A 257,375-nucleotide genomic window follows, 5' to 3' on the forward strand; every position below is an offset into this window, starting at 1 on the left:
TAATCACAACATGAGGAAAAAAGAGCTGGTGGGGGGGAAAATACACCAAATTACATATTTATCATATGACTCCGAATTTGTGTTTTCAACACTTGTGCAAGGAGTTTATCTCATCCTGCCTCGTGTTGCCATTAACTGGTTGTCTATCTGCCCACCCCCCTCCCCAACCGTAAGCTCCTGGAGAATCACAAGAGTTAACTTGTCAGTGGATTGGAAGAAACAACAGATGGGTGCATGGACGACTGGAAAATCTGAGTGGTTCATTTAAAAATAACAGTTAATAGCTTACATTTATTGTGTACTTGCTATATGTCAAATCCTGCACAGAGCTCTTCACACATTTCTCAATTATTCCTTACAGCTATACACGGTGAAGATGATGTGGGTTAGTTAGGTCGGTGTTCCCAAATTGTGCTCCCTTGGAATCCACAGCATCAGCATCACCTAGGAATTTGCTAGAAATCCAACCTCTAGGGTTCCTACCCTGACCTCCTGATGCAGAAACTCTGGGAGGTGGGGGCCACCAATGTGTGCTCTACCGAGTGCAGTGGGTGATTTGGAAGCATGCTCAAGTTTGAGAAGGCTTGGTCCAGGGGTGACGTCCTGCCTGTGTTTCTCGAGGACAGCCTTGGAGTTGAAGCTTAAAAATTGCATCCCACGGGGCGCCTGGGTGGCACAGCGGTTAAGAGTCTGCCTTCGGCTCAGGGCGTGATCCCGGCGTTCTGGGATCGAGCCCCACGTCAGGCTCCTCCACTATGAGCCTGCTTCTTCCTCTCCCACTCCCCCTGCTTGTGTTCCCTCTCTCGCTGGCTGTCTCTATCTCTGTCGAATAAATAAATAAATAAAAATCTTAAAAAAAAATTGCATCCCAGCCCAATCAAGCTAAGACCAAAAACAAGCCTTGGTCTGGCAAAGTCAGATTTATCAATCCATTGCAATGAGGGAGAACAGACACTGAAAGAACCGAACAAAAGAAAAGACAGAGTTACCATAGAACGTTGGAGAAGGGTGGAATTTAAATGAAGCGGTGTTTTTGCCTCAAAGCAAAGCAGGACTGTGTTGAAAGAGATTGACATCAAGTCTGGACTGCACGTAGACCCAGAATCCCGTCTCCTTGGAAACGACAAGTTTAAGACAGATGTGGGGTGGTGTGTTCAGAAACCCCTTATCTGAAGCCCTATGCTTGGGTTGGAAATGAAGCTGCTCTTCTGTATCCAAGTGACTTAGATCTTCAGGGCAAAGGTGGGGCGTTTTATTCTTACCTTCCATTCTCCCCCCCCAAATTCCTGCTGATAAAATTTCAAGCAGCAAAGTTCCAGGGAGTCTGTGATCTTAAAGAGCAGTTTCTCAGCGAGTCACGGAAAGACGTGAGTTGTCACGACATTTTACAGCTGCAGAACGTCCTACCGCAGGAGAACATCCTGTCCTGGTTCCTGGCAGCTGGCCTTCTCCCTGTCTGCCATTTCAGACGGACAAATGGCCGCAGATCTGTACTTTCTCGGTCCCAGCTAATTTCACTTTCTCAGCTACAAGGTGTTACATGAATTAACACTCTTAAAGAGCTTGAACAGTGCCTGGCAGATAATTAATATAAACTATCATTTTACATCACATAGAATAGAAGCTAATACAAATAAAATAGAATATATAAAATATGGTATGTAATCAATATAAATAGTAATTACCTAATTAAAGTAGTCAGGGTTTGGGCTAGATAGAAAAAGGAGAAAGGGTTTTTCCCTTTCCTTCAAGTGAGACTATGGAACCAGAAAGCATCTCAGGCCTCTGATTGCAGAAATAAGAAGACTAGGTTCACAAAGACCCTGGGTTCTAGTTCCCTGCATGCCAAGGAGAGGGAGAAGTATTTACAGAATGTCTGTTTTGTGCTGGGTTCATTGCTGCCCCCTCTGCCCTACAGACTGGATTCTGTTACGGCCATTTTCCCCGTGAAGGGAGGTTAAGGTAGTTGTGTAAATGCATCTGGCTGGTCAGTGTTGGAGCTAGCATTCAAACCCAGCCTTAGCTAGTGCATGACCATTCACAAATCACTTGCACTGTGGGACCTTTCGGTTTTCCATTTGTAAAATGGAGGAGATACATCAAAACAGTTTTCAAAGCTCCTTCTCATGCCAGCGTTCTCTCTATAATTAAAACGCAGCTCCTGGGTGGCTCAGTCGGTCAAGCGTCTGCTTTCAGCTCAGGTCATGATCTCAGGGTCCTACGATCGAGCCCTGCTTCGGGATCTCTGCTCAGCGAGGAGTCTGCTTTTCCCTCTCCCTCTGTGCTCTCTCTCTCTCTCAAATAAATAAATAAAATCTTCAAAAAATTTTCAAAAAAATAAAACTCAGTGATAACTCCCCACCCCCAGAAAAAGGCCATATGTGAACAGAGAGTGGTACAAGGATAATCATTATGCATTCTCTATAATATCAACAATGGGAAATAACCAAAATGCTGAACAATAGGGTATGATTAAATAAATTATAATATATCCACACAGTGAAGTACTATGCAGCCAGTACAAATGAAATCACTGAAGTATATTATGAGCAAAAAAGATTTCATGATATACTGTTCATATATTCATAATATTTTGGGGAAAAAAGATAGTTTAAAAGCAGTGTATATCATCTAAGGTTCAATGGAATCCTTATCAAAATCCCAGTAACATTTTTGCAGAACTAGAAAAATACATCCTATATATTGCATATTTGAAAGTAGCTAAGAAAAATCTAAAAAAAAAAAAACTAAAAAAAACTCACTAAAACAAAAGTCACGTGGTTGGCTCAGTTGGTTAAGCGTCTCACAGTTTGGGTCATGGTCTTGGGGTCCTGGGACTGAGTCCCAAGTTCGGCTCTCTACTCAGCATTGAAAGTTGCTAAGAAAGTAGATCTTAAAAGTCCTCATCACAAGAAAAAAAAGTTTATGTATGGTGACAGATGTTAATTAGACTTACTGTGGTGATCATTTTGCAATATGTACAAACATGGGGTCATGTTGCATGCCTAAAACTAATACAATGTTTTATGTCATTTATACCTTAATTTTAAAAAAAGAAAAAGAAAAATCCATGTATGCAAAATTTTAAGGGACCTGAATAGCTAAACAATCTTGAAAAAAGAAGTGCAAAGCGGGAATTCTCACATTTCCTGATTTTAAAATGTACTGCAAAGCAATGGTAACCAAAATAGTACGATACTGGCATAAAGACTGACATATAGACCAAGGGAACAGAAAGGAGAGCCCAGAAATAAACCCTCACTTATACAGTCAAATAATTTTCAACAAAAGACCGTTCAATAGGGAAAGCACAGGCTCTTCAGCAAATGGTTTTGGGAAGTACGAACCCATACTTAATACCATATACAAAAATTAACTGAAAAATGGATCAAAGACCTAAATGGAAGAACCAAAATAATAAGACCATTAGAAGAAAAGATAGGGGAAAATTTTCATGACACTGAATTTGGGAATGAGTTCTTGGATGTGACACCAAACGTACAAAGCGACAAAATAAAGAATAGATTATTTGCACTTTAGCAAAATTAAAAACTTTACGCATCAAAAGACACCATCAGCAGAATGAAAAGACAATACACACAGTGGGAGAAAATACATGAAAGTTATATATTTGGTAAGGCATTAATATCCAGAATATATAAAGAACTCCTATAACTCGACAACACAAAAACAAAACACCCGATTTAAAAATGGTCAAAATGAGCAGACATTTCTCCAAGGAAAATATTACACATGGCTAACAAGCACATGAAGAGATATTCAACAACGCTAATCATTAGGGAAATGCAATTAAAACCATATTAGATAGAGCTACATACCTATTAGGATTGCTATTATCAAAACCCAAAACATAACAAGTGTTGGTGACGGTCGGTAAAATCGGAACCCTTGTGCATTGCTGGTGCAGCTGCTGTGGAAAATAGTGCAGTGATTCCTAAAAAAAATTACACTGAATTACCCTCGGATCCAGAAATTCTATTCTGGGGTATACCCCCAAAAGAATTGAAACAGATATATGTAGGCCTGTGTTCATAGCAGCATTGTTCCCAATAGTGAAAAGGTGGGAATAACCTCAGTGAGAAATGACCCAAGGTGAATATGCAAAATGTGGGTTATACATGCAATGGAATATTATTCAGACCTAATTGTGAAGTTCCACCGCATGCTACAATACGATGAAACTTGAGGACATTGTGCTCAGTGAAATATGCCAGTCACAAAAAAACAAATAATTGTATAATTCCACTTACATGAGGTACCTAGAGTAGTAAAATTCACAGAGTCAGAAAGTAGGTTGGGGTTGCCAGAGGCTGGGAGAGAGGAAAATGTTTAATGGGTACACAGGTTCATTTGGGGAAGATGGAAAAGTTCTGGAAATGGACAATGGTGATGATTGCACAGCGATGTGAATGTACTTAATGCCACAGAGCTGTATACTTAAAATGGTTAAAATGGTGAATTTTATGCCATGTGTATTTTACCATAGTAATAAAGTATACATCAACTTATCCCATTTTTTATTTTTAATGTATATGCTTAAATATATACAAAAGGATATATCTACAATGTTAACAACAATTATCTCCTGTTAGATTATGCGTGATTTGAGGTATTATCTAATTTTCTAAATATTATTTATGATGAACTTGGTTCAATTGTATAATAAAATAGAATCCTGAAAAAATGTGATGAGCAAGATTTCTAGTAATAGCAGCGTAAGGTCTTAGCAATTCTCCTCCATAGAAAACAAGTATAAAACTGGACAAAATTATTTTGCTAACAAAGAACTGGAAATGACCCAAGGCAGGTAACAACTTGACTAGTCTTTACTCAGGAAAAACTGCTACTGAGGATAGGAGCAGTGAATCTGTGACCTCTATGCCGGGGGGTGTTCAGGCTTCTCTCATCAAGGACAGCAACAACCCACAGCTTCACTGGCCAAAGGTGGACATGGTTGAAGGGTTGCCTATTGCACAGGGAGATTTTGAAAGTGAAAGAGCCATATGTGATGGCTAATTTCTGTGTCAACTTGACTGGGCTAAGGGATGTCCAGATAACTAGTAAAACATTATTTCCAGGTGTGTCTGTGAGGGTGTTTCCGGAAGAGATTAGCATTTGAATAGGTGGACTGAGTAAAGAAGATTGTTTTCCATCACCCAATCCACTGAGAGCTTGAATAGAACGAAAAGGCAGAGGAAGGATGAATTTGCTCTTTTTGCCTGAATGGGGCATCCGTCTTCTCCTGCCCTCAGACTTCAGCACTCCTGATTCTTGAGCCTTCAGACTCAGATCAGAACTTACACCATCAGCCCCCTGATTCTGAGGCCTTTGGACTTAGATTTATACCATCAGCTCCCCTGGTTTTCAGGACTTCCGATTTGGACTGAATTGCATCACTGGCTTTCCTTGCTCTCCAACTTGCAGATGGCAGACTGTGGGACTTCTCAGCCTCCATAATTTGTTAAGCCAATTCCCATAATAAATCTTCTCTTATTTATCTATATCTTTATATCCTATGTTCTATTTCTCTGGAGAACCCTGACTAATACACCATAGACAGGCAAAGACAGCAAATTCCTCATACATCTTAGGCTGAATGCTAAGCTAAGCATAAATGTGGAGAGCCCAAAGAACTCAGAGGAAATTGAAAACCTGGGGACACTTGAACACTTTCTCCTCCTTCTTCTTAGCTTACCTGAAACTAGAACCTTTGAATGAGCTCCTCAACACACCCAGAGCTCAGATAGCCAGGGTTTAAAAGCTCATTAGCTTTTGGGCTGCCTGGGTGGCTCAGTCATTAAGCATCTGCCTTTGGCTCAGGGCATGATCCCAGAGTCCTGGGATCAAGCCCCACATCAGGCTCCCTACGCCACTGGGAGCCTGCTTCTTCCTCTCCCACTCCCCCTGTTCCCTCTCGCTGGCTGTCTCTCTCTCCATCAAATAAATAAATAAAATCTTTAAAAAATAAAATTAAATACAATTAAAATAAATCCTCATTAGCTTGAGATGGCTGAGCATAACCTTTGCCCAATCATTGGTTGACCTTAAACTATTCAGACGCAGGAGGGAACCAACTGAAAATAGAAAAAATAAAAATGTTTTATTTTACCAGAAGCATTAACAGCTTCACACTGCGGGAGACACAGTTTGCAGTTTGAGTCCAAGTAAGATTTTTTTTCTTTAAGATTTTATTTATTTATTTGACACAGAGAGACACAGCCAGAGAGAGAGGGAACACAAGCAGGGGGAGTGGGAGAGGAAGAAGCGGGCTCCAGTGGAGCAAGGAGCCTGATGCGGGGCTCCATCCCAGGACTCCAAGATCACGCCCTGAGCTGAAGGCAGACTCTTAATGACTGAGCCACCCAGGTGCCCCTGAGTCCAGGTAAGTTTTTGCTTTTGTTTTTAAAGATTTTATTTTTAAGTCATCTCTACACCCAATGTGGGGCTGAAACCTACAACCCCAAGATCAAGAGTCTTACACTCTGTGGACCAAGCCAGCCAGAGTCCAGGTAAGCTAATTGCCTAATGAAAACAAAAAATTAACAACTTCAGGAAAGCCAAATAATCTAGAGTTGCACAGTGTATTATCCATAGTGTCCAGTTTTCAACCAAAATTACTGTACACACAAAGAAGCAGGAAAGTGTGACCCATATCAGGGCAAAAATAAATAAATGAGTAAAAAAGTAGGGGGGGGGGGAGTAGAAACTGACTCTAAGTCCAAGTGTTAAATATAGATGAAAAAACTCCAAAAAAGCTATTATAAATATGTTCAAAGAATTAAAAGAATATATATTCAAAAAATTAAGGGAAAATATACTAGGAAGGAAGTGAACAATGAGGGACTCTCAACAGAGAAATTAAAACTTAAAAAAATCAGATAGAAATTCTAGAGCTAAAAAGTACAGTATCTGAAAAAGAATGTAAATCCACAAGATGAGCTCAACAGTATATATGAGATAATAGAAGAAAGAAACAATGAACTTGAAGATAAATCAGTAGAAATTCTCCAGATCGAAAACCACAAAGATTGAGGAAAAAAATCAACAGAATCTCAGAAATCTGCAAGATAGTATCAAGCATTCCAACATATGTTTAATAGTAGCCCAAGAAAGAAAGAGAAGAAAGAAGTGGGCAAGAAATATTTGATATATAATGGCCAAAATCGTCCCAAATTTGGTGAAAAGCATTGACTCACAGATCCTTGAAACTCAACAAGAAAGCTAAACACAAAGAGAGTCAAACCCAGATGTATCACAGTCAAACTGCTGAAAGACAAAGACAAAATCTTGAAAGCAGCAAGACAAAAATGATGCATCACGTATAGAGGACTAATAATTTAAGTAGCTGGGTTCTCATCAGAAATAATGGAGACTAGAAGACATTGTAATGGCATATCCAAAGTGATGAAAGAAAAAAAACTTGTTGACAAAGAATTCTCTATACGATAAAATTTCCTTCAAAATAAGGGTGAAATGAATTCAGTTGCAGATAAATAAAAACTGAGCAAATGTGTTGTTGTCAGATCTGCATTACAATAAAATATAAAGGAAAAACCGAGTAAAAACTTTAAACAAAAGGCTCTAACCAGAGCCACAGGTTAGAATGAAGAGCACTGAAACTGGTGATTATGTGGCATATTTTTTCTTTTGTTTTCTTAATTTCATTAAAAGATATATGACTGTTGAAAGCAAAAATTATCATACTGTGTTTATAACGGACATAGATGTAATATATGACAACAATAGCTCAAAGGAAAGTGGGTACAACTATGCTAGTGCAAAGTTGGTGGAAGTTAGTTATTATTAACTTGAATTAGATTGCAATAAGGTCAGGATGCATATAGGGCAGTGCCTACAACAATCACCAAAAACCCACAAAAATATTGAAAAGAGAACTAAAATCATACGTTAGAAGAATTATTTAACACAAAAGTAGGAAGTACAGAAGAAACAGAGAAGCAACTAAGAGAGAGACAAGTAGAAAACGAACAGCAAAACTGCACACCAACTCTAGCCAGGTCAGTAATACAATAACTATAAATGGGTTAAACCTGACAGCAAAAGGCAGAGATGCTCTAGATTGGATTGAAAAGCAAGATTCAACTCTATGCTTTACACAAGAAAGTATGATGATGGGAAAGGATGTCCCATGCACACGGAAGCATGAGAGGACTGGACTGACCATATCAATAACCAACAGAAAAGGCCTTAAGACAAGGAGTACAAGATAGGAGATAACAAAGAGATGAGCAGAAATTAATACAATAGAAAACATGAGAAAATCAATGAAATTAAAAGTTCCTTCTTAGGAAAAATCAATGAAATTGATAAACCTTCAGCTAGACTCATCAATACAAAAGAGAAAGCAGTCACAAATTACCAATGTTAATACCAACTAACGAAATTGATTTGGTAATTTAAAGTCTTCCCCCAAAGGAGAGACCAGGTCCAGATGACTTCACTAGTGAATCCTATCAAATATTTAAGGAAGAAGTACTACCAATTCTCCATAAACAGGAAATACAGGAGGAAGAAACATTTTCCAATTCATTAATGAGGCTACTATTATCCTGATAGCAAAGCCAGTCAAGGAAGTTGCGAGAAGAAAAAACCATACGTCAATATCCCCCATGAATACAGATACAAAAACCTTTAACAACTATCAACAAATCAAATGCAGCAATGTCTACAAAGGATAACACACCATGCCCAAGTGAAGTTCATCCCATCAGTGCAAGGTTGGCCTAATATCCTGAAATCAATTCATATATTACAGCATATTACACGATAAAGGAGAAAAATCATACAATCATCTCAATAGATGCAGGAAAAGCATTTGACCAAACGTGACATTTACTCTCAATAAAAACCCCTCAGCCAACTCGGAACAGAAGGGGGCTTCCTCAACCTGACAGAGCATCTGGCAAAACCCCACAGCTCGCAGCAGATTCAGTGGCGAGAGACTGAAGCTTGCTACCTAAAATCAGGAGCAGGGCAGGGATGTCTGGTGAAGCATTTGACATCGTACTATTGCACACCCACCAGAATGGCTAAGATTGAAAACCAAACCCTACACCTGACCATACCAAGTGTGGGTGAGGATGTAAAGAAAATGGTATCCCGCGCACTGCTGGCGAGAATGCCAAATGGTATAGCCGCTTTGAAAAACAGCCTGACGGGTTTCTTTTTTTATATATACATATTTTCTTTATTTTTTTAAGTTTTATTTATTTAAGTCATCTCTACACCTAACGTGGGTTTGAACTCACAACTCTGAGATCAAGAGTTGCACGCCCCTTCCAATTCAGCCAGCCGGGTGCCCCTTGTCGGGTTTCTTAAAAAAAAAAAAAACACTTTATCTCATGATCTAGTAATTCTAGTCCAAGTCTCTACCTCAGCAAATTGAAAACATCTATGTCCACACGGAGATTTGTATGCCAATGAGCATGGCCACGTTATTCATAATTCAAAAAAAGCTGATCCACCCCAAATGTCCTTCAACAGGTGAACACTGAACAAAACGGGATCGATCTAGCCATCCGATTGGAATACTCTTTCGCAATGAAAGGGAACAGTCTAGGGATACAAGCTCCAAAACATTATACTAAACAAAGAAACCAGACACCAGGGATCACATACTGTCTGATGTCACTTATATGAAATTCTAGGAAAAGGGAATCAACAGTGACAGGAATTACATCAGCATTGATCAGTATTTGCGGTGTTTATCTGCAAAGGGGTACGAGGGAAACTGGGGTGCTGGAAGCGTTCCAAACCTTGACTATGGACGTGGATGCACGACTGTGCATATTTACCGAAATTCACTGAACCGAAATTCACACATTTTAAACAAGTGAAGTTTATGGAGTGTAAATCATAGCTCGGGAAGGCTGTCAAAGACATGGGACAAGGAGCAGCGCTCCGACCCATTCCCACGTCTGGCTGGACACGGTGCACCACACGCGGCCAACCTCCTGGGCAGGGTGGCTGGGAAGGTGAGGGCCACGAAGACAGTGGCCAGGCCAGCGGCGCAGAAAGGCACGTGACCCAGTCACTGCGAAGCAATGCAATGAGGCTTCACTGGAGTCCCCAGTGCTGTGGGCGTGCCAGGGAGGGAGCTGTCAACCACTTCCGGGCGGGGATAGGCCTCCTTGGAGCCCAGACGGTGGGGAGAGTGGGAACAGTGGGGACATAGGCCTGTTGGCTCCTCTTCCCAGCACCGTGTCCCTCCTCTGCCCACCCACCAAAGCACCAGCGTGCTGTCGTTTCTCTTTTAATTAAAGTGAATTAAAATTAATCTTGCCCGAAGAGTTTCTTGATACCTCTTGGAATAATTAGGGTCTCCCCCAGGGCATCGCAAAGACTGGATTGGGCCCCTCCATCTACTCCCTAAGGACAGCTTTGGAGATGTCTCCTGGATACTGATTTGATCCCAGTGGAGGGAGGGGAGGTAGCAAGAAGGACAGTGTTGCGGGCAGAGAGAACCACCTGTCCAAGGGCCCCGCAGGGGGACTTGGCGTGTTCGAGCAGCTGTCCCCAAGTCCGGTGCGGCCAGAGCAGAGTTAGCAACGACCTAAAGGAACCACCAAGGTCTAGGATGTAAACTGCCAGGGGCATGGGACGTTTCCAGGGGCAGAGCCGAGTCTTGTGATGTTATTCAGCTCCATTAGCATACTTAATGGTCCCGAGGGCGTTGCTCTGTCCTGTGCCACGGGCAACCCCTTGAGGGCAGAGCCTGTGCCTCACATGATTTCCTTATATGTCTGCAAAGGATGGAAGGAATGTTTATTGCAAGCCTACCTCGTACTCTATGGGCATGATAGCAGGGAGTCCTTATATGGTGAGTTATTTCATTATCCCTGCTTTAGAATAAGGAAGTTGAGGTCCAGAGAGGTGAAGTGACTTGCTCAAAGTCACACAGACTTCAGGCAGAGCTGGGATTCAAACCACGGTCTGCCTTCTCCAAGCCCCAGCACCACTTCTAGTCCTACACCGAGAGCTAAGAGCTGTTCAGAAAGCTTGGTGGCCCAAGAGCCTGGCTGGGCCTGGCCTAGGTTCTGGGCTCATTCCCTGAATCCCAGCACCCAGGAGAGGAGGCAGGTCAGCAGCCTGAGGTCAGAACCTCCCTGTCCACATGGCTCCGTGCCTCAGTTCTCCTGGGTACTAAGGAACGGCATGATCATTTCAGGCGTGACTAAGGCTTGGAAGATGTACTGAAAGTAAGATCCAGTGACTAAGAGGAAGGAAGGGGTGTCCTCGGCACCCACCCTTGCGCCACACAGCCGTTTCCCAATTCCCTCTACTGGTTTGACCGAGTTGATGGGAGAGAGGCCGGGAGGGAGGAGTGGGCCTGTAGGAGCCAGCTGCAGGAAGCTGGCTGGGCAGGAGGGGGGCAGGGTAGCTACAGCCTCCCAGCCTCCCTGCCTCCTGCCCTGCCTCGTACCCCTCAGCCCCCCATGAGGCTGCCCCTTGGGGCTCCCCTTCACGCCGGGACGAAGCCCAGCTCCTCAGCCCGGCTTCTGCTGCCCTGCTTTTCAGTTTCAGCTCCCACAGATCCCCACCTCGCAAGTTTCTGCCCTCCCAAAATACATTTCCGAGCCCCATTTCATGGGATCTGAGCTGGGCCACATCTGCTCTTGTTTCCCAGGAGTCCTTGTTCAACTCTTAAAATCCTCAAACAAGCCCCTTTGGTCACCGGACTGATCCGGGGCGCTCTGGGCCAGGCAGCTAGGGAATCACCTTGCAAAGGGCCCGTCCCGGCTCCTGGGTGCCCGTGGCAAACCGCCAGCCAAGTCCTCCTTGGAACACCCTTCGCCATCCCAGGCAAAGCCCACCCTCCCAGCCCATGACCTCCGCCAGGAAGGACCCACAGACGCACTGTGGCACTCAGGCCCAGGATTCACGGTGGCTTGTCCCTGGGACTGTCTTCCTATCAGACGGTGAGCCGCTGGTGTGTGGAAGGTGCTGGGGGTCCGTCTGGACATGGAAGGGGGGCGGGGAGAGCAGGGGGAGGGATGAGTCCAGCACAGTGCCCAACCCACACGTGTGTTAGTGAAAAGAAACGGATTCTGGATGCCTCTGTTCGCTAAGGGGGAATTCGGCATTTTACTACATTTTATGAAATTTCAGGAAGGAAACACATGGCGGTTTTTTACAGCCATGAGACATGCTCATGTGTTTTTTGGGTTTTTTTTTCTAGACCCTTCCTCTGAAAAGGGCCTAAATAATTTAGGTTTCGGGGAATCACATATGTTCTCTCTCCTATAACTCTTCTGGGTTTTGTTTGTTTTTTCAACGCCTTCAAGATGGAAAAGCCACTCTTAGCTCATGGGCTGTACGCAAACAGGCCACAGACAGCCCGTGGCCTGCAAGCCACGGTTTGCCAAACCCCGTCTACATAGCCGTGCAAGATACAGCCTGTAACCCTTCCTCCAGAAATCACAGCTCCCCGCGGTTTTCATCTGCTTCTCTCTGGACTCTTTCTGGCCATGCCTAGTCTATATATTTGGCAAAATAGGATTCGAGTCTACACCCCATGCAGTACCTGGATCTTTCCTTTTAACAAAATAACGTGGACGTGGCTCCACGCCACCGATGAGGGATCAAGGACACTGTTCTCACGGCCGTGTGGGTCGGCGGCATCTGAGCCCGGCCGTGGCTTTGGTGTATTTACTGAGGGCAGACGAGTTACTGCCTCTGAGTCCTCACTCACCCTATTAAGAACCAGAAAAAGACAAGTCAAGGAATGGATCTTAGTGCCCTGCGTCCGAGGCTCCCCTCCCACGGCAGACGCGAAGATACGCTTCTGGCAGGTGGTTTTATCGCGTATTTGTTTTCACCCACTTCTTTCCGCCGGCGGCTGGGAGCAGCGGGCGGTGCTGACGAACAGAAGCAGCACAGACGGGCACCGGCTTTGATCCCAAGGCCCGGCCCCGGGAGCAGACGCGGTCAGATGGGAGCCTGGGGCCCGCGACACAGTGGCCCTCGGGCACAAGGCAGTGCAACGGTCTTTTGGGCGAGACAGCACTGGCATTTCTCCTGCACTGGGGTGGCCTCTATTTAGAAGCTCCTGGAGGGGCACCTGGGTGGCTCAGTAGGTTAAGCATCTGCCTTTGGCTAGGGTCATGATCTCAGGGTCTTGGGATCGAGTCCTGCATCAGGCGCCCTGCTCAATGGGGAGTCTGCTTCTCCCTCTCCCTCTCTCTCGGTTTCTCTCAAATAAATAAATACAATTTTTTTAAAAAATAGAAGCTTCTGGAGACGCAGGTCCTCGCTTTCTAGGTGGGCGTTAGGTGCCCTGGCAGACGTGGCCTTGGAGGTCAGGAGACGAGAGTCTTCCATATGTCCTAAAGTACTCTGGTATTTGGAGGTGGGCAAGGGGAGACAGGGGCCTTTGCTCAAGATTATAATGCACAGTCACATGTATCAACCATATCCGGGCTTCGTGCCACCTCCACGGACAAGTCTCACACCAGCCCAGGGATCAGCCCACTTTGCAGGTGAGAGACCTTAAAGCACAGAGCAGTCAAGTTATTTGCCCAACATCACACAGTCGGGGACTGGGAGAGCTGGGCCCCGAACCTGGGTCTGACTCGGAAGCTGCTGCTCTCCCGCAGTGCATGAGGCCGGTATCCCATGGTGCAGATGGAAGGCAGCCGTGGAAGGGGTGCTGCAGTGAAGTGGGAGGACCCCGGGTTGGGGTGTGGGGACTGGGTCTAGAGCCCACCCACCCCTGAGAAGCAGGAGAACTTAGGACGCTTCTCACCCTCAGTTGGTCTGAACCCTCATCTGTCCAGTGGGTGCCTCCCACTCCCCTCCATCCTCAGGGCGACAGGGGGGAGACACAGACCAGAGGGTGGGCCTGAACGCATTGGGTCACGTGGCCTGAGCCAACTTATGCGGAACATCGTGGACAGGTGGCACAGAGGCCAGAAACAATGGAAGGGTGGTGGCCACTAGGAAAAGCACCTGCTGCTTCCAGGGACCAGGTGCCCTGAGCTCGCCAAGCCCATCCCCTCCTTCTGCCCCCTGCACTGCCTGCTCCAGAACCTCTCTCTGCCTCCCCGATGACCATGACCTCGTCTGGTGGCCAGGGTTCCCGCCACCTGTCTCCACCCACCGTCCAACTTCCCCACCCTGCCACCAGCATCGCTGCCCTAAAATCTGAACTGGGCCATGTCTCTCCCCCTCTTCGACTCCCTTTGCTGTCCCCACTGTCCCAACCTGAGCTCCTTGGTGGGACAGAGAGCCGTCCACTGTCCAGGCCCTGCCAGCTCTGGGCTCACCCTGAAAACCGCTCATGCTCCCCTAAACCTGTCTCTCGGCCTTTGTATGCCTTCCCTCTGATTGATGCTGTTCCCTCTGGTTAATATGCTCCCTCCCCTTTTCTGGAAGCCTCTGGTCCATCCTTCAAGACTCATGTCCAGCATCACCTTCCCTGACCTCCGGGCAGTCAGGTGCTGCTCCCCTCCTTCCCCAACGCGGCCAAGCGCAAATGGTCCAGTGCATGGAAATCTCTGTGCGCCCACGTCCCCTGGCCCTGCAGGCAAGGGACCTTCCTCATCCTCACACCCCGGTGCCCACATCGGAGCCCAGCTCAGAGTCCACATCAGCCAGCTGACCACCTGCCCAGGGTCCAGGCCCACGCGACAGCTGGGGTGGAGCCTCCGTGCCAGTGGGAACCAGGCAGACCAGGCAAGAAGGTGCTTGTCTGAGCACCAAGCCAAGGGCTGACCTCACTGCTGACTCGGCCTCGCAAACACGAAGGTGGGGGCCGCCCTCCTAGGGAGGGGCGGCGCCCGGGACAGCTTTAACAGGCAAGGTGCATGCTTGGGGGCCAGAAAGCAAGGTGATGAGTCAGGGAAGGGGAGACGCCTTGCCCTAAAAAGGGAGCAGCTTCCCTCCCACAAGTCCCTACTGAGTATATTACACTCATTAAAAGAAAAAGAAAAGAAATAGGAGGGAAAAGGCTCAAGTCCCATAGCTGGCGCTTTTTCTCGGAGGTAATTAATGATCACTCGTAAAGAATGGATGACACCATCCCCGTTTTGAGCCAAAAAACAAGAGCCCCAGGTGTGTGCCAGGTGGCGGGCCCTGAACCCAGCCCAGGCCTCCCGTGCCAAGGACACCACCCCACCCTCTGGACTCATCCCTCGCCCCCCATCCTGTCATTCCCCAAACATCTGCCTCCCGCCCAGCTCCCGGCGGGGAGGGGGGGGTTGGGAGGTCTCTATACCTCTGAGGCAGACCGTGGCTTTCCTACCAAGATACCTGAAAACGGCGTTCACATTGCTGCCTCTCACTGAGCCCCCGCAGGGTCACAGGTGCCGTTGGCTGTCTCTGAAACCGCAGGACCACGTGGCGGGCCCTGGTGACCTCATTTTGCAGGTGGAGAAACAGAGACTGGGATCGAGGGAGGGGACTCAAGGTTAGCGGCTGGTCAGTGGCCTCGCAGGAGACAAAGGTCCTCTCTTTCAGCGGCACGACACAGGCCCCATGGCAGCAGCCTTTTGGAAAAAGGGACAGCGTCACTTGCCTTTCCCAGGCAAGGGCTATTTCTGAGAGCCCCTTACAGGACCCGCCGCGAGGAGATGGAGCTGGGTGGGTGAGGGTGGGGGCGTCTAGACCCCGGGTGACAGCAGGTTATGACAGAGCCGGAGGAGGTCAGGCTCTGCATCTCCAACGAAGTCACACCGGGAGCTCTAGCCCTCTAGAGGTCTGCAGGCCACCACATCCAGAGAACCACCCTGCCTCCTTCTGAAGGTTCCAGGGGGACAGGAAATCCCTCCAAGGCAGCTTCACCTGCCCCTGGAGGGAGCTGGACACAGACAAGCGTCTCTTCATGTCCCGCAGCCGAACCAGACCAGAGGGAACCTTCCAGTAGGGCCCATGTTATGGGTTGAACTATGTCCCTCAGAAAGATTTGCTGAAGTCCTAACCCCTAGTCTCTCAGAATATGGTCTTCTCTGGAAATAGGGTCTTTATGGAGGTAATCGAGTAAAATGGGGTTGTTAGGACGGGCCCTAACCCAACATGACTGACGGCCTCCTAGAAAGAGGAAATTTGGACACAGAGGCAGACATGCTCTGAAGAAAGATGATGTGAGGGCCTTAGGGAGGAGACGGCCGGGTGCAGGCAGAGCCAGGGGGGCGGGTGGGGGGGGAGGCTTCTACAGGCCAAGGACGCCCAAGGCTATCGGCCACCACCAGCAGCTGGGAGAGAGCTCTGGAGCAGAGTGTCCCTCGGAGGGCTCGGAAGCAGCCCAACCTGCCGACACTTCTAGCCTCCAAAACTGTGGACATGTGTTCCTGTCATTTCAAGCCCCCTGGTTTCTGAGAGCAGCCCCAGGGATGGGCGCGCGGGCCCCACGAGTCAGGGGGAGGACCCTGCACAGGGCCTGTGCTCCAAAGGCCCCTGTTTGATATAGCGTTCTATGTCCTCCACCCTAAATTCTTAATAACGTCTGAACAAGGGGCCCACATTTTCATTTTGCGCTGGGCTCCCGGTAATTGGGCAGCCGGTCATATTTTCAGATCTCCCTGGCAGGACCCCACCCGGCACAGATATCCACCCCCCACCCCCTCCAGTCAGGGCCCAGCTCGGCGCTGGGCTGTGAACTTGATGGGACCCAGCCAGACATGGTGGGGAGCCTGGGGGTAGGGGCCTCCTGACATCTCGTTTCCCCAAGGACCGCTTCAGGATAAGACACCTCTCTCTGGCCCTTAAATCAGGACTCCTGGGTTCTCTTGCCAAATCATCCCGGTGGGGAGCCCAAAGCAAGCCAAACGTTAGCTTTTGCAGAGCAGGTGGTCACCGGGAGCCAGGCTTGGCCACGCATCACAGCCCCCTTCCTACAGCACTGCGACCTCTTCCTGCTTTGCACTAACTGGGTCCCATCAGCTGGTCATTTCTGGACCCCTCCCCGGAGTTCAGCACAGAAGACTCGATACCTTCTGGGAGCTCGCCATCCGGTGTAAGAGTCAGTTTCTGTTTATTTCTTGTTTTAAAAGCAAACAAACCCTCCTGGGAGGCAAGTCGCCTCATGATGGAGGAGTTTTTATCAGCCACCCCTGCGGAAAGCTGAGGGCTTTGTCCCTCACACCCAGTTGAGCTGGATCCGCCCCTTTGACCGGGTGACCCCAGGGATGCCCCGGGCAGGGAGGAGGGGGGGATCCAGAAGGGAAAAGGGGACTGATTTCTCCGGGATGCCTGGGTCCCGCCTAAAGCAATATCATAGATAATCACATTAACTCCCTGCAATAAAGCCAGGAAGAGATAGACAGATAAACTAAAGCCGGCATAATTGAGGCTCCCAGATAATCCCCATAGCTGACTAGCTCTGAATTTCACCGCATGGCAGCCTCCCACCGAGCGGCTGGTGAGAATTCCTTTTCTCACCTTGCCCCCACCTGGTGACCTCGTACAGTGGTTCTGGGAGGAGGTGAGGGGCACGGTGGAGAGGAGGGGAGAGGGTGACCCCAGTGGTGCTGGCAGCCCTGCCATTCCCTGGCCCAGACTGTCTTTCTCCCCTCCCTCCCCAGGTGACTCCTTTGCTGCAAGCATTGCCTCCTCCAGGCAGCCTGCCCTGATAGGGCCATCGCCCACCCCACCCTGTCTGCTTCCTTGCCTCACTCCTTCACGGAACACATTTCACCTGGATTATTCATTTACCTGTCTTTCTTCCTGATTAGATGATGCATTCTTTGAAGCCAGGGTCTTGTGGATTTAATGTTTGGCCTCCGTGCTTTGTGTGGGGCCTGGCGCAGAGGAGAAGGCATGCACTGAAGCTTCCTGGGGGAGAAGAGTCAAAGAGGACAGTAGGGGGAACGGGAAAAGCGGTGAGGAAGGCCAGGCAGGAGAGTGCAGCCAGGCGCTGACTACATGGATGAAGAAAGGAACGAATGGGTTGGTGAAGTAGAGAAAGACCTCGGGGCCCAGTGACAACAACAGGAAGAGATCCCCACAACCACCACCACCGCCACTGCCACTGGAACAGCTCAGACCAACCAGGGCAGCTGGCAGGCAGTGCCTGGAGAACGTTCCAGTGCATCTCGAGAAATTAACCCGAGGGGACAGGCAGGGCCATGGTGGGGGCCCACCAGGGCAGGTTTTGCACAGGAACGTGGACTGATGCAAGCTGGCTTCGTCATCAAGACCATGCTGGGAATTTGGGAAATGACAGAGAAGAGGTCGTGGGTCCCCTACTCCCACCAAGACAATTGCCGTTCTATTGGGGTGCGTTTCCTTCCCGCTCCTTCTACGTGTGGTTTTCCGCACAAGAGAGAGCGTAGGCAAGGGATTTCCCCCCAAAGCTAGGAAGGAGGAAGCTGTCCCACCTCCCCCACCCCCACCGTTGGGCCCCACAGGATTCGTGCTGGAAAGTGCTCAGTGTCCCTGTCTGCAGATTCGTGACCCTTCCCCTGTGTGGCCTCGGGGCTCCACCTGGCCTGCCGCACGTTTTTACAAGGCCAGTGAAAGAGTCTACACCTGCACAGACCCTCTTCGGGAACTCAAGGACTCCGAGGAGAGAAGCAGGAGCGTTTCGAGGCCGTCCGGGGCAAAAAAAAAAAAAAAAAAAGCAGGGAGCAGTGCCTCTCTGAGGGTCTGCCTGCAACCCCCCACCTTGCCACTCGTTCATTCACTACGTTGGTCCATCAGTCAGTCAGCAAACCTGGGGATCCAGAGAAAACTAATAGGGTCCCAGCCCATTAGGAAGTCTTGTTTGAGGGAGGGGACAAGCAACCAAAGAGACAATTACAACTGGGCGAGCTGAAGGCGCCATGGAGCGGCCAACCCCCGTGGCCAGGAGGTTCCCAGGGAACAGGGACTCTGCTTCTGTCCCCTGTCCAGACACCAGAGGGCGGGGACCCGAGAAGGCCTCAGACCAAGGACTCCCTAAGGATGTTGGTCACTGGGTCTCTCCCATCTGCCCAAGGATACCAGGGAGAGGAATTCTACAGAAAGTTCCCCACTGGTGGAAGGACGACCTACTCCAGCTAGTTCCCTGGCAGCTGGGACCACGCGTCCCCCTCACTAGAACCTTCCCTTCATGAGGCTGGTGGATAGAACACAGGATGAAGCTGGGAGCCGAGACGGGCATCCCTTGGCTGAGCAGCCTCCTGAGGGCAGCAGCTGTGCCTCCCCCATCAGACCGGGAACCCCTGAGTCAGGGGCCAGGTCTCTCCCATCAGACTGGAGACTCCTGTTTCAGTTCAGTGGTCCCTGAGGGTTCTGCATCCAGGGTGTGCTTCGTGGACCCCCTCGAACCAGTTACATGGATGCCGATGGACCCCTCACCTTCAGCATTAAGGCTGAGCTGACTCAGCTGAGCACTTGCTGCTCCTTAGAAACAAAACCCAGCTGGCCTCCGCCATCGGAGAGCATTCCGTGAGCCGTGGATCAAACCGCGCTCTCCATACCCCAGGAGAAATAACTTTCACTGAAACTTACTCAAAGTGTCAGTGACGCCGTAATAGGGACTCACCGTCTTGGGGTTAGAAGGAAACGGGGTGTTCTGTCCTCAAACGTGGGATCACCCGGAGAGCTGTTGCAAATACGCCTGCTCAGGCGGCCCCGCAAACCAATGAAGGATCCACGGGGGTGAGATCCAAGCATCCAGCCTTTATAAGCTCCCGGGGGATTGCGCTATGGAACCCAGCTGTAGCGGGGTTCCTTCCCAGTACGGGAATCCCGGTTGTTTATTTAGTCCACAGACGGGTACAAAGCACCTACTCTGTGCAGGAAACCAGGGTTATCCTAACCTCTTCTAGAACAACTCTGTTGGTTCTCTGGCTTTTTGGGGGGGTTATTTCCAGTAACGGGGAGCTCACTGCCTCACGTGGCACATCTTTTCCCAAGAGCTGGTTTTTAGGGAGTATGGCGGGAAGGGAGATGTGTTGGGAAGGGACGACGAAGATGCCTTGGGTCCCACTATGTGCCAGCACTGGTGTGGGATGCTTCGCAAGCACCCTGTCTTTGAAGCTGGACACCCCTACCCAGTGAGGAGAGGAGTACAAGCCCGGTATCACAGAGGGGGAGCTGGAGCTCAGAGGAACCAGGGACCAATCCAAGAGCACTCAGCTGGTGTGCGGTGAGGCCACACCCACACCCCCAAGGGTCACTTCGGTGGGAGGTCGGGGCTGGCTGGCCCGGCAGTGTGGGGGCCAGGAGGGGAGGCCAGGCATTATGTCTGGGTGTCCAGGAAGAACCTTCCAGGTCTCTCACCCCCACATTCCAGGCACATTCGTGCCCCCAGTTTTCCTTCCCTCTGTCCCTCAGGGCTCGAAGAGTCTGTGCAAAGTCATGGGGACCCGAGAGCTGCTGCTCCCCGACAAGGTCTACCCACACACATAGGACTCAAGCTGGGCAGGGCAATGTTCAAGCCAAAGGAATGACTATCTCATGGTAATACTTGACCACCTCCATCCTAGACATCCAGCTTGGGCTTCCCAAATCATAGCCCGGAGGTGCTGTCCCACCCTGCCCACCCTCCCGAGCGGGCACATCTGCGCAGCAGCAGCTTCTGTCACCTGCCCCTTGGGCTCCTACTGTATGCCAGGCGCACCCCCTGCTTTCTGCCCGGTCCTTCCAAGAGCCCCAAAGGCAGGATGAGCGCGTTCGCTTTACAGACAGAAACCAGGCACAGCCAACTCGGAGTTCTTGCCCACGTAGGCCAGCGTTTTTCAATCTGCAGGTTGTTACCCATTAGCGGGCTGTGAAATCGACGGGGCAGATTACGAGCAACATTTAAACAATAGAAGCAGGTAGAAAAGAGTAAAAAAAAAATAGTGCACATAGTAAGGGAAGGCTTGCTTCATAAACAAGGAGTGTGTGTGTTGTATGCAAGATCGTGATGAAAAATGTATTTTTTACTGTGAGTTGTGATCCAATAGAAAGCCAATACCCTACACTGTCGTCCACATGACGTTACTATAAAGTGGCTTCCGGGGATGGGGTGACAATGTGCCCTGGGCACCCAGAGGTGAGGGCTCAGGAGGCCACAGCGAGAGATGGCCCCTGTTTCGGACTTAGGGAGAGAGGGGGATCCAGTGGCCACCTTCCGGGACATGAGCAACGGCTCCCTCTGCTAGGAGCTCCCCCGTGCAGATGTTCCATGCTGTTCTTTCGTAACCCCACCCAACCCGTTCTTGAGAAAGCCCTCAGGAGCCAGCCTCAGGCGAAGAGTCCCGCGGCAGCATGAGGGGTGTGGGTTAGACACCGGGAAGCCTTTGATGAGACAGGGCTGGAGTCCGGAATGAGCAAAGTCAGAAGGGTGATAGAGCTTCCATCCGGGGACGTCTCTGGAAGCAGAGATGGGTTTTCTGTCCAGAACAGCACGGCCAGTGTTTCCCTCCAGCAGACGGGGTTGGTCGCAGGCCCTCTCAGAAATTACCGGGGCGGATGATTCTCTGACATGCTGGTCTAGGCCGTGAGCGTGGAAGTGGTACGGGCGGGGAAGGGGCAGCTGGCGAGGGGCAGACAGAGCCCCGGTGGCGTGGAGAAGACAGCTCTGTGGCCAGTCTCCTTATCACGTGGGGCAGCCCCCTCCCACCTCCCGAAGCAGCCCAGGGGCCGGACTCAGAGGGCCAGCCCCACCGAGGGAAGCCCCCAAGTTGAGCAAAGCACACCTCTGAGCGCCCCTTGCCTCATCTGTAAAATGGGATAATGGCCTAGAGGGGCACCGTCCGACGGAAATGTAACGTGAGTCATAGATGTCCTAGTGGCCATATAAAGACGTAAAAACCAACAGGTGGAATTTATTCTGACAATATGTGTCATTTAACCCACTGTATTCAAAATATGATCAGCCCAACACATAGTCGGTATCAAAAAGCAGTAAGGAGAGTTTCCATTCTTTGTTTGTACCACAACTTCCAAATCCAGTATGCATTTCGGACTTCGGGCCCAGCTCCAGGCAGACAAGCCACGTGGCGAGTGGCCACCGTACGGGACAGCGCCGATCTGGAAAACCTCTAGGGCCTCCCCTAAAGTTATATGACGGGATTTGGGGCGCCTGAGTGGCTCAGTCGTTAAGCGTCTGCCTTCGGCTCGGGGCGTGATCCCGGCGTTCTGGGATCGAGCCCCACATCAGGCTCCTCCGCCGGGAGCCTGCATCTTCCTCTCCCACTCCCCCTGCTTGTGTTCCCTCTCTCGCTGGCTGTCTCTCTCTCTGTCAAATAAATAAATAAAATCTTCTTAATAAGTAAATTAAGTAAGTTATGGGACGGGATTCAAGGCCAGGCTAGAGTCCCTAGACATTTGCCTCAGGTGGAACCCAGGGCCGTGGCCGGTCCCAGCTGCAGAAAACCATTCAGGTGATGTGCTGAGGTGGCAATAAACACTCACTCATGTGGCAATAAAATGGGTCATTAATTCTGGAATGACACAGACCTGGCTTGCTCAGCGGTGTGCTCTGGGCAAGGAGGTCATCATCTCTGAGCCTCGCTTTTGCCATCTGTGAAACAGGGATCCTAAGCATCGGGAACGTTGTAGAGCACGAACCCCGGGCGGCACTGCTGCTCTGAGCCCCTGGTGTATGTCCGCCCCTCCCTCATCCGCGAGCCTGTCATTGCAGCATCCCAGGGCTGCAGGAGCGCTGAGGCACAGAGAGGTGAGAGAACTTGCCCAAGGCCACACAGCTAGCATGTGGCATTGCTAGGATTCGCGCCGGGGCAGCCTGGCTCAGAGACCCTGTGCTGAACCCCAGGACGCACTGCCGCCCCCCACCCCCCACCCAGGAGATAGTGTACATTAAACCAAGGACCGCCTTGAAAGTCCCTGGCGAGGTGCCTGGCGCCCCATGGGCTGGTTATAAATTGCTGCTGTTACCCTCGATGGGGGCAGAGAGGTTTCGTGGGAAGAGCCCCTGGGGGACCTCCAGGCACCTGCGGCTCGGATGGGTCATGACCCGCTGGGAGGCAGCCCCTTCTGAGCTTTCCTGGTGCCGCCTCCAGCCAGGGGCAGAGCGGGGAATTCGGCTGAGAAGGCGTCTTCCTCATAGTTCAGGAGCACAGCCTATGCGGGTGGATGATTCAGGGTCTGCAGTGCCCGGGGTTGTGGCTCTGGGGGTGGTGGGTGGGCTGAAGGGGGTGGCCTCAGTGAGAAAGGCGGCCCCACCGGTTCCAAGGGCTGGGCCAGAAGCCCCGTGTGGGTGCCTGCCCGGGTCCCACGGCATCTTCGGAGGGTGGGGGCTGAAAGCAACCGCAGGAGGCGCTCAGAGGTCAAAGGGCCAAGAGCCTGGAAGCGCCCGTTGGTCTTGGCAACATCCCAGGCCTGGGCAGGAACACGCATCCGCAGGAAGATGCTGTCACTTGAGGCCAAAAGTCTGGCAGCAGGTGAGGCTGGATACAGCTGCTCTAAGGATCACCAAGGGCCCACCTGTTCCCCGTGTTTCCGCTCCGCCCCCCCCCCCCAGAGCCAGCCCCACTCCTGGGGGGCTCCATCCTGCCCCCGGGGCTCCTCCCCATCACCCCAGCTCAAGTCCTGAGGTTCACTCTGATTGGTCCTGCTTTGGTCACGTGTCCACCCTTGAGCCAACCCCTGTGGCAGGGGAAATGGAGCCCACGGATTGGCTAGTTTGGATGACGCGCTCCAGCCCTGGTGCCCCACCTGTAACGCGGAGCTGGGGAGAGCCGTGCTGGTGGGAGTTTTGAGCTGTTCTCTACTCCGTCCGGCTCTGGTTGCATTTCTGCCACTGCTTGGCTGGTGACGTGGGCAATCCGTTCCCCACTCTAGGCTCAGTGGACTGGAGCAAATCTTTTAAAACCTTGTTTTAGTTTAAAGAAAAAAAAATTTTTTTTTCAAAGTCTTATGTCAATCAGATCCAAGTGGAGATGCTGGGGTTGAAGCCAGGGACCCTCACCCTCCAGTCCCTTCCCCTCCCCACAAGGGCCCCAGGAGCCCCTACTGTTCCCTCCATCTCTGGAAGCCCAATCCACCTGAGTCAACACAGCACGGCACACGGTCCGGGTCAGTGGACCTGCCCAGGGAAGGTCCAGGGAAGGTGAAGTGGCGGTGCGGGGTCTTGGGGTACAAAGGAGAGATGGGGGATCTGTGCACCCCACTCACAGCATCACCCCCCGCCCCCCTGCACCCTCAGCACCCTTGGTCCTTCAGAAAGCCCCTGCCACCAACCATGACCTCACACTGAGGGGGAAGTGGTGAGCCTGGCAAAGCATAGTCAGAGCCTCTATGCAGTGTGGGACCAGCTTTGTCCTCCCAGTGTCCCCTGAAGGATGGCCCTCGCCCTCTTGGCCACTACTTGTTCCCCAAGAGCAGGTGAGGCCAAAGCTGAGTTGCTTCAGAGTGATCATAGAAGAGCGACAGTGTTGCCCACTGCGGTAATTCAGTTTGTAAAGCATTTCCCTGCCCTTGGTCTCATCGGATTTTCTTCACAGCTGAGAGGCGGCCAGACCCAGGCTCAGCCCTACTGTCCGAGTCAACGTCGAGTCCTTGGCCCGAGCCAGATGCTTCCCCAACACACTCACCCAGGTCACCCTCATGTAATGAGAGGAGGCAGGCACTCCTGTTATCCCTGTTCTCTAGAAGTGGCAGAGCCCGAACCTGAACCCGGGTCTGCAGCCCAACGCCATGCGAGGAGCCTCCACAGGTGCTCATCTTCCAGAAGAGTCGGCCGTGGGGCTCCCGTCGTCACATCCTTGAAGAACAGAATGGGAGACAGGGGTTGCATGGGAATCCTGAGGACAGAACAACGTCTGTCTGACACAGGGACGCTTCAGGGAAGCCGATCTCGATTGGACCCGAGACAGAACACTGTGACGCTCAGGGGGACAGAGGAAAGGGCAGCCTGGGGACGTAGGAGCATCAGGCGTGTACAGGCAGAGGCTGACCGGTCACTGGGCACAGGGTGACGGGCATTCTCGCACTGCTGGGGGTTGGACAAACGTGGCCTTGGTGCTGACGCTTTGAGGTTCCTCACCTGTCCCCCCCACCCCTGCCCTCTCCAGTCTCAGCCCTGCCAACCCACTCCCCACACCGCAGATCGGGTGAACTTTCCAAAGCATCCCTCCGACCCTGTTGGCTCCCTGCGTGAGTCCTGTGGCATTTTGCCATCTGTGCGGGTTACTAGAGCTGAGCAACAAAGGACCCACAACTTAGTGCCCTAAAACAACCACATGACTACGCTCAGCGTCTGTGGGTCAAGTGCCGACGGGGCACTTGGGGAATGGCTTAATTCTGCTCGGTGATGTTTGGGGCCTCGGCTGGGAAAGCTGGAAGGCTGGGGTGACTCGAGGGATGGGCCTGGGAGGCATCTGGAGGAGGCTTTGCTCACATGTCTGGCTGTTGGTTCGTGCTGGTTGCCAGCGGGACCTCCGCGGTGCTGTGGGCTGGACACCTACACATGGTCTTTCCCAAGGGGACTCGTTTGGGCTTCCTCACAGCGTGACGGCCAGGTTCAAAGGATGAGTGTCCCAAGAGAGCGAGATGGAAAGGCGTTTTTATGACCTCACCTCGGAGATCACAGAGTGCCAGACACAAACCTCCACATATACAAAGCTCCACCCAGGTTCAAGGGAAGGGGACAGAGACCCAGCACTGGATGGGAGGAATGTCAAGGTCATGTGGAAAGACGAGCAAGAGAGATGGGAAGTAGTGTTACAAGTCACCTCTGAAAAACCAGAATCCACCTACGTCACTCTTCAGTTGGGGTCCAACCCCTCAGCATGGCCAATGAGGCCAGTTTGCATCACCAGCCTCATTGGTCTTTGCACCTGCCATTCCTTCTGACCAGAAAACCCATCTGCCCAGCCTGCTCCCATCCCCTGCACCTGGCCCACCACCTTCACTCACCCTTCAGGGCTCAATGGAGACATCATCTCCTCCCAGGAAGCCTGCTCTGATCCCAGCCCCACCCCAGCTGCGTTGGGGCCCCTCTTGACGGCTATCTCATTTGCCCCTCTGAGTGCACTGGCTTCTCTGCTTGTCAGCCCCCAACAGACTGAGCCTCAACAAGGGCATGGATGCCGCCCCCGTCTATCTACCATTATATCCCCAGCGTGGGGCCACATTCCAGCTGCTTTCCAGATCCTGCCAGTGGACAGCCAGCAGCCACCTCCCCCAGGAAGACACCCCAGATTGTCCTAGCCAGTGCTGGGCATCTCCCACAGCCCCCTGAGCAGGTGTTTGGGAATGCCGGGATGAAAGGAGACAGCTCCGCCCCTGTTCCCAAGCACGAGCTTGTTATTGCGGAAAAGCAGCAAATTACCCGGGGCTCAGAGCTGTAATGATTAAAACAGGGGCATTGTTCTCCGGAGGCTAATTGCATACCTGAGCAGCCCACGGCTGTTAACCCGGACCTCAGCCACAGCGCCAGACCCAGCCTGGCAGGGAGCCAAACACAGAGGTGACAGGGGCGGGGGGGGGGGGGGTCTGGGAGCCAGGTGTCCCCACAGGGGTGACCGCATCCGCCTCACCTGGGGAACCTGTTGAAAATACAGATTCCCAGGCCCCACCTACAAAAATCTGTGTCTGGGGGTCCCAGGGCCCAAGAACTTGCATTCTTGGTAAGATCCAACCGTGGGGTTTCTAACTTGCCCCACCCCAAAGCCAGACAGAGCCCCACCCTCACCTGGCCCAGCTCACTCTGAGAATGTGGCAAGATCCAGAAAGTGACCCGGGGAGAGGGCAGGAGAGGGAAGGTTCCCAGGAATGTGGGTCGAATCTTCCTCGTGAGCTGAGAGACCCAGGCAAGTCCCTGCACCTCTCCGAGCGCGGCGAGACTCACCTGGGGGCCAAGGGGCGCGTGAGCTCCCAGAGCCCCCAAGGCCGGGGGGGAGCCCCCCATAATGGGCTCACCCACTTGTGTGTTTGTATAATTTGCAAAAGCAAAATATTTTTGTATTCTTTACCTAAGCATCCCCCTCAAGTTGTGGAAGCTTTGGGGGCCCCTAAAAAATGAAGAAAGTAACTTGGGCCTCTCCAGGGTCCTGCCGTGGACCATCCCGTGGGGACGAAGCAAGCACCCGTGTGCAAAGCTGCTGGCCTGGTGCCTGACGAGGCCCCTGGGATAAAGCACAGCCTCCAGGAGCCTCCCTCCCCTCATCTGTCGAGGGGGTGTGTAACCGCAGCGGCCTCATCCCACGCGAGCGTTAAACGAGCTAATGCGGGTAAAGCGCCCGGCTCAGTGCCGGGCACGGAGCAAGGCTTCTGTCAGTGGCGGCCGGTCAGTGGCAGCTCCGTGAAGCGGTGGGTGGGGAACCGGGGGGCCAGGGAATGTGAATTCTGCACTTCCGCGGGGCGGCGAGCCTGCAGGATCACGTGCGTATGTGTGCTTTTGGAAACCCTATTTCCTGGAAATGCAGGAAAAAAAGATAAGGCCCCCTTTTGCCAAACCAATTTAAGAACGCCAGGTACACTGGGACAGGAGTGAAGGGAAGGGCCTTGACCTTGACTCGGTCTGGGAAGACATCTGCTCTGAGGAAAGGGGCAGACACCCAGTTAGAAGATGCTGGAAATTCGGTACAGGAGGAGAGCTTGGGGATGGGGGGTTCATCCAGTCCAACCCCCTCCTGCACTTCCTGTGCCTTCAGCGATCGTGAATTAAAGCAGGAGGCAGGGCCCACGAGGGGCCAGATGACCACAGTCACTGATACACATGACATTTTCTTAAAGGACTTCCTGGAGGAGGTGACTTTTGAGCAGGGGGGGAAGGGACAGGGATGGGCAGAAAGAGACGATAAGGCCAGGAGATGCAGGAAGCTCAGCAGGCCTCAGCATAACTATGGACATGAGGCGAGCACGTACCACGTCAGGAATGGCCAGAGTGCCGCACTCAGCCCACCTCCGTTTTGGAATTCTTTTGTCGTTTATATATTTGCTTTTATACTAAGCTTCGAAAGCTTTGAAGTGCTTGCAAACCTGTAGAAAATTGGCATGTGTCATAAGAAGAAGATTTTTCTAGAACCACTGGAGAGGAAGTCCCTGAGTAAGAGGGTAAGTTGTTCCTGAGGCCCCATCATCCGAAAGTCTTTAGCGTTTACTTTCTACAAACAAGGACATTTCCCTACACGACCACAGTAAAACCCTCAAACAGGAAGTTGGCATTGACACCTTAACTACCTTCTGCTCCACGGCCTCTTGCAAGTTCTGCCAACCATCCCAGCAGCACCCTTTTTTTTTTTTAAGATTTTATTTATTTATTTGACAGAGAGAGAGAAAGCACAAGTAGGGGGAGCAGCAGAAAGAGAGGAAGAAGAAGGCTCCCCGCTGAGCAGGGAGCCCAATGCCAGGCTCGACCCCAGGACCCTGGGATTGTGACCTGAGTCGAAGGTAGACGCTCAACCGACTGAGCCACCCAGGCGTCCCCTCAGCAACACCCTTCACAGCAAGAGCACCGAGTGCGGAATCCAGACTCATCAGGGCCTCTCGGTCCGAACTACATACTTGCACCTCCTTTTGGAGACATTCAGGTCCCTTCTTTTGTAGAATGTGGGTTCAGCTGGTGTTTCTTCATGGCTACATTATTTTGTGGTGGGACCATCCCAGGGGCCACCCACGTGGCTTTGAATTTGCTCTGTGACTGTGATGTCACGTTGGGTGGCTTGATTAAGGTGGTATCTGCCAGATTTCCTTGTTGTCAAGTTACTCTTTCTTTCCTTGGAATTCGTAAGTATTTTGTGACGACATACTCTGAAACTATGTGAAGATGCCTTTCTGCATCTGACTTTCAGCTGATTCTCTGATTGAGTTACAGCTGTATGGACTCATGGCTTCGTACTGTATTCGGCAGCTTATAATCCATTATTACCATTGTTTGTGATAATAAACATAACCAGGGCCTGGGGTTGCCCCTTCAGGTGGTTCCTGCGGCATTAGGGCATGTCTCCATCATTCTCTGAGCATCTCCTTGCTTTCTGCCACAAGATACCCCAGCTGCACCCTGCACTTCCCCTTACAACCAGCCGTGTCTCCAAGGAACCCTGGTTCCTGTAGCGGCGAATGGTACATAGAAGCCAACGTCCGGGTGCTGGATGTGCTCACTGCAAGTGGGAAGTTGCTACTCCCGGGCGCTCTCAGCAGCCAGAGCAGGGGGCGGGGCAGGAAATCCATCTGTACAGCAGACACACGGGTGTGCGTGTGCATGTGTACACACATGTGTCTGCATGATGTCTACCTAATGCTCACATGTCCATCTGTATTTATCTCTCTCTCTCATACTGAAAACCGCGCATACACACAGACACCTCAAATTCCAGCTGGACAGCACAGGACTCATTTCCCTTCTCTGATGTGAAAGTCTGGCTTCCTTCATCCTTAGTGTATTTACCAATTCGGTTGATCCCCTTATATGTAACCAGTTTCCCCACCTCACTGCCCCCCCCTGGCCCCCCACACACATATGGGATGCCCTCCTTACCCTTCTCGTGCTCTGGCTTCCCCTGGGGGTCACTCCCCCATGTGGACAGCCTTTTACCCTTGGGGCTCTGGTACCCCCACCAGGCCAACCCTCCATGGGGTGGCCTTCTGCCCTTGCTGGGGCTCTGACGGTCCTCTGGGCCACTGTCACCCCCGTGGACACTCTCCTTAGCAGAGCCAGCGGATAGCAAAGCACAGATTCAAAAGCGGGTCTCTCGGCTGCAAACCCGAGAGCGCTTGACTGCTGTGTTCCCCTCCAAGTCCTAAGGAGGAGCGCGCTTCGTCTCCAAGTGCAGTCCCCCAGCTGGAAATTGGAATTGGAATTGAGGACGTGCTCAGCCTCAGCCAGGACAGGTTCTCCTGGGGAGGGAGGCCGGGCACCCCCACCTCTAGCCGGGGAGGAACTCGGCAGTTGCGAGTCATCTGCCTGCCCATGGCAGGTCGTAAAAACAGCTCACCATATTTTCTGTGCTTCACCGCTTACAAAGTCCTCCGTGAACTTGCTGAGTCTTCACACCGGCTCTAGGAGGGCAGGCTCAGCAAACCCATTGTGTGGTCAGTGAAACCAAGGCTCAGACTGGGAGAGAAATCTGACAGCTAGTGGGTGTGAGCCCGGGAGTCCAGCCGGCCCGACCCTTTGCTCCTCTTCTCCCCCCAGCACTCCACCTTTCCACGTCCCTCTCCGGGGCGGGGGATGGCTTGCCTCAGCCCTGAGCCCCTCCCGAGGACCCCCCAAGTGTGTGGTTCTAGTCCCAGCTGGCGGGGCTGGGCGGCTCTGTCCCTGCCCTTCAGAGCTCACCATCTGGGGCAGGCGTCACCCCATGCCTGTCCTTCCTAGAAGCCCAGCTGCCGAGTTTCTTTAACCAAACCAGCAAACTAAGGGGCGATCCGTGTGTTGTGTGGGGTTAACCCTCGCTTGGCCCATTCTCCTCCGTGAACACCCAGGACAGACATCCTCCTCAAAGAGCGGGCCCAGCCCCAACGCAGGACAAAACCTCCAAGTCAGCAGACCTGGGGCCACGGCCTGTCTGTGAGTGAGGGCAGCACCCCAGCCCAGCACCTGTGACTCTGCTCAGGCCTCGTCACAGGCAGGGGAGCCAGCAGGCGTGTGGCACACTCCAGCCCGCACGTGTCCGGGGCCCCTCGTCCCCAGGCTGCCTCGTGGGAGCCCCGGGGAGGCCACGCTCCAGCAGCCGGGGCGACTCCACGGGGGGCCTGGGAGAGGCACCTGCATGAGTCAGCCCCACGCTGAGCTCAGCACAGAGCCTCTCACCTGGCCTGCCAGGGACACCACTCCCCATGGTGGGAACAGCCTTTGTCCCCCAGATTCCACAGAAGGGGCCCTGAGTCTTGGCACGGCCCCGACTCTGTGATACTGCTAAGCAAGCCATTGAAAGCCACCCCCCACACAATCCTCCAGAAAACTGACCCCCTCCCCTCCCCAGTGCATCTAGGGGGGCCCACCCCTCCCCCCAGGGTGGAGGAGAAGGCTGTAGCCCGCCCCGGGGCCATCGGAGGCAGACTTCGGCCCTGAGGGTCCCCCTGGGGTCCCGGGCAAGGGCAGGCCACACACAAGTGCCCTCCACTGGCGGGCAGGGGGTGCGTGGTCAGCGGGGCACGGCAAGGCCAGGGGGAAGAGGCCTGTGCAGAGGTCCTTGGTGGTGCTGCCAGGGCCCATCACTCCCGCCAGGCCTCAGCTTCCCCATCTGTAAAACAGGACTGTTATTTCTGACCAGGGCTTAGTATTCTGTTCTGCATGCAGCCGTGCCCCCTTGTTGGGGGGGATGGGCATGCCAGGCAGGAAGGACCCCAGCTCCCACTGGGACAGTGTCCCCAGAGCTAGACCTCGGGCTTCTCTTCAGATACGGAGTGAGGGTGAGCTCGGGGAGGGGGGAATGGCTGTATTTAGAGTTTGGCTGGAAAAGAATAAGGGATAAAAACCCCTGACCCGGGGGAAACTCCCACAGGCCACTTCTGGCTTCCTTCCCTCCTCCTTCCTACAGTTCCAGAAGATGGGGGCTGGGGACAGAAATGAGTTGAGAGCTGCCTCAGTTTCCCTGAGGTGTTCATCCTTGAAAGGCCGAACTAACCATGAGGCTGCTGATAGAAATATCCCCAGGTGTCCCCAATTCAAGGCCAAGAGTACAGAGACAACAGGCTTGCATTCCTGCCTTGGGGTCTCGGGTACCAGGGAGCTACAGTGACACCCAAGCCAGAGGGAGCTGGGACCAAGAGACAGCCAGACAGGGGCCCGCTGTTAACACACAGCCAAGCGGATCCACCCGGCAACTTCAGAATGGGACAGGTGCCACAAAGACAGTAAAGCAGGGCGTAGAGAGGATGGGGGGGCAGCCCTGGACAAGTGCCTGGGAAAGGCCCCTTTGAGGAGACGCCACGTGAACAAGCCTCGAAGGCCATGAAGGAGCCTATGAGACTCAGGAAGGAGTGTTCATCACAAGCAAAGGCCCTGGGGTTGGAAAGGGTTTGGCTTGTTGGAGGAACAGAAGGTCAGTGTGCATATAGCTGTCTCCTCACAGGCCACTGTCTTCGGGGGGCACCTGCCTGACCCCCCCGAACCCCACCTGGCACTGAGGAACACGCACCCAGTGAATTCTTGGCTTCCTCCATCTCCCGACACTCAGCGGCCCTAACTCTAACCTTTGGATGCAGAGTCATAGACAAGAATTCCTGCATGGTGAAGACCAGGGTCCAGGCCATCGGGAGAGGACCATGGCCCGCACTCCCGAGACTCAAGAGACAGGGACCTCAGGATCCCGGCTGCGTGGCTGCCTCCCCGTCCCCCCGGCCTGCCTGGCTCAGGTGCCCAGACACGTGCCAGCCTCTGCCTGGTGGGGACCCCGCCCTGGCAGACGAAGCTTGCCCAAGAGGAGGCCATGTCACTGCCTTCGGGCCGGGGACCTGCTCCATTGGGGGGGCCGGGCGGCCTGTCCTGGCAGTGGGGCAGGAAGAACAGGTTGCCCCCGACTCTGGAGGAAGGCAGGCTGAGGTGCGTCAGAGGCTTCTGTCACAGCTCCCAGACCTCCCACCCTTCCCAGGCCCGTCCGCAGACCGAGGGGCCGTTTCGGCGTCCACGGCCGTGTCTGCTAGGAGGCCAGCAGCCAGGAAACCCTCGGGTTTTGCCAGCGCGGCTTTCTGGAGGACGATGTGGAGAGAGGGCTGAGCTGGGGCGGAGGCAGGAGGAGCCCCTCTCTGAGCGGGTCGTTCCATGTATGGGCTGGGAGGTGCTCTAGATAGAGACGTCACCGTGGAGACGGGGCGGAGGATTGTAGGAGGCAGCCCGTGGTTCCCACCCCGGCAGGTGGCTCCTCCGACAGCCTCTGCCTCGGGACAGGGCGGCCGGGTGTGGTGAGCAGGCACTGAGGTCTTGGGGTGCCCGGCCAGGTGCCTGCAATCCGCCCCCATAACCCCATGCTGCTTCTGACCCTCCCACCTTTGCCTCTGCCGTCGGGCCCAAACTGCCCTTCCCCTATTGCCCCTGCTGCCCGCCCACCTTGGCCTTAGTCCTACTGTTGCTGAAGACTCAGCCCAGGTGTCCCCCCCCCCCCGCCCCGCGTTCATCGCCCCTTCCCACCCCTCATGTCCCCTCCATCCTGGCCTCCATCCTCCACCACAAACCCTAGACCCCTGTCCACTCCTCGGCTCAGCGGACACGAAGAAGAACGTGCCTGCCTCCCGCCCACGCCCTCCGCTCCCGGCACAGAGGAAGCGCTGAGGACAGCGGGCAGTTGAGGGAGCGCAGCCCTCCAGGACCGTCGGTCAGCTGGGTCGTCCCCCCCTTGCCCGAGTGATCAACGGCATCCCTAGTGGCCGGGTCCTCGGATGTGAGGGGCTGGCAAACACAGTCCCCAGCCTCACGGGGACTTGCCGGGACGTTGAGACAAGACCCCGATGCAGCCGTTAGACCTGCCCTCCCATTTGCAGGGCGTAGCGCGGTTAGAAGAACCAGCTAAATGACATTTCACGGATGCGACCAGACAAACCCAGACTGGAACGTCCTCCAAGACCACTGACTGAAAAGCCATTGCTGGAGGGGAAAGCTGCTGGGGTGGAGATCTTCTAGAATAAGTGAATAAAAAAAACAACTGAAGGCTACGTGTGAAGAAAAGAAAAAGGCCCCAGTCTCGGGAAAGCACTCGCTGAGCCCTGACCTAAAGGTCCCTCCATCACCCCAAACTGGGGCCTCAGTTTGCCTGTCTATAAAATGGGAGAATAAGGCTGCACGAGGCCATGGGAGAGCAGGCGGAGTAGCGAGAGTTGGAGGGTTCCCGAAGCAGAGGGCTGGGGCGGGAAGACCCTGGTGGCTGCCCAGGAAGGACTGGGGCATGCAGTAGAGTCGCGCAGCAGCCCCCCCAAGCTCACTCGGGTGCTGGGGACTGGGGGCCACGCCCAGCCTCCCCACAGAACCACGGGAGCCAGGACTCCACCCAAAGCTGTGTCTGCACCTCGCATCTCGTGGCAGCCAGCAGCTCCCAGGGAGGGTTCCTGTCTGAGCTGCGGGCGGGTGGCCCTGTCCCAGCTCACGAGGTGAGGGATCACTACGGTTTGGGGTTCAGAGGATTTTAATAGGAGGGTCCATCTCCCCCATCACACCTGATACAGTCAGGGGCAGCCTTGTCCACTTCTGAACCCCAGGATCCGGCACCAGACAAACATTTACAGAAGAAGGGGTTGTCTGATCACTAGTGTGGTGGGACAGTCCCCACACCCGGCCCGGCCCATGACGGGGACAGGGCTGGGGGTGCCCAGGAACCTGCATTTTTTTTAAATGATTTTTTATTATATTATGTTAGTCACCATACAGTACATCCCCGGTTTCCGATGTAAAGTTCGATTATTCATTAGTTGTGTATAACACCCAGTGCACCATGCAATACGTGCCCTCCTCACTACCCATCACCAGCCTATCCCATTCCCCCACCCCTCCCCTCTGAGGCCCTCGGTTTGTTTCCCAGAGTCCATAGTCTCTCATGCTTCATTCCCCCTTCTGATTACCCTCCCTTTCTTTATCCCTTTCTTCCCCTACCGATCATCCTAGTTCTTATGTTCCATAGATGAGAGAAATCATATGATAATTGTCTTTCTCTGCTTGACTTATTTCACTTATTTCTCCTCCAGTGCCGTCCATGTTGCAGCAAATGTTGAGAATTCAGGAACCCGCATCATTGTCCAGCTCCCGTGACAGTCCTTAGGGAAGGAGGCGGAAGCCTCTGGGGGCTCCCAGGAGCAGCCGGAGGAAGGGCTGGGCTCATCCAATCCCCTTGTGCTGGAGACGGACCAGCAGGGTCCAGAGAGGGCCAGGCCCTCGCCTTCCCAGCCTCCCTCAGCCACACAGATGCCCCTGCCCGGACTCAAGCCAGAAGGTGAGGAGAAACAGGACCCTCGGGGGATCAAGTCGGGGGCCGGCGGGGATGGCCGTGGGGCACAGGCACATCCAGTGTGGACTATGGTGGCCCACATGACCGGTTCCGTTAGCAGGCGCGCAGGAGTGAGGCGCGCCGGGAGCCCCAGGACGGACTGGGGCAGGGACGGTCACTGCCCACCCGACAGCATCCTGCCCTCCCCTCGCCCAGGTTCATCTGAGCCAAGTTCCTGACCCCTGAGACCTGAGGGGAAGCCTCTGGAGGCTTCCAGCAGAGGTTTCCTGAGAAGAGGACGCAGGAATCACCACGGGCTGGTGTGATGCCTGGACCCCGCGGGCAGCCAGCCTGGGGGCAGAGCCGACAGACAAGGCCAGCAGTCTACCACCCCCAGCCTCCCGCTCTGGACGTGCTGGTGGGTGAGACAGCGGGTTCCCCCAACTGCTCGGGCCCCCTGGCACTCACGGCTGGAGACCCTCGGCCGCTCCAACTCCCACAGCAACACCAACACCCCCTTCCCTGGTCACAGGCTGTGTCCCGTAGCCCCGGGCCAGAACCCGGACACCGTCTCAACGGCGGACCCACGGACAGACTGCGGAGCCAGCCCGCCGGTGTTTCTCAGCAAAACAACGCTCAGCGGTGTGACCTCGGGCACAGGGCAGCTTAGGGCGTTAGGGGCTTCGGATGTGGGGGTCAGTCCCCAGGCCGCCTCACTTCTGTGAGCCACCAGATCCCCCATCCAAACCAGGGCTCGGCCACCACGTTCTGCCAAGGGCAGTATCTGGGGCTCTGCCGGCCACGTTCGCTCTGTTACTTACTCTTGTATTTCTGCCAACCTTGTAAAAATGTGCGAACTCTTCCTACTCCCAGGCCGTACAAACGCAAGCCCGATGTGCCTCGCCCCCCGAAAACCCTTCTTGAACTGATTTGCCACGTTCGGCCTCTGGGACAGTAAGAAGTTCTTCACCACTGCCCCCCACTGTCCCGGCCCCTGGAGTCCAGACGTTTCCAAGACCGAGTCCGGTTGGGACCAGGACGGAGGTGAGGTGGCAAAGGGGGAACTGACTATGGATCGAGGCCTCAGGTGGACTTGGACTCCGATCTCTGCTCTGCCGCTTCTGATCTGATGGGGCGGCCTCAGTCTCCTTACCTGTGGAATGGGGATGACAAGAGTGCCAGCTCACGGGGTGACTGTGGGGACAAAACACCCCGTGAGCACTTCCTCCGGAACGAGGCACACGCTGGCTGGCTGTGTGAGGTGGGGAGGCGTCCCCTGGCCCCGTCCTGGTCTGGGGCCTCCTTGGAGCGGAGCCTCTGCCAGCTTTTTTTTTTTTTAAGACTTTATTTATTTATTTGACAGAGAGAGACAGCCAGCGAGAGAGGGAACACAAGCAGGGGGAGTGGGAGAGGAAGAAGCAGGCTCACAGCAGAGGGGCTGATGTGGGGCTCGATCCCAGAACGCCGGGATCACGCCCTGAGCTGAAGGCAGACGCTTAACGACTGAGCCACCCAGGCTCCCCCTCTGCCAGCTTCTTGGTGAAGTCCATGCCCCATGGTGCCGGATACCCGTGAGCCTGTGCCAGTGCCACCCCTCTTGGGCCTTAGTTTCCCCAAAAGTTGCTAATCGGACAGATCTCGGTGCACCCTCCACCCTCCAGGAGTTAATAAAACAAAAGCATCCGTGCACGTGTGTGCGTCCCGCGCCAGCAGCTCCCCCGAGGCTGGAGCGACCCGGGGCAGCACAATGCAGCATTGAGGGTGGCCTGGCCCGGCGCCCAACCTGCCAGTCGGGTTCTCGGCTGCCTCAAACCACAGAGCCCAGACTCGGGCCTTCCAAGCCTCCCGAGGGTGCTGAGGAGACCCTGGGGGTGGGCGGGCTCCCTCCTCCGAACTGCTGCCTCCCCCAGGTCCGCTTTGGACTCTGAGAACACCGTGGGCCACCGTCACCGCAGCCTCGCCCCACCCGCTGGGGGACAGCCAGAGTAACCGGGGAGGGGATGGGTGGCTCCCGGCAGGGCCCATGAAAGGCTCCTCCGAAGCCTCCGTTCCCACATCAGGGAGACGCTTCCTACAACCCACGACTCGCTGGCACCTGCTCTGCGCTGGGCCCTTGGCAAACGTGGTTGCCTTTGTCCTGGGAGGCGGCACTGCCGGCTGCCTTCACAGGGGCCGGAACTTGCCGGCTGCAGGGCGAGGCCAGCGGTTAGCCAAGGTCCCAGCGTAGAGGAGGCGGAATTAGAACCCAGCACTGACTCCAAGGCCCCTGAACTCCTCACCAGCTGCCCAGCCCTTAGAGCTGGAAATGACCTTCGACATCATCATGCCCCACGTGGCGTCTGATGCATGGCAGCTGGGGGATGCCCCCGAGGACAGGAGACTCACTCCCTCCAAACTGCTCTCGGCACTGCAGGAGCCCTGCCGGTGGCTGCGTGTCCCTCCGATGGAACCCAAACCATATATGTGAAAGCCCCTCCCGGGCCTGAGTCATTCACGACCCCAACAAGTCACGTTTGCAGAGCCTCCCCTCTGCCAGGTACCACGCAAGCACCTTCTTGGTTCACCCGATGAGGTATGTTCATCTTATCCAGGAAGAAACTGAGGCCCAGAGAGGAGAAGGGCTTGGCTGAAGGCTGCACAGCCAGCTGAACTCAAATAAGACCCCAGAGCCAAGCAGCTTCAGGGGCCGGGGAGGGACCCGGGGCCAGCCCGTGGGGTCTCCGCAGAGTCCAGTGAAGAAAGGCCAGAGCTGAGGCTTCTCATCCCTGCCTGCCCCGCTCGCCACACTTCAGGCCCCTCTCAGGAGGAACCTCCTCACCAGCCCCTGTGCCCCCTCCCCTCCCCTCCAGGTGACCCAGGAGCTCCCCAGACACACCAGGCTCTCTCCAGCTTCCAGGCTGGGGCATCTGCCGCGCCCTCAACCCCACAGTGGGGATTTGCACCTGGGACTTGTCTCTTCCACCGAAGTGGACGGGGCTCCCCCAAAACAGAGCCTGGGTTTGCTTCAATTTGTGTATTCAACAACCACTTGAGTTGCCAGGCTTAGCAAATAAAAATGCAGGCCGTGCAGTTAAATGTGAATTGCAGAGAAATAAGGACTAATTATTTTAGTGTATGTCCCAACTGTTGCATGGGATATACTTGTATTTTTTTAAAAAATGGTCCTGTGCAGTAGTTAGGAGATATTTATACTCAAAATTTTTCGTCATTGATTGGACATTCACATTTGGCTTGGCACCCTGCATTTCCTCCGGCAATCCTTATCAGAGTGCCTATTCTGGGTGAGGCACCCCCGCCCCCAGCCTCTATTCCCTCAATTTAACAGAGCTGATACTGCCCACCTCCGTGAGTGTGCTCGTACTAGACGTGAGTGTGGGGTGCTGAGCACAGCCCCGCCCACAGCAGGCAGGAACGCAGAGAAAGGGAAAGGGAAGCCTAGTGGGCCCGGTACCTGCAGCCTGGGACCCCCGCCCGTGAGTTCACTCTTGAGGAAGCCGGAGCCCCTCTGGCTACCCGGAGCAGGGAGGGAGCGAAGGACTGGCGAAGGACTGGCGTCCTGTGCCGTGAAAACAATCAGCCCACCGGCCACCACTTCCGGAGCCAGGAGGGGAAACAAAGTGTCATTGTCCTGCTGCGTGCAGTCACGTTCCACAGGGCTGTGACCTCGTCCCCAAGAACGAGCAGATTCCTGCCCCACGAAGAGGCCGGGGCTGAGGGCAGCCATGTGACTGGGGACCGGGCCGCGAGGCCGCTCACAGCTCCCAAGCCCGGCACTCAGGCCCCACCAAACAAAAGCTACCTCTAATTGCCCTGTTTGCCCTGGCGTTGGGGCCAATGGGGCCCATGGATCCGCCCTATCATCCCAGCCAGGAGCTCATTCCCAGGGCCTGGCATCCCGTCTGTCCCGCCCTCTGCATGGTTCCCAGCGCATGGCCGCCCTATCAGCCTGTGGGCACTTGGCTGGGCCCCGGCTCCCGGACCTGTGCCTTGTGTGGGGAGCCAGGCGGACCTGACCAAATCCATGCCCAGACCAGACGGGGAGCAGCACCAGGTGAATGAACAGGGCTCTGGCTGGCTGGACGGCGGCAGCATCCCCCTTATGGGCTGTGCAGCCTTGGGCAAGTGAATTCACCCCTCTGAGAGAAACAGGAAGAATAGTAACCGAGGACGAGATCACGCCTGACACAGTGGTTGGCCCGGAGCAGGTGCCCAGTGAATATGAGTATGGTGGGCTCCCCAAATATCCAAATTTGTGAACAGCCTGATAGAGGAGTCCAGCAGGAGCCCCCCTTTGGAGACTGAGAAGGCTGGGGGACAGTTGAGGCAGATGGGGTGACAAAGACATCAGGCAAAGGTGGCAGAGGGACCTGTAAAAGTCCGAAGAGCAACCAGTGAGACCCTCGAGTCCCATCTCCTCCAGTCCTGCCCACACCCAGAGTGCCGGGCCCTGGGGTGGGAGTTCTGGGCCCGCTGGCTGAATGCCCTGTGAGCTGGTCACCCTAGGCTAACTTTGGTCCTGCCCCAGCCCCTGGCCTCGCCCAGCTGTTTTCTTGCTTGGGATGTCCCAGGCACTCATCTCTCCTGCTCCTGAGGGGCCAGGCCAAGCCCCCCACCCCACCTCAGGCGGAAGCACGGGACCTGTTTCAGATGCTGAAGTTCATGGGCTCTGTACCCCACTGACCATTTTCTCTTCCCAAAGAGAACGCCCCTTCCTCCGAGCCCATCACCGGTCCCTCTTTCTTCTTGTCAGCCAGTATGTGGAAATCATTCTTCAGGCACTCAGGGTAGTCCCTGAGCCCGAAAGCCCCAGACCCTGTTGGCCTGGGATGTGGGCCTCAGGCAAGCCCCTCTTCCTCTCTGTGCCCCACTGTCACAGCCTAGAGTGAAGGGCTCAGGGTGTGCCCCCGAAGCCAGCAAAGGGGCACAGGTGAGAGGTCGGAGGATGCCAGCCATGTCCGATGGTGGCCGGGCACAGTCCAGGGTCCTCGGGTGTCACTGCAGGGGCAGGTGCCTCCCCTCACTGGCTGGGCCCCCTTGCTCTGCACCTGGCCAGGCCTTGCCCAGCCGCTCCAGGCTTCAGGGAGGCCACAGTGGGCGAGCTGGCAGCCCGTGACGCTCCAAGACCAGGCAACAGACAAGGACGGGCAAGAAAGGGAGCGGCGCCCGGGGCAGGGACTGCAGAGCAGAAGACGCAGAAATAACTCGGGCAGCAAACAGAGGAGTCACCCAAGCAACGGGCCCCGGTGCCGCAGGGGGACTTGTGGGCACGTGCCCACGTGTGTCTGCGTGTCCGGGCTGAACACCTGCCCTGACAGCCCCCACATGAGGCAGGCAGACTCCCCAGGGCTCCTGACCTCGGATGGTCTGCAATCCCCTATGTGAGAACACGCTAATACTGACAGTCAGCTAAGGGGACCGGTGCCTGGGCCATGCTCAGTTCCAGGACCTTCCAAGGCATCACTTCACTTCCCGCTCACTCTGAGAGGACACCACTAAGCGCGCAGCAGAGCTGGGCCCTCTCTGAGCCCCGGCGCTTCCCCGTGACACCACATGGCCCACAGCACAACGATCTCCAAGCTCACACGACAGACTGGTTCGGTGTTGGGAAAGGCTCTCTTTCTAGCTGCCTGTGCCAGCAAAGACCCCTGAGGGTGTCCCCTGGCCTCGGGGACAGGAGGGAGCAAGCCAGGTCCTGCCCCCTGAGCCCCCCTCTACCCCTCATCCTCCTCGGAGCCTCCCCCCAGCATTAGCGCCAGCAGCTCTCTCCAGGCCAGCAACACTCTTTGACGAGGGATTGACCAAGGCACAGCAGGCGAAGGGCCCGGTTCTCATGGGCACTTGGGAAAGACTGGTCTTCAGACTCTTTCTTGTTCAGAGACTGCCCTGCTCCCTCCGCTGCATCTGAACCTCGATAACCAGGCTTGAGGCAGAAAGAGGGTCGAGGCGGCCTAGAGAAGCTGGAGGAGTCGGTCCTGGCCTCGTCCATCTGCCATCCCCTCGGCACTACTGGGACGGTGAAGGACACCAAGTGCACAGCGGGGGCCAGGGTGTGCAAGGATGGGATGGGAGGCGGTGAGATAGGAGAGGCGACCACCAGCTGGGGGAGGGAGCCGAGGCTCCCCCCCAGGGGTGAACATGTGAACGGGGAGACTGAGCAAGGCAGCATCAGCCTGAACTTGCAGACTGCATGGGGTGGAAGGGGGTGACAGGGGACAGTCTGTACTTTGAAGCCAGAAAGCAGAGTGAATCTCATCTTCCTATCTGGCTGGTCCCCGGTCCCCGAAAGGGCTTGCCTGGCCAAAGCAGCAGGGACTGCCGGGAGCCAAACACAGACCCAGTGCCCCACTGGGGTCAGCCCGTTACAAGCCGGTGTGAGGATGCAGCATGGGTGGGCTAGACGGGGAAGCATGCTGATCCGATCGCCCCACGAGGGGAATGCAGGGTGGCCGCAGCCCCCACGCCCCGTGCTGCCACCTGCCCGCTCACCTTCACCCGTTCCTACCCAGCACCCCTCACGGGAACCTGGGCTCTACGAAGGACAGACATGACACACCGTCACTCGCCCCAGAAGCAAGGAGCCCAGACGACGGCTCGGGGCGAGAAGGGACGAAATGGCTTTCTGCCTGGGATCCCTCGACGCTGAGGTCAGGAGACAAGGGCTCGGGAGGCAGAATGCTCTCCCTGGACCCATTTCCGCTCCTGCGCAAGCTCTGCCTAAGGCGCCACCCTGGGACCGTCACAGGCCACTGCGGCCACCACCCCAGCAGTCCGTCTGGGACTGCGGCAATCACCGGGAAGTGGCCCGCGTAGACACCGGGAGAGCTGTGACCCTGAAAGCAAGAGGCTGAGGCGTTTGGGCTGGAGCCAAAATTCCCCAAGGCCTCTGTAAGAAATGCAAAAATGAAGGGCAGAGAAAAATAAACCAACACCTTGCACTGAGCTTTGGTGACTCCGACTCTGCAGGCCAAAGAAACCAGACTGTGGAGAAGCTTCTGCAGGTGCCCTGTCAACACTCCCCATGCCCCGAGGGGTCACTGTGAAGGTGGCTCAGCCTCCAATGGTACCAGAACAGCAGGTCTGACATCTGGTAAGCAGGGGTCATCCCGACCGTCTGCATGGGCCCCTTCCTCCACTCTCCCTTCTGGCTTTGCGGACCCGGACGAAGCCGTTCCAATCTCTCCCCTGCTGGGATGTTACAGAATAGCAAGCCCGCACACGAGCGTGTACCTGAACGGGCCCTCAGGAGACCACCGGCCAGTGGGACACGAGGGGCGAGAGCGGGCGTGAGCTGCTGCGGTCAGGGTGAGAAGCCCATGTCCTTAAGACCAAGGTCCTTCATCCTCCTTCACTAGACACACTTGGACCTCAGCTGAGACATGGAGCTTTGCTAAAGAAAAAGGCAAAATCATGTAGACTGAAAATGAATTCATTAATAAGAGCAGCCATTTCCTTACTACACGGCAAACAGACAAGCCCACGAACACCAGCACGGCCCTCCCCCGCAGTGGCCGACGGTCCCATTTTACAGGTGAGGCTGTGGAGACACGTGAGGCTGTCGAGCTGGCATCTGAGCAGAGGAGGAGGGAGAGCCCTCCCCCCTGGAGCCCATCAGTGCCCCCGAAAGCCCCTCGGCCGGCACCAACACCGACGTGCACTTGTGCACGTGGGCACACACGCTCTCGCCTGCCGGGCCACCAGCTGGGCTCTTGCCACCCATCGCCTTTGTCTCTCTGGCGAAGCCCCAAGCAGGACACTCCCGCCTGCTTGTGGCCGTCCGCTCAGGGGCTCTGAGGGAGGGACACTGAGTGCTCCTGGACGTGCAAGTCTTCTACAGGGGCCCAGAGTGACCTCCTGTCCTGAAAGGTCCGGCCTGAGGAACGAGCCATGTACGTGGGGCATCGGGAGCAAGGCAGCGGTCGTCAGAGAAGCAACTGGCAGAGCGGCTCGCAGGGAACCAAAGACGGCTGTGAGCCAGCTCTTCCTCCCCGTGAGGCCACGTCTGGCACAGCCTCGCCCTAGAATCTGGGGAGAGGCCCTTGCGGGTCTTGCTGCCTCGCTAGCCACAGGGCCGCTGCCCATGAACACGGGAAAGCGGCTGTCAAGGCCCCCAGAGGCAGCTACCCCCGTGGTACAGGACACAGCCTCAGGGCCACAGACCTGCCCGTGATGCCCGTTCCCAGGCCCTTTCCTGCAGGGCCACTGGGAAGACTGGAAGCGCACACGCACGCTCACGCACACGCACGAGCCCGGCAGAGAGCAGCTCAGGAGAGGGCGGCTACTCGCCGTTCCAGGGCTGACTGCCCCGGGCCGTCTCCTCACCCGGCAAGCCCAAAGCCCAGTCGCCCCCGGGCGAGGACTGCGCTCCTCGGCTCCACGAGTCTTTGGGTTCCAGCTCTTAAGGCCGAAACACTAAGAGGCCGAGGGCTCTGTTTTAGGAAAGCTTGGGCTCCCAGCTTGCCAGCCGAGAGCAGACAGGCTCCATCGGGTACCGATAAGAACGGCGACCCGGATACGTCAGTCTTCCCGCGCTCGCGCCAGAAAGGGCCGCATGGCCAAGGACGGCCAAGGACAGCATCTGGCCAGGGGCCCTGAGGGTGGGTTTAAGCAGCAGGCAACACCTTCTCTTTCAATATGTACTCAGTCATTCGTTTATTTCTCAAGATGCGCACACTCAAGGTCAAGGTGACCGGGACAGCTCGTGGCTCCTACATACGTACAGGTCCTTCCGTGGCTTGGGTCACGGACCACTTCACAGCTAGCGCACCACACACAAGATAGAACAGGAAGCCTAAAACCCCAAGCCACTCCAAGAAGACACGAGGGGGGGAGTGATGCCGCAGCGCCCCGTTGGGGGGGAGTCAATGCGCAGGAGGGAAGAACACAGAAGATGGAAGGCAAGCCAGCGTCAGTCTCTGCCAGCGCAGCGTCGCGTGATGTTCAGGGGATTGAGTTCAACAGGTCCTTCAGGAAGCTCTCGGGATCGGTGACTTCTGACAACAGGCCTGGAAAACAGGGGCGGACAGAGGTCGTTAGGAACAGGCACGCACGGCCCCCGGCCCCACTGAGTCACAGCTGCCGCATCCGCGCAGAGCACGCGGTGTGCCCCGACAAGCTCCGACACGGCCGCTCCCTGGGGAGACAGTCACCAAGCAAGCACTCTCGTTCTGTCAGAGGAGTTAGCTGTGTTCCAGAACTGGGCGCCACTGTGTGTTTAAAGGCGTTAACACGGCCGAGGCCGACCCTATGGCCGCCCGGGGCAGAGGTTCCAAGCCGGGTCCGTGGACCACCGCAGGGGGGCCCCCAGCACGCTGACACGAAGTGCGAAGCGGAGGGGTCTTCTGAGGGGAGAGTCCACAGCATTCAGCCTATTCTCGGGGGGGCCAGGGCCAAGGAAAAGTTAATACCCGTGCCCCCAAGGGCTGGGAGGACGAGAGTAGGGTAGTGGGCCCCTGGGCTCAGCTGGGCTTCGTTCCAACCACTAGTCCCAGAGCCCCGAGTGAGCTGCCAACGCTCAGGAGCTCCGTTTCCACAACCATCCAATGGGGACAGTAACAAGTCCTGGTTCGGTCACTGTGAGGATTAAATGAGGCCACATATGTGAACGTGCCAGCGCACAGAAGCATAGAAGGTGCTCAGTGGCCCCTGTGGCCCCCCCCACCCCTCCCTCACCAAGCAGGGAGCTCCCATTTCACAGCCGTGAGTGGTTAAGCCCGAGGCCTGGTGCCATGTGCACTGAACTCCTCTCCCCAGCATTGGAACTAGCGGAGGGAAGGCTAGCACCCATAATTCCTTGTTGGCTTCTGGAAGGTGTTTTTGCCCTTGCATTTGAGTAGGGTGTGTCTGATGTTCTGAAATTAGTCATAAAATCATGTCATAAAATCATGCTGTAAAAACCGGACCCCAGAAGTCATAAAATCATGCTGTAAAAACCAGACCCCAGAAGTGAAGCCACGGAGGCTCCCCGCCCGTCGGGCTCCCACTCTCTTCGGCTTCAGGCCAGGGGCGCTGCCACCAGCTGCAGGGTGGCTAGAAAGCCCCGAACTGACATGAACACCTTCCTCCCCCCCTGCCACCTCATCTTTCTTCCTCCGTCTCTTCTGTTCCCACTCGCAGCCTGGGTTCAGACACCCCCAGAGCCCTGGTGACTGGCAGAGCACGGCACTGAGGACACAGTACATGGGCCACCTGCTCTTAGGCAGTGACCACTCCTGGGGAGAAGTGTCGAGGCTCACAGTTAAGACACGGAGCTGAGCAGTGCCAACGCGTGACCACCAGATCACAGGGGCAGCACCAGGCCAACAAAGGCCCATGACCGTGCTAAGCTTCCACAGAGGCCACCTCAAAGCACGGCCAACCTGGAAGCCCTAGCACACGTGGGGAACTCCGTCAGGTGGTGCAGAGCTGGGAGGAAAGTGGAATTCCCAATAGGCATCACTCCGGGCCTCTGAGGGTGCAGTTCCTAGCTGACAACGACAGGGAAAATGCTAGTGGAGGCTTTCTCTTGATAGCAGGATCTAAGGAGAATTTTTTTTCTGGTTTCTTAACACTTCACAAAATTTCCACAATGAACATGAGGGAAAAGCACAACAAGCTGACACAGGAGCAAGGAAGGTCCCGTCCCCTCGGCCTTGGCTCTGGCAGCCATCTCCCAGCAGGGCCAGCGGCCACAGGGCTCTGATGCACTGGCGCCCACAGCCCGACAGGGCCCTAACATTTGCATCCTGCATGCGATTTCCAACCACCTCCCCAGGCGCCAGCGGGGCCTGCTGATGAGATGCGAGCAAACTTGAACATGTTTGCGAGAAGGATGACAAGTCTGTTGTACACAGCATCTGTGGCCAAGAGAGACCCAGGAACTTCCTTCTCACCAGCTACGGGATGAGGGACTGTCTAAGGGTGTCTCATAGGACAACAGTTCAAAGCGCTGCCCTGTTCTTCCAAGCAAGATGCTCTTTGCTCTGTTTTGGTATTTACCACTCATTTTTAGAATCAGAGTGGAACTCCTCCCCATCTCCCCAGGGTAGCTGTGACATAAGAAGTCTCAGTCCCCAAGAGGCAGGAAAAAGGCAGGTCAGCTCCATGTGAATTCTCTGAACAGTCATAAAAAGCCAGGAATTTCAAAAAGGCTCTACCCGTTTTTCAGGTATGTCCCACAGGAAACATCTAATCTCCACAGCCTTAGTTACCCCATCTGTGAAGTGGGGGTAACCGTAGTATCCGCCTCAAACACGTGAGCAGCACAGGGCCTGGGATGCAGGAAGTCCCCCCATGTCCCAGCTGCTGCTCTTAACGACCAGGGGCCTGCTGTTTACATCTCTCTCCCAGACTCTGCTCGCGTGCCTGCTGCTGTGAAGATGAAAGCTAAGACCGGCCCCACTGAGATACACGTGGTGCTGCTGGAGAAGATCTTTGAAAGATAAAACCTTGACACTGACCAGCCGCATCGAGGAACTCCGAGAAGGTTTCCACTGGCATGAACTCCTCCTGGAAGGTCTTCAGGGCTTTGTCAGCAGCTTCGTAGATGGGCATGTCATTGTGGCGGATGTATTCCGCTAGAGAGCAGGACCAGCCTCCCTCCGTGTTACTGGTAGGCACCTTCTACAAGAAGCAACAGGAGCCAGGCCCGGGGCTGGATTACTTAATGCCTCATGTCAGCCGGGCTTTCTCAATGCCAAAAAAGCAGCCCTCCTCCATCCCCCCACATCAAACCTTCCCTGGAGGACACATTTTGCTTTTAGGAACAACAAAGTCTCATGTCATTCCTCTTGCAGCCCCCTTCTGACGCACTGTGTCATGTGACCTCCAAGCTCCAAGTGACCACTCTTCCTTCCCGCACAGGTCACATCTGCATTTTCCCAGGAAAGAGCCACTCTCACCATGCTTCAACTAAGCGGTCCCATACAGACCGTAAAGGAACCACCGCCCACACCCTCGGTTTCTCTCAAGGCAGAGGGCAGTGTCCCTCCTATGAGCTAAGCTGGCGTGAGTCACACTCACACAAGGCAATGCAGGTTACCCAGACAGAGGGGATAAGAGCAAACAAGGGGTGACTTGGAGGGAAGTGGGTTTCCAGGGGGCCTGAGACCGGGTGATGGAGCGGCCCTGGACAGACGTGCATCACACACGGAAGGCTCCGAGCTGGAGTGCAGATCCCTTCCACGGGAGGCGTCTGGTTCTGGAGAGTGGCCCGTGGAAGAGCCACCAGGTCGCGGAGCAGCTCAGCGCCAGCGGCACACAACTTCACACCCTCGCAGAAACCAGGCAAGCTTCCGAGGGCTTCCCTACCTTAAACATGTTGTAAATGAGATCGACGAGGGCCCAGAAGAGAAGGGAAGAGCGGTAGGCAGAGTAGTCCTTCACTGCCTTGTCTGTGAGCCTGGAAGAGAAAATCCCATTACATGCCCATGAAGACCCTGGACCAATGTACACGAGGACAGAGCAGAGCATGACGGGAGCAAGGCCAGTCACATTATTCTGTGCGCCACTCCATTCCTGCCACCTGCCTATCTTATCAGAAAAAAGCAGCTGTGGGCAAGAACCTCTGAAGCCTGGACAGTGATCCGTGAAATACTCATCCTTCGTATGGACTCTCTTCCAAATCAGGGCGAATCAGAATCGGGGGGACATAGGTGCAAAGAGCAACCCAAGACCGCTGCCTTGAAGACGTGCCATGGAGTCCTACGCATTCCTGTGTTCAACCCCCACACAAGCCCTTGGACTTGGTGGGACATCCTAAATGAAGTGGGAAACAGGGTTCTCCCTCAGTCCCGACATTCTCCCTGGAAGAACTTTCACAAGTAGTCAGCAGACCCAAGCCAGCCAAACACAAGGATTTGGCAACCACGGTCAGACAGCGAGCTGGGGGGGGGGGGGGGTACTGGTGTTGAGCAAGAGTAATATCTAGGACGGAGGGTGCAACCGACACCTCCTAAACCCTGGGTAATCCCAGAGCTGCCACCACACCCCTCTGCCTCTGCCCAGGACCATCTCCGCTTAACCCGGTGATTCAATACAGGATGAAGGGCCAGCAGGCCCTCGGAACGCCAGGGGCGGCCTGTTGACACCGTCCCCTGCCCTCTCGGCACACACTGCTGGCGTGAGGAGCAATGACACTAATTCACGGTGGTAAAGACACTGAAATACAGAGAGCCCAGATCCCCCTCCACACAAGCAGCGGAAGATCGGTGCTAGGATTCAGTTTCTACCACCCAAGATCTACAAGAGGTTTTGTTTGCAAACTGCCTTCACATCTGTAGTAAGTACCAGATAAACCCTTGTCTCAGAAATCCTGTATCTTACAACACACTGGAACAAAGCCTGTAACTAAAGGGCCTAAAATTTAGCGTTCAAGTGTGCATATGTATGTAAGAATCAGCAAAGTGAGACAGGCAGAGAGCTTATTTATCACAGAAGCCAAGACTATCCCGTATGGGCCTCAAGCGAAGGGACTGCTGAGCAGGGGATGGGCCATCCATGCGTACATCCCCTAAATATAAATTCGTTAACAAAAGTAAAGTTAAACAACAGAGCGAGACAGTTAGGTTTGCTACAATATTCTTCCTGTTCCCTTCCTGCACCCCAATATCCTCCAAAGCACCCACTCTCTCCCTGGCCCTGAATGGGGACTTCGCAGCCCAGAGTGAAGTCTGCTACAAGGCAGGCCTGGGGTGAGGGGGACACCCACTCCTCTGTGTCTCTGCGCACAAGATACCAGATAAGGATCTGATGGATCCTAAGAAAGTCCCAGACCTGACTACTGGCAAGTTCCTGCCAGAGGAACCCTTCTTCAGTGTAAGACACGCAGAAGAGGTCAGCTTCTCTTGTGCAAATTCCTAGACTTTTGTATCGGCTACTGCCTCCCACTCCATCATGGACTTAGGACAAAGCCTCCTGCCAGGGACACCGCCCAACCGCCAGGATGACGCCCTCTGATTGTCCCTCCAGCACAGTCTCTCCTCGGAGGGTGTCCCAATACGGGGCTCACGCCCAGCACCTCCCCCGCTCGGTCTCAGGGGCGCCCGCTCGGGCCTCCACCCCACGCCAGGTTTGGTGGCTGCTGTGCTGTGGTAAGCAGGAATCGTGAGTGACCTGCCCAACTTAATTATTTCAGGCTAATTAGCAAAGGTGACTAAACCGCCACAGAGAAAACGGCAGCTTGGGAGCAAAGCCCACACCAGCGTTCCTGCGTAAGCTGTGGCCACAGGGGCTTCTCCTGAACTGCCTGGGGCGGTAACAAATTCTGGTGTCCTCGCTGAAAGCAGAAGAGCTCCCATGGGTTCTGATTTCACACCTGCCACTGAGAGCCAGTGTCCCGCAAACAGCCACTTTCCGTGCCATGGAGACGGGCTGAGCCTGGCTTATCAATAAACTGGTATCTCCCAGATCAAACTTTTGATTTCTAGAAGCTAGTTCAGCATGAATGCTCTGGACTCTGGGAAACACTGGAAGGTGATATGTCTGGAATGCGGGCAGGGGTGAGGTAGGAAGCTGAGAGAACTCGCCCCCTCCTCCTCTACACAAAGCAGCTGGTACTGGCCAGACTCAACAGCTGAGCCCTGACCTGGTCTTTCTGCAGGGGGAGGTGCCTGGGACTAGCAAGGCGGGCTGAATCAGAGCTGGTAGAGGTGAAAATGCCAGGTGTGCCAATCCAGGCACACGGCTGTTCCCCCTTGCTCTGTGCCCCCTTGGTCTGTCATTGTTGGGGCCTGGAAAGCTCTTCCTCTGCTCCCTTGATGGCCTGCAAATGTGGAAAAGTTCCCTCAGATCCTAGCAAAAGCAGACCGACAAAGACAGATCTTCCACTCCAGGGAAGCGGCAGAAGCAAGCTGACAAACCCACAGCCCACTCTGGAACGCAGGGCAGGCAGACACTGCGCAGGGCCACCACGAGCCTAGAGTGCCCGTGGAGTCCACGCAACGTGTGGAAATCCACGGTCCTCTCAAAGGGCTTCTTGTTGTTTATAGCTGTTTCTCTCAAGATGCCGCCCATCTGACCCAAATCACACCACAAGGTCATGAAAACAAAAGCACTTCCTTCCTGAAATGTCTTTCCTTCTTTGAGACATGTCCACATGAACAGAAGAACAAAGGCTCGTGGAACATGGGGCACACAGGATAGGAATGTGACCAAAGAGAGATAATGAGCTTTTCGTGAGCAGAAGAGAAAATCCCCAGTGCAGCCATGCGGAAGCCTTCCCAGTTAATGGCCAGCCCAGCAGGACTGGGAAAACCCAGTTACCTGCCCTAGCTCCCTGCTGGCCCCAATTTCCTCATCAGTAGCCTCACCCTGTTCCTGGCTCCACCGCTCTACTGGCTGAATGCGAGACCCAGAGGTGGCCAGGCACCTGCCAGCCGTGGGGCCTAGCCTCTCGGCATGACAGACTGAGACTGAGAAGGGAGAGAAGGGGCTGAGTCGAGTGAGCAAGCCCTCACTTAGCACACATGCGGAATACACAAATCAGACACCAGGCAGCCCGGAAGACAGTACCTCCTGAGGCAGAGACTGACCTGGTAGCTCCCCCTGGAGCCACTGCCCGGGCCTGAGAGGTCACCAGCAGCCTCCGCAGGATTTCCACACGTGTGGCTCTCCACTTCTCGGGGGGCAGGATGTGAAGGGCCAGGACTGTGAAATAATGGGGCCCGTCCACTTCAAAGGCACTCTCCACCCACTTTTCCTTGGGCTGCTCCAGAAAGCCCTGGAGGTTTTTCTCTTCTCGGGAAGTCGCTCGGGTTCTGGAACAAAAGGGACACGATAAAACCAGGGTAGAAGCAAGCCACCAGCAGCAAGAGGGAAAGAGATTTGGTCAATTTCTCGTCTACTTTTAAGCTTCTGGAATACTTGGATCATGGAACACGGCCACCCACTCTTGACTACCCCTCCCACCCCCTCTCCAAGGGCTGCTGTTTCCCGTTCAAGCCCTTCTTGGTGTCATTTTCCTTGCCCCCCCAACCGCCCCCCCCCAATTTAGCTCTGAAACAATTCCAAACAACTTACTGACTCTTGTGCCCCCTGCATATGGCGGGCACATTCACAAACTCTCCACCATCAAAGTGTCCTAACAACTCTGCAAGGTGACAGATGGCACCTTTTTACCACGGTACCTGAAGCCCAGAGAAGTAAACTGACATTCCCAAAGCCAGCAGGTACGTTTGCTGAGGGAGCCAATGTAAGCCCAGATTCTGACTCTGCGAGCCAGCCCGTGTTCTCACTTGGCCCACGCAGTCCTCACAGCTAGAATGTCTGCACTACGTTTGCACCGGTCCCCACTCCGGGCGCTCCATTTCCGTGTTTTCTTATGTGTCTGCATCCCCTCCTCCATCACAACAGCTACTTCCGGGCAAGCACTGCTCCCTATTCTCCCTCTTGCCTGAAGCGTGAGGATGGCATCACGAGCCTCACCACCGCGCACCACCATGGATCAGCTCATCTCACCCTGACGGTGGCCCTAGGACAGAGGTACTACACAATTCCACAGAAGGGGAAACAAGAAACAAGAGGAATTATAGAGAAGGTAGCTATTTTGCCCCAAGTCACACACTGGGGAGTGGGAGAACTGGGCTTCCAACCACAGCAGTCTGGATGCCGAGCCGAGCCTCTGCGTTCTCAATCCCTGTGTACGCCCCTTCCCCACTGCTGCCACCAGCTTCAGCGAGCGGCCACTGCAACAGCACGGGGTCACCACTGAAGACTTCCTGATCACATACTCCTGACCCTATAACCTGGATGGTGCTCTCACAATAAGGGCACTTGATGCCCTATCCTCATCCTGTGGGAGGAGAAGAATGAAAACACGACCCCAGTAGCCATGGGATGGAAGTCACCAGGCCTGCAGACAGCACTGGCAGACACCAGAGCGTGGGAACGCAGGAGGGGATGGTGTAAGGACGCCCTGCCTCCTTCTGCTCCTGAAGAACGGACATGAATGGCACAGATGGACATTCCCAACTTGACCTTCCAGAACTGGGAGTCGGAAGTTCTCTGTCACTGTCGTACCTGCCCAACTCCGCTCCGGCTCACAGTGTAACCTACCTGCCTGTGGACACAAACGTGGCACCCAGGCCCTGCTATGACCTAGCTCACACCACAGTGAAGCGACCAGCTAGGGGAGCGGCTGGTGGCTGGGCAACAGAGCCTCTCTGGGAAGCTTCCAGCACAGCTTCTAACTGACCGAGACATCCACGACACAGCTGACTCCCTCCCTGACCAAGGGACTCGAGCACAAGTGACTAGGATCTGGCACCTGAAAAACCCTGTGTCGCTGCAGTCCCTGGCTCTCTTCTGCCGGGCAAATCGCGCCGCCTCCGTGGGGCAGTGCTTCCCCCTGGAGAGAAGCAGGCCGCTCTACCTCACAGCTGCCAGGAGACAGGTCTCCACAAAGCCAAGGGCTCTGTCAAAGGCCCCACAAACACCGGTAATTAGCACTGCTCAGGCCTGCAGTGGTCTGGAGAGTGGGAACATCTGTGCTGTCAGTGATGTGGGTGTTGCTTCTGACAGTCCCAACAGCTTCGCGGATGATGTCACGCGCCGACAGAGACCTGCCCGTGCATCTCTTTAACAATGAGGGCTGCGGTCTGGAGGTCAGCCTTCTATCTCACCAGGAAATGGGAGGGAAGGGGAAAACAACATTGTTGAAGACAGACGACCAGAAAGGACAAGAGATGGATTGTCCTGCTGCCTCGCCCGGCCTGCAGCTGCCTCGGGCGGACTGCACATGGCCTTTCCACAGCCCAACGCAGGTGTCAGACTCTTGTGGGAACAAGGCCTAAAGCACGAAACTGTTCAAACTAAGAACTCACATATATTATCTCCTCATTCATTTTTAAAATCTGGGCTGAAGTGAATACTGTTCTCTAGCCTAAGTTCTTCTTTACAATTACATTTAACGTCACCAGCCTAACTGCTCCATGCGGGACAGTTAAAACAGATAAAAATACAAGCCCTCTCTCCTCCTGGCTATCAGCGGACTTTCTCACATAACTGTCAACACTCCCTGCTCCTCAACTTGCCAGAAGCACTGTTCACTGGAGAGGAAACAGGGATGGCAAGCCCAGTCTTCCATTTACGAGAAGGGTTCCTGGTTCTGCCGCAGCCCCTAGTTGTGAAACTTTCTCCTGTTACACCTTATGTGCCCTTTGACAGTGACTGTGTGCGGCTCTGACCCACGACCTCTCCCATCCAAGAGCACTGAGTCCCACGAGGAGTGGCAGCTCCATGGCAGTGGAAGCTAAGGAGGGCTTTTGGTGGTCTGGCCTCAACCAGCTCCTGCTCCGCTCTGGGCTAAGATTCGGTCGAAGGACACAGCCCTCGGCTGCCCACGGGGGGAGATGGAACTGTTCTGGAAAGGAAGTCACCTTTAGCACCTTATTCTGCGTGACTCCAAAAAGTCGCAGATGAACATGCGTGCTTCAGCAAAGGCTACCTTAGGTCAGCCGTCTGTTCTGGAACTACCTCAGGCAGACAGGAGAAAGCGGAGCCCTGGTCGGGCAGAGGGGCACGGGGCGGGGGGGCTGCCCGCCGGGCCGAGATACTGACGTGTTCAGGACGTAAAGCACAGTGTGAATGATGTACGGGATCAGGTGGATGTTGCTCTCCCGGCCGCCCCCGCCGGTGTCGGCGCTGAACGACTGCTCCATGGCGAAGCGCAGGAAGAGCAGCTTCATGTCGTGGATGTTGAGCTGGTACGTGGGCTCCCGCTGGCCCGTGCATTCCTGGAGGTAAGTGTTGTGCCTGCGGAGCAGCAGAGCAGATGCCGTGAGCGAAAGCAAGGTCCCCGGGGACAGCCTGGCTTGGAAGGCGGAGCCCCCCGGGCACGGCAACAAGCAGGCACAGGAGTCGAGGGCAGAGGCAAGGGCGTGAACGGGCGCCCGCAGGCAGAGGGGAGCAGAGGACATTTCCATCTCTGCTGGGGTGGAAGGGCATGCTCTCCAAGCTCTGAGGAGAACTCGCCAATTTCGGGGGGCCCACTTTCTGATGGACAAATGTCACAGAACGTATCATGGCCAAATCTGGAAGTATATTTTGGAAGAAGAAATGTGGAAGGTATTCATTCTGACAAGGCGATCTATCCACAAGAATCTTTTCTTCAACCTCCAAATGAAAGGTATTTTCTACATCAATATATGCCACCATCAGCCTGGGCTCCGCCTAACTGTGTGACCTCAGGTGATTCACTCGACCTCTCTGTGCCTCAACTTCTTCACCCGGAGAATGTGTGTAGTAACAGCACATGACAAGCATTTCAATACATTGCCCGTCATTATTTCTCCAGGTTACTTCCTACCCCTCAGCCTTCTAATAGGACTTGGGGGTGGGGGGCTCCACTCCCCAAAGCACCGGCAACAGCAGGCACCTCACCAAAGCCTTAGCAACTCTACTCTGGGCCTGGGGACAAGGGAGGCTTGAAAGGGGCCTCATCTTCCCCATGCTACTGAGCTATCTGCATTATTTAAACCTCAAAGGCACACACTGCAGAAGAGAAATCTGGGAAATGGTGGCTTTGAGGACAAAGTCAGGGTCCCGTGTCTTATGTCTCGAGACCAACAAGGGAGAAGAGGGAGCGGGTAACCAGAAGTTCCACGTGGTGAACCAGACACTGAGGGTGCTGGTTTCTCACAGCTGAGTTCTTCCCTCTTCCAGACGCGGCTTCCCTACCAGCACGCAGAGACCAGGGGTCCCAAGGACAGTGACAGGCCTTCCGTACCGAGCTGATCACTAATCTCCCCCCTTCCCCTGGCAACCCCCTCTTTTCTGCCACGCACACCGCTCAACACTCACCTTGCCAAGCAGGTGGCAAAAGCTGATTCAGGGACGTGGGGCCCCCAGACCGGAAGGAGCCCATTGCACTTAGTGTTGGCGTTCTGAAGGGCAGCACTTTCCCACTCTTCCCGGCCACGAGCCAGCCTGGATTGGGATGAGAGCAGGGACAAGTGACCGCTGGAACTGACTTGGCAACGGGCACCTGGGCGAGTGGGGATGGAGAAGGGTCTGCTAACACTAAGGAAAGAAGTTAGCCCGTGCACCTGACTCCAGAGAGCATCAGCCCTCTGTACCACGATATAGTAAATGCCAGTTTCACTGCATCAGAGAAGTAAGGTTGCTTTCTCCGGCCTTAGGCCAAAAGCCAATGGCTTCTCCTAGTCATGTGGCATTCAGTGGCTCTTGGGCCTGTGTGGTTTAAGGCACGACACCCTACTCCTGAGACAAAACCTCACGGTCAGCACCCGACCCCCTCCTAGTACAGGGCCCTGAGCCAGCTGCCCCCCTGCCACTGAAGCACCACAGGCATGGACGGAAGCACCCGAGGAAGTGGCCTGCTGAGGAGCCCGCGCCCGGGAGACAGGCCTACCTGACGGCAGCCAGGTGGCAATCGTAGTGCACAATGTTGAAGTGGGACACGGTGCTGTAGCCCTGCTGCTTCCGGGCCTTGTTCTCCATCTCTTCCAAGGCTACCCGCTTGGTGAAGGTATAAATGCCCAGGACTTTTGTGGGCTGCAAAGACACCAGGAAAAGGAGAAGTGAGGCGAACCCCAAGGCAGGCTTTGGGAGGAGGCGAAGCAGAGGACAGGGGACCCGAGGGCCTCCCCGCCTGGGAAGGAAAGCACCCAGAGAGGGGGTGGTGGGACAGCACCTCAGTCTCTCGGTTAAGAACTTGGCTGGGCACAGCCCCAGAGAGCTGAGGAACGTGGGGAGCAACCCAAATAAAGCAGATGCTGTGCAGATGGGAAGGCAGACACGGAAGCCTACACTGTCACTCTTTTTGATGCTTTATTTATCTGAAAAGGAAGAATAAAGTGCCTTCCAGGTAAGTCATTTGCTTTACAAAACTTCCAGGCAGCTCCCAGGAGCCTGTGCCAGAGAACTTACGAGGCTTGCAGTCCTTCAGGGGAACAAATGGGTCATTTGCTGCTCTGCTCCCTTCAGTCATAAATCTAGTTTGGTAGAGATCCTGATCTGGTTAGAAGCAGCATGGTGTATTTTTTCTAAAGCCCCAGGTCTGGAGTCAGAGAAGCGTGGGCTAGAATCTGGCTGTACCACTGACCCCTATGTTCCCATCCATAATGTGGGGTTTCGTAGTTTTAAAGACAAAATTATCCAGAAAGCTCTGGGTACCGGGACTAGCATAGAGAGGGAATCCAGTGAGTGGTGATGTCAAGAATGGTGCTGGTGGTGGGGGTGGCAGTGGTGGTTCTGGGGGTGGTGATGATGGCGATGATGATGGTGGTGCTGGTGGTGGGTGATGGTGGTGAAGACTAATGTTCAGAGCAGTCTGCCTTCCTCCCTTTAGACAGGACAGCTGGCCCTGAGACACACCTCGACACAGGCCCGCGTAAGAATGAGAAAGCCCGCAGGAGAAGGATGCCACCGGAGCAAGCGGCCAGGCTGCGTGTTGGGCCGAGGCCAAGCACTCTACCTGGAACTTGTACCCTTCCCTGCAGATGCAGCACGTGAGGCCTGGCTCCTCAATCAGCTCCTCCATCTGCTTCAGGAGTGCCGTCTTGGTCACGACCTGGCCCTTCTCGTTTGTCTGCAGGGGAAACCCAAGTGGCATGGCAGAAGGGGATTTCCACCCACCCCGGAACCTAGCCTGGGGATGCTCGGGAACAGGGCTGCCCTTCCACAGACACTAGAGTGAGGATGCATGGAAAGGAAACCTCTTTAGGTGGCTTCCAATGAGGGTCAAGACCCAGATTCTCCTGCTACTCTCTTACCACAGGCTGCCACGCACCACCAGAAGAGTCCCCTTTCTTTGTGCCAGCACACCCAGTCTCAGCTGCCAAGGGCTCTTGCATTAGGATTCACTTTACGGTTCCCGTGGAGTTCTAAAGCCACTGACACCAAGCCTACTGCTCTGGAGAAGGCACTCATAAGACTACCGCTTCTTCCAATGTGGGGCAACAAGAGCAGACCATCACGTCCACCAGACGCGGGTTCAAACTCTTGTCCAGCCCTGGTTAATCATGCACCTTGGCCTATTTCCCCTGCTTCTCAGCCTCTACTACTTCAACCAGAAAATGAGCATAGTACTATCACCTGCACAGAATCACCTGAGGGCTTAAATAAAATCCTACAAAGTGCCCAAGCATAGCGCTCACAAGTGGTAAATCCTCCGGGTGGCAAGGATTATCATCCCCATTTTTACTGTTTCCATGAACCTGTTAAGTCATTTAGCCTCGGAGTCCCATCTGTGCGGTGGGACCACAGTCACACCTATGAGGGTTGTCGGGAAGGTCACAGAAGGTAAGGCACCTGGCACACCTAGTTCCCTCCTTCTACTCACCAGCCTTCACCTCCACCATCCCCAACCCAGCTCTGTCCCGAAGCCCAGCTATCTCCTCCTCAACAGCGTAGACAAGAGAGTGGGGACTCCCGGAGAGTGGCTTTACCGTCATGCCCAGGGTGCCCAGAGCCTTCTGCCTCATTGCCATGGCCATGCGCTTCTTTTCAGCACGGGTCTCCCTGCGGGCGGCATCGATCTTCTTGTTTACATCAGGGTGCTCCCTCAGTGCCTCCAGCAGGTTCTCTGCCAGGGTCCCAATGCCCTCATCGCTGGACACCTGCTCCAGTTTATGTAGGTTTGTGATGGAGTCTGTTCCGATCAGAACCTACCAAATAGAGACCAGAGAGATACATGCTTCAGGTCAGGTGAACAAGCATTCTATCCAGGACCTTGTAGGTTTAGAAAACTCAAAAGACTGTCCTCAATCTCATGTCATCTGTTCAGTTTCAATCAGATCCTCTGAATGTGTGCTTCAAAAGTTTCAACAAATGGAGGGTTTGGCTCTGCCACTGACCTTTGACCAGTCACTCTGCTCTTTGGCTCCAGTGCCCCATCTATAAAATGGGGATAATGTCAGGGTTGTGGTGAGGATTAAAAATTAGCCACAAATAATTAGATGTAAAACACCCAGCACAGTGAAAGAGAAAGGGGCTCGGGTAAGATTCCCTAGAGCAGCCGTACCCGATGAGGCCTAAGTGGTGGGCTCAGTGACCACACAGAGCAGCACAGACCCTGACATTCATAGGGACTATGCTAAGTTCTTCCTCCAGGAGCCCTGTCTCCACCAAACCCAGGAACACAGGATTTTCTCAACCTAGGGATATTAGAGATACGACAACAAGTGGGAGTGGGAATCAAAAAGACACTTCTTAAAATACAGATATCACCCGGGACACCTGGGTAGCTCAACTGGTTAAGTGTTGGCCTTCGGCTCAGGTCATGATCCCAGGGTCCTGGGATCGAGTCCCGCATTGGGCTCCTTGCTCAGCAGGGAGTCTGCTTCTCCCTCTCCCTGGGCCGCTCCCCCTGCTTGTGCTCTCTCTGACAAAATAAATAAAATCTTAAAAAAAAAAAAAAAACAGATATCACCCAGAAACCCCTGTGCTTGAGAAGGCTGGTAGTCACTGCATGACAGCGCCACATGGGTGGGAGAACAGAACACAGAAGGCAGGGCAGGTCCGACCAAGCTCTCCAGGTGAGTGGAGAAGGAGCGCAGTACCACCAAAATCCCCCCGCCCCAAGCACAAGTTTATTAAAGCTGATTACTACGGTACGGATTTGACAATAAATGGCAAACAAGAGAACCAACTTGCAATGTGAAAGCTCAGCACTCAACTAAGATCACTCACTGGCTCATAAACCTGCCCTCATAGCAGGTACGCTTCCAACCTGCACCTCAGCAAAACCACAGGTCATCTCCCGTATCCTGCTCCTAAATGCCGAGCCCCCGGTGCAACTGTCCACGGAACTACTGCACAGGTACCCCGACCTCCACACGCTGGGCGGTAGCTGCATGCGTGTGCATGCACACATCGGCAGGAGCTGTGCTTTGGGTGCCAGGGGGACAAAGACCCGCCCTCCTGAAGCTTGCACTCTCACTGGGTGAGCAGATGCGTGTCCGCAGTCTCCTGACTTGCTTCAAACTTCGTAGGTTCTCAAGGGCACCACCACTCCCCGGTCACCCACCCCAGAACTCAGCAGAGTTCTTGACTCTTCCAGCTTCTTTAACCCCCCTCCGTGCCACCAATCTCTAAATGCCATTCATTCTGCCTCCCAGACTGCTGCTGAACCCACCCACTGTCCACCTCACACGCTAGCTCAGCTGCCTTCACCTCTTACCTAGGTTATGATAAAAGGCAACCAACCGTCTCTCCTATCTGTCATCTCCCCTCCTTCTAGTTCATGGCCCAGGTCACAGCCCTCGGGAGAAAATGCATACTCCTCTCCTTGGAGAATGTGCCCTGGACCCATGCTGCATCGGGGTCAGCTCTCGCCACACCTCCCCCACCCCCCTGCCAACCCCCAAGTGCTTCCAACACCTTTGGCTCCTGAGCCTTAGCAGGTGCCATACTTTCTTCTAAAGTATCCTCCTTCCTTTGTCCCCTTTCACACTGCACTTATCACCGGGTACATGGCGTTATCTTCTGCCAGTGAGCTCCCACAGGAGGCACAGGCTGTGACCACCTTGGTTGCCAATGTTGCCTCAGCCTAGCACAGCACAGGTCCACAACAAGCACTAAACAAAAATGTGTTGCTAGGAAGTGAATGGTCACAAGTGTGAATGCCGAGTTCCTCACTAAATGAAGCCTTAGTCTCAAGAAAGTAATTTGACCCAGTAACTACAAAGAAGCCTGGGAATCAGCTGACCCGAGCTCGGTCACATCACAGCCCCACTCCTGGATTCACCCGCATGTAAAACAGGTGTTACAAGAACACAGAAACTAATATATGTGAAGACTCCCATGTAAGAAAAATTATCTCCACAGAGGTGTGCTAATTATGACTATCCCCACTGAACTGAACAAAAGTGTAAAACAACAGAGACTGGGTGAGACACAAGAATCCTACAGCCAAGCTACCCTACCCTACTTTTGGAATGAGCTACCAGAACCGATCACCAAATGAGAACGTGGGATTACATTCAATGCAGAACACCACAGGCAGAAAAAAACCAGCCCCGAGGACTCTCAAAACTCAACATTAAAAAAAATCCAATTAGAAAACTGGCAAAAGATATGCATAGGCAGGTCACTGAAGAAGACACGCAGAACAAGCACACGGAAAGATGTACAGCACCATTAGGGAAATACAAATTAAAATTACACTGAGACACCACCATTCACCTATCGTGGCTAGGTGCCACCAGAAGCCGGTGAGGATGTAGGGGCAGCAGCTCACTCACGCACTGGCAGCGACTCACTCTAGAAACCAGCTTGGCAGTTTCTAATAAAACTAAACCCGCCACTACTGTACAACCCAGCAACTCCATGCCTGGGCATTTATCCCGGAGAAGTGAAGATTTCTGCACGTACACAAAACAACGGCATATGAATGTTTATGGCAGTTTCATTTGTAATATCCAAAAACTGGAAACAATCTAGGTGTTCCTTAACGGGTGAAAGCCGAGGCAGCCTGTGGAACCCACACCACGGAACACTACTGAGCAATAAAAAGGAAAATACTATCGATACGCATCACCGGGATGAATCCAGAGAAAACGATGCTGAGGGAAAAAAGCCAACCCCAAAAGGCTACGAGCTGTCTGGTGCCATACAGACCATTTCTGAAGTGACAAGATTATAGCCACGGAGAGCAGACCGGGAGTTGCCAGGAGTTCACGGCAGGGTGGATGAGGGTATAAAAGGGAACAAGGGGGATCTCTGTGACGACAAACTCGTGAGTCCGGACTACATCAGGGTCAATATCCCGACTATATACTGGATATGGTTTTGTACTATGTTACCATCGAGAAATGGGTACATGGGATTTCTCCCTAAACTGCAGGTAAACCTACAATTATCTCAAAATGAAAAGTTTAATTTAGAAAAACTCCAGCCTGGCCACCTGTCTGAGCCAGTCAGGGTTTGTGAGGGGGTCCCAGATAGTCCAGCTCAGTGGAGACAGATCAGGGATAAGCGGCAGAATGAAATGGTGGGTCTCTCTGAGAACAAAGTTTCCAGCTGCCTGAAGCAGAGCAGAAAATGGTGGTGATGGTACTATATATGTCCCAAATGACTCCAATGACTACAACCAGAAATCAAAATTGTCTTACACTCTGGCCAGCTATACCTGCTCAGCTGACACATATAACAATGAGTCGACGGAGGAAGTCACAAGTACAGCTTACTCTTCTCCACACAGAGCTGAACCAGATGACCTGAGAGTCCTCTCTACTCTAGGGGTCTTACATGCTAGGGGCAGTCACATCCTGAGGCTAACTGAGGTGGTTCTCTTTATTCAGCCACGGCAGATGAGACGGGAGTGTGTGGTTCCTTCACCAGAATCCTGCCTCCAGAGTAAGGTCCATAGGCATGCTGGCTACTCACTCACCTGGGTGGCAGGGTGCTGGACAGCCAGCCCCCGAAGAAGCCTCAAGATAAATGGCAGGGCTGGGCGAGATAAGAACTTTTTCCAGATGTCAGCATCCAGACTGCAAAGGAAAAGCAGCTGATTAGCAGGCCGGAGGAGCAAAGCCTATCTAGAAACCAGCTGTTGATTCTATTCTGGCTTGCTGAAACGTGACCCTTCAAGGGGACCATCAAGAATCACAAAGCATCACCTAGCTCAGCTGGCAGCTGGAGACAAGTGAGTACTCTGAACAGAAACCAACAAGCTGCCACCTGTTCCCGGCCCCAGAGGGCTCTGCGGTGGCTGAGTGGTCACCGTGATAGTTTCCGGAAGGGCAGAGAGACCCTAAGGAGGGCCAAAGGGGACTACGTGAAGCTTTAGGCCACAGCGATGAAGGAGAAAAGGAACCAGAAGAGGGAAGGAAAGCAGCCCCCCTGACAGAGCTGTTTCTTACTTCTTGGCGCTGGGAATATGCTTTTTCATATAGTCCAGCGCACTCTGGGTGATTCCCTTCTGGAGAATCAGATCCTTTAGCTGATGCCCATTGCTGCTGTTCTTGATGCCAGCTGCGATCTTACAGAAGCAGTCCAGGAAGACTTTATCGTCGCCACTGTGGTCTTCATCATACCTGGAGTACAGAGCAGAGCCCCAGGGTGTGAAGGAGATGACAAACGTGCATCATGTTGTTCTCTTAACGATCTTCAACAGTCTACAGGATCAAGTCTAGACTTCTTGGCATGACACAAGGAGCCTGCTGATCTTTTCCTGCCACTCCTCCTTACCTGCTACGTCCCCCAGACTCCCAACGTTCTCTCACACATGACTCTCTTCATCTTGTCATGCCTCTGTCCCATCTCCCCAGCCCCTTCACCCCCTCTGCCAACCCAATGTAACACAACATACTGACTCCCCACTTACAATGAACCCCTTAAAGGCCAGACAGGCATGTGAAAATCTAACAGAAATTGTGATTCTTCTAAGTCTCACAGAACTAGCTCAGGATATACTGGTGAGGACCCTCACGTAGCCACCTGAAACCCAAGCACATACTTGTCAAAGCTACAGTATGGCTTGAACCGCTCCACCAAGATCTGCATTTTCTCCAGCTCGCCAAAGGAAAGGTAGGGAATGATGCGAAGCAGACCCTGGAGCACGCTAGGGTTGGAGCGAACGAAGGTGCTGTTGATCTGATCCAAGAGCATCACGAGCTGATCTTTATCACCCGTCAGGAGGAGGTTGCCCTGCAGCAGAAAGAGGACAGAAGGCTCAGTAATGGGGTAGGGACTTTGGTCAGCCGGTATCTAAACCCCAGATGTCACCCACCTCCATCAGAAGCAGCCCTAGAAAAACTGTCTCAGCACTTCCTGCAGAATAACGAACAGTGTGAGTTCCACTTGCTACTAGTTTCTAAGTCTCTGTGTGGCTCTGGTTCATAGTCTCAGGTCAGGCAGTCAAAAATGTTTACACAATCTCCCATCCCCCATGGGAATGCAGGCTGCCCGATACTTACTTGGTCACACCTGAGTACCAACAGGGACAGGAGAAGGCAAGAATGCAATCGGTGGAGAGAAACTGAACCGGGGAGTTGGAAACCCACGTTCTCGGGCTGATTCTGCAGTAGCCAACTACGGAACACTGAACAGCTCCCTTTACTTCTCTGGGCTTGGAGTTCCCTCAAGTGGACAATGAGGGGCTGGGCTAAGGCCCTGTCTATCAATTGGAACATGCCAGCATTCTATTAGTGAGCAGCTTGTGAGTGAAAGAATATCCTTAGCGGCTTTGTTTTCTCCAAATCCACAGACTTCAGGCTTCAATGCCATTGTGTCACCATTAGCTGAGCTCTGTCATTTCTATGACCAGAGCACATGCGTTCAATCATTCTTGGTGGACACAGCTGGACACATAAACAAGCCTGCTGCTGGCAACGAGATACAGTATGTACTCCCCGTGTCTGCAGAGAGACTGGCCCCACGCACCTTGTCCTCGTTCAGGGGCTCAGCGTTGGATTCATCCAGAATGATCTCCATGATGCTAAGCACCTGTTCAGCCACAGCAGCACCACCACTGTCCTTGCTTTCTTGCTCAGCTACCAGGGCCTGTAGGAGGAGACCCAGTTACTGTGGGAATAAAACTACAACCACTCATTGCTGATGGGATCTGTTCCTCACCAATGTCCTTCATGGCCTTCCTGCCAGAGACACGTACGTGTGTGTGTGTGTGTGTGTGTGTGTGTGTGTGTTGAGAGAGAGAGAGAAGTGTGTAGACTTTTGCAGACAATGAAATCGTGATGTTCCAGATCTCTATCTTGGTTGCCCTGAGGACACTGGCATTACTTCTCCAACGCTGTGCAGTCTGGACTGTTTCACAGACTAACTTCCTCTTATCTCTGATCTGAATTCAGGAAAGGGACCGGGAAAGCTCTTGCATGTCCTGGCAGCAGCACAAAGGTGAGCCAGCAGGAAAAGAGACAATTTAAATGATCCATGCCTTGAGGCCAGTCAGTCAGAGAGAGATAAAAGGTTTTAAAAGGGCCATAAACCCATTTCATCTGAGCCCAGAGGTGACATGCCCCTCCCCACCCCAGGACTTCTGAGGTTCACTCTTTTGTCTGCGGCCCATATTCCTTACCAGGTTTAGGGTCCCCAGCATGACATTCAAGGTGTTCATTTCCAGCTTCACCAGCTGCTGTCGGTTGACTTTCACCTTCACGCAGTAACTGAACAACTTCAGGAGCACCTGCCAAGAAAAGTCAGTCAAAATCCAAGAGGCCATCAGACAGTATAAAACGCAGGGATAAGCAAGAAAGAAATGTCTGAGAGGGCTCATGTACAATCAGTAGGTACTCCTCCTGAAGCGCAGGGAACAGTAAGGAAAAGTGTTTCTTGAAGAGACATGGTAAGGTGGGGAGGATCTCTGGCCAGACCGGCATTTTAAATAGCAATGTTCTCGGGCAACAGCCCACGTGGGCTTGGCATCTCTCGACCATCTCTAAAAGTACGGCAATGGCACCAATTCCTAGTGGAACGGGTGACACTCTTTTGTCTCAGGGAAATTCCAGTACTAACTCAGACTCGAACAGTAAACAGAAAGATCCCAAAATTCATGGCCTGTGGGAGCTCAGAACCATGTAAGTTAGTTAGTTAGTTAGTTTTCAAGTAACACTTTTCCTTTATTGATATATGGGGTTTTTTTTTACATTTTTCAGATTTTAATTCTTTTAATGCTTTTTCTTTTAAATTCTTCACATAGTTCATTTAAAACATGGTTACAATAATACACGTTCTCACATCCTCTGGAGCTAAAAATAAGAGTAATACTTATAGTGCCTTGGGGATCCTCTACTCCTTAGGAGACAGATGGATGAAAACCCAAACAAGATCCTACCAAAAAAATGAAAGACCTACCTAGAAAATCAATTTAAAAAGCAACAGTAATAATAATGGACTCGAGTAAGTTTTGCAGGGAAAGACGGGCAGGCACTGGCTCCACAGGCGACTGAAGAGATGTGGCCGACAGTTGCCAGTGCACTGGCTCTAGTGGGGAGAGGAGGGCCAAGAAGTGGCGGGGTGGGGGGGTGCGAGGCGTTGACACACTGGACACCCTAGGGGACAGAGGGCTCAGGGAGGCTGCCAGGCCCTAGGCTGTGGCACTATGCCGCCCTCAAGGGTTCCATCGCACAGTGGCCACAAGCTTCTCTCCACAGGGGCCGCTCTCAAAGCAGAGGACTGATCCCACCTTGTTGCCCCCAACTCACGGTGAGAAGGTGGCGTCCCTGCTTGAAATCTTTGATCCCAGCCAGTCTGTTGAGCATGCACTCCAGGCCCCCACACTGCGCCATCACACCAGCCATCTTATACACTTCCTCTTCGTCTTCTTCTTCATCTGAGGGAGGAGGGAAGCCAAACAGAAATGGAAGGGAAGGGAAGGATGGAAAGAAAACAGATAATCCTCTTCCAGGCTGACAGCTAGTTCCCTCTTTTGTATCTCCAAGAAAAGCACAGCAATAGAAGGGAATCAATACTGGATACTGAACTATGAGACTGAAGCCAATTACAATTATTTACTCGAATATGTGAAAATACAAGCCCCACAACCACTACCACCAAAAAAACCCCAAATAAACAAACAAAAAAACTCAAATAAACCTAAGCTAAAAATAAATCTGAACTCAAGCTTGTTGCTAATGGCACTTTATTCCCCAAGTCTGTTGTTGTTGTTTTACTCCCAAGGGGTCTGAATCAGGCCATAGATGCCTCCACTTTTCCTCAGCTGGAGAAGTCATCTCCCGTCAATTCCGATCAGAGCTCCAGGAGAGTGTGTGTCCAGAATACTCCTACATCCCAGGACATGAACCACTCACTCCCAACGCGCAGCAGTGTCTGTGGGAAGGGCCTACCTGTGGTGGAATCCAGGGACTCGATAAACTCCTCGGTGGCGTCGCCCAACAGCCCGCGCATGCGGTAAACAATCCTCATGGGCTCTCCCTGAGCAGAGGCAGGTGGACAAAGGTGCTTGTAAACAGGCCCAGGAAATGCAAAGGACTCAACACCTGGCCTCATTCTTCTATTTCTCTCAAGATCTTAACCACAACATCTAGAGTCCAAGTGTGCTGCAACTCACATAGGGGAAAGGAAGCTAACCTTATGTAGTGTCTCCTACATTACAGGCCAGGAGTTGTGTGAAGCATTTTATAAACACAATCTCCTTTAGCTTCATTGAAAGTGTACGTTAACAACGATGATCACTACTATGTACTGAGTGTTTCACTCTGTGCTAAGTTCTATGCTAACAGAGCACTTCACATCATCCTCTTACAGCAGGTTAAGCAGCTTTTCAGAGTTATCCAGTGATAAGCACTGGACAATTCCAAGCCTGTGCCTCCTTCAGGAGCACAAATTCTAACCAATGGGGACTACTTCCCAAAGAATCAGGACAAGCAAGATCAATCGGATCAAAGAGCTTTAAGACTCAGGAATCAAAAGCAAGAGCATAATCCAATCCTGAGGTCTTCGTATAACCATATAACGAGTTCTTCCAAAGTTACTGAAGTTAAAACCTCTAACTTGATGGAATGATTAGAAAGAAGTCTTTTGTAAACTTTACTAGATCGGAGGATTGTGACAGGTCATCATTATACACCAGGTACTAAGTTAGACACTCTCCCATCTACATTATCCTCACTTTGGAGGTAAGAAGCAGGGGTCTGAAGTCACCCTGTATGAAATGAAGTTGAAGAGCAGGTACCACATTAATTCAAGATGCCTGCCTCTAAGCCCATGCTTAGCTTCAGGAGAGGAAACACTCGTGGGAGAGAACCTGTCAGAAAGGCCACTTGCAGAAGTATTCCCAGCTATGGGAACCCAATGGGACTTAGAGACAGAACAGCCAGAGAACAAGGGCAGAAACAGAGACACAAAGAACAGAATGCGCTTGGGGCGCGTAATCCGACTCTTCATTTCGACTCAGGTCATGATCTCAGGGTCGTGAGATCAAGCCCCGTGTCAGGCTCCGTGCTCTCCATGGAGTATGGCTGAGATTCTGTCTCCCTCTGCCCCTCCCCCACTCACCCACTTGCTCTCCCTTGCTCTCTCTCTCTCTCAAATAAATAAATAAAATCTTAAAAAACAAGTAGAAAACACAACAGGCTCTACTCAGCAGCTAAGGAGACAGGCTGTTTATCAGGGAAACAGAAGGGTAGAGTAAAAAGGCAAGTCAATGAAGGCCCTGATAAAAAGGTACCATAATCTCTGGACTTTGCCAGAAGAACCCCTAGGTGGACCGAGTGCTAATGTGAAAGGCAGTGACCATCCACTTCTACCTTGCCTCGTGGTTCCAAAGGGGAGCAGCCTATGGATGCTCTTTGGGCTCCATACCACCATTTCTAAGGGTAGCCATATAAGCTCTTTGTTTTCTGTACCGGGGATCAAATCTGTACCATTCTGTTTTGATGTCAAGTGCCAAGGACAAGATCACTGGATGGGGCAATCTTCTGTGTGGACTTCTGCCACTGACAGTACCCACTGACCAGGAGTCCCAGCATAGCAGGAGAACAGAAAGGAGACAAGCAAAAATATGTGACAGACTGAAGGCCAAAACATACTAGTAGACACTACCAATGCAGTGTCTTAAACTCTCCAGAATTATGTGGGACTCAATACAGAAAGTTGACTGTGCTTCAATGGCACACTGGCTTGCCATACTTCAGTTACTTGTTTGACTCACTGACTAAAAATTCCCCCTAACAAAGGGATGGGAAGAAAAGGGAAGGAAGGAAAGAAATGGAGGAAGAGGAAAGGGAGGAAGGGGAAAGGAAGGAACGGGGGGGGGGCAGGGAAAGAGGAGGGAGAGGAGAAGCAGAATACCTGAGACCCTTAGGAGAGGTCAAATAGTATTGAGGGGGCCAAACGACCAGAGTGCCATGTTTCCTTCACTTCCCTTTCCCCTCAAGAACTGCCTGTTTGCATCTCAATTCCCCAGCTAATAACACAGGGACCATGCTCGCTCCTTGATGCCGCTACTGGAAAATGTTCCAAGTGAGCAGGCCCCTCAAAGCAGAGAGTTCATCTCGGTCCAGAGGTGCCCGTGTATAAAGGGTACAAGACAGCAAGAACCCCCCATCACACACTTCCTCCGACACTACCCAGCCCGGCTGCACACAGCCAGAGCACTCATTCTCCCTTGAAGCTCTTCTACCTCTGGTCAGATGCCTCAAAAGGAGGACAAGACAACTGGTTTTCTCCACGACCACGAACAGGGAAGGCCGGCTGCAGAAGCGCGGTTACCAGCTCGGTGGTGATGATGAACAACGGCTCCCTCCGGTTCAAGTATGCTAAGTCAGAAAAGTAAAACCCCACCTCCAAGCAAGAAAACAAGCACATACCTCATTCGTGGTACACCAGACCTTCTTGTAAACCTCGGCCACGGGAAGGTCCAAACTAATGATTTTATTGTTCACTAGAAGCTGAACAGCAGAGGAGATGAGGCTGTTATTCCAAATAATTATAAGACAAGTACATTTCAAGATCAAAGGGCCCTTCATGGCAGTGGTTCGTAACTCAACATTTTTGTGTTCTGGACCCATCAACTTCCCGACTCTAAAAACTGCACGTGTGTGCACAACACGCAGAATCTGGGACACAATTTCAGAAGCTACAAACACACCTTAACCCAAACCGCGACTCCAGGTTAGAAACCGCTGCTGAGGACCACCTCCTACCCAAAGTCCCTCTCAGGCTCTGCCAGAAAACCATTTTCTCCATTTGCCCCAACATGCTTTCCACCCCTAGATGACAAGGCCAGACCCTGGAGGTCATCTGCTACAAGGTACCAGATACAGGGCCAGAAATCTGCACAAGGGCCGCTGTGCCAGTTTTAGGAAGCTCAATTAACTTGGAATCCCTGGGGAGTCTCTGTCGGAGCAACAAGAACAATAAACTCCTACTCCGAGGCAAGCAATAGCCACTAACCATTTGCTTACTGCATGCCAAGCATTGGGCAGAGCCCTTACAAGTAATTAACCTTAACATCAGGTAAGATACATAGGTGGGGAGCCACTGGCCCCGTTTATAGAGGAGGAAGCTGAAGCAAGCTACCTGCCCAAGGTTAACCAGCTACTAAGTAGGGAGAAGCCTGGATGTGACCCCAGTCCCAGTTCTTAACCATGGCGGAAACATCCTATGCTTGTTACCTCCATCCCGCTGTCGTCCTCCAGGAGAGCCACCAAGTCACAGTCCTGGCAAATCTTGTTCTTTATATCCCTCATAAGTGGCCCAATGCCTGGCTCATTGCTGCTATATGGGTTTCCGGGCATCCTGCCCTGTAAGAAGTCTTCTTGTTGGGGGTCCTTCTCCAGGGTCACAAAAAATTCAGTGACTTCATTCTCCTCCTAAAGGACAGAGAGAAGGATGCATCGGCAGGAATGGCATAAAAACATCATAGAGGGATGGCAGAGGCCTTTCAGATTTAGACCATCTTCCTTTGTTCCATGGACACTAAGGGAAACACAAACTCATCCAGCTCCTTACACATTTTAAGATATAAACGATAGGAAACTAAGAGCTGATTCCAAATACACTTCAAATAGTGTTCAATATCAAGCATCTCCTCTGACACTCAAGGGTGGAGGAGAAGAGAGAGCCTACCACAATCAGCGCATGGGCAATGTACCAAAGCTGTGTTACTGAACCAAGGGGAGGGGGGCCTTCCTCCTGCTCGCTCAAGCAATGCTAACCCATCTGCGGCTGGACGACTCTGCCACTGATGACCCCCATGTCCAGGAGAGAGTCTTTCTATTATGTAATGCTCAGGTGTGCCTAACCCTAAAGAGCTCTCATCATTAACTGATGATGCTGGTGTTTTTCAGCCTTCATCTTTGGGCCAGACCATGCTTTCGCATAGCTAGGCAAGGGAAACACACACACACACACACACACACACACACGTGTGTGTGTGTGCGCACACCAAATACAAGAAGGAAGAGAGTGAGCACTTCTTCTCACTCTAGCTCCATACTGCTTCTTTCATAGCATACTGAATGGCTAAGGCAACAGGATCTTAGCAATGGGAGGTCAGACCCCATTTTTAAGAAGACCGATCTAGACCTGAAATCTATAGGAAATAAGACCAAGGAAGGTCATCGGATTTCCCATCATCAGAAGCAGGAAAATTAGGAGACTGCCTCTGTGTTGTCAGGGCAGCTTTCTAAAATGTAGACTAAATGGCCCACAGCTGGTCAGACCACCCGTGACTGAGAGGCTCCCTGGCTGAACAGTGCACACAGACACCCCGGAGGCGCAGGCAGAAGCACCGCTTACGGGATAAATGATGCTGCAGAGCCTCTCGAAGATGAAGACAGGCGTGCGGTAGTCGTCCAGGCTGTAGCGCTTGGCTGTCTCAATGCACACAGCCATGAAGGCCTTGGTTTCCGATTCTGTACCTGCCAGAAATCAGTGGCCACGTCAGTTAGGAGAGAGCTTCACACACACAAACCCCAATAAGACTTTATGTGAAGCACAGTCACCAACAGGTTCTTTCCTCCTCGCAAATTTTCAAAGGCCCTACCTGGCAGTATCAGTATTTCAGTTGGAAACTGGAAGCTGACTGATCTGATGCTCAGACCACATTCCATTTGAAAGGCCCAGCACCCAAGTCAACACGGTGCACCACGGTTAGCTGGCACACCTCCTGCTTCCTCTCGGGAGTGATCACCTCCTTAAGACAGGAACTATGCTTTATTCAAGCTAGGATGCTCCTGTCCAAGACAAGTACTCCAGAATGTCAAATAATAATCCTAACTGTATTCCAGGCAAATCAAAGGGAACTTATAGCTTTAAGCTTCAGTCTTAAAATGATTAGCTGGACTGCCCTCTACAAGCCAAAGAGACAATTTCAAGTCACAGGAGAAGGCAGACATATGCTTCAAAAGGGTCCAACTGTGGGGCGCCTGGGTGGCTCAGTCGGTTAAGTGACTTGGTTTCAGCTCAGGTCATGATCTCAGGGTCTTGAGATCAAACCCCATGTCAGGCTCTGGCACTCAGCAGGGAGTCTGCCTCTCTCACTCTTCTCTCTGCCCCTCCCCCCTCACTCTCTCTCTCTAAAATAAAAGTAATTTAAAAAAAAAAAATCTTAAAAAAAAAAATAAAGCCTTGAAACATGAGTTCAGAGCTCAGAGTCAAAAATCACAAAATACGGGGCGCCTGGGTGGCGCAGTCATTAAGCGTCTGCCTTTGGCTCAGGGCGTGATCCCAGCGTTCTGGGATCGAGCCCCACATCAGGCTCCTCTGCTAGGAGCCTGCTTCTTCCTCTCCCACTCTGTCTGCTTGTGTTCCCTCTCTCGCTGGCTGTCTCTGTCAAATAAATAAATAAAATCTTTAAAAAAAAAATCACAAAATACAAAAAAATTTAAGGCACCAGAAGCAAGAGGTGGAATAACAGCAAAATCAAATGGATAAATATTTCCAGCCTTAGAATTACCAGACACAGAAATGTTTGCTATGTTTGCAAACTACAAGAGAAATGGGAACTGTGAGTGAAAAACAAGAGACTATAAAACCTATAGAGAACCACGAAGACTCAACAGTTAGACTAAAGAGCTAACACAGTGAAGAAAAAACTAATGAACTAAATGAAAGAACTGAAGAAACCCCCAAGAGTCAGCATAAAGAGATGGTGAGATGGGCCCCATGACAGAGCAGTAAAGAGAGACAGAGGAGAGAGCGGGTTCCACAAGGATGACAGACAACTGGGGCAAAGGCAACTGACGAAATGACAGTGGAGAATTTTCCAGAACCAGCGAAAGACACCGATCTGAAGACATATACTTCCTTCTGTTTTATTAGCTTAATATAAAATGTCTAAACAGGGGGCGCCTGGGTGGCTCAGTCGGTTAAGCACCTGCCTCTTGCTCAGGTCAAGATCCCAGGGCACTGAGATAGAGCCCTGCATCAGGCTCCCTGCTCAGTGGACAGCCTACTTCTCCCTCTCCCTCTGCCTGCCGCTCTGCCTGCTTGTGCACGCGCCCCCACCCCCATCAACAAACTAATAAATAAAATGTCTAAATGGACTGAGCTCAACTCTGGAATTTTACAGTTCCAAGAACCAGAGCTTCTTGCACTCTCCCCTCGAATGTGGAAAGATGCCTGCCACCGTGCCCCAGCAGGAAGGGCGCCCCCGGCTCGGGCCACTGGGCAGTGCTACCTGTGGTCATGTCCTCCAGCATCTCCAGCAGCATGTCCTGGGTCTCGTCGATGAGCTTAGTCCTCTGCACCACCAGCTTTCGCAAGCACAGGTACCCATTCAGCACAGTACCTACCAAGCGACTCTTAAAGTGTCTTTTGATGGACTCCACCTCGACAAAGGAGGAAAGAAGGCCTGTAGGGACAGGAAAAAGCTACTGCAAGGGCTGTGAATGAGAATGAAGGCGAGGAAGGTCCATGTCTTCCAAAGGTTATGAGCAACTCCAAAGCAACTTCCGAGCACAGAGCAGGGGCTCAAGGAAGTGAACTGGTCAACGGTGAACAGCAGCTCAAAACAATAAACCCACCCGAGAGGCACATGCAGAGCTTACATGTGTTCTGAGTCAACACAAGAGGGAACAGAGTCAACCTCCACACCCCAGGAACTAAGGTCAGCCCACAAACTAGACCCAGGGTGCCTAAAGGGCCTGGCGGCTACATCTACCTGTGAGACTTTTGAGGGCGTAGCCCTGCTGCAGGTCAGTGCTCAGGGTGGCCTCCTCCAGGGCCAGCAAGCGGGCGATTTCCTACACGGGACGACAGGCACAGTTAGTGACAGCACTGCTGATGACATCGGCCCCTTCTAGGTGTGATCCAGCAGCCCGTAACAGCAAGCACTCTGCAGTCAGCATTTTATTCCATTGACCCCTTGATGCAGTCACCCCTGCATCACCCCGATTCCCATGAACCTCTGCAGAACTCCTAAGAGCCAAGGGCAGTGGCAATGACGTTAAGGAATGGCTTAAAGACTCAGAACGGCCGAAATGCCCCCAGCAGCTTGCTACCTCCTTATGATACACAGGGCCACAAAGATCAATTTTGTCAACAAATATTTCTTCTCTACAAAGAAGAGTGGCACAAGCTACATCAAGGGACTGTGGTGAGAGCAGAATGGGGGAAGGACTCTCCCGGGCAGGGGGCGGCTACCTTGGTGATGAGGTTGCCCACATAGGGCAGAACTCCCCGAGCCGCCAGATAGACTTTCCAGTGGGCTGAAGTGATGAGCTTCTGGTAGAGAGCCAAGTACTCGGCGGCACACTCGCCAGCTACGCTCAGCTCGTCCAGGTAGCTGCCCCGAGAGAGACAGGGCACCGTGAGAACGCAACTCCAGGGGCTCCAGCAGTCCCCCTCTGCTCCCCCCACCTCATGTCCTCTGCTGTCCTGGGCTCCTCCTTCCTTCTGGGCAACGTCTCCCTTGGCAACTCCCCACACGTGGGGACAACCGGCGCACCCAACAAGAGCACGGTGCAGTGAACCATACCCGTTTGGACCAACCGGCACTGAGATGCAATGGTGCTTATCTGGGCAGCGAGACAGTGGTTTTGAGCAGCTCGAGGAGAAGGCAAGTGTACCACAGAGCTCAGTAGCTGATGGCGTGGTACTGAAGGCAATGCTGCCTTCAGCGGACCAGCCCCCCAGCCGCGGCCCGTCCAGGCTGCCGTGAGGGTGAAATGAGACGGTGCGGGCCATGCGTCTACATGCTTGTCAAACCTCCATCACGAGCTGCCGGCGCCGCTGCTCCGCTACCGCCACCAGCACGACCGCTCAGCTTCTCGGCTTCTCCTGTTTCTGTGCTCTTCTACGCGGCATGGCGTGCGTACAGAGCCCAGGTGTGCCCTCCATCACCCTGACCTACTGATTCCCCGAGGAACACGCGGAAGGCCGGTCCCAGATGAAGCCTGAGCGGTACCTGGTGAGGAGGTCAAGGACCTGCTGCTTGCGGCTGGGAATGGTGGCGAGAGCTTCCACGATGGTGCAGGCTGCCTGCCGCGCTGCCTGCGTCGCCGGGGTGAAGAGCACCTGTGGGACACAGGAGAGAAGCCCCGGCTCAGGTGACGGCAGGTCTCGCCATGCCCCCAGCAGGGCAGTCCTCTCCCACCCTTCCAGAAGGCCTCTGGGCACCTCTCCAGGGAAAGGTTAAAGGTGAAAACCACCAGCTAATGCCAGATGCAACCGTGGCTGCTCTATTTCATGGAAAGTTTCTCCCCCAGGCAATCTGGAGAACACGCCTAAGATGACTGAGCTAGGAAACCAAGCCAGCAAGTATTTTCCTTAGCACAAATTTCTATTAACTCGAGTCTGGGGAGAGCTATAGGCTAATGCTTATACCAAACAGTGTCTTTCTCATGGACCAATGGATGCCCTTAATTACTTCAATCCTTCACAATGTTCGCTAGAATGAAGAGGGGGAGGACAGCAGGAGGTAGGGATGACAGGAGGAGAAAAAGGGAAGGTGGCACTGAGGCTTAGTTCTGGTAAGTGGCCAGGGAGAGTGGCAAGCCCACCAGCTTGATGAGGAAAGCACAGAAAAATCCTGTCTTGACCAGTTTACCGCACTGGGGGCTGCACCAACAACCTCCATCTGCTTCCCACCTGGAAGGAGGCAAAAGCAGAGCAGACACGTGGGGAGGAGCAGAAACGCAGTGCTTGGCACCTGGGGCCAGGGCAGTGGAGAGAGGGCCGAGGAGGGGGTCACTCACTTGCCGCAGCCAGTTGTTATGACCCAGTTTGAGATCCAAGGGGGGGGTCCTCTTCCCACGACGACTCAGGAACTGCTTCCACCTCCACACGTACTTCTCGGTCAAATAGAGGTGGCGGAGCTCTGACTTGCTGGGGGACTTCCCGTTGCCATCTATCCCTGGCAGGCACAGGGGTCCAGCAAGGCGTAAGGAAAAGGAAGTGACAGAAAGGGGGGACGGCAGGGCTGTCAGGACAGGGTAAGAGGGCCTGACTTCCCCAGGCTTGAAGAGACAGACACACCTCTGATTGGAAGACACTTCTTCCAGGCTTCGTAGGATGCTTTGGGGTCCCTCTTGAGCCACAGCTGAGCCTGGGCATGGATCTCATTGCAGTATGGCTTAACTGTGGTGAGGGCCTCGACAGGGACATCCTGCAGGGGGAAAGCCAAACAGGGTGGGGAGCTTCAGAGCACACCTGAGCTGGGCTCCAATACAATGGCACGGAGGCCCCAGAGGAACATACGCAAAAGCAAGATTAGAAGGATCAACATTCGTAGCAGTTAGGCCCCAATATGTGTTCCTGTTAAAACATTTTGGCCCAATTTTGCTAGCAGCAGCATCTGCACATTGGGCTTATGGTCACTGCTTTGACTCTGCAGGGTAAGATGCAGCTGGCTTCCTACAGACCATCCCATGGCCTCAAATGCCAGTTCCTATCCCAAGCCTGACTCAGTTTCCTAAATGTAAATCTTCAAGGAGTCCCTGGGCACTCTCCGGAATTTTAAGAGCCATTACTGAGCAGAACTAATGTGCACAGCAGGGAGACCCACAGAGCAGTCTAAGCCAGCCATTCTCAAGCTTTTTGGCCTCAGGACTCCTCCTCCTTTACACTCTAAAAAAATTACTGAGGACCCTAAATAGCTTTTGTATGTGTGGTTCTATCTATCGATATTTACCATGTTTAAAATTAAGCATGAGAAATTCTTAAAATATTTACTAATTTCATCTTAAAATAAGAATAAATCCACTATTTACCTAAATGACATTTATTAGGTTTCCAAAATAAAAATCATCTAAAGGAGTGGCACATTGGGGCGCCTGGGTGGCTCAGTCGTTAAGCGTCTGCCTTCAGCTCAGGTCATGATCCCAGGGTCCTGGGACCGAGCCCCACATAGGGCTCCCTGCTCAGCAGGGAACCTGCTTCTCCCTCTCCCACTCCCCCTGCTGGTGTTCCCTCTCTCGCTGTGTCTCTCTGTCCAATAAATAAATACAATCTTTAAAAAAATTAAAAAATAAAGGAGTGGCACTACTTCATGTTTTTGAAAATCTGCTTAATGACTGTCTTAATAAGACAGCTGGACTCCCCGACCTGCTTCTGTGTTCAAATGTTGGGAGATGTTGTTTGGGTTAAGGTCGTGAAAAACACCAAGCTGCACACAGATACATAGTTGGAAAAGAAAACAATGTTTTAACAGTCTTCTCACTTAATTGCAGGTTTCTTTCTTTGATACTTTCAGCAAGTTACTGGTGAAATCAATGGATAAACTTCTCATAGTCCATTACACTAAAACGCATCTGTTACCCATGTATGATTCTGTAGCATGTGCTGGTCACTCGGAAAATACTGGCTCACTGAGTTATGTTCATTCCTCTGGACGTGACAGGCCCGCTTCATTCATTTCTCAAGAAAATGTCTGCCAAACACCCGATTCTGCATAACCACAAGTGGCCTGGCGCGCATTCTCCCAAGCACGCAGGGGCTCTGTACGGAGAGCGTCGGGCTCAGCCTACACCTGAAACCATCACTCACGAGCTCCTCAAGACGAGCGCCACACTTTGGCATGCGACAGGAGTGCTTCTGTGTTCTTCCACACTGTCGCGCTGAGTATTCAAAATACGAGTACCCCAGAGTCAAGATTTACTAACATTCACTTTTGCTACTTCACCAAGGATGCCCTTGAGTCACAGTGCACGGCAGTGGGGAGCCCAGCTAGGAGGGTAGCTGGGAGCCACTGCCTTTCCCACTGGGGCCCTGGCGGCCTCACCCATTGGTGACAGTGCACCATCAGCACCAAGGGCGCCAGACCGCAAGGGGCAAACAGGGTCGTAGGAGGATTATGAACCAGACCTTGACCTCACAGATTCCCCAGGAGTCTGGAAAATACCCAGGCATCTGGGAGCCCAAATCTTGAGAACTGCTGCTTTCTCTGGGCTAAAACTAAGCACAGTGCGAACACTGACCTGGGGCTCCAGTGCTCAGAAGGTAAGCAACTCTGCAAACTCTGCTGCCTCACTCAGGAAAAAGTGATGGTTATGTGCGGAGGGGGTTTCTCTTCAATCAAGGACTGATTTTACCTGCTAAGAACGAGCTCTGAGGGGAAATAAACCTCATCAAAGGGAAGGAAGAGGGGCACCCCTCAGCCCTGCCTTTGTCTAGGAAGGTGGGAGTCAAAGGAAATGTGGTCAACCCTTAGGATCCAGCTTCCTCCCTAGTGCTTACCGCTCAGAAAAGCAGCCTTCCTACAATGATGGAAGACTCTGTTTCTATCAAAGGATTCCATCAGGAAATGGAGCAGGAGTCAAATGGCCCAAGGACCACAGAGGGATAAGGGACAGAGAGCCTCAGTCATGGCCGAGAGGAAGAATTATGGCTGGTGTTTTCCACAAGCCAGTAAGCAAATCAATCTGGGGCTCAGCTATGCTTATTTTAGAAAGAAAACTTGGCTTTCCTCATTCACTTAATGATTCACTGAGTGGCTATTACACTCTGCTCTGGACATAAAAAAATATTTCTAAACTGAGGTCCCTGGGTTCAAGGAGCTCACAGCCAGCCTAGCAGAGAACTGGATCTTCTAAGCAGCAGCTCAGAGAGGGCACACCCTACGCAGAGAAGATCGCACGCAGCCACAGTCAGCATTCATTAAGGACTAACATGAGCCAGTGTTCGGTGCATGTGATCTGGTCAATTACTGATTCTTCACAACGCTTCACTGTGGTATGGTCTCGTCTCAGAGACGGGCAAACTGAGAAGCCTGAGTTAAGAACTTGCCCAAAGTCACAAGGCAAGTAATGTGATGTGGGATGTGAAATCAAGAAGCCCGCTTCAGAGCCTCGGATCTTCACCACTGCGCAATGCTACACAGGCAACGGCAAGGGGGCAGAAAAGAACACTGTGCTTTCTGGGAGCTGCGAGTCCTCTGATGTGACTGGAGAGACAACCCTCCAGTAAACCACCTTGCTCTAAGCTCTTAAATTTTCACGTTTATTTTACGCCTGACTTTCCTCTGAAAAACCTTCCTTCTCAAAAATCCCAACTCCTGTCTGCTGAACCATGGCAAAGGAGGCGCTGGTGCCCCACCACGGGCATGCGAAGTGCAGGGTACGGCAGAGACCTTTACGAGGCAGGACACTGTGCTGGCCGGGGCAGGAGGTGGCCGCCACCCTGCCTTGCCCTCTGACTCGCCGCGTACCTTGTTCTTCTTGCTGGTTGGAGCAGGTGGTTTAATTAGCTTCTGCAAGATCCGCAGGCACATGAGGGTAATGTTCTCCACAACCACAGGAGTCTTTATGTTCACAGCCATGAGGAAAAGGCTGAGAGCTAGGGATAGGAAGGACAGGCCGAGCTGTGGTCACAGAGCACCTTGCACCTGGCTCCAGAAAGGCTGCCCATGACGATTGCCCTACCCCACTAACTCTGTGGCTAGGATTGCACCCGAAGCCCCTATCCCCTCTCTGAAAAGCCCCTAACTAGATGTGGCCCAAGCTCACCACAGCGTAACCGGAGTTCCCAGCAGCTGTCCTCCTTTGAGATGGAATCTGTCAGCAACAGCATTTCATACTGAAGGCTGCTTGCCTAGAAGGCCAACAGGAGGAGACATGAGAAGAAGAGGGTCTGCAGGTGAGACCGAGGACTGGGGCTTATCCAAGCTCTGCTCAGGGAACTCGGATCGAAGATGTCTGGTACCCGGTGGCACCACCAGAAAGAGAAAGAAGTTGGGCACCTGGGTGGCTCAGTTAAGCAGACCTGACCTTCAGTTCGGGTCATGATCCCAGAGTCCTGGGATCAAGTCCTGCATCAGCCTCCCTGCTCAGTGGGGAGTCTGCTTCTCTCTTTACCCACCCTCCCCTGCTTGTGATCTCTCTCTCACTCTCTCTCAAATAAATAAAATCTCGAAAGAAAGAAAGAAAGAAAGAAAGAAAGAAAGAAAGAAAGAAAGAAAGAAAGAGGAAAGAAAGAAAGAGAGAGAGAGAGAGAAAGAAAGAAAGAAAGAAAGAAAGAAAGAAAGAAAGAAAAAGAAAGAGAAAAAAAAAGGGAAAGGAAAGGGAAAGGGAAAAGGGGAAGGGGAAGAGGAAGAGAAAGGAAGGAAGGAAGGAAGGAAGGAAGGGAGGGAGGGAGGGAGGGAGGGAGAGGAAAGAAGGAAAGAGAGAAAGGACGAGTGGAGACCCCTGTCCTTCATCCGGCCAACCACACGTTTCTCTCCTCCCTCTGAGGCCAGCTCTACCTGGGACAGTCATTCCGGGTGAGAGCTCTGCAGGCTACTGCTCCCTACCCCCAACCACCCCAGAGACACTGGTGGAAAGAAAGTGAGGGAATGCAGAAAGAGAAAGAGAAAGGAGTCAAAGGGCGGTTGTCCTGCTCACCAGATCGGGATTGGCCCAGTGGCCCTTCAAGGCAGTGGAGACTTTGCCAATAATCAAGTCATTCATTTGCTGGGTGGCTTCTGGATTGTCTCTGGAGAAGCAAAGAAATAGGAGTCCTGTTATCCACCACTGGCTGTGTCCCTCCTTCCCACCTGAAGGAGCACAGAGAAAAGGCACTCAATGCCCAGGGCCTCCCCAGGGGCCTGACCACAAGACTGGCCCCACAAGACCCGGGTCTGTAACAGAGTGCTCATCGCAGCCGCCTTTCCCACAGCAATCACTGAGGGGAGAGCAGGACCAGCAGCCAGGAGATCTCCTGGCCCTCAGGCACTGTCCAGGACACTGAATCCTCCAACCTCTGAATCCGACGGTCCCCTGCCAGAATGGGTCACAAGACTTTCCTCATCTTCTCCATCTGCCTCCAATTTACCTCCCACAAGGTACCCACATTTCCTACTGACACCCCACTGTAATAACGTGTGTATTAATCAACTGCACCAAGTCACTTTCTCACTTTCTACCCCATTTTGAATAAAACCCCAAGTCCTTACAATGGCCTAGAAGACCGCCCGAGATCTGGCCCCCAGCAGTCCCGGTTCTCCTGCCCGTTTCCCATGTGGCCTCCTTCGCTCCACTACACAGGCCTCTGGTAGCTCCCGCACCATCCCCGGCACAGCCCTGCCTCTCGATCTTGCAGATGACGCATCCTACGCGCACAGCCACAGCTGAGACATCTGCATGGCTCGTCCCCTTACGGCACACATGCCTCCTCCAACATCACCCCTCAGACGTCTTCCCTGACCATCTTCTCCAGCAGCAATCCCTGCCGCGGTCAGGGCACCACCCCAGGTGTACCTCTCTTCACAATCGAATCTGCTGACAGACACCAGACTGTGCAAGTCTGCATGCTCCCCACCTGGACCGCAGGCCCCAGGAAGCAGCGATTCTGCTCCACTTACTACTGCACACTCAGAGTCCAAACAGCGCCTGGCATTCAGCAGACATTCAACAAACACCCGCTGAGGAAGTGAATAATATAGCAAGGAACGGGTACCAATCACCTAACGTGTTCTGGAACTTCGGCCACACACTCAGTAAACCCAGCTCTGGTGACTCCATCAGCACATACTAAGTACTCAACAAATACGAGTTATCGCCCACAGGAATTATTCCATTTCACCCTCGCCACAAGTCTTCAAGGCATTTACTATTATCAGTGTTTTTCAGACAAGGAAAACCTCAGCTCAGAAAAGTTAACTACGCTCAAGGCACAGAACATCACACACCGATCATCTCTAGGCTCCACTGTTCCACTGGCCTCTTCCATGTGAGTCTGGAGCCCAAGTGCCGGGTCACTCCCTACTCCTCTCTCACCAGAACCCAGACTCTGTTCAGGGAACCTCACTGGAACCAACGAAGTACAAGCCAAATATTCTATTTACAATGAAACCTGGTCTCAAATGCTCACGGAGTTCGCTTACCCAGACCCTGGGCATCTCTCCCTCTTCCTCCCTCATAATAAGTCAGCCAGCCTGTCCAGCAGCGACAAATGCCACGTTCTACACCCCTAAGCTCCTAGTACCACTGCTACCACCAAGCCCCGAGCTAGCAGGAGTTACTGGGCCCACGGTCCCGATGCAGGCTCTGACCGAGTCAGCAGGCACATGAGCAGGCGGACCTCCTCCCGCATGGCCGCAGAGCCCCGGCGAAGATTGTAATCAAAGAGCTCCCGGATGAGCCCCTGGGAGACCAGGATGTGCCTCAGGGCCGGATTGGTGGCCAGGGCCCGGAGCAGCGTGATACAATGTTCTGTGACGGCGGAGGCGCAGCCGTAGCACTTGGTGGAGGATGTGTGGCCACAGCCCAGGACGGATAAGGCCCGGTACTGGCTGGCGGTGAAGGTGGGCTGCACGGAGGTTCGGGACGATTTGGTGGCCGCTTCCCTCTGCTGCAGGTCGTATTCCAACAACTCTTTGCGTGAAGCAAAGACTTTCTAAGAAAAAAAAAAAGGATAAGAGAAAAACAAATTAGCTATTAAAATAAGAAAAAAGAGAAAGTTAACTGGAAACCAGCTTTGGTCTGAAAAACCATTTTACATGCATTATTTAAATTTAACCTTTCTGATGACCCCACCTATTAGATACTTCACTGTCATTTTACAGAAGCAGAAAGCTGAGGCTTAGGAAGGCTGGTTTGCCCAAGGCATGTGGCACAGGCAGAACTCAGCCCCTGATCACAGGCACATGTCCTGAACTCCCACGTAATGCTGTCTCATAAAGAACAAACACAACGATCAGAGATGTAAGCCCATGTAGCAAAGGCAATTCTGGGGGGCAAGGACCCAGCTTGTCTGTGGCCACCCTCCCATATCCCATGGAGATTAGGTCGGTAACACTCCACTGGCTGCCCAGCCCACCCTGGTTGACTGGCATTGGTGTGCCCTGCCCTTACCAGCCTACAAACATGGCATATCAGAAAAAAAGGGAACAGACCCGACACCCGGTTTTTTAAAACAAGCAACCCCTCAACTAAAAGATGGGTTGTGAATGGGCCAAGGAAAACAGATCTATAATCATCTGCTACCCTCGGTCTTCTGGAACAAATTCAGGTCTCTGCCAAGCACCAGAAACCACAGTGGGAGAGAAGTTATATGGTGCAGCCACCTAGACCCTGCCTTTTCAGCCAAACGGACAAGGGAAACCCAAGACTCCAACTGCTGGAGGTGGGGGGCAACAGAACTGCTCTGAAAACAGCTTGGGGAACACTCGACAGAACACTCTAGAGTGGCTCCCGTTTCTCTACCTGGATGATTTTGGAGAGCTCATCGAAAGAGTTCTTGCAATCCCCACAGTACTCCTGAGCCAGCTGCAGAATGTATCGATTCACGCTGGCTGAAGTGGAGCTGATGCCCCCGGCCGTCCCCGAGTCGTCCTGCAACCCAAGAAGCATGCTGTGAGTCTCCTGCTTCTGACCCAGAGCCCCCTCCACACGCCCCTCTAGCTTGGGGTTACCTGCGGCTTTTCGGGGGCTGCCTCGTTCACTTTACAGAGCAGGTTCTCCAGCTGTGGCCGGTGTCCCATCAGCTGGTGATACACTCGGTCGGCTTTGTCCAGAAGTGTATTGATGTTGGATACAGCCTGGCAGGAAAAGACAGGGGCACGTGTGAAGGCTCTTCCTTGAGTGATCCCAACTCCCAACCATTTCCTGAAACATTTCTTACAGGTCAGGGGCTGTGTTTCATACATTCATTATTTCTATCCCTCACAATAATCCAGGTGTCGGGGTGTTATTTGTAGTAACATACAACGTACTATGTAACACAGCACACACATTAGTATACAACGCTGAGAGAAATCATTGACACTAGGTCACAGGGCACTAAAAGGCACAGCCAGAACTGGAACTTTCATCCTTCTGACTCCACAGCTAAATGTTGTCCTGCTTCCTAAGCCGCTTCTAGCAGCAATCCCAAAAGCTCCCCACTTTTGACGGTCACCTAATCCCCAGTCCCACCACACCACACAGAATGAGAACCAGCCCCTGGATAAGTGGACACTGAAGAAAGGCCAACAGCTGTAATACGAGGCATCTGTGGAACAAATGCAAGGCACTCATTTGACTTCTTTCTGCCTTTCCAAATCTGAAGTCACCTAACCCCGGAGACATTTTGGTTCATTGCCAACCAACACTTCTCCGAAGTCCTATGTAAATCACAAGTTCCAAAATAGCCAATGCCATTATTTGCTCCCACCTGAGAAAGCTGGGCCCTGAAGAGTGCTGACTTGAGGAAGACTCAGGACAGAAGGAAGAGCATACTGCCCTCTACCAGCCCTGCTGCCCAAAGCTCAGAGCAAAGCCAGTGCCCTGAGTCTAGGACGGATCCAGCCTCACCTTCTTCCGGTCTTCTTCATTCTCAATGGGATCCACGGCACAGCAAGGCTTGGCATAGAGCATAAAGTCAAAGCGAGCGTATTTACAGAAACCACAGGCGTTGCAGAGGAAGGGATCCTTTTCATCATAGTTGATAGACCTGAAGAACCAGAGTGTTTGGGTCGGGGTGGGGGGCAGCAGAGGCTGGGGTGGGGGAGGGTGACCTTGAGTGCCACATGCATTCTCTGGAACTGTATCGGGATGACAAGAGGCAAGGGTGACTAACACAACCAGGTAACTAGAAAGGAAGACCTGGAACTAAACCGAGGGACGCCCCCCTACCTCCAGACAGACACCATGGGACAGGCGTGTGCGCCATTCTTTCTGCCCCCACCTTCTAGCCTTGGACTCCACAGACCCATAACCCTCCAATTATGATGAAGGCAGCAAACACTGAAACTGCCCACACTGAGAGCCCTGCAGGGGATACAAGGACATACGTGGCCCTGGCCGGGGCGCCATTCCCTCCCTCACCTGCACTTGTGACACTGGTAGACATTCTCCCCGCAGTTGCCGCAGACCCCCGGGTTGGCGGGGACGGAGGCGCTGCAGCGCGGGCACTGCAGCGTCTCTGTGGAGGCCTGGTAGTTCTCATAGAAGTCCGCGAACTCGATCATCAGGTTGGAGGCCACGATGGGCAGGGGCAGGTCGATCTTCACCTCTGTCTGCCCAGGGGTCAGCTGAACCTTCTTGGCCTTGTGCCAGCGGGCCGGCCTAGAAGAGATGGTGGCAGCTCAGAGGGAGGGACGGCCTGAGAGCCACCCACATAGCCCTCGGTGAGGGCGGTCTGAGGAAACGAAGAGCAAGACTGTCCCCGTGTGTTCTAAGGCAGTGAAGTGGTTTCTCTAAGAAAAGGAGATCTGACCAGTAACAGTAACCTAATTTTAAAAATACTCTCTATAAAAAAGGATATAACACACAGGTGCTTTAAGATGTTATATAAAATAATTTTTTCAGAGGCGCCTGGGTGGCTCAGTTGGTTAAGCAACTGCCTTTGGCTCAGTCATGATCACGGAGTCCCAGGATCCAGTCCCACACCAAGCTCTGTGCTCACCAGGGAGTGTGCTTCTCCCTCTGACTCTCCCCGCTTTCATGCTCTCTCTCTCATTCTAAGAAATAAATAAAATCTTAAAAAAAAAAATTCTTTCAGATTCTAGAAAAACAATGAAGTAGGTATCAAGGGAAGTTATTACTCTAAAAGTATGCCACCCTGAAGCCTGTAATCCCAAGAGGTGCCATGTAACATGTGACAAGCAGAGACAGAAAAAGAAAAGGCATGTAATAATTTAGAATAATTACGTTAATTACAGGTAATATTTATTGGGCACTCACTATGTGCTAAGCTCTGTTCTCAGCACTTTACATAACTAAACTCATTCTAATCCTTTAAAAACACTCTGAGAGAGGATTCATCTCCATTGTACAGTTAAAGAAAGCAAGGCTGCACAACTTCTCCCATGTCGAGAGAGAAGTGGTAGAGCCGGGGTGTGAACTCACGGTCTTGTAGCAGAGTCAGAGTTTCACCAGCTGCTGCACTGACTACACAACAGAAGATTCAATCCCCTTCCTCCTCCAGAAGGGAGTGGGATATCCCAGTGAGCAGCTTCTACTTGCAGATCACCAGTGTGAACTGCTCCTCAAGAAAACTTCCTGCAGGTGGAGCTCCGTTTGCTGTGGTAAACTCTAGCTGTACTCTGCCTCTCGGAATAATACCAGTACTTCCATTCTGTGCAGAACAGCATCTTACTATTTAAACCTCACCTCCCCACGTCCTCTGCCCAACAGCAACGCTGAGATTTCGACAAGAGCGTTGTCTCCGGAAGTCAACACTCTACCCCATGCCACTGCCTTCTCTGGCCCACATACGACCTGCCCCCATTCAGACACTGGGATACACGAGCTAGAAAGCTCCAACACTGGCAGATAGAGAGGGAAGGGGCAGAAATGGAAGGACTGTGTACCAGAGAAGCTTCTTGATACTGTCTGTGCCGTGAGCAAAGAGCATCTTAACCCAAGAAATAACAACTACTTCCCAACACAGGTGTTCTATAAAACTAGAACTGCCCTCATTAACATGGGCAGGAGAAGCCTGAAGTCCCCTCACTCAGCTTCCCCTCCTGAGGCAGGCTGTTGAATTGCTTCCTTAGACCCCACAGGCTCCATCGGACAGGATTTTAGAAGAACCTTTGTCAATACCCTTAGGAACAGCGTTTCACTCTTGTCCTCAGTCATGACTCCAAGTGGGTAAGAGGACATACCAGGCCTCTAGGGACGTGCTGCTTCACCCCATTCCAGCCATCAAAGCCAACAACTGGTGTTAAGCCTGATAAGCTGCCCCTCCCCAAGTCTGGAAGAGACCATACTTGTTTTTCAACTCCACGATGGCCTGCACGGTTCGGTTGTTGTAATAGAGGTTGATGGTCCGCACCATCTTTGTCCGTTTCAGATCTCCAATTTTCACGGTCACTTTGCTAATGGTGTGGCTGCCGATGAGCTTCACAACCTGCTGGGTGGTGGTGTACCGCGTGTCCACTTTAATGGAAGACAGCTTGATATACTAAACACAGGAGTACACACAAAACATTGTATCAGTTCAAGGCCACTGGCTCATCCTTTCTTCTTCAAAACTGAGCACTGTAACCCACTCTTCATCCATGGATGAAGTTTCTATTTAAGGTGGTAAGTGTGGCAGGTAAGCATTCATACCACTGGTGACCGAACACCTATGTGGCCACACTCAATCTCTGGAAACAAGAAACCCACTGGCCCTGCCAGCCTCACGATCACCCACGTTAAAGACGGCACTTACACAAAATGGCACCTCCGGATTATTACACACCAGGCAGGGATCGCTCTCCAGGTAATAGCCATCAAATTCCACTAAGCCAGACAAGGTGCTAAGGAAGAAACCAGTCTCAGCATAAGGAAGTCTTCATCTCAGAAAGCACTGAGCTTCACAAAGAAGCCACGAATGAGTGACAGCTCAACATTCCCTAAAGCGAGCCCCACCCTAGTAAGAACACAGAAGAAAGTGAGAAATCCCAACAGGGCTTAGAAGTCACAGGAAGTGAATGTCAACCAATCGACCCCAGATGCTTCCTATTTCTGAGCTAGCTGTTCTGAGATCAGAAGAATCCTAAAAAGTGACATTAAAATTTGACTCCGAGGAAAGTCACAATTAAATTTACTAAAAATCATTAAGTTGTAACTTAACATAGGTGAATTTTGTAGTATATAAATTATACCTCAATGAACTTAAGAAAAAAAAAAAAAGAACAGTCACTATTAAACCAGGGAAATAACAACTGCTTGTTTAATAAATACTCTTGCTCAAAAGTTTTTTCTTAATATAGCCATTTCCTGTAAATTTATCTTACCTGATTTAGACTTTGACACTCAAAAATTAGAGACGTTCTCAAATGACTGCTTACTAAAAGCTAATTCAGCAGTTTATTTTGAGTACCCTATGTGTGCAAGGCCCCAGCTATGAGGGAGGGATTCAAAGACCAACTAGACAGAGGTGTATCGATTCCTATGTAAGAGCCAACCGATGCGGAGAGAGCAACTGGGACTGCTGCTGGAGCTTCAAGCAGGGAGCAAGCAGAGCAAGCTCACTTGTAAATGTTGGAGTTGGGATGGTTGGTAAGAATATGGTTTTGGGTCCGCAGAATCTCCACAGCCTTCTGTGAATATTCCTTCAACTGAAACAGAAGTCAATAAAAGACCACAGTTAAAACCCAAGGGAAAGTCTTACTGGAAAAGGCTTTTGTCTTCTGCTGTCTAGCTGATACTGCCCGAGAAGTACCAAGCTTCTCAGCCCCCACGCAGAGTCATGCAAAGCTGGGCCTAACTCCTACAAGTTTCCAGTCTTTGTGACAGCCATCTTTTCAGACCCTGTGGATGAAGGTAATTTTTATTCCCATGGAGAAATCATAAAATAGTTATCCAACTGCAGAGACACTTCTAGGAATGTCATCAGGGCTGCCAGGAAAACCAGGGGGACACCTTCTCTCCTAAAGCAACTTTAATGGGCTGCATTGCCCTCCCCACCTGATCTCCTGCTGGCTAAGGCAAATTCAGCCTGTACTTATTTGTTAGTGTATGTTATCTGTGTGTTACACATGGTGCCTGTGCTTAACATACATCTAAAGAGATTTCACATATGCACCCCTTACGCGGGCTGGTCATACCATTCTTAACGCAAGAGGGAAAAAGGCCAAATATGGCAAGTTAGCCCCTCTGACCATACATCATTGTTACCTTCTTCTCTGTTTGTGGGGTTTTCAAGGAGAAATATCCTAGAAGGTCCACAAACTGGGCAGCCTTACGACCATAGGCTGGGAGTTCTGGCCATATGGACCACATCAGATCTAGCAGGAGTTCCTGTTGAGATTTGCTAGAGTTTCTGTAGATAAAGAACAATTCATGTTACCAAGCAGTAGAAAACCCTGAGGTTCCTTTTATTTATAAACAAGGCCCAGGTACTATTTCTGTAGATATGTCTATCCCACAAACTAGAATCATTCTGCACTTTCGACAGTAGATCCTAACAGGTGCAGCTCAGCCCTTTCCTATCTTCAGAAAGTGGCCTAAAGAGTCAAGCCCAGTCACTTTACAAACTTCTAAACATAGCCCCCTCAGAGGAAAAGCGATCATCTCTTGCTTATGACATCAGATTAATGGCTAAAGGCAGATAATCAGACATCTGTAAATCAAGAGGATCCAGGCTGATGTAAATACTGACACTGTGACCGTGAGTGTGTAACAACACAAAAGCAAGACGGAACTACATCAACCACTCGTCTCCTGGACCCATGCAGACCACTGAAACTTAGCCCGGGACCCTACCTGTAGATATGCAGGGTCAGACAGTGGGCCTGCCAGCGCACCGAGGAAGAATTGGACTCTAACAGGAAGCAACGCAGGAACTGAACCAAGGTCTCCTTATCTGCGAATTTGTTCAGCTGGTTCACCAGAGCTGTGCACAGCTGGTCCTCCTGGCTGCCTGAGCTCTCACCTGCAAGATCAGGGAAGAACTGAGGACTGGAGAACAGGACGCGTGCTCTAGGGTCTTACAGCCAGTGCCACCAGATGGAGAGGGAGGGGATTCTGTCCATTTCTAAGAGTTTCTTCAACTAAATGGTTCTAATTTGAAAACAACTGTCACTGGTTTATTGGAGAACAAAGGCCAGCCCCATACGAGACACGCGATAATAATGCTACGAAAAAAGCACAGGCTAAAGTGCCGACACAGGCCTTACACTGAGGCACTTCCCTTCAGAGGTTTGCTACCCAAAACAGCTCGCTGAATAATTAATTGGGAGAAGGTAAACCACCTCCACTGCTCCCCACCCCCGATCACCCGTCCCAGGCCTGCAAGGACCATGAAAAGCAGTGAAGTAGAAAGGCTTTTGCCTTTCTGATAGTAAGGAGTCAGCTAAAATAGCTTCCATACGGAGAGCATTTAACAGTTTACGACGCACGTTTATAAGCATCATTTGACGCTGACAACCTCCCCACATGGCAACTGTCATTTATTATTCCACAGAAATACAAACTCGGCTTACTAAAACCGTTTAGTGCACTTTGACCTTTCCTTGGTACGGGAAGCCACACATTCAAGGTGTAACTGACAATGAAACCAAAACAAGACACTGGAGGGCATCAGAGTTGTAGGTCCTAGTAAATCGGAATAAAAGCCCTTTCCAAAGAGGAGCATAAGCCATGCGATCCAAAAGAAATGAGAACACCTCGACTTGGTCACCAAGACAAGAAAGCGACACTCACCCTCTTTCTCCTTTTCCTTTTCTTCCTTCTTGCTCTTCTTCGTGGACGACTTGGACTGCGTCGGGGCCTGTCCGGAGCTGGCAGCCACAGGCGCTGTGGAGGAGGAGGTACTCGAGGAGCCGGCCGAGGCGGCCAGGGCGGCAAGGACTTTGCTGCCGCACAGGGCGCAGGAGAGCAGCTGCAGCAGCACCGGGGACACCCCCTCGTCCACCAGGAAGCTGACTTGGAGAAGGAAGTACAGGACGGCTGCAGGCAGAGGAGACGGGGCTGAGCTCAGAGACCAATGCACTAGACGGATGCGTCGCGGGAGCCGTGTCTGCACGAGGCCAGCACCGCCCCCTCCCCACCAGCCTGCATTCCGAGTCCTCTCTGCCAGATGTTGCCCAGAACTCCCGCCCTCTGCAGGAATGAACTGGCAAACGTCCTAACAATTACCTAAAGATCAGCTCACAGCCCCCACTTCTTCAACTAAGATGATTCTCTAGACGCCCCAGGCTCCTCTTCAGCTTTCCCTCCACAATCTGGAGGTCAGCGACTCCTGCTCTGTGCCCTCACAGCACCCCAAATTCTATCTATGACCCTTATCACTCTGAAGTTTTGACTTCTCTTCTCAGCTAGACCGAGTTCTATCTAGGTGTCTTGCTCAGAGCCTCATCTCTGGCATCCAGTTCATTGCTTGGCCTCAATAAACAGTCCTCAATACACAGTTCTCAAAGAGATGAATGAATGAACAACAGCCACAGAAAGTCGCTGCACTGCTTACAGTCATCTTTGATACAGAACTTCTGCCAGTTGATGGTTCGCTGGGCAGCAATCTCGGCACAAGCCTTCAGGTGCTCCATCTGAAATGGAAACCAATCACCAGAGCTGAGTACCACCACCAAGTAGCCCGCACCGTACCACACCTGCTGCCTTGAAGGGTCTGTGCAAGGCTGCTGATCCAGTGCCCTGGTGAACCTGGGACCAAGGCCCACACACTGTAGGTCTACTGAGCCTCCTCCGCTCAGCCCCTACCACACAAACGCCCTTTGTTTGCAGAGGCCCTTCACACCACTCAGTAACGCAGCCAGAAAGATAGGCCATGACGGGAAACTACAATGCAGTTTACTTTTTTCTTTTCTTTTCTTCCTCCCCTCCCAGTTTACGTTTTTTTGCTGAAAGCACAATAATAAGGACATTAGTTTAAGAGTATATAATACTAAAAAAGTTCTCATCTAGAGGCTCCCACGCATTATATTGTTTGCTCCCCCAAAGTCCAAACAATTTATCTTCAGACACATCATTTCTTTAGTATTCAAGGACAAAAATCAGAGGTTGGCAAATTCCAGGTCGATCCTATCCGTATGAGCCAATGACACAGGTTAAGAAGCCCAAGCCACTCCTCCTCATAATGGAGGAACCACTACCAGGTGGGAGAGGGAATGATGAAGGGGAAATCACAGATCCTGAAGCCAACTACACTTAACGTAGAGCATATGGATCCACCCTGAGCTCAACTGTGGCTGTGACGTTTTCTGAATATATAAAAGCCTGTACTACTCCAACCTATTGCCTACCCGGCTGAGCCTCATCACGTGCCCTCTCCCGGCCCCATCGGCCCCCCTGGCCTTCGTACCAGGCTGATGAGCGTGTCATACTGCAAGGCAGAACCTGAGCTGGCTGTAACCACACTTGCCCGGAGGAATATCCCCTGTTCCTCCAGCAGCTTCTTGATCCCACGCACATGGGAGTCCAGGGTGTGCAAATCCCGGAGCTGGCGGTACTTCTCCTTTGACCCACAGATGAAGAGCAGAAGTTTGCGGACTTGACGGCGCACAAATGGAGTTTGCTGGATCATCAGGTACTTGAGAGGAAAGGCAACACAAAGCGTCAATGACTCAGGAACTGTGCCAGCAGTGGGTCCCCAGGTCTTCACGAACTATTATTAAAAACTGGTAAGAAACACACACCAAGCTATTTCCTCCTGGCCAAGCTAGACTCTGGAGAATTCAGTACTCCTTAAGGGGCCAGGAGACAGCAAGCTGTCAAAGAGGGGAAAACAGCAATATTCCCGCTCCCCTCCTAGGAGTGCTCTGGAATCTACAGAGAAGCTGGCCTCCACTCTAGCCCGCCCAGAATGAAACGGTCAGGAAAACCTATTCAGGATCTTTCAGGTCAGAGAAGTGGGGAAGAGGCTGGGCTGTTCCATCTATACAACCTGAAATGGTCATCTGGGATTTGCTAACAGGTCATTCTTCCCACCTGAATCTCAAGCTTGCTGCGATGGCATGACGGCAGCTGATCGTAAAGCTACTGTCCCTTGGCTGCCTCCAAACCCACCCTGCCACACACTGTTCTGTAATGGCCGGCCCAGAAGTGCACTAACTTCTGCTTCTCTGCCAGCTGGCTCCCCCTCAGGTCCTGCCAGTAAGGAACAAAAAGGGACACTAGAGGGCGCGAGGAAAAAACACTGGCTCCTTCTTGTCTGCCTGCTATTCTGGCAGCAGGCCTTCACTCAGGCAGCCTCCATCAGCTCTTCAGTGTTCAAGAACAAACCAACTACGGTTGGTTCTAATCATCAGCTTCTTTCCGTACTTCCAGAATCAACTGCATCGCATCCCCTCAGAGCTCCTGGGGTAGCAGAAGCAGCACCCTGCCTCAGGCCCACAAGGTTGACTCCTCTTCAGACACAGGGCTGCTGGCGGCTGCTGCCTGCATCTACGGTCTGTGTTACCTCAACATTCCTATTTTTCTTTTTGGTTCTTCGATGGCTGTTCAACCAATTCCTTATATTAAAATTTCTCTGTAATTTAACTAGTGTGTTTTCTGTTTTCCAGACAGAGCTCAAATTATTAAACTTGTCCCTTACCATGATATGCAGAAAGAGTCAAATGTACAGAATCAGAAACTAAAGCCACGGCTTGTGTTGACAGCCATCTTCTACAGCTTCACCATACAGTACACCCAGGGCAAGACCTCCACGGCGTGAGTGGCGCTGCTGGGGGGTGGGGAACACCTCCTGAGGGTGAAGACCGAAGGGGGCCATAAAGGCCATCAAAGCCAGGGCGCCTGGCTGGCTCAGTCAGTTAAGCATCTGCCTTTGGCTCAAGTCATGTTCCTGGGGTCCTGGGATCCAGCCCCGCATTGGGCTCCCTGCTCAGCAGAGAGTCTGCTTCTCCCTCTCCCTCTGCTCCTCACCCCCTCACTCGTGCTTGCACACGCACTCTCTCTCTCTCTCAAATAAATAAAATCTAAAAAAGAAAAAAAAAAGGAAAAAGCTGTCACAGCTGATTTGTCCTCTCCTTGAATGGCACATTGCCTGAGGCCTTCACTTACCTCTGAGAGAAAGTAAAACCACGAATGATCAAAGACAGGAGGTGGGATTCGAGAGTTGGTGTCAGCAATCTTCTTGATTTGGTAAGGAAGCCTCAGGACCATCTCTGTCAGAAGCTGGGTATAGGCCTCAAACACATCAGCAGCATGACCCTGGGGGGAGAAAATCACGTAAGAACCTGTGACGGACAGTTGTCCACAGCCACAATTAGGAAAAGGGCTGGTTTACTGCTCATTAGGCATAGCTTATATTGGAGCTGGTAAATGGTACCTTTCAAAGCTGGAGCCATCACTGCCTGACAGCTTGGTTTAAACCCAGCAAGGCCCCAGGCTCCAGTGGACACAGATCTCACTTGTCTTAAAAGTTCCAACATTTCACTCTGTGGGTTTTGCCCCTGGACTGACTGTACTCTGCTTACACAAAAATTAAACTTCTAATGGGAAAAAATGGGAAAAACAGTGGTGATGAAGGATTTCTGACTTCCTGTGAGAGATGCAGGTCTATTCCCTAGAACCAAAACCTTCTAGGATAACAAGAAACATTTAAATAAACCAAGGCAGGGCTCCTGGTTGGCTCAGTCAGTTGAGCAGCTGACTCTTGGTTTCAGCTCGGGTGATGATCTCAGGGTCTTGGGATGGAGGCCCGCCTCAGGCTCTACACTCAGTGGGGAGTCTGCTTGAAGATTCTCCCTCTCCCTCTGCCCCCCCCCTCACCCATATGCGTGCATGTGTACGTTAAGCATGTGTCTGCGCTCTCTCTCTCTCTCTCCGAAATAAATAAATCTTTTAAAAAGATAGAAACTAGGGTGGCTAGGATCACTTAACACATATCCCACAGAGGACGGGGAGCTGAGGGGTGTGAAGACAGTGGAAGCAGCAGCTATCCTACAGGCCGCATGGTCCCCCGGGAAGAGCCCGCAAGAATTTGAGGCACAACGTGTCTCACCTATCCAATCACCAGTTACTCATCAGGTCTTTCCTAGGCAACTGGGGATACAAACAAGGAGAAGACTCCACATGTGTGCACAGGGGGCTCTGGGGACCCAGGGAAAGGCCATCTCAATCTGACCTGCTAGCAGGAAGTGCATGGTGAGGAGGGTTTTCCCAGGACCCAGTGTGTGAGCTGGGTCTTGAAGGACTAGGAGTTAGCTTAGAGGGGAAGGAAGCGATGCAGAGGGAGAGAAGTTCAGCAGGACAAGTAGGAAGGCAGCGTGCCACATCTGGGGCAAGGCATGGGACACAAGGCATGTGTGCTGGGGGGCAGTAGTGACACAGCTAGAGAGTTAAGTAGATAGCTGGGTCCTCAACTTTTTGGCCTAGAAGTTACAGAAAACCAGCAAAGGGTTAAGAAAAGAGAAAGACATGATGCGATTCACATTTTATGCCTGTTCTAACCCTGTCTCGGTCAAAGCAGTTGGGAGTGTGCAACGAGGAGCACGCTGGTGCCGTCGCTCAGACACAAACACACAGGAACAATAGCGATGACTGACGTGGACAGGCCCCGGCGTGCTCGGCACTGGGCTTTACTGCGTCAGGTCATTCAGTGCTCACCACGACCTCACACAGCAGACCCCATGTGGAGCCTCAGTTCCCAGGTGCGCAAACCGAAGCGCACAAAAGCCGCATGGAACTTGTCCAAGCTTCACGGCTAGTAAGTGGGAATGCTTGTTCCTGGCCAACCTGATCAGAAAGCCCATTTTCTAAACTAGCTCCCTCAAGGGCCTCTGACGACAGTAGCAGGAGTCTCTGATGCACACACGAGGACATGATCCACTTCTGATGTCAGCCTGTGCCTGCTCACCTTTTTCTAAGGAGCTTAACATGAAAGGACAGGCCTGTCTGATTTCATTCAGTTCGTCTGCTTTACACGCTGTCCGGAGTCTGAATCCGGACAGAAGAAGGATGGAAGAAGTGGTTATTCGCTAAACTGCACCGAGACCAAAGCCCCCCAGGGCACTTGGTCTGCCTCCTGCAGCTCCTGGCCCTTGGCTCCTTCAGCCCTACTCCCGGACGGCGAAGAGGAGAGTGCTCTGGAGGAGGGCAAGAGCGGTCCTTCGTCCAGGGAAAGGCCTCACCTTCACATACTGGCGGAGGAAAAATGGGCTCATGTCCGGCGGGGATGAAGTCGTGTGTGGTTTCAGCAACTGGCTGGTAGCCACGGGCTCCTCGTCGTTCTGCTGGCTCTTCCAGTACTCCAGCAGGGATTTGAGCACGTGCAGGCAGTAGTCCACAGCGCCGGAGCTCAGAAGAGCCGCTGCTGTGGCGCTGGAGATGAGGGAAGACGACTGCGGGAAACAGGGAGAGCAGAAGAGCTTGTAAGACCGCTGGGGGCAGGGTCGGAAACCCACTGGCGGTAGTCTCAAAGTGGGCCGCTGGGGGAGGGAGCTCGACCCTTGAGTTAGAAGACCCCCAACTAAGTCATGGTAAGAACCAACCAACCCCAGGTCCCAGCTCTACTCGCCCACACACATATGCTAGAGGCTTCTGCTAGGAGGGGCGGGTTTTCTTCTTTCCTGGGCAACTAGAAAAGCAGCCCATTTCAAGAAGGAGAGAGAAAACTTTCCTCTCTAAGCACTTTTCAGCAACGCCATGCTCCTGCCAGGCACTCCCCCCACCAAACCAGCTTCTAAAGGAGATGGGGTAAGTGATCACATGAATAAAAAAGCGGGAGAAAAGCCACGGTAAATAAAACCATTAGGAGAGCCTTGCAAATCCCAGCAAACCCCACAGCTCATAAGCTCATTAAGATTGGATGCAGTTCAGCCTCCACTTCTACCTTCTCTGCTTTGTGTTAATCTCCTTTCCACCACGCACACACTGCTTTCTCTCTGCTTTATTACCATACCTTATAGCAACGCACAGTAGGGGAATCCTCTTAGCCACCCTGCGCCTTGCAGAACGGTCCCCTCCTTTCAATAATGGAACTTCCAAACCCTGTAACCCCTCCAATGGAGGGACTGCTGGCAAAGATCAGGGCTTGGAAGGGATACTGAAAAAGGTGGTGGCTCTGCTCTTAAAGAGGTGACAGCTTAGAATCTTTCTCCTCTAGCACGACAATAGCCTATTCTAACTATCACCTCTGCCCTCGGCCCTGGCGCCAACCAGACAATCCTCTTACCTTTCCCACACCCCTGTGCTCAAAGCGACAGTACCTCACAGATGGAAGACTTGGATCCGGATTTGGTCCGGGACATGAAGACACTCAGGAGTCTCATAACTACCAGATGGACTTCATTCAGGGCGCTGCGCTCATTCTTCCTGGAGACGTCCTGACGGCAGAAGCAGAGCCCAGAAGCCCACGCTTACTTTAAGCTTAAGGCATCCTCTCAACAAGGTTCCCCCCAGCCTATCAGCACTAACTGTTCCTCACATGGAATCAGAGTCAAAACAGGCACCAACGCCCCCAAGGACTACACCCGGATTACCTAGAGCCCAATACGCATAAGAGGCTGTACTAAGATACAAACAACTAATTTACTGTTTTCAGCTTAGGGAGCTACAAAAGGTCCGTGAGGGCAGAGACTTGGTCTATTCCTCATTTATGTCCAGATCCAACAGGAGGCCTGGGCCAAAGCAGGCACTGCCAACATTTTTATTGACTCAACAGAACTGGAGCCCTCAGTGAGTGGTTGCCACAAAACTAAGTGAAGTTCCTCTAGAAGAAAGATGACAAGATGTGAACGGAACTCAGCTCCCTGTCTCTCACACGGCAGGACTCTCCAGTCTTACCTTTTTGTCCATGCCCAGTTCAGCAATTAGCTGGGAGAGCAGGTTGTCCAGGGCCCCCTTGTCTTTCTCATCTTCTCCATCCAGATCTGTAGTGAGCATCAGGATGACCTGGAAGTCAAGAGAGAGGTAAAACATGAGTGCCAGTACCCTAAAGACGACTCTAAACACAGGGGGTTCAGAAGAAATCCCAATCTTCCTGACTGCCCTGTCAATCGTAACTGTAATCCACGAAAAGGTCCTATATCCCAAGGTATCTGAAGTTTAAGTGTCCAGAGTCAGAAGAGTCAATTTTTGGTATATACCACACATTTGGCATCACAAAAAATGTTTTGCAAAGTGTTTGCAAAACGAACTGACTAAACTACATTATAAGCAACCGAAGTGGCTTAACAGAGGGCAGTGTGCTCAAGAGCAAAGAACTTTCTGCCTCAGAGGAAGGCAGCTAGCAGGAGAACAGCTACCAGACCACATTTCAACGTGGTGTTAATAAAGACTCGCTACACACTGAGAATCTCTGGGGCACACACGTGCTCCGGGCTCTGTCAGCAACTAGCTGGATGACTGCGGACATCTTAAATTCTCTGACCCTTGGCCTTTTCACCTAGAGGATTAAGGGCTATAACTTGCCGTTCAAAACTGCATGCCATTATTCTATGACCTAACACCAAACAAAGCCTTACAGAGCCTCTACAAGAGAGATGTGAGCATGCTGAAGGATGGTCCAACCATAATGTGACAGACCCAGGTGAACTGAGGGATACCTGCATGTACGGGATGGCCCGGACACCTCCAACATTTCGTAACTGGGGCAAGGTTTGCAGGAGTCTCTCCAACAGCATCAGACGGACCATGTGCAGCCTAAAAGGCCAAGGAAAACACATGAGACGTGAGCTAGTTCACATCTAGTTCACAAGAATATAGTTCTTTCCTCCTGCCACCAAGGTAAACAAGGAGCCTACTGCTTAGGAACAATCCTACCATTAGCAAAATATTCAGAAATGCCTAAATAGTAACACTACCAACACGGAAGGAGAAATCTCACTCTGTTAAAAGGAACAATCTAGTCCAAAATACAACTGATGGCCCTGAAAACCTGCTACAGGGTAAGCTAATATTTCTCAAGCAATCAGCCCTAGCTATTCTCCGTAGCAAAATCAAATCTTTAGTAGTGCACTCTACGGCCTTCTCCAACACATGGTCCCATTCTGCCTCCAGCCATTATCTTCTGGGATTCCTCCATCTACAAAGTCTGCATCATCCAGTTGCACAGTGACCCAGTCCTTTCTTTTTCTTGCTTCCCAGAAGGCCTGGCACTGCTTTACCCTCTCAACTCGGCTACCATTTTTCCTAGTGGAAAATTCAATCTCAACTCTACCCTTTTCACATTGGACCCATGAGTTCTCCCATATATTCAGCTGGGTGCTAACTAAGCCTTCTCCATCAGAGGCACAGATACATGGCTGGGCTTCCCTACTAAATGTGTGCCTCTGGATCTGCAGTGAACATGCTGATTCAAAAGAGGACCAAAATGAAAAGGAATTAATTAGGGTCCTGCTGACAATCTGGTTGGCAGTCTCACCTAACACACAATCTTACACAGATGAAGAGCGCACTTGCTGAATCAATTAATGGCTTCACTCTCATAGTTCATAAACTGTTCTTGCTTCATTTTACTTTACAGACTGTGTATAATAAACCATAAGCATACATATGCATAAAAAAGTGATTTTCACGTATTACATATCCTAGGAGATATGCAGAGTATTCTCAAAATATTAAAGTTTGAATCAAAGTATATGGGACCTTACTTGATTGATAAATGACCATGATTCCAAAAATAACTCAAAGGAATGCACTAGTAACAGTCCTTCAGAATATAGTCACACGTAAAAGCTCACGCATACATCCAAAGAATAAGGCCAGCTATATAGGGACCACAAATGAGTAAGAATTGCTCAGGAATGTACAAGATACAGCAAAGAAAAATAATAGGACAGTAGAAGTTCAAATTTAGCAGTTCAGTTTACACTTGCAGGATAAAACATAGCAAGCTTTGAGATGGATGAAAATCTTCAGATTGGCAGAACATACTTGTGAATACACACGTATGAAAGAAAAAGTCAACAAAATGAGCAGAGTATGGACCCGGACCAAGATGTTGCCAGACTTCTGGCTTTTCCAACTCTTAGAATCTAACAGAAAAAGTAAACCATATACCAAAAATTACAATTTCCTTTTCTTTAGTGACTTAATGTAAAAACAAGTTAGTTATTATATTATTTAAAACAAATCATTTAACAATTGCTCAATTAACTTATCCCTGAAAAAAAAAGTTTACTTAAAACCACTTTAGGGGTGCCTGTGTGGGTCGCTTGGTTGAGCACCTGCCTTTGGCTTGTGTCATGATTCCAAAGTCCTGGAATCAAGCCCCCCGCCCCCGGAAGGCTCCCTGCTCCTCAGAGAGCATGCTTCTCCCCTCTCCTCCCCACTCCTACTCTCTCTCACTAGCTCTGTTGCTGTCTCTCTCTCTCTCTCTCTCTCTCAAATAAATAAACAAAATCTTTAAAAAACAAACAACACTTTAGACTTCTGTTACTAACACGCCTAGGTTACCTAAAATCGCCCTTCTAAAAACACTAAAAATCCTAAAAAGACAGAACATCATTTTAGTTGCATCTCAAGAAACTTGAAAGGATTGAAATTACACAGTACATTCCCCATAGTAAATTAAACTGTAAATTAGTAACAAAAATAATTAGAAAATCCCCAAAGGTATGGAAATTTAGCAACACACTTCTCAACAGCCTACAGGAAAGATGAAAATTACAACAGAATTTAGAAAACATTCTGAACTGAACAGGAATAAAAATATAACACATCAAAATATACAGGCCCCAGCCAAAGTAGACTTCAACGGGAATGCAGAGAGAAATTTAGCTTCAAATATATACTTAAAATGAAAGATTTAAAAATCAGTGATTTAAGCTTCCATCTTCTTAAGCTAAAAAAAGAACAAAAAATTAAACCACAAAAGATAAGGTACAATAAAAGCTTATTAGGCAGAGAAAGAAAATATTAAGAGTGGAAATAAAACAGAAAGCAGACATAAAACAGAAAAATCAAAGCCAAAAGTCAATTCCTCGTAAATAAAGTTGGTAACTCCAAGCAAAACTGACCTTTGAAAAAAGAACACACATATTAAGTTACCAACATTAAAAATGAAAAAAAGGTACATCACCACAGACCCTAAAGACATTGAAAGGATTAAAAAAAAAAAAAAAAGGTTATGGGGGCTCCTGGGTGGCTCAGTTGATTAAGCATCTGACTTTTTTTTTTTATTTTTTATATTTTTTAAAGATTTTATTTATTTATTTGACAGAGAGAGAGATAGCCAGCGAGAGAGGGAACACAAGCAGGGGGAGTGGGAGAGGAAGAAGCAGGCTCACAGTGGAAGAGCCTGATGTGGGGCTCGATCCCAGAACGCCAGGATCACGCCCTCAGCCGAAGGCAGACGCCCAACCGCTGTGCCACCCAGGCGCCCCAGCATCTGACTCTTGATTTCAGTTCAGGTCATGCTCTCAGGGTCATGAGATCGAGCCTCGCCCTGGGCTCTGTGCTCAGCATTCAGTGGAGAGTCGGTTTGAGATTCTCTCTCCCACTCTCCCTCTGCCCCTCTCTCCCACCCGTGCATGCACACGTGCTCTCTCTCTAAAGTAAATAAATAATAAATCTTAAAAAAGAAAGATTATGAACTTTATGCCAATAAAGTCAACAACTTAAATAAACAAATTCCTCGAAAAGCACAACATACCAAAACTGACACAGAAGAAACAAATAATTCCATATCATTTAAAGAATGAATCTATAATTTTAAATCTTCCCTTAAATAAAGTCTAGACCCAACTGAGTCTGCTGCTGAATTTTTACAAGAATTTATAGATGAAATAATATCAATCTCACACGAACTTTTCTATTTTCGTCTTGCTTCCAAGAGTCAGACACTTAACTGACTAAGATACCCAGGCACTCCTGTATTTGATGTTTTTTGATGCCTGCCACTCAAATAGACCTTAAGAAGCCATAAATAACTAAGCACATTTTTTTTAAAGAAAAAAAGATATTATGAGACATGAAAAACAGAACGTGATGCTAAAACATCTACATGAGTCCCAGGAAGAAAAATGACAGAAAATGAGGCAGAAGCAATATCTGAGAAGATTGATAAGCATTTTCTAGAATAAAAAACACTAACCCAAACATTCAAGATTCCCAAAGACCACTAAGCAAAACAGGTGGTTCTGGGTGGCTCAGTCCGTTAAGTCTCTGCCTTCAGCTCAGGTCATGATCTTGGGGTCCTGGGATCAAGACCCACGTCTGGGTCTCTGCTCAGCGTGGAGTCTCCTTCTCCCTCTCCCACTGTCCCCCCACCCCAATCGTGCGTGTGCGTGTGCTTGCTCTCTCTCCCCCTCTCTCTCAAATAAGTAAAATCTTAAAAAGAAAAAAAAGAAATCCATCCTAACTATAGCCTAAAAACAATGACAAAATAGATCTTATAAGCAGCAGTAAGGACACTATTTTCAAAGAAGCACTATTTTAGGACAGCAGGTGACGTCTCACTGGCAGTAACAGTGGATATCATTTTCAATTTGGGGGGAGAAAAACTAACAGCACAAAACTGTATACCCATCAAAAACATGTCCACAAAATGTGAACTGAATAAAGACATTTTCAGAATAAGAAAATCTGCGATTTTATAAGCGGTGGCCCTCCCCTGATGGAAAATCTAAACAACGCACTTCAAGAAGAAATGATCCCAGACAGAAGGTCTGACACACATAAGCAAATGTTGAGCACAGAAAGTGGTAAACATGTGAGTAAATCTGAACACACACTGACCACGTAAACTAAATGAAACAGCAACAACACCTTGAAAGCTTCAAAAGCCTTTTTTGAAAAAGAATTAAAACACACAAAAATACAGCTTAACTTGATAAGAAGGGGCCAAGTCTTCTTAGTCTCTATATTATGCAGGAAGATGCAGCTGTGAGTTAAATTGAGTTTTGGGTAAGTTAAATGCACACGTTGAAATGATCAGGATAACCATCAAAAGACTGGAAACAGTGAACAACCTCCAAACGTGGGAGAGAGGGGCAGAAAAAAGAAAAGAAAAAGGGATGAAAACATAGCATATCGACCCAGAAGAGGACTGCAAAGACAGAAAGAAACACAGAAGCAGGCAAAACAAGTAAGCAGCAGGAAATAAATGGTAGGCATAAATTCCAATTCATCAGTAATTAATACTAATCACAAATGAACTGAACTGTTTCAATTAACAAGCAATGGCAGACTGGATTAAAAATGTTTTAAATAAATTTCAAAAAACAAAAAATCACAAACACCACATTCTCCAAACACATGGAATTAACCTAGAAATCCTGTTAAGAGAGAGAAAAAAAGATTAAGCAAAAACCCCTTTATGGCAGGATGTTAAAAAACAGACTCCATCAGAGTATCATCACTTATTGGAGCCAGAGGTCACCCTCATCGAAGAGATGTTCCAAGAACGGACGGTGAAGCACTAGGAGACTCTATGGGAGATGCTCCCTGATGTCTTCCGAAAATGCTTAGTGCCTGACAGCTTCAGGGACCTTCTATTTGGATAGAAACCATTGAGTCCAAAATGCTAGCTGATTATTTTCGCACGGCGCTAATGTGATAATCTTGGACCTCAACGAGTTTAACAAACATTAGATCACAAATGTATTTCTCCAGTCTCCCCTCACAGTTAAGACTACATTCACTCGACCAATCCAGTAGCAAACACCACCAGAACTTCTTGACGGGGATGGATTAGGATTTTATAGATTACTTTCAATTTGCCAAATGCCCTACCACTGGTATTTCTAGACATAAATCTGTATTTGCTCTGTCTTATTTCTCTGTTACCTCGTAAACACACTGAACAAGGAGCCATTTCTAGCATATATGTAATAGCTATCATTGTTGAGCCTAGAATAGTGCCACTTGTAAACAGAATGCTACAAAGTGGGTTTATGGGTAATGATGAAACAAGAAAGATCTAAGCAGGAGGATACACATTTTCATGACAATCACTTTACGGTGACTAAGGGATATCAGGGGGCCTTAAGAGAAAAACGACGTTCTATTCTCTCTGAAATTCATTTCACATAATTCTAATTAGGACAAAGAAGACAGACCTAGAATGCTTCCTAAGATCTTGAACCATTTGCTGAGTTTATTACCTGTATATTTCTAAATATATATACGTGTACGTGTGTGTAGACACACACACACACACACACTATATGATCACTCCACCTCCTGCAACTGATCCATCACCTTATTCCTGAAATATTCTCCCATAGCCTCTTGACTGCAAATGACCAAGTCCTAACCTGTTGCTAGTGTGGACATCTCCTTCCCCTTCTCCTTCTCCTTCTCCCTCGGAGCCATCTCCCTCCTGGTGTCCGGTGGTGGTGCTGATGGCACCAGTGCTTGAGCTGACACTTCCTGGTCCAGCTGGGTGCCCCTCCACTGTGGCATCACCATAAGCACTGCTCCGGCCAGATACTAGAGGGAAATGGTTAAAAAAAGTGTAAATCAAATCCCCAAGCATGACAGAATCCAATGCACTCTGAAGTTAGCAATAGTTCAGAGACAACTGTTAGCTTCAGAGAATTTTTTCTTCTTTGTGAAGAAGTGAATAAATAAGGACTGAATTCAAGATTTTGGCCCCAGAGCACTATGCTACCAGACTCTCAAGGCAGCCACTTGTCTTTCTACGGTATATAAGATCCACCTACAAGAACAATCTCTACTGCTGATAAATTTCCATCTCCTAACCTAGGGGAAACGTACACTGACTTGGGAATCTAGGAATTATCAGCTACTCTTAATGCCTTCCGTAAAATATTTTCCTATCTAATTTTTAATCACAGGCTCATTTACAAGGTCAAGCCAAAATGGCATGCTTCCTCATTCCAGAGCCCCACCGTATCAGCCGGCAGACTGTGAGGGTGGCCCGCTATATTAGGAGGATTGCCAGACACAGCTTCCCCCAAAAGAGGGGACAAAAACCACAATATGATGGACTTCAAAGTCATACCATACTCCTGATTTGGGATAATGCACATCCTTGCTTTCTTCCAATAAGACACAATTAAAAGCTGCCTGTAAAATGTCCCAACATTAACCACATTGTATCTAAGCTCTTATCACTAAACATTTGAGACTCCATTGTTGAGGTCAAATGAATTCCACCAGATGTTCAGTGAGCCCTCAAAACTTCCTTTTGCTGACACCAACCCCAGGACCCAGGCAGAGATTCCTAGTGCGTTCCTGCCCCTGCCCAAAGAGATCAGGCCCCCCCAGCCACATTACCACTGTGCTCGCCGGCCACCGAGTCCACGGCGCTTCCCCCGCTCTCCGAGCCCACGCTACCACCATGGTCAGCAGGGGAGGTCCGAAGGGTGGAGCCGTCAGTTGCTGCCGTGCTGCCCTCGTCGTCCGAGGCTGGAGCTAAGAGAGTAACGAGAGCTGTTACAGGAAAAAACCCCTCCTGGGGGCGACAGCATCAAACCACATAGCGCAGAGGACACAATGCAGTTTACATATCCTGTCATCGAAGGAAAAAGGGAAAGATTTGCTTTGCTGGCTCATCACCAACAGGAACAAACACTATACACGGTGCGCTGCAAACGGTACTGAGACAGTGGGAAACCCCAGTTTGCTGGGCATTTCCTTCGCTGTTTCGCTATAGTGCAAGTAGACAGTAAAGAGATCCAACGAGAATCTGTGATGTGGACGCTCAGTTTTCTAGCTAGAATGCCTCACGGCCACCATCGTCTAGGTGTTACTGACACCTGCTGAGATCAGAAACTACCCATTACCATTCAAAGCACAGGACTCTGAATTTTAATGAGATTCGTTTTGCAATCAGTTAATTTGTGCTTATGTTAGGAAATCACTCATCATGAGCTCTTGAATCAAACCTGTTGGTTTGTCTGTTTGTTTGGTCAGGTGGTCCAGAGGGGAGTACAAGGGGAAATTTCACCCCTCCTCATCATCCTCCTCAGACGCTAAGAATGAAGCAAGGAAATCCCCCAGAGACAGCCACAGCATCCAGGATCAGGGCTGAGCTGAGACAGGAGGAAAATGCTGGATGAGATACATAGGGGAGGAAAGCCAAGACAGCCACAGAGCACATGAGGAACACAATCGGCACAACACGACAGCCACCTCCAAGCCTGAGGGGACAGCAGCTAACGAGAACTGAGAAAAACGACACACATGGCAGCAGGTTGAGAGGGGACAGCCAATGTCTCCCTTTCTCTTCTACCCAGGGTAACACTCCCAAGAGAAGAGAAAGAAAGGGAAGAAAGGAAGAAAGAAATACAGGGAAGCAGCACTCTGGAAAACTCTAAATCAACCCTTCCATTCCTCAGGAGTTATTTCCAGGGCATTATTCACGTGTTCCCTCCTCCTCTACTCGGTCCAACTCTCTACTCAGGACATTTTTTTTCCCTTTATCAGATCAGCAAAGAAACTGAGTGTAAAGACAAAATGAGGTCTGTAAGAGTTTCTACGCATTTTAACTGTCCACACACCCCTACCTCCCAAGCTCAGAGCCCCGACGGCGAGCCACGCTGACCTGAAGCAGGACTCGGCTTCTTGCAGCTTCGCTTTGATTTGTAAATAAAGAGAAAACAGTGCATGGCATGAGTTCTCTCTACTTCTCGTCTCCCTGCTTCTTTTGTCTAAAACATTCGGACTCTGGTGAAGAGCCCTGAAAGCTGTCACTGCAGCTCTACAGCCGAGCACCCTGCAAGCCGCTCTCTCAGCCTCTCCCTGGGGAACCAGCAGGAGCCAGGCAGCATGCAAAGTGTAAGGAAGCGGAGCCATGAGCGCCTTTGCGAGCTGCAGCACTGTGCCCTCCACGCCCATATTTCTAAAGCAAAGGCAGAAGCAGGAAGTCCAGAATGGCCTGTCAAAGCAGCTGCCCGTTCCACTCTCACAGCACTGGAAACAAGGCCAGAGGGTCCTAGGGCCCTGAGCCACGTTCCTTGCTGTGGACAGTTACCTGATGCTGTGGTGTCAGAGAGGGTTCCTGCGTCCAGAGAGGAAGAGCTGGGTGCCTGGCCGGACAGCCCCAGGCTCTGCAGGCCCAGGGCACTGCTGCTGCTGCCTGGGAAACAAGTGGAGAGTGAGCACAGCATTCCCTCCAGACCCCGTCCACAGCGCTGCTTTGGTCACCTGCTGCCTTCGGGAGTCTCAACTCACCAGCATGTGACCCCCTCTGGCCTAGAGGAAGTTAATCAACAGCAACCGCTGTCTACCCAAGTTTGGTTACAGACATGGTGGGAAGCTACCTTCAGCTCAGGCACGACACGGGCCAGAGGACTCTAACGGATTTGGGAGGAAATAATTCCAAAGACCAAACTAACGGAAATAAGGAGATGGGACTCCCAGATGGCAAATCCCACCACATCCCTCTCACTCTCCACCTGTGTCTCTGAACAGCTCTCACCCAGATCAACCTCTCCCCAAATCTGGGGACAAGCTAAGTCAGCTGGATATCAGTAACTGCCAAACCCTCTCTGCTGCGCAAGGCCACCGGCGGCTCTGTTCCTGGCATTGCCGTCTACCTTGCTGGTCCTGCTGCAGGCTCAGGGCAATGGCTAGTTCAACCATGGTCTCGTCATCTGCATCAGGCGGGATGTCCAGCATGGGGGGGAAGCCCTCTGCGCCTGCCAGCAGGGCCTCCAGGGGAGAGGGGTTGCCATTGTTGACATTTTCGGCTGTCTCCAGCACCATCGACTCAGACTGCAGAGAGAAAGCTCTGTCAGTGTCCCATGGGAAATGGCAGCTTTTGCAAGTCCACAGAATGAGAGCCGGAGGAGAGTTGTGAGACTCTGCCTCCCCTCTACTGCTGCCATAGACTCACCACCATCTCAAAATCTCCATGGTCCACCTCACTCTGTTCCTGGCTTTCCTGACGGATGTGACCACCATTCGGAATCCCTGAGGACTGCATTTTCTCGTCTGCGTCATCATCGTCATCATCATCCTTGTCTCCTGAGTCAGAGAAACCCCAGTCACCTGAAGGTGCCTATTCTTGCCTCCCTCGGCATGTGGTTCGGTAAGTCACAAAGCAACGTAAACCCAAGACAAGCTAGCAGTGAGTGCCCTGTGCTTTAGAGGGAAGCTGCAAGGTCATCCCAGGCTTGTCCTCCCGCTTCCTGGATCCAGCGGGATCTGGGAAGATGGGGTTGGCAGTGACAGCTTGCCCCCTTAGGAAAACACTTTCCTAGCTAATGACGTGACAAAAACAAAAACAACAAATAAAAAACAAAAAACAAAAACAAAAAAACAACCTTGGATTCCCAAGAGATTTCCAAAGGCAGAGAAATATAAGACCAGTAGGCCCCATGAGCTCCCACCAACTCCCAGGAGACCTTGAGCAAGACCAGGAAAATAGTACACTGGAGATGTTTATCTGTGATGTCACGGCAGCTTGGAGTATCATTTCGCTCCTGTCCAAAATAACTGGGTCAGTTTAGTTGTTTTCACACCACATAATCCTCACAAGAAGAACCAGAACTGAAATGTAAAACCATCAAATGGAAGCTGAAGGACACCACTACAGGTCCTGCCCAGGCTGGCTTCTGTGGGAAGTCAGGGTTAAACTCCTAATTGTCAGAGAGGGTGGAGCCCTCATCTTCCACTCACTGGGCTGTGCGGGTTGTGAAAGAATGCGACCGTGGCCTAAACTGGAAACATCAACTCCCCGTACTCTAGCTTCTCTCCAGAGAAAAGAGGCACACGCTGTTGTCTAACTCAAGCTTACGTCAATAAATGATATTCAGGGAAGATTATCGGAAGATCACCAAGTTGCACACATTCCTCTAGACTGGCAACTGTACTGTAAGGAAGCCCCCAGCCACATGTGGCTAGTCCAAGCGGAGATGTGGTTTCAGTGTAAACTACCCACTAGACTATGAAAACAGTGCAAAAAAAATTTGCGGAAAGGAAGATTTCTCGGGGCGCCTGAGTGACTCAGTTGGCTAAGCATCTGCCTTTGGCTCAGGTCATGATCCCAGGGTCCTGGGATTGGGCTCCTTGCTCGGCAAAGGAGCCTGCTTCTCCCTCTCCCTCTGTCCCTGCTCATGTGCTCGCTCGCTCTCTCAAATAAACAAAATCTTAAAAAAAAAAAAAAAAGGGAAGATTTCTCATTAATACTTTTTCATACTGACTACACTTAAAATTTTATTTGTTATATACCAGACGTATTTCTCTTTACTCTTTATAACGTGGCTAATGGAAAATTAAAAATTATGTATGTTACTTGTGTTGGAATTTTTGTCAAACTAAGTAACCAGAGAGTTACATAATAATGCTAACATTCAGGGGCGCCTGGGTGGCACAGCGGTTAAGCGTCTGCCTTCGGCTCAGGGCGTGATCCCGGTGCTCTGGGATCAAGCCCCACATCAGGCTCCTCCGCTATGAGCCTGCTTCTTCCTCTCCCACTCCCCCTGCTTGTGTTCCCTCTCTCGCTGGCTGTCTCTATCTCTGTCGAACAAATAAATAAAATCTTTAAAAAATAAAAAAAAAAAATGCTAACATTCAGATACTTTGTAAAACTGCTTTTACTAAAATGTTCAATGTTATGCCCTCGACTTGTGCACAAGTATATCAGGAGGGAAATCTCTTGTGATATTTGCTATCAAACTGGATTGTAGGTTAAGTCCACTGGGGCTACTACTCCTTAGGCAGCAAAGTGGACCCTTAATGAAGTTTTTTTATGCCAGGAAAAATATAGTTTTCCTCAAAAATAGCTGTTTTTTTGTCTGTGGTCATGTGATTTTTGTGACTGTTCTTATTTTTGCTATAAGCTCTTAGGACACTTTCAGCCGAACAGAAGATCCTCGCTTAGCAATAATACAAGACACACTAAAAATCTCATGAAAGAAATTTTCTGCACCCGGGGCGCCTGGGTGGCTCAGTCGGTTAAGCGTCCAACTTTTTTGATTTTGGCTTAGGTCATGATCCCAGGGTCATGAGATGGAGTCCCGCATCGGGCTCTGTGCTCAGCCGGGCAGTCTGCTTGAGATTCTCTCTCTCCCTCTTCTTCTGCCCCTCTCCCTACTCACGTGCATGCACGTACACGCTCTCTTTAAAATAAATCTTAAAAAAAAAAAAAGATATTTTCTGCATCCTTGGCTTGCTTTTACTGTTATATTTTATTTTCCTATGGCCTCAATTTTATTTTTTTTTATTCTACTTACCATATACATTTTTAAGTGCCACCTTAAATTCTTTATGGAATAAGATAGCGTAAAACAACGGATACATAAACAAAAGCTTCCAGGACCTTGGTCCACATGAGCAATACCTCCTAAGGCTACACCTCCCTCTCCCTGGCCCCACCACGTGCACACACAAGCCTAAACCCAGACCTCACATTACCCATTGGAGTGTTGCTTCGAGGGGAGGAGGGCAAGGTCACATGTCTCCGCTTGTTCCTGGGCCTTAGGACTCGAATTAGAGCTTGTTTACAAGAGAAGCTCACAGCAGGATCCTGAGGTTGGGGAAAAACAAAAAATAACCAGCATGCTTAGGTTTTATATTATTCATGAAACTGTCTATAACGGACTCTCTTTTTTGGTCAATCACTGACACACATGTGAAGGACCTATCTATCTACTCTCACACTTGAAAGCTCGCTAACCAAGTTCAGTGTTAATCCCGTTTCCTGACGTGGCACAGGTAAGACCCATTCCCCACATCCCTGAATCTCCGTTCCTGGTAACAGACTGGCAGGTCATTTGCTCCTGAAGTCACACTGGCGCTCTACAAATGGATTTTGGCTTTTCATCAGAAAGCAGGCTCATCCTAGCTCTGTGCTAAAATCAGTACTTCTAACGCTAAGCTTCTATGACACAGCCACTGGAAATAGATCCTGATGATGTTCATTCAGACTCATTTCAGTAACACTAACTACGTAGCAACCACCAGTATATTCCCTGGGGATTTAGTGTTGAACAAGAAAAACAAAATCCACCTCCACTTCAGACCTTTTCCTCGCATGGAATGAGTGAGATCATAAAGCTTTCATTGACATTTAAGACTCTTACTTCCCACACCTTTCTTTAAAAGTTTATTGTGTTTCATTAATTTAACAAACTTGTTTAAAACAAATTTTCTAGACACTCCCAGACCAATACAAGATTATCTGGGGCTGGAGTGATACATACAGGACACAGTAGCATCTGCATGTAGATCTTGGATGCTGTATTAATACAGTCCAGCTCACACGTACAGTAGCCGTGAATGATGTCTACCAGGGCATTGACGGTAGCTTCGATATGAGTCAAGCCTACAGGAGAGGAAAACATGGTAGGAAAACTTCTAGCTACTTGAGAATCTAAAACAAAAGTGCAAATTCTTATCCCCACATGAAGGTCAAACGAAAAGATGACAAGCACACACAGCGTTTAAACAGACGAACAAAACACACACAGAGAACGTAGGTTGTCAGCATTTTTTGTGATTTGCTTTATTAACAGTCTCCTCCTCTCCCAAACGGTCCTCAAAAGCCTTTCCAGATACCCTGCATCACAGAAGTAAGGAGTTGTCTGCTCTTGGATATCAAAAGACAGGGCAGAAAAGTGCAAGGAGGTGAGCAGACTACTCGTTAACCACAATCCCCAAACCTTAGGTGACGATAAACTTGGCCTCTGACCTGCCTTCTAGGCTGACCGCCCAAGCAACCTGCAAACACAAATAAGCACCAGGGCTCACTCTACTTTCCTAGACTGCTATTCGGATCATTATCTTTCCACTTAAACTTTGGAGAGTGAGAAGTCAGATGCCAAACACAGGAGTAACTTGGAAATAAAACAATTCTCAAGGTGATGCTTCGCTTTTACCTTCTGAAGTGGCTTTGCCCAAGCTTTCAAAATACTTTTAAAACAATTATTAACTACCACTGAGGATACACAGAAACACAAAAATGCCTCTTTATATGAAATATTCAACCGCACGGGAGGAGCTACAGTACAAGAAAATCCCACTTCTCAGCGACACTGCTAAACTCCTGTACCCGAAGAATGCACTGATCTTCCATTAATTCAGGAAGAGATGGATAATGAAACTAAAGGCTAAGGGTTTGACCTGTTCAAAGACAGAACTTAGATTGGGCTTCAAGTATCCCTTTAAATATGATACCTGGCAGGCAGGCAGGTGCCAAGAAGGCATTCTTGGGTTTGGATGCATGGAGTTTCCAGAAGTGGTTCACCAGCTGGGTGATGAAACTACAGCAGTCTCCTTCCAGCTGTTTCTGAGGTTCTCTCCCCTCATCCACTCCTTCTAATAGAACAGGAGAAAAAAAATGATTAACGATGGTAAATCTGACATGGAATTTAATTTGTTTTAAGGTTAACTCAGGTCAAGGAAGCTTGCCTGGGGAGGGAGTTTCAAGTGGGGCCCCAATCAATATGCCAACTATCCCTAGACTCCAGCAGGCACATCTAGGAAAAAAACAGTCTGGGAAAGGAATATCACAGAAAACATTGTATGTTAGAATTAAGTAGAAAGGGGAGCATTCAGGATCTTTACGGCAGACTCAAGGATTTCAGGTCCAACTACTCAACTTATAAAAACTAGGGGAACATCTGAGATTTTCTGGCATGATTCCCGGATAAGAATACTAGGAGGAGGAACTGGACGATGACAGCAAATGGGAGCACAGAGGTAACAGAACTGTAAGCTGTATTTGATAAAGCAGAACAAGTTAGGTACCCAGCCAACGTGCGGAGAGGAGGAAACAGAATCAAGCACTGAGAAAGCCCACTGCAAATGTTAATAAAACACTGGCAAAGACTAGCACGAAAGCAAGATTTGACCCTATTACTTTAAAGCAACCGGGGCCCAAGCTTATTAGCTTTGCCCTGAAGATCCTAAAGAGGTAATTATTTCAGAGACAGATTATATCTGACATTCAGAACACTAAACAAACTCAACATTTTCCAAGGCGTAAGCACTGGAAAGAGTATTTGCTTAAATGGTACAATCTAAACGTCAAAAGCCCTACAAGGTACAAAGACAAGAGTAAATCCCGTCTCAGAGCATGCAGTCAGGCGGAGGCCAGAGACAAGAAGAAGAGGGTGAGAGGGTACAGAAGATGTACCAAGCAGATTTCAGGACCACGACCACATAGGCCAAGTTCACCTGTTTCCATCGGGGGCAGCTTGGACTCCGTAAAGTGGACAAGGTTGTTAGGGCGCATGATGGCAATGGAGCGAGCTGTGATCACCAGCCTCTGGAAGACCTCAGGGTCCAAATCCTTGCCTTCTTTGCTGGATGTGTTGAGACACTGCACAGCTTTGCTCAGCAAGGCCTGATCCTATAACAAAAGGATCACAGAGGATGAAAACCAAAAGCAAGGGCTGGGTAGGGTACTAAAGCAAAGAGGAGAGGACAGCTGGCAGGTAGGTCATCAGGATGGCTACCTCCTCTTAGGTGAACAGGTTAATTACCGCCAACTACCTGGAACAAGTCTTCAAAGCAGTCCAGTACAGGTAAACTTCTTAAATCATGAAATATCAAAGGCACAAAATTCAAAAGTCATTAAGTATCGAAGCACAATAGGAAAATTTGGAACCGCTGGATTCTCTAGAAGTGCAACATCCCAGACGACTTTGCTCCAGCAGAAGAGCCCAAAGAGTCTGTTTCTAAACCTGCCATTCCTCGAGAGGTTCAGCAGGTTAGACTTACATTTCTCAAGCCTCCGGGCCGGAGGCACAAAAGCTAACCGAGGCATCTGGGCTGCTGGCTTCTTCCTAGTGGAACTGAACAGCCACCTTTCCCATCTACAGCAACTGGCGTAACTTATTACCTTCGACCGCCACACTCAGTTATAGGTGAGACCCCACCCCCCACCCCTTGTGCCCCTTTCCCTGGCCCGAGAGTCCCTCCTCAGAATCTCTCCAACAACCATTTGGCAATTTCCTCACAAGCGAGTACACCGAAGCGAGGGTTGTGCCAAGCTGGAGGAGGGATCTCAGTGATTCCCCTGCCCTCACTGTTTTCCAGAGAAGCCACACAGTCTCTCTTAGATCCTGCTGAGCCTACTAGTGACAAAAAAGTCAATGCAAACCAGGGGCCCATTAGTCGGCTTGCCCCCCGTTTTGAGGGGGAGTTGTTCATTTCTCAGGAGAGACTTTAGACAGTGTGGGTCTCATCTCAGTGACTTCACTGTGTCCTCCTCGCTTTCCGTACGAAAAGCCAACTGGCCTGATGCCCTGTCAGTACCAAAAGTTGCACTTCTACAGAATGCATCCAGGGAGGGAACGATTACCTTATGGCTGTGATAGGCCGAGCGGCTGGTGTGCAAGCTGGCCAGAAGGCTCTTGGATTGCTGCTGAACGCTGGCAGGTGCTGGCAGGGACAGCAGCAGAGTGGCCAGCTCCTGAGCTGCGTTCTTGTTTCTCTCCTGATGCGGAAGACAGCAGGGTTATCGCTGACCCCACCAAACCCACGCAGAACCAACTGCGTACACTCTGCCCTTCCCCCTTGCTCTTTTCTAGACCACCAGGGCTAGGTTATGCAATGTGGACTGCTAAGAACAAAATGAAGAGTTTCAGATATTACAATCCTCCCACAATACAAGAGAGCAGGAATCAAGTCCAAGCCCACGACTCCTGGAAACACTGTTCTTTCTGCCAGCACTCATCCTAGCCTATGAAACACTCTCACAATGGATCCCCCAAAAGTAGGACAGAAGGCCTTAAGCTAGAGACTTCTCTGGAGCTTTTTTGCAAATCAAGATTATGCTATAAATATTCTTTAGTTGCAAGGCCTCAGGCCTCTGACAACTCCACTGACTTCCTGCCTCTTCAGAAAGCTCCCAAGCACTTTAAAAAAAGTCACTTGCCTTCTCGATGATTGGGCCAACAGCAAAGCAGCTTTCCAGGGCTTCTAAAGAACTCACAACCAGCCTAGGGAGACAGAAAAGCTGGCTTGAGTACAACTACCACCCTTCTCTCTGGTTGTGCTTTAGCCTGTGCGAACTATAGTCAGGGGGACCTTGGGGACAGCTAATGAATGCCAAATACAAAATCAATGCACAATAAGACCTGCCACAGGCACCATGCATATCGTTTCCCTGTGTCACAGGCCAGAAGAAACCTGGCTCCCGCTTGGAGATCAACCTGAGGCCATGTTCATAATCCGTAACTGAAAGACGGGGCTTTTCTTCCTCAAAGCGGATAAGTGTACTTCCTTCTGCTGCCTGTGGCAGGGATCACTGAGAGGGGCTTAAGAGTCTTGATGCAATGGGACCCGAGCTCAGGTGCCCACAGATCAGGAGGCAAAAGGATACACAAAGGGAAAGGTTAAAGCCATCTTCTTATAGTGGGAAGAACGCTGTATACACATATTTTACTTACATCTCCAAGAAAATGCACAAAGGCACTTCCTGTGAGTCCCTAAGTATGAGGAGAGAACAAACTGTGTTTTCAGGAGCATGCCAATTGCCAACATTCACAGGATACAACAAAGCACCTTTAGAAAACCGAGCCACTTTCTCGTGGGAAAGGAACCGGAAACCCAGCTGTTGAAGGGCACCTAGCAACATGCTCCCCAGGGCTCACTCCTGTGAGTTTACTGTGGCATGGTAAAAAGACCAACATCCTGATGCCGAGGCTCCAGGCACAAAGGGAAAGGTATGGAGAAGGTAGCTGGAGAGAAAATGGTCAAGGGGCAGCAGAAGGCAACAAAGAGTGAGGGAAGAGGGGCCTGAGAGGTAAAATGAAGTTGGACGGAACAAGCTCTCCGCTGGCTACTCTCCCGTCATCCCACTGCCCACACCCGCCCCCGTCTCACCCACTGTGGACAGGAAACGGAGAGGGACAGGGTACAGAAAGAGTAGAGAGCTAGGAGGTTCTGGAGCGGCCAGCACCAAGTGTGCACGTACAACCGTCCACATATTCCACTCTTACACAGGATAGCTCTGCAGCCATGCAAGGACCAGAACAGAAAGAAGCAGGAGGACTCTTCCACAGAAGCAGAATCAACGCGAAGCCACACCATTGGTTACACTGCTCTCTGACACACACTCACCCGTGCAGAGAAAAGAAAGAGGGCATACTAACCGGTCCAGCTTGGTTAGGGACTCAGTTTCAGAACTTGGGGAAGAAGCAAAGGAAAAAAAAAAAGGAAAAAAATGTGAAGCTCAGAGAAACCTGGAAATACATCCTAAGCAAACAATATAAGAATAGGGGAGGGGGAAAAAAAAGAAACAGAGAGAGAGAGAGAGAGAAGGGAGGGGGCAGGCTGCTGGTGGGAGGCAGTGATTTCAAGCCAGGCTATTCTTCCGACTGACGATGTAAGAAACTCTGTCTTACATCATGAGTCGCCTCATCTACCGCGGCAAACCAGCAGCCGCCTAGCACAAAGAAGCCAAGCGCAACGCTTCAGACGGCCACTGGGGGGAGCCTGGGAGGCTCTGAACTCTGCCGCACGTGCAGCAGCCAGCCTCTGGCCCGCAGCACCACTACCACCTAAGTGGCCGCTGCAGAGAAAGAGATGATGACATCAGAATGAATGGGAAGATTCTCCCCTCTGATCTCAGCAAGACTGGACCCAAATCTCTAACGCTGGCTTAAGCATCTACTTCACAGCCTCCGGCTCCTCCAAAGGGCTCCTGAGCATTAAGAGAAGGCACAGAAGCCCCCAGGCAGACCGGAATCCCATGGCTCTGAGCACGCTGCCAGGCTCCATCTGCGCACTAAGGAGACACAGGGTGTCGGGCAGCTGGGGGACAACCTGAAACTCACAGGGTACACTTGGGGCAGTTCTGAGAGGCTCTCTCAGACAGGTTGTGCCAGGAGAGGGGGAAAATGGCAAGGACGGGAGCCGAACCCCGCCGGTGCTGGTACCTCTCCAGGACAGTTCCACTGGTGGTGGCAGGGGCCGCAGAGTCGCTGTCTCCAGTGCCATTGCTCTGGTTCAGGTTGGAAGGGCAAATGTTGCTGACAGAGGCAGAAGGGAACTCTTCCGGGGGCTCGTCAGGCCAGCCAAACTGCTCCTTCGTCTTGCCGTAAATTTTTACAGCATCGATCATGGTGACGCCAGCTGGATCCACGGAGGCCCCAACTGCAACAAGTGCGAAAAGCATCTAGGAAGCACGTTCTCTACAGGGCGAATGTGACCACCTCCAAACCGAAGACCGGACTAATAAGGGTAAAGGAGCAAATGCCACTGATTTTCGTCATGAAGGAACTTTGTCTCCTGAGACTCAAACAGCACTTGAACCCTGAGGAGACACTGACTGCATGTGAAGCAGTCCCACTGACCAAATGCCTAGGAAACCCAGCTCTCAGAAGAGCCCTAGAGCACCACGGCAGGACTCCTCTGGTGCTATCGGGGTACCGCATCCCCCAGCCTCCACCCCCCCAGGGAGCTCTAAGCACCCCCTTTGTTCAAAACACAGATCACTGTTCATCCTAACAGCAGCTATTTCTAGGAACAAGAGCATCAGACAGGCGGCCAGTAAATGGTAGAGAAAGACGCCAGGCTCGTGAAAGGCTCAGGAAGTTGTCCTCTGAGGGTCTGAAGTATTCGACGGCAAGGCCAGGCGCTGCTACACATCCCTCTCTCGGCAGCGTGTGGCTGAGGCCCTCATCTGTGCTTCACGCGCTAAGCTTGCCTCCTCTCTGCCCACCCACGTAGGCAGCCATGCCAGCAAGGCTGAGCCAGCCCCACAGAAGCGGACGCGGAGGCAGGGTGTGCCCTGTCTTCAACCCTCCCATGCTTCAGCACAGCCCTCTCCTGCCCATGCCCATCTCCAATGAAGCTCAGAGGTTCAAGATGGCAGAGACCACTGAGCAGCAGAGGGTTCTCAGAATACGGGAGAGCCACAGAGAAATGCAAAGGGCAGGCCATGCTAGGGGCTGGTGACTCACTGAAGAGGTTCAGTTTCTTGTCCGCCTGCAGGGCTTCCTCTCTGGTGAAGGGGAAGTCAAACCAGCGGGAGCGACTCAAGTTAAGTTGCATGGTCCTGCCGAAAATCTCAATGTATGACGGGGCCCGTTCAATGGCCTGCGTCCCGATCTGGATCCGCATGCCTGTCATCACCATAGTGCTGTTGTTGTTGCTGATCTCGATGGTGAAGCCGCCAGGCTAGAGGGAGGCAAAGCGCAAGTCAGACAACGAACACAAATTCTTCAGGGCAAACTTGTAACCCTTCGTCTGCTGGCGCCCAAGTGTGTGACCCCAGATAAGGCCTTTACCCTCCTAACTCCTTGGTAATGGTTTGCTTATTACTTCCAAGGACAGGAAAAGAGAGGCAGGGAGTGGGACAGTCTCCAATTCCAAGCTACTTTCCCCCCATCGCTAACCACCTCCTGCTGCTAACATTGGAACAGGAACCCTTCTGTGTGGAAGCTGAGAATAGCCATTTATTGCAGGGACCACTTAACTAGAATCCAAGGCTTAAAACAATAAGTATATATTTCAAGCTTGCATTCTAAGAGGAGTTTAGGAGTCCTTCTACGCAGGCACGGTACCCAGCCCAGCACAGTCCTCACCTTAGTATTGGCCACGTACATGCCGGTGGAGTTCAGCCGGTGCTTTATCTGCTGCGCGTTGTAGACCTGCAGGAGATCGTTACCGCCAAACTCCACATCCGTCAGCTGCTGGTTGTGTTCAAAGAAGTCGATGGGGAAGGTCACCTGGCTAGACGTGCGGGTTGCTGTGGAGAACAGGACCAGGGGACACAGAGCATCAGTAAGCGTGTCACTCCCACCTCTGCACCCATTCCATGGGGAAAGCCCCTCCCAGACTGATCCCGCACTCCGCCGCTCTAACCTCTTCCAGACAATCAGGATGTGAACATTTGTGTGATGCCTGCATGTGGCCCGTGGTCCAACAGTCAGCATTCCTAACCACACCTCGACCCAGCGGGACGAAGAACTCAGGTGTGGTACTGAGTACACTTAGTAACAACAGGTTCCCTCATGGCTGATTTATTTAAAGTAAACACCAGAGGGCCACCTGGGTGGCTTAAGTGTCTGCCTTTGGCTGAAGTCCTGGGATCGGCCCACGTCGGGCTCCCTGTTCAGCGGGGAGTCTGCTCTTCCCTCTCCTGCTCGTGCTCTCTCCCTCTCTCAAATAAATAAATAAAATCTTTTAAATAAGTAAGTAAATAAAGCAAACAACAGAAACTATTTCTTTACAGGAGAATGAGCTGCATTGTTATGTCAAACATGGACTCTAAAACAAATCTCAGTCATGGGATGACCCCTGGAAAGGTCTCTGCTTAGCCAGAGCCACTCATTCCTGCATTCAAGCCTCCACACCCTGAAGAGTCCCAGGAGCAAGACTCCCAGCTCAGAGAGCCACAGTGGCTTCTTCACTACTCAGTGGGAAACTGACCAGTGGAGCAATCCATCCTCCGCTGGCTCCATCTTACACTTCACGTCAGGCAAGCCGTGTTCCCCAAACCCAGAGAAAAATCTCCCAACGTGAGATCATTCTTTCCTGGGCACCTAAGAACTGCTGACCTAAAGTGGAGAGCCAATGAGTGCTTGCCATTTGTATGACAGGTCTCTAAAGGCCACAAGAACACTGCTGGCCTCAGGAAATGTGACACCTCTACCTTTACGGAACAGGCAAGTGGGAGAGTCACCATTTCTTCACAGACACTTATCACCATCTGTTCCGAATCTCGTCTAGTTCCGAATCTCGTCTAGAAGACTCTCACTCCCATTCCCCCACCAGTCTTTTGAGGAAGGGCCTTACTGATGGTAGCCGTCTTGCGCTTCCGAACAGGCTTCATTATGCTGATGACACTGCTGGGCTGCAGGGACGGCTGGAGCCAGTAGGAGGTGTTCTCCACGTTGGCCATGTAAATGCGCAGGCTGCCATCCTCACACAGCAGGATCATTGTGGTCCGCTGCTGCTCATTGCAGGCCGTATGCCGAATGGCAACCATGTCCTGGATCTGGCAGGAGACAAAGGAGGGTGTTACTTCTCACAACTAGAGATCAGAAACCAACAGAAAGAGGCAGAGAAGCAACCAGTTCCACAGTCAGGAGGTGGAGAAGAGCGACAGGGAAAAGGCATCTAGGAGAGAACAGGTGAAGATTCTTTGATAAACCTCTTCTACTGAAAGAGGCGGGGAAGGGACGCCATATACAAATACAGAAATATAAAATTAGGCCAGGTTCACAGCCAAGCGATGGGAGCATCTGGCACTGACCTTTGCTTTCGCAGGCAGGGTCTTAATCTCTTGGATAAGGAAAGTGTCTGGTTTCACCATCACTACCAGAGGCACACCTGTAGTTTGCTGGACACAACACACCAAGCCCGGGTGGTTCATCACCTCAGACCACTGGCAAAGGGCAGGAGACGTTTTACTGCCACCATTGGAACTGCAGACAACAAAAATGGCCACAGTCAGGGTGTCAATCACCACCTAGTCGTCCTTTTCTTGACTTAAAGGCCAAAACGACCAAACACCTGACTCCCAGAGAGACGTATGTGCCCAGGGACTTGAATTACCCACAAGTCTCAGCTTTATTCTGAGCCACGCGTATACTCTCACATTCCCACACTGTGCCCCTGGCAGAAGTCCTGGTTCAGGAATCTCCTCTGCGAGCTCCCGCTGTCTGAGGGAAGAGGTGGCCTAACGTGCCGAGAGGTCGTCCACTGCACGGAGCTGCCTAAGGCTCACGATCCCTGGTCCTATCAAGCATCTCCAAGCACATCAAGTTCCGTGTGAATGGTACCCCATTTGATTTCACCTCCAACCAGGTAACGTTTCACAACACAGAGGCCAGAGAAACAGCGCCTACAGCACTTTTATGGCTCTTCAATGGCAGACAGAAAAGACAGGAAGGAAGCCTAAGCCTCTTCTCCCTAGCTCCCTAAACAAACACTCACCTCACGCACACCTCTACTATCCAGACACCCAATGCCAGTCTCTACCGCCCCCCACACTGCCCTCCCGACCATGTCCCCACTGCTGACACCACGTTCTGTGTTCTGATCAACTACCCCAGCGGGAAACTGAAAGGGCATTTCGGCCACATGAGTGTCCAGGAGCAACTTAGGTTGCCTTCTCAAACCCAGTTATCGCACTAAAGTCAGGTGTGCTGCCTTGACTAGAGCTTCCTCCTTCTGGGGAACAGTGGTCCCGAGACCTCTTAAGGTTAGGGTCTGCACGGTGGAGGACAAACCATGCAGACAGCCAACCTGCCAACACTGGGTGCCTCCTGCCTGTAAAAGGGAGAGGCCCGCTGGAGCAAAGTTAGTTTCACCAGATTCCTAACAGACGCCTGTACTGGGCCAGGGGAGTCTCCTGCTGAACTCGGGCACCGCAGAAGCTCAACGTGAAGTGCTTCTTCCCACCTTTTGATGTTGATGGAGAAGAGCTGCAACACTTCCAGAGTTGTCCTGCTCACTGTGGCTGCAAACGATTTCCCCTGACAATAGCTGAAGAACAACATCTGCAGCACATGGGAGTAGTAGACGGACACACCGCCCCCGGCCACCTGGCTGTTACTGTCCTGCCGGGGCAAAAGACACAACGCTTGCATTAATCTCGAGTATTGCCTTCGGGACCAGCATCCAGTTTCGCAGGTTATTAGTTTTAAATCATGACTGTGGGTTCTCAAAATCTAAGTCGTGTGGGTAAATCTTAGAGATACCATGAAGAGTCAAGGAACTTGACAGTGAATCAGTTTGGTCCTAAAGGACAAGAGTTTCTGCTAATAGGGGAAAAGTCAGAGACCGAAGAAAAAAGAAAAACAATGGAGGAGATACTGGAAGAGGAGGAGAAATCAACATCTGCCCGAACCTTCAGGTCCTCGTGGTTGATTTCCAGCACATTAGTGACGTAGAAGGGTCCCTGCTGGGCACTGCTGGCCTCTTCCATGAGCTGGGTATAGATGTAACCAGCTGAAGACATTATAACAATGATGTTCTTTCCCTCCTCGTTGAAGAGGAAGGTAACATCTCTTATCTTCGAGCTTGGCAGGAGAAAGTAGAAGGTCGGGCTCAAGGCATCAACAGACAGGTCATAAATCTGCAGGACAGAAGAAAAGGAGATGTAGTTCAGTCCCACCCCCAAATCATCCTGGCGAATCCAAAGACCTGCCAATGGTGAGTAATAGGTATCCATTCTCCCTCCAACAAGCATCTGCAAGTATCAGGCACAGAGCGCACAAAGATGAGTATCTTTTCACTCTCCCTCAAGGAATGACCATGGGAGAGAGACACAACTACATATTCTGTGACAAGTACAGGAAGACCCGTGCGCTTGAAAAAGCAAGGGGAAAACGAGAAACAATGTCATATTGCCTACACACAGAAAGCTCTAGCTCGGCACCATTAACAAAAGGCGACAAAATGAGGATTGCTTATTTTTAATTTCTGGGAGAAGCTGGCACATAATGGAGATCAGAGATTCTGGATTTAAAAACAAAACATTCTAAGGCCACATCATCCAAGAGCAGTAACTGTACCTTGACAAAGTCCGCAGTGACAATCGCTAATTCGGTCTGTGAACCAGGTAACCACACCGCTTTGATGATGAAGTTGCCCGTTGCCAACTGTGGGTGCAGCACCAAGTGGTCCGAAACAGAGCCTGAGCTACTGAAGGTCAACACATGGCAGTCCTGGACAGGGTTTAAGAACAGACTGGTTAAAAGATGGCGGGAAGCAGATTAACTCATTTCGGCTCTCTCAAGCCTTCCCTGACATTCCCTGCCTTCGGGTAGTATGCACACTGTCTGGTAATATACTCACGTTCCAAGAACATACAAAAATCATTTCCAATACAAGAAAGATCTGCAAGAGGTGGGAGAAATTCAGAGAGAGATTTCTTTTATATTCCAAAGGCCTTTAGGTTTTAACCTTAACAATGAGTAAGAGAAAGAGGCGCTGAGAACAGGGGAGAAAAGAGCAGGATCCGCAGCACGAAGTAACCAAACCTGGATCAGATTATTACCTTCAGCCCACACACAGCCAGGTAGTCCTCTTTGCAGGGATTCCCAGTGAGGCTCAACACAGTAAAGGGGACAGGGGCAGAAGCCAGGCGGGTCAGCGTCAACTTCCTTTTGCTGGAATCTGCTTGCTTTAAGAGTGCAGAGAGCTGCAGAACGGTGATCTGCAACGGGACAGTCGCCAATTTATTCTTGTCCCCGTCCTCGCAGAGGACACAGAGCCGACAAAAGCTCCTTCAACGGGGTACTAGTCCACAGTTAAGACTCTCAGGAAAACCCTCTCTTTCTCCCGCTGGAGAGAGATGGAAAGCCTTTCATCTCCTCCTTCCAGTGACGACAAAAGAGAGAAATAATGAAACCAGCTGCTCTTTATATACAGTTCAAGGAAATAACTGCCCACTCCCTATGTACTATCGTCCTTTCTAGCTTTCTCTACAAGCTTTTGTTTTGTTTTGAAGTATTTTACAGGAATCTTACAGACTTAGCAGATTTCTAGCTTGTTTTTTCACTTAAGATAAAATTAAAACAACCTCACTAGTGATAAGCCAGAATAAAGAAAAATGTTGAGATACCTGCCACCCTTCCAACTCTTACTGGTTCTCTAAAATGACATAAGCTTCCCTGTGTCCACAGCGGGCCAGGAGGGCAGGAAAGAACTAAATAAGGAACACTATGTCTTCCTATGAAGACTGTTATCTCTTGGCTTATGCCCTCCCTCCAGCATAACCAAACCACGCCAAGTCTGGGAGCCATGATGTCCTAGGTAATCGCTAGTCATCACCTTTCTCTGAGGGCTTGAAGGATAGGTTTTGAGTAAGAAACTACTCATCAGAAATAGCAACTGTGTTCTAGTCACATTGCTTCTAAGTCTAATCAACAAACCCAGGGTTGGAGTAGAAAAGCTCGTTGAGCTCTGTCCCATAAAGCATTCTTGGAACCCAAAAGACTTTTTCTCAGAGGGCCAATCTGAGCATAGCCACCTGCTTTGTTTAGCACTTAAGACAAACACGACCTAAAATGAGTAGGAAAGAACTGGAAACCCACCTTCCCTTTTTCATGGCTGACAGCCAAATGTTGGCGGCGCCCATGCGGGGAGGAGAGCACACACATAGCCACCCGCCGGAGCACATGGGCGCTGATTAGCTGTCGAATAGTCTGGCCCTGGTCGCCACTGTAATTCATCCGAACATTCTCAAAGGCGCCTTCCTGGGAGCCTAAGGTGGGAACCTGGCAAAGAAGGAAGCAAAGAATAGGCAGCAATAAGCCAAAGAGATCAAGTGGATTCATCCACTATTCATACGACCAAGACACTGCACAATGCAGTCACTCAAAAGCAACAAATTCCAGTCTCTAATCCATGGACAGTTACATAAGCCTCTCAAAGTTCTTCTGTCAATCCGATAAGAACACCATAGTGAATGTTTCACAAAGCTAAATTTAATTAATACAAAGTACTGGCTTCTTGAAATGTTAAAACGCCCTTTTTTTAAGTCAAATGATGGTGATAACAGATGGAATGTTTTTCATTGATCTGACCTGGCAAAACTGAGTTGGCAACTTTATGGATCGCCAACACCACCCCCATACTTACTTGTTTCGTCTTTAATAGCTCGAAGTCTAAAAGCCACTACTGTAAAACTATGACTCATTTTTACTAAAATACCAGAATATCTGTGTGTATGTACGTGTGTGTATTTCCAAGGGAATATTTTTCCCTTAAAAACAGACTCCTTGTGAGTCTAGTCCTACACCTCGCTCACTTGTACGCTTCCCTTTCAGAAGCACAGACACTTTACGCTGGTTCCCACTATTTCACGCTGTTGCTGAACAGGACAGGCAGAACACACCAGAACTCCCTTTTCGGGGCTGAGCAGGTTTTAAAGTGGAAATGACTTACAACTTCTAAGCTATTTCTTATGAAGAACTAAAAAGAGTTGCCTGAAGGGCTATAAGCAGAGACGGCAAACATGATTTCTGCAAGCCACTGGAACCTGAGATCTTCTACTTTATATACAGAAGAAACATCTAACTAGTGTAATTGCCCCCAGATGTTGTGCCTCACATCTTGGGAGTTCGTATGTTCTCCTGGACTGAAAAGGAGACTTACTGAGTTGGCCCAAATGACCTTTTTGTCTTCTTTTGAAGACACACCTCGCACGTGGATCTCCATGCCGCCTAGCTAGGGACTGGCTAGCCTAAGGAGACTCCTCAGAGCATCCAGCACACCTTGGCAGCTCAGTCAGTGTGCTGCTCCTGCCACACTCACCATCAGCTGGTCTGTCATCTCAACCACCTTGTCCACTGTATGCAGCTCCCGGAGGGCTTGCTGAGCCCGGCTGCTGCTCCCCACAGCTGAAGCCTGCTGAAAGTTGGTCTGAATGGCATCCATGAGGAAATTGAGCATGTCTAACACGAGAGGAGCGAAGGAGAAATTGGCCTGAGAAAAATCCAAATACACAAGTGAAAAAAAAAAGACAAAAATAATGGGTCATACTCATCATAATCAATCTTGCCAAGAACTACCTTCACAATCTAGAATCCAGGCTCTGCACTTCCCATTTGATATTCTAGCCATAACTCTTCCTCTCAATAATACTGGATTCGTGCTACAAACTCTAGAGCAATCTTTCTAAACCAGGAGTCCCATGGAGACACCCTAATGCTAGAACACATCCATCACACAGGATTAGCTGAATTCTCTCCTGTGCATCTAGAATTGTTCTAATTACGTGCCATCCTTGAGAAAACAATCATGTAAATCACTTTCTCCATTCTGTGCTTCAGATGAGGATCCCTGGCCAAGAACAGTGTTCTAGAGTATTACGCAACTAAAATACACCCTCCCGCAAACGCCCACCGTGCTCCTCAGTCCCAAATCCCTCCCTGTGAGGCAGGGCTGACGACACATCCTATTCAGATCTATCCCGTGAAAATGAGTAAACTCAGAGAAAGGCGAAAGCAACCCTCAGCCCCACCAGGTGTGTTGCGAGGAGAGCCCCGTGCATGGCTTGCTCGGGAACCAATCGGTCCGGCTCCGCACTCCACCCAGCGTCCCGGGCACCACCGGAACCCCCACCTGGTTCTGCAGCTCCTCTCGGCAGCCCTCCACTGTGCGGCACAGGCTGCTCTTCTTGGGCTTCTCTTCATCAGCAACCTTTCCATCGCTGATGGTGACTTTGGCCTTGTCCGCTGGAGAGGTGCTGGTGTGGCGCACCAGACTCTCGGAAACCCTGGGTTCACTCTGAAAGGCTGACTCCTTCATGGTGGAGCTCATGCCACTGCTGGGAGTTCGCTTCACGAGCGCCTAGGGACAGAAAATGTCAGAAGCCCAAAGCTCGAACCACAAACACAGATGACACACTGCCTGCGATACTGGCAGGAAATCCCGACCTGAGGAGAAATTGACCAACCATTTAAATGATATCCAAACACTTGAATTCTGATATTCACAGCACCCACCTAATAGCTAATACTTCAGCACTCACAGCCACAGGTCTCAATTACAACATCTGAAACTGTGTTAGTTCTTAGAAAAACACTGCAAGATTTTTAAGGACCCTGAAAGTTCTAACATTTTAAGTGAAGTGCTCAGGCCATGATCGGTGACAGACCCAGAACTTACTCCTAGACCCGGGCCACCATGAAAGTGACATGACAATTTCCCAGTTTGGCTTCAGTATTCCCATGTCACAAACAAGTCACCCTTCCTAGCCCAGCAAATGTTCCAAACTCTCACCAAACAGCTGCCATCTTCCTTGGCTCCACAGTCACAGAAGAAGGACCCATATTTGGCATAGGAAATCTCATGATCCTTGTGGCACACCTTGGCACAAACTGTGCACACACCGACCCCATCTACCATTTTGCAGGTGTGACAGTGGTACCTACAAAGAACAAGAAGGAGTAAATGAGTCCAGCAGCGCCAACAGTTCAAGGCCCAACAAATCCTCACATGAAAGAACGAACTACTCTTACCAATGCTGATTCATGAATTCTTTCTGAGTGATTGTGAAAGTGCAGAGTTTATTGCAAAGAGAATCTTCATCCTTCAAAGATAATAGATCTTTTTAATCAGAAATATACCCTTCTACAAAGCACCCGCCAAAATATACCCTTCTACACAGGCACCCCCAAAAATATACCCTACAGAGAATAAACAGTCAATTCATTAAATAACCAGTAAAACTTACTCCTGGAAATAATCTGCAGGCTATAAACATGCTACAATTCCAGGTGAGGGCTTAAGGTTTTATGGTTAGAAAAAAAATAAATCTACGGGCGCCAGGGTGGCTCAGTCGGTTGAAAGTCTGACTCTTAGTTTTGGCTTAGGCCATGATCTCAGAGGCGTGGGGTCAAGTCCTACATCGGGCTCTGTGTTCAGCAGGGAGTCTGCCTGGAATTCTCTCTCTCTCTCTCTCTGCCCCTGCCCACATATGCTCGCCCTCCTTCTCCCTCTCTCAAATAAATAAATTTTTTAAATAAATAAATGAAAGAAATCTTATGCTTTCTCTGTAAGGGAGCTCACACCATCCCCATGATTCATCCCTAAGACTCCATTTAGGATACAAAAACTGAAGAACGGCAGAGTAAGTGACTCTGGATGGAGAAGTCATGTGTTTATTACAGTCCCTTCCCTAAGAGATCAGATCCCTACAGCTTGCTCTGAGGACCTGGAAAATCAGTCTGGTATTGGTCATGTAAGCTGGGAGAAAGCAGACAGGAGTGGGAGAATTTTGAAGCTCGCAGGAGCTAGAAAAGAGGGCCAAAGGCTTGTTAGCATGAGCTCTGAAAGTGCCAGTCGGCCGTTAATAACCTGGCATGGCTGCCTGGATGGTGACGTGGTACTTACTGAATCCTCCGCCTGGGAGTCTTCCTCTTCCACTGCCAACTCCTCCACCCAGTCTGAGTCCACCTCAATGGCCCGCTCCTCCCCATCCACCGAGAGGTGACTTGGGCCTTGACCATTACTCTGGCTCAGGGCATTGGTGACATCAGCCAAGTAAGACATGATGTGGCACGTACACTCCAGGACTATCACATGCTGGAAGAGAAGTCCACCGTCACAACACAGAAACTTCAGTTCTCTGTATTTGATTACTGGGTACTATGTTTTCTCAAGGTTTTCCCAATAAAGCTCAAGATCAGAGACAGGGTATAAAAGCAGACAAAAAACATGTTTTAATTATCTATTTCCTCAGCTCTGAGCACCGTGACCGCATATAGCCAGTGAATACACTGAACTGAATTAATGCGATTCATTCATTCTTAAGCATGAAGACAACCCTCTATAAGAGGTTGTTAAATGAGATAAAACTGAAGTCAGGAAAATAGAGTAAAACTGGAGGCAAAAACCATTCAAGAAAAGACAACTGGTACAGGGAGCAGAATGGTGGTTGCCAGGGGCAGGAGTATGGGGTGCGTGGAGAATGGATGAAGGGGGTTCAACAGATACAACCTTCCAGCTGTACAATAAGTCACAGAGATATAATGCACAGCACGGGGACTAGAGCTGGCTATAGGCTGTATCGCATATTTAAAAGTCACTAAAAGAGTAGATCTTAAAAGTCCTCAGTACAAGAAAAAAACATTTGGGAACTACACATGAAGACAGATGTTGACTAGCCTTAGTGGGGTGATCACTTCACAACCTACACAAACATCGAATCATTATGCTGTACACCCGAAAATAATATAGCATTACATGTCACAGATACCCCAATTTAATAAAAAGACTAGATTAAAAGTATGAATGGGCTCTCATTGACTTTTTTCCTACCAACAGCATTTTTTTTTTTAACCATTAGTTAAAGACATTTACATTACTGGGTTTTAAATTAATGCAGTAAGGGAGGAACAGCTTCAGAAATCAAGCGAAAAGTTTTCCAGCAAACCACTGCCAGTAGCTCATGTTTGCCTAAAATCCCAGGAGCCTGGCATCAAGGCCTCAGATTTCTAAGTTCCTTCCCTCTGCACTCTGACAGTTCAGAGCTGAGAGGAGAAAGACTAGCAAGAAAAGAAGGAGACATGAATAGTGCAGTGCTGGGTCTCAGAGGCCAGTTACCTACTCTTAGCCACCAATGTCAGGTTCATGGGGGGGCAAGGATGGGGGAGAAGAATGCCCGGATGCAAGATTTCTGTCAGTTTAAAACCCTTCTTCGCAGCAGCGACCTGAACCTTCAGGTACGTTAAACAATTCTAGTAAGTAAACTAGAGCCAAGAAGGCAGTCAGTGACCCCATATACCACCTACTCAGAGCACACAGTTCCAATGCAGGAGCAAGAAACAATTTTCTACAGCATACCAATGTCTAAAAAATAGCAAAAATTCACTAGGTTTTAAGGATTCAGCTGGATGTTTTGTTTACCCTGTTATTTCCCCCCATCACTCCTCATGACCCAGCAGAGGCCCGCAGGCATGTAGTTCAACTTACACACTCCCAGGGCTTTGAAACTGTAGGCAGGCTGGCCAGGGCCAGAAGCCAGTCAAAAGGAAGCCTTCTATATGACCACAAAGAAAAATCATCACTCCCCCTGACTGCTGTCACGCCGCACTTTGCTTACCTTTCCATGCATTACGTTGGCATTCAGTTTTTCAACCACATTCTTCTGTGATAGGTATTTCTTGCTGTCCCAAAGGAAAAAAAAGGGGGGGGGGGGAGGGAAACAAAAATCATCTAAGGAACCAAAGAAAAGGAACAAGTTTCATGAATCCTGCATCATTCTGTGACACTGGGAAGCAAAGGCATTCTTAGAAAACACAGAGGTGTGGGGTGCTCTGCTCTTATCACTGACACTTGATATACTTTCCCTAAGACTTCTCCTAGGGATAATGAACAGGAAACCCTACTAAGAATGTGACAAAGACTGAGTCTCAAGTGAAGAGTTAGAGACTACTCCCTCAATCCCCAATAAAAAGGTAAAGACTCAAGCTCTTTTATGTGCCACGCTACAATGAAAACTCGCAATTCGTTATCTATCCCCCTTTTCTCTAAGAGCAACGCTGCACTTATAGATGGGCCCCTCCAATTTCATCATCTTACCATCTACTCAGCCAGTCTACAGCAGCATTGTGAAGCTGAAGATGGCCAGCACCTTGACCTGCACTGGCCAGGGTGGCCATCACAACCATGAGTTCGGGGAAACCAGTCCCATCACCATTGGCCAACATCTCTGTTGCCATGGGGATCAGGGTGCCCAGAAGCACAGCACACACACCTTCCCCAACTTGGCTGGTAAAAAAGAAACAGCAAATTAGCAAGTAAACACCAGGAATCTGTCTGTACTTCTAAATTTGTAAGAGTAAGGGACGTTGAAAATTAAACATTAAATACTTGACTCTCCCCCCGCCCCTTTCCTCCCCACTCCGTATATATGCACCCAGTTTTGGACTTCAGCTATTAGAGCACAAAACAGTCACCCATGTGACAACTGACAGGCCCAGTCACTGCAAAAGTTTCTCCACAGGAGAAATTAAGGAGCTCTACTACATTCCTTAAGTCTAGTGAGGGGAGCTCCAGAATCACTCCCAATGCTAAGGACCAATGCCTGAAGGAAAGAACGCAGCAAATGCCCCCAACATTCATCCGGGGCTCTTAGGGACACGTGACCCAAATGCATTTGTTCTACCTGTTTTCCCGAACAATGTACGTAGTCAACAGCTGCAACAGCTGCCGGTTCTCCTGAATCACATCCAGCTGGTCAGAGTCTTTGGGGGGCGACGCAGTCATGCGGGTGAGCCAGGCCTGGAGGCGCACGGGCTCCACACAAGCCAGCTGTGCCAGAGAGCCACAGAGATGCAGAAGGCTCGGGTTAGGGCTCTTCTCAGCTAGGGACAGACCGAGAGGCTGCGGTCAGTGAAGGAGGGGGAGGGACAGGAGGGAAGATGCTGACTAGGAGCCAGGAAAGGGGGAAGGAAAGGCTTTGAGCAAGTTTTCAACTTCCTTCCCAACTTCCTCGCAGGGATTGTCTGCACTTGTTACTCGGTAGTTATACTCGGGCAGAAGATATACACAGTATTAGCTGGACATCAAAGTTCCCATAAGAAGATTACTAAAAGCTGTCACTCACTCAGCTGGAAGAGTTTGGTGAAGAATTTCAGAACTCGGTTACAGAATTTAGCAGACAGGTTCTCATTGGCTGTTGCCATCATGATCTGCACGAGTTCTCCACTGGGAGGCAGAAGGGGGAAAAAAGGGAAAATCACATTAAACCTCACATAAAAAGGCATCCGCTTCTATTTCTTCTCAATGTCATCTCCCCTAGGGGAACTGATCACTCGTCAGTCAACGACACTAGGTGTTCACGAAGTCGACCCCTCATCAATAACCTGAAGGAGTCAGCAATTAATCTAAGTCCTCCCCATAGTACAAACACCTAAGCAGGCTGTAAGTGTTCCCTGAGAAAAAAACACCTAACGCTTTCAGGAGACATTCAAAACATGTTCACTGAGTAAAACAAAATACGGCTCACCTGTCAGAGAAAAATTCCTCCATAGCTTTACGAGCCTGGCTGCTTTCCAGTTGCTTTTCCAAATACTGGAGACATTCCTCCAAGATGGATTCATCCAGTCCACTGAGGATCAAAAAGAAAAATTAACTACCAGAAATAACGTCTTTTTCAATGTCTTCCTAATATTGATTTTTAAAAATCCTAAGTTATGACTGAACCCTAAGGGCAATATTCAATTTTTTTTTCAAAGCTTAGCATAAGGGGTGCCTAGGTGGCTCAATCGATTAAGCGCCTGCCTTCAGCTCAGGTCATGATCCCAGGGTCCTGGGATTGAGCCACGCATTGGGTTCCCTGCTCAGCGGGGAGCCTGCTTCTCCCTCTCCCTCTGCCTGCTGCTCCCCTTGCTTATGTTCTCTGTCAAATAAATTTTTTTTAATTTTTTTTTTTAAGATTTTATTTATTTGCCAGAGAGACAGTCAGTGAGAGAGGGAACACAGCAGGGGGAGTGTGAGAGGAAGAAGAGGCTCCCAGCGGAGGAGCCTGATGTGGGGCTCGATCCCAGAATGCCAGGATCACGCCCTGAGCCAAAGGCAGACACTTAACGACTGCGCCGCCCAGGTGCCCCTAAAATTTTTTTTTTTTTTTTTTAATTTCAAAGCTTAACATAAAGCTTGGCTACACAGGAGCTCAGTACATGTTTAATACATTAAACTGTAACAGAACAAAAATGTTCCTAAAATCTTAGATAAAGGATGTAGTCAAAGGCTAAGAGTTCAAAGAATCATTGCTGCTGTTTCGAAAGAAAGAAAGAAAGAAAGAAAGAAAGAAAGAAAGAAAGAAAGAAAAGAAAGAAAGGGAGGGAGGGGAAGGGAAGGGAGGGGGAAAGGAAGGGAAGGGAAGGGAAGGGAAGGGAAGGGAAGGGAAGGGAAGGGAAGGGAAGGGAAGGGAAGGGAAGGGGAGGGGAGAGGGGGAAGGAGGGAGGGAGGGAAAGAGAGAGGGGGAGGCGAAGAGGAAGGGAAGGGAAGAAGAAAAAAAAAAGGAGCACCTGATGAAACACTGAAGCCAACAACAAAAAGCCAGGAATGTCTATACTGGAACCCTTTATTAGTACAGTTCTCAGCGGGACAAAGCATTGTAACTTACTCTGCTGCTCTTGAGGACTCACCCACATCACTATGGCCTAAAGTACCAAAGTCAAACGATGGTGAAAGACTGTCTAATTCCCCACCACCCATGTCAGCGGCATGATTCCAAAAATATTAGAAATCCTATGAAGCTCCTTTGTACAGTTCATTACATCAAGTACGGCGCTTGATAAGCATCTGTTCAATTACTTGAAGTTTCCAAATCTGAACCATTTAAGCCTTCCACTTTCTCAACATTGATTCCTAACAATTAATCATAAAAGTGGATTCCAAATAACTTTTCGTGCATGTCCACAAGAACATAAAATGCACACAAGTACAGAACTTTCTGTTAAAAAGCACAGTAAGCCATTTATTAATGACCTAAAGAAGCCAGCGCTGGTACATTCCACTACAAGCAGCAGGAGATCCTGGGCGCCTGCTGCCCCCTCAATCAGGCTCACCTATTGGGATCTGCATGGTTGGCCAGAATGTTATAACAACCAGTGATCAGCTTCTCATACACTCGAGCCAAGAACTCCTCAGACTCTGCAGGGCCCAGGATGCGCTCCAGGGAGTTGCTACTGATCTCAGCGACGCTCTCAGTGCTCGACTCCAAAAGAAGGGGAAGAAGAGTCCGAATTACCTGCGGCGGGTTCATCTCATCGGACCAACTTCAGCAAAGAAAATGGAACCACGTTAGTGAATATACTCCCCCAACAAAGCTGCGAAGGCGAGGATAGGGCAACTCAATCATTTACTGAGGGAGGAGGGCTTTTATTCCAGTCTTTTGTCCCTTGATAGTTATTTTTTATATAGGTGTAATCATACAACTTCATAATTTCATTTTTCATTATTACATCAGAAACAAAAATCAATTCCAGGTGAAAGGCCCATTTTAACAACTTAACATGTATTTTATAATATTCAGAAAAGAAAATTAACTAAAACCTAAGCTAGAAACCCATCGCAGACAACTCTGTAGAACTGCCAGGAATCTGGATCACTGTGAAGGCGATGTGATAGAGGACTTCACCCGGGCCCTCTGCACAGGAAGACAAAGCAGTGCCCCCGCCGGCCTACCCCGGGCCCCACAAGACAGAGGCTAACTCCCGCGAGAATTCTGGAGATGCATGATTTGAAATGTATCAGTGCCACCTTAAAACTCCAACCCAAAGCACCCCAAAATCACAACATGATTTAAAGCCTGGATGGCCTTTTCTGCAAGAGGGAAGGAGGTATTCTGCTACCTTTCACATCACATTCTAGCTCAATGCTCACACTCCACTCTGAAACAACACACTCTCCTTGCTAGAGAAGCATCCAAGAAAAGCATTATTATACGATTATAAACTTCATCTTCCTTTAGCTACGAAGGAACACAGGAACAGAGAGCACACAGGGCTCCACAGTAGGTACTCACACAATAAGATCTCCAGTCAGCCTGACCAGTGAGAGGAGGGTATGCTTCAGGGAAGCAGCCAGGGGCAGACTTTGGCCACAAAGAGTCCCCAAGTGAGCAGCCTGCACAGCACTGATGTAACTCTCAGAAGGGATGGTGTCATTAGCAAAGGCATTGCGCTGAAAGGAAGCAAAACATACACGAATGGACAGACCATCTATCTAGCCGGGATAAAATTCTCATGTGGGGGGAAAAGAACCCACTGGCACAAACTAAGACCCCACTGAGGTTTCTAGACTAATGGCTCTACTCAGTATACACTATTATTTATCCTGGGAAGGAAAGTGAGGTGGAGCGAAGGAAGCCGTTTACAAATTTTAGTTAGTACAAAAGTAACTCAAAATTTAAAAAGTTAAGGGGCGCCTGGGTGGCTCAGGTTTAAGCGCCCGACTCTTGATTTCGGCTCAGGTAATAATCTTAGGGTCATGGGCTCGAGACCCGCATCAGGTCCTTGTTCAGTGGGGAGTCAGCTTGAGATTCTCCCTCTCCCTCTGCCCCTACCCCCTTTAAAAAAAAAAAGCTAAAAATTTAAAATGTTAGTACTAAGTTAAGATATCCAACACCAGTTTTCAAACAATTAGAATAATTCTTTCAAACAATTAGAATATGTTCTATTTAACACTAAAACTACTATCTCTAATAATTAAGAAGGGGAGTATTTTGCAAAGCATCAGAGTCTCCATTAAAATATCTTCATTATCCTTCTGCTACAGCTCCGTGTGATTTAAACAGAGGTCACGGTTATAAAGCAGGGATAACAAGATTATAATACGTGACTTCCCCAACGAACTGTGACAAGGGAATAATCTGTTAATAGAGGTAATCTGAGCAGAGCAGACACAAAGGTCAAGTAAACTGACAAGAGACTCCACAGTCTTCTAACAGCCTCTAGAACCTGAAAGCTACCCTACCTAGAAAACTATGACAAAAGGAGCAGGTTCCTGACATTTTTCCTAAAAGGAAAATGAAAACAGTTCACATTTACTGAGAATTCAGGGGCACCTAACATTTAATACAATTAATCTTCACATCCCGGTATGAAAAAGACAAGGAAATGGAGACTCCAAGCAATAAAACGGTTGCCCTATAACACAGTAACACAGATTTCTTAACGAAACAACCACCTGGGTACCATTTGGGTCATTCAAGCCTTTGATTATTGATTCAGCCATAGCAAATATATTGCGGCATACCAAGACCTCTTGGCAGTTAATTTCAGCCAAGGAATAAGAACAGAACACAGAATGCCTAGCGCTCCCCATCTCTATTCTGAGAACAGACACTCACCCATGATCCGATGTTGGGAAACTCATTGGTGTTGATGTTGTTCCAGGATTCACACACAGCCTGCACCCAGGATGGTAAATTCTGAACCAGAGTGGGACCTGGAGGCGACAGGAAGGAACACATCATCACAAGAGAGAAAGAATGACAAATACTATTTTAAAGCCAAGCCCAAATGCAGGAAGATACACCATTGCCCAAGCTGTCAACATAATTACTAGGATCGGTTAGATAAGTCTTTCAATAGCAGTACTACATCCAAGAACTAGCTAATTGCTTAATAGCTAACAATGTCAATTATAAGGTTTTCATTTCCCATCATATTCACTTTCTAATCTCACAAGTAAAGACGACAGCTGAGAACAGGATGCAAAGCGCGAGCGTGTCACTACAAGTCAGGCTACAATTGCTACTCAGCATCTGCTACACCTTCCACGAACAGGTAGCATGTTGATCTCTTCTCCTCCTCTCAAGACAGATCTGAGGGCAAGGATTCTTTTTCTGTTTTTGAAGATTTATTTATACATTTTAAAGAAAGAGGGAATGAGAGACAGAGATTTGGGGGGGGGGGCAAAGGAGAGGGAGAAATCTCAAGCAGACTCCCCGTTGACCACGGCGCTGAGATCAGGACCTGAGCCAAAATCAAGAGTCCGACGCATAACTGATGGTGCCACCCAGGTGCCCCTGAGGACAGGGATTCTTAATGCACATCAAGAACAGCATTCCATGAAGTAGGAGAACTTAATTTCCAAAAGTGTGACTATGTGAACAACTGAAAGGGCATTTAAAGCTTGCAATTCAGGAAAATACACATAGCTATAAATTGAGAGGGTAACTACTGCTCTTAACTCCAGTCCTGCTCAGGCCCTTTTGCTCCCCCACCCTCCATTTCTACCAGATCATTCCTAGCACAGGGAAGAGGTTTGCCCAGCACAAAGCAGCAGCTCACTAGTCTTCCTGATCTCCGTAAATGAAAAGGAGAACAACACAGGCTAATGATTTAGAAACAAATGACTTTGGTATGGAACCCAGCCTCCACATCTTGCAAGACGTAGGATTTTGGGCAAATTAACATCTCTAAGACTTAGTCTCCTACTGAGTAAAAGAGCAAAATAACACTTCATAAGGCTCCCAAGAGGACTGACAAGAGATAAACCTGTGTCAGCGTTCGATACACAGAAAGGTTCCAGCAAGTGGTAAATGTCAGGAGACAGAGGAGTGGTAAGACTAGTCCTACTAGGGGAGGAGTTAAGATGGCGGAGGAGTAGGAGACACCGTTTTCAGCCGGTCCTCCGAGTCGAGTGGGATAGGTACCAGACCAGCCTAAACAACCACGGAACCAGCCTGAGACGCAGGAAGACGCATCTGGATCTCTACAAATGAACATCTCCAGCGCTGAGTATTGAGGTACGAAGCGGGGAGCCATGAAACTGTGCACAGATATCGGAAGATAAACGGAAGGGGGAGGGAGCCGCCGCGTTCGGGCGCCGGGAAGCGGTAGCCACCTGCACGGGGGAGCGGGCGTGGCTCGTGGTCGGCACCCGCAAAACAGCAGACTGAGACCGTGAGCCGGGTGCGCGCGCCACCAGGCATCTCGCGGAACCCCGGAATCCTGGTGCGCTCACTGGATCCAGACTGAGACCGGGAGATCCGGGAGCGGGCGCGGGGCGGCTGGCGGCTGGCGGCATTAGAAACACAAAGGACAGAGACGCGCCGGCCCTGGAAGTGAGGGCTGGGACGCCGGGTGTGGGGCGCACATCCCGGGACGCTGCAGGGTTGAGCAGCACCAACAGTAACAGAGTTAAAGTGGCCAGAACATTAGTAGAGAATGGGCCGCAATCCCTCTGTTCTGTGACAGAGGCTGAAATTCGGCCGCTGCTGCTCTGACTCTCAGAAGAGGCACAGCAAACCGCCAGGGAAAGCCGCCAGAGAACAAAAGCCTGGAAATACCGGCTCAGAGAGTGCCCATCCCCATCCCCCCTCGCAGGGGACACGGAGACTCTACCCAAACAGGGCTGCCTGAGTATCGGCGCGGCAGGCCCCTCCCCCAGAACACAGAAGGCAGGCTGAAAAATCAAGAAGCCCACAACCCGGGCGCCTGGGTGGTGCAGTCATTGAGCGCCTGTCTTCGGCTTAGGGCGTGATCCCAGCGTTCCGGAAAGGAGTCCCTCATCGGGCTCCTCCGCTGGGAGCCTGCTTCTTCCTCTCCCACTCCCCTGCTTCTGTTCCCTCTCTCGCTGGTTGGCTGCCACATAAATAAATAAATAAAATCTTTAAAGAAGAAGCCCACATCCCTAAGATCCCTATAAAACAAGGGGCACGGCCTGGGACCCAGTCAATAATTTGGGCTCTGGACAACCCCGCAACCTCTCCTCATCAGAATGACAAGAAGGAGAAGCCCCCCCCAGCAAAGAAAAGACAGTGAGACTGTGGCCTCTGCCACAGAAATAATGGATATGGATGTAACCAAATTATCAGAAATGGAATTCAGAGTAACGATGGTCAAAATGATGAGTAGAATTGAAAAAAGTATAAACGAAAAGGTTACTGAGAATATAGAATCCCTAAGGACAGAAATGAGAGTGAATCTGACAGAAATTAAAAATTCTATGGGCCAAATGCAGGCAAAACTAGAGGCTCTGACAGCCAGGGTCGCAGAAGCAGAGGAAAGGGTTAGTGAATTGGAGGATGGGTTAATAGAGGAAAAAATGAAAATAGAAGATGGTCTTAAAAAAATCCACGCCCACGAATGTAGGTTACGGGAGATTACTGACTCAATGAAACGATCCAATGTTAGAATCATCGGCATCCCCGAGGGGGTGGAGAAAAACAGAGGTCTAGAAGAGATATTTGAACAAATTGTAGCTGAAAACTTCCCTAATCTAGCAAGGGAAACAAACATTCGTGTCCAAGAAGCAGAGAGGACCCCTCCCAAGCTCAACCACGACAAACCTACGCCACGTCACATCATAGTGCAATTCGCAAATATTAGATGCAAGGATACAGTATTGAAAGCGGCCAGGGCAAAGAAATTTCTCACGTACCAAGGCAAAAGCATCAGAATTACGTCAGACCTGTCTACACAGACCTGGAATGAGAGAAAGGGTTGGGGGAGCATATTTAAAGCTCTTTCAGAGAAAAACATGCAGCCAAGGATCCTTTATCCAGCAAGGCTGTCATTCAGAATTGATGGAGAAATAAAGACATTTCAGAATCGCCAGTCACTAACCAATTTTGTAACTACGAAACCAGCCCTACAGGAGATATTACGGGGGGTTCTATAAAAGTAAAAAGGCCCCAAGAGTGATACAGAACAGAAAGTCACAGCCAATACAAACAAAGACTTTACTGGCAACATGGCAACATTAAAATCATATCTATCAGTAATCAGTCTTAATGTAAATGGTTTGAACCATCCCATAAAACGCCACAGGGTTGCAGATTGGATAAAAAGAAATGACCCATCCATTTGCTGTCTACAAGAGACTCATTTCGAACCCAAAGATGCATTCAGACTGAGAGTAAGGGGATGGAGTACCATCTTTCACGCAAATGGTCCTCAAAAGAAAGCTGGGGTAGCAATTCTCATATCAGATAAATTGGATTTTAAACTACAGACTATAGTTAGAGACGCAGAAGGGCACTATATTATTCTTAAGGGAAGTATTCAACAAGTGGATATGACAATTATAAATATATATGCCCCCAACAGGGGAGCAGCAAGATACACAAGCCAACTCTTATCCAGAATAAAGAGACATATAAATGAAAATACATTAATAGTAGGGGACCTCAACACTCCACTATCAGAAATAGACAGAACACCCTGGCAAAAACTAAGCAAAGAATCAAAGGCTTTGAATGCCATACTCGACGAGTTGGACCTCATAGATATATATAGAACACTACACCCCAGAACCAAAGAATACTCATTCTATTCTAATGCCCATGGAACATTCTCAAGAATAGACCATGTTCTGGGACACAAAACAGGTCTCAACCGATACCAAAAGATTGAAATTATCCCCTGCATATTCTCAGACCACAACGCTCTGAAATTGGAACTCAACCACAAGGAAAAATTTGGAAGAAACTCAAACACTTGGAGACTAAGAACCATCCTGCTCAGGAATGACTCGATAAACCAGGAAATCAAAAATCAAATTAAACAATTTATGGAGACCAATGAGAATGAAAATACAACAGTCCAAAACCTATGGGATACTGCAAAGGCAGTCCTAAGGGGGAAATACATAGCCATCCAAGCCTCACTCAAAAGAATAGAAAAATCTAAAATGCAGTTTTTATATTCTCACCTCAAGAAGCTGGAACAGCAACAGAGGGACAGGCCTAATCCACGCACGAGGAAGCAGTTGACCAAAATTAGAGCTGAAATCAATCAAGCAGAAACCAGAAGTACAGTAGAGCAGATCAACAGGACTAGAAGCTGGTTCTTTGAGAGAATCAATAAAATTGACAGACCACTGGCAAGACTTATCCAAAAGAAAAGAGAAAGGACCCAGATTATTAAAATTATGAATGAAAAAGGAGAGGTCACGACGAGCACCATTGAAATTGGAAGGATTATTAGAAATTTTTATCAACAGCTATATGCCAATAAACTAAGCAATCTGGAAGAGATGGAATCCTTCCTGGAAACCTATAAACTACCAAGATTGAAACCGGAAGAAATTGATTCCTTAAACAGGCCAATTAATTATGAAGAAATTGAGTCAGTGATAAACAACCTTCCAAATAACAAAACTCCAGGCCCGGACGGTTTTCCTGGGGAATTCTACCAAACATTCAAGGAAGAAATAATACCTATTCTCCTAAAGCTATTTCAAAAAATAGAAACAGAAGGAAAGCTACCAAACTCATTCTATGAGGCCAATATTACCTTGATCCCCAAACCAGGCAAAGACCCCCTCAAAAAGGAGAATTACAGACCGATTTCCCTAATGAATATGGACGCCAAAATCCTCAACAAGATACTTGCTAATAGAATCCAACAGTACATTAAAAGGATTATCCATCACGATCAAGTGGGATTCATACCTGGGATGCAAGCGTGGTTCAATATTCGCAAATCAATCAGTGTGATACATCATATCAACAAGAAAAGACTCAGGAACCATATGATCCTCTCAATCGATGCTGAAAAAGCATTTGACAAAATACAGCATCCTTTCCTGATTAAAACCCTTCAGAGTGTAGGAATAGAAGGTACATTTCTCAATCTCATAAAAGCCATCTATGAAAAGCCTACTGCAAATATTATTCTCAATGGAGAAAAGCTGGAAGCCTTTCCCTTAAGATCAGGAACTCGACAAGGATGCCCACTCTCGCCACTATTATTCAACATAGTACTAGAAGTCCTTGCAACAGCAATCAGACAACAAAAAGGGATCAAAGGTATTCAAATTGGCAAAGAAGAAGTCAAAATGTCTCTCTTTGCAGATGACATGATACTCTATATGGAAAACCCAAAAGAAGCCACTCCCAAATTATTAGAAGTTATAGAGCAATTCAGTAACGTGGCAGGATACAAAATAAATGCTCAGAAATCAGTTGCATTTCTATACACGAATAACGAGACCGAAGAAAGAGAAATTAGGGAATCCATCCCATTTACAATAGCACCAAAAACCATACGTTACCTTGGAATTAACCTAACCAGAGACGTAAAGGACCTATATTCTAGAAACTATAAATCACTCTTGAAAGACATTGAGGAAGACATAAAAAGATGGAAAGATATTCCATGCTCATGGATCGGAAGAATTAACATAGTTAAAATGTCCATGCTACCCAGAGCAATCTACACTTTCAATGCTATCCCGATCAAAATACCAAGGACATTTTTCAAAGAACTGGAACAAACAGTCCTTAAATTTGTATGGAAACAGAAAAGGCCCCGAATCTCCAAGGAACTGTTGAAAAGGAAAAACAAAGCTGGGGGCATCACAATGCCGGATTTCGAGCTGTACTACAAAGCTGTGATCACAAAGACAGCATGGTACTGGCACAAAAACAGACACATAGACCAATGGAAAAGAATAGAGAGCCCAGAAATGGACCCTCGGCTCTTTGGGCAACTAATATTTGATAAAGCAGGAAAAAACATCCGGTGGGAAAAAGACAGTCTCTTCAATAAATGGTGCTGGGAAAATTGGACAGCTACATGCAAAAGAATGAAACTTGACCACTATCTCACACCATACACAAAAATAAACTCCAAATGGATGAAAGACCTCAATGTGAGACAGGAATCTATCAAAATTCTAGAGGAGAACATAGGCAACAACCTCTACGACATCGGCCAAAGCAACCTTTTTCATGACACATCCCCAAAGGCAAGAGAAACAAAAGATAAAATGAATTTATGGGACTTCATCAAGATTAAAAGTTTCTGCACAGCCAAGGAAACAGTCAGAAAAACTAAGAGGCAGCCCACGGAATGGGAGAATATATTTGCAAATGACACTACAGATAAAGGACTGGTATCCAAGATCTACAAAGAACTTCTCAAACTCAATACACGAGAAACAAATAAACAAATCAAAAAATGGGCAGAAGATATGAACAGACACTTTTCCAATGAAGACATACAAATGGCTAACAGACACATGAAAAAATGTTCAAAATCATTAGCCATCAAGGAAATTCAAATCAAAACCACACTGAGATACCACCTTACGCCAGTTAGAATGGCAAAAATAGACAAGGCAAGAAACAACAATTGTTGGAGAGGATGTGGAGAAAGGGGATCCCTCCTACATTGTTGGTGGGAATGCAAGTTGGTACAGCCACTCTGGAAAACAGTGTGGAGGTCCCTTAAAAAGTTAAAAATTGAGCTACCCTATGATCCAGCCATTGCACTACTGGGTATTTACCCCAAAGATACAGACGTAGTGAAGAGAAGGGCCATATGCACCCCAATGTTCATAGCAGCAATGTCCACAATAGCTAAATCGTGGAAGGAGCCGAGATGCCCTTCAACAGATGACTGGATTAAGAAGTTGTGGTCCATATATACAATGGAATATTACTCAGCTATCAGAAAGAACGAGTTCTCAACATTTGCTACAACATGGACAGCACTGGAGGAGATAATGCTAAGTGAAATAAGTCAAGCAGAGAAAGACAACTATCATATGATTTCTCTCATCTATGGAACATGAGAACTAGGATGATCAGTAGGGGAAGAAAGGGATAAAGAAAGGGGGGGGTAATCAGAAGGGGGAATGAAACATGAGAGACTATGGACTATGAGAAACAAACTGAGGACTTCAGAGGGGAGGGGGGTGAGGGAATGGGATAGACCGGTGATGGGTAGTAAGGAGGGCACGTATTGCATGGTGCACTGGGTGTTATACACAACTAATGAATCATCGAGCCTTACATCGGAAACCGGGGATGTACTGTATGGTGACTAACATAATATAATTAAAAAATCATTAAAAAAAAAAAAAAAAAAAAAAAAAAAAGACTAGTCCTACTAGCGGTAACAGCATTTCAAAAGCACATTCACTTACCCAGAGTGTTCGCCTTGCACCTACTAGAGCCAATAGCCAAAACAGCAGCAAAGCCATGCAATTTCTCCTGGGAAGGTTTTTCAGTGGATCCTTCTTCATTAAAGTTCTGTAGCAAATAGGCTCTGAAGAAAAAAATAAGAGATATGTGAAAGCTGAAGAATCTACTCCCATCATAATTAGAAGAAACTGCCCTAGACAAACTGGAACACCTGTACCTCGGTTTCCCAATCTATTAAATGTAGTTGACAGTACCTGCCCCTTTGTGATCTCGTAAGATTTCCAATGGGTAGCTGCTTCCCAAAGAATATCCCATCCTCTGAAATGTTCCCAAAATGCAATTCCAGGACAAATGAGCTTGGCAAACACTGAACACTATCTACCCACCTCCCCTAGCTTTGAAAGATTGGCAGTGTATATACTGAAGGCTCTGAGAAGTACAGTTCACCTCTGAACGATAGGAGTTTTAATTGCACAGGTCTACTTACACACGGATTTTTGCCAATAAGTACAATACAGTACTGTAAACATTCTGTCTTCCTTATGATTTTCCCAATAACATTTTCTTTTTCACTAGCTTAATTGTAAGAACACAGTATATGATACACATATACACAAAGCACGTGCTAATAGATCTTTATGTTATCAGTACAGCAATTCACTGCAATTCAGGAAAATACAAACAGCTATAAATTTAGAGGGTAACTACCGCCCTTAACTCATTCCTACTCAAATCCTTTACTTCCCCATCCGGTCAACAGTGGGCTATCAGTAGTTATGTTTTGGGGGGATCAAAAGTTCTAAGCACATTTTCAACTACACAGGGGGATCGGTGTTCAAAGGTCAACTTACTATACTTTTTCAAAAGCAGTTCAACCATATTTACTCAGGACTTCCCAAACTTACTTGCCAAGAACATTTATTAACAGCTTAGTGTACAAAGAGTTGGCCTTATGGGCCAGATTGGAGCCTAGAAGCTCTCAGGGGGCAGGGACTTTGTCAGCTTTGCTACTGTGATCCCCCAGCACCTAGAAAAGTACTTGACATATAGCAAGCACCCCCATTTGCTATTCATGCCTCCTGTTCATGTATCGTCAAGAACTGTGCCTCCAGCAAGAATCCCTGCTCTACTTACTGCAAGACATCCAAACTTAGGCATTAGTTAAACTTTACAACAATCTAAAGTACCTTTTAGCATAAAAGCTCCACAGAACAGGAGCTGAACGGTGAAATCCTACAGGGACCAGAGAAAGTAAACGAGCATAAAGGCACCCGGTGTGAACAGCTACACGGGGTAGCCACTCCTCAACTCCAACGTGCTAATGTCACGTGGCAAGTCAGACCCAGTTCTGCTAGTTCTTCCCATGTAAGAAAAGTCAGAAATCTTGTTATGTGAATAAACTCACCATCTTTATACACTGAAAGTAGATTCCACAGTATTTAAACATCATGCAGAACTAGTCTATAGGGCGTGCAATTTCCAACGTGTATTATTTTAGAAAGGACTGGATTTCAAAATACTCCCTGATTCATTACAAAATTTGTTTCTCTAACTTCCTACCATGAAATTTGAAGAGCATTTAAAGCTTCGTCTTAGTGAATAACAGAAATGACACGTTTGAGGAAATTTCATTATCTTTCCTAGTATCCTGTAAGTTCAATGCAATAAAATATTTAAAGATTTATAGACATCAAACTTGCTCTTGACTCTTCCTGAACTATTTGAAAATTCTCTCACAGACATTCCTTTCTTTATATTAGAGAAAAAACATTTTACCAAGAGAAAAAAAAACCCTAAGCTGACAAAAAGAAAAAAATGTAAGATTCTGAGTCCATAAGGATCTGCACAGTGAACAGTACTTAGAACCACTAAGTTCAATTTGAAGAATTTTCAGGCTTCTAAAGAAAGTAAACCCAAGGATCTAAACTCCCCACTTCCGACATCTGCGGTCAGGCAGCCCATCACACCTAGTGAATGACGCATAGGTGTCAATGAGCTGTAGCGTGGCTGGAAGCAGGTTCTTGGTGATCTCAGACGACTTATGAGGATCGGTCTCAGCGGCCATCTTGGAAAAATGCTCATCCAGGGAGACCTGGACCTTCGAGATGGCAGCATCAAGGGTGTAGATGGACTGCAGACTTGGAATTTCATGGAGTTGCAAGATGGTGGTACAGTCGATGCTACAGAATGATGATATCTTTAAAAGTACCCAAGATATTAGTTAGTTGAGGCAAAAAGCTGCAGCAAAAGCTAAATCCTGGCATTATGGACCCAAAATAAACATACCTGTCGAGCAAAGTATTCCTCTACAATTTCAACGTCATATTTCACTGAGCTGCACTTGGTGGATGCCAGTTCTAGTAGAGAACCAGCATGTTCCGCCTTCATTCCTTGTTTGATAAGGTGATCCTGTTTGGACAGCAAGAAAAGGTATTCAGGAGATTAATACAGATAGAGTCTAAAGCTTTCATTACCCTTAAATTGACAAGTTCCCACAAGTACAGAGCATGGTGGCTTTGACAGCAAGCCCTGTGTGACACCGTGGTACCTTTATCCAGCTGACATAAGAGCTAATGCGGAGGCGGGAAGACCAGCGCAAGGTGTGTAAGATGTCACATTCACTCATCTCAGGTGAGTTCATGGCCAGCTGGTTCATGTAGGTCTTTGATGGTGGCAAAATCCCCAGGATCCTCCACAGTATCAAGAAGTAACACTGAAGGGCACAGGCCTCCTGGAGGAAGCAAAAAGAGCGGTCGCAGCAGTGGCACTTGGTATCATGTCACGAGCCCCCAGACAGTAAGAACTGTTCCAAATACAATGTTTAAAGCAGACTGTATGCAGTCCTGCTCTTCAGCTAAGATCTGGCTCGCAAGTCTGCTCGGCAGGTCTTTGATAGAGAATGTATCTAATAACAAAACAGAAAATAGTAAAACACACGTCGAAATAACTTGCTCCACCTGTGCACATCTCACAGGCCAAAGCCATTGCTATAAGACAACTCTGGCTTCCCAAGAATTTATCAAGTAACCAAAAGAGACCGAGCCATTCTGCCGGCAACCCCATCATCAGGTGCCCCTTTCTGTGGCCTGAACTGCTGTTACAGGTTCCAGAGGTAGAGATGCATTCGTGGGACCAGAGAAAAAATGCCAGTGGGAGACTGTCACTGTCACACATCAACCACCATTCACTGAAGCGCTGATATTTAGGTGGCCATTAACTCTCAAAGTCACATAGTTCCCTCAATGTAACAAAAAGAAAGGCAAAATGGTTAAACTATCTCTAAGTGAACACAGCCACCCAAACTACATAGAAACACTGAGGTATCAGGGGCGCCTGGGTGGCTCAATCAGTTAAGCGGCTGCCTTCGGCTCAGGTCATGATCTCAGGATCCTGCGATCGAGCCTGAGCCACTCAGTGGGGAGCCTGCTTCTCATTCTACCTGTCCCGCCCCCCTCCCCGCTCGTGCTCATTTCAACCTCTTTCTCACTCTCTAATAAATAAAATCTTTAAAAAAAAAAAAAAAAAAGGAAGGAAGGAAGGCAGGCAGGCAGGCAGACAGACTGAAATATCAGTCAGTTCTGGAAACAGATAATTCAGTAACTGATTAGATCTCAGAAAGAAATTTCTGGTAGAACTGCTACCCAATCATCAAACACATTCCAAACTCTTTATACTCAGCCGGCGCTTCAGTGGTCTTACCAGGGCTGTTACGTTCTTGTTTTCCTTTCTCCTGACTGTATCAAGCTGGGATCCAGCCGCAAGCAGGGATGTCAGTGCAGCATAAAGCTCATCATACTTGACAAGCTTAGAGAAAAGAACATCACATGCCTAATATTGAGGGGGGAAAAAATTTTTTTTTCTTATTTTTTTAAATATTTTGTGTGCTACCCCTACACTATCATTTAACCTCATGACTGGCAAATAGCTCATTCAAATAATAGGTAAGAATTTCTCATTGCAGCAAGATTCCCACTCTGGGACCTCTCTCGGTTTATGGGTTATGTGAGAACACAAGTGCAGGCATTAGAATGAGACAACTATTTTTGTCCATTAAAAATATCTGCACGTGAAGATACTAACAAAGACGGGAAGAAGATGCCCCTATGGCAAAAGTGAAGCCCGGCAAATGACATTTTCCTTCTAGAATAAGCTCAAATCCTAAAACAGGCCAAATTCCCTCATTACAAAAAGCAAGTCATTCCCTTTTCCCCTGATAGACTGATTTTGGTGGAAACCATCTGACCCATATGTAAGATGGGGTTTTAAAATTCCTGGTACCACAGAATCGAGTCGGTTCAAATCATCCTCTGAGGCTTCTGGGGACAGGACACAGTAGAATCTGGGTTGTGGGACAGCATCTGAAAAACAATGAGCTCGTTAAAAGAATGGTTTCATTCTCAACTCTGTTCAGCAAGCATAAAATGTAAAAACTAAGAAAACACTTCAGACACTTGAAGACACAAACAACCCTGGCACTACTGACACTCAGGGCCAGTCCTGTGCTGCAGTCCTGTGCACGACAGGATGTTTAGCACCCTTCCCCACTGTGACAACCAAACAGGTCTCCAGACATTGCCAAATGTCTCCTCTGGGGAGGGGCCCAATCATCCCTAGTTAAGAACCACTGCTCTAGAAGATAACAGAGGTAGCTCTACAATCACCAAGTTAATCATCAAAATTGGGTCCTTAGACTAACTGCATTAAACTTAAATGCTGTCTCCCCAGTATCAAAGGGACTAAGTAATAAGAGATCCCAGTGATACTAAATTCATACACAGCCTTGATGAGAGTTTCCACAAAATACATTTAACAGCTAACAATCCTAAGGATGAGCAAACACACACTAAAAATAAACATAAGAGGCACTTCATCAAAAGAATGGACAACTGCTCCTAAGAATCACCATAGAGAAGGTCATGGCTCCCATTATTTTCTGAACAGTACCCCACCATGACCAAAAGGAAATTCAGCCTTGTGGGCTAGTACCACTTTCCTGTGGAAAATTAAATGTAATCACTCAGAGTGGCAGGAATCCATGTACTACACTCCATGAGCAGCAGACACAAGAATTCCTAATTCTTATGTCTCAATGTTGTTTTGCTTTTTGTTTTTAAATCAATGTGGGATATGTGACAGTCTATTTCCAAAAATGTTTTGAATCCCTTGGTATTTGCCACCTACAGGGAATAGACTAAGTCTTGAGGAGTCTCTAAGCACCAAATTCAATCCCCACAATGAGAACCAGTGAGTCAGCTTCTTACTGACAATCTTCTTTCTGACCTGATGAAAAATGCTTAGACCAGTTTTCTTCTACTTCTTTGAACCCATGATAGAGAGGGGTGGTCGCCCGGCGGCTGCTGCTGTCCTGGGATCCATTTGCCCACCCAAAAGGAGGACTCAGCAAGTTATGCTGCACCTTTTAAAACACAAATACTCAAATTAAGAAAGACACATAGCGACATTCTGCATCTCACTGCAGGTGTGATAACTGATCAACGCATCAAAGCTTGGGAAACTCACAAACCAAACTAAAGTTTTGATTTTTCTGTAACTTCTTTGGAGAGCAACTTCTTGCCAAAGTACAAGGGGAACAGGGCTCAAGCAAACATTTTAGGAAATGCTGAAAAATCCTTAACTGGCCCTCCCGTCCTGATGTTGGATCCCTACAACAAAAGAGTTTACTAATCCATAAAAGTTACTGCTCAACCATCATTCAACCACTAACAAATACTCATGGAGGGCAGATGCTCAGGGCACTGAGCTGGACACCAGGTAAAGTCAGCTAATTCAAAGGACACCTGTGAACAGAACCTATAATCCAATGTTCACAAAACCATCAAATCAAATAACCTACATTTACTGCTCCTGGCTAAATACAAAGTGTGAATGCGCACACGCAAGTCCGGTGGTCTTCCTAAAGTTAATCATAAACCTACCACAACAAATGTTTAAAACCTAAAACGAACAAGTCACTTTGCTTTGGATCATGGCAACTCGAGAAGAAAAACACTCTCAATAACAGCTGGTAAAGCAAAAACAATGTGTTCATCTGTACCTGCTCGAACAGATACACAGGGGCTTTGGAGTACTGATGAAGCAGATAATCAAAGATCAGAAGCAGGCGAGCTAGGATGAGAGGCACGGACCGCGCCTGCGCATCCATGTTGGCGCTCAGCTCCTGGATGATCTGCACAAAAAGGGTCAGGATGGCCCGTCGGCCTTTCTCAGTGAAGTTGTGGAAAATGAGAAGGAGCAGCTGCAGGTGTTCCACATTCAAATCTTCTGTCTCGTTGGGCACCACCCCTTGCAGGGCATTCTGCTTCATTGTCGACAAAAACCTACCGCAGAGAAAAGGAGAACATGTCTGGTGGAAGAAGTCAGAATGTCCCCCAAGGGTTACAATGTCAAGTGCTGGAAGAGTTAAGCTTTTTAAACCCAGGCATCAAGATAACAAATCACGGAAGACAAAAATATACAAAATGTAGACAAAATGAAGACTAAAACATAAAGAGAAGATTAAAAATCCAATCTTGGCTACAAAAAAGGTAAATTCGGCCACAGAATATTCCTTGTCGACTGTGGCAGTAGTGTAAACACCCACTCTGCCATTTCTGACCATGAAAAACTGTAAGCTCCCCCAAAAGGTGGCTCATGTTCTTTTTTAATTAGTACACTTGGACAGTTTGATAAACTAGCAACAGTTCAATTACTTTTCCCTATAATTTGACTCTACAGCTTAATTCTTATTTTGAGAGTTTACACTACAGGTTAAAATCACTGCATGATAGCACTCAAAAATAACTCAATGCACTAAAAAGCAATAAAAAATAAATTATACTATTCAAAGAACTGGTCAAAAGAGCTTTTATGCAAAAGAGGAATGAATGTAGCCAACTGTTTCCATTGCCTTTGGCTATTAGGAAAGAGATTTGTGTTTTAATAAGGGTTTCCCTCACCCCATCTCCCTATACTTCCCCCTCCCCCCCTTCCCCACCTCCTGGTCTTTTTGCAAGATTCCAAAAGAAAAATACAGTGGGTCTTTGGCATTCAAGGAGGTTTATGATTTCTGAAATCCAGATTAGAGCTATTTAATCATAGTATGGGAAAGAGAAAAGCAAAGCCTTTTAGGAAAACAAACTGCTTTGAAGACTCCTAACCATGTAAACAAAAATGGCAAATATAGGTCCATCTAAAGAGGATTTAGATGATTAATCTGAGCTTCCCCCAAGTAAAAAAATTCTTTAAAAGTTGTCCAAAAAAAGACTGCAAGTCACGCTGAGTGGTTTTCATGTTGAAAGCAAAATAACCAAAGACAGAGTTGGCTTCCCTGTTCCATCTCTCAAAAAATCAGGTCAAGGTAAAATTGGTTACGTTCAGGATTCAGGTTCTGTCTCATAATCTTCCCCCAATGCCATCAGAAACAGACTCCTCCGCCCTCACCACCCTCCACCCTATCATCAGATACCACCTCAGAGCCCAAGCTAACTACAAAGAAGTCAAACAAATTTAAAAAGCACATAATCCTCTCTGCGGGGCTTCTGGAGTTCTCTTACCTGTCCCAAACTTTAAGGCATTCAGGGACATCGGGATCACCTTGAGCACCAGCTTTATGTTGCCAGATGAGTAAAAGGCGTGAAAGCACAGAGAGGCTTTGAGGGTGAATGTACAAGGGCCAAGGGCCCTCAGAGAAAGGAGCTACTCCCAGCTGCTGCAACAGCGTGTTCTGCCAGGAAAGACATACAAGAAACCATTAGGAAAAAGATGGAGAATGAGGCCAAAGGTTACCCATGAGCCCTAAATGTTACTCTTTAATGCTGGAAGAGTACTGTAAAGAGCACGCGGAAATTCAGATCTAGACGTGGTTTGGAGAAAGGTCATTTCACTCAACAAATAGCAAAACTATAAAGGGGAAATTACTAATCTAACCCCATTCACAATTCTAGTTAATTGGTATCATAAATGGGGTCCTGAAAAAGGAGAGATGCACTGAGACAGCAGAATCTGGATGACTGTCCAAACGGGCTGACAGTTTTTCTTTCACAATCAGTTATATACTATAAGTAACACTCAAAGTGGGGAGGTCCTGCAACTCGTAGGTCCAGCCACTTGTAGTCTACAGCAGTATTAGCAGAGAAAGTCTGCCCGCTAAGATGTCAAGGCACCCCCAGTTAGTCAGGGCTGTCTTTGCCTCCAGTTGTAGCGCGTCTTTCAAATAAGCTTGACTTGCAGCTCAGTTATCTAAGCTGCAACTTATCTTCTCAAACACACACACAAACCGAGCAGGATGCCAATGAAAACCAGACAAAGGCCTGCCTTCTCACTTGGCTTCAGAAGACACAGATCATAGTTACCTCGGGATATAGGATAAATTTCTAAGTCTGTCAAATTAAATTATATTCTCATAAAACATCCCAGAGGACCCCACTCCTTGGAAATAATTATTCCGAATGTCACAGATATCAAGAGTAGTTCACACGTACTGGGCAGTTATCCCGGGCTAAGCACAGCACATACACTGTCACAGGAAATGCTCAGAGCTACAGCACCACGTGGGTACGTGCTCAGCTTGACTGATGGAGGACACAGAGCTCAGGGTGGTTTAAGAACACGACCTAAGCCACATGATTCCCAAACGCCCAAGCCAGGTTTATCTCTAAAATTTGCATTCTTAATCATTATGCTCCACACAGCCTTAAAGACTTTTCTCAATTCCTGACTCAAGGAAACAATTCAAAACAATTAACATGCCTGAGCTATACCAAAAACTTTACCTGTAGCACTCCCGGAATGAAAAACAAAAAATTTAGAAAAAAACCTAAGTGTTCAAATCAAGGAACATGCAGACATAATAGTGGCAACTATCAAGACCAAGGTAAACAATATTTGAAATAGCAAAATTTGAAAAAGCAGATAAAAGAGATGTATTGATCTTCTGATTTTAACTGCAAAACTGTGCAACTATACAGACAGGGACTAGAAAGATAACATGGAAAAATGTAAATCATGAATTTGGTGGAAGGATATAATGTTATATAACGTTATGGAAGTCATATTTTTCTAAGAGAGGGTTTTTTGTTTTGTGTCAAGTTGTTTCAGACCTCAGAGCCCTTAGAAGTGAGCGAACATTCCTAAGAACCTGGTTTTCCCCTATCCACTCCAACTCTCATTAGCCCTGAGTAAACGGAACTGACTTTCTAAGTAAAACTGAGCCACAGCCCACCCACGGAGGCCTGGCCTGAAGCATTCCCTCCAGCCCTCCAGGCACCCTGCACCCACCCTTGCTTCATGATGGCTCTCCTGGGCTTTCTGGCTCCAGCCTCCCCGTTCAGGCCATTTTTCAACGTTCTAACTGTTCTCGTTACTTCAACAACTGCCTTTTAGTGGATGATTTCTCCAACTCCATTATCAATCTTAATTTTTTTTAGCATTTTTTATTTATTTGAGAGAGAGAGCAAGCACGAATAGGAGGCAGAGACAGAGGGAGAGGGAGAAGCAAACTCCTTGATGAACAGGGAGCCCAACATGGGGCTCGATCCCAGGACCCCGAGACCATGACCTGAGCTGAAGGCAGATGCTTAACCAACTGAGCCACCCAGGCATCCCTCAATCTTAATTTTTTAAGAACTGAATTTCCGACTCACATTTCCAACTACTTTCTAGATGTCTTCATCCCACTGGCATCTCAAAATGTCATCCTATTTTAAATGATTTTTTTAATAGTAGTAGTGGTAACTATTTTAACTAAAAACACTGATAAAATGTATAATTCTTATACACAAAACTCATATATAATTCTCATATACAAAAACATACAAACAGCTTTTCTCACTGGATTGAAATCTATAAAATTCCCCATTCTGACAGGAAGCAACACAATCCCATGGTAACACCACAGCTGACTGCCTGTAGCTCACGCCCTCATGAAAAGAAAGCCTCGCACTCAAGCTCTATCACACAGCGGCTTCCAGGCTGGCTGACCACAGGGACTCCAAGTTGTGTGGGTAAGCAGGCATGGCTTGTTTTTCAGAACAAAGAGAAAATGGCACAACGAGCCTCATGTAGCTCAAGAACCCAGAGAATCATTCTGAGCAAATGTGCAATAAATAAGCCTTCGTGAGTAAAAAGAACCCCTGAGCGGACTCAAACCTAGAATGAGCTCCCTGCACACTCAAGACAGCTCCATCTACCACCAAACCAACTCTCCTTGCTGATGTCCCCCTTCTGGTCTCATTTGGGTTGAAAAGGCAGGCAGTCTCTCAGACTCCTTCCTATCCATGTCCTTTATCCTTTACCCCATTCAAGTAATTTCCCATGATCTCTACCATGGGCCCTTTATCTACACTGTATCGCCCCCTTTCCTCACGATCCCACACTAATTCAAGTCCTCTGGATTTCTTCAGTGTTTACAACACTACCTGGCACATAGTAGGTGCTCAATGAATACTCAGTGAATGAATGCATGAACCTAGACCACTATGTAATATTAAGTTATTATATTCCTACACGTAGTAGTAATAAATAAGACAATAAATGCTAATAATAAATATAACATTAAATAATGATAGTAATAGTAACAAACTAATAAAATAGCGGCTAATCTTTAGTAGGCACTAGTACTATGTGCCAGGTATGTTTCTTATTTTACTTGTGATAAAATAATGTAACATAAAATTTACCACTTAAATCATTTTTAAGTGTACAGTTCCGTGGCATTAAGTACATATACACTACGCAAACATCACTACCATCCATCTCCAGTACTTTTTTATTTTTCCCAACTGAAACTCTACTAACTCGATACTGTGATATAAGAAGAAATACATATTTGGTCTTTGATCCATTCCTGGCACAGAGCTCCTAAAAATCTTGTCATTTCCTGACAGGGGTGAGAAGAACGTGCTTTGCTCTTCATAATAAGCCCCTTTCAACATACCTGTGTTTATGATAATGAGGTCCCTAGACAGCTTCAGGATGGGGGCTGGTTGCCAGAGGAACCAACCACATGATTAGAGGGCTGGAACTTTCAGCTCCATCCCCAACCGGGCCTAGAGTTGAGTTAATCACCAGTGGTCAATAGAGCAGAATGCCAACGGATAGCCAGACAAAGCCTGCTTTCTCATTTGGCTTCAGAAGACACAAATCATCTTAGCAGACTGCTCTATTAAACAAATTTGAAAGAAAGAACTGAGAGGCCATGCCAACCAAGCACATGGCCTTTTAGCAGAAAGTCCTCTTCCCAAGATAGTCATAAGTCACCTTCAATAAATAGGTTTTGATTTCTTCTGTAAGTAGAGAAGCCTAGTGGTCTTACTAACTCAAAATGAGTCTTTTATTACTCTAACAGGTGAAGAAAATTTTTATGAGGTAACTTACATTTGTTTTCTTTCACAGACTGAGCTCTATTTCATTAACCTCCCATAAAGGACACTGTGTATGTCTTGCACTGCAAGTCAGACACCTTGGGTAAGTAACTTTGTATGTGGGTGGCTCAGTTAAGCATCCAACTCTTGGTTTCAGCTTAGGTCATGATCTCGGGGTCATGAAATGGAGCCACGTGTTGGGCTCCACACTTTGTGTGGAGCCTGCTTAAGATTCTCTCTCTACCCCTCCCTTTGCCCCCACCCCACCCCATGCACACACACACTCTCTCAAAAAAAAAAAAAAAAAAAGAACTTTGTACATGATTCCAGAGAATATCAATAGTAGATAGTTAAATTACGCGAACCATCCTTCACTTTCTCCCATCACAGCAATGAAATTTAAGGGAAAAATTTAAAGTCCCATGTTTCGAAATGGAATGAAGAGGGAGGTTTGATAATTTGTTCTCCATAAAGTCAGTGGTTATGGGCAGCCAAGCTGCATGTCCACACAAGGTCTGGAATTATTTTTTAAATGCTAAGAGAGCAACATCATTACAGGAATCTTAAGAACTCCTATTCTCTACAGGAAAATATTTCTTCCCCCACTATTTGGACAAGTTTAGGCAGAAAAAGGCCAAGTCTATGATCTTTGAAACTTCCCTAAATAAACTTAGATCTCAGCAAGGAGCTGATAACTTTGGCAGGACATCCTGACCCTATACAGTGTGAGAAGGTGCTGCAGGCCATATACTAGCTGAAGCACTTTTTTCTCTTCATCTTAGATAGGTCAACAACTTTACCACTCAACTTATATTCCCTTCCCTGCCAAAAAAAAATTTAAGATTTGCACGTGCGTGCGCACACACACATGCACATCGGGGAGGGGTGGAGGGAGAGGGAGAGAATTTCAAGCAAACTCCGCGCTGAGCGTGGATCCTGATGCGGCCTCAATCTCACGACCCTGAGATCATGACCTGAGCCGAAAGCAAGAGTCAGATGCTCAACTGACTGTGCCACCCAGGCGCCCCCAAAACAATTTTTTCATCTAACACTAGGTACATAAAAACAGGTTTTATGAATCATCTTTTTAAACAATGAAATAAATTTTTAAGAATTTCTCAAATAACCTGGGATGGTAAGAATCAAGTTTAACCTTTTGAAATAGCTCCTAGATTTCGTCCCTTTGGGAGCAAGTGCAAACCCCTGAACTGTGTCCTGATTCTCAGAATCCACTGAAATAATCTGAAGAATAACAAAAATTTTCTCAACAATCTTAGGGCAAACTATTGGAGAGATCTACCAAATTTAATTCTACTAGGGGAAGTGAAGGGTAGCTGCAACTAGGAATCTACATTTATTAAACAAATTCCCCAGGGATCTTTATGTACACTAAAAGAATCACTAACGCTGACCATGTTAAAAAAATTATTATCAAAACATGACACTGTCAGGGCACCTGGGTGGCTCACTCGGTTAAGTGTCCAACTCTTAATCTCAGCTCTGGTCCTGATCTCAGGGTCGAGTTCAAGCCCCGAGCTGGGCTTGGAAAAGAAACACGCCATTGTCAAATGTTGGGAGAGAAAGTGAAGCCACAAATCTGACACACTGCTGGTAACAGTAAAACTTGGTGCAGCTACTTTTTTTTTTTTTTTAAGTAATCTCTACACCCAATATGGGGCTCAAACTCACAACCCCGAGATCAAGAGTCACGTGCTCTATCGACTGAGCCAGCTAGGTGCCCCACTGGTGCAGCTACTTTAGAGCGCAGTCTGGCATTACCTGCTTACAGTCGCGCACTCCATCTCCTACCAATTCTACTCCCAGTTATCTACCTTGTTATCCCAGGGGACACGTACAAGATCACAGCAATACCTGGAGTAGCAACAGACTCTGACACAACCAATGGTCCATCAGTGGGAGCAGAGGGGAGATGAATAAACTGGTATAGTCACAAACACAATGGGACAGCATATAATAGTCAAAATAAGAACTACAGAATTAGCAATAGTATAGATGAATCTTGGCAATATAATGGAAAAAAGAAAGCCTAACAAGATTATATAGAACATGGTATCATTTACTACAAAGCTAAAAGAAAATGAATAATTTGAAAATTTATGGAATATAAATGTAAAAATAAATATATATATGAAACTAATGAAAGGGGGAATTTGAGACACAGGATTTAAGACATCACCTACTAGTGGGGAGAGAAAACCCTAATATTTTTAAAGGCCACAATCAAGATTCTAGGCTTTATTTTGGTGGTGAGTTTGCAAGTAGACGTGTATCTGAAAGCATCTACCTCCTACAATTTGAATGACTCTTTTAAAACACATATTTCCAACACAGATTTCTTAGATTACCAATGAAGTTAAGCATTTCCTAGAATTGTCAGCCATTGATATTTACCTTTTTTATAAACTGCCCTCTTGTCTATTTTGTCCACCTGTCTACTAGGACAGTCATTAGGAGCTGGTTTTGTAGTTTTTCCTTTGCTTTAAGCTTACTGAATGACTTGGGGATAAAGAACACATTTTCTCTTTCTTGAAATGATCCTGATGGGGCAGTAGGACATACTAGAATAATCTCTCCAACTCTTTCCAGGGAAGGGTTTTCCACAACAAACCATGTTCCTTTACAATTGCAACACTACAGCCTACTGGGAGCGGGCGCAGACAGTACTTGGCCGAAGGTCCCAGTGCACACAAACCTGCAGGTTGGGTGACTGAAGGTCAGAAGTTACCAGAGAGTGGTTGAAGTGATAGAGAGCAGCAGCGAACTCTTCATCTGATGAACCTGGAAGGCAAATAAGGACACTGATTATTCAAGCAGCCCCTTGATGCATCATACCGCCCTGCCAACAGCCAAACGCCACTGGGGGAAAAAATCCACCAGGCCCCTATCCTTTCTACTGACCCTTGAGTCCATCTTTGTCCACCTCCTTAATGATGCTGGCCAGGGTGGCCATGTGGTGTTCTGAAAGAGACACACTCAGGTAGTTTCGGATAAAATTGTTCCGCGAGTTCAGCATGGAAGAAGTGATGAAGTTCAAAATGTTGGAAGCCAGACCTAAGAACTGAAAAGAACATAAAGAACCTTATGTTGGGGTCAAAAGGCCAGAATACCTCCAAATCCTGAATACAGAGAGAAATAAAACATGCCCACAGATCTGATGCAACAAATGCAATGAATAAAAGAGTCAGATTTTAAATCCCCTACAGTAGGACAAAATTTAATGATGACAATCTTTCCCACATAATTCTACCAGTTATACAAAATGGCACCCGTTGAACACAACAGACTTCAGAGAACATTGTGTGAAGGCAGAGGCTTCTAGACAGACAGACTTGTTTCTGTCATTCATTCCTCTAAGGTCCTGCATTTCTTCAGCTCAAGGACATTATTGAAATAAGGAATTCTGGAGCCTATATGTGATCATTATACACACAGAATTCCCAGCTCTTTACTTCTCTCTCAAAATAAAATTGAATTATTGTGTAAATGTTTTATGTCCACAACCTTGAGTAGACTAAGCTATATCAAAGTGTGTTCCTTATCTAACTTACCAATATAGCTTTAGAACAGTGTTGATAGATAGTACGGCATCTAGAAATGCTGCTTGAACAAATAATTAACAAGCACTTACGATGGACCACACTTATGCTAAGGGCTCGTTAATTCTTCACAACACCCCTAAAGGCAGGTACAATCACTCCCGTATGACAGAAGACAAAACCAAGGCCTGGAGAAGTTTAGATTCGCCCAAAGTCTCGGAGCCGTAGTGGTAGCAGGATTCAAACTCACTTCTAACTCCAAAGGCTATGTTATTACTAAACCTCACTCCAAGAAACAATACCAAGAGTACAAGTCATTTAATCAAACACCATCAGTACACTTAAGTCTTAAGTAAAAATATCTAAATATTACAGTTAACCCAACCTACAAAATGTTTTAGTTCAAACGCTCTGCTTTTCACACCCCTTCTCCCCATCTCTCCTTCCCCTAAACCTCAGAAATCCACTCTTACCAACTCAGGATCTTTGCGACTAGCCAAAATGTTGCCCTTCTCACCAGGGGCTTGTTTACTGGGGCTTTTAACTCGAGGAGAGCTCTCCAGCGGAGGGGGCGGGGGAGGAGGCGGAGGTGCCACTTTCTCTTTACTGGGGGAGATGGTCTCTTCAAACCATTGCCCCAAAATAGGCTCACTGTCATCATCTGAACAGAGAAAGAAAAAAGGAATAAAAATAACACATTTTCACAAAATTTTTAGTACATCTGCTTTGTGGAAGTGTCTATGTGAAAAGGAACACAGGATGTCTTGATTTCAGGTAGTAGTTACATGGTTGCATAAATTTGTCAATACTCGGGGCGCCTGGGTGGCACAGCGGTTAAGCATCTGCCTTTGGCTCAGGGCGTGGTCCCGGCGTTCCGGGATCGAGCCCCACATCAGGCTCCTCCTCTATGAGCCTGCTTCTTCCTCTCCCACTCCCCCTGCTTGTGTTCCCTCTCTCACTGGCTGTCTCTATCTCTGTCAAATAAATAAATAAAATCTTTAAAAAAAAAAAAAATTTGTCAATACTCATCTAAATGTACACATAAAATAGGAGCATTTTATTGCGTCTAAATTATACCTCAACAATACCGGTATTTCTTAAAGGGGCCCAATGAAGAAAAAAGAAACAACCTCACTTTATTGGCAATAAACCAAACATTCTGGAAAACAAATTTTTACTTGTCTATTTGTTGAAAAGCCTAAATTAAGAGCTGCACCTTTCACAATACCATACATTACTCCCACAAACCTAATTATAAACAACCTGAGACATTTTTCTTATTCAATCTCTCCCCAAAGTAAGACAGGAGAGAATGTTCATTTTGCCCTGTTTTCACTGCAACAGAATCTGGAATTCCTCTCCCTACACCTCCCCAAGCCACACATTGATGGCAAAGGCCAAACCAAACCCCTCTCACACAACCTCCGGAGCTTCACTGGGAAAGCTCAGAAAAGAATTTGCCAAATGGGTCCACACAAAAAGAAAGAGGAACTGAGATGTATTCTGATCTTGGAAGAGACAGGCTGAAAAGCAATCTGGGCTTTGCTGAAAGTAGTACCTGTCCTTCAGTCTCCACGGCTCAAATTACTCATAAATAACAATGTCACCTATGAGGGCACAGAAAATCAAGATCCACACTAGGCAGGTGAAGATGGCAAACAGAACACTAAAGGAAGCCACAGGGAATACTTCCGGTTGCACTCCGCCGTCTGTCTCCTGGGAGACCGAAAGAGGCCTCTCTACCTTGGCTGCTGTCCTCCTCCGTGCTGCTGAAATCATCCTCATAGTAGGTGTTTGAGTCGGTCGAGGCACTGGCGTCGCTGCTCATGGAACCCTTCCTCTGACGCTGCAGGACACAGGCCTAGGAAAGCAGCAAGCTTTTGTAACTGCTGGTCACAAAAACAGAGCCGCCCTACTTCACCTCGTTCACCACATGAGACACTCTCTCTGTATCCTTTCCTTTCCTCTAAATCCAAGAAGTCCGCCTAATAGCACCCTTCCTTCAGGGCTCTAATCACTTTATCCCACCAAGGCACGCCAAAGCCAAAGCTACGGACAAGAATTGAAACAGGAGTGTTTCCAGAGTGCCCTCTAAGTTTCTGCATCAGCATGACAACTGTCACAAAGCATCAAGCAGCCTTATGTATCACAACACTGCAATCAACAACAGATTGAAATGTGTGCCATCATTCAAGAATTCCGCTCATCTTCAAAACCATTACCACAACTTTTGAGTTTATAAAGGTCACAGTATGTAACCTTATTCATTTCGAAAGGGTTATATAAGATCTTCCCAATTCTCAGTAGTGTGACGCCACCCACCTTTCTGTAGGAGGTTGAGAGCAATGTCAACAGCAGGTTTGTCAGTGGGACAGAATCTATCAGCCTCTGGATCCTCTGGATGGAGGTGCTCTGGGCCATAATGCTCAGGACCGCAGGGGGACCATCTGACTCCCAGCCCTGAAGGGAACCGTAGCAAAAGAGAATTCATGTCCTCCAACTGAGCAGGAAGTAACAACAGGATCGGATGGCTCAAGGAAGCTTCCCCAGAAGTGAGGCCAGCAATGAAGATGCTGACCCCGAGCATGAGCCCTCACCTTGTGCAGAGCTTCCACTTGCAGGTCTTGAAAGAGAGAGCTTAACAGCTTGACAGCATGGTTTGCCAGTATTACTGACAGCACCCCAAATCCCTGGTGCCTACACAAAGAAAACGGTAAACACCATGAATTACCACCTCAAAAGCAGGGGATCTTGCCATCTGGAGCCTAGAACCCTTTCAGAATCTATGACCTTTCCCCAGAAGGAAAAAAAATGCACACACAATATCTGCATGTAATTTCAAAAGCTTCGTCTCCCGAAGCCCACCCACAGCCTGCCTCAGGATCCACAGGCTTCAGGTTAAGAACTCCAGAACCACAAGAAAGTCTCCCAAACACATGGCATTTTGGAATTCAAACTCTCAGTTCGAATCTACTGGGTGATGTGAAAGATGCTGATATTCAAAGATTGGTTGAATTTTTTCAAAGTCATTCTTTTGGGGCACGTGGGTGGCTCAGTGGGTTAATCGTTGCCTTCAGCTCAGGTCATGATCCCAGGGTCCTGAGACAGAGCCCCACATCAGGCTCCCTGCTCGGCGGGGAGCTTGCTTCTCCCTCTGCCTCTGCCTGCCACACCCCCTGCTTGCCCTCTCACTCTCTCAAATAAATAAAATCTTTTTTAAAAAATTAAAATTAAAAAAAATAACAAAAGTCATTCTTTTGCGAGAGCTTCTGGGCTGATGAACACCAGGACATGAGAGAACGGTGCGTGTCGGGAGTGCAGGGATGCGCCACGATCTTTCCCCACACCTTGCCCTAGGCCTCTCTTCCATCTGGCTGTTCAGAGTTGCAGTCTTTTGTAAGAAACTGCTCGTCAATTAAGAAAAAAAAAAGTCATTCTTTCGAGAAGAAAAAGGGTAAAAATCGCCAACTTCTATAAAATATCTGGTTACAAACCAAAGAGAATGAAAGCAAAGTTTTACACATTAAACGTGAGTAAAACTTTTTCTTTCTGTCCAAATGACCAAATGACAAAGAATCAGTATACCTAATATACAAAGAACTCATGTCCATCAGTAAGAAAAAAGGACAAATACCAAAGAGAAAACTGCGGCAAAAGACACAGGCAGTTACAGTCGTACTAACAAAGAAATACGGGTAGGAGCAATGTAATATCATCCTTCTCCTTCAAGATTAGAAAAACATGAGGATTAATGACAGCCACTGTCAAAAAGGACCTGGAGAAATGGGCATATATGCACACAGAGCTAGTGAGAATGCAATCAGAACAGTCTAGCAAAACAGTGCAAATTTTCACGTAAGTGTGCCTTTTGTCCTAACAATCATACTTCTGGGAATCTACCCCAAGGAGATAATTAAACAAGTTCACAAAGATTTACATTTAGGAAGATTTATCAAAGCGTAGTTTATCAAAACAAGAAATTTAATATAGCCTAAATAAGTGTTTCAATAGGGTAGTTAACGGCATGTTTATATGGTGGAAAACCGCCAGCCATTAAACACTCACAGTGAATCCGAAACAGCGCCGCTGAAAAGTTATCTACAATATTTCCTAACAGGGATCCTGTTCTGTAAATATACACGTCTTATATATCTGCACTGAAAAATGTCTGGAAGAATGTTTACCAATTTGGAAGGTAGAATTTAGGATGACTTATTTCCCCCTTTTTCATGGTTTGTAACTTACACAAGGTACAGGTTTCCTTTTTCAGTGTCAAGAAACAAACCATTTTTTAAACATAACTGCTACTCTGAAGGATAGACCTTTTGGCATCCTCCCATTTCCTGCTACAGTGCCAAGCGTGAAGACAGAAACTCATAAAATCACAAACTACTGTTCTCTCTGGAACATGCTTACTTCCCTGCTTTGCCTGATCCTACTATCTACCATTCCAATGTCTATTTCAAATTTCAGCTCACTTAACACTTCCTCAAGGAAGCCAGCCTTGATTTCTCTGACCAGGCCAAATGCCCTTATTAGAATACTCTCTAGATACAATTTGACATATCTCTTCATGTATCTTGGAAATGTGTCTTTTTTTTTGTCCATCACAGCATTCCAGAACTGACACAGAGCCTGGGACAGAGAAGACACTCAGTGAATAATCTGCTGAATGAGATCCAGAATTTGACCTTCTCCTTGAACTCCAAATGCCCATACCAACTGCCGACTCAACATCTCACATAAAGAGGTTTGACAGTCATCTCGAACTCAGTATGGTGAAGACAAAATTCTGTACTTCTTCCCTTCCTGCCACCCAAGCCCTAACCCAGTGTTCCCTGTCTCCATAAATTATACGACCCAGTTGCTAATGCCAAAAAATTTTGATGTCGTATATTTCACACTCAATATCCAAGCCATCAGCAAATCCTGTCAGCTGTACCTTCCACACATGCTGCTCTGACCTCTTTTCTCTGCCTTTCCCACCAGCACCCTACTCCAAGTCCCTTCATGTCTTGTTTGGAATAATGCAATAGCCTCCCAACTATTCCCCCTCCTTCCTGCCTTACACCCTACCGTCTATTCTCCTCACAGCAGCTGGGTTCTCCGGTCACTGATAACGAATAAATCAGATCAGATCACTCCCCTGGGGAAAACCTTCCACCACTTACAGATTACACTTGGCCCTGGGAGATGTGGCCCCTGGCTACCTCTCTGACCTAACTTTCTACCACTCTTCCCTCCCCAAGGGCTCCACTCCAGCCACACTGACCTTGCTGATCCTTAAAAATGCCAATCATACCTCCACCTCCAAATCTGAACAATTCTACTCCCAAAATTTGCATGGCTCATTCTGTCACTTCACATATGTTCTCTCCATCTTGTCTTTAGAGCCCATTCCTCACCATCCTAACTAAAATAACACCCCCGTCACTATCTAGCCCCTCTCTCTGGCTTATTTTTCTTCACAACACTTATATGAGAATCTATCATGAACTTATCGGTGTATTTGTTCACTGTTGCTCCAGTTAGAAAATAAGCTCCATAAAAGCACAGACATTGCTTTGAATACCGCTACATCCTCAATGCCTGGAGAGAGCCCAGCACATGGTTGGGACCGAATGAATAAACAAAATCCAGAAATGCCTGGGCTTAGAAAATAAAACCTCGAACCACATGGAAGTCCTTTCTCGAACTCCTCTACGAGCAAGCAGAGCTTATTGTCCAGACTTCATCAGAACAGCAGCAAATGTTGTAGGAAGCAAGCCAATAGGACCTGACAGAATCTTCCTTACAGGTTAAACACTCAAGTGAGTCATTAACTGCAAGTCACACCAGCCCGTTTTACAAAACGGAAGCATTTTTTTCTGACCTGAACCTCATAAAAACCCTGAAAGATGTATTACATAGACATTTTCCCCCTCTTAGAGATAAGCAAACAAGCTCAGAAAAAATGAGTGATTTGTCCAAAATCACACGGCTATGATGTAGAGATAGGAGACTATGATCATCACCTTAGCTGTTAAATTTCACCAGGTATAGAGACAAATTGTTCTACTGATGTGAAGATGAGAGGGGTTACCCTAGCCCCCATCGATATAAAATGGCAGGGACACAAAACAAAACACGAGTAGCAATCGAACAGACACGTACCCTTTCCCAGGCCCCAGTTTAGGAGATCCCACTCCCTCTTTTGTACGAGAAAGGATGTCTCTGACTCGGAGTGCAGCCAGTGGGTCTTTCTCTTTCCCCTTATCAGCCAAGGCAGTAGGACTGAGGTTCAATATGAGGAAAAGGCTGTTTAACAAACACCAGGCACCCAGCAATTGGAAGTTCTGATAGTGCTGTTGAAAAAGCACAAAAGAATAGTATGAACGCAGAGATCTTACGAGCTATGAGACAGGAATGCAGCAGAGACAGCCTTCTTACCTCTCCACCGGCCCGCCGGGAATTGCTGATCGCTTGTCCAATCATGTCATAGATTTCAAGCTGTCCAACATCAAACACACACAAAAATCTGAGCAAGCTGACCTACTTCACTACAAACGTTAATCCCACCCAAATTAATTTCACTTGAAGAAGTAAATATCCTCAAGGCACTTTCTAAGTGTAATTCCATCACACTTCAGCTCACGGGTCACCTTCTCAGAGATGTATCCCCCCCACACACAATCTAAAGCAACACAGCCAGGCCCCCATCGGATCGTGGTACATCACAGGGACTCGTCCTACACGCTCACCATTCTCGGAGACTATCTCAGGTACTATACAGGTCTCTGCTCAAAGTGCACTGACGCACAGCAAGCCCTCAAGTATGCATGCTGACTGAGCGACTCATCTTTCACAAGGTCCACTGCCACCACGAACACGCGGGGTCTTCCGCAGAGCCAACCATGTGAATGCCCACCTCTTAGACCTGCTACCGAGGGGAAGGGTATGGAAAGGACACTACATCCTTTCCTCTCCCGGGGAAGAGAGTGGACCTCGCACTATCTCCTCACTGAACGACAGAGGCCCCTGGGGCCAGGGGACCCGGCTTACACATTTCTGGACAATCGTAGCCGCGTCGCTCTCGTAGTCCTCTTCTTTGGAGCTCGTGGACCCCGTCCGCACCTGCTGGGCACTACCCACATGGAGGATGGCCATGCAAGTTGCCACACTCACACCTGGGGCGGGGCGGGGGAGATGCACAGATTCCAATCATGGCACAGTCCTAGGAGTCCACCAAAAACAGAAAGAGAAAACAAAACCCACCCCCAAGCCATTCCATGATTTGACAACTGAGAGTAACGTCCACAAGAGCAAGACTAGATAGTGTTATCATCCGGTCCGGCAATCACACGCTTAAGTATTTACCTGAATGAGCGGAACACTTGCATCCACATCCATAAACCTGCACACGAGCCCTTACTGTAACTTTTTCATAACTGCCAACAACTAGAAGCAACTGAGATGCTCTTCAACAGACGGATATACCGCAAACTACGGCACACCGTACAAAGACTATTATTCAGCAATAAAAAAAAGGCGAGCGATCAATTCATAAAAAACCAGGGAGGAAACTGAAATGCGCACTCCAAGCAGAAGAAGCCAGTCTGAAAAGGCGACATACTATATAATTGATTTGAACTTTAGGACACTCTGGAAAAGTTAAAACCATGGAGACAGTAAAAATATCAGTGGTTTCTGGGGGTGGGGGTAGGAGAGCAGGATTATTAGGTGGAGCACAGGGGACTTCAGAGCAGTGAAACTATCTTGTGTCATAGTGATGATGAATATAGGGCATTACACATTTACCAAACCCACAGAATGTCTACACAGAGGAAACCCTGATGTAAACAATGGACTTCAGACAATAGTGTATCAAATACTGGGTTCATCAGTTGTAACAAACATACCGTAGTACTGCAATACGTGAATAATAAGGGAAACAGGGTACTGGGGAGAGAGGGTAGATGGGAACTCTGTATAACCTGCTCAACTTCTCTGTAAACCTAAACTGCTTTAAAAATAAAATCTATTAACTTTAAAACATCACAAGACGTCTTCCCATTTTTCCAAGATTATGGGGGAAAACATTCCATGTTTGGTGTTTCTCAAAGACACAAAGGCCAAATCCATGTCTTTACATCAAATCCCAGGCCATCAAATTTCAACAACCCAAATCTGGGATCTTAAATCCAACTAAAAAATTATAAGGACTCTTTACCCAATATTAACTAAGTACACACTGAGAACCATGTGATATTCAAGAAGTTCCCTAAAAATTAAATAACCCCAACTTCAAAACTGCAAAAATCAAAGGCAGAGGATAAGGAAATAAGCTCTGGAGATGAGCTGGGGGGACCACATTTTCCCATGTATCTTCAGCTTTCTCCTCCCACTGCTGCTGCCCTAGCTCAGGCTCTCACAGTGTCTCACCTGAAGACCACAAAATCCTAACGGAGCTTCCTGCCTCCCAACTTCCCCACGCCAAAATACCTGCACGCTGCTGCCTGAATATAGCTCAGAATTCTCAGGTTTCTACTGTCTGTAGGACATGGTCCAAATGACCGAGACTGCATTTCCCAGACCTCTGTGACGGTGTCCTCCTTTCTCTCCAGCTGTACAATACCCACTAATCACATATCCTCTCCCCTCACACCCCTTCCCTCCACACACACTTATACAGTGTGTTCCCCCAAACTCTAACATATTTTGAGTCCTGCTTCTGCCTCTACCTCGGTATAGACAAGTTGCAATCCTACCTGCCCTACAGGTACGTCAACAGAACTCCTTCATCACTACTACTTTACCCAACTGAAAGTGCCTTCCTCTTTATATTCCTATTTGCATCCGGATGTTCAAAATAAAGCTACTGAAAGAATGGAGGGAGATGATCAACCTCAGTAATTTCTTGGTGCTCCCAAGGTCAGGCTGCCAAAGCTGTTCAAATCCTCACTTAAGAGAACCAAGTAAACATCAGAAATTGTTATACCTTCCAAGACATACCAGGACTACAGTATTTAAAACCAAGGATCAGTGAATTGGGTTAAAAAGTCACTGTCATAATAACTTAAAAGAGAGTAAACACCAGCTGTCAGTCCCCACTCTCAAGGCAGCATGAGCAACAGGAAGAAAGGGGATTTTGTGGGAGCATGAAGAATAACATCTGTTGTGTTTATCAATATAAACAGATACCACCTGTTCCGTGAAGGCTTCCTCAGACTTGCTCCCACAGCAACACTCCATCTCTCCCTTCTTTGTACACCCAACTACTCTACACTTCCCTTTGCCTTTATCATCTCCTATTGTATATTATTCCATGTGGTCCTAACTGTTCTCGGTGTAGGCTCCTCGACAGCACAGATTACATATTGTTTATCTCGATATCACAACAGCGCTTGGCGTTTTGCTTTTCATACAGTAGATATTTACTCTTTGCACATACTATGAAAGCAAATATGTACATACTGTGCCACCAGCTGTGGAACAATAGGGTAATTCACAAGACTCCTATGGAGGCCTCATTTCACCGAGATGAGACATCAGACGATCCCCGGGGGTAAGGGCCCAAGTAAGAGGGAGAGAGCAGAGCACTCAGGAGGATCTCATGGCTTCCAGAAAGTATACCTGTGCTTCACTGAGAAAATGAGATCAGACATCATAACCTCTCACCTGCATACAGACAACTTAGGCTGAGGACTGTCACATCTTGCAGACGAGAGGGATTGAGAGGTTCCAACACGGGTAGAGAGAGGGTATCCAATGCCATGGTTACATCAATCACCAATGAATGAAAACTAGAACATGATGGAGGAGGAGGTTAACCAAAGCGTCTCTTTGAATCCCTTGCTTCTATAATCCGATAATTAAAGAAAGTTGGCATGCCATAAAAAACTACCCAGTTTCTCTCTTTTTGAGAGCAGCATTAGAAGGTAAAGCACACACTGTGGAGCACCTTACCCATTGCGAACAGCAGTGGCATCTGCTACTGTGGCCGGCATGATGAAGAAAGAATTGGCCAACACTGCATCTTGAAACCGATTGATGTAGCGCAGGAAATAGGGCAGGTTCAGACACACACGCAGTAGCTTCTCCGAGCCGCCTGCATTAATGACAAGGCTCAACCTTACGAACGGGCCTCTGACTGCTGCCTGATTCTTTTCCACTTACGGAACTTTTGAAAGCAGAGAAACCAGCTTTATGACCACAATTAAGAGTCTTACCAAGCTCTTGAAGACTAGCCACATTCTGAGCTATAAACACATTCTTGGTTTTGATAGCAGAGGCTTGATCTGTGGATGACTGCTCATCACTTTCTCCTTCAACCTAAAGAGAAACGAAGGATGTGAAAGGCCTATGATGATACTGTCACCTGCCAACTACTGCCCTGCAATTCAGAACCTAAGCGCCCAAACTAGCAGAGTTCTATAGATACTCTTCAGACTTCCCAGTTAATGAGGGGGGAATCCCTCTCTAAAGTTAGGGAAAATACAAGTTATTTTCCCAAGAGGAGGAGAAAAACATATATCTTGAACATACATATATTCTACAACTAATGGAGAGTGTGATGCTTTTTACAGAAAACTGTATGTGTTCTTTATAACTGTTTATTTGCATTGAGTAATTTTAGAAGAATGATCATCAGAACAGTATCAACAGTGGACAGAAAATTAGAAGAGGTTTTGCTTTTTTTTGTTTGTTTAAATTCTTCTCTTTCTTTCTTTCTTTTTTTTTTTTTAAGATTTTATTTGTTTATTTGACAGAGAGAGACAGCCAGCGAGAGAGAGAACACAAGCAGCGGGAGTGGAGAGGAAGAAGCAGGCTCCTAGCGGAGAAGCCTGATGTGGGGCTCGATCCCAGAACGCAGGGATCACGCCCTGAGCCGAAGGCAGACGCTTAACAACTGCGCCACCCAGGCTCCCCCTCTTCTATTTCTTTCTACCCTAAGCACATACATCACTTTATATCACAAATGTTAAGATACAGTTGTTACTTTTTTCTAGTATTATCTTAAAACCCCCAAGGGATGAGGACATTTGGCTGTAGTTACTCACCGGAGTCTGTGGACCTACGGGTGGTGATGCTACAGTTCTAGGGTTGAAAACCGACGTCAGCTGGTTCAAAAAATTCATCTGTACCTCCTTCTGCCTCAGCTCTGGGCTTACTGGTGAGGCCAGCTCTTTCTGATCTTCCACTGTAAATACAAAACCAAAAACAGGGATGAGCAAGCAGAATGCCACCAGAAGCCAAAGCAGGAAAAAGCTGGCCAGAGAAGCAGCCAAAGAACTAGGTCTGGCGAACAAACGCTCACCATCTGAGAGTGTCTTCACCGTTTGCGGCAGCTTGGCCGATTTCATCATTGCTGTAAACGTGATAATTTCAGTCCTGTCTAGTCGGCTACAGCCAGTGCACAGGCCCTTGATGAGGAGAATCAAGTGTTTCTGAAAAGAAAACAAATTCGAATATGTCCTTCAGAAGATACTACTCTTTTGGGACTTCTCACTAGCACAGGGCCAAATTTAGGTTCGTATCAAGAATTAAAATTAGGAAAAACACTAAAGCAGAGATCATAAGCTGATGGTCCTCGGACAATATCTGGCTTACAAATTGGTCTTATTATGCTCAAAGTGTTGTTGCTGGATTTTTTTTTTTTTTTTGAAGTTATAGCTAACTTTTTAAAACATGGAAGGTTCAACATACAAATCCAGATTTTTCATCTTTCTCAGTAATTCACAAGACACAGCAACGGAGTCTCCACCCCTGCGTGGCAACAATTAGCTGGAGCTACACAGTAATTGGCCCTTTATAGCTGGGTCAGGCACCCTTTTCAACTGGCACACTTCACCCATTTTATGTTACCTGCATGACTCCTGGAAACGTGGAAGTTTGCAATCCTTGCAAAAGCCTCTGCAGGCCTCTACACCAGAGGCTGGCGGACCACAGCTCCAATTCAGCCCACTGCCTGCTTTTGTAAATAAAGTTTACTGGACCACAGCTATGCTTGTTCATTTATGTATTGTCTGTGGCTGCTTTCATACTGCAAAGGCAGTGTTTAAAAGATAGAGACTAGTTGCAGCAGGGACCAAATGGTCAGCAAATTGTTCACTATCTGGTCTGTTACAGGAAAAGTTCATCAATCCCTGCTCTATGCCACCCTTCTCCGTCATTCCACTAGTCTGTCACAGTCCTACCTCAAAATAAGGGCCACAAATGAGCCCATCACTCTCACCTGGGAAACGGCACAAGCCTCATCTGGATTCTCCAGACGCAGGAGAGAAAACTCGATCAGAACTTTACAGGCTGCTGCCACCGACTGAAGCTGGTTCCGGGGAACTGAGAAAGGAATGGGCTTCACTTAACCTCAGACCGCCACAGTTCGGTCAGCCTCACGGTCAGTACATCAAACCAGACAACTCCCAAGCTCCGTGTGTCCAGCATTCCCAGCGCCACTCCATGACAACAATCATTCAGAACCAACAATCCAAGGGCCCAACACAGGCATCCTGGACCTGAAAGCCATCCACTGCTTCTAGATCAATCTATCTTACATTTACTGGAAATTCATTATAATAGGAAATACATCACAGTAAGTACCAAGCGCTTCAAATATATTAACCCACTTAATCCTTAAACCAACACTTTGAGGTAGGTATTATTGTTACCCCCTCCCCCTCCTTTTCATAACAGATAGGGAAATTACACCATAGAGAGGTTAAATGACTTGCCCAAAGTCACAGGACTACAATCAAATCCAGGAAGTCTGGCTCCAGAGTTCACCCTTAACTACCTCTCCTTTCCCATAGGTTCTAAATGCCTTTTACAAGAGGCTTCCTACACAAAATTTCCTTAAGCTAAAAGTGATTCCTCCACCAGTAGCCAGTGCCTATAATAAACAGCACTGCCCAAGATGGCTATCCAGCAACCTGATAGCTTCCTTTCATTTTACTTGCTTAGCAAACTATTTAAGTAAACAAATAATTAGAATTCTTCAGAACTCTGAGTCAGGATTTTTTTTAACAAGTAATAATGCAAAAATTCAAAAATAGTGGAAAATAAGGGTCAAAAAAAGTTTAAAAGATGGGGAACTGAAACTGAAATCCTTTGACATACCAGAGAATACAAAAGGAGAATTTACTTTCTCACCAAAACCAAATAAGGAATAGAGTTTTCATCTGAACCTCAGGTCAGAATCCGCCCATCCCCCTTAACCCTCAGATACTAACACACTAGTAATTACATATGCATGTATGAAACCAATAAAGTGCTTTTGATTAAGAAGGTACAGGTTCACTTAATGGGTTACAAAGCAGACGTCCAAACCAAGTACTTTTTAAATCCCTCCTGGTTGGCCTAGGTAAAGGAACTTCCAGAGCCTTATCAGACTGATAAGACTTAGCAGTCTCCACTGTTGGGTGCACAGGTTAGGAGTGTTAAAATATAGACTTCATCAACAACCTGTTCAGACACCCTACAAAGAGGAGACACAGCCACCCCCATCCCCAAACCCGCAGAAGGGAGTGAAATACTCACTGAGGCTGCAAACTGTTGTAATGTAATGTGTGGAAAGTGCAACAAAAGAGGAGTAGAAGGGCTCGTACTGCTTCTCGTGGTGCAGGATTTCGGATTCACTGCAAAAAAAGTAATTCAGCTGGCATTTATTTAGTGTTTCCTATCTGTCAAATACCCTACCCTTTTACAGACATTACCGTACTTAATCCTTATAGCAGCCCCACTTGGGAGGCACTGTTACCATCCCTATGTTCAAGAAAGTGAAGCTTAGCCAATTGAAAGTAAGCACCTTGCTCAAGGTGTCAAGCTTACGGAGTAGCAAAAGCTAACAGGCAGGAAACATTTTCACACTCACTTAGAATTTTAAAAGTTCAAGTTAAAACATAGTAGGATGCCATTCTGTCCGTATTACTGGTTGGCAAAGACCGAAAGCTAATAATGTCATGTGCTGGCCAAAAGGGAGTAGACCAGAGCACTCACAATACTGTTAGAAGGAATACAGGTCATAGTAACCCATTTTGAAGACCAAACAAGACCAGTCCATAACGCAAGAATCAACAACTCGGGGAGAAATCGCCTGATCAATGCTAAAACCCAAAATTCACCAGGTACCGGAGTTCTCCTGTCTCCTCACGCCCTCCTACCCCCAACCAGGACACAGCTAGATCACAACAAATTTGGGGATTTTAGCCATATCCCTTATCTTCAACTGAGGAAATCCTCTCTTCTGTGAAAATCTAGAGCCCAACTAAGTCTTAAAGCTATACATTTATGTCATTCTATCAAATCAGATGCTAAACCACAACCCATGAAACATGAAGACAATGAAAACAAAATAAAATAAAACAAAACGTATCATATTAAATGGAAAGAACAGAAGGCTGTGGCTAAACAGCTTCCTCAGTGAGTTAATTCTCCAACCAGAAGTATCAGCCCTGGAAGGGAAATGTACACAGTCAGGACTCTATCCACTTGCCAAATCAACACAAGAGCCAAAAAGACAAGTTCAACACTGGGGAGGTGCCAGTGTGAGTGATGAATCACCTCAAATAGCACTTAAGAGTCTGGCATTGTGAACACTCTGCTAAGTGGGGATTTATCTGGGATAAATGGGGATTTATCAAAGATCAGTTCCTTATCTCGGAATAACTGCTTCACCAAGAAAAAATATTTATGGAGCATCTACGATGTGCAAGGGTCTTCCTGCCCACCAAGGATCATTTCTATTTGTCAGATGGACAAAAAAGAAGAAACAAAAACCTTTAAACACCAAGTAACAGTTTCTGGTGGCAATCATACTGGTATAGGTCATATCCTACCCAGCAGAAACCTCCCTACTAAATCCCTGCTTCTACCTCATATACTTAGTTGTTCCTTCACTTCCATCCTCGTATTTTCTTAGTCATTGTTCTAAGATTTTCCCACCCTGTAATTTGATGTATTTTACTAAGTCATTTACCTTCTCTGTTTTATTTCAAAAGTTCATATCTGCTTATCCTCATGTTTTTCAGCTGAATAGGCTTACTAGAACTAAGAGAAAAACTGCCGACCCAAAGGATGAGCTTATTCTATTGTTTTCATTTCCATTCAGATAATGAAATAAATCCAAAATACAAGAATAAACTCATTTAATTGCCTGGTTCAATGCTGCCCCTTTGTGATTCTCCTGCCCTAGAAATGCACAACTGCCTTATTCCAATAAAAAAAAAACAAGAATGTACTTTGAGGAAAGATGGACGTTGGCATACAAAAAAATGGAGCACTCTCAAGCTCCACTTACAGTTTGCTTAGGGCAACTAAGGATAAACCTGGGGAAATTAATCTGAAAAGACTTGAAGGAGGGAGGAAACATGTGGACATGTGGCCCAAAGGACAATATCATATCTCTTGATTTTAAAGAAACAAGTGTGTATGAGTCACCTTCATTCCCCAAGAACTGAAAAACACCAAGATACCAGAAGACGCCAAGAAATGGAAAAAGTGGGACAAAACGCAAGAAGTTAGGTAGGAATGGGGAACAATGAAGAACTGCAGGCAAATATAACAAGAAAAAGGAAAATAAGACTTATAGGTAAAAACATAGCTCTCCTCTGGGTGGTCAAGCTATCTTCCTCAAACATCTGCTTCTTCTAACAAACATTCCAACCACAACACCACTGGGGCTGAAACACTGCTGAAAGACAGGGAATCTGAAACATTTATATCCCATACAAAATAAATGTGAGGCACAGTACAAAGGGAAACAGCAACTACGCAGCCCAGTCACAGAAATCCAATTTGACATGTAAGTAAAAAATAACTGGCTCAGGTCTGGAAATATCTAGCTTTTTTTAGGAAGAGGTGGAACTCCAAGAGGACAAAATAAAAGACCACAGATTCACCTTCCTTCTCCCGCCTAGATACCATACTATTTATATCTTTTTTCTAAACTATGGAAACTCCACACACCCCTTTCCCTTCATCAGAGTCAAAACCCCCAAGAACAGAATCCACTATGCCTGTTTCATGACACAATCAGGAAACAAGTAAGCATAATCAATACAATTAAAAAATAACAGCATTAAAAAATATGTGCTTACTGAACATCTGCTGTGTGTCACAGAGTAACACACATTAAACCAAAGAACTAAAAGCTTTCAGATACCTCCTTCACTCTCGATAACCTTGAGGTGAATGTGACACTAAGACATTAACCAGCCATGAGGACTTATCTCACAATTACACTCTATCACTTGGTGGCCGGCTTTTTTTTTCCTGTAGGTCAATCATGAACTTCTCTCCTACAGCATGTAAGTTCAGAAGATTAACATTAGTGTATCCCTTTCTCCCTTTCAAGATATTTAGGAAATGACCGAACACAATCTAATAAGGATTTTGTAACAGATTCCACCTTCCGAAGTAGGTCTCTCTGGCCTAAATTTTACCGAACACCTGGGAGGCAGAGACTGAAAGAGACTTATCATTAAGGAGGCCAGAAACAGCCTAGGACTGGCTCATGGGAAAAGAGCTTATTTATTTATTTATTTATTTATTTATTTATTTAGGGTAATCTACAAAGAGTCAGTCAAAATATTCAATGACAATCATGGTCACCAACATATCTTACCCAGAGTTAAGAAAGGAATTCTGTATTTGACAGTACCTTAAAACATAAGGTTACATTCAGCAATTATACTAATTAATCCCAAATATGGCATGTGCTCCACTGATCTAATTCTAGCTCCATTTCTGGTCTGGAAAAGTAAGGGGAATGTAAAGATGTTCAAACCTTACTACTAAAAGACATGCTAGCAACAGGCAGTAGAAATGAAAATGAACTTCTTGTTAAGTAGACTCAGGTAGGTTTTTCTTTTAAAAATCAAGACACCTTTGAAAGTATCCTTCCCAGTTTACCCATGCTAATCTATTCCTCCTTTGTTTCTCAGTTTGGTTACAAAGTCAAACTTAATAAATAGGATCTAGACCTAGAAATTGTTATCTACCTTTTCTTCAAACCCAAAGTTCAATTCCAACTATAAAGGTATGAAAGATTAGAGATGGCCAAGCGAGGGGCGCCTGGGTGGCATAGCGGTTAAGCATCTGCCTTCGGCTCAGGGCGTGATCCCGGCGTTATGGGATCGAGCCCCACATCAGGCTCTTCTGCTGTGAGCCTGCTTCTTCCTCTCCCACTCCCCCTGCTTGTGTTCCCTCTCTCGCTGGCTGTCTCTATCTCCGTCGAATAAATAAATAAAATCTTAAAAAAAAAAAATAGAGATGGCCAAGTGGAATGCTGGAGCACGGAGAAGTCTCAGGGCAAGGCATCATCCCCAATGGTCAAATAGGGAGGAATTCAATGGATGAGCAGGCTGTCAGATAGGAAGGAAGAGCTGGCAATGATGTAGCCAGGACATCTAAAAGGGATGCAGAGAGTAGTAGATTGCAACAGAAAAACAGAAGGTCTCCGGAGGCAAGAGAGAAAAACAGGCAGTCATGATAATAGAAAGGGAACCCCAGGTGGGAGCACCAACCTCAGAAGTAAAGTAGTCTAGGCACCTAAACCTCTGCTTACCTACAAAACAAAGACCACCACAGCATCCCTACAGCGCTGACTCTGATCTGATCCTGTACTCAATGGCCGTAACTCTATATTCAAGAAATACTTCCACAATTCTGGCATCCTCATTTCATTTTTTTTAAAGATTTTATTCATTGGGGCGCCTGGGTGGCTCAGTCGGTTAAGCGTCTGCCTTTGGCTCAGGTCATGGTCCCAGAGTCATGGGATCTAACCGGCCTTGGGCTCCCTGCTCAGCGGGGAGCCTGCTTTTCCCTCTCCCTCTGCTGCTCCCCCTCCTTGTGCTCTCTCACTCTCTCTGTCAAATAAATAAAATCTTTAAAAAAAAATTTTTTTTTAGCAAAGACTTTATTTGTGAGTGCAAGCAGCGGGGGGGAGGGGGTAGAAGAAGAGAGATCTCAAGCAGACTCCACGCTGAGCTTGATCTTACCACCCTGAGATCATGACCTGAGTAGAAATCAAGAGTCGGACATTTAACCAACTGAGACACCAAGGCACCCCTCATTTCTTTTTTTGAAAGGCAAAAAATTTATGAGAAACAGATTAGCAGGGTACTAATTTTTGTGATCTAAACCAGGGTCTGGCACTGTTTTTGTAATAGCCCATGTTTAAGATGGGTTTTTGCAATTTTTATATGGTTGAAAAATAATTGTTAAGACTATTTTGTGACACGTAAATATATGAAATTCACACTTTAGTACCCATAAATAAGATTTTGGAACACAGCCACACCCATTCATTTATGCATTGTGTAAGGCTGCTTTTGCTATATAATGATTGAGTTGACTAATCCACACAGAGAATGTACAGCCTGCAAATATTTACTCTCTGGCTCTTTACAAAGAAAAAGCATGCTGACCTCTGCTCTACACCACACTAAACACTAGATGATTGGTTGTTTTTTACTGTAAAGAACTTGCAAGCCAGGTATCCTGAAAACTTTTTTGGGGTCATATTCCTCTCATAGAGCCTAAAGAGGACATATAACCAGCTTCCTAAGTGAATTGGGGAACAAAACCAGAACCAAGGCTTCAGGGATCTTGCCTTACAATAAAAGTTTTTGTTACTAAACATCCATTAGTTTGGAGATCTTTTCTAAACCGTGAAGAGAGTTCTTACCAGTGTCTACAAACACAGGCAACTCTTGATCACCTTAGGGTGCAGGAGAGGGCACAGCACTGTCACTTATTCGGCAAAATTCAAACCTAGTTTGATATATTTGGTTTTGGCTCCTTCTACAAGCTGGACAGAGTTGCTAAACCATTAGTTTTAAAAAGATGGATCTGGAATACCAGATGAATGGGAGGGTGTCAACAAATGACTTTATAACCTACTCAGCTCATGTCCACAAAAACATAGAAGCAGGGGCGCCTGGCTGGCTCAGTGGGGCATGCGACTCTTGATCTTGGGTTTGAGAATTCAAGTCCCACATTGCGTGTGGAGATTACTTAAAAATAAAATCTTTGGAATAAATAAATAAATAATGCAAATATTCTAGAGTGGAACATTGTCCATTACAAGTCACATGATGAGTATAACGCAGGAAAAATACCTCCGAACCAAATGTTTATAAAACAGTTAAAAAAAGAGGCCACATAACTTGAGAGCAGTATCTTGATACTTGTTTACATCTTTAAAACATTCCTGGCTTAATAATTAGATAGGAAAATCCATCTGTAAAGTTAACAGTGAAATTACCAAACCCAGCCGTTATCTTAGTATAACTTAAAAAAAAAACAACAACAAAAAAACTTCATCCAAAGCATCACAAACCTAACAACAGGCACTACAATAAACAATTTGTCAAGTCATGGGCCTCCCTTGAGTAATAAACAGCAATCTCTAACCTTCTGGATAACATTAAGATATACCCTTGTTGGCAAGAAGCTAAAATGACCCAGTCAGCAACTGCAGATTGTTGAAGCAAGGTCTGACTAGTAAAATATAAGTGAGACTGCCTTCAAAAGCACGTCTACCATTAAACCAATGAAAGACTCCTCTGAGCAAGGTTAAGTCAGGAAAAGAGAGGCATTCTGATATTATGGCCTTGAATGAACACAACTGTCACGATCTAATAACTCTGGACAAAATGACAAAGCGATTTAATACCAAACCAATAAATGACCCCGTTTGTAAGAGAGTCTGAAAATATTTTATTGCGAGAGCGCGCGCGAGCGAGGGCACTGTTTCTGTGGGGAAATGACCTCAGACTAACACTGAAATGGTTTCATCAAAGACCGTTACAGTAGCAATATACATTAAGTGCGACCTGAAAAGAAAGTCCTCAGTGGTCACTAGTGGCTTCAGTCACAGAAAGAGCACGTGCCCCCACTGATTACAGCACCACAGAAAGACCGTTATTAAATTATCTGGCACATTTCCAATTTAAACCCCAGGCTCCGCTCTGGCCCAGGCTAGGGGGATGAGTGCGGGCAAGAAATGCAAACTCATCAGTGCTTTGACCTTAACACAGGGGGCAGCCCCGGGGACGTTCCCCTGTGAGCGCGAAGCTTCCCAAAGTCACTCCCAAACGGGTCCGACCACGCCCTCTCAAGAGGGCGTCCTCAAAAGTTTTCCTCGGGAGGGAAATCGAGGCACAGATAATTTACATGGACCGGCGGAAGGAACCCCGGACAAGTCCTAGTCTGCCTGGATCGGGGAGCCCTGAAGCCGCGGCTAAGGCGGGGGTGACCAAGCAGCAGAAGGCGACCTGGGAAGCGGGTCCAGACGATCCGGCACGACCTCCCCTCCCCCTCCCTGCGCCCGCCTCGCCGGGGCCGCCGCCCGGTACCTCTCGATGACTGAGGCCACCAGCTGCGGCAACTCCTTCATCTCAAAGGCGGAATAGGACGCGGACAGCAGGGGCCGCACCGCCACCTCCCAGCCCGGGGTTGTGTCCGCCCCCGTCGCCGGGGCCCCGGGCGCCGGCGTCGGCGCCGCCGCCTCTTCGCCGCCGCTCGTCGCCATCTTCCGTCGTACTACTGCGGCTCCCTTCGGGGGCTTGCCACCGGCCCAGCGCCGCCTCCCGGGAGGGGGAGGAAGTGACGCAAACTTCGCGTCAGACTGCGCGACGTAGTCGCCGGGCAAAACACGCGACACGCAGGGCGGCCTCCCTCAGCTCTCTGGAGCAGCGCGGCGCGGCGCGAAGGCGGGCCGGAGGAGCTGCGCCTGCGCACGATTTACGCCTTCGGAGGAGGGCGGGGGAGTGGTAATCTCCGCGCCTGCGCGCAGGGAGTCGTGCCTGAAGGTGGTAGCTATGTGGCTTCGGGGCCTCGGGGAAAGGTGAGTTGGGGATTTGGTTGAAGTTGGCAAGGCCAGGACAGCGGAACAGGCTATGCGTCTGCAGATATGATGGCCCCGGGCCGAGACAGCTAAGGACCAGAGTCTGATCACTCACCCGCTTGCTCCCCTCCCGAGTGCCCCCCACAAGAGTGATACTACAGCGCTACGTAGTCTACAAAACTTTTTACTGCTCACCACCTCTCGCTATGATAATCACTAGTCTTACTTAATTCGGTTCAAATCCCTGTTGTGTTTTGATTACCCTCACTAGTAATGTTACCGGCGTACGTTTTACAGCACTCTCTGCAGTTTGTCCCGGCAGGTTGGGTTTTCCCCCATTTTTCTACCAGCAAAGAAGGATTGTAAGCTTTAATGACGGGCTTTTTGCCGAAATAGCGATCTAGCTTCCAGATCTAAGAGAGGAAAAGCAGTTTGACTTGACAGTTGACTTAAGGAAAGGTATGCGTGCTTCGAGGACATTCTTGGGGGGTGGAGGATGGCAAGCCCTAGGCCCTGTGGCCCACAGTCCGCCTAAATAAAGACATCTTCGCAAGAATTGTGGACGGTTTGATAACCCTGAAGCCCTGAAATTCTTCCCCAAGTGTTGGAGGACCTCTTTTACCCGTGTAACTCAGATAAATAAATTGGTACCTGGTGATCGATTTGCACTTGTAGTAAGAAATGAGCTTATTTTACAGTAGGGATAAAATGCAGTTAAGGCTACTCTTGGAGGAAAACGTGGCTTTAATGATAACCGTAGAGATTTTCCTTTATTTTCTTAGAGAATAATAATGACAATGGCAGGTTTCTTAAACATGAAAATACAAAAAGTTGAAGACAGAGAAAGACGCCTTTCCATAACACAGTATATATTGCACTATTTCAAGATACTGAACAGAAGCCTGAAAGAGAAGGCTTAAAATTTTAGAGTGGCTCTTGGGACATTAGTTTTATTTCACCCAAAGGACAAAATTAATCTGCAGAGGTTCTCTTGGAAAGGTTTCAGGAAATAATAGAAGATCAAATGTTCCGGCTCCCCTCCTTCCCCCTTTACCTACTGCTGGAAGAGAGAGAGTAAAAAGGCAAATGCAGCTGATCACAGGGAAATTTGCTCCTGTACATAAATTCACATTACTTTTTAGTATTTCTGGCTCATAGGTTTGGAGAAAGTACTCCAGGTTAAGATCTTTCTTTATAGGGGCGCTTGGGTGGTTCAGTCGATTAAGTGTCTGCCTTCTGCTCAGGTCATGATCCCAGGGTCCTGGGATCTAGCCCCACGTCCAGCTCCCTACTCGGTGGGGAGTCTGTTTCTGTAGCCCCCCCCCCGATTATGCTCTCTCTCAAATAAATAAATAAAATCTTTAAAAAAATTTTTTTTCTTTATAAATACCACATCAACTCCAATATTGGAGATTTGTTCTTGTGTTGCTACAAAGATTTGGAATGGCATCCGCATTCTAAAAAAAAATTTTTTTAAGTAAGCTGTGCACCCAGCGTGGGGCTTGAACTCAGGACCGTGGAATCAAGAGTCACATGCCCTACCAACTGAGCCAGCTGGGTGCCTCTCCACATTCTAAATTTAGATAAGAAAGGAACACAATAAATAGGGGACTAAAAAAGACTAGACAAAACACAAGTTTCTATACTCTAGTCCAGAAAATAAGATACAAACCAAAGAATAGTAATTTTTATGAATTATTAACAGAAGAATTTAAAATATTTGTTTCTGGGATGCCTGGGTGGCTCAGTTGGTTAAGCCTCTGCCTTCGGCTCAGGGCGTGATCCCAGGGTTCTGGGATCGAGCCCCACATCGGGCTCCTCTGCTAGGAGCCTGCTTCTTCCTCTCCCCCTCCCCCTGCTTGTGTTCCCTCTCTCGATGGCTGTCTCTGTCAAATAAATAAAATCTTTTAAAAAATCTTTAAAAAATAATAATAAACAAACAAATAAATAAAATATTCATTTCCTTCTAATCCCAGGTGGCTGGGTAAGGAACTAAAATTTTAAAACTTATAAAAAAGAGATATGGTATGGTCATATTACAAGAAATGCAGTGAAAGAAAAAAATTAAGCAGCCATGACTGAATAGTATCAATGTGGGGATTCAGACTAGGAGGACGTGTGAAGAAACCCACAGGGAAGTGAAAACATTCCGTATCTTGACAGGAGTCGTGGTTACATGGATATACACACAATATTCATTCAACTATATGCTTAGGATGTATACACCTTAGCTGTTAAAAATTATACCTCAGTCTAAAAACAAGGGGGACCTGGGTGGCTCAGTCACTTAAGCGTCCATCCAACTCTTGATTTCGGCTCAGACCATGATTCAAGCCCCTGCATCAGGCTCTGCATTCAGCGTGGAGCCTGCTTAAGATTCTGTCACTCTTCTTCCACCCCACCCCTCGTTAATAAATAAATAAAATGTTTAAAAGATCTCTTTTAAAAAAATAAAATGAAAATAACAAGAGGTCACTGTCACTCCAGGAACCTCAAAGCAGAAATATTGGCAGTTTTTATTGCAAAAACAATCCCATCTGATAGAAGAGTTGCTTGAAATAAATCCTAGTAGGTATCATGTGTCTTTCATTACATGAATAAATCACCAGTATTAACTCCCCAGGGGCCAATAGAGATCAGTCTGTTCTCGATCTTTCACAAAGTTACAAGAACCAATAGTGCATATTTTGTGAAAACTCCTAATGCAAAACAGCTACAAATGGAGAGCAGCTCCTTTTTGGTAATTCACGATGAAGGGAGTTTTGTTTTGTTCTGTTTTTTAACATCAAGACTATAAGGAAATAGGGACCCCTCGGTGGCTCAGTCGGTTGGGTGTCTGCCTTCAGCTTGGGTCATGATCCCAGGGTCCTGGGATCGAGTCTCACATCAGGCTTCTTGCTTAGCTGGGAACCTGCTTCTCCCTCTGCCTGCTGCTCCCCCTGCTTGTGTGCGCTCTCTTTCTCTCTCTCTCTCTCTCTGACAGATAAATAAAATCTTTTAAAACAAATAATATAAGAAAATAGATTAGAAGCCTAATTCAATTTAGTAATATGATAGTCATTTGTAATCCACAAGTATTGATTATTTTTTCATAATACTGCATTTTATATGGTATGAATTTAAAACAAAGAAGAAAATGTGCCTTGCAGCCTTCTTGCTTTAAGAAAGAAGCAATTTTGGCAATTGTGCAGGGACTAGAATAGAATGTCAGTTTTACAGAATAGCAAGAAGCAAGACTTACAGGAAACTGAGGAAGAAAAGAGGGCAATTGAAATGATTAAAATTATAATAAGGTGAAGATCCAAATTTGCAATGCTGTTCAGTAACAGCCAATGTGAATTAATTAATAAAAGCTTGACCGGCAAACTTCTACAAAATGAAACTTAGATACACTAATTCAGCTTAACCCAAATAATTTACATAAGATCACAAATATATCAGAAGAGTTTTGTTTTAGGGGCACCTGGGTGGCTCAGTTGGTTAAGCTGCCAACTCTTGATTTCAGCTCAGCTTATGATCTCAGGGTCCTGGGATTGAGCTCTGCGCTCAGCACGGAATTTGCTTGTCTTCTCTCCCTCTGCTCTTCCCTTGCTCACTCTCTTTCTTTTTTTTAAGATTGTATTTATTTGAGAGAGAGAGCAGGAGTAGAGGGAAAGGCAGAGGGAGAGGGAGAAGTAGACTCCCCACTGAGCAGGGAGCCCGATGTGGGGCTCGATCCCAGGAACCTGAGATCATGACCTGAGCCGAAGGCAGATGCTTAACCAACTGAGCCACTCAGGCACCCCAGTAAATACAATCAAGAAGAAGAGTTTTATAAAATGATTTTTGTATTCTCCGACCTACCTTTGCCATTGTTTAGGATTTACACTCAGCAAAATTTTGGACCATCAGATTTAGAGACAGGAGGGAGAAAGATAAAGCAAATGTGGAAAAATGTTAACATTTGGGGAATTTGAGTGAAGGGTATCTGAGAATTCTTTGTACTACTCTTAATAACACTTCTCTAAGTATGAAATTTCATCAAAATAGAAAGTTTAAAAAACCAGTTTGTAAATACTTTGTGATTAGGAAAACATGATTTGAGGGGCTCCTGGGTGGCTCAGTCATTAAGCATCTGCCTTCGGCTCAGGGCGTGATCCCGGTGTTCTGGGATCGAGCCCCACGTAAGTCTCCTCCGCTGGGAGCCTGCTTCTTCCTCTCCCACTCCCCCTGCTCGTGATCCCTCTCTTGCTGGCTGTCTCTCTGTCAAATAAATAAATAAAATCTTAAAAAAAAAAAAAAGGAAAACATGATTTGAGTATAATGACATAGGTGGCAGGCACTCAGCAGAAGGAAAGTAGTGTACTTAAAAGTCTAGAAAAAGTGGAGTCAAACAATTGTACTGTATCCTTTCGCACTGTTAGGGGACAGGGGAAGGGAGCTGTCCTGGTCAGCAGAGGTGAACATTCTGGTCTCTTAGCAGAAGTATGTCTATCATAAAAACCATGTGTATGATATCACATCCTCTATTCTAACTAACTCCAGAATAACCAAACAAGCTTATAATAGCATTTTAACTTATTATACAGGCTTTTTTTTTTATAGGATATGCATTCCAACTAGCAGACATGAGTATTCTCCTTTTCACAGTTACCGTCTTCATTGTCATCTATAAACCGGCATTCTGGCTTGTCAGTCTTGTAATCTAGATTATTGTATGACAGCACACAGAATATACAACATCACCAAAACTGTAAAGAATAATGGCACTTATATGAGTAAACGTGCTCATTTTAGTTTGCTTTATTGACTTTCACTCATTCCGATTGCAGGTGAGGTGATAGTAGACAAAGAGTGTGCTTCTGTATAAATCTGTGACTATTTTATAAAGACACCCTCCTAAATGTCATCAGTCTGTATACTGGGAAAGGCACCTTCTCAGTATCACGGATCAGAAATTTACATAAGCCTCAGTGCTAGTGGGAAAATGGCTTCTTGGTTGGAGGTCAGTCTCAAGGTCAGTAGTGCCTTAAGAGGAGGCAGGTGTGCACACGTCCTTTACGTTATTATAAATCCTTACTGGAATGATGGTCTAAATAATACAAGATAGACTTGCCTGAAAGAAGAGCATTCGATTGATCTCATAAAAATCTCTAATGGAATAACACTTAAGAATTTCAACCTTGTGACCATAAAAAAAAAAGTGGTTGGGAGATCCATATTGCTAATATGGAAAGCTCTCCATGATACATTAAGTGATAAAATCAAGTTGCAGACTATTATGGGATCTGGAGAGATACATGCCAAATTGCTCAGTGGTAACCTCTGGGAAATAGAGAATGGGGGAAGGTTTTGAAGGAGAGATTGATTTTACTGTTTGGGGCATTTTTTTTTTTCTCTTTTTAAATAAAGCACTTGGAGACCAAATTTTGATAAGGGAACAGAAGGCTAGCTGAGGACAGAGCACAGGCTGACACCCTGCAACCCTCCCCAATGCCCCCTCCACCCCCTGCCGCCCTCACTCCTGGGTGGAATTTGTGTGACATTCCTCCAGGAAAATTCCAATTGTCTTAATGCTTTGCTGGAGGGAAAAACAAACTTAGCTTGATAATAGCAAGGCCTCCAGTATGCTGAGGGTCTTCTTTCGGATATGAAAGTCCTTCTGGACACCTGCCTTTTTCCTTACCTCCCTGAACCCCGTCAACCCCATAGTATATAATCAGTCGCTCCTTACAACCCCAGTGCAGCTCTTTCTACCCACAGGTCCTGTTCCCGTGCTTTAATAAAATCCCCTTTTTGCACCAAAGACATCTCAAGAATTTTTTCTTAGTGGTTGGCTGTGGACCTCACCCCATCAACCTCACCTATATTCCAAAACTACATCAGTTTGAAGCAGTTCATACAAATACCAGCATCTCCTTCATTATTGAAAGGTAAACGGTACCTCTCAGTTTACATTTTACGAACAATAAAAGTGCACAAAATGTTGCCTACTTTTGGTTTTGGAATAAGTGAAAATATTTTGAATATTAAGGTAGTCGTTACAAAGAATAGTGTTTTCCAAAGCCTATCTGGACTCTGAGCCTGTGTAATCAGTTTTTTATTTTGTTTCTATAAGTATATACCAGTATAATAACAAAAAGATACTTTTCCCTTTAAAAAAATTTTTTTTAAATATATTTGAGAGAGAGTGAGCAGGGGGAGGAGCAGAGGGAGAGGGACAAGCAGACTCTGTGCTGAGTGGAGAGCCCAATGCAGGGCTTGATCCCAGGACCCCGAGATCATGACCTGAGCTGAAACCAAGAGTCAGATGCTTCATCGACCAAGCCACCCAGGCACCCCCGATACTTTTCCCTTTAAAATAGAAGTTATGGTATCGTAAAGCTCATTCCCATGTTGATCTTGTGAGCATTTATTTTAGGTATTAAATAGGGTTTGTTGGACTTGTGTTCCAGGGCCCTCCAGAAAAAGACGAGTAGGTCTGTTTCTTGGCATTTCAGTAAATACAATTCCTAAGTCACCAAAAGCACTATAGAAATTTTAAAAACTAGGGACAAATGTCTTAAGGCAGGAAGGAGGTGTTGTAACCACCTAGGGAAATATTTGTAGGGGAGCAGCTTCATGCTTAAGATTGTGGAGAGTAGGGGGGCGCCTGGGTGGCACAGCGGTTAAGCGTCTGCCTTCGGCTCAGGGCGTGATCCTGGCGTTATGGGATCGAGCCCCACGTCAGGCTCCTCCGCTGTGAGCCTGCTTCTTCCTCTCCCACTCCCCCTGCTTGTGTTCCCTCTCTCGCTGGCTGTCTCTATCTCTTTCAAATAAATAAATAAAATCTTTAAAAAAAAAAAAAAGATTGTGGAGAGTAGAGAAGACAGTTTAACGATCTCTGGGAGACACAGAATGAGACAGTAAAATGCTAGGGCACATCAGTGGAGGCAGTCTTGTGGTTAGCAGCCAGGCAATTCAGGTGTCCTGGGTAGCCGAGACCCACAGAGGAGGCTTTCTTGAGTTTAGCTGTGAGACACGCCAGATCTGGAGAAGAGAAGAAAGCATTCCGAAGAAAGCATATAGGTAAAGAAGAGTTTGGGGACTTAAAATGTTAAATGAGCAGAAATCACTCAGTCCGTCTTGGGATGATTCTGATCATTGTAGCTTCTGTGCTGGGCTCTGACAAAGAATAGCAATTTATAAGGACAGTGAAATCACAAATCTGAAATTTTTGAGTTATAGACACCATATAGACTGTGAACCTGTCCCCCTACACGAGTAATGAAATGCATTCAGAGAGTTGGAGTGCCTTGCGTTAAAGTCTCAAACATGGGATACCTGGGTGGCTCAGTTGGTTCAAGTGCCTGCCTTTGGCTCGGGGCAGGGTCCCAGTCCCGCATTGGGCTCCTTGCTCAGCGAGGAGCCTGCTTCTCCCTCTGCCTGCTGCTCCCCCTGCTTGTGCTCTCTCTCTCTCTCACTCTCTCTCTTTGACCAATAAATAAAATCTTTAAAAAAATAAAGTCTCAAACACATACTTCAGGAAGTGAGTATTTTTTTCTGTCATACTTTGTTCCAGAAAGGATTTAGGGCATCTTTTTAAATACATGATGTTCAAAATGCATTTGTTGAAAAAAACCAATTAAATAGCATGATCCCATTAAAGAGTCTGTATACAAGAACACTAAACTCAGGCCATCAGTGCCCGTATGAGTAATATCAGTAGTAGTCCACAGTAATTTTTGTATTTTAACTCTTTCTATAATAAGCATTTTCCTTTTTTTTTTTTTTTTAAGATTTTATTTATTTATTTGACAGAGAGAGACAACCAGCCAGAGAGGGAACACAGGCAGGGGGAGTGGGAGAGGAAGAAGCAGGCTTCCAGTGGAGGAGCCCGATGTGGGGCTCGATCCCAGGACTCTGGGATCACGCCCTGAGCCGAAGGCAGATGCCTAACGACTAAGCCACCCAGGCACCCCAGCATTTTCTATTTAAAATCAAGGAAAAGAGGGGCGCCTGGGTGGCTCAGTCGTTAAGCGTCTGCCTTTGGCTCAGGGCGTGATCCCAAGGTCCTGGGATCGAGCCCTGCATTGGGCTCCCTGTTCTGCTGGGAGCCTGCTTCTTCCTCTCCCACTCCCCCTGCTTATGTTCCCTCTCTCACTGGCTGTCTCTCTCTCCATCAAATAAATAAATAAAATCTTTAAAAAAAAAATCAAGGAAAAGAGACTTTTTTAAGTGACTTAGGATCCTGACTATTCCTGATGCTGTGACCAGAGGGGAATTTCTCATTGGCCTTGTAAGTAATATGATCAACAGTGCCCTTAACAACATCTCTAGACTCAGTACAAGTTGTAAAATCCATTTCTGAGGATGGGCTATGACGAAATATAACCCCCAAACCCAGCCTAGATGCATAGCTAGTTCTCTGCCGGCCTGGCTTAATCTGGGGATGGAGTTCAGAGTAGCTGGAAGAAAAGATGATTATATATATGGGGGGTGCCCACCACATATCTGCCTCCACCCATCTCCTGAGTTTTTGGTTATTCTCATTGCTCTCTCTTCACCCAGTTAGTTTTCTTTGTATCTTATCGTCTATCATTTGCTGGTGTCAGCTGTGCCCAGTGCTTTTTGGGGCTGGGTGAGCTGCAGACCGCACAGATCCACAGTAAACTTCCTGGAGCACAGCTATTCTGCGATGCCAGATAAGCAAGGGGCTACCTAGTTGAGCAATCATTAAAGCTGCTGAGAGAAGGAACATCCTCAGTAAAATGAGAGAGTCTGACCAGAATTTATGGCTAAACAGATGGCCACAGGGATGGCCATCAGTTTTACAGGTGTTCCAGCACTCCTAGAATTAGGCCTTGTACTCCCCAGAAAAAGGGCAAAGGGGTGAACTCACAATGCAGAATTGTGGACTGCAAGCAAAATAAATTTTAGAGGACTAGTAACAAACATTATGTGGGTTTCAGAAAAGTTTACCTCTAAACTTGTTCTGCTCTTAAATTGTAGGGTCCGTTGTCTCTTAGAGCCACCCACAGTTTATGACAGTAAAACCATGTTATCTGCATGTTAGGTTACTCACCTTTTTTTGCTGGGGGGTGGAAGGGAGGGAGGGGAACAGGTGGCAATCTCTTCCCAAAGTGGTATTAAATCAGCAAGTCACAATTTTAAGAGGAAGGAGGGTGGGGCATAATACATTACTATTTAACCCCCTTCCAAAAGAGTAACATTATCAAAAAAAAATTTTTTTTAAGTTTTATTTAAGTAATCTCTACACCCATCATGGGGCTTGAACTCACAACCCTGAAATCAAGAGTCACATGCTCTTCCAACTGAGCCAGCCAGGTGCCCCTCATCTATCAAAAATTTTTAAAAACGTTCTTATTGACCATGAATATTCTAACTAATTCTGTATTTAATACATACACGTTCCCCAATAATTAACTGCAGAGTCAAAGGTTAGGGGAAAATTATAATAAAAGCCACAAACCATTTTACATTCCCAGTCCCCACAGGGACTGAGAATCACTAAATACTATTTAGCTGCAAAATTTTACACCAAAAAATCTTGAATATTGACCAACCAATTTTTTAAAAAATGACCTAAAAAATACCAAAGGGGCACCTGGGTGGCTCAGTCGGTTAAGCATCTGTCCTCAGCTCCAGTCATGGTCCTAGGGTTCTGGGATCCAGCCCTGCATCCAGCCCTGAGCAGGGAGCCTGCTTCTCCCTCTCCCTCTGGCCCTGCTTGTGTTCTCTTTCTCACTCACTCTCTCAAATAAATAAATAAATAAAATCTTTAAAAAAAAATACTGAAGAACTTAATTTTTTAAGTGAAACATTGCAGGGGGCTCCAGATGAACCTAATTAATGAAGGTGGGGAAACAGATGGCCCGAGGGAGATGCACAGAAATGGAGGAAATCAAGAAAACAGATCAGAGCACAGGCAGGCAACAGGGGCAAAGCCACAGGCGGAGGCTGAGAAAAGCTCATCAGAACCAAGCATGGCTTTAAGACGAGGAGAGGGGGAGAAATGACAAGATGGACACAGGCCCACGCCGTTAGCATGGGCTCTTTCTAGCACTTGCTTTGAGAGATCTTTCAGTAAAATGGTAATGATTAAAGCCGAAATACGGGGACTTTTATGAAAAGGCAAGTAGCTTCCCCTCTACCGAGCTTGTTCTTTTGGATTCTGGCACATACGTAGGTAAATAAAAACTAGCATCTAGCAGACTGGGGGGCTGTGCAAACAGAGCCCGCAGTGAGGCAGGTGCTAAAGATACTTCCATAGGACATACTTGCTTGCACATACTTCCATAGGACGGCCGAGATTCCAGCCGGGCTTCCTCACAACTAGGGCAGAATCTTTTTAAACCTGTACATATTCCCTTCTCCCAGGACACTTTAAACAAACTATGCTTTGAGTTAGGATGAATCGATGCCTGTTTTTTCTGGAGATACTTAGATGCTCATTTACTCATTAAGATCATCTTCACAATTTTATCAGTCAAGTAAAAGGACTCTCATTTTTTTCCTTTCACTAGCATCATCTACCAGCAGCATACGAGCACAGAAGATTTCAAGTTTTGTTTTTAAATAACTCAACTCTTGGGGCACCTGAGTGGCTCAGTCGATTAAGCGTCTGCCTTCGGCTCGCGTCATGATCCCACGGTCCTAGGATCAAGTCCCGCGTCAGGCTCCCAGCTCAACAGGAAGTCTGCTTGTCCCTCTCCCTCCGCCCCTTCCCCGCCTCAAATAAATAAAATCTTAAAAATAATAATAACACAACTCTGTGTGATTAAATTGGCATGTTTCCCTATGAAAATAACACTGTGTCTGCACAGCTTGCAGCCCCCTCTAATTCAGAAGTCGCCTCCAAGTCCCACGCCACAAAAAACAACTGCCATTCGTGCCACTCATCACCCACTTTATTCAGACACCTGAGCGAACCGCACTCCCCACAAGGCTAGAGATGGTCTCCTCTGCACATTTCATCCTTCACAGGAAAGAAAAACGCCATCATTCCCCAGATCTGGGTGCAAAGGAAACTTTTAGGACTTTTTCCATTTGTCACAGAGACGATGGCCCAGCCGATCGGCATTGCTTCATCCACAACACGCCAGTTTCCTACCCCCATCCAGCCCTCCCCTCTTTTAAAGCTGCAAAGGTTACAGCGGTAACATTTAAAATCTACTCACTTGAGGAGAAATGTGGTGATGCACTCATGAATTTATATCTAAAAAGTAAAAAATAAATAATGAAGTTCTTAAACAGGATGGCTGGCTCCAACTAGGTCAGAAGAGGACTAGCCCAGCCTGGGGGTGAACTGAGAGGTCAGGAGGTACCGCAAAACGGGGAGAGTCTCTCCTCCCTCGAAATCTCTTGCAGGTTCAGGCAATTCAGGAGTATTAAGGCGGCCTTGGCTCGGACACACCTTAGGTGCAAAGCACAGGCAACGAGTGACAAACCGGGCACCGTGACACGCCTGTGTTATAGACTGCACCAAGGACCGGGCAGCCCCACCTGTTGAATGACAGCCTCCAAACGAGGGGCCTAAAGTAAACTTTGACACCACATAGATTCTGCAACTCTTTGGAGAGAAGGCATGAGAGGCTGGATCCGTCTCTGAGCCTCGACTAAGCATGGATCTTCTTTCTCCCCGACGTGAAAGAGCAAAAGCACCTCTGAGGTGGAGTTATCAATAAGAGTTCCCTCCTGACTTTGAAGCATGAGGCAGAGAAACAGAAGGATTTCTAGATAAGCCTGGGAAACACAGAGGGCGAACCGAAATCAACTGAAGCAGGCCTCACAAAAGAGAAAAGTCTGTCGGGGGATTTAGTAAAGAAACAACATTCACGGACGGGGCAACGGAAGGAAACAGGCTGACGGCCTTCAGATGCTGAGGGCAAGTCCGGCGAGATGCTGAGATGCCCGGGTAGAGAGAGCTCAGGCTCCATCCGCCACCGACGCGGAGCACACGCAACCCGAAAGGAGTCCCCATGAGATTGCAGCTTCCTCCCCACGACTCAGCTGAGATGAGCACCCGACACACGTCCCCGCCCGACCCGTCGGCCCACAGCTGCAGCTTCCCATTTGACCCTCGCTGCCCTCCGCTCTCCGGCAGTGGGGTCCTGCGTCTTTACCGCCAGGCCCGGTTCAGGAGCTTCACCTGTGCCAGTCTCTTGGTGATCATGGTGGCAAACACCAGGCCGAAGAGGACGCTGCTAATCAGCACGTAGTCGTAGTCGTCCTTCAGGACGTCAAACTGCTTGGACGGGTACACTCGAGTCTGGTAAATGTCCAAACCATAGGCCACAACCTGGAAGGCAGAGGGAACGAGAAATACGTAAGGCCAGTGGTCCACCACGACCTCACACTCTGGTCGGAAAGGAAACGGAATCCTCCGCTGTTTCCCGAGCCTGAACCAAAGAGCAGCTGCCGCGCATGGTGGCTGGGGGCTCTACTCACCAAACAAGTGGACTCCAGGCCTGAGGGAGCTGTGTAGATACCTCGCATTCGAGAAACCGTCTGGTTGTAGTTAATGAACCGCTCGGCATGTATCTGCACGTCTGGGGAATATGGGATCAGGTTCTCCTCCCTGCAAAACATCAGCCAGGACCGGCATTCAAAACTGCAGCAAGGGGGTCGCTTGGCTGCCCTGAGTCCCGGGAGCTTTCCAGGCCACATACCCAGCCTCACATCTTCCTTCGAGGTCTACTTGCATCAGGTAGTTAAAAATGTAGCCGCTGAATGTTAGCAAGGGCTACTAGAAAGAAACCTGTGTAGAGGGTAGATCTGGATTCCAGCCCTGTTCTAAATCTAATGACAGCCAGCCAGTAATTCACACTACAGGAGGAAGTCAGCGACGTTCTAAAACCCGCACGTGGAACCACTAGGCCAATTCCTGCTCTTGGCTTGAGTGCCTCGGTCCACGCTCCTCGGAAAACTCTAGACTCATCCCCCATGCTTCCCAGCTCCAGCCGCCCCACTCCTTAAACTACACTCCCCCTTTCCTCCTGTACAAACACAGATCTGCTCTCTCCCCACACTGCTCAGTTCCCTGCACCCCTAAGTGAACAGAATTCGGGACAGGGGCAAGAAAATGTGCAGAGATGATGACAGGCAATACAAAACTGAATGCTAACGGGGACAAGCTATTGGTTTCTCCATATGACTCAGCCCCATGAGCGCCCCGAGCTCATTCCCTCATGTCCCCCAACCCCACCAGCTGCTGTAGCCAGCGTGACCTCCTCCCTGCCTCTGGCTCGCCAACCACGGTCTCAGAGCACGGGCACGGCTCTCCCCGGCCTGGGAGGTCCTCCCCCAGACAGCCACAGGCAGGCTTCTGACCACCTCCAAGTCTTCACTCCACAGTCACCTTCCCAGAGGCACATTCCCAGGCCACCCTCTCAAGTTACACCCCCTCATGCCCCCCTCACCCCTCCATAGGCCCCAGTTCCTTCTTAATTTTTTCTCCCTTGCTTATTATTATTTCCGTTACTTATCTTATGTAGTGTCCACTCATCCCCCCACCAGCATGTTAAGCTCCACAAAGGGAGAGGTTTTCATCAGACTTGTTCCCGCTCTGGCCCCAGCCCGCAGCACAGCAAGATAGCACACAGCAGGCCGAAGACCAAACTTCCAACAGGTCACGTTCCTTAGGGTCAGAGCCTTCGGTACCACCTGTAAGCATCTCACCTGCTTTGTTCTGTCGGGATCTCGGGACGGCGGGGATCCAGCAAGGCCTTAGGAAGGGAAAGAATTGCTCCGGAAGGCAGCCCAACTGCGGAGAAATAAGTGGGGTCATGGGATCAAGCCCATGGACTCCATGGGCTCGACGGGATCAGCGGGGAGGCTGCTTAACATTCTCTCTCCCTCTCCCTTGGCCCCTCTCCCCACCGTCCCCTGTCTTGCACACATGCGCCCTCTCTCCCAAACAAACAAACAAACAAAAAGGAAAGAAATGAGAGCCGAGTCAATCTCTCACAGGTGGCAAAGCTGGACTAACTTTATCTGCTGAAATAAAGCCCTCCTCGCTAGCCTCCTAGTGGTCAAAGAGTGTTGTGCCCGTGATGGGCCTCCAACTCTGTCCTTCAGTATGGCACCCTACGGAGCGGAGCCCCTCCCCTGGTCACTCACTAAGCAAGTGTCGGCTGGTGATGCCCCGCTCTGTGATGGTGGCTTCCATGGCGCTGATGGAGGATGGGAAGATGTAGGACTGCTGGAGGACCTGAGGCAGCTGGGGGCGGTCCAGGGAGCTGAAGGCAGTGGCATTGTATTGCTCGGTGCCCTCGTAGAGCTCCAGCACCGTAAACTCATTGCGCCGGGCCTTGGTGTTCCAGTATTGGTACTACAGAGAGGAGGGGAAGCAGCTGGGGACTTAACTGCTGCTTGGGCTGGAAAGGAGTATGACGCAGGAAGGTACCTTTCCACACACGAGCTACACGTCTAAGAAGGAAAGAAACCACCCAGCACCCCAGTCTTCTTCCCCGCTACCAAGTTTACTAACTTTCAGGGTAGTTTTATCTAGCCTTACCCGAAGTTCACCGTTAAGACAAAGGAGTTCTCAAGATACTTAGAAGTCAGAGTAACAATAGCTAGGGTCTCAGTACTTATCCCGTGGCAGGCAGGCGTCATTCCAACCCAGACCAGAGGGACACGCTCGTAGCCCTCCTTCACGAGCGGTGCAACACAGAGAGCTCAAGAACCACTTCAAGGTCGCACAGTCGGGAAAGGGAAGGGCTGCCATGAGCCCGAGGCGGTCTAATGCCTGAGCAGAGCCCCCTAACCAGCACCTCAACTGCCATCTGGCCATTTGGATCCTACAGAAACACAAAGCAGCCACCGGTCTCTGGAACAAGAGCCAAGGAAAGGATTGGAGACACAGGTCTTGGCTGGGCTGCGTCCCTGGGACTGACAGCTGTACGTCTGCCGCTCTTACCACCACCCAGTTCTCTGAGTGCACGATGTGGACGGGGCCCTTGGCCTTCCTCTGCAAGGAGGAGTGGATGATGCGCCCGGTGACGCCATCGACGAGGAAGATGCCAATGAAGGTGCGCTCATGGTGGACGTCTGTGCTCTCCGTCACCACGGCCAGCAGGTTGGGGTTCAGGCTCTGGGGAGCAGGACAGAAGAGTTCCTTCAGAGCCACGACAGCCCATCACGAGCTCCAGGAGGCGGACAGGCAGGCCTGGAGCCCGCCGGCTCGGCGGAGGAATCGGGCGTTCTGGCCCGAAGAGCTTGCTATTGGAGCTCATCACCACTGCCCTTGGTTAGAATCCTTGGGTGCCACGTGCCACAGCCGGTGCTCTGCTCACATCACCTCACGGGATCCCACAAACAACCTCGCAATGGAGCTACTGTCATCCACACGCGGTAGGTGAGGAAAGGCTGCAGGTCATAAAGCAACTTGCTCACATCAGAGACACAGTAAGTGGTTAAGTCAAGATATGATTCAATCTGCCCACTCACTGACCTCAGCCCCCGCTCCAGCAGTGCTGTTTCTCCACACTGGGACCCTCCCTACGCCTAAACCGACAGAAAAGTCTCAGTCCTCGTCTCACCTGACCTGCTAGTACACTGCGACACAGGTGATCGCCCCTTCTCAAAACTCTCTCAGGGCGCCTGGGTGGCTCACTGGGTGAAGCGTCTGCCTTCGGCTCAGGTCATGATCCCAGGGTCCTGGGACTGAATCCCACATCGGACTCCCTGCGCAGCGGGGAGTCTGCTTCTCCCTCTGCCTCTGCCTGCCATTCCCCCTGCTTGTGCTCTCTCTCTAATAAGTAAATAAAACCTTTTATAAAAAAAAAAAAACACTTTCTCTACCTGGTGTCCAGGACAGGTGGCCCCCTGTTTTCCTCTACCCCACTGGCCGCTCCTTCTCTGTCTACTCTGCAGGCTCATCTCCCCAGTCTCCTGGACATTGTCTATACTCGCTATGGTCACACCACCCAGGGGTGCTGGCAACAGCCAAGGTTACGTACCCACGCAACACTCTCCCTGAACTCCAGACGCTAACAGGCTGCCATCTCAGCATCTCTTCTTAAAAGTCCCACCTCAAACCTGACACACCCCAAAGGGAATCCTGTCCTGCCCCTGCCTAAAGCCTGTTCCACGCAGGCCTCCCCATGCGTCAGGGTCTTAGACCCAGGACCTCCAACTCCTTCTCTCTCTCCAGCACAGACAAAACATCTCACCCATTAACATATCCTCCTGGCTCCTGGAATCTGGTCCCTCCTCACCGCCCCCCAAAAAACCCAGGTCAAGCAGCCACCATGTCGCCAGGCTTACTGTAACAGCAGGTCTGCCTCCTGTCTCCCTCGATCCTCTGGTCTCCACAGCAGGCTGAGTGAGCCCTTAACCTCAATCGCTTAGGTCACATCCGTGCTCCAAACTTCCCACAGCACTCCAGTTCACCCAGCATCAAGGCCAGAGTGGTGGCCGTGATACGTCCTGCCACCCTCCAACCTCAGCAGCCTCGACCCTCCCTGCTCACCCCATTCCAGTCATACTGTCCCCCTGCCTGCTGTTTCTGGAACACCCCAGGTCCACTCCGGCCTTCCTGTCCAGAAGGTTCTTCCCCTGATACCACGCACTACCCTTCCTCCTTCCTGAGGTGTCACTATCTCAGTGAGACTCTCCTTAACCTCCCTATTTTAAATTGCACCCCCTTCCAATCCCAACTCCCCCCTCCCCGCTTCTCGGCTTTGTTCTTCTATAGAACCAGTCTCCCCTGATACACTGTACATTTATCTATTTATTTTCTTTCTGGCCTCTCCTGAATACAATAACAGCCTCAATTTTGTCTATTTTGTTCACTGATGTATCCCAGAGTCTAAAAGAGTGCCTGACATCCCAACAGCAACACTCCCCCTCAAAAAAAAGTACAGCTTCCCCTCTGTGGTATTCCTTCTAAAACCCCAACCACAGTCTAACCATGAGAAAAACATCAAACAAACCAAAACTGTCTACAAAACACCTGCCTGGTACTCTACGAATCTGTCAAGGTCACAAAAGACTAAACAGGCCAGAGGAGACTTAGAGAAACGTGGCAAGCCCATGGAGCGTGGAGCCCGGGGCTGGGCCTGCGACAGAAAGAGACCTTAGCAGGAAAACTGGTGAAACCCTGAGAAAGTCTGCAGTTTAGTTAACAGTCTTGTACCGATGCTGGTTTCTTAGTTTGCACAGACGCACCACAGTGCCCCAGGGGAACCAGGTAAGGTGCACATGCGAACTCGATGCACCATCTTTGCCGCTTTCCTCTAAATCTAAAATTAGGCCAAAATGAAAAGAAGCTTATTGAAAAAAATCTAAACTGAAAAGTGTGTGTGATGAATACAAATCCAAAAAGCCCTACTCTAACCACTACTTTTTTCAACATAGAAAAGCACAAATACTCTTAGTAAATTTTAACTCGTAAAGGTAAAATTACATAAGGGATATACTTTTTCTAGTACGAGTCAGGTGTACTTTTGAATTTGTATCACCTTGGCTGTTCTGAATAAGTCAAACTGACTGCAGCCACAGGGAAGGGATCCATCACTAAGGATTTCAAATCAAGAGCGCTAATAACGTTACCTACGCGGCTGGCACTGTTCTAACCGCATTATGTGTTATCATTAATCTTCAAAACAATCGTACGACAAAGGTGCTCTTATCCCCATTATATTCTTAAACACAGATATTCGGGAAGCGTCCGCAAATTACCCGTGATGAGCAGCTAGTGTGGGGCGGAGCCAAGTCTGTACCTGGCTGTTCCAGCCGGGCCAGGCTGGCAGCCTGCGGCACTGCCCCATGCCCGTCAGCTGCCTTGGCCGTGCTACCCGGCTCTATCACATCTCCTCCAACTCAGCAAAGGGTGTCACTAATGACCAGGTGTCACTACGAGGACTGCCTTCTCTCCCAACAGTTTTGCAGCCCACTAGCCACCTCTCTGTCTCCCTCCTTCACCACTAACTAGTGTCTGATCACAGAGATGGAGTTTCCAATGGATCAACGAAGGCATAACCCCAGAAAGTTCTATCAGCACTATCACTAACAGTAAGAGCTAACAGCTCCTGGGCAGCAGCTGTATGCCAGGTACTATGCTACGCACGAGTGTCATGTGATCACCACGACAACCCTACGAGAAGGACACATTATACTCTTTTGACAGACAATAAATTAAGGCTCAAAGGAATGAAATGACTCACTCAAATGAGATGACTCACCAAATGAAATGACTCACCAAATCCTAGAGCCAGAATGCAAACCCTTGCCCTTCTGCTTGGCATCCGACTGCAGAGCCATACCTTATAGAGCACGCTGCGGTCCCCCATCACGCGGCCCTGGGAATGAACGTGCTCACTGCTGCGCTTCCCCTTCACCGTGACGATGCGCTGCACTTCCGGGGGAATCGTCAGCTCCCAACTGAGCTCAGTGGTAAGATCCTAGGGCAAGGCCAAGAGAGCCAGCACTTATAATCTGGAAGGTACACTTAGACCTGTGATAGCTGTAGCCGGATACACCCCACACTCCTTGATTTGGGGCCTTCGTGCCCAAAGAAACAGAGATCAGAGCTCCGAGGAAAACAGCAATGAGGATCTGGTTCGTGCAGATGTTCTGGAACTCTGTTGGATTAGGCAAGATACTAAAGCTAGTAAGAAAAGAGAGGAACGTTCAGCGGTATCTCATTGTTTATCTGAGTAGGAAATACCCAAGGAAAGTTTACTTACTACTAATAGCTACGATTCCTGTATCCGAGGCCAGCAGTAAATTACTAGTAAGGACTTTGAAACGTTATGGGAAATGTTCTTTGTAGTCAGAGAAAACCAATTCACAAAGTTTTACGATTAAATACGTTATTTTTTTTTAAGATTTATTTGTTTGAGAGAGCGCGAGCACGCAAGCACACGAGCTGGAGGGGCAGAGGGAGAGGGAGAAAGAATCCCAAGCAGACACTACGCACGGAGCACGGAGGCCGATGCGGGGCTCAACCTCACAGTCCTGAGATCATGACCCGAGCCAAAACCACGAATCGGACATTTAACGGACAGAGCCAGCCAGGTGCCCCATGGTTAAATACGGTATTATCCATCCGTATCCGGCGTATACGTGGAGCTTTGTGTCTTTTGTCTCCCCTTGGCCACTGTTTCTTCCCGTGTCCTCAGGACTCCAGCGATCATGACACCCACGAGCTTGCTCCCCTCTATCCACAAAGAGCCATCTCTTTCAAGGTCCCCTTTTAACAACTTGAGGGGACAATTTTTTTTTTTTTACCCACAAGGGTAAAGAACATGTTTTCTGAGGAGACCACTTCCCATGCTGTTTCTGTAAAGATCAACTGTTACAAAATGTCAAGAAAAGACACTGCATTTTAAAGACAACAACACCTAAAACTTAGATGGCCTTTGCCATGTGCCAGGCATTGCTTCGTGTGAGTTACACGTATGAACTCCCTGACTCCTCATGACAACCTTACGGAGTAGGTCCTCTATCACCTTATTTTATAGGCAAGACAACAGAGGGCCAGAGAAGTCATGGGCCCAAGGTCCCAAAGTTAATAAGTGAAGGGTCTGGCTTCCCACTCAGGCAGCTGGGTCCACGCTCCCAAGCTCTAGGCCGCACTGCCTCTCAACAGGCCCTGTGGGACAGGATGCAGGGCCTCTGGTGAGCACACGCCACAGATCCCTCCTGTCCGCACGCCTGCTAACGACACCAAGGCCGGCTCCCGGTGAAGCTCAGAGCTGGCCCTTAGGGCCCGTGTCTACCACTGTCTGCTAGTGCTGGACTCAAGTACATCAGCATTAGAGCAAATCAATCCCATTTCTAAAAACAAGATTCAAAGCACACATTCTATCAAGAGTGGATCGATAACGTCATCTTCATACAGAAAGTACAACTCATTACTCATCCTCCATTCCCACCTCCCACCCTCTCATGAACAGACAACATCCCTTCTCTCTGCTATAGAAAAGGAACATGGAACAAAAACTCTGAGGGGGCGGGGCCGGGGAGGGGGGCGGCGCCTGGGTGGCTCAGTTGGTTAAGCAGCTGGCTCTTGATTTCAGCTCAGGTCATGATCTCAGGGTCCTGGGATCGAGCCCCACATCGGGCTCCATGCTTAGCAAGGAGTCTGCTTAAGGATTCTCTCCTTCTCCTTCTCCCTCTCCCTCTGCCCCTCCCACCACTCATGCACTCTCTCTTTCCCTCTCTCCGAAATAAATAAACCTTAAAAAAAAAAAAAAAAAAAAAAAAAAAAAACCTCCATGGGGGCCGAAACTTCATCTATTGGGCACTGCTCTTTTCATAGCACCTAGCACCTTGCCTGCCACGTAGTAGCTGCTCAATATGAAAAGGACTATGAATCAGACATTAGGACTAACGCTGATCCACGTTTACAACAGAATGAATAGTATAATCCACTTCTTAGCCAAACAGCCAAGCAACACGTATACCCCTCCCATGGAAGGTCCTGCCAGGAGGGGCCTTCCCTACCTTTCGAAGTCGATATCCACATAGCCGTCCCTGTTCTGCATCCACCAAATAGAAGAAGATGGAAGGGGCGAGCTCATGTAGCTGTCGCAAGACATTCCGAGTGGCTGGGAACGCCGTGACCTTGAAAACCCCAGGGAGCCCGAGGAAAGAGTTAAAGGAAAAGGATGCTCTGTGCACAGTTTCTCAAGATTTATTACTGTTCGCCATCAAAACGCCTTAAGGATAAAAGTCAATCTTAAAAGAATTAAAGTCCACTGAACCCAAATGGCCTTAAATCTACTTTTGCTAAGAGCCTCAGTTTCCGCAGGCGCAGCAAGAGCCATCGGGTGCTCAGAGATGCCCTCCAAGCCCACACACGTGCTGACTGCACAGAGCTCCAGCTCTGGCCGCAAGCTGCCGTGGGACCACCATCCCCGCACCCGACCCCCCCAGGTGCTCTCCAGCCACTCTCAAGTCTCGTACCTTATACTCATCATCGATCAACAGCAGCACCTTGGCATAGTCTTGATCCATGATGGGGAGAAGCAAAGACTGCAAGATGGGGCGCTTCAGCACTGGGGGAGCCACCTGACTCCACTTCCCGAAGATGGGATTGAAGACATACAGAGAACTCATTCCCGTCTCCTGAGAGGGACAAGCAAACTGTCAGACTCCAGCAGCAGGAAAAGGACGCAAGTGCTAAGGGTCAATCTGGAAGCTGGGACTTCAGCTCAACTCGGACACATTCCCTGGACCCCTCTGTGCCGATTCCCTATTTGTGCACAAAGTTTTGCCTGAAGGTGAACCGAGGCTAACGTGTCAGAAGGGAAACAGCTGAACTGCCCCTGTGGCTCCAAAGCTACCCGAGTACTGGACACGCTGAGGAACAAACAAAACGGTCACGTACCGACTCAGTAACCCCGGGCAGCAATTCCAGCAGTGCCTACCAAGCCCAGAAAGTACCCTTTCTCTTGTTTAAAGATTTTATTTTTATTATTTATTTAATAGAGAGAGAAAGAGAGAAAACATGAGCAGGGGGGGAGGGGTAGAGGGAGAAGCAGACTCTCCACTGAGCAGAGAGCCTGATGTGGGGCTTGATCCCAGGCGCTCCCCACCCTTTTTTTTTATTAAAGATTTTATTTTTATTATTTGAGAGTGAGCAAGTAAGAGAGCACAAGCAGAGGGAGGGGCAAAGGGAGAGGGAGAGAAAGTGCCCCTTTCTAATAACACTAGAGTGAATCCACAAAAATCCAGCTAATTCTGGGAGGCAGAAATAAATAGCTTTGTGCCCTGCTCTCCCTTGCCTAAAGAGAAAGCAGCCGCTCAGCTGCTAAGAGCAGCCTGTGTTTGGAAGGAGGAGGGCTGTCTCATTCCAGGTCTGGTGACATCACACCCCCTCCAGAGACAACCCCCAGCGGTCCCAGATGCTTCCTCCACTCAGACAAACAGCTGGAACAAACAGAGCTCTAACCCCTGAACACCTGTCCCTAGCTCTCCCAGAATTCCAAAGGCCCAGGAGAAATTCAACTGACAAAATACTGAAAAGCCACACCCACTCTGGCTCAAATCCGAGGAGGACAGCCTCACCTTGTCCTTTACCAGGAGGGTGCACTGTGGGGGGTGGGGGAAATGTGCAGTCGTCCTCTGGACCATCAGTTTGAAGGAGGAGTCTGGCTTGACATTGGGGAGATACTGTTTCCACAGGATGGTGCCAGAGCTGCTCTCAATGCCAAAAAGCTGCAAGATAAACAAATAACTGACTCATTACTAGAAAGACAAACCGAAGAACTGATTCTGTCCTTGGAAATTAGAACCAGCGCTATCCCCTACCAAAGGCTTTTTGCTTCCCACTCACGGAACCTCCGAAGGTTCAGTACCCGGGGCTTAAAACCCTCTCACCTTGCCCGAGGCTGTCACCATCACCATCATCTTCTGGAGGTTAAATTCATCTCTGGCTAGGGTGTCAATGTTGATCTCATTCTTAATCTGACTTCGGGGCTTCCGAGCGTCATAAAACATCTTCCAGAGGTGGGAAGTCCACGCCTGCAGCAGGATGAGCTGGGACGAGAGGCGCTTCAGGAACATCCCCAGCAAGCCATCTGGTGTCAAGGAGAAGGTAACACCACTGAGGCTCACCCCTCATCAGACTAGGTGTTTCCAGCAAGGGGCTTTTCTAATGAGGGGTCTTTCCCCCTCCTGTGGAGCACTCAAGCCATCCACACGCCAGGCTGCAAGCCCAAAGGGCAGCCCTTTATCTGAAGCTACCACTCTCACACTCGGGTATAGCCATGCAGGAACTTCCAAAACCTATTTTCCTGCCTCACAGGACTCCCATTTGCTGGCATCTTGGAAGAGGAGACCAGGTCAGGGATCAGCTATGCAGGACGCGGCCATGCTGAGCATGTCTCCACCACAGCCCACATCCAGAATGGCCAGAGGAAGGTTTCCGGGTGCCACGACAAAACCAGAAGAGGGGAGAGTGTGGGGGTGAAGGATGCAGAGCTAAGTGTGCCATGGACAGGCATTTCCCTTACTGACTGCTCTCCTCCCACGCTGTCTGCTATTAAACCTACACCCGACAGACTTACTTGCCACCAACCCCCATGGCTATCGTTCACCCTTGACCCTGTCAATGAGGACACCACCCTCCAGTCTCCCCCACAGGGTCAACGTGGCCACCAGAGAAGGGCGGCATGAGTAAAGAGCATGGTGTCTGCAGTCCGATACTAGCTGGGTGACCCAGAAATGTACATAACCTCTGGCCTCTGGTTCCTCATGTGTAAAGTCGCATATAGTCTGAAGACCACGTGACCGACACACAGGACCTCACACCACACGGGGTCCATGGTGAGTGCTCACTAAAAAGTCGTGCCTTTGCGTATCCTACTTCCCAGCAACGTCAGCTCAAGGAAGAGAAGTGAGGGGCAAACAGGCCAGGTCACAGGCACAGCGGTCCATGCACACATGGTATGTACCGCATTGATGCAGCGCAGGAAAAACAAAGAGTTAACCCAAAGCTAGCCACGTGGGCAGGCAACAAGCAACAAGGCAGCAGGAAGCAGATTTTACCTTGAATTGCTGGATCCGGGCAGCAGAAATAAACGGTAAAGTCAAATTAATCCTCGGCTCAAGAAAACCTGCAATGCCTTACCAGGGTGCCTGGCCCAGAGGAGGCCCTCAGCAAATATGGCTGCAGAGCGAGGTGAAGGGATGGGAGGAAGAGGCGGGAGGCAGGACCGACCAGCGTGGAGGGAACCGAGTCCATCCTGGGGCCTGGGACTGGCAAGCGCCAGAGGGCACCGCCGGTTACCACAACAACCCCGTCAACCCAGTCACAGCTCTCCACAAAGACACGGCTGGTGCCTGGGGGACAAGGTGTGACACGGTGCCTGGCAGATCCGAGGAACTGAGGCAATGGTAGCTATGACTCTACTAAGTTAAGACTCTTTTTCCTCAGGATCTTTCCACAGAGGGGTTCCCAAGTGGCTCCTTTCAGAGAAAAGAATGGTTACCTAAACCACATGGCCACGAAGGCACTGGAAACTGGCCGCAGAGCGAGCTGCACACGCACAGGCAAAATGACTGCGCCCAGGAAGCCGGGGCAATTCCGTGAGCCAGCACCTCTTGCAGTCTAAGTACCAGACCCATTCCCAGAGCAGCACCCCCTAGCCGCGGCGCCATCCCAGCGTCCTCCGCGCATACCTGCCTTCTTGCCGAATTCTCCTTCCAGCTCGGCCTGCGCGCCTGTCAGGGGCAGATCCACCATCTCCAGGCACACCACCTCCGCCAGCGACTCCTCCCGGCCCCACAGCACCACCTTCCCTGCTACAGAAACCCTGGTTACGAAAGCCACGCCTGCCTCCCCCAGCGCCTAAAGGCTCTTCTCCATGGCTCAGGGATTCCAGACGCTCTCATGTCAGGCAGAGAAGCAGCAGAGCAGGGGGCGGCACTTAACACGTCAAGTAAGAGAAGTTCCAGATCCCACCCTAGAACGCTAAGGCATTATTCAAAAGTACATGACATACGGCCCTAAAAAACATTCAGGCTACACTCCACTGGGCTCTTTCCCAAAAGCCAATCCACGGCCCCCAAAATATAGTCTGATGAGAAATCTGGGCCGGCTTTTAAAAAAAACACAACGGGCTGAATGAGATCTGCTCACCCAGCTGCTGCAGGAAAAGTAGCAGGTGATCCTCCGTCTGTACCAAGGCCCGGTAGCCCACCGAGTCGTCCTTCTTCAAGAACACCTGGATGTAGAGCTGTAAGCAGAGCCCGAACCAGTGCAGTCAGCCAGAATCCAAAGGCCTCTGAGCACCGGACCCCCAGATTCAAGGCATCAGGAGTTGTTAAAGGCCCAGGACATGGGGTGTTCGCTAAGCAACACAGCTTCCTACCTAGACCCTGAGAAGGTAATGTGAATGCGTGAGAGCCAGCTCAGTGGCTCGAGGCTGCAGCTCAGACCCCTCCAAGGGGGAACCTGAGTGCTTCCTGGGCACCGCGTCATTCCTCGTGCTCCAGTCACTCCCCCCAGAGAGAGAAGAACGCCAAGGTGAGAGCTTCCACCTTGGAGATGAAGAAGCCACAGCCCAGAGAGGCCGAAGAATGCCCTAAACGTGCATAGTGGCCAAACAGGCGATGACCGGAAGTGCAGGCTGGGGCAAAGGTGACGTCTTAGGGGCTCTGTGACTCTGGACAGGGTCCTGGATCTCACAAGGCCCAGGAGATTTGTAGAACGAGGGCAGTAATAAGCACTTCACAAGGCTGGTGAGAGAGCTAAATCGATTAGGGCGTAAAGAAAAGCCTCAGCACAGTGCCCAGCAGGCTCCCCACTCAGCATAAAGAATACCTGCTTCGACTGCTATTCACAGGGACTGAGAACACGTCAGCTACTCAGGAAGACCTAGATCCCATGTCCGGAGAGCCCTAACCCAGGACCCAAGGCTCTGACCTGGCCCGGAGGAAAGGGAGGCCTGTGCTGAGAAGCCCCCGGGACGGAGCCTGAAGACAAAGGCTCTGACTCACCCGCTCTGGCTGAGTGCCATTCTGTTCCAGACTGAAGGTGATGGTGGTGTCAAGCAGCCGCCGACCAGTCTCCACTAAGTACAGATTAATGGTGTAGGTCTGGTTGAAGCAAGTCAGTGAGTCCTACGGGTATGGACGGCAGGGGTCAATAGAGAGATCCCCCAAAGCCAAGCCCCCCCAGAGGAAATCCAACAATTGGGGTTAACTACCCTAGACAAGAACGAGGCCAAGAGAGGAAATGTACACAAAGGAAAATAAAAGAAAAAAAGAAAGCTAAATCCCAAGGCAGACACGATGTATCTGAGTAAGTAACCAGGATAAGAGCCACGATAGTTGTTTCAGAAGGAAGTCGATTCGGTGCAGCAGACTGCCCCAAGAGAGGGAAGACCCCACAAGGAAATCACGAAGCTCTTCAGAGAGCTCAGGAGATGGAAGACACGGCAGAAGCACGCCACCCCGGGGCCACGCTCTGCTCCAGCGCCACCACACAGGTCACCACTCGGCAATACCAGCCAGGGGCCCGGAAGACACAGGCAAACAGAGCCAGAGGAAAACGTGGTTAAGAACAGATTGTAGGGATTCTACTTCAAGTTTCCCAACTACAAGGGATCCAGACGAGCATGATTTACAGAACGCAGCAAACCCCGTGTGAGGCGGAGGGCCCCGGGAGACGCACTCCCAGCCTCCCTGGAGGCCTAGGTCTGGCACACTGCCCAATGCCACACCGCACCTGAGCACTGGGCTTCTCTGGAAAGCTTCCTAGTGACCCGTCTTCAGAGCTGCTAGGTTTCTGCTAGAGAAAAGAGAAGGACAGAAGAGAACATTGAACCCACAGGGTCACTCCTCAGTCACCGAAACGAAGCTCTGTGTCATCTTAGCACCTGGGAGAAGACAAACGTCACTGCTCAATCCTGCTCACAGAGCCTGTGTAGCTCTTAACAGCCGCAGGTGTAAGTGGGGTTGTGCTATTAGGGTTCCACTCACGGGGACAAGGGGGGTGCTGAAAGTTCTATAGAACAAGGGAGAACTTGGGGTGCCTGGGTGGCTCAGTCGTTAAGCGTCTGCCTTCGGCTCAGGGCGTGACCCCGGAGTCCTGGGATCGAGCCCCACATCAGGCTCCTCCGCTGGGAGCCTGCTTCTTCCTCTCCCACTCCCCCTGCCTGTGTTCCCTCTCTCGCTAGCTGTCAAATAAATAAATAAAATCTTTACAAAAAAAAAAAAAAAAAGAACAAAGGAGAACTTACTTCTCAATAGCTTCCTGCCCCCTGGGTTCAAACTGCCCCGACTTTTGGTTCTCAGGGCTCCTGGGAGACATAAGTAAGGAGAACCCCCAAGTGCTGGTACTCTCGATACTCACCATTTCACTGCGACAGGTCACGACTGCAGCCACCGTCTTCTCCCCAGTGGTGGCAAAGCTCACTAGGGCAGCCTGGGAATAAAGCAAAGTGTCAGTCCCTAAATGGGGGCTATACCACCCAGCGGCCTTACAGAGGAGCATCTCTACAGGGAGGTCCCTGGCCTTGGAGCTGAAAGTGCTCCTGACTTTAAAGCACTGCAGCCAGGGCACCCGAGAACAGAGGGAGGCCCCAGCTGCATCTACAGCTGAAAACAGGCCTTTCCCCTACCTCCAACACAGACCCATGCCAGCCCTAGATCTCACACTGTTCGTAGTATCTACAGGGAAGCTCGAATTAACATTCCCCACTCTCCGGACTCAGAAGGCGGTGCCAGTTTTACTCTAAAGATCCTCTGTAACTCTCAGAAGAAAAAGTATTCCGTTTCTGCTCTAAAGCGAACCCATCTCAAACCACACTCTGCCCGGATCCGGAGCAAACATCTACAGATCAGAGGCAGGGCTTTCTAGTAGCACGTCCCGACTAGATCCTCCCGAAGCCTAGCACCACGCTGCCCGCGGCTACCTGCGGGAAGTTTTTGAGGAGACTCAGGACTCCGTGATGGTAGTGTAGCAGAGCATAGTGGCTTGGGGACAGCTGCAGGAAGAACTGGGCCCGAGAAGGATCCACTGGGTTGGGCTGCGTGGGCAGGACCCGGGGCTGGAAACCACTTGCAAATTCTAAATCAAGCGACTGAAGAGTAAGAAGAAAGAGGATTAGGGCTACAAGCAGGCAAGTCACTGATTCCCTGATCCATCCCAGGCCTCCTCCCTCGGTCCCACTTTGCCAATGAAAGTAACTAGGCCACGGCATGTGGCTCCAGAAGCTCGCACTCAGGCTCCCTAAAGAGGGGACCACTTCCCCTTACACCAGTTCAGCCAGAAGCCTAACCTTCTCCCATCAACTGCCAAGGCTCAGGCAGGAAGCAGTGTCACTGGGAGAAAGACATTAAGCAGCAAAGGCAAAGCCTCGGGCCAGGGAGCAGCAGCACTACCTCTCACCTGCAGTGGGATCTGTCTCAACTCCCACTCTGTCTCCAGGGCCAACGTCTGGAGGGACCGTGAGCTCGGGTCAGGGCACACCAGGACGGCCTCATCCACCACACCACAGGCTCCGGTGAGGCTCTGAAGCCAGGGGGTTGACACCCTGACCTACAGGAAAGACATCATAGCAGGAAGTTTGTGAGAATTTTTACGTTTTCCTCTCTGTTCATCAGCAAGGTCACCACCAATCTCACAGGGGCTAAGCTCAAAAGTTCTTCATGGCTGATTCCAAAGGACTTCTTCCCATCCCTTCCAACTTCTCGAGAGCTCCAAAACTGGAGAAAATCAGGATTTTCTTTCTGGTCACTGGAAAAATATACCAGGTCATCTTTAAGACCTGATATTTCAGATAAGCATTTCTCTACCTTATTTGTCGTCCGTGGTTTCCTACCACTATTTTACAGTATTACCTCCTAAGAAATTCATAGGCAATGAAAAAAATCTACATAATGTCCTAGCCAATTCAGGAGAGCACCGTGAGGGAATGTGAGGACTTTAAACAAACGCTCGATGAGGAGAAAGCAGCTCCAAGTGACCAGAATCAGGGACCATGAATGGCTTTTGCATCTGCCCAGCCATGTTCCCTGGTCCCCGATGCAAAGAAGGGCTCCATCTATCTCCCTCCACAATCCGCAAGGTTCCGCAAGCCAGGCACCTGGCCATACCTGCTGAACAATCTCTCCGTCTTCCACGTTAAACCTGACGATATTCACGTGGCTGAAGGGAACAACTCCAAGGGCCCACACCACCCCAGACCCGTAGGAGTACATCATCTGGTAATGGATGCTGTCACTAAGAGAGAGAAGAAAAATCAAGGAGCAACAGCTTCAGCCGCAGGACAGGCCCACCCTCAGGGGTCCTCTACCATCAGCCAGGTCCTTGGCCAGAGGTCACAACCTAGCAGTCCCCAAGTAGGATTTGTTTGACTCCCAGTTTTGTTTTGTTTTTTTAAATAGTCATCAACATTTTTTTTTAAAGATTTTATTTATTTATTCGACAGAGATAGAGACAGCCAGCGAGAGAGGGAACACAAGCAGGGAGAGTGGGAGAGGAAGAAGCAGACTCATAGTGGAGGAGCCTGATGTGGGGCTCGATCCCAGATCGCTGGGATCACGCCCTGAGCTGAAGGCAGGCGCCCAACCGCTGTGCCACCCAGGCACCCCTAGTCATCAACATTTAAAACTGAGACTTCAACATGTACAAATCGATTTCTTGGGGCACCTGGGTAGCTCAGTGGTTAAGTGTCTTTGGCTCAGGTCATGATCCGAGGGTCCTGGGAGGAAACCCTGCATCGGACTCCCTCTCAGTGCAGTCTGCTTCTCCCTCTCTCCCTGCTCATGCTCTCTCTCACTTGCTCACTCTCTCTGTCTCAAATAAATAAATAAAAATCTTTAAAAATCAGATTTCTAACTTTTCTTTAAAAGTAGGAGTGGCACCGCTAGGCACACCTACAGGGCGCCAATAGGCTAAGTAAGGCTGCCCCCTGGAGGTAAGCCAGGTACACTGCAGCTGCCAGCAATCCCCACTGGGCCTGCTTCGCTCTATGCCACGCACTTGGCCACATTCAAATTTGAGTTTTACACCCTGAAAATGGTCACAGGTCTGAGCAAATCTTTTCCTTTCCTCCCTCCCTCCTGATCCTTCCCAGCTTCAATGCTTTCCATGACTAGGACCTCTGGAAACCATCTCAAACCTCACTCAGTCCCTACCCTTGGCTCTTGAGTTCTTCTGATTCATAACATGAACGAAAGGCTCAGTCTGACTTGAATGAGAAGTCAAAAAGCCCAGAGTGCTAGGACTGTGAGCAAGGAGCCTCTCCCCCTGCTGGACTGTCTCTAGTGCCCAGTTTGAGAATTTTCTCCTCACTACAAAGGAAATGCTGGAAGAAGCACCGCCTTTGAGTGCAAGCCTACATCTAGGGAGCCCAACACACGATGCCAACATAAGTGCAGCCTGAGTCAGAACGAACACTTCAACCCTCAGCGAGAAACAGGAGCTTGCGGAGAGCAGGACGAGGCAGCCATCACCCAGTGGGAAGGTGGCCTTACCTTTCGGGGAGATGTTCCACCCACTTCAGGTGCCCACTGGAGAGATGATGCAGGGCAAGAGTGGTCTTCTTCAGGACCGCGATGTACCTCACTGACCCCTGCAGGCCTACCAGCCCAAGTGCCTGGAAACTGAGCACAGGTACACGGGTGAGCGCTGCCCAGCGCCTCCAGGGTCTCAGACTAGAGCAGACAATCTGGAACACCACCACTGTAGCTTGCTAGGTAAGAAAATAGGCCTTGGGGTCAAACACATCAGGATCCTAATACCGGCTCTGCTTCTGGTGAGCTGACTTGGAGGCTGTGCTTTCAACCGCTCGGCTCTACTGCCTCCCTAAAGCCCCATGAACCTCCTCAGGGTTGTTCCCTCCTTCCCCGAGGATTTCCAAGCAAGCCGGCCATCCCTCTACCATGGCATCCTCCACCCCGTACTGTCATTACAGGCTACGTGCCTGCCTCACCCAGCTGACCGTGTGTTTCTTGACAATAGGAACCTTCTCACAGTCGCACAGGCGTTCCCACTGCCTGGGGGCACACCAAGTGTTAACCATGCAGATTACTATCAGAAGAGATGTACGCCACTGCAAACGACCCCGTCATTGAAACCCCACCAAAGATGTAGCAGCAACCCGGGCTGTTCTCTCAACATAAAATTAAAACACTGAAAGGTTTACATTACAATTCCTATAGCTAGGACATTACAGAGTTCTCACGTCACGGTAAGACTAGCAGCAGCATTCAAGTGCAAGGATAAATGCTGCACCTAGCAGAGCTCTGCTCCTAACAGGTGCTCAATAAACACTGGCAGAGTAACCATGTGTTCTGTGACCTCAACTCATCAAAACGCAGGATGTTTGATGTTCTTTGGCTCTTCAGTGGCCCGTGAGGAAAAATGTCGAAAGACCCTGAATTGCTGTCCATGCAGACCTGTGTTCCAGCAAAGCCTCGAGCCAAAAGCCTAGAAGAAATACAGCTTCTTGCCCTCTACCTGCCACTGTCCAAGGTAATCTCCCAGTTCAGGCCCCCGATGTTAGTCTCCCAGGAACGCATGATCCGGCCTCCATTGGACACAGTGATTGCATCTGGAAAAGAAAAGACCGTGGTGAAGTCATCTCCCCAGCTGGGGCTCTGTGGCCTCCTCTGATGGTCTGGGAGCAACGGCTGCACTTCTGAGGTATGGGTACAAATAGAAGTGAATTGGGATACCTGGTCTTTCCTTTTGGGAACACCCCTTCTCCTTTTCCTAACAGACCCCGTACGGAGGAAGGAACAGAGGAATGGGGAGATGGAGCCAACACCACGATAGAGACCAAGCAGGACTCTGCTTACCCTGTCCGTAGAGCAGCATGGCATCCACAGCCCCTTCTGCCGTGCCCTTGTCAACATGGCGCCACACTGAAAGGAGAGTCAGACGCTACTATAAACTGGAGAGAGGCATCCAAGAAGACAGATAGGAGAGAATGGAAGAGGTCTTTGTTTGCACAGTTGTATCTAATTTTATTTCAAGGGAGAGAAGGATTATAGCTAACTGGCAATGATCCCCTCACACTCACTGGGTAATGAGGGGAGGAAGGTTTGAGAGGAGCCTCTCCTGTCCCAATCTGAAGTCTCACTTCCCATACCCTCTACCGCCCTAAACATATAAATGAATGACAAAACTAACTGAATCTCTACGATTCACAAGAAAAATCATGATCGTAAATTATATTTCCATAATGTTAGTGCCTAAAAACATCCATAAAAGCAGCATAAGTAATTTAAGGGGGGCATCCAAACCTTTACTGCAGAGGAGAAATAGAAATAGAAAAATATTTTGAAATAACATCTTAACCTAAGAACTCTCAGGACTCAGGCTGACGGGATAAACTAAAAAGGCCAGTTATAGGAAAACAGTTAATATTCAAAGACAACACAACCGAAAAACAAGAATCAGAATCCAGTAAGAGGTGCATCTTTCGGCCAACCTGTCCCTAACATGGCAAGCAGCCAGAAAGACTACACAAGCCACAGGCCATTCTGGATTCACTATGGTCAGCCATTCCATCCCAAGCTAACTGGCCTACATAGGTCACTCACAGATCTCCCCGGTCCGAGAATTTAATGCTGCAATCACATTCTTCTCAGTGGCCACAACCAACTTCTTGGATCCAGGGGAAAATTCCAAGGAAGCAAACTTGAGCTTCCCAACATACTGCTGTCTCCTGAGGAAGAGAGGACGGGGAAATGTGAGGGGTGAAAACCATCACTGCACAAAATGTTGTGGGAAAAGACCATTGCGCCAACACGTAAGGTTGTCACCATCACACCTATCTTAGGACATGTGAGGAATGGCTGTTAATAAGGAGATCTGACCAAAAGCAAGATTTCTATGCAAAGTCATCAGAAGCCAAGGGAACAAGAAGAGAGAATACACTCTAAGAGATAAGCAGCACAAGTCTTACTTCTTTTTTTTAAGATTTTATTATTTATTATTAAGAGAGAGAGAGAGAGAGCTAGCAGGGGAGGGGGAGAGGGACAAGCGGACTCCACGCTGAGCAGGGAGCACGTCACAGGGCTCAATCCCAGGACCCGGAGATCATGACCTGAGCCAAAGGCAGACGCTTAACCGACTGAGCCACCCAGGTGCCCCCCATAAGTCTTACTTCTAAATGCAAGCACATACTATCTCAAGTGCCACCCATGAACACCTGGACTAAATCTGGAACAAACATTAGTCCTCTCTGTATTCATTAATAACGGGACTAGATACTCCTATTACACGAGGGATGAGACACAAAGCCTGTTGTCCACAAGCATCCACTTCGACTTGCCCTTCGATTTTCACTGACCCCTGGAGAAAAAAATCATGTAAACTTTCCAACAAAACTGGGTTGGGGGACGCCTGGGTGGCGCAGTCGTTGGGCATCTGCCTTCGGCTCAGGGCATGATCCTGGCGTTCCGGGATCGAGTCCCACATCGGGCTCCTCCGCTGGGAGCCTGCTTCTTCCTCTCCCACTCCCCCTGCTTGTGTTCCCTCTCTCGCTGGCTGTCTCTCTGTCACATAAATAAATAAAATCTTTAAAAAAAAAAAAAAACTGGGTTGGGCTTCTGTTTCTACAGAAACAGACTGGATCAGGCTTCTGTTTTTTACAGCCTTTTCGAGCCCACTCCCATGTTCAGGATCCATTTGACTCATTACTCATACTTTCCTTGGAATGTATCCCATCACTTTCAACACCTTTCTCTAAGCATAAAGGGAATATAACTAGCTTTGCATGGCACACTACCAAGTACACAGGAGGTATCTGCACACTGCTATTAAGGAAAAAGTATGCGCATCTCTGGCACACTGAACACACGTGGTATTTACACGAAATTTCTCTTGCGATGTTGTCTGGTCTGTTTAAAAAAAAAAAGGAAAGAAACTAAGCAGAGAGTAGAAAGACAGGCTTATATGACATTTGACAGTTTCTATCTGTATTTTCACATACTTAATTCTCACTATATCCATTTAACATTCTGTGAGCCGCACAGAACAAACATTACTACTTTATTTTATAAGTAAAAGTTATTACTCTCATTTTACAGATAAGTAAACTAAGGTCTGTTGGGGTCAAGTAATTATGGTCAGAAATAAAACACAAGACTGAGACCCTCTCATTCTAATTCCCATGCTCCCTTTTCAAATATCATTATCTTTTATCTGGACTGTAAAAGTAATGCCTGCTCAGGGCGCTTAGGTGGCTCAGTCAATTAAGCGCCCAACTCTTGATTTTGGCTCAGGTCATGACCCCAGGGTCGTGAGATCAAGCCCCGTGTCATTGAGCATGGAGCCTGCTTAGGATTCTTTCTCTCTCTCCATCTCCCTTTGCCCCTTCCCCACTCGTGCTCTTTCTCTCAAAAAAAAAAAAAAAAGAGGAAGAATTAAAGTAACGCCTGCTCCTTGTAGAAAATGAAATATGAAAAATACATAAAGGTATTTTTTAAAATTTAAAATGCCTAAATACCACCACCATAAACTTTTTAATGTTTCAAGATACTTTCTTCTGTTTACTTTTCTATTTGTAAATTATATATGCCCAGTATCTGCTAAGTTGGAATCATACCACATATGCATATAGGCTGTATGTGTATAATATACACCTGACATTGTGAGCATTTGCCCACATCACTGAAAAGGACTTATGTTGCATTTACCACACTGTCTTATATTGCAGACATAGACATCTGCCCCACTAGACTGAGCTCCTTCTTATCTATCCATAGCACCTAGAACAATTGTTGGCCTATTACAGGCAAGCCACAAATACATGAATCAATGTATCTGATACAGAAAAGACTTCACAGAGGAGGAGGTAGCTGAGCTAGGCTCTGAACGATAAACTATTCCCTGCAGAGTAATAACAATGGGTAACACTTACTAATTGCACTCAATGAGCCAGGCATTGTGCTAACTTAAAAGAACGATCTCATTCATCCTTACCACTATTGCAGGTAATAATGAACTATTAATAAACCCATTTTACAGATTAAAAAAAAAAAACCTTGGCTCAGAGCAGTTAAGTCACTTTCCCAAGTCACACATCCCTTAAGTGCTAAAATTTACTCTCTAACAAAAGTACACCTTAATTGCAGGGCCTTAAGGGGAGGGGAGGGAGAGAAGACTGAGTGAGTGAATGATTAAATGGCATCTCTATGAATGGCACCTCCAGCTGATGTGAGACTTGCTGGCCGTGTTCTGAGCCCAGGGCCCAGTTGGGCTGAAAGGAGAAAGGGCACTCAGTTTAGGACTCGGAGGCAGACCCAAGCCCCTGTACACATACCCAAGAGATGCCAATTCGAGGAAGAATGAGAGTTCACCAAGGGGCTGTTGACCCCCGACACCCAGTCGATCAGAAACCTGACAGTCACAGAAACAGGGCCTGACGGGGAGGAAGGAAAAGTGACCTCTGACCAGAACCCCAAAGCATGCTGGAATGTCAGGGCCCGCTGCACGAACCTGCAACCTGTCACACAGAGACTGGCTTGGAAGCGCCCCTGACGCTCCGTTTAATGCTCTCTTGTGGCCATCTCAAAACTCTTTAACTTTTGAACGCGGGGTCCCACATTTTCATTTTGCACTGGGCCCCACAAGTTCTGCAGCCAGTCCTGCTGCCTCTAACCCCGTCCTCCCTTTAGCAGACACAAGGCTGGTGCTGACAAAATAGCCATACGTTTCCCGAACAGGACCCACACGTACGCACCAATCAAACTTGCCCACTTGGTCTTCGTAGACTGCGGCCACAAGGACAAGCAGGGCAGCCCGGAGCCAGAAGCAGAGAGCCGCCTCCGCCGTCGCCATGATGGGAGCCTGGGACAGCCCGCCGCCGGCCCGTCATGCATCCGGCCGCAGGCTCCGCCTCCGCAGACCATAGAGTTGGGCCCTCACGCGAAGTCCTCGCCCGGGCCCTCGGGGTTCGGAGGCCCCCGGGCGCGCGGGAAGTCGTCCTGGAGACGGCCGGGCAGGGAGAGGCGGGCTGCGTTGCGGATTGGGTCAGGCACGCGCGAGGGCAGCCCCCGACGGCCGTCCCAGAGGCCCCCGCGTCGCCGGGGTCCTAGCAGGCAGCACCGCCTTCCGCCGCATGTGCCTCCAGCGCGATGCCCAAATCTAAGCGCGACAAGAAAGGTGAGCGAGGGGGTTTCGAGACCCGGTGGGCAGCTCCGCCGGAAGGCTGCCAGTTTCGGTGGGGGCTTGAGGGGCACCGAGTGGGACGCCGGGGCGTCCGCGAGGAATTCCGCGGGCTCTCAGCGAACTGCAACAGGGCTTCGCGGCCGCTGGCGCACGGAAGGGGGCTGGAGCGCGGTTGGGTTAGGGGAGCGGAGAGTATCGGGGCTCCAGTGTCCTTCCAAGGCGTACTGGGCCGGAAGACAGCTTCTGAGCACCCGGGTTGCGCCCGATCTCGCCTTGGCCCACCTTTCGCACCTCATCCCTTCTTCCTTAGCTCTCTGCGCTCCCGCCCCCCGGCCGCCTTTCCTTTAGGACAGGCTTAGTCCCGACTCTGGCCCTTTTGCTTGCAGTTGCTTCTGCCTGGCATGCTTATAATTAGATCTTCATGTGGTTGGGTCTGGCTCAGTTGTCAGTTCATAAAGCACCTCTTGAGAGACCATTCCTGACTACTTTTACTATGTGGTAGTGTCTCTTTTATCCAGGCTCTCTCCAGCACAGTCACTGAGCGGATACTTAGGGGCCTGGCACTCTAGGCGTTTGGCGGATACAGCAGTCACAGCAAGGAAGGCCTAGAACCCTCATTGAGCTTAACATTTTAGTCATAGGAAACATACCTCTCCACACAACACCAGAAGTCAAATTAAGTTAGATCGCGATGAGTCTTGCGGACTAAAAGTGAGATTAAAAAAAAAAAAGTGATGTTATTTCGTTTAGTGCAACCAGAGTGGGTCTCCGATAAGCTGACAAATAAGCAGAAACTTAAAGGAAGTGAGCCATCCATGGAGTTACCCCAGAGCATTGTGCTCCACGGAGAGGGAAGATAAAGTGCAACGGGGCTGTATTGAGAGCACGTTTGTTGTAGTCTGGGACAAGAGGCCAGTGTGGCTGGAGCAGAGTATGCAAAGAAGGGGGAGTGGGCTGGAGTTTATAAACCTTCCCAAGGAGTTGGCTTTCACACCCAGGTGCAATGGGTAACCACCCGAGAGCTTCAGCAGAGGGATGACATGGTTTAACTTTTTTTTTTTTTTTTTTTTTAAGATTTTATTTATTTGAGAGACAGAGCATGAGCCGGGGGGGAGGGACAAGTGGACTCCATGCTGAGCAGGGAGCCCAACGCAGGGCTGAGATCATGACCTGAGCCAAAGTCAGACACTTAAGTGACTGAGCCCCCCAGGAATCCCGACATGATTTAACTTTTAAAAGATCACCCTAGGGACACCTGGACAGTCAGTTGGTTGAGCGTTAGACTCTTGGTTTTGGCTCAGGTCATGATCTCAGGGTCGTGAGATCAAGCCCCACTTCAGGTTCTGTGCTAGGGATGGAGCCTGCTTAAGATTCTCTCTCCCTTTCCATCTGCTCCTCCCCCCCACCTCTCCCTCTCTAAAAAAAATCTAAAAAAATCACCCTAGTTGCCTTGTTGATAATAGACTGGGGAAGGTGGGGAGAGAAGGGAAAGTTGGAAGGAGTGAGGCCAGCAGTAATCCAAGAGAGGGTAATGCTGGTTCGGTCCACAGTTGTAGCAGTGGAAGTGGTGGGAAATGGACAAAGTCATTTTGTTTCCCTTCCTGTGCTGCCCTTGCCCTGACCAGTGAGATTACCGTTCCACATATATGCCTTGTGAGTGCCATGCAGGATGAATAAGAATTGGCCCGTTACTGGGGGCACCCGCGGCTTTGCATTTGATGCTCTGTTAAGTGTTTGTGGAATGATTGGGTTCTGTAGAGGGAGCCTTGGTGAGAGCTGGCAAATGTCATACTCTTCTGGATAAGAGGAAATTGAGCCCCAGCTCTTGGGTAGAGGTGCTTGGCCCCTCCAGAGAGGCACTGCTTTATCCATGAGTCCAAACTGCAGAACAAGATGTAGCAGAGGACATAGAGTCCCCAGATGCATCATTCCACAGCTGAGGCCACCAAAGTTTTTCTCTGTGCACCGTGGAGGAGAGCAGAAAGGGACCTGCTTGACCCAGCCACTGAAAGCACTCCAAGAGCAGGAACAAGCCCCGCCCCCACACCTCAGTACAGATTCTTAGTTTAGCCTAAGAGGGGAGCAAGGAATCCCTGGTTTGTCTTAAGTAATGGGAAATAGGTCGGGATCTCCAGGCTCAGGAACACTAGAGTCGGCACTCTGAGGACCCTGGGAATATACAGCCTCGCCTTGCCTCACGCTGGCTTGGTCCAGCTGAGCTACCAGACGGGAGATGGAAATGGGTCTGCAGGGCCTCTGGATTCGTCTCTCATCACCTCTCTTTTTCTTCTTTGTATTAGTTTCCTTAACCAAAACTGCCAAGAAGGGCTTAGAACTGAAACAGAACCTGATAGAAGAGGTAAGAGTTTATTCTTTTTATTGTTCAGACCTTGTATTGGGTTCATAAAGGTGGCTAGAGGGCTGGCGGTGAAACATTGTTTTAAAAAAAAGAAAGAAGAAAATAAAAATACCACCATGAGCTACCGTTTCTGTCCTTTACCTCCAGCAGCAGAACCAATAAAAACTCCCATAGTAACGATTTCCTGTGTTGACCAAGCTCTTACTCTGCACTTTGTACCCCACTAAGTACTCTGTGTGCTGTTCCACTCCATTTTTACCGCATGCTTGGGAGGACTTAGCGATGTTTTGCAGCTGGGTAACGGAAGCTTAGAGAGATTTGGTAGCCTGCCCAATGTCAAAAAGCTGTTGAGTTACACGGGGCACCTGGCTGGCTCAATTGGTAGAGCGTGCAACTCTTGGTCTCGGAGTCATGAGTTCAAGTCCCACGTGAAGTAGAGCTTACTTTAAAAAAAAAAAAAAGATGGGGCGCCTGGGTGGCACAGCGGTTAAGCGTCTGCCTTCAGCTCAGGGCGTGCTCCCGGCGTTGTGGGATCGAGCCCCACATCAGGCTCCTCCACTATGAGTCTGCTTCTTCCTCTCCCACTCCCCCTGCTTGTGTTCCCTCTCTCGCTGGCTGTTTCTGTCTCTGCCAAATAAATAAATAAAATCTTAAAAAAAAAAAAAGAGTCTGTGGGGTTATCAGATGTGAGTAAATGCGCCAGGCCACTGTCTACACTGCTGCAGGCCGCAAGCTGGGTGAGAGGAGAGTCTCCTCCAGCACAATGATTCCTTTTTCTTGAGACCCCGTCATCATGGCTGCAGCCAGCAATGTGGGCAGAGTGGGGCCGATGAGCTCCCCACCGTGAGTAAAGAATGAGGCTTCATGTGTTTCCGTTTAGCAGGAGCCTTTCCTGCATAGCTAAGTGTTTCTGGGTTGTCAGTTAATGGGCAAAGGAAAGCGGTCCGTTCAGCTCCTAGCCACAGGTAAGTCAGAAACCTGGCAAACCGTGGGATTTCAGCTTCTCTGCACTTTGAGATCATGCCTGCTCTGCCTCAGGGGAGCCCCTGTAGTCCGTGATCTCTGCTTCAGTAATGGAAGTAAGGAAGAAACCTCCAGATTAGATGCCTCCAGCTGTAAACTTCCACAGTAGTTGGGGACCTAGAGCAGATTCTTCCCCTTCTGAGGCCCAACCCTTGCTGCCCGTTGAGCTCTAGAACCCCGTTGAATTGTCTCACAGCTTCGGAAATGTGTGGACACGTACAAGTACCTTTTCATCTTCTCCGTGGCCAACATGAGGAACAGCAAGCTGAAGGACATCCGGAACGCCTGGAAGCACAGCCGGTAAGCAGGCCTTCCCCCGTAGAGAGGAAGCCAGGATGCCCTCAGAGCCAGGGGCGGTTACTGACCCTGGGATGCCTGGGTCACACAGATACCACCTGAATGAGGACAAAGTGTCACACCCTCCAGAGGCGCTTTTTAACTGTTAAAACTGGTCTTGCTTTGAGCTCCTTGGGGGCAGGACTGGGTAGTTGCTCCGGGAATGTTTGATCAGTGATCCCTCAGGAGGAGGAGCTCCCTTACCCCTGGGGTCTGGTCCTCTTAGGAACCTCCCATCAGTTTTAGGATGTTGCCATGTACTCCAAGGGCACACAGTGACACGAGGGCAGGCCACGTGAGCCACCTGTCCTTGGGCTGGGTCTGTGAGGGTATGAGTGATGACTCTGGCCCGCCTCAGACCAGTGTATGTGCCTCTTCCATGCATCCAGATCGGGGGTTTAGGGGGGTCACATAACACCCACAGTGGGCCGGTAGACGAAATACTGTGAATGTTGAGGTCTGTGGGCAGGGAAAAATGAAAGGAGTCCTTAGCTGTGGACGGAGAGTCGGCAGAGCTGCATGGAAGATGTAGGAGCCTTTGGCCATTCCTCCCATTGCAGAACAGCCTGGGCCGGAGTTCGGGCTCCTGGGGACTGGAGTCGGTTTGCACCTAACTGGGGGAGGGTGGGTAGAGCACTTCCTTCACAGAACCCCTTTTTTTCTGTAGGATGTTCTTTGGCAAAAACAAGGTGATGATGGTGGCCTTGGGTCGAAGCCCAGCTGACGAGTACAAAGACAACCTGCATCAGGTGAGTTTCTGGCCATCTGACCGGTGGAGGGACCGGGGAGAGCAAGGCCTGGCTTAAAGCTCGTTCTTCTTGAACCCCCAGACTCAGAGTAGTGCCCCCCCCCCAGCTGTGTCAACCAGAAACATCTGCAGATACTGCCAGATGTCTAATGGGACTGGGCCGACCCCACTTCTGTTCTGTAGGTCAGCAAGAAGTTGAGGGGTGAGGTCGGTCTCCTTTTCACCAACCGCACAAAGGAGGAAGTGAATGAGTAAGTGCGTTTGAGGACTAGCAGGGAAGGAATAATCCGGGTACTTTGTACGGTACGGAGGTATCGGGTGAAAACTGGTTCCTGGAACACTGCTCCTGAGTCCTCGTTCTCTACAGCACCGTGCTCCAAGCTGACTGCCGGCCAGCAGCAGACATGGGCAGGGAGGGCCGGCCAGGCCGGGGGAGGCTAACTTCATGCAGCGCTGGTGGGCCAGCCAGGAACCTCCCCTCCTACCGCTTGTCTTTTCCTGAGGTGGTTTACGAAGTACACGGAAATGGACTTCGCTCGAGCCGGAAACAAAGCCACTTTCACTGTGACGCTGGACCCAGGGCCCCTGGAGCAGTTCCCCCACTCCATGGAGCCACAGCTGAGGCAGCTGGGCCTGCCCACTGCCCTCAAGAGAGGTATGGGCAAGCTCCTGGAGCTGAAACATCCCCGCTTAGCTGCCGGGAACACGAGCTCCTGAACGCGGCAGACCCCCTCTGGCCCCTGTGGCTGAGTAGCTTATTTCTGCCTGCCTCCGCTTCCTCGGGTGAAGATGGGGCGCCAGTGGACAGTAACTCGCAGTCAGGACACAGCAGCTAAGGGACGTGAGGGAGGCCGTCATCCCCCGCAGGCCCTCTGGGGCAGCTGTGCACTTGCGGGTTTAGCCTGAGTGTACTGGGGAGGCCGGGGGGGCAGCCAGCTCCCTTCCAGCTCTGGGCAGAGAGCTGTGCACGGGCCTCTGTGCAGATGTCACCACGTGGGGTCCCTTTTCTCTGTAGGTGTGGTGACCCTGCTGTCCGACCACGAGGTGTGCAAGGAGGGCGACGTGCTGACCCCAGAGCAGGCCCGTGTGCTGGTGAGTCCGCATGTCCGTCCCCCCACCCCCACCGCAGTCTTTGGGCTGTAGTAGCACCAGGGACCCCCAGCCGCTTCACGTCACCCTTGCTCCTCCTGACCATTGGTTCCTTTTACGCATCCCTTGCAGAAGCTTTTCGGGTATGAGATGGCTGAATTCAAGGTCACCATCAAATACATGTGGGATGCGCAGTCTGGAAGGTTCCAGCAGATGGGAGATGACTTGCCCGAGAGCGCATCCGAGTCGGCAGAAGAATCAGAGGGGGAAGATGACGGCTGACATCTTGGACACTTGGGGCCAGAACTGTGGGACCACCATCCCAATGGCCAAACAGCAGGGAGGGCGAGAGGCACGGACTGCTTTTCTATGAGGAATAAAACTGTCTGCAGGGTGACTCCTGTGGACAGCAAAGAGGACTTTTCCTAGAGAAAATGCCTTGGCTTTGGGCTTTTGTTTGGATTCCCTGGGTCCCTTCTGTCTGCCTTGAGCCAGCTTCCAGCACGGGCTCCCACATGACGGCTGGGGACATGAGAGCTACCACCAGACCCGGGGCTTCTCTTCTCTGGCCCTTGTGCCCCTGCTGGAAAACGGGGGTTTGCCAAGGAATAGAGGAACCCTGGCCACCCTTCCTACCCCTTTCTTTCTCTCCTTCCTCCCCCCCATCCCCCACCCAAGCCAGGGCCGGGGAATCTTACAGACAACAAGTCAGGACACTTTCACTAAGATAAGAGTAAAGCCACGGCCGAACCCCAAAGCAGATATGGAAACCGTTCCATAGCATCCTGGGAACTTTTATTCTTGGAAGTGACTCTAGTGGTAGGTTTTGCCTAAGTTGTTCTTTGTGTGAGGAACTCAGAATGTGAGGAAATCTTCAGGGCATTCGGCTCTCCTCTTGTGTGCAGCAGAGTGAGGGCCACCTCCAGCCGCCCTATCCAGAGGTTGGGCTGGATTCCGGACAGAGGCTGGGAAGCCTGTGCTCCTGCCCCCTCCCCTCAAGCCCTTAGGAAGGACAGACACCAGGCTGCAGGCAGCAGAGGGGCTGGGCAGCCAGGTCTAGCGCCTGCTCTGTCCCAGCAGGACATGCCCGAGTGGGTCACAGCCCAGCCTTCTCGTGAAGGCAGCTGGGAGCATTGCAGGAATGGAGGAAATAAACGGCTCATGAACAGGGACTGTGGAGAAAGAACAGGGAAGGGGGTGACCCAGGAGAGATGGAGGACACGGCCCAGCCTCTCTTCAAACCCCTCCCTGCTAACCAGGTCCCAGGCCGGCCCTCTATCTGGTCAGGAAGAGGCAGAGCTGGGGCCAGGAATGGCCTCCCACCCCAGGGGACTCGCCCCCAGAGCAGCCCCTACCAGCCAAAGGGTGGTAAGCATAGAACCGCAGTCCGAAGTGCCTGAGGCAGGGGAAGAGCTCCATCTCCACCTGCCGCGTGGTAGCGTTGTACATGCCCTGCGGATAGAAGGCCAGCTGCAGGTGTGCCCGTATCAAAGGAAGGGACCCCACAGCTTCCCTGGCACAGCCCGCAGTTCACACCCTAACAATCCTTAGGACCTTCACAATCGGGGCATCTACTTGGTGCAAAGGAAAATTCATTCATGCAGCCCACATTTCTGAGCACCAGCCAGGTGCTGGACATGGAATTTCCATCCACACACCAACAGGACAAGGCCCCTGCCCTGAGAGATCGAATAGCAAGGTAGGGCGGCCACAGGTACAATCAAGGAAAGCAGCAGTCGGACTCCACGAGTAAGTTCTGCAAGCGGTGTCCGACACCAAGCAGGGGTCCAAACATTTGCTGAATGAACGAGGAGAGAAGTAGAGCCTGAGATTGCAGATTCCTCTGGGGCACCGGGAAAGGCTTCCAGGGGACGAGCCATCTAAGCGTGGCCTGAGCACTTCGGACTAGCTAGGAGCCGGGGAAGAATGGTCCAGGCTCACGCACACAGGCAGGCAGCAGGAAGGAAGGGCCCCAGGAGCACACGATGAGGGAAGGGGAGCCAAGCCAGAGCTTCAGGTACACTGGGAGGCATCCCTGGCTGTCAGTAGGGGAAGGGCTGCGCTGGAGAGGAGGCAGGCAGAGGGGCCAGGAGAACCAGGGATCCGCAGCAGCCCTGCAGACAGGCCCTGCAGCCCCGGCCTCACCTGGTACACGGTGGGCACGATCCAGCCGTTGCTCCTGCAGAGGGTACAGATCTCGGCCACCTCCCAGGAGGCATAGTTGGAGAGGCCAAGCTCCAGGAACTTGCCCTGCAGGGGAGAGGCCTGGGTCAGAACCCACCTCGGCCCAGGACACTGGAAAAGAGAGTCGGGGGTGGGGCCCCTGGGGGTGTGGTCTGTCCCTGGCTTGGCTCTGGGACTACCCTGCTGCCTCCTCTCTCCAGGAGCTCTGGGGCAGCCTCACCTCCTGGTGCAGCTGGTGGCAGGCACGGAGCGTCTCCTCCACAGGGGTGTCGTGGTCTGGTACATGCAGGTAGAAGAGGTCCACTCAGGGGCACCGCAGCCGCCTCAGGGATGTCTCCACCTGGGCCCGCAGACTGTCAGGCTTCAATGAATTCTCACCCAGTGGATTGGCCTTGGTGGCGATTTTCACTTTGCGGGGGCGGGGAGTGAAATGAGAGTTCAGGGCAGTTTACCAAACACTGGAGAGAGTAAGTAATGACTAAGAGAAAGACCTGGGTTCCTATCCCAGCTCTGCCATTACTAGCTCTGTGACCTTGACCAAGTTACTCAACCTCTCTGAGCCTCAATCCTCTCAACTATAAATTGGTTGTGACCATGGTACTATTTTGTGTGCTGTTCCCAAGGCTTGATCAGAACCTAAATGGACGTGTTCATTGTCATCATTGCTCATGTCATCACTACAACGCATTATTTACTAGGCCCTAAGGGTGGGAGACCCAACAGGCGATCCCTGCCCTTGAGGACTCACTGTCTAAGGGGCTGCATGACAGTAAGTGAGGCAGGGATGCACCAGGTGCTGGGGGAGCTCAGGACATAGAGGCGAGAGACCCCCTGTGAGCTCAGGGAAGACTTTCTTTTTAATCTGAATCTTGGTCTCCAGGGGGAAGTCACAGGCTGCCAGTTGAGGAAGGGTGGGAAGTTCATTCCAGAGGGTGAAGACGAGGGCAAAAGTCCGGAGGAAAAGAACATGGCATGAGAGGAGCCATGCCTGCAATTCCAGGGATCTAGAACACCAGGGGCAGGGGGTACCCGAGGGAGAGAGGGCCACACCCGATGAAAAGGGCCTTGAGCATCCCGTGGAATGTGTCCCTCCCTGCACACTCGGCACTTGGCAAGTCACCTGACTGCTTGAGACTTAGTTTTCCCCAAGTACTATCTTGCAGAGCCATATACAATAGCATAACCTGGATACTGACATTGGTACGGTGAAGCTATTGCAGTTGTTGGGTAGACTGGCCCATAAGTGTTGAGCAGATCCTGCTGGTTGATGGCCCCTCTGAGTTCTGTATCCTTGCTGATTCTCTGGGCAGGAGTTCTATCAATTGTGGAGAGAGGAATGTTGAAGTCTCTAAATGTCATGGCGGATTTATCTGTTTCTACTTTCTGGTCTACCATGTTTTGTTTTGTTTTTAAGGTGTTTTTATTTATTTGGTGGGGGAAGGGCAGAGGGAGAGAATTTTCAAGCAGACTCCCAACTGAGAGATATGTCCTAATTACAAGGAATCACTGGCAAGTGGGAGAAAACTTGTCAAGAGGTAAGGGCATCCCCCGTACATTCTCCAAGGCAATCATAAGGAAAGTGGGGTCATCCATTTTCTCCATAAGTTCACAGTTAACCCTGTGGAGTGGGGTGCGCTCCGGCTTTTAGGGAATGATTTTGTCATCCCAGTCACCCAGAACTGGTCAGTTGCTAGCTGAGTTATATAACTGTTGGGGGATCAATCCTAAATAATCATATGCCCATGGGGTCCTGTTATTATTCCCACAGAATAACAAGCAGAAAGATTGCTTATACATGAGCTCTTGTGGCAATTTCTCTGAAGTTTATCTCAAGAAGTCTAGCTTAGGCAAACGACATTCTTTTAAAGACAATCAGAGCTAGAATTTAACATCCGCAAAATATGTTATTTTTTTTTAAAGATTTTATTTATTTATTTGACAGAGATAGAGACAGCCAGCGAGAGAGGGAACACAAGCAGGGGGAGTGGGGGAGGAAGAAGCAGGCTCCTAGCGGAGAAGCCTGATGTGGGGCTCGATCCCATAACGCCGGGATCACGCCCTGAGCTGAATGCAGACGCCCAACCGCTGTGCCACCCAGGCGCCCCCGCAAAATGTGTTATTGAAACATAATTTCTCCCTGTAATCACCCTCATTTTTAATCAGAGGCAGCCAAATCAGGATTGTTTGTTTGAAAAACAAGTTCAGTTTTAACAAACGTGGCCTAATTATTTACATAAGCTCAGCAAGAAGAGTAATTGATCACATAGCTCTTTTAGAATCTGCTTTGCTGGAACTTCTTTTCTTGAGATTTTATTTATTTATTTGAGAGAGAGAGAGAGAGAGAGCGCCTGCACATGAGAGGAGGGAGGGTCAGAGGGAGAATCAGACTCCCTGCTGAGTATGGAGCTTGATGGGGGACTCGATCTAGGATCATGACCTGAGCTGAAGGCAGTCACCCAACCAACTGAGCCACCCAGGCACCCCTGCTGGAACTTTTTATAAGGAATCTCTAGGTTGAACTCTTAGTAGCCTCTCCAGGCCAGAAGCCAAGGCAGGTACTTGCCATCAGACATGCCTGCAATACTTGTAGATTTGGGTGGATTCTTCTTCACGGAGTCCCCAGTATATCCCGAGCTTCCTGCACCTGCCAGGAAGCGACACACTCTACTCACCTGGCGCAGCTGCTGGGAGCTCTGAAGCAAGATCTCAGGCCAACATTTCCAAGGGGCTTTATGGCTCCAGGTTTCATAAGGTCAACCTTCCTGAAAGCTGTTTGGTCATATCTGAGGTCTCTCTCAAATATGACATTCCAGTCAAAGCCTTGGTAAAATGACCAATGTTTCCAACGGCGTCCTGTTACAAGGAGAACAGATTCTTACTGAACTTATGCAAATGACTATGGTTGTCAGGGGAGAAAGAATACTTACTGAGATGTTTTGCATTTCAGGGGGTTCAGGTAGAGAGAAAAGTTAAGTGCTTCAATTTGTTTACAAATGAATATATATTTTTAAAGATTTCATTTATTTTTGAGAGAGAGAGAGAGACAGAATGAGTGGAGGGAGGGGCAGAGGCAGAGGGAGAAGCAGGCTCCCCACTGAGCAGGAAGCCCAGTGTGGGCTCCTTGCCACGACCCTGGGATCATGACCCAAGCAGAAAGCAGATGCCCAATCGACTGAGCCATCCAGGCTTCCCACTAATGAATATTTTATCACATTTCTGTAAGTCATGGATATCTTAAGACAAAGTTTCCTTAATCTGGAAGAGCAAACATTAGAGAATCAGCACTGTTTCAACCAAGACTTACCAAAAGCCTGTCATTTCTCTCAATTCACTTAGTTCCATATTACTATTCTTGTTTTGTTTCAACGCAGCCTTAGTGAGTTCTTAGTGAGAAAATTCTTACCTGTTTTAGGATTTTAAAGATATCAAAAACCTGTATTTGTTTTAAGTCCCTTAGAGGAACCTCCTTGAAGACGAACTATTTTACCAGAGAATAAGAACAGTAACTATAAATGACAAAAGCTCAAAAACGGACAGGGTTAAACATCTGATGAGAGGTGACACTATGGCTGGCAAGGAAATCGGGTTATTTCTGTGACACGTAACACTTCCATCATGAGAATATTAAGTAATGGCCTTACACCAGAGCACATTAAAACGTTAGGAACTTCATATCCTCTCTAGAATAGTTACAGCATTTACTGAAATGTAACCTAAAGCTTATCATTTGTTTAACAGTACTTCCGGAGGAACTTACAAGACCAAATAAAAAAGCCTAATGAGTCAAGGAGACTTCATTTACAATTTAAATCTTGGGACATTTGTTATAAACATCTCATAAAAATTTGTTAAGCACACGCCTAAAGAGAATTAAAGATCATTACAAAATCCAAAATGTATTTTTCTGCAACCAAGGTGACAATAAGAGATTCCAAAGGCAAATATGTAGCGTGATACCTGGTAGCAAAACGTGGCTCCTTTAACACTGAGAAGTTTTAGCTAAGTAATCGAAGTCCTGATAAGGACATAGCATTGAAACTGGTTTTCTGGGCAGGCAAAAGAGAAAAACCTTTGTTCACATTATCTCATCAAGAGAAGGGCACTGATTCAACGCCCCGACACTGCCCACGGAGCCGCGGCGTGATTCGGGAGAATGACAAGGCACAGACGGTTAGCTTTGAAGGAAAGCGTGGGTGCAGGGGTGGGTGCAGGGGACACCGCAAAGCGTGCGATCGCCCCGAACAGCTGCAAGCTCGTGTATTTATTGGCAGTAAACATTCAAAGACAATCAAGGGGAGTCTCCTGAGCCTAGTGACGAGTAGTACATCCCAGGGAAGGTCACAGGATTAGATCATGTAACATTCAGCAAGTGGAGCCTGTTCTTAAACATGTTTCTATGCACCCCGAGGGCTATTGTCAAGAGCAACCAGGTTTCTTTGGGGCCGCATTCCGCCCTTAGTGGACCAGGCGTTCCTGGCCGCTGTTATCTGAGGGGGTTTTGAGAAGGGCAGCGTTCCACCCTGAGCAAGCCCGGCGTTCCCAACTGATGGAGCTCTGACATTTACGCTAAAGCGCGCAGGGTCACAAACACGTTTTCCTACTACATCCTTAGTATAAGCTCTCGGCCAGGAGCTGCTGGAATTCAAGAAAACGTTGTCTGTTGAACAGAGTGAGAATTTCAGTCTTACACCACTGCACTTTTAAAATTCCTTTATTTTAATCTCAGTCCCTTCTGACCACACCTAGAATTCCTTTCCAAAGACTTCCCTTCACAAACCTTCTACAGCTTTCTTCTGCATTCAGATTTTGTCCCAAGCGATTTCTCCCAAACAACCATCTTATTTAGGACAAAATTACCTTCTTCCACCTTCAACAAAAATGCATTCCCATTCCTCACATCTTCTGTAACATGTCTCTTAGTTTCCTGCACAGAGTTGCTTCTCTTATTTCCATCAGTCTTAATTACACTTAGCAGAATTTTGCACTCCTGGAACCTGGGTCTCCAGTGAAAACGAAGTAGTAACCAGCTGTGAACTGTGACACCAAAGTGTTTAGACGGCAAATCTGTGACTCAGTTAAGCACAAAGCATGTCGATCTACAGACTCAAATATCCTTAGTGTTCTGCAATAAGTAGTCGAAAGCACAAACCTACGTCCAGTACTCAATGCTTTAGCCTTTTATCCTCTTTGGAAAAGACCTTCATGTCCAAAGAATTTCATCCCACTTACCATCTAAGGAAAACTTCAAAGTTTCAGGTTAGCAAAGACTTTAAGAGCTATTTTTTAAAAAGATTTTATTTATTTATTTATTTGAGAGAGAGAGAGAGAGAGAGAGACCACGAGCAGAAGGGCAGAGGCAGGGAGGGTTTGGAGGAGAGGGAGAAGTTGATTCCCCACTGAGCAGGGAGCCAGAAATGGGGCTTGATCCCAGGACCCTAAGATCATGACCCGAGTCAAAGCAACTGCTTAACTGACTGAGCCCCTCAGGCACCCTTTGAAAGCTGTCTTAACAATTACCCATGAAAACGTAGAGACAGACAAGATTAACCATCATTTTAGATAATCTTTTTGCTAATAAATTGCAACAGAGATAACGGAGCTTACTTGACCCTCAGTAAATCTTGGTAGAATCAAAGCTTCACATTTAATGATGATAACCTTAAAGACATGTCTATCTTAAACCAATAAACTTACATCAGTTTAAATACTGACATGCTCCACCTGGATCCTACCCAAGGTCTATTTTTACCTGAGACACTGGTGGGGAAATCTGGAGTGGGCGGTGTGGGGTCCACGGGGTGCTCTTCTTCGCTCCCTGAGAGCGAGGGGAGAAGGAGCCATGGTGCCTGATGCACCGAGGATGGTCTAGAAGCCAGTTCTGCAGGCCGCACCCAAGGTGGTGCAGAAACGGGACGGGGGAGCAGAGGAGGCAGAAGAGGTGAAGTGCGGCCAGAAGGCAGAGAAGGTTCCTGGTTCTAGAGATCATGAGCTCCAACAGAGGAGCAGACGCCATGTTTCCCTGCCAACAAGTGGAATTAGGCAGGCCATGTCAGGCTGGAGACGACCGAATTTCCCTGAAACCAAGGGAGTTTCGGCAGCTGCTTGGGAATATTCCTTGTAGTGCCCGTCCTGAGGGAGACTAACCACAGATGGCTCCAATTATAGCCATTAACCCAGGAAATAAGTGAGGGAGAAGCCCCTACAATCGATTAGGAAAAGCAGTGAGAGAGAGACAGTCAAGAGTCCCCTTCCTCTGGGATGGCCTGTGTTTCCTGCAGCAACCTGGGTTTACTCGGAGGAGGCCTGTTTAGACAATTATCATCCAATATGTCAGCAGGGAGTTTTACTAGCCAAACGCACTCTGCAAGAGGCCCTTAGGTCTGGGTCCTGAGTTAGAGCCCTGAAAGCCTGGATGGACCTAGGGCACTTCTATTTGCCCTCTTCCCTGCAGAAGAGATCTAACTGATAGATCCCACCGAGGCCATACAGTGTTACAGGAGACCAGTCCTTTCCTAAATTTTGCAATTTGAATTGTTTCCAGTGGGGTAAAAAGCAACCCCAAGGAAGAGTCCTTGGGAACCAAAGACGAACCCCCCGATGCAGGGCTCCATCCCAGGACCCCAGGATCATGACCTGAGCAGAAGGCAGACTATTAACCAACTGAGCCACACAGGCACCCCCAATTTTGTAATTTAAGTAGTTATTAAGAAATAACCCGATTTCCTTGCCAGCCATAGTGTCACCTCTCATCATCTAACTAAGTAGTTAGTAGAGGGCATTGATGGAAAACAGTCAAGATAGAAATCCATCATGGTTCTAACAGACATTACAACACAGGTAGTCTTTATAGTCAACTTCCCTAGGAAATGGTCCCCGGTTGGGTTGTAATTCCATCAGGTACTGGTTTCGGCTGCTCCTAGCGGAGGTCCTGCAGCCACAAGTGGCTAGAGCAGGGATGTGAAGGGGATCCCGTGAGATCAATCAGGAAGAAACCTCACATGGGAGTCTTAAGATTGGCAGCCGTCCTGGTGACATAGGTGGCTGACCCATGCCCAAGACAAATGACTTTGTAGAAGGACAGGAGTAAAGAGAGGGCATCAAGTTTCTGGGTCTTATTACCATCCCGGCCATGTTACTAATTTCTAACCAATAGGCAGGCTTTCTCTTCCCCGTAGAGTACCACAGGCTAGAGGATGGCAGCCTGACCTATCGCAATGAAAGTGTTGCAGGAAGACCGGACTCCTTGAAGGGCCCCTAAAAGCAGAGTAAAGGAAGAGAAGAGAAAGTAATCACCAAGTTTCCCTGAAGCTCAGAGTCCAGATGAAAAAACCCCAAGTCCCACATGTGGGCGCCATATGATGTGGTTTTAGAATATAGGTGAGGTTCAGTGGGGTGAGGTCCAGGGCGGACGACCAAGAAAGAATTCTTGAGACATCCTTGGTGCAAAATGGTGGTTTTATGAAAGCACGGTGGGCAGCAAGAGCGGCAGTGGGCTTGTTAGGAGCAATTGATTATATACTATGGGGTTGGGGGAGGTAAGCAAAAAGGGAGGTTTTCAAAAGAAGTCCATAGGCTAAAGAGGACCTACAAGATCCTGGAGGCCTTGCCATGTCAAGTTAAGGTTGCTTTTCCCTCTAGTAAAGCAATACAATTAAGGCAGTTGGGAGCTTCGGGGCACCTGGGTGGCTCAGTCGGTGAAGCATCTACCTTCAGCACAGGTCATAATCCCAGGGTCCTGGGATCGAGACCTGCATCAGGCTTCCTGCTCAGCAGGGAGATGCCCCTGCCCCTCCCCCTGCTTGTGTTCTCTTCCGCCCTCTCTTAAATAAATAAATAAAAATCTTAAAAAAAAAAAAAAGAAGAAGACAGTTGGAAGCTTCCTGGAAGAATGTCACACATATCCCACCCTGGAGTGGGGGGGTGGTTTGCAGGTGTCACCTTGTGCTTTGTCCTCAGGTAGCCTTCTGCTCCCACACCAAAGTGTTAAGCATAGAGCCCACTGATGTGACTGACGTCCTAATAAGAAGAGCAAGAGACTAGAGTTCTTTCTCCACCATGTGAGGGTAGCCAGCAAAAAGGCAGCTGTCTGCAAAACACAAAGAGAGCCCTCACAGAGACTGAATACGCTGGCCCCTTGATCTTGCACATTTCAGCCTCCAAATACTGTGAGAAAGAAATAGTCGTTGTTTTCAGCCACCCCGTCCGTGGTCTTTTGTTACAGCAGCCTGAACAGACTAAGACAACTGGCACGACCATCTTGAAAGAATTGCTATTTCTTTCCGTAGAATACTGTCTGGAGAGTACAATGTCACTTGTGCCTGTAGAAGGTCCAGTTTATTTTTTAAGATTTATTTATTTATGACAGAGAGAGAGAGAGAACAGGAGTTAGAGGAGGGGTCCCAGGGTCCTGGGATGCAGCCCTGCATAGGGCTCCTCACTCAGCGGGGAGTCTGTTTCTCCTTCTGCCCCTCCTCCCATTCATCCTCTCTCTCAAGTAAATGAAAAATAATATCATTTTAAAAGTAGTGCTGTTAAATTAAAGATCTATGGAGTGGAAAAGTACTCTCTCCTCAGTAGTGTGGTTCCTCCCATTGCCCTTCCTTATGAGCTTCTGAAAGGTATTCAGAATGCAGATTTGAGGCACTGATAATGTTCACCCCCACATTCGACACGGGTGATGCTAACAAGCAGAACAGATGGGAAGTAAGTGAGGATATCAGCCCAGATGCCCTCCCACCAGCCTCTAGCTTCAGGAGCCATCTTTCTGCCAGAACTCGAGTATACAACATCTATTCCACGTCATTCTCCAGTCTTTTTTCTTTCCTTTTCTTCTTTTTCTTTTTCTTTCTCTCTTTCCTATCTTATTCGTTTCTTTCTTCTTTCTTTCTTTCTTTCTTTCTTTCTTTCTTTCTTTCTTTCTTTCAGATATTACTTATTTATTTATTTGTCAGAGAGAGAGAGCACAAGCAGAGGGAACAAAGAGGCAGAGGAAGAAGCAGGATTCCCACTGAGCAGGGACCCTGATGTGGGATTTGATCCCAGATCTGGGACCATGAATCGAGCCAAAGGCAAATGCCCAACCAACGGAGCCACCTCAGAGCGTCCCTCTCCAGTCTTTTATACACCACAAGCCAATTGCTTTACTTTGAAGTTAAGTATGTTTTCCAGATCTAACTCTGGTCCTCTGTCATTTGAAAAAGCTCATCAGGTATCAAATGGCTGAATTCAAGCAACCGTGAAACATGTGTGAGATGTGCTACCGGAAAGTTCTAGTAGATGGAACATGACCTAGAGAATGCATCCCTAACGGGGTTACTCGGGACTGAAGGTCTCCGGGCCAGTTCAAAGGCACATCCTCTTGACTTGACCACTCAGAACCATTGCTCCCCGTGGCAGAGGTTGTCCTCCAAAGATGACCGTCTATTCTCTCATAATTCTCTTGTACAACACAACGTTGACACTCACCCCATGAGGCAAGAGTGATGCTATGGATTTCCAAAGATGGGACATACAGGGCATTATGAGGTCTGCCTGGTTTTCTTGGGATGCTTGCCCTCAGAAGGCAGCTGCCACGCTTTGAGGAAGCCCAGGCTACATGGCGGGGTCACGTGTAAGTGTACCGCTTGGAAGCAGCTGGCATTGCAGCTGACGATCAGAATCAACGACCAGAGTGTGGGTGCTTTGGCCTCGGGGGACTCCACCGCCAGCTTTAAGGTCACTTCTCAGACAGAGGGAGCAGGTGAGCATTCCCCACTGAGACACGATTCGCACATTACACATACACTGTCTACTTCAATGGTTTTTAGAGTATTTGGAGTTGTACAACCGTCACAGTTCTAGAGCGTGCCAGCACCCCCCAGGAGAACCCTGACCTCATTAGCAGCCACTCTCCATTTCCTGCAACACCCCTTCCAGCCCTCAGCATGCACGCACTAAGTGACTTTCTGTCTCTAGTCAATTTGCCTGTTCCAGACATTTTATGTAAACCAAATAATCCGCTAGGAGGTCTGCTGTGACTGGCTTCTTCCACTTAGCATGTTTTCAACGTTCGTCCACATGGTACATGCTTCTTTACTTTGTTCCTTTTTATTGCTATTCCATCGTATGAACAGACCGCCTTGTATTTATCCATTCATCAGCTGACGGACATTGGGCTGCTGCCACTTTAAGGCTATAGTTCTTATGAACATCCGGATACACATTTTTGGGTGATATTTTCACTTCTCTTGGGTGTATACCAAAGGGATGGAATTGCCGGGTCATACGGGAACTCTAGGTCTTATCTTTTCCTGAACTGCCAGACTGTTTCCAGAGTGCCTTCACCGGTTTACATTCCCACCGGCAGTGCAGGAGATTCCAAATTCTCCACACCCTTGTCAACACTTGCTATTGTCTGTCTTTTACTTTAGCCATCCTGGTGGGTGTAAAGTGGTATCGCTGTGGTTTTCATTTCCTTTCTCTGATGGGTAACGATGTTGAACAGCTTTTCACATGTTTATTGGCCCTGTGTCTACCTTCTTCAGAGAAAAGTATATTCAGGGACTTTGCCTGTTTCTAAAATTGGGTTTTCTATCTTTTATCATTGAATCGTAGGGATTCTTTATATATTGTAGATACAAGTTCCTTATGATATGTTTTTGCAAATATTTTTTGCCATTCTGCAGATTGCTTTTTCACTTTCTTTTCTTTTTTTTTTTTTAAAGATTTTATTTATTTGACAGAGAGAGACAGAGACTGAATGCTCAAGCAGGGGGAGCAGTGGGTAGAGGCTCCCCACTGAGCAGGGAGCCCAATGTGGGACTTGATCACAGGGCCCTGGCATCATAACCTGAGCAGAAGGCAGACGCTGAACTGACTGAGACACCCAGGCGTCCCAACTTTTTCACTTTCTTGATGGTATCTTTTAAAGCACACACATTTTAAATTCTGATAATGTCTAATTCTTTTTTTTTCTTCTGTTTTTGGTGCTTTTGGTGTCATCTAAGAAATCATAGCCTAACCCAAGGTCATGAATATTTACTACTATACTCTAAGAGCTTTATACTTTTAGCCTGACACTTAGGGCTACAATCCTAGAGATCATTGTGTGAGTGTGGATGGTGTGAGGAAGGGGATCCACTTCATTCTTTTGCATGTGGATATCCAGTTGCCCCAGATTACTTTGTTGAAAACTATTATTTTGCTATTGAATTTTCGTGACCCACTTCTCTAAAATCAATTGAAAGTACATGTAAAGGTTTATTTCTGGACTCGGGTCTATTTCATTGATCTGTATGTCTACCCTTATGCCACTACCATGCTGTCTTTATTAATGTAGCTTTTGGTAAGTGTTGAAATCAAGAATCAGAGAACTTAGTCTTCATATTTACTGTTATAGCTATTCTGTGTCCCTTGAATTTCCACATGAATTTTAGAATTTGTTTATGAATTTGTTTTAAAAAAAAGACAAAACAAAAAACCAGTTGGACTTCATAGGGATTGCATTGAATGTTTAATCTGAATTCGGTGGATTTTATCATTTGAAGCGACTTGATTTTAGGATAGCTAACTGTGAATGGGAACTGATACTCCATCCTGCTTAGGGAAGAACACATTTTATTGTGAAGACAAGAGAGGGCAACTGCTTCTGTACAGAATAAGATTCTGTCTGCAAGGTGTCTCCCTCTAGACGGCAAAGGGGACATTTCGTAGAACAGAGAGTGTTTCTGACTGGGGTCCGGTCTGACATTTCCAAATTGAGCCCCCTTCCTCACTTCAAGATAAGCAAGCGGACTTCTGCTGCTTGGCCTTCACCCCACAGCCCTGCCCAGGACTAGACTGATTTTTCTGCACTGGGAATGGTCAAGAAGCAACAATGAGACCTGGGATTTTTCTTCCCCAGGGTTGGGTACACCCTGCTTGGAGTAGGGGTTTGCAACGGGAAATAAGTACCCTGGCTGCCCATGCCACCTTTCCACCTCCAGCAGCAGGAGACCCAGGGCAAGGCTGAGAGTCCTACAGATGACAAGGAGACAGGAGGCTTTCACCAGCACAGGAGTAAAGCTGCCGCCGAAATACAGAGTCTGTTAAAAATGTCACACAGCATCTCAGGAGGACCCCAGGAGCAACCTTATTCTTCTTGGTGGGGACGCTAACGGTAGGTTTTGGCCCCAAGGATTCTACTTCTAAGTGCCTCTATTTCCAGGTGATTCTGGCTAAGAGAAGTATATTCAGGGTGCATGGCCTGCTTTTCTTCTGTGCACAGCAGAGCGACGGCCACCTCAGCCCTGCCGTTGAAAGTCAGGCTCTGCCCCTGCCCTCTGGGGACTGCAGCTCGTGGTTCTGCCCCGTTGGCAGTAAGCCCCGGGCAGATGAGAACAGGCTGCAGACAGTAAAGGAGACAGGTTCGTGGGGCTTACTCAGGGCCCAGGCCGGTCAAGTGCCTGCTTTATTCAGACAGGAACAGCCCCAGTGGACCACAGTCCCAGCCTTTACACACTGCGAAGGCAACTGGGAGCCAGGACGGAATCTAGAAAAATATTGCATCGATTCAGACAATCAAAAAAGACCATGTGAAATCGACTTATGGAACACTGGTCAGGATTTGAGACTAGAAGAGGTGACAGGAGAGAAAGAAACCTTTGTCAGCCCCAGCCAGAACTGGCCCTAGCGGAAGTAATTGGGACATTCGTGGGCGACCAGCTGCCAGGCCCGATCGAAGGCCTGCACCACGGCCGGCTCCAGCGGCCCTTCCTCGGTCGCTGCCAAGTTCTGTGTCAGCTGCTGCACGCTGGACATGCCCAGGATGACCGCGTCCCCGAGGGCACCCTGCAAGGGGACACAGCCAGGTGTGACTCCAGCCACACATCCTCCCTCCCAGCCCTGCCCCTGCCGAGACCCGGGCTCTGATGTTTATGCCGAATACAGTTCTGTAAGGAAACTGAGATGCCTTCAGTGATTTTAACCATGTGACTCAAACCCTGTCGTCTTTCCCTCTGCCGTCACTCTGCTCATCCTCAGACAGACCTGTGCTCAGAGCGCAGCCCGGCCGCTCAGCTGGGTGACGCTTGGCTTACTTACGGGAATCAGAAACTATGTCAGGCACTTAGCCCCGGTTGTTTGAGAAACTACTCCCTGTGCGTCCTACACTGGGAACTGCGTCAGGCTGATGCAGGCGGGACGTTGTAGCTAGGGAGACCGGGGACGCCAGAGCGAGAGGGACCCCAACTCCCACTGTGAGTGAGGCTAATGGGTTTTGTGCGATTTTCTACCCCCTGCACAGCTGTGCGAAGCCATGTCCTCATCTGTAAATCCGGGGGACTGGCACTTCATAGGGCTGGAGAACTAAGTACATGTGAGCGAAGCCCTCATCCGGGGCCTGGCGCTCAGACAGGAGCTTAGGACAACGGAAGGGCTCTCCTTAGCTCTGTCAGCAGGAGAGACTTCGGAGGGGAGAACTGCTTCGGTGGGGCGCCTGGCCGGCTCAGTGGGGAGCACACGACTCTGGGTCTGGGGTTGAGAGTTGGAGCCCTACACTGGGTGTATAGAGTACTTACAAATAAAACCTTTTTCTTTCTTTCTTTCTTTTTTTATTTAATATAGGCTCCATGCCCCACATGGGGCTTGACCTCACAACCCCGAGATCAAGAGTCACATGTTCCACTAACCAAAACAGCCAGCTGCCCACAAACAAAATCTTCAGGGGCGAAAACAAAAACAAAAACAAAAATTAACCAATGAAACGTGGCTTAGAAATCACGTCAAGGTAAGTGATTCAGACTCTGCTACGAGGGGGGGCGGTGGTGCCCCCGGACGGCCGGCTCACCTGCAGCTGGGAGTGGTGGTACATCCAGCGGAGGGCGGCCGAGGTCATGCTGGGGGCGCTGCCGCCATACGCAGCCTGCAGGGCCTTCTCCACCAGGGCAATGGCCTCGAAGTGGTTCTCTTTCCAGAAGCTGGGCAGGTGAAGGGAGTGGCACAAGGGTCAATAACCCGGGATCACGCTGGGCTAGAGCCACAAAGCCAAGCACGGCAGCTGTGCCCACCCAACTCTGCGGAGTGGGGAACCCAGCCCCCTTCCTGCAGCGGCCGGCTTGATCGGGCAGCAGAACCACTGGGCACAGGAGGCAGGTGGGGGGACCCTCACCAAACACCTCAAAGTCATCTTTCATCTCTTTATGATTCTTAAGAACTGCCCCCCCCTCCCTTTTCCGAGTGAAGCAAAGGTAAGTAGTCCGGGGGTGGGCAGGACTCGGCCCCAGGCATCCTGAGCCTGCATCCAGGGCTCGCTCCTTCCTTCCTGGCCAGTGGTAAACACTTCTCAGGGAACCGCTAGGCCTCGGAAGACCCGGTATGAGACCCGGGGGTCACCATTTGCTCACAGAGCTCCCAAGAAAACAAGAAACGCCGTGGAGTTTGGTCATTTCTGCAGGTGTCAAGAGACATGGGTCCGGACAGCAGGGGAGACCCGGAACCACCAGGAAAGGCACCTAGAATTTCTCCAGCTCAGATAAAGGGGAGCCCGCACCCCTCCCATCCTGACGCAGCCCATCCCCTGTTCACCGATTTCTGTAGATCTCAGACCACTTATCCCCAAAGAAGCGGCAGACGGGCTGTTTCCTGTCCTTGTCCTCGTACTTGTACCTGCCGGTCAGCAGGCCCCCTGCAAGAGGATACCCATCAGAGCCGCGGCCCACCCTGCTCCCAGACGCTGTTCTGGACTGGGGAGAGGGGGATGGGGGCGACCCAGGAGGGATGGAGGACACTGCCCAGCCTCTCTTCAAACCCCTCACTGCTTCCCAGGTCCTGGCCAGCCCTCTACCGCGTCAGGAAGTGGCAGAGCTGGGGCCAAGAATGGCCTCCCACCCCAGGGGACCCGCCCCCAGAGCAGCGCCTACCAGCCAAAGGGTTGTAGGCATAGAACCGCAGTCCGAAGTGCCTGAGGCAGGGGAAGAGCTCCGTCTCCACCTGCCGCGTGGTAGCGTTGTACATGCCCTGCGGGTAGAAGGCCAGCTGCAGGTGTGCCCGAATCAAAGGAAGGGTCCCCACAGCTTCCCTGGCACAGCCCGCAGTTCACACCCTAACAATCCTTAGGACCTTCACAATCGGGGCATCTACTTGGTGCAAAGGAAAATTCATTCATGCAGCCCACATTTCTGAGCACCAGCCAGGTGCTGGACATGGAATTTCCATCCACACACCAACAGGACAAGGCCCCTGCCCTGAGAGATCGAATAGCAAGGTAGGGCAGCCATGGTACAATCAAGGAAAGCAGCAGTCGGACTCCACGAGTAAGTTCTGCAGGCGGAGTCCGGCACCAAGCAGGGGTCCAAACGTTTGCTGAATGAACGAGGAGAGAAGTAGGGCCTGAGATCGCAGATTCCTCTGGGGCATCGGGAAAGGCTTCCAGGGGACGAGCCATCTAAGCGAGGACTGATCGCTTCCAGTAGGAGCAGGGGAAGAATGGTCCAGGCTTGTGCACCGCCAGGAAGCAGGAAGGAAGGGCCCCAGGAGCACACGTGGGCAGGAAGGGGAGCCAGGCCAGAGCTGCAGGTGCACTGGGAGGCATCCCAGGCTGTCAGCAGGGGAGGGGCTGCGCTGGAGAGGAGGCAGGCAGAGGGGCCTGGAGAACCGGGGATCAGCAGCAGCCCTGCAGACAGGCCCTGCAGCCCAGGCCTCACCTGGTACACGGTGGGCAGGATCCAGCCGTTCCTCCTGCAGAGGGTACACATCTCGGCCACCTCCCAGGAGGCGTAGTTGGAGAGGCCAAGCTCCACGAACAAGCCCTGCAGGGGAGAGGCCTGGGTCAGAACCCATCGCCGCCCAGGACACTGGAAAAGGGAGACGGGCGTGGGGCACCTGGGGGTGTGGTCTGTCCCTGGCTTGGCTCTGGGACTACCCTGCTGCCTGCTCTCTCCTGGAGCTCGGATGTGGCCTCACCTCCTGGTGCAGCTGGTGGCAGGCACGAAGCGTCTCCTCCACGGGGGTGTCGTGGTCTGGTAGATGCAGGTAGAAGATGTCCACTCTGCGGCACTGCAGCCGCCTCAGGGATGTCTCCAGCTGGGCCCGCAGACTGTCAGGCTTCAGTGAATTCTCATCCAATGGATTGGCCTTCGTGGCGATTTTCACTTTGGGGAGTGAAATGAGAGTTCAGGGCAGTTTACCAAACACTGGAGAGAGTAAGTAAGGAGTAAGAGAAAGACCTGAGTTCCCATCCCAGATCTGCCATTACTAGCTCTGTGACTTTGACCAAGTTACTCAACCTCTCTGAGCCTCAATCCTCTCAACTATAAATTGGTTGTGACCATGGTTCTATTTTGTGTGCTGTTCCCAAGGCTTGATCAGAACGTGAATGGACGTGTTCATTGTCATCATCGCTCATGCCATCACTACGACACATTATTTACTAGGCCCTAAGGGTGGGAGACCCAACAGGCGATCCCTGCCCTTGGGGACTCACTGTCTAAGGGGCTGCATGACAGCAAGTGAGGCAGGGATGCAGCAGGTGCTGGGGGAGCCCAGGACATAGAGGCGGGAGACCCACTGTAAGCTCAGGGAAGGCTTTCTTTACAATCTGAATCTTGGTCTCCAGGGGGAAGTCACAGGCTGCCAGTTGAGGAAGGGTGGGAAGGTCATTCCAGAGGGTGAAGACGAGGAGCCATGCCTGCAATTCCAGGGATCTAGAGCTTCAGGGTCAGGGGGTACTCGAGGTAGAGAAGGGCCACAGACCCATGGAAACGGTCTTGAGAGCACCCCGTGGAATGTGGCCCTCCCTGCACACCAGGCAAGTCATCTGACTGCTTGAGACTTAGGAGCAGGCAGGAGGACTGCTCACTTGGAATTGTTCCGTTCCTCCACCTCTTCTTCATGTGAATGAAACTTCACAGCTGAGGTTAAGGACTTTGGCCCCACTAGCTCTGACCATAAGGAGGGAAGGGAAGGAGAGCTTGGAGAAAAAAAGACATTGAGAAAGAAGACCCAGAGCGGTCAGAGAAGGAGCCCGGTGATCTAGAAAGGGCGAGCACTGAGACGCAGGCATTCTGTCTTACTGTTCCAGATCTAGCATGCTGTGAATCACAGGAGAAACCAAGCCAGGCTCTAGCAGAGGACAGAAAAGAGCTGGAGGGAGAGACGGTGCCGTGTGGTAACATGACTATTAATACTAGTAATCCTAACAGTAACAGCCGACATTGCTGAACTCGAGGGACCTGCCCAGCACTGCCGAACCTTTTCAAATGGCATCAGACTGGTGATGGACGTACCCCTGCCCTTATACAAACCCTCCATTTAGCTCTATCTGCCTGTTCCAACACCCCTGGCACTACCAAATCTCACACCCACTGCCTACGCCCACAGCACTAATGCCTGTCCTCCTCTTCCTCCTCCTGGCAAACCAATCAGTTCTTCAATGTCTAATGTTCCCTCTTCGGAGCTTTCTTCAATGTCCCCCCCCCAGAAGTGCTCCCTCTTCCCGGCTTCCCCAGCCTTCTCTAGAACCCGAGCTCCGCAGAGTGGGTTCCTGTCCATTTCCCTTCTAGGACCTCAGAGGCTAGCCCAGAGGGTAGTTAGATCCCCTACCACCCCCACTCCCCCATGCCAGCCCACCGTGCTCCTGCGGCTCCCTGGCGCTGCCACCCGCAGGAAGCGGGAGGCCGTGCCTACTGAGCATAGCACCCGAAACCCCAACGGAGCAAAGTCTAGGGCCAGAGCAAGGAGGAAGCAGATGCCCCACAGGTTCCCAAGTCGGATCCGGGTGGCGCTCTGCCAGGGAATGCCAGGACAGTACGGGCAGGGTTCCAGCAGATCAGGCCCGCACGGGGCCCCTGAGGGGGGCGGGGAAGGAGGCAGGGGCTGCACAGCGCCAGATTCCAGCGCTTTCAGTGCCCCCTAGAAGATTAACCAAGTCCTTCCAGACTGTACCTGGAGGGGGATGTCCCTGAGGGAAGGCCGTGGGAGACCTCCTCGGAAGGGAAGGGGAGAGGAAAGGCTGGTCAGGGCAAAGCACTGTCTGGCTGTCCGGGACGACACGTGCATGGGGCCTAAGGAGCAGGCAGTCCACGCCGCTGTGAGGAGGTCAACGCACAAGAGGGCCCGAAGGCGTGGGTCCTGACGGCTGCCGGGCCAAGGCTGGGGCCGGGTGGGCGCCGCACGGTGCAGGGGAAGGTAGAGGTTACCTTTGCAGTCGCTGCCGCCCAGCCCGAGCCCCATTTCGCCCAGGATGATCTCGGACTGGCCGTCGGCGTATATGAAGGCCGTGTCCAGCTCGGTGTAGCCGCGGTCCAGGAAGGCGCGCACGGCCGCGATGCTGGAGGGCTTGTCCATGCGGCGCCCCATCTCCATGGCGCCCAGCACGGTAGCGGGCCGCCGCGGGGACAGCGGCCGGGACATGGTGGCGGCGGCGGCAGCGGAATCGGTGCCCCACAGGTGGAACTCTATGGTTGGCGCGAGGCACTAGGCTGCAGGAGCCAAAGCCGCTTTAAAGCAGGGCCAGGCCCCGCCCACCGACATTGGGGGCGGAGCGCGGGTGGGCCGAGGGGGCGGGGCAGTGTGACCCCGCCCCCTCCCTCCTCCGGGCTGCACGCGCCTCCCTGGCAGGTAGCCTGGGCTGAGCCACAGGAGGCGGAGCTGCGCTAGTGGGAGCGTTCCCGAACGCTGAGGGCGGGGACTCCAGGGGCCTCGCCGTCCCGGGGCCCCGGGGTCGTTGGAGAGGGGCTTCCCTACGTGCTAAAGGTCCTGAGAGGACGACTTGGCTGGGGCTGTCCAGACACCCTGCGCTCCCACAGGCTACTCTGTTTCTCCAGTGGGGACCTGCCAGAGGCACCAGCCCTCGTCCTTGTGGCATGAAAATGAAACGGATGAAAACAAGGAACTGAGAGCCTCGGAATACGCGTACCCAAGCGAAAACCCGGTTCCAACCAGAAGGCAAAATAAAGACTCCGTTTAGACAAGCAGCGGTAGTAGCAAACGCTCACTCTCCCAGAAGTATTTTAGACGGAAGGGAATCTGAATTTACACGCTCACAAAATGAAGTGCTGGGGGTGGTCAAGGTGGAGAAATCTAAAGCTTTCATTTTTAATCATTGCTTCTTGTTTGTTTATTTACGTAATCTCTACACCCAAGATGGGGCTGAATTCACAGTCAGACATCCGGGGTCACATGCTCTTCGACCTAGCCAGCCAGGTTCCCCTCATCTTTGACCCTTTAAAAAGATCATTGCGTTGCTATAAAGTTAAACATAAACTTGCCATATGACTCAGCAAAACCTGTGTTCACACGAAAACCTATACACCAGTGTTTTTTGGAGGCTTTGCTTGTAATAGACAAAAACTGAAAAGCACCGAAATGTCCCTCCACGGCAGGATGGATAAAGACATTGGGGTATGTTCATAGGATGGAATGAACTGATCAGCAGAGTCACAGGAAGGAATCGGAACTGCTGCTCAGCAGAGTGTATGGTTCTATTTCCATGCCATTCCTGGAAAGACCATACTAGAGAGACCGAAATCTAATCAGTCCTTAGCAGGGGCTGCTGGTAGGAGCACAGAAGGATCACTTAAAGTTTCGGGAGTGATGGGCTCTCCTACATCTTGATTGTGGTGGTGATGACACGACTCTATACCTTAGTCAAAACGTTCAGACCTGTACCCTTGGGGTACCTGGCTCCGTCCCTCTGGAGAGCATGCGACTCCATCAGGGCCCTGAGTTCGGGTCCCATGTTGGGTGTAGAGATTACTTACATAAATAACACTTAAAAAAGAAACAAGAACTGTACCCTTAAAAGGGTGAACTAGGATGTAAATTCCATATTAATACAAACATCAAAAAAGATACTGTTTCAAGGAAAAACTAACGATGTATTATTTATTATGCAAAGGTAGAAGTTTACAACAAAGGTAGAAATAAAATATATGAACACAATAGCACACCAGGAACCTGGGTGGTTCAGCAGAAGGGTCTGCCTTCCACTCAGGTCATGATCCCAGCGTCCTGGGATGGAGTCCCGAATTGGCCTCACATCAGGCTCCTTGCTCAGAGGGGAGCCTGCTTCTCCCATTGCCCACTGCTCCCCCTGCTTGTGCACTCACACTCTCTCTCTGTCTGACAGATAAATAAATAAAATCTTAGGAGGAAGGAAAGGAAGAAGGAAAGGAAGGAAGGAAGGAAGGAAGGAAGGAAGGAAGGAAGGAAGGAAGGAAAGGAAAAACAATAGTACACAGGAAATGACAAGGCAGTATTCTGTTTTTTTTTTTTTAAAGATTTATTTATGTGACAGAGAGATAGCCAGTGAGAGAGGGAACACAGCAGGGGAGTGGGAGAGGAAGAAGCAGGCTCCCAGCGGAGGAGCCCGATGTGGGACTCGATCCCAGAACGCCAGGATCACGCCCTGAGCCGAAGGCAGCCGCCTAACGACTGCGCCACCCAGGCGCCCCGGCAGTATTCTGTTTTAAGTGTCCGTGAACTGTTGTGCTATGATTGGAAGGTACATTGTGATAAGTTAAAAATGTAAATGATAAACCTTAAAACAATCACCGAAACAATAAAACAAAGAGGTGTGGCTAAGAAGGCAATAGTAGAGCTAAAGTCAATCATAAGAAAATACTGAATTAAGCCAAAAAAAAGGCAGATAAATATGAAAAAAAGGATGAAACAATAGAAAAGAAATAGCAAGATAGGTTTAAGCCCAATCATCTCAATTACATTAATTACATTAATCTCTACATTAATTACAAATGATACAAATATCGCCGTGAAATACGCCAGGGGTGGTCAGATTGGCTCAAATAGCAAAACCCAACTATATAGTAAGTAATTAAAAACTGACTGAAGTATATGAACAGAGACGGGTTAAAAGTAAAAGGATGGAAAACGACATACCTTGACCAAACTAAGAGAAAGCAGGAATGTCTATATGAATACAAAGTAGGTCTCAGAACACGACCAAAGCCAAACAGGAACATTCCATAAGGACAAACAGGGGCACCTGGGTGGCTCAGTCGGTTAAGGTCATGACCTCAGGGTCCTGGCGTTAAGGCCTGGGTTGGTCTCCTGGCTCAGCAGGGAATCTGCTTCTCCCTCTCCCTCTTCCCCTGCTTATGCTCTCTCTCTCTTTCAAATAAATAAATAAAATCTTAAATAATAAAATAAAAAATAAACTTCAATAGCCTTGGGACACCTGGGTGGCTCAGTTATTTAGGCATCTGCCTTCAGCTCAGGTCATGGTCCCGGGGTCCTGGGATAGATCCCTGCACAGGCTTCCCTGCTCAGTGGGGAGTCTGCTTCTGTGTCTCCCTCTGCTGCTCCCCCTGCTTATGCTCTCTCTTTTCCTCAAATAAATAAAAAAACTCTTAAAGAAAAAAAAAAAACTTCAGTAGTCTCAGCCTTCTCTACACCCCTCACAAGCCCTCCCCGCCCCATCCTGTATTTGCTTGGTGTAGAGACCCATCCATTGGCTGCAGTATGTCCCACATACGGTTTGCATAGTCATAGTTTCATTCAACTTGCTCCTCTAATCCCCTCAAAATTCTTATCAAACGGAAGTTCATGCTAATCGCTAGATCACATTCAAGTTTTGTGTCTTTTTCTTTTTTTTTCTTTCTTAAGAATAACCCATCAGTGACATACTGTATGTTGGCTAATTGAATTTAATTAAAGAAAGAAAAGAATACTTCATCAGTGTGCTGAGTACTTCCTGATGCATCCCACCAGGAAGGACAAACGCCATGGCTGACTCACTCCTAGTAATGCTGGGATCCAGCAGTGGGTTCACGGGATGTCAGCCCGCTCCCTCCACATAACGTTCCATGTCAATGTTTCTTCTTACGGTTTCATCTACTAATGATCTTTGCCTAATCAATGAAGATAGGGTTTTTAAGTCTGAGATTATGTTGTGCGCATTCTAAATACAGGTTTTAGGACTACAAGATCGACATGTATAACCTTTCTGAGTACTTCTAAATGAGAAGTAAGTTTTAATTAATTTTTAATCTTTTAGGTAATTTTAGATTCATATGCAGTTGTAAGAAATAACACAGAACGATTCCTCGTACCCTTTCTGTGGTTCCCCTCGTTTCCCCCAAGTACTATCTTGCAGAGCCATATACAATAGCATAACCTGGATACTGACATTGGTACGGTGAAGCTATTGCAATTGTTGGGTAGACTGGCCCATAAGTGTTGAGCAGATCCTGCTGGTTGATGGCCCCTCTGAGTTCTGTATCCTTGCTGATTCTCTGGGCACGAGTTCTATCAGTTGTTGAGAGAGGAATGTTGAAGTCTCTAACTGTCATGGCGGGTTATCTATTTCTTCTTTCTGGTCTAACATGGTCTTTTGTTTTTTGTTTTTTGTTTTTTGTTATTAAAGATGTTTTTATTTATTTGGTCGGGGGGGTCAGAGGGAGAGAACTGTCAGGCAGACTCCCCACTGAGAGATATGTCCTAATTACAAGGAATCACTGGCAAGTGGGAGAAAACTTGTCAAGAGGTAAGGGCATCCCCCGTACATTATCCAAGACAATCATAAGGAAAGTGGGGTCATCCATTATCTCCATAAGTTCACAGTTAACCCTGTGGAGTGGGGTATGCTCTGGCTTTTAGGGAATGATTTTGTCATCCCAGCCACCCAGAACTGGTCAGTTGCTAGCTGAGTTATATAACTGTTGGGAGATTAATCCTAAATAATCATATGCCCATGGGGTCCTGTTATTATCCCCACAGAATAACAAGCAGGAAGATTGTTTATACATGAGCTCTTGTGGCTATTTCTCTGAAGTTTATCTCAAGAAGTCTAGCTTAGGCAAACGACATTCTTTTAAAGACAATCGGAGCTAGAATTTAACATCCGCAAAGATGTGTTATTGAAACATAATTTCTCCCTGTAATCACCCTCATTTTTAATCAGAGGCAGCCAAATCGGGACTAATATGTTTGACAAACAAATTCAGTTGTAACAAACGTGGCCTAATTATTTGCATAAGCTCAGCAAGAAGAGTAATTGATCACATAGGTCTTTTAGAATCTGCTTTGCTGGAACTTTTTTTCTTAAGATTTTATTTATTTATTTGAAAGAGCAAAAGAGAGAGAGAGAGAACGAGTGGGGGGAGGGGCAGAGGCAGAGGGAGAAGCAGGCTCCCCACTGAGCAGGAAGCCCAATGTCGGCTCCATGCCAGGACCCTGGGATCATGACCCAAGCAAAAGGCAGATGCCCAACCGACTGAGCCATCCAGGCTTCCCACTAATGAATACTTTATCACATTTCTGTAAGTCATAGATATCTTAAGACAAAGTTTCCTTAATCTGGAAGAGCAAACATTAGAGAATCAGCAAGTTTCAACCAAGACTTACCAAAAAACTGTCATTTCTCTCAATTCAGTTAGTTCCATATTACTATTCTTGTTTTGTTTCAACGCAGCCTTAGTGAGTTCTGGAAATTTTTACCTGCTTTAGGATATTAAAGATATCAAAAACCTGTATTTGTTCTAAGTCCTTTATAGGAACCTCCTTGAAGACAAACTATTTTACCAGAGAATAAGAACAGTAACTATAAATGACAAAAGCTCAAAAACGGACATGGTTAAACATCTGATGAGAGGTGACACTATGGCTGGCAAGGACATCCGGTTATTTCTGTGACACGTAACACTTCCATCATGAGAATATTAAGTAATGGCCTTACACCAGAGCACATTGAAACGTTAGGAACTTCATATCCTCTCTAGAATAGTTACAGCATTTACTGAAATGTAACCTAAAGCTTATCAGTTGTTTAACAGTACTTCCAGAGGAACTTAACAGACCACATAAAAAGGCCTAATGTGGGGCGCCTGGGTGGCGCAGTCCTTAAGCGTCTGCCTTTGGCTCAGGGCGTGATTCCGGTGTTCTGGGATGCACCCCACATCGGGCTCCTGTGCTGGGAGCCTGCTTCTTCCTCTCCCACTCCCCCTGCTTGTGTTCCCTCTCTCGCTGGCTGTCTCTCTCTCTCTGTCAAATCAATAAATAAAATCTTAAAAAAAAAAAGGCCTAATGAGTCAAGGAGACTTCATTTACAATTTAAATCTTGGGAGTTTGTTAAAAAAGCACCTCAGAAAAATTTGTTAAGCACATGCCTAAAGAGGATTACAGATCATTACAAAACCCAACATGTATTTTTCTGTAACCAAGGTGACAGTAAGAGATTCCAAAGGCAAATATGTAGCGTGATACCTGGTAGCAAACTTGGCCTCTTTTTTTTTTTTTTAAAGATTTTATTTGTTTATTTGACAGAGATAGAGACAGCCAGCGAGAGAGGCAACACAAGCAGGGGGAGTGGGAGAGGAAGAAGCAGGCTCCCAGTAGAGGAGCCTGATGTGGGGCTTGATCCCATAACGCCGGGATCACGCCCTGAGCCGAAGGCAGACGCTTAACGACTGCGCCACCCAGGCGCCCCAAACTTGGCCTCTTTAACACTGAGAAGTTTTAGCTAAGATATCGAAGTCCTGATAAGGACATAGCATTAAAACTGGTTTTCTGGGCAGACAAAAGAGAAAAACCTTTGTTCACATTATCTTATCAAGAGAAGGGCACTGATTCAACACCCCGACACTGCCCACGGAGCCGCGGCGTGATTCGGGAGAATGACAAGGCACAGACGGTTAGCTTTGAAGGAAAGCGTGGGTGCAGGGGTGGGTGCACGGGACACCGCAAAGCGTGCGATCGCCCCGAACAGCTGCAAGCTCGTGTATTTATTGGCAGTAAACATTCAAAGACAATCAAGGGGAGTCTCCTGAGCCTAGTGACGAGTAGTACATCCCGGGGAAGGTCACAGGATTAGATCATGTAACGTTCAGTAAGTGAGGCCTGTTCTCAAACATGTTTCTATGAACCCCGTGGGCTATTGCCAAGAGCAACCAGGTTTCTGTTGCAGCCGCTTTCCTCCCTTAGCGGGCCAGGAGTTGCTGGCCGCTTTTATCACGGTGGGTTTTGGGAAGGGCAGCATTCCACCTTGAGCAATCCGGGCGTTCCCAACTGCTCGTGCTCTGACACTTACGCTAAAGCCTGCAGGGTCACAAACACGTTTTCCTATTACATCTTCAGTATAAGCTCTCGGCCAGGGGCTGCTGCATTTCCCCCTTTTTCTTTTTGTAGAAGCAGGAAGGCGGACTTGGCCACTCCGCGTTCCATCACTCCTCAGAAGGCTTTTCTTTCGCATCTCAGGACTAAGCATATGACAAACAGATAAAAAGTAATAGTAGAGCTCCTAGACGGCTAGTACCATTATTGTTCAACCACTGAAAAGGATGTGGGGGACTGTGCCCCATCAATATTATCCGCCAAGCATAAGCCTGGTACATTTTATAAGTCGGCATGAGTAATGCCCTGAACGGTAGCTGGTAGCTGTTTAATATTAAGAGTTAAATTGTTACCATAATGATTAGATAGATGTCTTCGAAATTTCTCCCAATGAATTTCGGTTGCATTGTAAAGAAGGGGAGGAACACAAAACGTTGTGACGTTCCAGTCACAAGGAAGGCGCATGTGCAATGTAATATTTCGTATTCCATTTCCCTGATATGTCATAGTACATTCTAGATCTGAGAGTCGTTCACTTGTCTTTTGATCAGTCATAGTTTGTTGACTCCATGCTGGCATTGTGATGTCAATCTTGCATGAACCTTGTCGTTTGTACTGTTTGGGGCAATGCTGTTCCTGCTACCGCAGCTGTGGCGGTGATGGCAAGAATGCCGAGAATGGCCATAATAAGGAGTCCTAGAAACCTTTTTGAGCGTCGGACCCACTTATGTAGGACTGCTAGCAAGGCATGCATGTCCGGAGAACTCTCCCATGGACGGGGATGTTCAACGGGTACCCATATTCTGACTCTTCTTCATGCTACTATGATAATTGACTGGTCGGTATTTATACTACGATTTAGGCAGGCATATAACCTGCAATTTGTGCAAAAAAGCTCTTTTTGAGACATATCCAATTTAACGGGTCCTACCACCAACACATATGGGTCTCTCACACAAGCTTGAATATCGTCCTTATCAACCATTTGAAAGCTGAAAATAGAGTTTTCATCTTTAAGATAGGTATCATTCCAGATCTTAATAGGGGGCTGAGCCGCAGCACGTTTCCATACATGTTTTTGTCTTTTGCAGTAGTTCACAAAAGGAGAGGGGGCAGCTGGGGCGCCTGGGTGGCACAGCGGTTCAGCGTCTGCCTTCAGCTCAGGGCGTGATCCCGGTGTTATGGGATCGAGCCCCACATCACGCTTCTCCGCTATGAGCCTGCCTCTTCCTCTCCCACTCCCCCTGCTTGTGTTCCCTCTCTCACTGGCTGTCTCTATCTCTGTCAAATAAATAAATAAAATCTTTAAAAAAAAAAAAAAAGAAGAGGGGGCAGCTACCCCGTCCCCATGCCATCCTGTGGGACCACTGGAGATAGTATAAATGGAGGTAAGCTTAAGTGCATACCATTGTAAGATTTGATGTGGAGGGCATTGTCTCCCGGTGCAATTAGAGACAGCGGACCCCTTAGGGGACCAGTCCCATACTATTCCATAGGAATCATTAATCAATGCACCGGGATGATTTGCTCTACATTCCTCCCAATTGGGTTGAATCCCTCCATCCAACCACACTCTGGCTGATTTACATTTAGGAATCGTTGGGATTTCAATGTTTTCCTCGGTCAGATTGTAGGCAAAGCCCACAGGAGATATCCAAGGAAGTTGTATTCTGGAGGAATTAACGTCTCCAGGAGAGGTCACCAGCCGTCCTCGGTTTAATGGTCTTAAGCAATTTTTGTAACCGCCGATGCACGTAGGTCTCGTATTAAAGCCCAATGTGATATTTCTTGTCCTTCTCCTTTAGGGAAAATCGGGAGCCTAGAGTCTGCTATCCCTGGGATCCGTTTAGATCCATTAAAGTATACAGGGGCGGCATCATCATCCCCTTCATTTGGCCTCATAAGAGGGGGATTGGGTACATAGGCCCAATACGTAAAATTGGTGGCTGGTGCCGTGGGGCAGCGTGGGATACTTACGGCTACCGTCAATAAGTCCATCGTAGTAGCAGCCATAGTACCATGGGTAACAGGGCCTTGTTCATTAGGCAGCACTTCTGCTTTCTGGGTCAGCTTCTTGATCTGACCCCATGTGGGCATCTTCGTCTCGGTTCCTGGCAGTGGGATCTTGGTGGTCTGTAGGTAACACCCTTGAAACTGAGTATTGGGGGGCAAAGACTGGGAGAATTATTATTTCGATTGTTTTTTCCCTTCGTTATTTCCATTCTTAAGACGGCATTGGGCGCGAGTATGCCTGCTTCTCCCACCTCTGAAGCGCTGTCCCTTGAAAGTACTTGTTGTTAAGGCTGCCATGGCCTGAGCCAGCAAGTCAGCTTTGTAGGTCTCGGTGCCCACACCTTGGCACGATTTGATGTAATCAGTGAGAGTGCCTTTTCCTTTAAAAGGAGCGAGAATGTTCTTACAATCCGCGTTTGCATGTTCATAGGCCGAAAATTGTAATGAAGTGTCGGCGGCTTCTACGTGATTAATCTGTCTTTTGACAGCTTCCTGTCATCTCCCTATGAATTCTGTACAAGGCTCCCTAGCTCCTTGAATAATCTTTTGAACAGAGGCATTAGCAGGAGATCTAGACTCCATTTTTTCCCAAGCACGTAGGCAACATCTGCGAAGCTCTTCTGTAGCCTGATTGGTCATCCGCACTTGTTCCTGCACTTGACTCCGAGGTCCCACCCCTATCAGTTGTTCTAGAGAGAGAGGAATGTTATGAGTTTGATTATAATTTGCAGCACTTTCTGCATGGTCTCGCCACCACGTACGAAACTGTAAGAATTCCCCGGGGGAGAGGACCGTCTTCACTACCAAGGACCAGTCCCTGGAAATTAATCGGATGCCTTCCGCAACGCCCTGAATAAGGCCATAGTGAAGGGCGAATTAGTGCCATAATTTGGAACGGCCTGTCTTCACTCTTTGAGAACCTTAAAGGGAAACGGTTCGTGCGTGGCTTCATATATTCCTTCCGGGTGGTTAGGATCTACCCCGGGAGGCAGAGGCTCCCTTAAGGTTGCTGGCAATGCGAATTGTAGAGCTTGGGACTCTCCTTGCTGTTTGGCCACGAGCAAGGCTGTTTGAACCGCCGAAAGCGAGGTCGGATATGGCTCCCTATATGATGCAGCTGTTGCCTGTTCTCGTGAGAGGAAACCACCGTTCCTCTTTGTAAGTAACGGTGGCCGTGGAAAGCCGTCCATTTCTATGGGAGGAAGACGAGGGGGAACACGTTTGACTTTTCCTCCTTCTGGGACAGCACGATCAGGTCCCATTGGGGACTCATCTTTGGCGTTAAGACTCTCAAGTTCAGTGTCACTCTCTGAGTCCCGAGTTTGAAGTGGTTCCAGGATACAACGGATCAGGGACCACGTCCACCAAATAGTGGTGGGAATAGACTTTCCTCGAGCACGCTGTTGCTCACGTTCATGCCCTACTTTTCCCCATGCTTTTAGATCTAAGGTCCCTAGCGTGGGAAACCATGAACGGTATTCTTCTATGCCTTTCAGGAAGTCCAGAAGTTTGCCCTCGCTAACCTTAACTCCTCCCGCTCTCAGGAGATACTTCAAAAGCCAGACATAAGGGCGATAATTACTTGTGCTCTAGGAATTACCCAAACCTGCTGAAAGTTCCCTGACGCACCAGCAGGAAACATCCAAGGCCTTGCTTCATCCATCGAGCTCTGTCTCCGCTGTAGTTTCAGGTCCCTCTTTGCGTCCCTGTTTGGGCGCCACTTTCTGTGTCACCCCCCACAGAGACGCGGCGTGATTCGGGATAAGGACGAGGCACAGACAGCTGAGCTCCGAAGGAAAGCATGGGTGCAGGGGTGGGTGCAGGGGACACGACTAAGCGTGCGATCGCCCCGAACAGCAGCAACCTGGCATATTTCTTGGCGGTAAACATTCAAAGACAATCAAGGGGAGTCTCCTGAGCCTCGTGACGAGTAGTACATCCCGGGGAAGGTCACAGGATTAGTTCATGTAACATTCAGCAAGTGAAGCATATTCTTAAACATATTTCTATGGACCCCAAGGGCTATTGTCAAGAGCAACCAGGTTTCTTTGGGGCCTCATTCTGCCCTTAGCGGACCAGGCGTTCCTGGCCGCTGTTATCTGAAGGGTTTGGGAAGGGCAGCATTCCACCCTGAGCAAGCCGTGCATTCCCAACTGATGGTGCTCTGACATTTACGCTAAAGCACGCAGGGTCACAAACGTGTTTTCCTATTACATCCTTAGTATAAGCTCTCGGCCAGGAGCTGCTGGAATTCAAGAAAACGTTGTCTGTTGAACAGAGTGAGAATTTCAGTCTTACACCACTGCACTTTTAAAATTCCTTTATTTTAATCTCAGTCCCTTCTGAACACACCTAGAATTCCTTTCCAAAGACTTCCCTTCACAAACCTTCTACAGCTTTCTTCTGCATTCAGATTTTATCCCAAGCCATTTCTCTCCAAACAACCATCTTATTTAGGACAAAATTACCTTCTTCCACCTTCAACAAAAATGCATTCCCATTCCTCACATCTTCCGTAACATGTCTCTTAGTTTCCTGCACAGAGTTGCTTCCCTTATTTCCATCAGTCTTAATTACACTTAGCAGAATTTTGCACTCCTGGAACCTGGGTCTCCAGTGAAAACGAAGTAGTAACCAGCTGTGAACTGTGACACCAAACGTGTTTAGACGGCAAATCTGTGACTCAGTTAAGCACAAAGCATGTCGATCTACAGACTCAAATATCCTTAGTGTTCTGCAATAAGTAGTCGAAAGGACAAACCTAAGTCCAATACTCAATGCTTTAGCCTTTTATCCTCTTTGGAAAAGACCTTCATGTCCAAAGAATTTCATCCCACTTACCATCTAAGGAAAACTTTAAAGTTTCAGGTTAGCAAAGACTTTGAAAGCGATCTCTCTCTCTCTCTCTCTTTTTTAAGATTTTATTTATTTATGTGACAGAGAGAGGGAGCACGAGCAGGAGCAGGAGGCTAGGAGGGCTTGGAGGAGAGGGAGAAGTAGATTCCCCGCTGAGCAGGGAGCCGGAAATGGGGCTTGATCCCAGGACCCAAAGATCATGACCCGAGTCAAAGGCAACTGCTTAACTGACTGAGACACCCAGGCGCCCCTTTGAAAGCTATCTTAACAAATGCCCATGAAAACTTAGAGACAGACAAGATTAACCATCATTTTAGCCATCTTATGGCTAACAAATTGCAACAGAGATAACGGAGCTTACGTGACCCTCAGAAAATCTTGGTACAATCAAAGCTTCACATTTCATGCTGCTACTCTTAAAGACATGTCTATCTTAAACCAATAAACTTACATCAGTTTAAATACTGACATGTTCTACCTGGATCCTCCCCAATGTCAATTTTTACCTGAGACACTGACGGGGAAATCTAGAGTGGGCGGTGTGAGGTCCAGGGGGTGCTCTTCTCCGCTCCCTGAGAGCGAGGGGAGAAGGAGCCGTGGTGACTGAGGCACCGAGGATGGTCTAGAAGCCAGGTGTGCAGGTCACACCCACGGTGGTGCAGAAACAGGAAGGGGAGCGGGAGAGGCTGAAGAGGTGAAGTCCTGCCAGAAGGTAAAGAAGGTTCCCGGTTCTAGAGCTCATGAGCTCAAATAGAGGAGCGGACGCCATGTCTTCCTGCCAACAAGTGGAATTAGGCAGGCCATGTCAGGCCAGAGACGACCGAATTTCCCTGAAACAAGGGAGTTTCGGTGACTCCTTGGGCCTGTTCCTTGTAGTGCCCATCCTGAGGTAGACTAACCACAGATGGCTCCAATTATAGCCATTAACCTGGGAAATGAGTGAGGGAGAAGCCCCCACATCCATTTAGGAAGAACAGTGAGAGAGAGAGAATCAAGAGTCCCCTCTGCCTGGGATGGCCTGTGTTTCCTGCAGCAACCTGGGTTTACTCGGAGGAGGCCTGTTCAGATAATTATCATCCAATATGTCAGGAGGGAGTTTTACTAGCCAAATATGGTCTGCAAGAGGCCCTCACGTCTGAGCCCCGAAAGCCTGGATGGACCTAGGGTACTTCTATTTGTCCCTTTCTAACTGATAGATCCCACTGAGGCCATGCAGTGTTACAGCAGAGCAGTCCTTTCCTAAATTTTGCAGTCTGAATTGTTTCCAGTGGGTTAAAAAGCAACCCCAAGGAAGAGACCTTGGGAACCAAAGACGAAGCCTACTGAGGCCATGTTCCGAGAAAAGTAAAGAAGGTCCATTACCAAATCCCCCAACTCCCAGATGGCGTCCCACGCAGCCTATGGCAGAGGGTTTGTGTGTCAAAGGCGAACAGAGGCGTCCCTCAAACAGAAACCACTATTGATCACCATCCTCCCTCACCGCGAAGACATTCCTGCCGTAAAACCCCCCATAGGACGGTGCGGGCATCCCTCCCCTTCCCGATCGCATCCTAGGCTATGGATGGATGCCTGGAGAATGGACTGAGATACCGTGCCATGCCGTCTTAGGCTCTGAAAACTGCGTTATCGCCTTGCCTATTTAAACCCATGGAGAACACTAGAAAGTTTTAAATGGAAATTACCCAATTGTCTCATTTATTACTATTTTTAACCTTATTTTTTAAAAGGTTATTTCTTTATTTATTTGACAGAGAATGACCGCGAGCAAGAGAGGGAGAAGCAGGCTCCCCGCTGAGCAGGGAACCCGATGCAGGGCTCCAACCCAGGACCCCGGGATCGTGAACTGAGCAGAAGGAAGACGATTAACCAACTGAGCCACCCAGGCACCCCCAATTTTGTAATTTAAGTAGTTAGTAGAGGACATTGATGGAAAACAGTCAAGATAGAAATCCATCGTGGTTCTAAGTGACATTACAACACAGGTAGTCTTTCCAGTCAACTTCCCTAGGAAACATCCCCAGTTGGGTTGTAATTCCATCGGGCACTGGTTTCGGCTGCTCCTAGCGGAAGTCCTGTGGCCACAAGTGGCTAGAGCAGGGATGTGAAGGGGATCCCGTGAGATCAATCAGGAAGAAACCTCACATTGGAGTCTTAAGATTGGCAGCCGTCCTGGTGACATAGGTGTCTGCCCCGTGACAAAGACAGACGACTTTATAGAAGGACAGGAGTAAAGAGAGGGCGTCAAGTTTCTGGGTCTTATTACCATCCCGACTATGTTACTAATTTCTAGCCAATAGGCAGGCTTTCTCCTCCCCGTAGAGTAGCCACAGCCTAGAGGATGGCAGCCTGACCTATCGCAATGAAAGTGTTGCAGGAAGACCGGACTCCTTGAAGAGCCCCTAACAGCAGAGGAAAGGAAGAGAAGAGAAAGTAATCACCAAGTTTCCCCGAAGCTCAGAGTCCAGATGAAAAAACCCCAAGTGCCACATGTGGGCGCCATATGATGTGGTTTTAGAATACAGGTGAGGTTCAGTGGGGTGAGGTCTGGGGTGGACGACCAAGAAAGAATTCTTGAGACGTCATTGGTGCAAAATGGTGGCTTTATGAAAGCACGGTGGGCAACAAGAGTGGCAGTGGGCTTGTGAGGAGCAATTGATTATATACTGTGGGGCTGGGGGAGGTAAGCAAAAAGGGAGGTTTTCAAAAGAAGTCCATAGGCTAAAGAGGACCTACAAGATCCTGGAGGCCTTGCCATGTCAAGTGATGGTTGCTTTTCCCTCTAGTAAAGTAAAGCAATAATATTAAGGCAGTTGGGAGCTTTGGGGCTCCTAGGTGGCTGAGTCGGTGAAGCGTCTGCCTTCAGCTCAGGTCAAATTCCCATGGTCCGGGGATCCAGACCGACAACAAGCTTCCTGCTCAGTGGTCAGTCTGCAATTCCCTCTCCCTCTTTCACTCCCCTTGCTTGTGTTCTCTTACTCTCTCTCAAATAAATATTTAAAAATCTTAAAAAAACAAAAAGACAGTTGGGAGCTTCCTGGAAGAATGTTCCACATATCCCACCCTGGGGGGGGGGGTTGCAGGTGTCACCTTGTGCTTTGTCCTCAGCTAGCCTCTGCTCCCTCACCAACGTGGTGAGCGTACAGTCCATAGATGTGACGGATGTCCTAATAAGAAGAGCAAGAGACTAGAGTTCTTTCTCCACCATGGGAGGATAGCCAGTCAAAAGGCAGCTGTCTGCAAAACACAAAGAGAGCCCTCACAGACACTGAATACACTGGCCCCTTGATCTTGGACATTTCAGCCTCCAAATACTGTGAGAAAAAAATATTTGTAGTTTTCAGCCACCCCGTCCGTGGTCTTTTGTCACAGCAGCCTGAACAGACTAAGACAACTGGCACGAGCATCTTGAAAGAATTGCTATTTTTTGCCGTAGAATACTGTCTGGAGATTACGATGTGACTTGTGCCATGTAGAAGGTCCAGTTTATTTTTTTTAAAGATTGTTTTATTTATGAGAGAGAGAGAACAGGAGTGAGAGGAGGGGCAGAGGGAGAGAATCTTCAAGTAGATTCCCCACTGGATATGGGCTCGATCCCAGGACTCATTAGCTCATGACTGAAGCCGAAACCAAGAGTCGGACACTTCACCGACTGAGCCACCCAGGCGCCCCCAAAGTCACACGTTTAACGACTGAGCTACCCAGGTGCCCTGTGAAGGCTATTTTAAATTCAGTTACAAAGTTCAACATCAAAGATGGAAGTGGTTTTGCAACGAGCACACACAAATTTTGACGCACCACGGTGTCGTGTTAAAAATAGTCCTGGGCACCTGGGAGGCTCAGTCAGTTAAGCATCGGACTTGGCTCAATTCCTGATCCCAGGGTCCTGGGATGGAGCCCCGCATAGGGCTCCTCACTCAGTGGGGAGTCTGTTTGTCCCTCTGCCCCTCCTCCCACTCATCCTCTCTCTCAAGTAAATGAAAAATAATATCATTTTAAAAGTAGTGCTGTTAAATTAAAGATCTATGGAGTGGAAAAGTACTCTCTCCTCAGTAGTGTGGTTCCTCCCATTGCCCTTCCTTATGAGCTTCTGAAAGGTATTCAGAATGCAGATTTGAGGCACTGATAATGTTCACCCCCACATTCAACACGGGTGATGCTAACAAGCAGACCAGATGGGAAGTAAGTGAGGATATCAGCCCAGATGCCCTCCCACCAGCCTCTAGCTTCAGTAGCCATCTTTCTGCCACATTAATTCGACTATACAACATCTATTCCACGTCATTCTCCAGTCTTTTTCTTTCTTTCTTTCTTTCTTTCTTTCTTTCTTTCTTTCTTTCTTTCTTTCTTTCTTTCTTTCTTTCTTTTTCCTTCTTTCTTTTGTTATTATTTATTTGTTTGTTAGAGAGGGAGAGAGAGAGCACAAGCAGGGGAACAGAAGAGGCAATGGAAGAAGCAGGCTTCCCACTGAACAAGGAGCCCAATGTGGGATCATGACCCGAGCCGAAGGCAGATGCCCAACCAACGGAGCCACCTCAGAGCGCCCCTCTCCAGTCTTTTATACACCACGGGCCAGTTTCTTTAGTTTGAAATTACGTACGTCCCGTTTTCCAGATCTAACTCTCGTCCTCTGTCATTCCCTAGGTATCAAATGGCTGAATTCAAGCAACCATGGAACATGTGTGAGATGTGCTAGCCGAAAGTTCTAGTAGATGGAACATGACCTGGAGAATGCATCCCTAATGGGGTTACTCGGGACTGAAGGTCTCCGGGCCAGTTCAAAGGCTCATCCTCTTGACTTGACCGCTCAGAACCATTGCTCCCCATGGTAGATGTGGTCTTCCAAAGATGACTGTCTGTTCTCTCATAATTCTCTTGTACGACACAACGTTGACACTCACCGCATGAGGCAAGAGTGATGCTATGGATTTCCAAAGATGTGACATACATGGCATTATGACGTCTGCCTGGTTTTCTTGGGATGCTTGCCCTCAGAAGGCAGCTGCCACACTTTGAGGAAGCCCAGGCTACATGGCGGGGTCACGTGTAAGTGTACCGCTTGGAAGCAGCTGGCATTGCAGCTGGCGATCAGCATCAACGACCAGAGTGTGGGTGCTTTGGCCTCGGGGGACTGCACCGCCAGCTCTAAGGTCACTTCTCAGACTGTGGGAGCAGGTGAGCATTCCCCACTGAGACACGATTCGCACATTACACATACACTGTCTACTTCAATGGTTTTTAGAGTATTTGGAGTTGTACAACCGTCACAGTTCTAGAGCGTGCCAGCACCCCCCAGGAGAACCCTGACCTCATTAGCAGCCACTCTCCATTTCCTGCAACACCCCTTCCAGCCCTAGGCACCCACTAAGTGACTTTCTGTCTAGTCGACTTGCCTGTTCCAGACATTTCATGTAAACCAAATCTTCCACTGGCAGGTCCACTGTGACTGGCTTCTTCCACTTAGCATGTTTTCAATGTTCGTCCACATGGTACATGTTTCTTTACTTTGTTCCTTTTTATTGCTATTCCATCGTATGAACAGACCGCCTTGTATTTATCCATTCATCAGCTGACGGACATTGGGCTGCTGCCATTTTTTGGCTATTGTTGCTATGAACATTTGCATACAGATTTTTGGGTGAAGTTTTCACTTCTCTTGGGTGTATACCGAAGGGATATAATTGCCAGGTCATACGGGAACTCTAGGACTTATCTTTTCAGGAATGCGAAGACATTCCGGCCATAAAACCCCTTTAGAACGGTGCGGGCATCCCTCCCCTTCCCGATCGCATCCTAGGCTATGGATGGATGCCTGGAGAATGGACTGAGATACTGTGCCATGCCGTCTTAGGCTCTGAAAGCTGCGTTATCGCCTTGCCTATTTAAACCCATGGAGAACACTAGGAAGTTTTAAATGGAAATTACCCAATTGTCTCATTTATTACTATTTTTAACCTTATTTTTTAAAAGGTTATTTCTTTATTTATTTGACAGAGAATGACCGCGAGCAAGAGAGGGAGAAGCAGGCTCCCCGCTGAGCAGGGAACCCGATGCAGGGCTCCAACCCAGGACCCTGGGATCGTGAACTGAGCAGAAGGAAGACGATTAACCAACTGAGCCACCCAGGCACCCCCAATTTTGTAATTTAAGTAGTTAGTAGAGGACATTGATGGAAAACAGTCAAGATAGAAATCCATCGTGGTTCTAAGTGACATTACAACACAGGTAGTCTTTCTAGTCAACTTCCCTAGGAAACATCCCCGGTTGGGTTGTAATTCCATCGGGCACTGGTTTCGGCTGCTCCTAGCAGAAGTCCTGTGGCCACAAGTGGCTAGAGCAGGGATGTGAAGGGGATCCCGTGAGATCAATCAGGAAGAAACCTCACATTGGAGTCTTAAGATTGGCAGCCGTCCTGGTGACTTAGGTGTCTGCCCCGTGACAAAGAGAGACGACTTTATAGAAGGACAGGAGTAAAGAGAGGGCGTCAAGTTTCTGGGTCTTATTACCATCCCGTCCATGTTACTAATTTCCAACCAATAGGCAGGCTTTCTCCTCCCCGTAGAGTAGCCACAGCCTAGAGGATGGCAGCCTGACCTATCGCAATGAAAGTGTTGCAGGAAGACCGGACTCCTTGAAGAGCCCCTAACAGCAGAGGAAAGGAAGAGAAGAGAAAGTATTCACCAAGTTTCCCCGAAGCTCAGAGTCCAGATGAAAAAACCCCAAGTGCCACATGTGGGCACCATATGATGTGGTTTTAGAATACAGGTGAGGTTCAGTGGGTGAGGTCTGGGGCGGACGACCAAGAAAGAATTCTTAGGACATTGGGCTGCTGCCACTTTTTGGCTATCGTTGCTATGAACATCTGCATACAGATTTTTGGGTGAAGTTTTCACTTCTTTTGGGTGTATAGCAAAGGGATATAATTGCCGGGTCATATGGGAACTCTAGGACTTATCTTTTCGGAAATGCCAGACTGTTTACAGAGTGCCTTCACCTGTTTACATTCCCACCGGCAGTGCAGGAGATTCCAAATTCTCCACACCCTGTCAACACTTGCTATTGTCTGTCTTTTACTTGGGCCATCCTGGTGGGTGTAAAGTGGTATCGCTGTGGTTTTCATTTCCTTTCTCCGGTGGGTAATGATGTTGAACAGCTTTTCACATGTTTATTGGCCCTGTCTATCTTCTTCAGAGAAAGGTCTATTCAGGGACTTTGCCTGTTTCTTCCATTGTTTTTCTATCTTTTATCATTGAATTGTAGGGATTCTTTATATATTGTAGATACAAATTCCTTATGAGGTAGGTGATTTGCAAGTATTTTTTTCCCATTGTGAGGGTTGCTTTTTCACATTCTTTAATTTTTTAAAAGATTTTACTTATTTGACAGAGAGACAGAGAGTGAGCGCACAAGCAGGGGGAGCAGCAGGCAGATGGAGAAGCAGGCTCCCCACTGAGCATGGAACACAGTATGGGACATGGTCCCAGGACCCTGGAATCATGACCCAAGCTGAAGACTGACGCTGAACTGACTGAGACATCGAGGCTTCCCAGCTTTTTCACTTTCTTGATGGTATCCTTTAAAGCACACATATTTTACATTCTGATAATGTCTAATTCTTTTTTGTCTTCTGTTGTTGGTGCTTTTGGTGTCATCTAAGAAAGCATTGCCTAGCCCAAGGTCATGAAGATTTACTCCTATACTCTAAGAGCTTTATACTTTTAGCCTGACACTTAGGGCTACAATCCTAGAGTTCATTGTGTGAGTGTGGATGGTGTGAGGAAGGGGATCCACTTCATTCTTTTGCATGTGGATATCCAGTTGCCCCAGCTTCCTTTGTTGAGGACTATTC

The 257,375-nt window shown here is 49.0% G+C and overlaps 4 protein-coding genes and 1 long non-coding RNA gene across 20 annotated transcripts; 2 read left to right on the forward strand and 3 right to left on the reverse strand.

The window, feature by feature from the left end:
- Nucleotides 1-43,393: 43,393 nt before the first annotated feature.
- Nucleotides 43,394-176,067, reverse strand: UBR4 (ubiquitin protein ligase E3 component n-recognin 4). 13 transcript variants are annotated; one of them, XM_057305401.1, is made up of 109 exons: nucleotides 175,839-176,067; nucleotides 169,018-169,115; nucleotides 167,717-167,820; nucleotides 166,799-166,928; nucleotides 166,542-166,681; nucleotides 165,711-165,813; nucleotides 165,448-165,589; nucleotides 165,160-165,284; nucleotides 162,544-162,668; nucleotides 161,932-161,991; nucleotides 161,656-161,846; nucleotides 158,100-158,199; nucleotides 157,825-157,962; nucleotides 157,246-157,363; nucleotides 155,976-156,163; nucleotides 154,865-155,024; nucleotides 154,659-154,744; nucleotides 148,139-148,308; nucleotides 146,641-146,923; nucleotides 145,866-146,001; nucleotides 144,864-144,943; nucleotides 144,285-144,413; nucleotides 143,134-143,316; nucleotides 142,872-142,994; nucleotides 142,553-142,782; nucleotides 140,588-140,709; nucleotides 133,053-133,150; nucleotides 131,727-131,884; nucleotides 130,768-130,977; nucleotides 129,201-129,302; nucleotides 128,799-128,899; nucleotides 128,358-128,556; nucleotides 127,772-127,960; nucleotides 127,293-127,356; nucleotides 125,582-125,773; nucleotides 124,708-124,778; nucleotides 124,469-124,616; nucleotides 123,809-124,036; nucleotides 122,999-123,169; nucleotides 121,777-121,959; nucleotides 120,738-120,896; nucleotides 120,253-120,405; nucleotides 119,586-119,813; nucleotides 119,138-119,295; nucleotides 117,987-118,158; nucleotides 117,527-117,728; nucleotides 116,314-116,477; nucleotides 115,690-115,906; nucleotides 114,664-114,880; nucleotides 113,878-113,910; nucleotides 112,659-112,722; nucleotides 112,083-112,217; nucleotides 110,954-111,128; nucleotides 110,186-110,269; nucleotides 109,952-110,092; nucleotides 108,979-109,100; nucleotides 108,191-108,302; nucleotides 105,669-105,799; nucleotides 105,370-105,547; nucleotides 104,805-104,909; nucleotides 104,338-104,406; nucleotides 103,106-103,243; nucleotides 102,121-102,295; nucleotides 96,466-96,562; nucleotides 95,705-95,812; nucleotides 95,128-95,244; nucleotides 94,051-94,260; nucleotides 91,979-92,128; nucleotides 90,279-90,506; nucleotides 89,427-89,505; nucleotides 88,664-88,909; nucleotides 87,725-87,893; nucleotides 87,137-87,281; nucleotides 86,492-86,577; nucleotides 85,686-85,773; nucleotides 85,240-85,433; nucleotides 83,351-83,590; nucleotides 82,838-82,976; nucleotides 81,958-82,083; nucleotides 81,749-81,877; nucleotides 80,596-80,939; nucleotides 78,947-79,037; nucleotides 78,074-78,158; nucleotides 77,776-77,903; nucleotides 74,607-74,736; nucleotides 74,327-74,484; nucleotides 73,537-73,646; nucleotides 72,774-72,915; nucleotides 72,292-72,373; nucleotides 71,809-71,982; nucleotides 69,927-70,048; nucleotides 68,801-68,998; nucleotides 67,994-68,074; nucleotides 65,510-65,597; nucleotides 64,868-64,995; nucleotides 63,742-63,849; nucleotides 63,090-63,209; nucleotides 62,164-62,354; nucleotides 61,568-61,741; nucleotides 61,096-61,195; nucleotides 57,152-57,370; nucleotides 56,179-56,292; nucleotides 55,114-55,256; nucleotides 54,543-54,668; nucleotides 53,301-53,495; nucleotides 50,276-50,500; nucleotides 47,055-47,145; nucleotides 46,205-46,367; nucleotides 43,394-43,771 (listed from the first exon to the last, which is right to left on the reverse strand). In XM_057305401.1, exons 1-109 carry the CDS (start codon nucleotides 176,012-176,014, stop codon nucleotides 43,707-43,709), a joined length of 15,732 nt encoding a protein of 5,243 aa, XP_057161384.1. In that variant the 5' UTR covers nucleotides 176,015-176,067; the 3' UTR covers nucleotides 43,394-43,706. The 13 variants fall into 13 exon arrangements, with proteins under 13 accessions (XP_057161384.1, XP_057161385.1, XP_057161387.1 ...); XM_057305402.1 differs by lacking the exon at nucleotides 113,878-113,910; XM_057305404.1 differs by lacking the exon at nucleotides 110,186-110,269 and having other exon boundaries at nucleotides 109,952-110,089.
- Nucleotides 175,917-188,610, forward strand: LOC123002164 (uncharacterized). The gene is made up of 2 exons (XR_006411753.3): nucleotides 175,917-176,329; nucleotides 186,835-188,610. It is a non-coding gene; the product is annotated as an uncharacterized LOC123002164 (long non-coding RNA).
- Nucleotides 187,201-211,780, reverse strand: EMC1 (ER membrane protein complex subunit 1). 4 transcript variants are annotated; one of them, XM_026519694.4, is made up of 23 exons: nucleotides 211,471-211,780; nucleotides 208,325-208,449; nucleotides 207,578-207,643; nucleotides 207,237-207,330; nucleotides 206,252-206,380; nucleotides 204,869-204,995; nucleotides 204,162-204,311; nucleotides 203,686-203,853; nucleotides 203,124-203,195; nucleotides 202,497-202,559; nucleotides 201,767-201,889; nucleotides 200,907-201,003; nucleotides 200,447-200,569; nucleotides 198,644-198,843; nucleotides 198,332-198,481; nucleotides 197,228-197,389; nucleotides 196,766-196,885; nucleotides 194,581-194,718; nucleotides 191,232-191,405; nucleotides 190,430-190,640; nucleotides 189,989-190,073; nucleotides 188,759-188,888; nucleotides 187,201-188,609 (listed from the first exon to the last, which is right to left on the reverse strand). In XM_026519694.4, the coding sequence occupies exons 1-23, from the start codon at nucleotides 211,566-211,568 to the stop codon at nucleotides 188,430-188,432; spliced, it is 2,985 nt and encodes a 994-aa protein (XP_026375479.1). In that variant the 5' UTR covers nucleotides 211,569-211,780; the 3' UTR covers nucleotides 187,201-188,429. The 4 variants fall into 4 exon arrangements, with proteins under 4 accessions (XP_026375479.1, XP_026375480.1, XP_048077942.1 ...); XM_026519695.4 differs by having other exon boundaries at nucleotides 202,497-202,556; nucleotides 211,471-211,735; XM_048221985.2 differs by having other exon boundaries at nucleotides 200,447-200,566; nucleotides 202,497-202,556; nucleotides 211,471-211,618.
- On the forward strand, nucleotides 211,771-217,888 carry MRTO4 (MRT4 homolog, ribosome maturation factor). The gene is made up of 8 exons (XM_026519697.4): nucleotides 211,771-211,892; nucleotides 214,199-214,257; nucleotides 215,477-215,580; nucleotides 216,284-216,365; nucleotides 216,548-216,615; nucleotides 216,868-217,019; nucleotides 217,380-217,456; nucleotides 217,586-217,888. The coding sequence occupies exons 1-8, from the start codon at nucleotides 211,865-211,867 to the stop codon at nucleotides 217,733-217,735; spliced, it is 720 nt and encodes a 239-aa protein (XP_026375482.1). The 5' UTR covers nucleotides 211,771-211,864; the 3' UTR covers nucleotides 217,736-217,888.
- Nucleotides 217,889-231,115: 13,227 nt separating this feature from the next.
- LOC113249594 (aflatoxin B1 aldehyde reductase member 2-like) lies at nucleotides 231,116-238,121 on the reverse strand. The gene is made up of 7 exons (XM_026491062.4): nucleotides 237,790-238,121; nucleotides 235,556-235,743; nucleotides 235,297-235,401; nucleotides 234,514-234,610; nucleotides 234,179-234,278; nucleotides 233,442-233,571; nucleotides 231,116-232,444 (listed from the first exon to the last, which is right to left on the reverse strand). The coding sequence occupies exons 1-7, from the start codon at nucleotides 238,001-238,003 to the stop codon at nucleotides 232,283-232,285; spliced, it is 996 nt and encodes a 331-aa protein (XP_026346847.2). The 5' UTR covers nucleotides 238,004-238,121; the 3' UTR covers nucleotides 231,116-232,282.
- Between the last annotated feature and the right edge of the window lie 19,254 nt (nucleotides 238,122-257,375).

The sequence above is a fragment of the Ursus arctos genome, unplaced genomic scaffold (genome assembly GCF_023065955.2).
Source record: "Ursus arctos isolate Adak ecotype North America unplaced genomic scaffold, UrsArc2.0 scaffold_32, whole genome shotgun sequence".
Taxonomy (NCBI): Eukaryota; Metazoa; Chordata; class Mammalia; order Carnivora; family Ursidae; genus Ursus; species Ursus arctos.

Coding starts and splice junctions, on each gene's coding strand:
- UBR4 (XM_057305401.1), bottom strand. CDS start 176,014: ATGGCGACGAGCGGCGGCGAAGAGGCGGCGGCGCCGACGCCGGCGCCC. Junction 165,590..165,710: donor GGCTAGTCTTCAAGAGCTTG/GTAAGACTCTTA, acceptor TCATTAATGCAG/GCGGCTCGGAGAAGCTACTG. Junction 144,414..144,863: donor TGAACCGACTCGATTCTGTG/GTACCAGGAATT, acceptor CCTCAATATTAG/GCATGTGATGTTCTTTTCTC.
- EMC1 (XM_026519694.4), bottom strand. CDS start 211,568: ATGGCGACGGCGGAGGCGGCTCTCTGCTTCTGGCTCCGGGCTGCCCTG. Junction 206,381..207,236: donor ATTACCTTGGACAGTGGCAG/GTAGAGGGCAAG, acceptor ACCTGTGCTCAG/TTTCCAGGCACTTGGGCTGG. Junction 190,074..190,429: donor CACCAGCCGACACTTGCTTA/GTGAGTGACCAG, acceptor ATTTCTCCGCAG/TTGGGCTGCCTTCCGGAGCA.
- MRTO4 (XM_026519697.4), top strand. CDS start 211,865: ATGCCCAAATCTAAGCGCGACAAGAAAG. Junction 214,258..215,476: donor AACAGAACCTGATAGAAGAG/GTAAGAGTTTAT, acceptor ATTGTCTCACAG/CTTCGGAAATGTGTGGACAC. Junction 216,616..216,867: donor ACAAAGGAGGAAGTGAATGA/GTAAGTGCGTTT, acceptor TCTTTTCCTGAG/GTGGTTTACGAAGTACACGG.
- LOC113249594 (XM_026491062.4), bottom strand. CDS start 238,003: ATGTCCCGGCCGCTGTCCCCGCGGCGGCCCGCTACCGTGCTGGGCGCC. Junction 235,744..237,789: donor GGGCGGCAGCGACTGCAAAG/GTAACCTCTACC, acceptor CACTCCCCAAAG/TGAAAATCGCCACGAAGGCC. Junction 234,611..235,296: donor TCCTGCCCACCGTGTACCAG/GTGAGGCCTGGG, acceptor TTCTACCCGCAG/GGCATGTACAACGCTACCAC.